Source organism: Zalophus californianus, chromosome 5, assembly GCF_009762305.2.
Source record: "Zalophus californianus isolate mZalCal1 chromosome 5, mZalCal1.pri.v2, whole genome shotgun sequence".
Taxonomy (NCBI): Eukaryota; Metazoa; Chordata; class Mammalia; order Carnivora; family Otariidae; genus Zalophus; species Zalophus californianus.
Window position 1 is genome coordinate 31,099,556 of NC_045599.1, and position 216,441 is coordinate 31,315,996.

The window sequence follows — 216,441 nt, forward strand, 5'->3', positions numbered from 1 at the left end:
ATTAAAAAAAGTAGAAAAATAGATTCATAATATATTATTAAATATAGACTATTAACTTCTGACAATGGGGCCATGAAGGAAGACCTTCCTTTCCTTTCCGAAATCAGCCGTTAATCCCCTTACTGGGACAAGAACCTTTGCCTTGATGTACCACGGAGCTACTACCCTGTAAGCAATGTTACATCTTACAAAGGCATAGGAGAGAAAAGAGATAAAGCTTAAAGGATAAAAAGTAAATGGAACTAAAATTCCTCCTCAACTATGGTATGTTTAGAATCTGCCCGAGGCAAAATTGGGGGACTTCATAGTTTGTCCTGGGCATCTTCCCTACTTTCCTGGTAGGATAACAACTTAAACTTTTAGGTATGAAGAGACCTCAAATCTAGTATCTCCTCTTTCTTGCCCTAATCAAACCCTGTTCTCTGGAAGAACCAAGTATCAGTCACATATACCACATTTAAAGTGCTTAGAATAGAGCCCTACTCATAGTAAATGCTATACTTGTTGGTTATTCTTGCTACTTTTATTGTCACTTGCACTTACATTTTATGTGTCCCTAATTTGGATTAAAAGGCTTTGTCCCTATTAATGGAAACTGAAATATCAGTGAGCAGATGTAGAGAAATACTTTGGGAAATTCCTGAAGTAAGACTTGGTAGGCAAACACCTACTCATCCAGTCTAGTATGCCTTTTCCACTAAGTAATGGCTGTGTGCCCAGGAAACAATTATCAAACTTTCTCTGAACACCAAAGGAAGATACACGTATATGGTCAGCTGTGAAGAATTTTATATGGCTCATATGTGCTCAAACATCTACTGGATGGACCCTCATGTATATGGTAATTAAATCAATACTGGAGCACCCATGAAGGAGGGTAATAGATATGCTTTAAACAGGAGAAACATACTAATACTGAAACCACTAAATGGTGGTAATTCCACTCAACTGACCTGATCGTCAGGCCACCTACCCCTCTTTATTACTTCTGTTGTTGATTTGAAGGTTTCTTCCTCTGTAATTATTTAGTTCCCCGCACAAAAATGGAAACCTAAATACCAAGACAGTCTCCTTAGTGAAGAGAAAGGAAACTGTAAAACTGCTAAGAGTTAAGGGAGATGAAGGAAAGAGTTGACAGTATAAAGGCCTAAATGTACAGAATGCTTATTTGTCTGGTAATTTCTTAAGTGTTCCAAAACTCTTGAAGAATAAAAGAACAAGATCAAAGAGGCGTATGCCATACATATTCAGAAAACTTGCTAAGAAATCAAATCATGTTTTTCCACCTCCCCACCTTCCCAGTGACACGTCACCATCACCCTGCTCTCCTGCCTTTGCAGAGACCACACCCTGTCTCCTGAAACAAAGTGCTTGAACTCTGCTCCACCCCTACTTGTATTTGGCAAGAGGAGGAAAGAAAAAAAAAAAAAGGCTTCAGATGAACAACTATCCAATACAAATCAGTTTGGAACCATCAATCACTGGTCTTATTTCCAGAGAATTTTTACTGGATAGAACATCAGTCTCAGAATACAGTTTCCCTTTTAGTCCTTTCTTAAACAGGAAAGATTCCAAGCCCCCACCACGATAAAGAAATTGAGTTTTCTATATACTTTTTTCTATTTCCCAACTCTTTGCTCTTCCTCCTGCATGAGCTTACAAAAGCTTACAGTCAAAATTCACATCTAAAATAAAGAGGCCTGCAAGAGAAGCTCATGTAATCCCATTCCTTAAATATCACTAAGACATCTGAGATATTGTTTAGATTGTGGACTCTTACTTTGACACGCCAGCATAGGTAGATGGACAGGCAGGCACATCAGATGTCACTGTCTGGCAGCTGATAAAAGTCAGTGGTGCTATAATACTAAGCACAGAGCCACCAGATTAGTCTGTGAGGGAAGGGGATGCCTCTTCCTTCCCTTCAATAGGGGGGTTAAACCCAGCTGGCACCCTCTGGAACAACGGGTAAGTCCCATCTTTATTTCTGCTACAGCTTTGGGTTTTGTTTTTGTTTTTTGTCCAAATCAGAGGAACGTGTATAAAGATGATCTTCACATAAAAACTTTGAAAGTCACAACATCATGTTATTATAACAAAATCAACGAGCAAGTAACTTACTTGTTCCACTGAAACTGGAAGGCATTATAGAAAGGGTACAAGGAAAGAGGGCTGTGTGTCAATATTTTTAAATCATAATTTTTCCTTGAAAAGGCACACTTGGTCTGATTGTAATTGTGGTAATGTCCTAGAGCTTCAAAATATCCTCAACCAGCTTTTTGTGCAAGTCTGTGCTATGTTAGAGATAGAAAGAAAAAAGTTAAGATTTTTTAAATAGGAACCTGCATAGTATTTTACTTATAAAATCTTTGTAAATTATTTAACATTATTTGGAATAAAATATTAGTGTCATATAAAAGAATCTATTATAGAATTAAACTGTTGGACAGTAACTACAAACACAAAGAAAAACTTTTCAGAGTTCTCTGTTTGAACTGTATAAAATTTTGTTGAGACATGAGAACAATGAAACTTTTGAAAGAACATATTTTCAATTGAGCTTTGAAAAATAACAGTAGTTGTTAACCATGTAGGCTGATACCAAAATGTACAAGATAGTAGATATTTTGAAAACATATGTAAAGAAAAACAGAACGTTTTGGAAAATATCTACTGGCTATTTGTTAACAGTTTATTCCTTGCTGTATGAAATGAATCTGAATAATTTGCCTTCCTAAAAGGGAATTTAAGAACCAAATTTGGATTCATTTCTGCAATGGAATGAATAAGCCCATAACTACAAAACTACTTGCCTTGAAATAGAGTCCTTTTTTGAGAAGATCTAATTAAAGCTCCTTCTGGATGTTTTCCTCCAACAATTTAAAGGCCTAATATAGTTAATTACTAAAATGCACTCTAGTTGAACAAGCTTGTGTTCATAAACTTGAAATTAAGGAATACATGGCCTTTTAAGTGTCCTTTTTCAACAGAATCTTTCTCTTGGCTGTTTAATAGTATTTGTTCTTTCCTAAAACTGCTAGAGGTGTGTGTGTGTGTGTGTGTGTGTGTGTGTGTGTGTGTGTGTGTGTGTGTGTGTGTGTGTGTGTGTGTGTGTGTGTTAAGATTTTGTCAGAGGAAGAGAGAGAGCACAAATAGGGGTGAGTGGCAGGCAGAGGGAGAAGCAGGCTCTACGCTGAGCCAAGAGCCCGATGCGGGACTCGATTCCACGACCCTGGGATCACAATCTGGGCCAAAGGCAGACGTTTAACCAACTGAGCCACCCAGGCATCCCTTTTCACTCTAAACTACATGCACAGCCTTCAGATAAAGTTATTTGGTCTAGAATTTTTTCATTAAAAATGATACATTCTTCAATACAGGAAATTAAACAATTTTAAGATTTCATTTTGATGATGACAGTTTGGGTAACTTTATCAATTAATAGTTTGATTTATCATTACCTCAGAGTTGGCTTATACTATGTAAAATTAAATATATTTTGAACTAAATTACCTGACATTTTGAATAAAGACAGAACCAATGCCACAATTCATAGGGCTAGTCTGTGTGTGTAATGTCTGTATATAGTTCTGCTTAGATTTACCATACTAATGGGAGAATCAGAGGCAAATATAACCCTTCAAGGCTGATTTTAGGGGCAAAAAATTCATCTATGGAAAACTGGAATCTATTATAGGAAGTCAGAAGAACCAATGCAGAGCTAATTAAGAGAAATGGCAACCATCTTTTCTGGTAAGGCATAACTAGCTTCATACTGCCTTACTTCCTTCTGTACATCCTTGTCTGCCATTTCAAAAGAAAAAGAGAGAGGCTAAAACAGTTTCAAATTAATCCAAAATGCATATGAAATATGAAAAATAATAAAAAGTAAAACTCTAAGAGACTATCAACACCAATAACTAGATAGTATAATCTAAAAATAACAAAAAACTTATATATCACTCTGGAATACAGTCAGTAACATACATACACACAGAAAGACACATACACTCCTTAATTATCATCTGGTTTGGTACTATGGTGAATTTGGAATCAAGGGGAAAAAAAGAGACAGTGCATTGAAAGGTTAAAAAAAATACACTCAAGGGGCGCCTGGGTGGCTCAGTCATTAAGCGTCTGCCTTTGGCTCAGGTCATGATCCTAGGGTCCTGGGATCGAGCCCCGCATCGGGCTCCCTGCTCGGTGGGAAGCCTGCTTCTCCCTCTCCCTCTGCCCCTGCTTGTGTTCCCTCTCTCGCTGTCTCTGTCAAATAAATAAATGGAATCTTAAAAAAAAAAAAAATACACTCAAAGTTGACAACAATTTATACATGTTCCCTCTACTTTACGAAATTCTGGAAGGTTGAAGGAGTAAATGCAGATGTTCACGTTCTTTATAAAAAAGCATAGTGTACCCCTTGATTTACCAAGACATCATTCATCCCCGATCACCAGGACGTTAATTAACTGGTGTATATTAGCTATTCATTGTTTTTCATTAGCAACGGGAAGAATTCAGATAGAATGGGAGCTGACATGTTAGATATTTAACTGCTAATAATTTAAATCATTAAATCTCTCTGGTTAATGAAACTGTACCCTGTGGGCAAAAGCTAATCTTACAACCATTAAATTTTCACACTGAGCAACATCACAGAATTTCTTTTCATAAGTAACCACTTGGCAAACTCAAACTTCCCACTCCTGTATCTTGAAGCCCCTGGGCATGCCTAAGAATCACCCAGAGGCAAACAAACAATTACGAATCCTTTTTCTTGTTCTCAGGAGAAAAGTCAGTTGTACAAAGACAGAGATAAAGGAAGAAATCTAGAAGCCAGGAAAGTTCCACCTTGAGGTGACCTTGAGAGCATATAAGGCCAAAAAAAAAAGCATATACACTCCTAAAAATGTTAAACAATACTGTTTTTTATGCAAATATTGTAACTGAATCATTTTCTTGTTTGAAGGAACAATATTCTTCAAGAGAAGGCCACTCCATCAAAGACAGAAGCACAGTATTCCCAAGATCTCAACAAGGAGGGGCAGACCAAGGCTGCTTCTGATTCCTTGGGACCTTCTGTGACTCCAGGCTTGCCACCCCAAATTCAGGACCCCACCCTTCCAGGAGCAAATCATTATAGTAATAAGTTGCCTCCATCTTCCATATACCAGCCAAGCATGTTTAACTATGAACGTCCAAAACACTTCCTTCAATCCCAAAATCCATGTGGCTCCAGACTGCAGCCTCCTGGACCCGAAACCTCCAGCTATTCTAGCCAGACCAAACAGTCTTCCATTATCATCCAGCCCCGCCAATGCACAGAGCAAAGATTTTCTGCCTCCTCAACAGTGAGCTCTCACATCACCACGTCCTCCTCTGCTTTCCCTGCTTCTCCCCAGCAGCATGCTGGCTCCAACCCAGGCCAAAGGGTTACAGCCACCTATAACCAGTCCCCAGCCAGCTTCCTCAGCTCCATATTACCATCACAGCCTGATTATAGTAGCAGTAAAATCCCTTCCAATGTGGACTCCAAGTAAGTGAATTTTTTATATGTATGACTATATACCGTATATACACTGAGCTTTATCTGAGGAGTGTTGTGGGGTATGTCCTAGTTCACTATTTACTATCTAAACAGGCAATGTGACCTCAGGGTCTCTTCATAATTCTCCTAAAACACCTTGAACCAGGGTGCTGGCAGTAAGAAGTCATCTGACCCATTCTCTAGTGTACACACTAAGATAGACCCAAATCCCCTTTTATCACATACAATTACTTACCTATTTTTTTCCATCTTCAAAAAAAGATATCTAACATACCAAAGAACAATGAACTATTCTCCCAGTTCTAAGTTAAGGTCCCCATGCTATAAATTTAATTGCTCTGGTTCTGGGCTCAGCTGAGATGAAGAGCAGCTGTCTGCTCTTCCTCAGATAGGATTTCCTCTCACATAAGCAGAGGCTATTAAATGTCTTCTCAGTCTTAGTCTTTTCTTCCTGTCCATTTTCCCCTCTGACCCTGAATATCCATTCGACTAAAAACAAAACAAAACAAAACAAACTTTTTTTTTAGTAAAAACCTGGGATTCAGATGAAGTGTAAGAATTTTCCTTACTATGATCAGAAGAAAGGCTTGAATAAATAAATGACCTTAGGGTTCCCTTTAGTAATTAAAACCCCACACTTTTTCCAAATTGGTTGAGCTGACTGTTCTGTCTAAATAAAGAGAAGAATACCTGGAGCCTTATGCAAGCATGTACTACTTCCAAAGTCCTAAAACTATCCTAGGAGAACCTGATATGAATAAGGACACAGTGGTTGTGCTTTTTTTAAAACATGAACTGAATACTTTGTGCTTACGCAAGCCTAGAGCTATCAATTTTCCTATCCATTGGCTGGCTAAAAACACCAGAGAATTAAATCAGAGGCGTCTGAAAAACTGTGTGATGGAATATGTTTTGTTGCAGGCTTACCAACAGATTTGCTAAGATTGTCGATAATTTCTCTCAGTCTTCTCTGGAGGCTACTTTTTCTAGGGATTCCTATTGTTGGTGACAACTCTGGAAACTTAGTTGAACTGACTACAGCAATTCAACCTGCAAAGAATACTTTTCAACGTTTTAAAAAATCAAAATAAAGCAAGCCAAAAACATATGTTAGAATCCTATATATACTAGGTTGAACCACTTGAAATGGCTGATAGTCAACTATTTTTCACCTACAAAAATGGCATTCATAAGTTTGACCTAATATTTTTTTTAAAGATTTTATTATTTATTTGAGAGAGAGAGAATGAGAGAGAGAGAGCACAAGAGGGAAGAGGGTCAGAGGGAGAAGCAGACTCCCTGCTGAGCAGGGAGCCGGACATGGGACTCGATCCCGGGACTCCAGCATCATGACCTGAGCCGAAGGCAGTCGCTTAACCAACTGAGCCACCCAGGCGCCCCTGACCTAATATTTCTTAAAGATGCCTTTAAGAATTAGGAGCCCTCTCTCTTCCCTCCAAAATTCCCATTATACCCATTATCACACATTATAGATTTTTCTTGTTACATTTTACCCAGATGATCATTTTCCATCTAGCTTTCCCTTATTTTCAGATTTCCTATATGAGCATTTTTAAGTCTAAAATAACCTTTTCTGGGAGCCCCAGACCAAGAAAAAATGTAGTAAGTAAAATAAAATAAAATAACCTTTTCTGACTATACTACTTTTCTTGGTCTTTCAACCTTATTCCAAATATCTGACCAGAAAAGAAAGCCACAAATAAATATTAAAGAAGCTCAACCATGTTCCTGGCTCTGTGCACAGAACTAAGAGAAAAAGGCAAAAATGGAGAGTATAAGAAATAAGCATAGGAGGGTCCCCAAACCAGAGATCAAAGATTCAGCTTTAGCTGTTCCATTTGCAGCAACCATAGATAACTCTTAATCTTCCCACAGCCACTTGATACTCATTCGGTGTCCAGCTGCGCAGGGTGGAAAGCTCTGTCCCTTTGAACATTTGTGCCCAACTCCCTCATTGTTATGGTGGGCTTAAGTTTGCCCTGCCTTCAAAAATAATCCCTTGGATTCTGACCTAGATTGCTTTGAAAGCTTTATTTAGCTTTTCATCAGTAGGAAACCCTTAAGCAAACATTTTACTCAATCAAACCACAAACTGGAAATTGAGAACTCTAATTCTAATTATTCTATTCAAAAAGCCTTCTGTGTGACATTCACCATGTGTGCCTTACCTGCTCAGTGATTCAATTTCATGATCTGTAACAAAATTAAGGATTTGGGTGATTAATAAGGGGGAAAAAAGACCTATAAAGCAGAGTGCAAGAAGAATATTAGTTTATAAATATGAGCACATATCTAGTCTTAACACTTAGGCCTTCTAAACTGAGAAGGGAATTCAGTGAATAAATTGACTAGGTCACATACATATCAGTGATTCTCAGGCTTAGTTTTTATAATCCTTCAGGATTTCTCAGATATATTACATTATGACAGCCTAAAAACAAAATTATTTAATTCTAATTCACTTTAACATGTGACTTTTATAAAGATGGTAGGCTAACATAAAAAAAAAAAAAAAAAAAGGCTATGGGGTGCCTGAGTGGCTTAGTGGGTTAAACATCCAACTCTTGGTTTTGGCTCAGGTCATGATCTCAGGGTCATGGTCTCAGGGTCGTAAGATCGAGCCCCACATCAGTGCAGAGTCTGCTTAAGATTCTCTCCCTCTCCCTTTTCCCTCTGTCCTTCCCCTCGCTCACTCTCACCCTCTAAAATAAATAAAATTAAAAACAAAATTTAAAAAATGGGCTATTATAGTTAGAATAATAGGAGATCTATAAGACCAAAGGAATTTTACCACTTTTACATGAGAATTCAATCTTAAAAAAAAAAAAACAGAAACAAAAACAAAAAACACACATACAACTCACTATTTATTTAAACACTTGGTCTGGCTATTTATTTAACTGAATAAATCAGACTTTAGTTAAGCATTAATATAGACAACCCTGAATACCTGAAATGTAAGGGGGAGAAATGTGTACCACCAAGTTTCAATACAGAGCATCTTGAATACAAATAAAAACAGTCATTCATTCAGCTGATAGAGCAATGCCTATACCAAAACTCCATGTTAGTGAAAATAAATATTACAATGGTGAGTAGTAAGCCATCTTTTTTACTTTCAAGTCCCCAAAGTCTACAAGAATTGAAACTCTGGCTCCTATCAGAGGAGATACATTTCTACTCAGCTTATAAATTCTTTTAGTGACCCTTGAGAATATCTGAACAGGAACAGGTCAGAAAAGAGATCCAGGCTGCCTCATCTTGATAACTGGAGAATGTTTATTATGATAATACTAAAATATTCACTGAGGGCAGTGACCAGTTATCCTGCATTAAACAGATGTAAGCGCGTACCTGCAGGGCCCTAAATGAATAAATTAGGTGAAATCTGAACAAACAGCTGTGAAAGTGCGAGCTACCTAACAAATGTAATACAGGAATCCCTAAATACTACACCTGCACTCTGTCACAATCAACAGGGGAACACGGAGAGGGGTAAGAACATCTTTCCAGATAATTTAGGATTAGAACTTGAAGTACAGATTTAAACCAAACTCTTCAACTGCTATTCAAATTTGCTTTCTTTTTTTCCCCAGACCCCCCTTTGCATTCTGGTTACATTCTCTTTCCTCCTCTAATCATTCCTTTCTTTCTCTAAAAATCACTTCAGCAATGTTAAAGAAATGACTGTTACTGTAAAAGCTATTTATTACATAGTACCACACTTGAATTGTGTAAAACAGGAAATTAAAAGGAAAGCCAGACTATGTCAACTGTAGACTCCATTCAAAGCAATAGGATATTCACTAAATACTAGTGGTTATAGTAGTAAATGTTTAACAATCAGCTCTAGAGAAAGGAGTCAGGATTTGTGGTATTTACCAACTTCCCTGGTGTACATACTCCTATCACCACCAATTTCAAACTATCAACATGAGATCACAGGGCGCTGAGAACGGTACCCACCCATAAAACAAACTTACCAAATTCAATTATAAGACTGGAAGAACTCTCAAGCTGCCAGTAACTAGACTTACTCTCTTTCATTTCTTTAGGAAGATCTTCGAGGAAGGACATCCTCCTTATGCCTAATCTAATTTGTTCCTCCACCCACTAAACTTTAATTTGCCAAGACTTAAAAAAGAAAAAAAAAAGCTGGTAACCATTCTTATTAAATTCCTCTTGACTGTTACTAGGAAATTGGTGTTTTTAATAACACTAATAGTACTAAGTGGTAGATTCAACCTATCTAAAGGTGACTGACAGAATGACGTCAATTCTATTTTAGTACCACATCTTTCTCTGAAGATCTTTTTTAAAAATCTTTTTTCTAGGGTGCCTGGCTGGCTCAGTCAGAAGATCATGTGACTCTTGATTTCAGGGTCCTGAGTTCGAGCCCCACATGGGTGTAGAGATTACTTAAATACTTTTTTAAAAAATCTTTTTTCTTTTTAAAGCTATCAACAACCTTCATTTAGCCAACCTGTAAATGCTAAACCATCCCAAAGTGCAAATGCTAAGCCCACCGCAAGGACTCCTGACCATGAAATACAAGGATCAAAAGAAGCTCTGATTCAAGATTTGGAGAGAAAGCTAAAATGCAAGGACAGCCTTCTTCATAATGGAAATCAAGTAAGCAAAAAGTCTATTTTGCACAAAAAGCCAATTAAACTATAATATCTAATCTCAGTAAGAAAGTTCTGTCTCACAGATCTATGTTCATAAAATCCGCAAGGGATAGGATTATCTAAAAAGAGGGACTATTTGGATCCAATACCAAATACTCTGCATGAAAACACCTCATGGTTTTCAGTAGTAAAAGAATGACACAAAAGAAGTAAAGAATGTAAAAGAATGAAGAAAAGAAAATCTGAATAATTTAATGAAAATTTTGTTTTAAGCATTACTCCTCATAAAATATGTCTGATGATCAAATAACCAATAAGAAATACTCTCAACTTTTTCACATACTTTGGTATATACTACTGATGGACACATAGCTATGAGATTTATAAGATAACTCTTCTGTACCCACTGTATTAGTCACTTATCTCTTAAACAGCATTATATGCCTTAAATCCAAATACATTTACCATACCAGTTGCACGGCTTTCAACCAGAAATTAAATACGATATTCAATGTTCATTTAATAAAAGTTATTTCTCCATGGGAGAATATGCAGTACTATATTCAAAGACGGAGCAAATGAGAACACGCAGAACAAATAGGAAGGTGAAGAATTTCCCCCTACTTGGGATAGCCTTACTTAAGGGTGATTATGCCTTCCTTTCCCAGGAGCAAGAGGAAAACAGATGAGGGAAGTGGCACTAGAATGGAAGGGAAATGCTTTGAATGAAAACAAAGTTTTAAAACATAGTATATGGGGCGCCTAGGTGGCTCAGTCGGTTAAACGTCTGCCTTCAGCTCAGGTCATGATCCCAGGATCCTGGGATCAAGCCCCACATGGGGCTCCCTGCTCAGCATGGGAGCCTGCCTCTCCTTCTCACACTCCCCCTGCTTGTGCGCTCACACACACTCTCTCTCCTGTCAAATAAATAATAAAATCTTTTTAAAAAAAATAAAACACAAAACATAGCATATATGTGTAATTCAATAGGCAGAACCATACTTCTTTGGTATAATTCTTGGTGGTTTTAAGGTAAAGGTATACAAACAACTTTTACTAAATCTCATTACTATCTCCTTAATGAATGACTTCTTTAAAGCGGCTAACATATGAGGAGAAGATGGCCCGCAGGCTGCTAGGACCACAGAACGCAGCTGCTGTGTTTCAAGCTCAAAATGACAGTGAGGCACAAGACTCACCACAGGTAAATTATAGTAATCTTTACCTAACTGGAATATTTTTCTCTCATGTGATTTATAAATGTGTTTTTCCAAATGCTTATAAATACAGCTTGAGGCAAAAGTCAATCACTTCCAAGCTCCATTAGGTATAAAAAGGAGAGGCCACGATGAGCTAAAATATATAGAAACTTAAAATTTTACCCCTTTTTCTGGTGTTCTAATATCAGCATATGAAATGTCACAAAGACAAAACACCAGAAGACTAACAGTGTCACTTTTCATCTGGACATTTAGGGTCCGTTACACCTAGAACTCTTTTTCCAATGTCAGCAGGGATAGAGAATTTATGAATTGTAAATCTTTAATAGGACAGAAGTTAAAACCTTAAGCCAAAGTAATTATAACCTTTTCTCATAAGCTGTTAATCATTTCAATGTTTTAAAATATAATTGTGGAACTAATGAAACATCCAATTCCCTGTTTCTGTATTCAAAAATGCTTATTAAAAACAAAACAATAAAAAAGCCTTGAGTAATGGCTCTAACATTAACAAAAGGACCCTTTCCAAGAACGGATAAACTTTATGGAGGGCATAAATTGAATATCCCACAGGTTTATTTCTGGTCAACTTCATTCTAACAAGTAAACTTAACCCTGAAGAGAAATACAGAGTTGGAGAAACACACTGAACCGTTAGAACTGTCTTCCTTCTGTAGTTACCTCTCGTATCTTTTCAAATTCCAAAAGAAACTGGAAGCCAATGGGATGAAACTGGACACCCAAGAACTCCAAGCTCCTAAGCACAGGAAGCTGAAAATAGGATTTTTGTTTCTGGTAATGCAACTACTAAAAAGATGGAGCAGGGTCCAACTGTGCAACTAATCAGAAAATTAAAACAATTTGAATCTCTTTGACTACTCAACAGTTCATACATTCATTCAATGAATTATTTTATATGGAGCACCTACTCTGTGTTGGGCTCTGGACTAGTACAGATTACAGCAAGAAGATGCGAAACTACCTCTATTAGTAGAAGTAACTCAAAACAGTGTTATAGTGATGGTTTATGTTATAAATTCAGTGTATGATTTTGAGGGCAAGGATCTATCATTTTTTTCATTCTTTAAAAACATTAAAATGAAGGGTGCCTGGGTGGCTCAGTTGGTTGAGCGACTGCCCTCAGCTCAGGTCATGATCCTGGAGTCCCAGGATCGAGTCCTGCATCGGGCTCCCTGCTGAGCAGGGAGTCTGCTTCTCCCTCTGACCCTCCCCCCTCTCATGCTCTATCTCATTCTCTCTCTCAAATAAATAAAAAGAAGAAAAAAAATAAAAAATAAAAACATTAAAATGAAGGTCATGGTACCAAGACAAAAGAGAGCAGCAAAACATACCATTATATTAACAAATAAATAAAATCTTTAAAAAAAAATACCATTATGAAATCAGAAAAGATAAATCCTAGGTTTTTTTTTGTATGCTTCAAATACTCTAATAATCCAAATGTCATCAGATTACATAAAACTGAAATATTACACCTCTGAATATGAATATATACATACTCAAACCACTATTATAGGAAAAGTTAAAAACTTAATTTGGATATTTGGGGTTTAATCAGATTATTTTTATTTTTTACCAAAAAGTTAGTTGATTTAATAAATGAATTTTTTTGACATGTGATTTATAAATGTGTTTTTCCAAATGCTTATAAATACAGCTTGAGGCAAAAGTCAATCACTTCCATGCTCCAATAGGTATAAAAAGGAGAGGCCACGATGAGCTAAAATATATAGAGAGAAACTTAAAATTTTACCCCTTTTTCTGGTGTTCTAATATCAGCATATGAAATGTCACAAAGACAAAACACCAGAAGACTAACAGTGTCACTTTTCATCTGGACATTTAGGGGTCCGTTACACCTTAAGACTAGCCAAAAACTGTTACAGTTGTAAGAATTTTAAAATGACCAAACACATTAAACATATTCATCCCAAAATAAATTATTTGTACTCAGATTTGCTGCAATGCTATATAGATGCTTTCCAAATATTTGGATACAGATATATTTTTCACTAGTCTCCCCTACTGTGCCAAACACAGTAAAATACACAAAATAAGCACTAAGTATTTGATCAATTAATTAAGACTTCCATCAATTTCTGGTTTTATTCTCAAATGGAAGTAATTTTCTGGTGCTCAAATATAAATCCTAAAAGATGTTTGCTTAAATATATCTTTATTAAGCAGGAAGTAATTAATGTTGCTTTTCAAACTTTCTCATAGCTCTACACATATCTTCCATGATGTCCATCATGATTTTGTGCCATGAGCTAAAAAGAGAAGAATTTTCCAGTCTAGTATGTGTTAATTGCTGTTGGTGCACTTTTGAGCAGTGGGCATAATACACTTTATCAACTGCCAACACAAGTGACTTCATGTCTATTCCTGATTTACTAAAGGACAATCTGTACTATGCGTTCCCATTTCAAATACACCAGGCGGACACATCACCCTTTGTTGTAATATAGTCATATGAATAATGAACCACCAGGAATTCTAAGGCTAGCTAGTTTTCATATATTATACCTGTTGAATAGTCCTATTAATTCTGGAGATTTTTTGCTAAAGTATTAGAAGGTCAGTGCACTATATTTTAGCTGCTTAAAACAGTTAACCCTTGAAGAATGCAGGAGTTAGAGGTGCTGAGCCCCCCTAGAGTTCAAATCTACATATAACTTCTGACTCCCCAACAACTTTACTATTAGCCTACTGTTGACCAGAAGCCTTACCAGTAAGTAGATTAACACATATTTTGTACACTGTATGTATTACATACTATATTCTTAAAATAATCTAGAGGAAAAAGATGCTGAGAAAATACATTTAAAGTACTGTACTATATTTATCTTTAAAAAAAAACCTCATTAAGTGAACCTGTGCAGTTCAAACCAGTGTTGTTCAAGGATCAACTGTATATGAAATTAACCATGATTGCACAAATACGGTCAACAAAGAAATGTTCAACTACAACTACTTAATTCTGCTTCATTTCAAGCTAACAACCACATTAACATTCTCACTTTGTTTTAATTTCAAGCAGCACAGCTCAGAACATGCACGACTGCAAGTTCCCACATCACAAGTAAGGTAAAAAAAAAAATTCTCAATCTTAAAGAAATATTTTGCTACCAAAAATATTTTCAGCTTAAAAATGTAATATTTATAAAGCCTTCAAGCCTCCTATACCTTTTATAAAAAACAATGTGAATTTTCTAATGTCTGAGAGGATGGTAAAAATTTTTATCTATTAACTATCAGAACTATCTCAGAGGAAGTTTTTTCTATGCTTTCATCAAATAAGCCAGGACCACATGTCCATGTTAAGCAACTTTCTCATAACTGAAACCCAATTCCAATTACTAAATCATTGCACATGATAAGAACTGTCCATGGGATACTCTGCATTTTAATCAGTTTCTTCATCAATTTACAGCATTGTACAAAAGACACAAAGATGTATAATTTGTACCAGATGTTTTTAAATTGCTACCATTTCTAACAGTCATTAAATATGCCATGTCCTAAGGTCTCTATTGTTATTACACTAACACATAAAACAGTAGACTCTGGGGATTCCAATACAATGGCTTAACTGTATTTGTGTAAAAGGAAGAACAATGACAACCTTCCTGCAGAGTGATCATTAAAATATTTTTGTAGAAGTAGATCATCCTCAAGGGGAGATGTGAATGATCAGGATGCAATCCAGGAGAAATTTTACCCACCTCGTTTCATTCAAGTGCCAGAGAACATGTCAATTGAAGAAGGAAGATTCTGCAGAATGGATTTCAAAGTAAGAGTTCAAAAATATTGGAGGAAAATTAACAAGATACTATGTTTTGAAAAATGTCCTCTTCCTCTTCATAACTTGCTACACACCTGGGGCACCTGGGTGGTTCAGTCGGCTGAGTGTCCAACTTTTGATTTTGGCTCAGGTTGTGATCTCAGGGTTGTGAGACTAAGCCCCATGTCATGCTCTGCATTGGGCATGAAGCCTGTTTAAGTGTCTCTCTCCCATCTGCCCTTCCCTGCCCCTCTAACAAAATAAATAAAGAAGTAACTTGCTGTACACCTTAACAAGCAACATGGATAGTGGATAAGAACAAAAATTCTGGAGCTAAGCTTACCTGGGTTTGAATCCTGCCTCTGCCACTATCCAGCTGTGTAACCTTAGATAAGGCAGTTAACCTCTGTACTGTCTCATTTCGTAAAATGGAGTAACAAATGTACCTACCTCATAAAGTTATGGGGATTAACTGAGTAAACAGGCATAAGGTACTCACAATAGTGCCTACCCCATAACAAAGACGTAAGTGAAGCTACCAAAACAATAGGATTTCTAAAGCAAAATACCACTTTTAATTCTTCTCCATTAAGAAATTCAAGCCAACCTGCTCACTTGGCCTAGAAGAGTTCTTCAAGCTCGAAGAGATCTTTAGAAAGACCTACATTTTTATTATCCTCATTTTGGAATCTTTTTTTTTTAATGTTTTTCTGGATTCCTTATGAATGAAAGTATATGGATTTAATTGTTGAGGGTTATAGAAAAACACTTAACAAACTGGCATTTAAACAGCCGAATTACAGCTCAAGGGCACTCTGTTTTGGTAAAGCCATTCATTAGATCTGCAATCATGACATGTATGTCCCTCTGGGACTTCATCTGCAGTCACCATTATGGAAAAAACCCACAGGCCTTCATATTTCTTGTGGAAATATAACATAATATTCTAAATATAGTAACTGAGAGATCTTAAGGAGCCTCAGGTTACATACGAAATGGCTAGATGTGGTTTGAGGTAGTCTGAAAATATTAATTTCAAGAGTTTTAATTTCCACTGTTTTTGTTAAAAAACTGTTGAAACCAAATACCTTTTTAAGCTCTTCCTTTGCATTTTGAATCACAAACCCACTCAGATACTGGAATTGTTCAAAATTTGCAAACGGACAAATAGGTTCCAGTGATGATATAATTGAAAATTCTGTTATCTCCTTCTTGTGTTTTCCTTCCCAGGTAAGCGGACTGCCAGCTCCTGATGTGTCATGGTATCTGAATGGAAGACCAGTTCAATCAGATGATTTTCACAAAATGATAGTGTCTGAAAAGGGTTTTCATTCACTCATCTTTGAAGTGGTCAGAACTTCAGATGCAGGTGCTTATGTGTGTGTTGCCAAGAATAGAGCAGGAGAAGCCACCTTTACTGTGCAGTTGGATGTCCTGGGTAAGCCTTCAAAGAGATCTTCAAGAGTTCCTTAATATCCAGCAGTATTTTTAAAAGCAAGTGTTAAAAAAGAAAAGCCCAGATGACTTCATATTCAAGGGTAATGTCTACACAACCCAGCAGAACGCCAATTTTTATCTAGAAGTCACAGGATGGTGGGGAGAAGGGGAGGGAGCATTTTTGAGGGAAACTCAGTGAAACTTCAAGGACAGACCTATAACCAAAGCTTTTCAGGAAAGGAAATAAAGAAATGATGCAATTTTGGGCAAAACAAATAAGGCAGTACAGGTGACCCTTGAACAACATGGGTTTGAACACCACATGTCCACTTACATGCAGATTTTTTACAACACAGTACTGCATGTTATTTTCACTTCCTTATGATGTTTTAAATAATGTTTTTTCTCTTGAAGAATACAGTATATAATACATGTAACATACAAAATGTGTTGATTGTCTGTTTATATTATCAGTAAAGTTTCCAGTCAAGAGTATGCTATTAGTAGTTAAGTTCTGGAGAGTCAAAAGTTACATACAGATTTCTGACTGCATGTGGTGTGGTAGGGTGCTCCAATGCCCCACATTGTTCAAGGGTAAACTATATAACCATTTCTAGATGTAACTGAAGGATCTTAAAGTGGAAAACGTTAGTCTAATCATACCTCTGATCTATAATCCAAAATAATCTGATTCTCATTTTTACAGAATTGTCATGATCACACATAATTTAAAACAGAGGAATAAATATTAACTTTTAGCCTTAGATTATGTTCTCTTTACTAGATTTACTAATTTTAACAAAACCCACCTACTTGCTTTAGAAAACAGGTATGGCTAAACTCATCTCAAATTTGTCTTCAGTAAGGCAGTTTCTTATAAAACTTATGTACTGTTTTAAAATAATACAATTTAAGTGCTTTAAATATATATTACATTTGTAATGGTTTAAGCTGTGGCATAATGCAAAAGATACTTTGCTACAATTCACTGTTGATTATATAAAATCTTGATCAAGTTAAAGAATGGATAATTTCCTTGAGTTTGCATTCTACTTAGATTGGTGAAAAATCTTTAAGATTATTCTATAACAATGGGAAAAAGTCTAAGGGGACAAGTAATGATCTGGGAATCAAGAAAAATCTAATTCAGATGATTAAGCTCTGGGCAAATCTTTTTGTGCCAATAGTTCCAGAAATACTATACTGTTAGAGCTAAGAGAGGCCTTGGCAGGCATCTGTCCAATTTCATTTCTCCTTCAGAAAAGCTAGGGGTAGAGTAGTATATCATTTCCTCTTTTCCTTCAGGTAATTAAAGAAACGACATAACATGCTGTCTGGTAGAGCAGTGGGAGTTGGTGGCTGCGGCCTTTGGGCTGGGATGAATCGCGCTCTGGCAGAGGCCGGGGACCCGAGCCAGAGCCATGGCCAGTACAGTGGTAGCAGTTGGACTGACCATTGCTGCTCCAGGATTTGCAGGCCATTATGTTTTGCAAGCCATGAAACATATGGAGCCGCAAGTAAAACAAGTTTTTCAGAGTCTACCAAAATCTCCCTATGCCAATAAAGGAAAAATAAGAGATGCTCATCAACGAATTATGCTTTTAAACCACCCAGACAAGGGAGGATTTCCTTATATAGCCTTATATAGCAGCCAAAAATCAATGAAGCTAAAGCTTTACTAGAAGGTCAAGCTAAACAATGAAGTAAATGTGTGATGAATTTTAAGTTCTTGTTAGTTTATGTATACAAGTGCTAGCTTTTTAAAATAAAATGCCTCAAAGCTACAAATTTTAAAAATGATTTAGCACAAACTAAAAAAAAAGACATAACAATTACAGATATTTGTATATTATTTTACAGTTTAGAAAGTGCTTCTTCATTCACTGTCTTCAACTACTGATCCTCACAGTAGTTTTGAGTAGTAGTGGCAGGCAGAGCAGTCACTATTACCTGTATTTATTTTATAATGGATTTTCTATTTATCTATTTCACGATAGATAAAACTGAGCCTCAGAGAAACTAAACAAATTTTTCCCAATTTGGCATGGCTGGTGGGGCAAATAGACAATTTGAACCTAAGTTGTCTAGTCTTGCCACCACTCATGATGCCTCCTTATTGAAGAGACATAAATGAGAATATAACTTAAATTCTTTGAATGAAACATGATATAAATTCAATGCCACATAACATTACTGTTTTAGAACTCTACTTGATATAATACAAAATAGTACTACTGTATGTTGTTTTAACTAATGGTAAAACATAAAGCTTCCAATCATCTTGTTTTTTGAAACTTTTTTATCAACATACAAATTTCATACCTTGGTTTGACTTATTTTTTTATAAAATCTCAAATACTTGATTTTTTTATTAATATTTAGCAAAAGAACATAGAAGAGCACCAATGTTTATCTACAAACCACAGAGCAAAAAAGTTTTTGAGGGAGACTCAGTGAAGCTAGAATGCCAAATCTCAGCTGTACCTCCACCAAAGCTTTTCTGGAAAAGAAATAATGAAATGGTACAATTCAACACTGATCGAATAAGGTAGGATAAGTATTTTTAGACATAACTGTAGTTTATTTGGGTGAATCCAGTTGTACTTGAAATGCATTATAAATGGCATGTGTTTGTAATCTTTCTCTAGTTTTTAAAACATGTATAGAAACACAATAAACCTCATTAACCCCAATTCCACTAATCGAAAATTTAAGGCATTAAGCTAGGATTTACCTTTTTACTAACAATAAAGAAAGATGGCTCAAGGAAATGATGACACAAAATTAAAGGGGAGGAATTAAACTCAATAAAACCAATAGCTATTTGGCATTAACTAGGTACAGTCTCGGAATTTCCAAATGCTTCGTTTTCTTACAGTCTGACCCTCTGAGTCAGAGGCATCATAAAAGTTTCACAGGAAAATTAATACCTGCCCTTCATTTTTTTATTATTGTTTCTTTTCAGTTTGTATCATGATAACTCTGGAAGAGTTACTTTACTGATAAAAGATGTAAACAAGAAAGATGCTGGGTGGTATACTGTGTCTGCAGTTAATGAAGCTGGAGTGACGACATGTAACACAAGATTAGATGTTGCAGGTATGTCACGCTATCAACCCAAGGACTTAATCAGAAAGATTTAGTAAGAAACACAAATCCCAGTGTAATATAAAAATAATCAGTTCTGACTTTTTTTTCTTTTCCTGTCTGATACTAAATACCTAGAGCAACCCATTTGTTTAGAACAGGTTTTCTGAATTAATCTCTTTTTGATCTATTTCAGTCCGTCAAAACCAAACTCTTCCAGCTCCTAAGCTGTTACGTGTTCGACCAACTTTCAGCAAATACTTAGCACTTAATGGTAAAGGTCTGGATGTGAAACAAGCTTTTAACCCTGAAGGAGAATTTCAGCGTCTGGCAGCTCAATCTGGACTTTATGAAAGTGAAGAACTTTAATGAGGTTACCGACATTGAAAAACACAACTACATTATTAGTAATATATTCAATTAAATTTTTAAAATAAATCCATAGCTGTATTAACAGATTATGGCTTTAATTAGGTAATATAACTAATATATATTTTTAATATTTATCCTTTGACTCCTGCACATTCTGTCTTCTCTGGTTTGCGAAGCCCATGGAAAATCTGGGCATATGGGTTTGTAATTGTAGAAGACTATCTTAAAATGTGAGATTTTAACATTTAAGTCATACACATTTAACAATTACAGGTTATGAATATCAACTTCTTAAGCACATCTAATGCTTGTAATAAAGTTTCCTGGTACTGCTTTCTAAACTGTTTTACCCATTTTCTCTTAGAGGAATACTAACATGGTATAGATTATCTGAGTGTTCCATAGTTCAATGTCAAAAGAGAATAAAGGTTCAAATATTTAAAACAGACTGTCTTCTCTTCACAAAAATCTAGATCTTTAAAATAAAACTTCTGGTTTTTATATACAACACTTAGCAAAACCTAAGAATAACAAGTTCCAAAAAAACAACATTATGTTCTAGAACTGTCTCAATGAAGCTCACTTACAGCTCAGTCAATTCCTCCAGAAATTAAGCTACTTTCCATGGTTTGCACTTCAAAAGCAAGCAACAATAACTAAATCCTGACAGAATCTCTCCTGAAATTGTGATTTTGTTTTAACCAAAAAAGTCCCTAAGTCTTCAAGACCTTTGAGTCTATTGAGCTCAATGGAATATGGAGTCTGTAGAGTCATCTGCTTAATTCTTACATTTCATATAAATTTGAATGCCTGTGGGGGCGGTCCTTCATTTCAAGTTCAGATAACCTATTAGCCAATTTTGTGAGCATCTGAGAGTCTAAGTACAGGAAAGGGAAAATCCTTTAATTACACTATTCCTTAAGCTAGGACACTAGCCCTTTCTTCTCAGGCCTCCTGTCCACGGGCCATGGCCTTTTCCTAGGCCTCTCCTGTATCTTTTATCCTTGGTAGTCTTTGACCCTCGCTGCTGTGTGGCCTCGGCTTGTTTTTTATCTACACATAAAATAGCATTTATCAACATCACTCGACATCTCTTTCAGGGAAATAACAAAAGCGACTTTATTTTTTACTTCCCCAACAGCTTGATGGTTTTCTTTGCTGGCTGCCCTGGGGCCTTTCTACTGAATTCCGTTTCATTTTCCTTTTTTCCAACATGAGACTCTCTCCTGTCTCATATCCTGGCAGAGTTTTGGATGCCTGAATTTACAGCCAAATGTCTTTGGTTTACAAACCTTCCCATCTTTGCAAAGCTTCTGGGCCATATGAGAACCTGGGTTCGCAAGGTCTCCTGTTTGGCCCACTCTTCCAAATAATCACTTCAGAGCTGGATTTTTTTAATTCTACTTTATCGTTTTCTTTAGCCACATTGGGTGGCAAGAGGGGTGGAAGCTATTTCTAGCAGCAGCTCTCGGTTAACGAGAACCGATGTCTGCAAGCAGCAGCGGCAGAGTGGGCGCTTGGTTAGGCACTCGGGCTCTGGCGTCCAGCAGACCTGCCCCGACCACCTGTGCACTTCGGTGAGTCATTGACCCTCTCAGCGCCTCGGCGTCTCCAGACCTAAAATTGAGGATAAAACACCTACCTTTCGAGAAGGGGGGATGTGAAGACTAAACAAGCCAATAAATGTACAAGGTGTTCAAGACACATTAGCCCGTTAGAATTAATTACTACGATTTTTACGACCAACCCCAGGCCCCAAGCCAGGTTCGCCCGAGAGGCCGGCCCTCCGCCAGAGACAAACGCAGCAAATCCCAGCCCCGCCTCAGCCGCCGGCTTTCCAGAGCGTTCGCGGTGCGCACGCGCGCTGTCCACCTATAGCGCGGCTTGCGCCGGTGCAGGACCGTGAGGACTTGCGCAGGCGCAGGAGCTAGGTGGCGCGCGTCGTAAAGTTACGCGCAGGCGCGGTAGACCGGGGAGGTCGAACGGGCGTCGTTGTCCAGGTCGGCCATGGCTGAGGCGTCACGGTGGCACCGAGGCGGTGAGGGGTCATCCAAAGGAGTTGTGGGCAGGGCCTATTTGGAAATTATAAGTACCGTGGAAGGAACTATGTAGCCCCATATCTATGCATGAAAGACAGGACGTTTAGCCCTCACAGTCTCCCCTTGAGAAGGGGTGGATAGGGGTCCCCTTTCACAGATGGGAAAACTGAAGCCCTGAGGCGATATGGCACCCGCCCCTTGCCCGAGGCTCGAGCCAGGGTTGTTACTTGATGCACAGATACCGTCACTAAGCCATTCTGCGAAGCTTTTAGTTGACACGGAGTCTTACCTCGATAGAACCCCAGGCCGAGTCATTTAACCCCTCCAGCAGAAGCCAGTCTTCCCAAGAAGCAATATAGAAGGTAGAGAAAACGGTTAGGGACAGATGAGTGACTTTTTTTTTCTTTTTTCTTCTCTCTCTTTTTTTTTTTTTGTATTTTGCTTTTTCACTTTTCAGACGGGATTTCTGAGGAAACGTCCGTGTCATATATAAAATTCACTAGTGTTCAGTCAAAATGACTGTCCGCTCACCCCCCCCCCATGGGAAGTGTTAGTAATTAGTCCTCCTTCGCAAAAGTGAGAATTAAAAAAATAACCAGAAGCCATTGGAGCTTTCTTTCACACAGTGTATCAGCTAAAAGTGGCTGTGTTTTCCCATCATCGTTATTTATATACATTATAAATGGCATAATAATGTAAGGAAACAATTTGTTTTGTGTCTCACAGGGACTCCGAAACATAACCTGCATTACAGTAAGGAAGTAGAAATTAGAACCACACTTCAGGAGTTGGCACTCTACTTTATTTTTTTAATAAACCTATGTATATGTAAGTACACAGATGTAGACAAAGACACTGTATGAACTAAGAAGTTATGTGGAGGTGAAAAAAAACGTACTTTATAAACCATAGATTCTCAGACTACTAAGACCTCTAAAAAAATAGTGACACATTTTAGATTTATCTTAAATTCATTTAGATTGACGCTATTTCCATTTCTTAAAGGGCAAAGCTTTAGGTCACAGGTGTAATGAAAAGCTTTCACAGTCAACATTGATTGAATTAGTATATCCAGTGAAGTACATCATTGGTGTATACAGTGAAATAATATGAAACATTAAAGCATGGCATAGGCTCATGTGCCATAGAATCATGTTGAAGGTAGATAATTGGTAAACACTAAAAGTCTGCTAGCAAAAAAAAAAAGAGAAACATGTTTAGTCATGTTAAAGAAAGACCCTGCTCTAAAATCTATCCACCCACCCTAGAAAGAGAACAAATACCAGTTAATATTTTTAAAAATTCTTATCGTGTGCCAAAACATGGATTTAAGTGTTCCACATGCATTATCTCACTTCTCATTACAAAACTGAGGTAGGAGATGATACCCTATGATGGGACTCAAATTGTTATTTGAACTCAAAATCCATAGCTTTATTCACTATATTGTATTGCCTACTCTCAAAATAGAGAAAAAACTTGAATAGTATGCATAATGTGTTCTCATTTTTGTAAAAATAAACTTATTTTCTTTATAAATGTGTAGGCCTATAGAAAAATCTGAAGAATATGTGCTAAACCTAATTCTAGCAGTGGAATTACAGGAAACTTCTTCCTGTTTTGTATATTTCTATTTTCTTTTTTTTTTAATTTTATAATTAGTCAAGAAAAAATTTGAATTTTCAAAACAAAATTGGGAATAAAATTTCACTAACTTTTAATCCTGATAAACAGTTTTTAAAAATAAATTTTTAAACAAAAATTCTTCTCCTTAGTGACTTTTGGGATGGTAAACCCACATATGTATTACTTAAACAAAGTTATGTCATCTCTATTTTTGGACACTTCTGTGCCTGGTGATGAAAGAACCAACTTTAAGTCTATTCGCAGCATAACTGATTTTTGGAAGGTAAGGTATCATGTGATTGAGAATGAAGTAGCTTTTGGTATTGCATAAACAAACTCATGGCACACATAATAGGCACTGGAGACATATTTGTTGAAGGAACAAGTAAAAATGAATATTTCTTTAAACTTTTAGAATCAACCCATCAGTGTGTATTGAGAACCTATGCTCTCAGTGTAATAGAGTTCTTAGAACTTTAAAAAAAATACTTTTTTAAAAGATTTTATTTATTAGAGAGAGAGAGTAAGCAGAGGGAGAAGCAGACTCCCCGCTGAGCAAGGAGCCTGTTGTGGGGCTCAATCCCAGGACCCTGAGATCATGACCTGAGCCGAAGGCAGCCACTTAACCAACTGAGCCACCCAGGCACCCCAAAATTATACTTTTTTTAAAAAACATTATCATTGCATTTGGAAAATAGTAGACTTGCTTATGTGGGGTTAGGATCCATGTCAAACTGTAATTGTGTATAGTGAAAATTATTCTTAAAAAATCCTTAAATGGGGGCGCCTCACTGGCTCAGTTGGAAGAGCATGCAACTCTTGAATTTGATTTTGGGGTTATGGGTGTAGAGATTACTAAAAAATTTTTTAAAAATCCTCAAATTTGTGAAATGTATATAATTTTGGTATACAGCCTTATACTGTGTATTACAGTAATGTACAGTATATAATCAAGTAAATAATAAAAAGTACATATGCAAAATATAACTATAGTGTTTTTAATTATGTGAGAGTGCCATTCCTTCAGCTTTGGAACAGATTTGTTTTTTCCATTACATTTAACTTAGCAAGATGCTCACTATTATTATTTATTATTAGGAAAAGAACAATTATTAGGAAAGAACAATTAAGAGAACAGAAGTTTCAAGTATCCCAAGTCACAAACATTGGGGCATATAAGGAAAGTTTTCCAGAGGTGATGACAATTCACTTGCATTTTAAAGGATGAGTAACAGGAGGGCATTCTAGGAAGGATAAACAATATGTGCTATAAGTAATTCTACATATGGAGCTATGTTTGGCATTACAGGAATACAGAAGATGAGCTGGAAAAGGCCAAACTCTGAATTGAACAGAGGTCAGTCATGAATGCCATGCTAGGAAACTGAAACTTATGGGAAGGAGACAGGGTCATTTCCCGAGAGCAGAAGTTTGAGATGAGAGCAGATGATTTGAGGTCATTGGTATAGGCCAGGTGAAATATAAAAGAAAACGATTTTCCCTGAGACTAAGAAGTGGAGTTCACCCTACTTTTTTATTGTGCTATCTTGAAGTATACGTGGCCAATGGCAAAGAAGACAAAGGCAGGAAAGGAAAAACCGAACCCAGGGTTGGGGATCTCTTAGAATGGCAGAGCCAGGAAGTAGTAGCAGTCACCACTGCCGGAACTGGTGGGGAAGGAGAACACAGACAACTTCAAGGGCAAGTGAGGACTTGTGGCTATAACAACCATAAGTGTGTGGCTATGGGTTTATAGACTCATGTATTAGGGGACAGTTTTCAATATACCCCTCATATAAGGGAAAAGAAAAGTTGTGGAATTAAATGAATTCATATTTGTAAAGTGCTAGAGCAGTGCATAGTACATAGTAAGGGCTCAGTAAATATTAACCATCTTCATTATCATCATCGACATCATCATCATATCTTTAATATTAATGGTGGCTTGGTCAGTAATTTTCATACTCCTCAAAATCACTGATTTTTATGTTCTTAAGGTAACATTATGAACGTAGATTCTGTTACACAATTGACATGAAAATATTTTTCCCGTAACATTTATCTTTCTATATGAAGTTTATGGAAGGACCCCTTTTGGAAGGTCTGTACTGGGATGAATGGTACACTAACAAGACGCTGTATGATTTAAAGAATACCAGTCGCATCTACTATGAGAACATACTTTTAGGAGTCCCCAGAGTCCGTCAACTAAAAGTCCGCAACAACACATGCAAGGTCTATTCATCCCTTCAGTCTTTGATGAATGAATGTTATGACAGATACACTTCTAAAAATGAAGACCTGGCTGATTTTGGCCTTAAGGTGGAAACTGAGTAAGTAATATAAAATTACATGTAACTTTTCCTAGCATCTTACCATTGTATCTTTTAAAAATTAGGAAAATATGTATATTTTCCAAATAATACCAACAGTGGTCTGGCAGGTAAGGAGACTATTGCAATAATAGTAACAAAGGAAGGAGCAGTGTTTAGAAAAGTAAGAGTGAACCTGTTATTTTGTTTACCAAAGGATATAAAGAGTATTCTTTTTTTTCTAACTGGGGTATATGAAGTGCTAAGTCATTTTGAACATAAGGTAAAACATCCATTTCTGCTTTTACAGTACTCAAATCAGCTTTTCTGTCTCTGACCAGATTCCCTCAAACACATCCCAAAAGCTTCTTGGGACCCTTAGGGAGTGTGTTAGGTGTGCTCTGCCACTTTCCTCCTTTCTCACTCTTACTTCAGTGATATCTTCTGTTATTGCCAATATGGAAAAGGAGCAGTTATGCTCTGGAGGCACTGCATCTGACGATGCCTACCAAAAATATTATAGCCGTATTCTCCAAATCAGCTGAGGCTAATGCTGGTGTACACTCATGTCTATACTGAAGACAGGACACCCAAAGCCAGAAGCTGCTGGTATCATTGCTTTTACAGTCCTATGAAAATCATAGGGGGCAGAGAACACATTTTTTAATTTAATATTTATCAAAATGATACAATTCTATTATGCAGCCATAAAAAGGAATGAGATCTTGCCATTTGCAATGACATGGATAGAACTGGAGGGTGTTATGCTGAGTGAAATAAGTCCATCAGAGAAAGACATGTATCGTATGACCTCGCTGATATGAGGAATTTTTAACCTCAGGAAACAAACTGAGGGTTGCTGGAGTGGTGGGGGGTGGGAGGGATGGGGTGGCTGGGTGATAGACATTGGGGAGGGTATGTGCTATGGTGAGCGCTGTGAATTGTGCAAGACTGTTGAATCACAGATCTGTACTTCTGAAACAAATAATGCAATATATGTTAAGAAAAAAAAAAAGACGATAGCAGGAGGGGAAGAATGAAGGGGAGTAAGTTGGAGGGGGAGATGAACCATGAGAGATGATGGGCTCTGAAAAACAAACTGAGGTTTCTAGAGGGGAGGGGGTGGGGGATGGGTTAGCCTGGTGATGGGTATTAAAGAGGGCACATTCTGCGTGGAGCACTGGGTGTTATGCACAAACAATGAATCATGGAACACTACATCAAAAACTAACGATGTAATGTATGTTGATTAACATAACAATAAAAATTTTAAAAAACAACAAAAAAATTTTTTTTAAAATGATACAATTCTCCAGAAGCAGCCTCTTTGAGCTCTTTTAGTTGTTTCTTCTGGTGTACTTTCTATTTCTAAATAATGTGCTTGTACTGCTATTACTTGATTTTACAGTTTTATGTATCTGTTGTCTGTCATGGGTCCCTCCCTCGACACACACACTTCCCATTTCCCTTAGCCTGTTGTTAGATCATAATTTTTGTTAATCATTAGTCAGTATTTATATTATAAATATGAGCAATGATTACATTTCTTCAACAACCTCTCCTGTAGCATCAAGATTAATCACTGCTTTACAGTTTTTGTTGACTTGTTTTTTCTTTGTGTAAGTTTTTGGTTATACTTTAGGATAGCAAAGTGCTCGTATAATTCTTAGAAATCTGATGAACTCATTAAGTATGGTGACACAGTCTCTTAGATATTACTGTACTGTATACTACTCTTTAAATGAAAAATTACAGAATAAATCAGATAATTGCACATTTTAAATTGGAATCTAAAAACTAATCTGTTAGGTATTCTATTATACCAAATTCTCATAAAAACTAAAAGTAAGTTAAATACCAAAATTAACACTACAGACTTGGAATTATAATACTTGTTATTCCCTAACAAAATAAGAATCAATCTGTGCTTGCTTGTCTATCTAAAATGTAACATTCACTAATTAAAAACATCATAAAAAATTGGAAGTAGGAGAGGATTGGTATAACAAATGTTCTTGTTTCAGTTTAACAACCATGTGGAAAACACTCAAAAATACAACAATGGAATTTTCATTAAATCTGAGTATTTTTTCTTAGTGTTATCACTTTCCCCCCCTCCTGAGAACAAACAGTATTATTAATAGAAAAACAGCTCTAAGCAGTATACCTTTGGATAATGATTCAAATCTGTCTGGGGAGGCTGAATAGGGAATGAAATGAGGAGTCAAAGTTTTAATTTTTGATATTCCATAATTAAAAGTTAAAAGGATGGGGGTGCTTGAGTGGCTCGGTTGCACGTAGGACTCTTGATACTGGCTCAGGTCATGATTTCAGATTCGTGGGATCGGTCCCCGCGTCCCGCTCCATGCTGAGCATGGAGCCTGCTTGGGATTCTCTCTCTCCTTCTGCCTTTCCCCCCATCTTACATGTGTTTACTCACTCTCTCTGTCTCTCAAAAAAAGTAGAAAGGATGGAAACAAAATTCAGTTAAGCACATTTTACTTTGATTTATAAACTTTTGTAAAATAAGATACCTACTGGGGCACCTGGGTGTGGCTCAGTCAGTTAAGCATCTGCCTTCAGCTCAGGTCATGATCCAGGGGTCCTCGGATTGAGTCCCACATCAGGCTCCTTGCTCAGCGGGGAGTCTGCTTCTCCCTCTGCCCCCCCCTCCCCTTTGCTTGTGCTTTCTTTATCTGACAAATAAATAAAATAAAATCTTTAAAAAAAAAAACCTTTTCTCATTGCATCTAGTCCGGTGTGTTACCCACACTAAACACTAAACAATGAAAACATACGAAATCTTAATCCTTTTAATCCTTAACTCATTGTCTTGCTTCAAAGTTACCATAAAACTTATGAACTTAAAACTGCCTTTTTTTTTTAATGTTAGCTTAAATTCTTAGAATACATCTCAGTCAGGCTTTCTCATCTCTTCATTATTCTTTTTATACCTAACAGATGGAAGTACGCTACTCCTGATAGTACCTCCCCTTGGCACTGGGGATTTGTTGGTGTTTACCGAAATGGGGGATTTATTTTCACTTTATCAAAATCAAAATCTGAAACAAAAAACAAGTTTATTAACCTTCAGCTGAACAGCTGGATCACAAGAGGGACTAGAGTTATTTTTATTGATTTTTCATTATACAATGCTAATGTAAACCTGTTTTGCATAATCAGGTAAGTGACTCAAAACCTCTTTATTAGTGTCTTGAATTTAAAAAGCCTTCAGAGGGGCACTTGGCTGACTCACTCAGTGGAACATGGCACTCTTGGTCTCAGGGTCGTGAGTTTGGGCCCTACATTGGGCATGGAGCCTGCTTAAAATGTATACACATACATACATACATGGCATCCAGAGCCCTCATTAGGGTTTCCAGTTTGTGTGTGTTTATACTGAGATTAAAATCATAAGCCTCAGGGCACCTGGGTGGCTCGGTCAGTTAAGCATCTGACTCTTGATCTCATCTCAGGCCTTGATCTCACAGTTGTGAGTTCAAGCTCCACGTTGGGCTCCACGCTGGGCCCGGAGCCTACTTAAAAAAAAAAATCATAGGGTTACCTGGGTGGCTCAGTTGGTTAAGCGTCTGCCTCCAGCTCAGGTCATGATCCCAGCATCCTGGGATCAAGCCCCACATCGGACTCCCTGCTACTTAGGAGCTTCTCCCTCTGTCTGCCGCTCCCCCAGCTTGTGCTCTCTCGCTCTTGCTCTCTGTCAAGTAAATAAATCTTTAAAAAAAAAAAAACATAGGCCTCAAAATAAAGTAGTTATGCCAATAATGAATAAGATGGTAAAGCAGCATCATATTCATTGTTTCATTGTTTTTGGAATATATTCAAGAACATGGAGAATTACTTAACATACAATATGTTTTATATTAAGGATATATAGTCTTATTCTGCAGCTGCACAGAATCTCACGTTTAGTCTTGATTTCTATCTCTAAATCACATCATTTAAACCTGTTGATTTCTTTGCAGAATGAGCTTCTTTATTAAGTTATTTTGTCTCAAGAATGAAAAATTTATATTTCAAACAATATATACCCATAGCCAGCATCCTAGAAATGATTAGAGCCTGCGGTGATTTGCAAAAATGGCCCCAATTCTTCACATCTTTGCCATGTAACCTTGCAGTGCTCTGCCACCCAGGGTTGGGTGCATTTACCCAGCTCCTGATGCTAGGCTCAGCCTTGAGTTTTTTTGTTGTTTTGTGGTGGTTGTTTTAATTTTTTTAATTTAAATTCAATTAATTAACAATGCATTATTAGTTTCAGAGGTAGAGTTCAGTGATTCATCAGTTTCATACAATACCCAGTGCTCATTACATCACATGCCCTCCTTAATGTCCATCACCCAGTTACCCCACCCTCCCAACCCCCTGCATCCAGCAATCCTCAGTTTCTTATGATTAAGAGTCTCTTATGGTTTGTCTCCCTCTCTGATTTCATCTTGTTTTGTTTTTTCCTCTCTTCCCCTATGATGCTATATTTTATTTCTTAAATTCCACATATGAGTGAGATCATATGATAATTGTCTCTCTCTGATTGATTTATTTCACTTAGCATAATACCCTCTGGTTTCATCCACGTCATTGCAAATGGCAAGATTTCATTCTTTTTGATGGCTGAATAGTATTCCATTGTAGATATACCCACCACATCTTCTTCATCCATTCATCTGTCGATGGACTTCTGGGCTCTTTCCATACTTGGCTATTGTGAACATTGCTGCTATAAACATTGGGGTGCAGGTGCCCCTTTTGAGGACTACATTTGTATCTTTGGGGTTAATCCCTAGTAGTGCAGTTGCTGGGTCCTAGGGTAGCTCTATTTTTAACTTCTTGAGGAACCTCCATACTGTTTTCCAGAGTGGCTGCACCAGTTTGCATTTCCCACCAAGAGTGTAAGAGCGTTCCCCTTCTCTGCATCCTCACCAACATTTGTTGTTTCCCGACTTATTCATTTTAGCCATTCTGACTGGTGTGAGGTGGTATCTCAAAGTGGTTTTGATTTGTATTTCCCTGATGCCAAGTGATGTTGAGCATTTTTTATGTCGGCCATTTGTATGTCTTCTTTGTAGAAATGTCTGTTCATGTCTTCTGCCCATTTCTTGATTGGATTATTTGTTCTTTGGGTGTTGAGTTTGATAAATTCTTTATAGATTTTTGATACTAGCCCTTTATCTGATAAGACATCTGCAAATATCTTCTCCCATTCTGTAGGGTGTCTTTTGGCCTTGTCTACTGTTTCCTTTGCTGTGCAAAAGGTTTTTATCTTGTTGAAGTCCCAGTAGTTCATTTTTGCCTTTGTCTCCCTTGCCTTTGGAGACGTGTCTAGTGAGAAGCTGCTGCGGCCAAGGTCACAGAGGTTGCTGCCTTTGTTCTCCTCTAGGATTTTAGTGGATTCCTGTCTCACATTTAGGTCTTTCATCCATTTTGAGTCTATTTTTGTCTATGGTGCAGGAAAATGGTCCAGTTTCATTCTTCTGCACGTGGCTGTCCAATTTTCCCAACACCATTTGTTGAAGAGACTGTCCTTTTTCCATGGGATATTCTTTCCTGCTTTGTCAAAGATTAGTTGACCACAGAGTTGAGGGTCCATTTCTGGATTCTCTATTCTGTTCCGTTGATCTACGTGTCTGTTTTTGTGCCAATACCATACTGTCTTGATGATGACAGCTTTGTAATAGAGCTTGAAGTCCGGAATTGTGATGCCACCAGCTTTGCTTTTCTTTTTCAACATTCTTCTGGGTATTTGGGGTCTTTTCTGGTTCCATACAAATTTTAGGATTATTTGTTCCAGCTCTGTGAAAAAGTTGATGGCATTTTGATAGGGATTGCATTGAATGTATAGATTGCTCTCAGTAGCAGACATTTTAACATTATTTGTTCTTCCAGTTCATGAGCATGGAACGTTTTTTCCATTTCTTTGTGTCTTCCTCAATTTCTTTAATGAGTGTTCTATAGTTTTCTGAGTACAGATCCTTTGCCTTTTGGTTAGGTTTATTCCTAGGAATCTTATGGTTTTTGGTGCAATTGTAGATGGGATCAACTCCTTAGTTTCTCTTTGGGCTTAGCCTTGTGACTTGCTTTGGTCAATGGAATGGGAGCAGATAAGATACAAGCAGAAGTTTGAAATGAGTTTGCCTGTTAAAACTTGTTCTCTAGGGGCGCCTGGGTGGCTCAGTCATTAAGCGTCTGCCTTCGGCTCAGGTCATGATCCCAGGGTCCTGGGATTGAGCCCTGCGTCGGGCTCCCTGCTCTGCGGGAAGCCTGCTTCTCCCTCTCCCGCTCCCCCTGCTTGTGTTCCTGCTCCCACTGTGTCTCTCTCTGTCAAATAAATAAATAAAATCTTAAAAAAAAAAAAAAAAACTTGTTCTCTGGCATTTCTGCCATTACATGAGGACATGTCTGGGTTGATGTGGACCCAGGAGGATGGTAAGAGAGATTCCCTTATAAGGAAGAAGAGGAGGCAAAGGAGGAGGAGGAGAAGGGGAAAGAATCAGCAGGCAGGGGAGAGAACCCTCTAAAGAGAAAAAATTGTTTCCATTTGTCTGATGACCTTAGTGCCTAACCTGGACCATGCTAATTGGCTTTAGCCCTGGGTTCTAGAACCACACACTGACAAAGAAACAGGATTACCATGATTGAATCTGTCTGGGGATTGAATCAGCTTCCTCTGAGTGATCTGGGAATGAGTGGATGCCTGGTACAATCAAGGTTCTATTAGAAAGGAGGAATGGAATAATGACCACAGACAAGCAAAGAGTAGTATCCACTAAAATCTCAGTGAATCTTAAATCTCTCTCATGAGTCTTACATTTCTACACTAAATGGAATACAGAATTGGTGTCTACTCTGATTAGGGGACTTTGCCCTTGTGCAACAGTGACAGTGAAACCAACCATGGCCTTTAAAATCTGGAAAAATGAATAAAACAAATCTATTGTCTTAAGTAGCATGGACATTACACCATTTCTTTTATAGTTTTTTTTTTCTCTTCTTTCAGGGAATCAGAGCTTTTTACCAACATTAATCACTCTTTCCAACAGTTCTGATCAGGATAAAGAATACAAATCAACATTATTTAACATTATTCTTCCAGTTCATGAGCATGGAACGTTTTTTCGATTTCTTTTCGTCTTCCCCAATTTCTTTGGCCTTAAACACGAGGAGAAACATTGGGATAACTGGCTTAAAATCATACAGAGAACTCCTTGTTACACTAGACTAAGTCCAGATTTCCTGTCCCTGGGGTTTATGCTTATTCTGTTACCTTTTTTTTTTTTTTGGTGAAAAAAATTTATATTTAGATTTAGCCAGCTGGACTCAGTTTAGATGATTCCAATTTTGTTGGCAACATCCAAAGCATCATAGTCAGGAGCCAGTCGAACATATGCCTTCTTCTCTCCATCAGGCCTGATCAAGGTGTTGACCTTGGCCACGTCAATGTCGTAGAGCTTCTTCACAGCCTGTTTGATCTGGTGCTTATTGGCCTTGACATCCACAATGAACACAAGTGTGTTGTTGTCTTCTATTTTCTTCATGGCTGACTCAGTAGTCAGGGGGAACTTGATGATGGCATAGTGAGATGGCGCCGAAGGCTAAGAAGGAAGCCTCTGCCCCTCTGTTACCTTTTAAAATGTTACTTTTTAGAAACTAACAAATATTATTTTTTAAAAAAAGATTTTATTTTTTGACAGAGAGACACAGCGAGAGAGGGAACACAAGCAGGGGAAGTAGGAGAGGGAGAAGCAGGCTTCCCGCAGAGCAGGGAGCCCGATGCGGGGCTTGATCCCAGGACCCCGGGATCATGACCTGCGCCAAAGGCAGTTGCTTAACGACTGAGCTACCCAGGCGCCCCAGAAACTAGATTTTAAAACTTTAAACTGGTGGTATATCTAATCAGTAGTTGTATTACTTATGCACATTACTTAAGACCTTACCCATGTACTTCCCTTTTGTAAACATATCTGGCAAACTAAACTGAATACTGTTCTTTTTTCCCTTTTTACTAGTGTACACTTCAGATCAAAATATTGAGTTTCTTTCACTTCACTCACTTATCCAACATTGCACACCTACTACATACAAGGCAAAACAAAGAGTTCTATTTTGTTTAACTGGTTTTGGGTTTTATTTTGGCAGCACCTTATTCCAGTAGCAATAATATTTGCTAATATATCTAAGTAGGAATAATTACATTATGATAGAGATACTGGGTTCCTTAAATTACTGCCAATTCTTAATTATCTGAAGTTGTAGAGAGCAGTAGAAATACAGTGAACAACCTCAAAATCTTTTTATTTAGTATTGGAATTAATTTTTATACTTCTCTTTGCATATAAATCCTTGTATCCAACATCCTGTGCCTAAAGTAAACAGGAAACATTTGTTTTAGTAGACCATGTAATCTTGACATTTAGAAGCAAGAAGTATCTCTGATAATCTAAAGGGGGAGAGTGTATTTTCCTTCTCTGAAACATTCAAGAATTATGTATTCTGGGGGGAGTACTGATTAATAACAGTAACTAACAGTATAGCATTTCTTGAACATCATCTCATTCTCTTGTGGAGATAAAGTGATATTCCCAGTGATGATCAAGAAATCTAAACACAAAATAGAAAGAATGTATGGCTAACATCACATCTTACTTTCTCAATGACATTGGTCTTTGACCACTGTGAATATTCAGAGTACAAAAAAAAGTGAAGCCATTAAAAAATAAGTAAATCCACTAGAATTTCTTTTAAATTGAACACATGACCCCCAAAAAACATATTTTGTATAAAATAACTGATTATTAAAGTACACATCATCACAAATTAGAAACTTCACATTGAGTTAGCTACTGAAATATAAATGCTTGAAATAAATGCACAGTTACTTTCACTAACCTAATTTTACAGATTGGTGGCAGAATTCCCTGCAACTGGAGGAATAATTACTTCATGGCAGTTTTACTCTGTGAAGCTCCTCAGATATGTTAGCTACTATGATTATATCATTGCTTCCTGTGAAATCACATTTTGTATTTTTCTTATTGTCTTCACAACACAAGAAGCCCAAAAAGTTAGAGAATTTAAGTCAGCCTATTTCAAAAGTGTTTGGAACTGGCTAGAATTACTACTTTTGGTGGTAAGTATACATTCATATGTATTGTTGGAGGGAATCAAATCTGAACGCACCAATGAGGGAGGTGTAAAAAGCACACTTTTCTGTTCATCTGGCAACTAGCTAAGGGGCAGCTCCGTCTCTCTCTCCCCCCTCCCCAAGTCCCAGACCCCTACCCCAACCCCTCAGCTCTTCAGGAGCCCAGCTGGTACAATTTCAAAGCTGCAAGTATCAATTATAAAAGGAACTGCCATAGAGCATACTAATGGTGGGCCTCCAAAAGTAAGAAGTCTATTTTTGGGGGTGCCTGGGTGGTTCAGTTGGTTAAGCATCTGCCTTCAGCTGGGGCCATGATTTTTGGGGTCCTGGGATCGAGCCCCAGTGTCGGGCTCCCTGCTCAGCGGGGAGTCTGCTTCTCCCACTCTAGCTCTGTGCTCTCTCTCTCTCGCTCACTCTCTCTAAAAAAAAAAAAAAATGTATTTTTTTTCCCTCTGATTTGGTCCTTGAGAAAACCAGCATAAACTTAGAATAGGTGATTCTATAGGTATTATTTAATGCACACAGTAGGTCTCCCCTCACTCAAAAAAATGTGTTTCTTATAGGGCGTCATGTTGAAAATCCTGGTTATTTTTGGACACGTACTCTTCTATGTTGCCTCTTTGTTTTCCTCCTCACACTGAATTTTGACAGAATATGCAAAATCAAGCCTAGGAAAAATACTGAAAGGGGGGGCTGGAGGGAGTGAGCAGCCAGAGGGTAGCTTGTGGGCACAGAGAACACCAGGACTGGGAATATAGTCTCTGAAAGAAATTCCAAAAACTGCCAGTTCTCGTCAATGGAATGGACTAAAACAGAGGTAGGCAGGGTGGGACAAATGGTAAGAACGTGGTCTTAGAAAAAATGAACAAACATTTCTGGCTTATTCACCCTTACTGACCCTTAGTTATAGCCAATCCAGGATATAATCCTTGTTTCCCAAAACCAGATTAAAAGTTTCTCAGAGTCAGGAAATGTGCCACCTACCTCTCTGGTATCCCCGATAATACTTAACATACAGCATAACATTGAATGTTTAACTATCTGAGCATTTCAGGCAAAAGAAGTCAAAGGAAGATTTTCATGACAGTTCGAAAGCTGTGATACCTGATACAACCTGGTTCTGAAATCCTCCTCTAGAAGAGCTGTCAGAGGGCTCTCAAGGCTTATTTTTGTGTCACTGAAAAATTTTTTCTTTTAGTGTTACGTGGTAGAAAATATTAAACTTTTAAGGATCATGTGTATGGACATGTTGAACTACTATACTGTACACATGAAACTAATATAACACTATGTTAACTACACTGGAATTATAAATAAATACATAAACAAATAAACTTCTAGGTATCACGTAGTTACATGGAGCAGAAACGCAGCCTTGTCAGAATAACGTAGTCATTTTAGACATTTGTGCTTTATGACTCAAAGAAACAGGCAGACAGATTAGGATGGTCAGGTGACCAGTATTTCTGCACTTTTGTGATCATCTTGCTATCTTAAACTTCTGTAAGTTGCGGTTCACTTCCATTCACGTAAAAGCCTACGTCTTAGTCCCCCCCCCCTTTTTGTTAAACTTCTGATGAACTTTTTCCTGTGTCTGTTCATAGGCTGCAGGAAATTCAGAAGTAGAAATTGTCTCTAATTTAATATTTCTTATTTTCCCATTTAGTTGTGTTTTGTGACTGTTTCCTTCAACATATACTGTAATATACAAATTTTTCTCTTACTTGGAGACTTGTTAAAAAATACTGAAAAATATTCAGACTTCTATTTTCTTGCATACTGGCACACTTACTACAACAATATAATCGCTGTCACCATCTTTTTTGCATGGATAAAGGTATTTATACTTTATTATATTAAATACAACAGATTAAATAAGTGGTTTTTTTTAGATAGCAAAATGGGAACTAAAGCTGCAAAGTTATGGGGAAAAAAGGATTTTCTTAACTATAAATTAATTTTAAAAAGTAGGTTGGCCTTGCAATGATTGCAGGCAAATCCTCAAACACTCCTGACTATCACTATTAAGCATTTCCTCTAATTTGAAGCAAATTTTTTCTGAAATTAATTTAACTTACTATAAGTAAGTATGATATTAGATATTCTTGTTTCAATTAACTTTGTTCTTTTTCAGATATTCAAATTCATAAGTTTTAATAAGACAATGTCTCAGCTGTCATCAACCTTGTCCTGCTGTATCAAAGACATAGTAGGATTTGCCATCATGTTTTTTATAATATTCTTTGCTTATGCTCAGTTAGGATTTCTTGTTTTTGGATCACAAGTTGACGACTTTTCCACTTTTCAAAATGCCATGTAAGCTGTTAGAATAATGTAATTATATTTACTAACTTTTAAGAAAACAAATCATGGAAAGGCCTATAATAAGTAGTAATATATGTTTTAATACATTTAAACTTGGTTTTATATTTTCACTGATAGAAAAGTACCTGGTCACACTCAAAGTAGTATTTAGCATTAAAAGATCCCAATGGATAGTGCAGTCCATTTTTTAAATGTTAAGAGGTCAAGTTAGAAAAATAATTTTTCATTTTTCATTGGTAAAAAGCTTACCAAATATAACAGAAATTGGCCTCTATGTCTCTGTAATATTTATTGTCTGGAGAAAAGAAAGTTTAAATGTTTCTCTTTAAGGCCTCTACCTTTAGAATCCTTTTATTGATATTCACCTGATTGTCCTTTGCTGACCTGGCAAAGCTGTGTTTTAATGCATAAAGCAATCAGTAGGCAACAAACTCATACAACTGATCGGGTGGAATCCTTAGAAAAGTATTCAGATTTTTTTTAAGTGAATAAATAAATTCACTCTCCTTTTTGAGTAGGTAAAATAAGTTGTGTGTGTGTAAGAAAATTATGATAGTCTGAAATATAAATTCTCAAAATATGTAACTTAGACCAATATTGGTGGGAAATGGCTTCATATTTAAATAAGTTTTTGAAATTTTGCATCACTCTTTTGAAAATTTGGAGTGCATGTTAACATATGACCCTGAGAAAAACTGCAATAACTTTCTTAACTTTAGTCAAGAATTCCCCAAACTTACTTGTCCATGCCCTTTTACTTGATTTTGGGGGAGTTCTGGTCCAAGGAAATGTCTTAAGTTGCTCTCTTTTCACCATCCACAGGGATATATTTGAAGTGCCAATTCTAAGAAATTTCATATTTGCTGAAATAACCCTTTATTAATTACTCATAGAAAGAAGAGTGGACTAGGAACCAAGAGGATATAGTTCTACTTTCCACTTCTGCACTAGCTATTCACCTTTTCTAGACCTTTATTTCTTTATCTGCAAATGAAGGGACTGGACTGTTATTCCCAAAGATTCCTTCCAATGTCAACAGCCTACAATTTGAGAAGTCTAATTAGCTTTCTCTTGAGTGAATTATGTTTGCAGTTCCAACAACTTCTTGGTCCTTTCCTAGGATCTTAACTCAAGTGTCACTAATAAAACTTAGTAGTATTGGACATTGAATATAATTGTAGTAATTTACAGAACTTGGAAATTGGTCTTACCCTAGATAGTGGAGAAGAAAGGAAGTATAAGACACAGAACAAACAGGTAGACAACTTTGGAATACATTAATGAGGGGACCTCTGCTTTTGGTAATGATGTGCTAGGTTATTCAAATCAACCTCCTCTTCAAGACAATTTAAAAAGCTAGATGAAATACAGGTAACATTGAAGAACTGACCATAAAGTAGATAATAAGTGGACCAAAACCAAAAGGCAAGAACCCAGAGAAGTAAGCTCAGCATCCAAGGCTTCTTTTGCCCTGAAGCCTTCTTTTTACGTTTATAAGGGTTTTTTTTTATTGTGTTAAGATATACATAAAATTTACCATCTTAACCATTTCCAAGTGTACAATTCAGTGAGATTAAGTACATTCATACTGTGCAACATCACCACCATCCATCTCCAGAACTCTTTTCATCTTGTAAAACTGAAACTATGCCCATTAATCAAGAATTCTCCACTTTCCCCCTTTCTCAGCCTCTGGCAACCACCATTCTACTTTTTGTCTCTCTCTCTCTCTTTTGATTTTCATTAACTCTAGGTGCTTAGTGGGATCATACAGTATTTGCCTATTTGTGACTGATTTATTTCACTTAGCATGCCTTCAGGATTCATCGGTGTCATGCAATATGTTGGAATTTCCTCCCTTTTCTTGACTTTCCCCATGTCTTTTAGTTCTTTGAGCATCTCTTTAAAGTCTTTGTCTAGTAGGTTTGCTATCTGGTCTTTCTCAGGGATATTTCTGTTGGTTTATTTTTTTCCTTTGATTGGGTCATACTTTCCTGCTTCTTTGTATGTCCTGTCTTTTCTTGTTGTTGTTGAAACCTGGACATTTGAATGTAGAATGTGATAACCCTGGAAATGACATTCTTGCCCTTCACCAGGGTTTCCTGTTTTTTGTTTTGTTTTGTTTATTATTGTATACTGTCTTCAGGCTAAGGAGCAGCTTGAAGTGTAAAGGTCTTCTTAGGTCTTTTCTGAGCCTGCACCTTTCCTTGGGGATGCATGGTGACTTTCTAATTTCCTCCATATATGCAGTTACTTTTGATGTCTTTAATGTCTGGCTCCCAAAAGGGGAAAAAGAGAAAAATGAAGGAGGAGGGGAGGGCACCAGCTCTTTAATCCCAAGGACATTAATTCAGCAAGAGGGAGAGGGACTTGAAAAAGACAGGGGAACATGCCCACATCTTTCTGCATCCTTGTGATCAGAAGGAGCAATCAGCAATCAAAACACAGACCCCTAATGTTTGGAGAACAGTGTCCTGATTGCCCACCCTTGTTCACACAGGTTGCATGCAAGCTGCTCCAGGAATATATGCATGGCTCCCTGCCATGGGCTGGGGGGTGGCAGATGGGTAGCTTTTACCAAACTAAAACCTGAAATTGACCAAAATTGTCTAAGCCTTCCCCTGGAAGTTGCAAGCCTTAAATAGACTCCAGAGTTCCAAAACAGTTACATCAGACAAATTCTCCCTATGTCATTATTGTCTAGGTGGGGAGACATATTCCTAATGTTTCCTATTCCACCACCCTCCCCAAACCCTCCACCATGAAGGCATTTTTGATGATCCAGAGAAATAGTCAAGAAAATGTGTTTCTGGCCACCTCTCCAGGAGAAGGAGACAGAAGGCAAAGTCCAGGGCTTGCATGGGGGCAGAGGCGGGGAGGGCTTGTCTGATAACCTCTCCACACAACAGGCAAGGAAACTGAAGGGCTAAAGTCTCAAGTTAAAGGTGAATCAATCCCATAATTACCTAGGTATCCAGGGAATTTCATGTCTTAAACTTGGATTAAGATGGTCCTGGGTTAGAATGCCTGTGTGCATCTGCAGACACAAAAAACCTCTCTGGAGAAAGTTTATTCATCCTCAGTCTCAAATTACTTCTACAAGCAATTTTCCAAATATAACTTACTGCTCATAGTCAAAGGCAACCTGGTACAGAAGGGGTAAGGAATCATAAGCAAGAACTAGCAGATAACAAACAACAGACTCAAAGACTTCCAATATTAGAATAATCACAAAATACTATATTTAGAGAAATATAAGTCAGAAAACATCTTTAGAGAACAGGACAGTATAAAAAGTGACATCTTTGAAAAAGTATCAAAAATAGAATTCCAGAACTGAAAATTGTAGTAACTGAGAATAAAAACCTAGTTGACATGGGGCACCTTGGTGGCTCAGTTGGTTGAGCGTCAGACTCTTGATCTCGGCTCAGGTCTTAATCTCAGGGTTGTGGATTTGAGCTCCACATTGGGCTCCACAAAAAACAAACAAAACACCTAGTTGACAGGTTTGACAGCAAATAAGAGATGAAGAGAGAATGAGTAAAGTGAAAAATAGGCCAGCAAAAATTACTGGAAATGTGGCATAGAGATACAGAAAGTGGGAGAAGGTATGAAGTATGAAGACTGGAACAAGAAGGCCTAACATGTTTAACCTGAGTTACAGAAGACAGACAGTGGACTAGGCAATATTTGGAGAATGCTGAAGAATAGCTAAATACCCAGTCATGTGAAGTCATATTAACCACAGTGGTATATTATTATGGAACAATCTGTTACCAATTTTAATTTATAAGAGAGAACTCTAGAAAGTTACCAGGGGTATGAGGAGACTACAAAACAGTTTTTCATTCAGTATAACCCTGTATTCTAAGCAGTCATGGTGTTCCTTTTAGGTTGGGGGGGAGGGTAGATAAGCTAAACTGCGATAAACTAAACTCCAATTAGGAGAAAAATGACAATTACATTGCGTTTGAAGTCTCCATTTCCTATGTGATTATAACCATTCAGCAAATTGGTTAGGTTTTGTTATTCACATTACTTACACAACAGAGGTATCTGGACCTCATTCAGAAGGGCTGAATGGAAGCTTTAGTTAACAAGCTAATTTCTGGAAAGGAGAAATGGTGCCTTTAACTTATCTTTTCTCCTGTCAATACAACTCAAGGATTACAGATCAAGTTTAATCAAAACTGAAACAGAACCTCTCATTCTCCTATACCAGAGAGGAAAAAATATTTGTTGAGAGACTTTGGTCTCCTTCCAATTCAGCTTTTCTTTTTGTATCTTGTGTAGAAGAACATTATAAACCAGTAGTAAAAGCTGAATAAATGGGGTGGCTGGGTGGCTCAGTTGGTTAAGCAACCGACTCTTGGTTCCAGCTCAGGTCGTGATCTGAGTCATGAGATCCAGCCCAGTGTTGGGCTCCATACTCAGCACGGAGTTTGTTAAAGACTCTCCCCTGCCCTCCTTTTATTTTTTATAAGTAAAAAATATTTTATTTATTTGAGAGAGAGAGAGGCAGAGGGAGAAGCAGGGTCCCTGCTGAGCAGGGAGCCCAATGTGGGGCTCGATCACAGGACCCTGGATCATGACCGGAGCCAAAGGCAGACGCTTAACTGGCTGAGCCACCCAGGCACCCCTAAATAAGTAAGTCTTAAAAAAAAAAAAAAGGCTAAATAAATACTTTTAAGTATGAATGATTTAACCATATCTTAAGTACCCAAGATGAAATTCCAGCTAACTCTTGAGTCCTAGGACTCCAAGTAGCCCATTTCTTTGAATATTTCTTCCTTCATTGTTTACAGCTGTATGCTCCCTTTACATGCTGGGCAAAAGCAACCAGGAACAATAAGCCTTCCTTTTGACTGACTAACCAATCATGCAAAGTATCTACATACTATTAAAAATTCCATCCCAGACTTTCCCTTAAAATAACTCATTTTAAGCATCTAACAGCGGTAACCATGGCATCAAAATATATCAAACATAAATCCAAATAAGCCCAAAGTATCAACTGTGGTTGTTCCTAATTAGCTTACGAATTTTTTAAAACTTTTTTAGTACTTCCTAAAATTTCTCCCATGAATGTGCGTTATTATTATAATCAGAAAAACTGGAGTGCTGCCTTTTTCTTTTAATTGTCCAATATTAGAGCTCTGGCTATCCATAAGGAACATAAAATAGATGTTATCCATTCCAGAAAACAAATTATGAGTAATAAAGTAGGATGCTACTGTTGCAAAACAAGAATAACAGATTATTTTCCTATATACTGTTCACATAATTTAAAGAAAAAAGATTAATTTCATCTAATTATTATCTTTAAATTATTATTTTAAAATTATCAATTCAGGAACCTGGGTTTTAAAAATGGAAACTATAATAAATCTTTTTCTAACCCAATAACCAATTGACCCATTGACCTCCTTTGGAATTTAGGTTAAATCTGATATCACAGGTATTTCTGGGACTGTTGGATATTAACATTAATTAAAAGTAATGCTTGAAATTTAATTAATGGGTATAATACAGAACTCAAGCAACAATCCTTAATAATGTTTATCACCATTTATGAAAATTTCTAACTTGCTTCTACAGACTGCTCAGTGTTTATATTATAGCTAAAAAGATAATTTTCCTAAGAAAACAATTTTAACTTGTAAAGAAAGATCCAAATACTTTTTAAATTAATTGTTTAATCTATGAGTAAAGATGAAATTAAACAGTTCTCAAGTTAAAAAAAATAAAGAAATCATCTACGTAATTTATAACATATCCCTGGTGTGTCTGGCAATGCCATTGCCAATTTAATGATGAGAAAATATGTAAAGTACTCCTAATTCCACCTCTGCTACTACTATGCTCATTCAAAGCCTTAATTTCCACCTTTAATATTAATAAAATGAAGATCTGTAATATTTTAAATGTTATTTTACATCAAATCCAAGATTTATAGTTATTGAAGAGAATAAAGTAAACCTCAGTAGCTCAGTCAGTTGAGCGCCCAACCCTTGATTTCGGCTTAGGTCATGATGTCAGGGTCCTGAGACTGAGCCCTGAGTTGGGCTCTGCACTCAGCGGGGAGTCTGCTTCTCTCCCTCTTCCCCTGCTTCCTCCCCACCCTGCTCTCTCACATGTGTGCTCTCTCTCTCTCTAAAAATTAAAAACAAAAAAAACACCCCACCTCTGGATCATGTTTGAGGATCATTACCAGCACTTGTTTTGAGACTCGGCAAGTGACAAATTGTTGGCATCTTATTTTAGCAGAGGAGGTGTACACATTACACATATTATTGGTATTAGAAATTTTAGGGGTTTTGGGTCTAGGTATGAGTTGAAAATCCTTATTGGACAAGGTCAGGTATTCTAAATTTTAGAAGGGCCCAAGAAAGGCTAAGAAGGTCATTGCCAAGACTAGTTGGTAAGCAGGTATCTCAAGGGTCAAATCTTGTAGGATTCAGTAAGTGGAAGCCCATCATTTCCTGAATCACTGTTGAGCAATTGAAGTCCTTGTCTGGCCTTTAGGGGGATGTTCCACACCTAGTTTTATGGAACTCGGAGCTAACATGACTAAAGCCAGAGAACCTATGCCACATGCAGCTGGATGGATACGTTCCTAGACATAGTGGTAACCCCCATCAGTAGTCATGTATGTGTGAGGGGATATAATGTTTTCTTTCTTCCCATCAAAGATTTACACAATTTCGAATTGTTCTTGGAGATTTTAATTTTGCTGGCATTCAGCAAGCCAATCGTATCCTGGGACCCATTTACTTCATCACTTTCATCTTTTTTGTGTTCTTTGTCCTGCTGGTAAGTATGACCATCTATGTTCCCTTTTTTGCCTGTATTTTTTTAGAATAAAAATGAAATTACTAATTTAGAAGAAATTATAGTATCACTGCTTAGCTGTCAGAGCTTTTTACATTTATTAGGAATTGTGTGGATTCCTAGAAATCCAGGCTAAGTCCAGTGTCTAAATGTTTTCAGTTTGTCCAAAGGAGAATGTGATCACAGTAGTTACCATATTTGTGTCTGATGTGTGCCAGGAATGTGCGCACTCCGAGTATAACTTGAATATCCCAGGTCTCTCCAGCTGGGACATTCCATACTGGCAGGGATGAAAATATTCTGCCCATTATTGCAATGGTTTCTAGCCCTTATGGCTAAAAACTCATACCTTTGTGATTTTTTAGGGGTCCCCAGGATGTGCTTTCTCTATTACTGAGCATATGGGCTACTTTTAAAATTTAAATCTAATTTACAAATCCCAGCACTCAGGGCGCCTGGGTGGCTCAGTCGGTTAAACGTCTGCCTTCAGCTCAGGTCGTGATGCCAGGGGCCTGGGATTGAGCCCCGCATCAGGCTCCCTGCTCAGCAGGGAGTCTGCTTCTCCCTCTCCCTCTGCCCCTCCCCTCTGCTGGGCTCTCCCTCCCTCTCTCAATCTCTCTCTCAAAATAAATAAATAAAACCTTAAAAAAAAAAATCCCAGCACTCATCAGAGTCACTAACATTTAAACTAAATTTTTACTAATTATTATTTCTCCCCAGAACATGTTCTTGGCAATTATTAATGATACTTATTCTGAAGTGAAAGCTGATTATTCAATAGGCAGAAGGCCAGATTTTGAACTTGGTAAAATGATTAAAAAGGTATGTCCAATTCTTTTCTTAATTTGAATTCTAAGACAAATCTTGTTCAGTTTATACTCTTGTCCTTTGAATAGAACTTAAACCCCAAGTAGTGGTGGGGGGTTTTTTGTTTTGGTCCAATCTTGCTCTTATTTGTATTATTTCACTGCCAGGGAAGTGAGATTTCTTTCTGGCTTTAAAAAAAGGTGACCAAAATGATCTCAGATTTCAATATATCAAATAGCAATTGAGCTGTTTACTAAATGCAAAGCATGTTGGGTTTTATAATAAAACTATCCCTTCCCTCCAAAAAATTTCAACTTAGATGCTAGTAAATTTCTATGAACAATCTTATTTTGCTCACTTTCGTGTTTCTGTTAATGGCAACGCTCTTCTCAGTCACTCCACGCTTAAAAACCTTGAATTTTTTATTCCCTGTCCCTCATATGGTCTGTTGCCAAGGCTTGTGTGTCAAGTTCATCTCTGTAGTTTTTGTTCACATTTGTGAGATTCAAAGACATGTTGAATTCTAACCACCACCACTGGGTTAGGGCCCTCCGTACTTTGCACCTGGCCTTCTGTTTGGTAACTTCTTCTGGCCTCTTTCCTGTGCCAGTCCAGCTCTGATACCACTTCTCTGCTCACAATTCTTCAGAGATTCTCTGAGCCTGTCAAAGTAAGTCCAAGTTCTTTATCTAAACACCCAAGGACCTTCTCAAGTCTCACCGTCCCAACCGGTCTTTATTCATGATCACTGAACTATGTAGCATGTCTACCTTCCATGCCTTGTGGGCAGCACGGTATGTTCCAGCCAGTGTTTGAGCACAGAGCTGTGCACCATCACTTGCCGTCCCTCTCCTCTCTGGGCCCTGTTCATGTCACTCACTGACCCCAGCAATGTCCCCTCCATTCCCTCGATGACCTGCTAATCTCCCAGATAGAATGGTATCTTCCCTGTCCTCTTAACACCTACCTCACTTGAGTTGTTAGCAGAGTCATGTCTGTACCATCTTGCTCATCTCTGCACAACCATGGCTCTAACCACATCACTTCACACAGGAGAAGTCCTAAGAGCCATGAGGTTAGTGGAGTTTAAAAACTCTGTCCAAGAACTCACCTGTAAAAGGAAACTATTAATATATCCCCCAGTGAGCTGAAGTGTAGGTTTTTTCATCTTTTATCTCTTGATTATGATGCTGGTTACATGCATTAAAGTGTTAACATCCTTAAATGCAATAAATGTTAATAAAACTTTTCAAAGATTTTTTTTTTCCAAGTTCAAGTGTGATGCCCACAAGAGAACCCTTTTCTTTTTCACTAGCAGGCAGAAAACGTAAGCAGTGACAAAGTGAAAGATAATCATAGCATTGCCTCCATATTTCTTTAGGGTAGTAGTCTCTGGAGACAGGCATCCCATATTTCTTATTCCTTGATCAAAATTAATACAGGATATGTATTTTTTTTCAAATTTTAAACTATTTTTAATTATGCCCAGAGTTACAACAATGCTCTCGAAAAACTCAGACTAAAGAAACCTGAAGAGGGAGAAGACGAAAAAAGGTAAGATGACTTAAATTTTTAACTTGCCATTTCAAACTGTTTATTATATTAGAAACTCCCAATGAGAGTAAGGTTTTGATTGCAAAACAATCACCATCCAATGTGCTGATTCTAAATATGGGTCAATACATCACCCAGTAGTACCTCCTAATTCTTTGAGTGCCATGAGACTCTAAGCTAAGCTAATTAAAAATTAATATAACACATGCTATGCCACTCAGAAAAAGCTTTAACAGAAAGCTGGACAGAACACAGACCCCCTAAAAAGGTAGGAAAAAATTTTAGTCTACATTAAGTGCATTCACTTAGCTATCAAAATAAAAACATTTTTACACAAAATATTTAAGGATATCTTTATATCTACTGAATCATTTTGGTGTCAAAATGCTTCTGAAACCCAGGCCTCTGGCAGTGGGACATAATAGAAACATTTTTTTTTTTTTTAGCTAGAGATGTGACACTCTGGAGAATTTATTAATGACCACATTTTCCAAACATTATCAGGAAGACCAAAAATGCAATTCAGATCCTTACTATAGAGCTGATCTTATTTAATGCTGGCATTTTTCTTTCTGCTCCATATGCTTCTGATTTTTATTTTATATTCTTAGTGCGAAAAGCGGAGATTTAGTTGAGCGAGCCAGAAGAGAAGGCTTTGATGAAAATGTAAGATTTTAACTTTCTCATAAAGATAGCTTTATTAGAAATATGCCTATGAAAGGGTTCAGATTAAGAACTGAAATGATTTGCTTTCTTTAGAGCACTGGTTTCCACCTCCAAAAATTTCTCCCAGAATCCAGCTATTTTGTTGTTTAAACAAGTCATTTCAATCCTACATGCTACCTCTCTTATTGTTGCACTCAGCCAGATGCCCTGATGCTCCAGCTGTAGTCTCTGTGGGATTGTCACACAGGGGTTAGTGATATGCTCTATTGACATGATCATGTAATTTTTCTCTTGTAATCAATGTGATGATCACTTCAATGGTTTATATATACAGTTGACCCTTGAACAATGAAAAGGTTATGTTTACAGTACCGTAAACAAAATCCGTATGTACGTGGACCCACATAGTTCAAACCTGTGTTGTTCAAGAACCATGTTGTTAAACAACAGTTGGAACTTCGCAGGTCCAGTTATATGTGGGTCTTTTTTTTTTTAATAAATACAGTGCAGTATTTACTGTAAATGTATTTTTTCTCTGCCTTATGATTTTATCAGTAACATTTTTTCTCTAGCTTACTTTATTGTAACAATACAGTATATAATACATATAATATACAGAATATGTTTTAATCGACTGCTTATGGTATTGGTAAGTCTTCAATCAACAGTAGGCTATTAGCTGTTAAGTTTTTAGGGAGTCAAAAGTTACACACACATTTTTGACTGCACAAGGGTCGGCACCCCCTAGCCCCTGTGTTGTTCAGGGTCAGCTATACATGGAGTGGAGCTAAGTTTCTCACTGTGAGGTAAGGGAGTTACAAAAAGGAAAGGTTGAAGGTTAAAATGAACTTTGTGGTGTTGGATTAGAATTATGGATGTGTATATGTGTGTTTGTGTGTGTGTACGTATTCTATAGCTCTGTCTATCCACTGAGAAGTCTAGAAGTAATAACACAGTTAGTTGCCCACACCTTGGTTTCCAAATACCATTCTCTTCTAAAAGGAACCAGGGCCCCTTGGAAATATGGCTAAATTCCGGGGCTGGAAAATACAACGAGTCTGGAATATCTTGTTGAGCCAGAAAGTAAAAGTGCTCAAAGAATGATGATCTGTTAAAAGGACACAAGAGTCAAGGTCAAGGGCTCCCGCTAGCCAAATCTGGGAATACTGAAGTACTTTAATGAATAATAATGTATAACCCATTGAATAACATAGGGTTCTATGAGTTCATACTGACCTGAACATATACATGGATAAAAGTTGGAGGAAGAGTAGAACTTTTCCATACCTCTCCACAAAATGCATATTAATTACAAAAAGAAAAGGAGTTATGTCAGGGTGGAGGAATCTGGCAGACGTTGCCTAATCAGTATGGGAAAAAACTGAAATCATATGCCAGCTGATAAGATGCTGAGAGAACACAGCATCACTTCAGTAACACTCCTGCCAAAGACGTGTAACGGAACAAAGTATCACACAAAACTAAACTACTGAGGGACGTTCTACAAAATAACTGGCCTGTATTCTTCAAAAGGATTAAGAAAGCCAAGATAAAGCTGAGGAACTATACCAGACTGAATGAGATTAAAAGACGAGTAAATGAAATGCCTAATCCTGGACTCTAGATCCTTTTTCTATAAAGGGCATCATTGGGACAACTGGCAAATTCTAATGGGGGACTCAGCATCAGAGGATAATGATCTATCAAAATCAGTTTTCTGATTCTGATGGTTATGCTGTGATGATAATAACGGAGAATGTCCTTGTATGCAGCAGATATACACTGACATGCTCAGGGACAACGGGACAATTGTGCTGGTAACTCCAAATACTTCAAAGGAAAAAAAAAAGTATTTGTACTGTTCTTCTAAGTTTTCTACAAGTTTAAGATTCTTTTAAAAACAAAATTAAAATTCAGTAAACCATTTCTGAAATAAAGGATGATGTAATTGAAAAACATACTGTGTACCTAGGGGAAATCACCTAGAATGAACATGATACTCATCCAAGTAAAATATGGACTTACAAGAAAAAGAAAACCAGGTTAGCATGACAACATTCAACACCATAAATCAACAGAAAAATACTTACAAATTATGCAAGGAAAGAAGATGTAAGCCAAGCATATTTATATCCAGCAGACTTGTGCTGCAAGTTTGTAAAGGCTCAAATAGTTTTGAACGTGCAAGAACCCAGAGATTATTGTTGTATCCCTAAGGATTCTACGAGAATGATTAGAGAAATTTTGAAAAAAGGAAGAGGGCAGAGGGAAGGTATAAAGTAGAAAAAGTTGACTGGTTTGAAAATATAGCTAAAAGTTAAAGAATTATCATTTAGAGTTAATAATCAGTAAGAGTAAATTTTAGCATATTTAATAATACAATAATAAATAATAAATTGTTTCAATGATTTTAAAACACATTTTAACATTGTTAAAATCAAGATGTGCCTATGGTTGACAGGGTGTCATACGGTAATTGGCAGCCTTTCTTTCTTAAGTGGTCCATAAACAATGGTGTGTCTTACACTAGACTCTATCTCTCAGATACAATGAAACATAGTAATAAGACTAAATACATTGGGACGCCTGGGTGGCTCAGTCGGTTAAGCGTCTGCCTTCAGCTCAGGTCGTGATCCCAGGGTCCTGGGATCGAGTCCCACATCGGGCTCCCTGATCGGCGGGCAGTCTGCTTCTCCCTCTCCCTCTGCTGATCCCCCTGCCTGTGCCTTCTCTCTGACAAATAAGTAAAATCTTTAAAAAAAGACTATAGTTGGGTAATGGAGAGGAAGATGAGGAGGAGGAAAAAACTACAAGCTCATTTTCTTGTTGAACAAGGGTCATTGTTTCTTTGTTGAGGGAACCAAAGCAAGAAGAGAGGACCCAAGTTGCATAAAAGGATCCATGAACAAAAGCAAACCACTAAAACAAAAATATATACCATCCTAAGGGCAGAAGAACCAAAACAAAAACAAAAAACAAAATATGCCATGTGGTAAAAAAATTTAAAACATACCATAAAACAGTATAACTGTGACCAGTTATGTCTGACATATCAGTAGAAGCAACTACACTTAATTTACTTAAAAAGAAAAAATTTCAGATTGAATCACAAAGCAACACCCAGTTCTATGCTATATCCTAAAGTATATACCTAAAACAAAGTGATTCAGAAAAGTTCACTATAAAAGCATGAGCAAAGGTGTAAACAGGTAAGCAAAAGACTTAGAGGACACAACTGAGTAAGGTAGAATTCTAGACCTACAGCTCTGAATGAGATGAAGGGCACTTTATAGTGCTAACATCAACTTTAATAGTTATGATTATCTATGCACCAAATAATACAGCATCAAATTCCATCAAGTATGGCCTACTAAACTTATAAAATGAGAAATAGGAACACTAAAAAGAGAGATCAGGAAAAATAAAAGGATAAGAACTACAAAACAATATAATGAATACGGTGATCTTATAGTTACGTATTTAACTTTTTTTTTTTAATGTTTTATTTATTTATTCATGAGAGTCAGAGAGAGAGAGAGAGGCAGAGGGAGAAGCAGGCTCACCACAGAGCAGGGAGCCTGATGCGGGACTCGATCCCAGGACCCTGGGATCATGACCTGAGCCGAAGGCAGACGCTTAACCATCTGAGCCACCCAGGCGCCCCGTATTTAACTTTGTACTCTCAGAAGATAGATCTGCTTTTCAAAAACCCATTCATAACAAATGTTCATATAGGGGCACCTGGGTGGCTCAGTTAAGCATCTGCCTTCAGCTCAGATCATGATCCCAGGGTCCTGGGATTGAGCCCCACATCAGGCTCCCTCTGCCCCACCCCCCACACCCTCGCTTGTCCTCACTCTCTATCTCAAATAAATAAATAAAATCTTTAAAAAACAATGATCATCTATTGAGCCACAAAGAAACTCAATAAACTCCAAAAACTGGTTAATATAGGAAAAATTATTTAAAAGCAACGTAGTAAAAATGTTTTAACAAAATCAGAAAAAAAAGATTATTTAACCAAGACTTTAAACTATTAAACAATTCTTGGGGTGCCTGGGTGGTTCAGATGGTTAAGCACTGGACTCTTGATTTCCACTGGGGTCATGATCTCAGGGAGGTGAGACTGAGTCCCTTCTGAGAGTCCACACTCAATGGGGAGTCTGCTTCTCTCCCTCTTCCTCTGCAACCCGCCCCCAGCACTGCCCCACTCACACTTGCATGCACTCTCTCTCTCTAAAAATAAATAAAATCCTTGGGGCACCTGGGTGGCTCAGTCAGTTAAGTATCCCACTCTTGATTTCAGCTCAGGTCATGATCTCAGTGTTGTGAGATCGAGCCCTGCATGAGGCTCCACGGTCCGTACAGAGTCTGCTTGAGATTCTCTCCCTCTGCCCCTCCCCCCAACTTGCATTCTCTCTTTCCTTCTAAGTAAATAAATACTTAAAAATAAATAAAATATTTAAAAAAACTATTAAACAATTCTTGAATCAAATAGGAAATACAAAATGAAATTGCAGAATTCTTAAAAAAACAATAAAAACACTATAGAGCAGAATCTATGAGGTAAGGTCAAATGCCAGAGGGAAATCAACAGACTTAAATTTATCAATAAAAATCAAGACTGAAAAACTGTACGTAACTCAAAAAGTTAGAAAAGAACAATAAATAGAAAAAACAGAAATAAGAAATAAAAACAAAAACAGAATTAACGAGTGGCAAATACAAAGTTGTATAAATAAATAAAATGGCTGGTTCTTTGAAAAGATGAGTGGGAAGAAACTACTAGCCAACAAACATGGAATAAGAGGGAGAAAGCATAAACCTGCATAGTAAGAAATTGGAATGGGAGAAATAATGAAAAAACAAGTAATTAAAAAAATACCACTAAAACTGAAGAAACAGAAACAAAGGGAAGGATATTCCACGCTCATGGATTAGAGGCCTTAGTACTGTTAAAATGTTCATACTACCTGGAGCAATATACAGATTGAATGCAATCCCTATCAAAATTCCAATGGCATTTTGCACAGAAAAAGAACGAACAATCCTAAAATATGCATGGAACTACAAAGACCTCAAATAGTCAAAGCAATCTTGAGAAGAGTAACTGGAGAAAGAAGAAAGCTGGAGGCGTAATACACCCTGATTTCAAATTATATTACAAAGCTTTTGGGGCACCTGGGTGGCTCAGTCAGTTAAGCATCTGACTTTTGATTTCCACTCAGGTCATGATCTCAGGGTTGTGAGATCAAGCCCTGCATGGGGCTCTGCGCTGGGTGTGGAGCCTCCTTAATATTCTCTCTCTCCTTCTCCCTCTGCCACTCTCTCACCCTTGCTTGCACACTCTCTCTAAAAAACAAGACAAAAACAAAACAAAAAAAAAACCCAGAGCTTTGGCAGTATAAATATTCTGGTATTTGCATAAGAAGAGACACAAAAACCAATGGAATAAAATAGTCCAGAAATAAACCCTCGCATATATGACCAATTAATTTATGACAAAAGTGCCAAGACTATACAATGGGGGAGGGACAATCTCTTTAATAAATGGTGCTGGGGAAACTAGACAGGCACATGCAAAAGAGCAAAACTGGACCAATATCTTACATAAAATTTAAATAAAATTAACACAAAATGGATTAAAGACTTGAACATTAAGACACGAAACCATAAAACTCTTAGAAGACAACGTAGGCAGGGGCGCCTGGGTGACTCAGTCATTAAGCGTCTGCCTTTGGCTCAGATCATGATCCCAGGGTCCTGGGATCAAGCCCTGCATTGGGCTCCCCGCTCCAGCTCGGCTGGAAGCCTGCTTCTCCCTCTCCCACTCCCCCTGCTTGTGTTCCCTCTCTCGCTGTGTCTCTCTCTGTCAAATAAATAAATTTAAATAAATAAATAAAAATAAAAATAAAAAGACAACATAGGCAGTAAGTTCCTTGTCATCAGTCTCAGTGATGATTTTTTTGGATCTGACACCAAAAACAAAGGCAGCAAAAGCAAAAACAAAACAAGCTAAAAAGCTTCTGTGCAGCAAAGGAAACAATTAACAAAATGAAAAGCCAACCTACTGCATAGAAGAAAATATTTGCAAATTATATATCTGATAAGGAGTTAATATCCAAAATATAAAAAGAACTCATACAACTCAGTAACAACTCAAAACAATCCAACTGGAAAATGAGCAGAGGATCTGAATAGACATTTGTCCAAAGAAGACATAGAGATGGTCAACAGGTACATGAAAATGTGCTCAACATTCCTAATCATCAGGGAAATGCCAACCAAACCGCAATGAGCTATCACCTCACACTAGTCAAAATGTCTGTCATCAAAAAGACAAGAGATATCAAGTATTGGCAAGGATGCGGAGAAAAGGGAACTCTTGTGCACTGTGGGTGGGAATGAAAACTGGTGCAGCCACTGTGGAAAACAGTATGGAGGTTCCTCAAAAAATTAAAACTAGAACATATGATTACCAGTAATCCCACTTCTGGGTATTTATCTGAAGGGAATAAAAACAATTCTAAAAGATATCCATACCATGTTCATTGCAGCATTATTTAGAATAGCCAAGACGTGGAAATAACCTAAGCGTCCATCAATGAATGAATGGATAAAGAAATGGATATATGTATAAAGGAATACTAATCAGCCATTTAAAAAAAAAAAAAGGAGGGTGCGTGGGTGACTCAGTGGGTTAAGCAACTGCCTTCGGCTCAGGTCATGATCTGGGAGTACCGGGATCGAGTCCCGCATCAGGCCTCCCTGCTCAGCGGGGAGTCTGCTTCTCCCTCTGACCCTACCCCCTCTTCTGCTCTCTAATAAATTAAAAAAAAAAAAACCTCATTTAAAACAAAAAGGGAAATGCTGCCACTTGTAACAATATCGATATACCTTGAGAGAATTATTTTAAGTGAAATAAGTCAGAGAAAAACAAATACTGTATGATCTCATATGTGGAATCTAAAAACAACAAAAAAACAAAAAACTGAACTCATAAATAACAGAGAACAGATTGGTGGTTCAAGAGGGGGAAGGGTGGGAGTTGGTGAAATGGGAGAAGGTGGTCAAAAGATACAAACTTCCAATTATAAAATAATTTCTGGAGATGCATGTACAGCATGATGACTACAATTAATAATACCATATTGTATATTTGAAAGTTACTAAGGGAGTAGGTCTTAAAAGTCCCAATCACAAGAAAAAAAATCTATAACTGTGTAGTGATGGATGTTAACTATTAACTACACTGACTATAGTGATCATTTCACAATATATACATATATGAAATCATTATGTTGTATACCTGAAAAAAATCACTAAGAGACTTTTTTGTATAACTCTTTGCAAATAACATCTGAAAAACTGAATGCAGTGGGTAATTTTTCTCTGAAAATAAATTTACCAAAACTGAGCCCAGAATAGAGCTTACAAAGGCTAAACAAATCCACTCTGTAGAATATTATAAAGTCATCACAGCTACCTGAAAAATAAATCAGGCCCAGATGGCTTCACAAAGGAATTTTATCAGATTTGTAAAGAACAAATAGTTTCAATCTATTTAAGCTGTTCCAGAAAAAAAGAGAAAATGGAAAGCTTCCAAATTATTTTTATAAAATGGCTATATAGTCATTATGTAAAATGACTATATATATATACACACTATATATACACATACACACACATATAAAATAACAATATATATACACACATACACATATCACTTATAAATTTTGATCAAAAATCCTAAATATTAGCAACAGAACCTAACAGAACACTGTAATATATCATGATTCAATAGGGTTTATTCTAAGAATGGAAAGACAGTTTAAAATTGGTAATCAACTAATTAACATAATTCATTCTATTAATAGATCCAAAAGGAAAGTTGCATGATCATTTTCCACAGATGCTGGGTATTTGATAAGATTCAGCATCCAATCTTAGGGGGACAACAAAACAAAACAAAACAGAAATCAATGGACACTTCCTTGATACGGTAAAAACATACTTAATCTCACCCCTAAGCTAGCACCTTACTTAAAAGGGAAACAATGGACATGTCAGGAAACACTGGACATGTCAGCCAAAAACAATTAAGTAAGAAAAATAAACTAGAAGTGTAAGAATTGGGAGGGAAGAGATATAAACTACCTTTACTTGACATATGATTCTCTTAAGTTTCCTTATGCAAATAGGTATGCATGTTTCCTAGGTATGCAAGTACCAGAATTCAATATAGCAATAGTAAAAAATAATTTACATAGTTATGTCATATATGCAAACACCAACCAGTTCATTAAAAATTATAACATAATACTCTCTAATAGCAACAAAATAGAAAATGCCCAAGAATAAAAAGTGTTTAAAACCAAGATGAGGAAAATTAAAGCATGCCTTAAAGATACAAAATACACTTGATCAAATATGAATATATACTTTCAGTCAGGACCTAATCAGGAAAATGGAGTACACATTATATATTTTTTTATTTATTATTATTTCTTTTTTAAGATTTTATTTGAGAGAGAGAGCACAAAGGGGGTGTGAGAGGGAGAAGCAGGCTTCCCGCTGAGCAGAGAGCCTGATGTGGGACTCGATCCCCAGACCCTGGAATCATGACCTGAGCTGAAGGCAGCTTAACCGACTGAGCCACCCAGGTGTCCCCACATTATATATTTTAAACAGAAAAAATTTACTACAGGGAACTGGTTACATAGGTACTGGAAGGCAGAAAAAGTAAAAACACTGACACAACTCATACTCTAGGAAGATGCTACCACTCCCAAGGCTAAGGTTACAAAAGGTGAAGTTATCTGAACCTCCTCTTAGAGAAAGAGCCTACAGAGCTATTGTTCAGACCTCTGAGGTAATCCCTATCCCATTCCTGCTGTTACTATTTCTGAGGGAGTATGGTGAGCCTGGTTCTGGGTGTGCCGAAAGGCTCTGGCATGCCGCAGCCATGCAGCAGCCCCAGCTGCTGGAGGGGACTACCATTAGCAGAAGCAATGCAGACAGATAAAAACCCAGATCCTTCACCCCACCATCCACCACGAAGGCAAAACCTAACAAGCCAGAGGCAAGAGTCTGGGGAATGAGGTTTGTAAAACCTGAGACCTACCACCATAGAGCATAAAAGGGTAAACTTTGAGTTGAGAGAAATCAGCTAAATAGTAGGTCCAGGTGACCCTTTTGGCTATTTAGTATACACATTTGAACTTGCATAAAATGACATTAACTATTTTTCATGGTTCCCTCCAATAAGGTGGAACTATCCTTTATACAAATGAAGGCACTTTTATCCTCTCCCCCAAAAGGGAGAAGCAAACTCCCAAGAATATCTATCTCTGGGTGATGTTAAGACCATTCCTAATGATATCACAATTCCTTAAGAACTTAATGTTTAAACTACAAAGTTTGGGTTTTTTTTAGTAAACTCTACCCACCACATGGGGCCTGAACTCACAACCCCAAGATCAAGAGTTGCATGCTCATAGTGACTACACCAACCAGGCATCCCTAAACTACAAAGTTTATTTTTGGACATAAAACAGGCATACCCCAGAGAATTCCCTGGGTTCCAAATATAGCCCTCTCTGCACCTGTTTTGTAGCAGCAACAAATTTCCCCTTGGTACTCAGTCCATTGGGTACCCACTCCTTTGCTTGCTTGCTCAGTAGCCTGAGGAATCCCAAATGGCCAGGTGATAGTCTCATATACTTATAGTCAGTTATCATGTCCCTTGGTGGAAGCACATCATCTATGAAGGTCTGATTCTTTGAGGAGCTCCCCTGCTACCAAATACTCGTTAGTCCAGTCAGAAAAACAAAAACACACAAGGCAGTCAAAAAAGAGGGCCTTTACTACAGAGAATTCCTTCCTGAGGTATTAGAGGACTAGAAGAGCCAGTGTTGGAACACTAAATGAATGCAGGGACAACAGTAAGTGACAGCTACCATCTACAGGGAAGAGGTGAGGCGATTAGAACCTTGAAACTTGGGAGAAAATGCCCCCAGAATTGCCACTCTGTTTGTGAGGAAAGGCGCCACTTTCCTGTGAATGTCAAGGCAGGCTTCACAGAAGCAGTGATGGTTGAGATGGGTTTTTTTGAAGGATGAGTCAAGTTTACTAGGCAGTCTATTTAACCCATAGTACTACCACATCTGTTATTACAGGCCTGGTCATTCAGAAATAGTGCATGGCCTACCACTTTAACACCATATTAAAAGTGTAAGTGAATATGTCAAAACGTGAATGCTATAATGTGGCCAAAATAAAACTAGCAAGATGGAAAGCCACCCTTTCCTACTTATGCTATGTTGGTTTAAAAGCAGACAATGTCTGATAGTTTCTCTGACCAGAACAGCACACATTTATTAAGTCAACAGTGTACAACTTCGGCATCACCATCCTCTCTGGGCAAAGTAATCAGAATCCTTATAAAGGGATCAACTTTGGTACTTCAAATCACTGCTGGAGCAGGGCAGTATCGTACTGATTTACTGAGAAGACTTTGGATCTGGGGCGCCTGGGTGGCTCAGTCTTTAGGCATCTGCTTTCAGCTCAGGTCATGGTTCCAGGGTCCTGGGATCGAGCCCCACGTCGGGCTCCCTGCTCTGCAGAAGCCTGCTTCTCCCTCTCCCACTCCCCCTGCTTGTGTTCCCTCTCTCCCTGTGTGTCTCTGTCAAATAAATGAAATCTTAAAAAAAAAAAGACTTTGGATCATATCAGGATGCAAGGTCTCCTTTTTTTAAAGATACATTTATTTATTTACTTATTCAGGAGAGAGAACACTAGCAGGGGGAGCGGCAGGCAGAGGGAGAAGCAGAAGCAGACTCCCCGCTGAGCAGGGAGCCCAATGCGGGGCTCGATCCCAGAACCCTGGAATCATGACCTGAGCTGAAGGCAGATGCTTAACCGACTCAGTCACCCAGGCGCCCCTCCTCTTTCCTTTTTTTTTTTTTTTTTAGTGCTGTCCCTATTTTCTACATTACATAAGAGTGCATTTTTTCTAAAGTTGGGAAAAAGTTATTTGGACACTAAAAAGGAAGCGAGTGGTAGTGAGGACAAAACACAGGAAGGACTCTTTAGGAGCAGAGACAAACGTAGCAACGATTTTCTGTTATGAGGAACTTATTTTGGGGTCTGTGGGCAGACTGGAGTGCACAGATTGATGCAGTAATGTTGAAAAGGGGACCAAGGACTGTTAGGTAAGACTGCAGGGGTCTGGCTTTGAAGCAGCTGGGAGGGCAAATACCCACAGATGTGTTTGAAGTACATCTGCTTCATTACACAACAGAAGCACAGAAAAGAACAGTTCAGCTTTAGCCTAGTGAAGAACAGAGAACGTGAGAAATTCAGCTGGAGAGGCAGGGGGGAAGAGGCAGTGAAACGAGAATAAGCTGATGATTTTTAATTTAAAAAACCCATAACTCTGGTGAACAGTTCTAACACCAAGTCCTCTCAAATGAATCTGATGATGCATAGATCTTAAAGCCAGGAAGGGCAAAACTCCAGTAGGGCTCAAAACCACAGCCCTGGAGAGACTAGTTTTAAGATTTTCAACCCCATGATGCTCAAGTGCCAACGATGCTTGTCCTCTGACTTGACAGGAGATTCAAAGTGCAAAGCAGATGAAAAAGTGGAAAGAGAGGCTTGAGAAAAAGTATTATTCTGCAGAAATTCAAGATGACTACCAGCCTGTCACTCAACGGGAATTTCAAGAGTAAGTATATGTTCTAATCAGGGCACTGTGGGATATCATGATATGGGGACTGGGGCCATGAGTTACATTATTTTCCTGAAACCAGACCTTATTCTGTTGAATATGGTCATCTTTTTAACCCAACTTTGAAATTAAACAGAAAGCACAAGACTCTATTTGTATAAATGTAAGGTGAGAGTGGAACCAATTGCTTTTATCCTTACATCTCCAAATAGGAACTGCCATTTAGATTTGATATGCATAGCAAACACTGTTCTCCAGTTTTAGAATATAAGATCCAAACTTGGCCACACTAGGCATGTTTTAGAAGCTTAAAATACTATCTTCCCACTCCCAAGTACTTAACAATAGGTACTAATAACGTGCTGACTCTTTATGCACAAAGGTATGTTACTCATTCTCTGCTTCCTTCTAAATTGTCCTCTAGACTCTTTTTATATGCCGTGGAGCTGGAGAAAGAATTACACTATGTCAGTCTAAAACTAAACCGAGTGATGAGAAAGATTTCAACTCTACAACCTTGAGAGAAGTGCAGGTGAGAACCTGTGATATAATCATTGAGTATTTCTAACAAAGATTTATCCTTGTACTGAATTATTTCCTAAACATGTCCCCATTACAGGTACACTTTAAAAACACTACACCACCTATCAGCAAACTATTGTCAGTCAATGATGATCTCAAAAGATTTCCAGAAATTAAGTGCCCCTGAACAGGACCTACTGTACAATCCACATGTATTACAGCACGCATCCAGGGTACACACGCAGTTACACATAAAGGATTTTATGAGATTTATTAAATTCTCGCAATGTGAAGATAAAGTACAAAATAATGCTGCTTATGGTTCATGGGGAAGGTCTCTAATAGGTCACTAAGCAGTAAGGTCAGTTTTCTCAGTGTTACCTAGAGTATAAAAACTGTTGGTGCTTTCATCATATACCATGTTCTAACTTCTTCTGGCCATAGATAAATTAATAAATACTTAGGATTTTGGAAAACCATTATATAAGACCCCAAATAAAATAATCTCACCTCCATTCTTTCCAGTTTGAGGTCACCTAGAAAAAGCTAAAATGTAGAAGAACAAACTTCCCAATCACCTACAGAAATTTCACTAATATTTTCAAACTGGAAATTCATCTAGAAAATTCCTAAAGTAACACATTTAAAGTTTCCTAAAAGTATTTCCTCACCAATCTAAAAGCAAAATATACTTTAAAAAACAAAGAGCAAGGTAGGAGTATCAGGGTTATGAGAAGTCAACTTAATGTATGAGCGGTAGGAATGACAGCACTGCAAAAGCCCTGTCTGGGTGGTTGGAAAGTTGTGTTAAGTAGTAACTCTTTTAATTTCTTTAGTGGGTTACATATGCCCTCCTACAAGAGCCATATGTTCTCTCGGCACAAACACCATCATCTGACCATAGTACTCGACTTCCACATTGATGCTCAATAGATTTTAAATCTACCCGCCTCCCTGAGGCCAACCTCTTCTCTTAGAAAACTGTACCTCAAGTTTGCTTAGTAGGATAATTCACTGCAACAAGAAATGCTGACGGTTCTCCCTGCACCTTCTCCCTGCACTTCCGGATAATTCACTGCAACAAGAAATGCTGACGGTTCTCCCTGCACCTTCTCCCTGCACTTCCACAAGGCCGTCAACAACATGGCCTTTCCTTGTCTTACCAATCCTCAGGGCTATAGCCAGCCAAGTGGTTTAGCAACCTGTTGTCCCCCCACGTGGTCCCGCACTGAGGTAACTCAAACAAAGCCTAAGAACATTAAGGCAAGGGAACACTTAAGGTCTTTTTCTTTTTGAACATCTAGTGAAAACAAAACAAAAAACATTTATATTGACTTGGAACATTCGAGTTCTTTTATTACAAAAGTCTATACAATGAAGTGCCAGACACAGCAATGCAATTATACTGGTGGTCATATATATCTATATATTATTTGTATATAGATATACAGTTTTTACTTGTACCAAAGTAAAACTATCACAAACTGCCTAATTCTACCACCTACTGCTCAACTCTGACACACAATACTGTCACATAGCGTGTTCAGTGCTGCCATGCCACTTGTATCTACTCTACCTGCAGCCAAACATGAACAGTGAGTAACCAACACCATGAAGCAGCTGTTAATTCTAAAATGAAACCAGTCAGGCCACTGACTTATAAAAATATGGTACTCATATAGATTTAGCATTATAAAGAAGGAATATATTATTTAAAACATTTAAATAGTGCATATGGACATTTTTGCATGTGGTATATAAAACATTCATATAAAACAATATACAGTGCACATTAAATTAGATGTTTGGATATACTCCCTCCCATCTGCAGACTGAAAGAAATTAAATGCACACTGCATGCTGCATTCAAATCAAAGTGATACTTCTTTTGGCATTTTCAATTTCATTTTTCTAGGTATACATTATGAATAACCTAGCTGTATCAAAAGGAAACCACACGAAAAGGGCTGGATTTAGTGCTTTATTCCCCAACTACATGTTCACCATCAGTGAACATTCCCTCCCCCCCCAAAAAAGGCATTGCACACACAGGTGAAATGTGAAATCCTAGCAACACTACTTATTATCAAGCTACTTCATGTGCTTACCATGTAATAGTGCCAGAAGTCTGAGGTTCATGCTTCCCTCACATGATTAAAGAATGTTGCAGAAGTCCCGTTTTTATATGGAACTGTTAATATCAGCTAGTTAAGAAAACCATGCATGAATCAATGCATGCAAAACAAGGGCACAAAGTGAGACACTCATCAATCCAAAAAAGCACCAGGAAAAAAATTAACACTTACATTAAGTCTGACCAGAATATGCTGTTATTGACTATATTCTTAGCTCAAATAAAGTCACCAATCTGTGAAAATGATTAGCAGAATGATACCAGAAGAGTACTTGAAGAAAAGCCATGCAAAGCCAAAGAATAAAAGATAAGCTTAGATTATATGACAAGGGGCATACCACTACACAACTGCTTTAAACAGCATGTGACTAGGAAAAGGGCTCCTGTTAGAGGATGTTTTCTTTATGGATTTTGATTTAAAAAAAAAAAAAAAAAAGGATGCAACCCCCAGAAGGTACACGTAAAAGTGCAGTGGTATAGCCCTTGTGAAGAAAAGATTTAATGCAAGCGTAATGATTCTTTTGCCAACTTAGGCCCATCTGACTAAACACACAAATCTGAGCACCATCAGTGTTCCTACATAGACATGGCTATTTTCTCACATTATCTGGAGGTGGGTAGGGGGAAAAAAATACAGGATTTGATCCAGACAAATCACATCATCACCAGCTAATAAACAGTAACTGAGGAAACAAACAGTAACTTATGTCCCGTAGGCAGCATGTGATATGATTCAGTTCTGTGTATGATGTGTGGTGTGTGTTTTCACTATACTAATAAACAAGGTCACTTTTAGGTCTACCCTCTGTTATCTTCATCCAGGAGCTGTGTGACCACTGAATTGCAAAATTTTTCTAACATACTACCTGTGAGAAAGTGTCACTTTGGAAATTAAACAGAAATGTGTTCCACAGTAGGACTTGAAATTTCAGTTGATTTTGGTTTTCTAAGAAAACATAGGACATAGTTGCATATGTGCACATTTATAGGCTTTTCTTTCAAATTTTCAGTCATTCTGTAAGAAAAAGGCAACCGAAGAATTCAATGTGAAGATGTTCCTCTCAATTTTCTTCAGTAATTAAAAAAAAATAATAAAAATAAAGTTGGTGATAACAAAAAGCTTGTATCTCCAAAGTTCTTGAAGTTGAAAGAATAAAGTACTAGTCTTTTGCTAACAGGATGTATCTGTAGTACAAAACAATGAAGAAAACTGAATGTTTGCTAAAGGTGGAGAGGACAGTCTGTGGTTAATATGGAACACCACACTCCCTAGAGAGGGTCTACTTACCCTCCCATCTTTCTCTAGTGGCACCACAACCAAGTACAAAATGATACTCTCGGAGTGCCTGACAAAATGAACTCAAGTACCAGCCAAGTACACACGATGACAGCTTCAGGGAATACAACTGATTTTTATGTTTTCAAGGAGCATATTTTTATATGGATTTTGAAGAATCTTGTTTGCTGATAAGAACTTCAAGAAGCCTGAGTTTGGCTTTGATTTTCTTGTACTCCTTGTACTCCTCAAGCACTGGAACACGATCCTCTTTCTGGGCATTCCTAGGGTAGAAAATAAAATCTGTAATATTCTAGAGATCATCTGAAAAATAAAATCCCAGAAGATGTCCTAATGTGAGACACAATGTTACCAAATATAAATTCAAATAAAAAATTCCTCTGCAAGAAAAAAGATTACTGGACTAGTTCCCCCCATCCCCAAGGAACATTCCTAAAATACTTCTATTTTTGATGAATTTCTCTATTGACAGATTAAATAATGCTATACTTAACAATGATCATTGCAGAAAACTAGGAAGTAACCAAACATTTTAGTAAGATATGCACTGCTAGACTCTGTCAAGTCTGTAAGTGTATATTAAGTGCCAGAGGGTTACAACCAGTCATTTCATACATTTAGAAGGTATTTGAAAAATGCATTCTTACACTTCAATTTTTTTTAAACTTTTTTTTTTTAATTTTATTTATTTATTTGAGAGAGAGAGAATGAGAGATAGAGAGCACGAGAGGGAAGAGGGTCAGAGGGAGAAGCAGACTCCCCGCTGAGCAGGGAGCCCGATGTGGGACTCGATCCCGGGACTCCAGGATCATGACCTGAGCCAAAGGCAGTCGCTTAACCAACTGAGCCACCCAGGCACCCTTTTTTTTTAACCGTTTTGCCAACTATATAGAAGACTCTTAAAGTAAACACATTTTGGAATTTGTAATATAGCTACTGGCTTGTAACGGTGCCAATCAACAGTGGGCTTCTAGAATACAGTATGGCATGTGCTTTTATCTGAGACACAGCTGACCCAGTAGAACTCTTTTAAAAGTAACACTTTTTTTTTTGTTAAAGGAAAATACATTCTAATTCAGATGGTGGCCAGAAATGAGCGTTATCTCAGGCCTCAGAAAAGTTTTTCCATATATGTAACTGGGTAGTCTTACCATGTTAAAAATGGGAATGGCCCAACATGTAGCCTAAGCACCAACAGTCTCAGTCTTAAGAATCCACACTAGCTGAGAATACCAGTCATGTTATAGGACCCTTTCTAAGAGGAAAAACAGGGGCGCCTGGGTGGCTCAGTCAGTTAAGCATCCAACTCTTGATTTCAGCTCAGGTCGTGATCTCAGGGTCGTGAGATAGAGCCCCACATTGGGCTCCATGCTCAGCGGGGAGTCTGCTTGAGATTCTCTCTCCCTCCTTCTGCCCCTCTCCCTTCTCTCTCTCTAAAATAAATACATCTTTAAAAAGAATAAAAAATAAAAATAAAAGGAAAACATCTTATTTCACAAAACACTTCCAAAAAGATGAGAATGTAGAATTCAAAAACACAATGTAACTGCCACTCAACCAAGCCTCCTAGGACAACTCTGAAATATTCTATCAGATGTTGCTTATTCTACCTCTGACTTTTTCTTGCCGTTAACAGATTACAGGCCTTCAAACTAAAAGGTATGTTTTCTACTTTTATTTTCAATGGTAATATCCTTACGTGCACAATTTATTTCTACTCCTATACATTCCTTTAATTTAGCATATGGGCACCTGTAAGTTCAAGGAGAAAGAAGACTTAATTTTGTGATGTTCAACAAACCTTCCATTCTGTTGATAAAATGCTTCTTCAAATTCCCGTAACGTTTTGCGTAGTTTCTTTTTTTCAGCTCTGGCTTTCCAAAGTTGTTCCAGTAATTCAGGCCTAAAATTTAAATGGGAAGAAAACATTACTGAAAGAGCACTGTGGTTCTTAGCAGGGGCTCAAACCCTGGCTGCAAACTAAAGTCAGCTGGGGAGCATTTAGAATCTACCAATGCCTAATCTGCAGCCCAGACCAACTAAATGTACCAACAGCTACAGGTAGGGCTCTACATCAGTATTTGGGGGGGAGGGGATTTTTTTCCCCAGGTGACCTTAAAGTGAAGCCAAGGCTACTGTGGAAAACAATATGGAGGTGGCTCAAAAAATTAAAAACCATATGATCCAGTATTTCCACTACTGGATATCTACCCAAAGAAAACAAAAACATTAATTCGAAAAGATGTATGTACCCCTATGTTTACTGCATCATTATTTACAAAAGCCAAGATATGGAAGCAGCCCAAGTGTCCATCAACAGATGATTGGATAAAGAAGATGTGGTGTCACATACACATACACACACACACACACACACATACACACACACACACACATAATTATGGAATATTACTTGGCCATAAAAAAAAAAAAATGAAATCTTGCCATTTCCAACAACATGGATGAACCTAGAGGGTATAGTGCTAAATGATTTAAGCCAGAGAGGAAAAAAACAAAATCTGTATGATTTCACTTACATGTGGAATTCAGAAAACAAAACAAACAGTCTCATTACAACAGGGAACACACTGGGTAGCTGTGAGGGAGGAGGCTGGGTGGGGGGCTGGGTAAAATAAGTGAAAGGGATAAGGAGGCACAAACTTCCAGTTGTAACGTAAAGAAGTCACAGAGATGAAAAGAACAGCACAGGGAATATAGTCAATAATACTGTAGTAACAGTGTATGTGACTCCATGTATTGTGGTGAGCAATGAGTAATATATAGAATTGTTGAATCAACAATGCTGTATACCTGAAACTAATATAACACTATATGTTAATTATACTTTAATTAAAAAAAAAAAAAGTGAAGCCAGGGCTGAAGACCACCATCATACACCGTTATCAGGGAAAGAAGCTGATAAACATAACTCTCAGCTGGTTCCAGCATTGTTATGAAACAAATGTTGGATTTTAGTTTCTTTAATTTTTAAAACACACTAATGTTTAATAAAGAAAATGTGAATGACAACATTTGTAAATCACACCCTTTAAGAAAGGCTTATCTCTTGAGCACATATTAATTCCCTCCAAGTGCTTGATTATTTAACACTGAATTTCTCAGCATGTAAATTTCATTATAAAAATAGATTTAAAAAAAAAAATCACAAACCAGCATACATACATAGAAGCTGCTCGAGTACTTGACAATCGAAGATCCAGAGCCAGTTTTTCTTGATTTTCTTCAACATCAGATTCAGGGTTTTCCAATGAAGACTGTGCCTGTACAGCAGTTTTCAAGATATCAGTTAGCTCAGAGGACAGGGTAACACCATCTTCTTCTTCTTCCTAAAAAGATATCGAACAGATAATCAAATAGGCCATGACTCTCAACTTTTTCTTTCAGAGAATGATATCTCTTAAGGATTACCTTGATTTCTTCAAAAAAATGGGCAGTTTCTCCCTCTATGATTGGTTGTAACATCTGACCCCTTCGCTTGGAAGATGGAGATCCCTGTAACAATCAACATGGTTTCCACTTTAAATATTTAAAGCATTCAAAGAAAGCTTCATTCACTATGGAACAGATACTAAACTTCATTTTCAAAATCTTAACCATACCATTTAAAATTTTTTAGGAATTCCTTAGTAAATTCATTTTTGCTTATGTTTTTCTTGTTATGTATGCACACGAATGCTAAATGATCATTTATGTCTGGATAGTCTAAAAGAGCTCATTCAATGAATAAAAAATAAAGTATTACATGTAATTTTATTCAGAACATTTTTAACAAGAGCTGTCAACTTTTTTAGTCTCAGGACACCTTTAAACTCCTTTTTAAAAAGTAACAGCTTCACTGAGATATAATCCACATACCATAAAGTTCACTCCTTTAAAGTGTACAATTTAGTGGTTTTCAGTATATTCACAAAGTTGTGCAACCATCACCTCTAATTCCAAAATAGCTCATCACCCCAAAAGAAACTGTACTTATTAGCTATTAACTCATTTGCCCTCTTCCCCTACCCCTTGGCCAACTAATCTACTCTACCTTAATGGGCTGGCCTATTCTAGGTATTTCATAAATGGAATCATACAATATGTGGCCTTTTGTATTCTGCTTCTCTCGCTTAGCATGTTTTTAAGGTTTACCCATGTTGTAGCATATATCGGTACTTTCATTCCCTTTTTAAGGCTAATATTCCATTATATGAATATACCACATTTTGTTTATCCATCAGTTGCTGCACATTTGGGTTTTCTTTACTTTTTAGCCATTATGAATGATGCTGCTATGAATATTTGTGCATAAGTTTTCATGTAAACATGTTTTCAGTTCTCTCAGGCATATACCTAGGAGGAGAAGTGCTAGGTCAGATGAGAACCCTGTTTAATCCTTTGAGGAGGTGTCAAACTATTTATCAAAGTGGCTGCACCATTTTACATTCATCAGCAGTGTGTAATGTAAGCATTCCAACTTCTCCACATCCTGTCAACACTGTTATCTTTTCTCATTAAAGCTATCCTACTGGATATAAAGTGGTATCTGAATGTGGTTTTTACCTGCATTTCCTAATAACTCATGATGTTGATCATCTTTTCATATATTTAATGGCCATTTATGTATCTTCTCTGGAGAAATGTGTATCAAATCCTTTGCCCAATTTTTTTAAATATATATACACATATATATATATATATATTTTTAAAGATTTCATTTACTGGGGTGCCTGGGTGGCTCAGTTGGTTAAGCAACTGCCTTCGGCTCAGGTCATGATCCTGGAGTTCCAGGATCAAGTCCTACAATCGGGCTCCCTGCTTAAGCAGGGAGTCTGCTTCTCCTTCTGACCCTCCCCCCTCTTGTGCTCTTTCTCTTTCTCTCATTCTCTCTCTCAAATATTTTTTTTTTTAAGATTTCATTTATTTATTTGACAGAGAGAGACACAGCGAGAGAGGGAACACAAGCAGGGGAAGTGGGAGAGGGAGAAGCAGACTCCCCGCTGAGCAGGGAGCCCGATGTGGGGCTCGATCTCAGGACCCCAGGATCATGACCTGAGCCGAAGGCAGACGCCCAACTACTGAGCCACCCAGGTGCCCCTGCCCAATTTTTTTTTTTAAAGATTTATTTATTTTAGAGAGAGAGCACAAGCGAGCAAGTGGGGGGTGGGGGAGGCAGAGGAAAAGAGAATCCTGAAGCTAAGTGCAGAGCCTGAAGTGGGGCTTGATTCCAGGACCCTGAGATCATGACTTGAGCTGAAATCGAGTCAGCTGCTTAACCAACTGAGCCACCCAATCATCCCAGTGGCTGTCAATTTAAAAATGACCTTGCATGCCTAAGCGAACCATAGTTCCAGTGAATTAATACCTACAAAATGACTCAGAATGGGCTACATGCTGTTTTCGATTTGAATCTGAGAGAAATCTAGAGTCCTACCATCTACCGGTTAATTTGGAGACAGCACTTAATTCGCACCTAAGAATTAGTTTTCATTTTTCTCTAAAAATGTACACAAATGTAAATAAGCATTATTTTGATACTTCTTCATTAAAAAAGATGAACTTAAAAAAAATCAGTTTATTCCATTGTGCAATTAAATTATCATGACAGCCATCACAAAACTGTTATGTTTTCAAACACAAGAATTTAAATCGAAAGAAACTATGCCAGGGTCTGAAATATGTTTTTTTTGTTTTTGTTTTTAAATTCCAAAAGGTAGATGAGCCTGGGCATATCACTCCTTAGCCCCAGTGTCATCATCTGTGAAATGAGGCTACCATCTGCTACCTGTTGTGACTTGTCAAGATTTAATGACATCTTCTTCATTTAATGACATACATAAAATGCTTTTACAAGTGCCTGGGAGATGGTAGGCAGGCACTGATTATTAACTGCCTATTCTTTTAAAAGCAGTAACCTCACCTTACAAATACAATTCTTGCTACCTTAGCTGTGTATTTCTCCAATATACCACAACAATACTATTTTTTAAAGGGTAGGTCTTGGTAAAATGAACTAGAGAAATCTTTCTGTGTTTTACTCACAAGGACAGGAGTGATGCTAGCTCTTGTCAGCATCTGTTTTACAAGTCTGTATCTCTCATAAAGAGGTTTCACAATGTGCCTCTCTTCTCTGGTCACCTAAAGTAAGACAAATGGAAATTACCTAGTCATCAGAAATTTTAAATGTCCAAAACATTAAGCAATATGACTTTCTCCCAATTTTTAAGAAGTTATTTTAAATAAGTAGACAATCTCCTAAATGCAGGAAACAATGCTCTATAAACCAGCTCTGAAGATGTGGGCCACAAAAGAAATTTGTGCTCTTTTTTAAGGTAGAAAATTAAATCTCTTTAGCAAGAGAGACATTTACCGGCCTTCCATGTTGACTTTCATAGTAAAGAAGACTTTTTTGGAGAGAAGTTTTCTCTTCTATCAAATGATCTTTTGTCATTTTCTAGAATTTAAAAAAAACAAAACAAAACAAAACACTCTCATTGGCACCATCATTATCTTCCTCAATCCCACAATGTAGATAATTAGGACAAAAGGGCAGCCCATCACCACTCCAGCCTAGGCTAACAAGAATACAGCCTTTTCTTACAAATTTGCAGACAACAGTTTTCAGTCTCCTATAAAATCTGGTCTCCCAGTAAACAGATATCCATTCTCTTTGGTGGCTTACTTATATTTTATCTGAACAAATTATGAATACCAGCTTAGTAACCTTGGATAAGTTAAATTCTTTTTGTCCTATAAACCAGTATTTCTACTAAACAACTAAGAAAATCTGGCAGTATTATAGTGGAAAGATCCTGAAAAAGTACAACACTGCCAATGTGTGACCTAGACTTCTAATCTATGAGCTCAGTTTCCCTTCCTATGACACTTTCTTTACACTGCAATACTCACCTCCTACCTTTTAGTACTCTAAATTACAGAGAAGAAAGGACATCCGAAATTACTTCCCACTTTGTTCCACTGGACCACCTTTTAACATCCCAATGAACCAATGTTCCACAGAATACCCTTTTGAATCTAGACCAAATAAACTCTCTACTTATTCCCAAGATTAGATAATACTGCCTTGTTTCTCACCATAGTGGAATAGAGGTTAAAAAAAAAAAAATCACTGGATGATATCTTCCTGTAACAAATATAACTTTAGATTATGTACATCCAGTAAAGGATAGATAGGGGTAAATTGTAAAACACTGTGATTTCAACCTCAAGCCTGTACCTTAAACCTAGGACAATGAATCTGAATAAAGCTAATCCAAATCAAAATCATTTCTAGAAAAAGGTATGGAGAGAGAGAGGGGAAAGGAGGTTGGTTGATCCAACACAAAACTGAAAAACAAGAAAAGCTGAGGGAAGGGAGTGATTAAAATTTCGAATCCAGCCCTGTTCAAGGGAGACAAACACTCCCAATATTTAAATCATTCCTGTTGTCAAGACAGGAATGAGCATCAGGGTTCATCAATGCCTACACAAAAGTTCACATGAGACCATCTCTGTATCCTCCCAGCAAACCTCATCTGATAAATATTTTGGGTTGCCAAGTGCTTTGACCAGGACTGCACTAGGCACGGGCTTTGAGTAATGGTTCTTCAAAAACATTCATTTATTCAATCCTCACAACAACCACATTGTCTCAGTATTTTAATGGACATAATCATATCCATATAAGTCAGAGGACGGTTGAAGGGACTCAGGGGCAGAATGCAAATAATATGAGTCAGGGCCTGGCAAAAGCTAAGAGCTCAATACATGTAACTATTAAGATACAAGGCCCAGTCAAGTTCAGTTATGTTTAGGCTCTTTACACATTCATCTTGCCAACTGTCTCCAATATAAATGAACAGATCAGGATTCTAGTTTTTCTTTTTTTTTTTTAAGATTTTTTTTTTTTTTTAAAGATTTTGTTTATTTATTTGACAGAGAGAGACACAGCGAGAGAGGGAACACAAGCAGGGGGAGAGGGAGAGGGAGAAGCAGGCTTCCCGCGGAGCAGGGAGCCCGATGCGGGGCTCGATCCCAGGACCCTGGGACCGTGACCTGAGCCGAAGGCAGACGCCTAACAACTGAGCCACCCAGGCGCCCCTAAGATTTTATTTCTAAGTAATCTCCACAGCCAACGTGGGCTCAGAACTCACAACCCTGAGATCAAGAGTCGCAAGCTCTCCAGCTGAGCTAGCCAGGTGCTCCTTAGTTTTACTATTATGACTCACTCCCAGAAAGACTGGCCATTTCTGGGGTGCAGATAAAAACATGTTGTTTACCTACAAACTTGGGAGAGCAGACTCAGGCCAGTAAGACTACCCACACATCTCTATGCCACTGGGATAATTACTGTGTTTCAGGGACTCTAAAGGCTAGTCTGGCAAAAAGCATAGCTCAAAGTTACTTTGATATCTTCTGGAAGACATCGTTCAACACGTTTTTCTTTCAGTCTTTTCAGAATAAGTTCAAGGGTTGCTTCCTTAGATGGCTTCTTCTCCTTCTGAATGACCCTGGATTCATCTTCATTCTCTTCATCTTCATGGTCTAGAGAAGAGCCAAAGCTTTTTGGAAGAGTGTTACTACGAGGGCGTGTCTGAGGTACAAATTCTCCATCAGAGCTTTTGTGTTTTGCATCTACATTTCAGAACCAAGAGGACAGACAGATCAGTAATAATGATTTTGCTAAAGATGCAAAAGAGTAATAAGCAAGATATATAACAGAAAAGTAAACATTAACAGCACCCAGGCTCAGATATTTCAAAGTTATATGAAATACTGAAATTCTGTATAAGGCAAGCTGTACCATTCATTCTTTCAATGATAATTCATAGAAAGCCTTACCATAAAGATTCTCTGGTAAGCACTGGTGATACAGTAGGAAGCAAAGAGACATGGTCCCCGTTCTCATGGAGCATATATTCAAGGAAGTAAAAACAAAAACCAAGTAACCAGATTCATAAAATAATTTCAAAAAATGCTAATGCTATAAAGAAGAGAACACAGGATGGTGTCACAGTGCTAAAAAGAATGTACTTTAGGGAAGAGCAACAATATTTAATGGACTGAAAAAGGACTTTTTGAGAAGGGGACATCCTAGGTAAACATGGAAGAAACAGCAGCTAACAGAGCTTAGAAGATTTAGGGGACGAGCACTGCTCCCCAGTTGAAGCAATAGCCACTGTACAGGCCCTGAAGCATGGCATGTTTAAGGAACAGAGAATGAGAGTGGAATGTGATAAAATGGGCTAAGGGCACAGTAGGCAAGGAAATGAGGCAGCTAAGGATCTATATAATCTCAGATCTACACGATCACTACTTCTCTCCATTGTAAGGCATTTATTCTAAGTTAAAAGGGAAGCTCACTGAGGGCTTTAAAGATAGTTAAGAGTTTTTTAAAAGATAATTCTGGCTGCTATGCAGAGAAAGAACTTTGAGACAATAACAGTGCAAGAAAATTGGAAAATCAGTTAAGAGACTAATGCTTGTTAATTTAATACACCCATCAGTAACACATTCAACGTAATGATTTTCACAGATGGTTGGAAACTGGCATTAAACAAGGAAATGCTTAATAGAATTGTAGGGGAAAATTCTGAAGAGTAAGGAAACTTATTTTAACCACAGGGATGTAAACTCCATGAAAACAGGGACAGTCTTATCTACCGATATAGGCTCAGATGTCTACAAGTACTCAGTACTTAATGATAGTAAAAATTTTGTTGAATAAATTCAAATGAATATACCAAAATGTGATTCTCCAGATTATAAGCCCATAGTTGGTACAGATAATTTTTTAAGTATTAACAATTACTAAAAAGCATGCTGGTTAAACACCCATAAAGTAATATAACTTAGTAGCTGCTATACACTGGGCCAATACCCAGTAACACGGACCTAGTTTTTATTTAAAGAAGACTTATAATTTTTAGTCTCTGTAGTATAAGCAGTTTATTATGATAGTCTTAGATTAAATAACCATCAAAAATTCTTAATGAAATACCTACCAAAAACCAAAACTGCTTAATATTTGAACTGTTTTTCAGATAAACTTTTTAATATCACCTATGAATATATAATCTAGGGCACTTTTGAAAAGAATATTACTAATAGAAACACCAGAGAGACACATGGAAGAATATAGTGCTACAACTTTGACCATAACTAATAAAAGAAAAGGAAATCTTTATTTTTGCCAAACAGCGTCTCAGATTTAAAATTATCAAAAATTATAACCATAATTCTCATAGAATATAATTCTCACTATTAATTGTCATAGAATTATTAATTCATACAATTCTCATGAGAATACTATGAGAATTAAAAGTACTGTTTAAAGCAAACATATTATAAAAATGATATATTTTCTACCTTTAATTTGCTTCCGCAGTTTGGTAAGCTCTGTCATCCATTTTAATACCTTTGGATTGGCTGCAATATCACTGTAGGAGGGCTGAAAAATTAAGGAACACTGACACCTCTGTGGTAAGCGATAATTGTTAACTGATGCTCAAATAATATTTTACAGTTCCCACAGCAGAAATTTCACTCAATCCTTCTTTCATCTTATCTTATTTGAAGTAGATAGAAGGGGATGTCAAGTAAAGCTCTCTCAGAGCAAAATCTAGCAAATGATGAAAGCCAGCTTTGAATACAGGTCTTCTGACTGAAAGTATAGGATTCTTTCCACTTCACATGTTCTAATCATTAAATATCTTTCACCCTCCCTACCACCTCCTCCCTCCTGTCCCCACTCGCTATTTGTGGTTTTTGAGGAAGCAGAAATAGCACTAATGTGATTTGTCAATGTAAAGTATTTCCTTTAAAAATTATAGAAGCTTTTTTGCCAATTGAAATATAAAGATGCACTGGTAAGAATACTGGCCTGGAAATGAGGCAGCTATGGATCTATATAATCTCAGATCTACATGATCACGATTTCTCTGTACACCTCAACTTCATTATCTAAGAAAAGAGATGGACAGATGCTCTCCAAAGAACCTCCTCCCAATTCCAATAGATCTGTCAAACCCTCGACAATGCTCCCTCGACAATGCTACAAACTTACCTTGCTATTTCTTTCCCTTTCAAACTGTTCCTCAAATTGTCTGATTTTTTTCTGAAGTTTCTTGACCAACTGATATGGTGTTCTGTCTTCTCTTTTCTCATCTTTTGAACTGAAGGATGATCTTCGAATCCTGAATTAAAACAAGAGTGTTAGTTAAAATTTCAAGTTATTACAGATGGTAGCTAGACCTATCATGGGGTTCATTCCAATGTACAAAACTATCAAATTACTATGATGTACACCTGAAACCAAAAGAGTTTTTATAAATTTTATTTTTAAGTTATCTCTATACCCATAGTGGGGCTTGAACACTAAAGGTCAGGTAGTGTCAAACAAACAAACAACACCCAAAACCCTTACACTCAAGTTTAGAGACCACACCAGTAGCTAACACAAGTACTGTTGAAAACAATGTATAACCACTCAAAAGTTGTTTGGACAAAGGCAGAAAAGAAACAAAGATGCCTAGCAGCTCAGAGTTCATTTTGTGTTCAAACGGCAAAGGAAAGGTTTTGACATTCAGAATCAATTTAAAGTCCTGACAATAAGAACATTAGGGATTGGTGAGTTCCACTTGCTGCTTCCCTTCCAGAGTTCCGTATTTCAGTCATAGGTGAAAAAATGAGTATGTACACTATGAGGAAATGTCTATTAGATAGCAAACCTCTACACCTCAATGAACTCAGAAGTTACAAGCCCCCTCCAAAAAATTACAAAAAACGTTTTTCATGATACAGGGGGAAACCTTTGAACTGTAAGTCTGGAGAATTAAATCTTTCAAAGGATCTGGTGACATAATAACAATCGCCTCTCATAAGGATATAAAAATAATGTACCTAGTAAAAGAAAGTGCCTTAGATGAGGAATCCAGTGTTTCTGGATCATGTAGGAAACGCTGGCTTTGCCCAAAATCTAAACTACGATGTGATAATACCGGAGGACAGTCCTCTTCCAGGGGGTGATGATTCATTCTTCCAGCTTGTGGAGAGAGCTGAGCTTCTCCAGACTCAGAGTCTTCCTGCCAAGACTTAAAAGCAGGAAACGGCTCTGTAAAACAAACACAAAGAATAGTACCATGGGTCTCTTGGTTCCACATGGAAAAAAAAGTCACACAATTATCAGCTGTATTTTCTTTAAATCATATCATTATGTATGATTATGGGTTCATATAATATTTGTTATATACTTTAAAAAAAAACAAGGGATATATAGGATCTTCATAAAGCCTACTACAGTTTCTAATTTTCTATGCTTTTTTTTTTTTAGCTCAGTTTTATTTTCCCATAAAGAGTTATACCTTAAATTTCTGAACCCAGTCACAAAGCAAGGAAGGACACTGTCAAGCTCTTTAAAGTTATATTAGATATTATGTTTCAAGTGTTGTTTTATAAACAGTAAACAGACACAGTCCTCAATAGCTGCCAGGTGAATAAGCTATCACTCACTGTCAAGTGACTATCTTAAAAGTGGAAGGAAGCTATTCCCCATGCTATTCACAACACTCACCAACTGGAGCTCTCTGACTCCAAAAGAATTCTTAACATTTCCAAATGAGCAGCTAATTCACCTGACAGCACCTGGCCTCTAACATTAAGTTGTGGTTGTTATTTTCTATTACAAGATTTCTATGTTCAATACATATCTTAGTAATTAAACACTCAACAGTATTATCAAGACAAAATTTAACAGCACTAGACCTTAAGCACATTTATCTTACTGGAGTTATCCTGTATGTTCTCAAATGAACCCACGTCGATATATTTGATGTCTGTGCCCATGTAAGGTTTGATTACATACAGAACACATACAGATAAACATACAATCCACAAATATACTCCAAATACAAAAATACAAGTATCACTGGAATCCAGAAGAGGGGAAAAACTTATACACTAACTTAAATATATAAAACTACAATTTAAAACTTTGATGTATGACTATTAACAATAGCAAAAGTGAGTTTTTAAGTATTTTTGGATGCAAAGATGGCTTGACAGTGTCAAAAATTAGACTGATGTTTTCTTTTTCTTCACACATTAGCTAAGGATTACTACTTTAGTAATTTAGTTTAACTTTACATATTAGCAATTTAAAGCATTACATAATTTTTCCAGGGTAATCAGAACATAATTCAGTTAGTTTTTAAAGCCCAGATCAATCTGATAACTAAAAATTGAGTACAAAGCGTGCAATCCCACAATAAACCCAGCAATAAAGTGATTTTCAAAGCAACCCTTGTACCTGCTTCCCAGCAAATAACTGGTAATAAACATTTTGTGAGAAATCACCTGTTTTAAGAGGGAAGTAACAAAAAACAATTATTTCTGGGTATCATTTTTAACCCAGAACAGTTTTCCTAATATATGGGGACAGCAGGAGAAGGGCTTATAAAAAGGCAAACAAAGTGAACCATCAAAAGGCAAAAAAACTAAACTATGGTGAACCATACTTACCCTCCCCATCTCTCTGCAGATGCATTGTTTTGAAATCAATGAGGGGAAAAGTGATAGGGCATGACGCTAATAAAATGGAAAAAATGGCAAAAAATACTAAAGTGAACACACAGCACAGTCAGAACAAACCATACACATAACTAACACAAAGCCAAAGATACCAAAAACATTTCCCTAAAACCAGTTAGGCATTCTGCTCAAAAACTTTATTCAAAGAAATTACTGCTAACCAATCTTTAAAAACAAACACAACATACATTTCCATTTCAGCAAGCAAGGCAAAAAAATCAAAGTAGTGCTGTTTTATTAAAACTCAAACATAAAACTGAAGAAATGGAAACTCTTAACCAAGTACTGTTTGAAGCTTTTCAATTTAATTGATTTGACAGAAAAATATCTCCCTTAGTTTGCTCTTTGGAAAGACCCTACTTGTATTTCATTCAAGAGTTTTAGCAGGAGAAAGTCTGAAGGAAAGATACTGCCCACTTGTATTAAAAGCCAAAACCTTTTGACCGGCTGCTACAAATTCATCCTGGTGGTGGCCATGTGCTACCTGCTTGCCAACTGCATTCTGCTGACTATCCTTTGAGCAATACAAAACACAAAACCCACATACTATGCAAGAGGGATGTGGGCTTCTATTTGGAGTGACCCCACTTCTCTTTTAAGAGGCACATCAAACAAGGTAGGTCTCTGATTCCAAGGTATCTAGGGTCTAAAGTAATTTGGCCTCTTAAGGAAGACTTTCATTAGAACATCCTAATTCCTAGATAAAGAAAATCAATCTTTGTATTGGTGGCAAAGTTGGAAGGAACAACATAGTCTGCTAACAGCCACTCTTCCAAGCACATGCAGGGTTCATGGCTGAGAAGTTCACTCAAATGTCTACTACCACTGGCTCTCTGAAAGTCACTAACCCCTATTCCTGTAAAAGCCAGCAGGTAGGTGGTCTATGTGGATTTGTCACAGCTGCTGAGCCAGGTTTATAACAGGTGAGCTGAGGCACTGAAAATCAGAGGTCTACAATTACTTTCTTTCTGTACCACAGCCATAAGGGGAGGATTCTGACAGGGAAACAGTGAGCTCGGCATTAAATTCGCTTTAGGGAGGCATCCAGAAAGCGAAGCTGAACACAGAAAGTTCTATCTCCTCAGACAATGGAAAACAAGTGCTCTTCTATGCTTAAAACTTAAGATCAGAGTGCCCAGGCCAAAGATTATGAAGAGCTATTTATCTGCGTCCTCCAAAACAGAGACGCATCCGCCCTCTGTCAGAATCCCAGCCTCTCCTACTTCAGCTGGCTCCATGGTTGCTCTGTTGACGACCACTTCTTTTCAGTGACTATGTCAAGATAAATAAATGAAAGGGACAGTTGATCTTTACTGCCACCAGGATGCTAACATATCCCCTAATTCTGGGGAGCAGCTTCATAAATTCCAAACATCCCAAATAACCCAGAACAAAGCAAAAGAAAGACAACTTCCTGATTTAGTCTAAGTTAAGACACATAATATGCCACTAGGCATGCCAAACATCTAGAACAAAAAAAAAAAAAAAAGGAAGGGGGGTGGAGAGACAGCAATAAAGATTGGCACAGACAATGACTTGGTTGGGGCTTAAAAAAAAAATTGGCTAACCTTAAAAAATAAATAAAAACTCCAACTGTGATCAAATGAGTAGACCTGAGGTAGCAAAAGGAGCCGTGGTATTAGCACTGCAGTTCTTGGTATTACCACTGTATGTTGTCAGCTAACTAGCCAAAGGTGAGATAACCAAGGGAACTTCATCCAAATGAATAAATAAGTAACTTGGAAAAATCCTGAGTTGTCTCAATGTCTCTTTACCTAGGAAGGTGTGTGATACAGGACCCCTAAATTCAAATTTGTTGCTGGCTTCCACTCCCCCACCCCCAACATTTGGAAGTTTATAAATATACAATAAACTTGAAAAAATTTTACAGTAAACATCGCTACACCAATCATCTAGATTCAACCATTAATATTTTACTATTCTTGCTTTTTAATATTTATCCATTCCATTAACCATCTTATTTTTTTCATGGATTTCAAAGTAAACTGCAGGTAATCATATACTTCCCTATAAACACTTCAGCATGCAAGTCATTCACTGGAGTTCAGTATTTATTTAGGTTTTGCATCTTTTGATTAAAAAAAAACTTATACAATGAAATACAAGTCTTAAGTACACATTCGCTGAGTTCTGACATACACACACACACACACACACACACACAGAGGTGGCTTGCTTTTTAAATTTCAACTTTTCTCCTTTGTAAAAACTGTTAGGACTCTGTTCCCATGCTTATATAATCTAATACACAGATGTGGGGATATGGTACAGTATTTGCTTAGAAATGCCTTCAAAGATCATTTTGGGGGGAAAAAAAAAAGGCTTCCTGATGATCATTAAGGAAACATAGTTACATATAAGCCCTCTGTTTAAAGTGGTGAGATCTCCAAGCCCTAATGTGAGATTTTCAAAGACTGCGAAATTGTTAAGCACCTAGCTTAACAATTAACAAAAGTCTATCCTGGGGGATTTTATTTTTTTAATCAGTTCTAACTTCATCTTCAAAGCTAATGGATCAAATAAGAACTTCAAGTTCACATGCGATAGTTGCCCTACAATCTCATCAGTGCATCTGAGTAACAACACTCACTCACTCCTCTTACATGAAAGAGAGAAGAGAAACTCAAAATGAGTAAGATTGTCCAGAAAAGAGCAGTAGTCTCATTATTGCTTTAGGTAATTTCAGTTACAAATAACAGTATCAGGAAAATAACGTGTGGCTAAAATTACCTTCCCATTTATCACCATCAGAAACGTTCCTCAGATCTAAATGTGGAATTTGGGTTCCACATGCTGCTTCCCCTTGAACACCAACACTTTGACCTCCTGGCACTTCTGATTCAGTGTTGGCATTCAAATCACATATCTTGCTACTAGAATCCTGTATTTTAAAATAAAGAATACATTTCACAACCACAAAGCTTTTCTCACTCAGCTTAAAGACAAGCAGCGTATATCCCTGTCTGGTCTCCATTAGTGTCCTATCGGGCCTCTATACTCAGCTGTCCCACTCCCACCACCCAAACTATTTTCAAACACACATCTGCATTTTTATAGTATGGACTATTAGAAGACAAAGTTTGGATCCCAAATTCAGGAAAATGTTTCTATAACCAAGTTACTTGTAACCAAAAGTGACAAATTAAGTCGCTGCTTAACTGTAAAATATCTGGTAAGAGAATCTGTATTTACATCTCCTTTAAACCTATTCAACCCAAGCGTTAAAGGCCAGGTACAATAATTGGTAGGTTAAACCTAGTCAAATTTGTAAGAACCGTAAGAAAAAAGTCTTACCAGAATCAAGTGTGACAATGTAGCACTATCAAATGGCACATACTCTTTCCTAAAAATACAAGTACAGTTATTAGTCTTTTAGGAATAAGTAGGTTACTATCATTGTACAATTCTTACCTAGATTTCTCTCTTCCCCAAATAGTTAGCATTTATAATATGAGAGAAGAAAATGACAACTGGACATATGCCCATTCTTTGGAGCCCTATATCTGAAAATCACACACTACTGAAAAGATCCACAGAATTACTTCAGATTTAGAAAAATTAAGTAACATTCTCCACCCTCCCACACAACCACCCCCCAAAAGAAAAACATTTTAAAAGTAAAATTAAAATCCACAATAAAAAGAAACCAAAAGGGTTGAATGTATAATGGAAAAGATTTTGTAAAGTAAATATTAGTTTTAACCAAATAGCTTTATTATCCCCCACTCTGGGACTTTTTTTTTCTTTTAAAGAAGATTTTTTTAAAGGTACAGTGATGGTCCTATATATATGTATTTTTTTATGGTCCTGTATTTTAAATCTGATTGTGTTCTATCACAATCAGAACAAGATTACTACTTCTAAACCTCTCCTTGCTCAAAACATAATGGTAACATGTAAAAAAAGAAATTTTTAAAAATTTCAAGTCACCTCTTATACCCCCCATAAAAATGAACCCCTATTTAGAACAGATATTAGAGCAAGCTGTCACAAATGATCTCTCCCTATTTGACCAGTCAACAGAGCATCTGGTATTACAGTAGGTTAGCAATATACCTACTGTGGGAAATTTCTTCTCCCCAAAGATATGGTGGCAATTTACAACGGTACATACAGATGCTGCTTGTATCCTGCCTTAACAGTGTGTACCCAGACGACAGGTCTTGATCTAACTATGGCAAGTCATCTCCTCATATGCATAATTACCTTATTCTTGCTGAGCATAAGAAATTAACTAAATTCCCTGGCAAGCTCAAAGGCCTTCCCTTGCTTAGAGTGGGAGCAAATGGTGGAATGAGCTACATTCTACCTTGAGACTACAAAAGACCCAATCATCTAAATTTGAGAAACATGAGTGTTAAGCATGCAAAATGTAATCCATCTAACCAAGAAACTCTTTGGATCTAAAAACAAATTTGCTAACCTATACACAAGTTGAAGAGGAAAGAGCTTTTCCAAAAAGATTGAGTCCTCACTAAATGGATCCTTATTGTTCTACCAAATCCAGATGTCATCATTCTGGGGATGCCTGTTTATCTTATATCTTCAGCCCATAGCTCCAATACTCCCTGGGCTGGAAGAGGATCATTCCTGCCTCCTGAAAGGAAGCACAAGGAACTGCTGTAAGCAGGAAATCTGTGGACCTTCAGAGTATGGAGACACTCCAGAGACATGGCTCCAAAGAATTTACTTACCCTTACAGAACAGGTTTCCTACTCACAATTAAGAGACAATGGCATTAACACAAGTTTACCCTTGCCAACAAGCTATCACCAAATCAGTAATGTTTGAGAATCCTCAGTATTTACAATCTAGTCTGTGTTCATTACAAATCTGTTTTCTGAATATCAAATCATCTTTCCTAGGAAAGTTATAATATACACTGCTTGGCAATGTCTCAAAGAATCAGAAAAAGGGTAACAGGACCCAAAACCTATTCAGTGACTTAAAACATTCTAGAAAGCTTCTGCTCAAAGGGACTGTATCTATCGAGTATCTATGGTGACTATATATGGCTGAAATACTCATTGCCTCAGTATCTCCCTCCCATTTTTGCTGGCCAAGGAGGTAAACAAGCACAACCTATGTTAAGACTATACTGGGATACACCAAGGAGAAGCTGGAAAGGAACAATAATATCCTGTACAAATGTGGTAAAGCAAATATGCTATAATCTTTCAGTTGGTTATCCACAGTTCTAAGACTATGAATTAACTCAATGAAAGGTGTATTCAGAATATCAATAAATTCCCAATTGTTCTACAAATCAACTGAAAGTTTAGAGTGTCTCCAAGAAGGCTCTGTTCTTTCTTCAGAATGTTTTCCAAGTTATAACTAATGTGTCTGAACCTGTAGCCCCTATGAATATTTATAAGTATGTTTTATGCTTACCATTAAAACAAGAAGTTGGTTTTTTAGATTATCAAAAATGTATAATAGATAAATTCATCTAAAAATTCTCACCCCCAAATCTGTAAAGGGCTCCAATTCTCAAAACGATTAATGAGTAATGAGAGAAAATGCTTACCCCTCAAGACAGCCATCTTCACCATCACCGTGGTCACTGCACGGCTCTAACAGTATACCTACAGACTGACAAAAAAGAACACCACTGCTGTATTAACGGAACTCCCAACATTCATGTATCAGAGGAAGTTTCCAACCTAAACTACGATATTAGATTACAAGTTAGTCAAATGCCCCCTTTTAATTCTTCATAACAGTCTATAGGTGTTGGAATCTCTTTTTAAAGACAGTAATTTATCTTCCTCAAAACCTGAGGCATGTGCGTGTGTATAAAATGGAGACCCTGCGTTCTCACTATGCTATTAGGTAAGAGGTACTGCTCTTACTATCACATTCCTTTTCCGTCCTTAGAATTCTTTCCTCCAAACGGGACAGCCATATGGTCCCACCTGACAAATGCTCCTTCTCTTTCTTCTCAGCCACAAACAGGTTAACTTGGTAGCTTCCTAGCAGGTAACAGAGGAATCATTTGGTTCACCAGATCCCTTTATTACATACATTCAAAATAACAACTGTAAACCTCAGAAACACGTATGAACACTCCCTCTACTGTCTGAGTTTAGTGACACCATCCTATCCCTATTCCTTCCCCAAACAGATACTCACTGAGTCTAATACAAACATCCTGTCCATTACTACAAATTAGGTAAACTTCTCAATGTTTCCAATGATCACCTCTGAAATCAACAGATAGTTGGATTCTTAAGAAACTACCACTTGTCCAGTTTTAATATGAAAGACAGTTCATAATTATCTGGAAAAAGCTATTCAATTACTTCTTCCTTTTCCAACTATATATCTCTGTGATGCTGAATTGTCTTCATGCACTTCAAACAAAAGAACCTACAGCAATAGGGTGTCTGGGTGGCTCAGTCGTTAAGCATCTGCATTGGCTCAGGTCATGATCGCAGGGTCCTGGGATTGAGCCCCGCATCAGGCTCCCTGCTTCTCCCTCTCCCACTCCCCCTGCTTGTGTTCCTGCTCGTGCTATCTCTCTGTCAAATAAATAAATAAAATCTTAAAAAAAAAAAAGAACCGATAGTAATAGATTGAATGCAGAAGCAGGTAGGAGAATCCAACTTGACTTTTATTAAGACAAACATTAACGGTATTTGTAAATATATAAAACAATACCATTCCTCGAGTACAAAATGTTTTATATAGTTTTTATTAACTTTAAAAAAAACGTATTTACAGTTCCTTGAGTGAATTTAATAAACATTTTCTAATTTTTCAATTTTAATTTCTAATGTGGTAAATACTGATAGATATACCCATGTAAACAAAACCCTTCTGGGATACCCAGTATCTTTTAAGAGTATCAAGAGGTCCTGAGACTCAAACTTGAGAACTATTGACATCAGACTTCAGCAACCTTTCTGTCTAGAATATAAGTTTGCATTCTTAAATATGGGCCCATGAAATAATCATTACTGGACCCAATATTTAAAATAAGCCTTGGTGTCTTATTCAAAGAACCAGGTTCAAGTCCCAGCTCTACCTTTGCTATCACAAATATGAGAGTAACAATCATTTACTTGCCTATCTTACAGTCACTATGAGAGAATCAAAAGAAATAGCTTAGAAGAAAAACTTATAAAGTTCTATTATAAAAGCATACTATTACATCACCAACTCCAACATACTTTTTTTAAATTTTATTTATTTATTGGAGAGAGAGAGAGAGAGAGAGAGAGAGAGCATGCGAGCCCGAGTGGGGGAGGGAAGGCCAGGTGGAGAGGGAGAAGCAGACACCCCACTGAGCAGGTAGCCCAACGCAGGGCTCCATCCCAAGACCCTGAGATCACGACCTGAGCTGAAGGCAGACGCTTAACCAGCTGACCCACCCAGGCGCCCCTAGGCAACATAATTCTTAAAATGAATACTGAAAAATAGTTAAAAAAAAAAAAAGCAATTGGAGGCAACATAAAAGATGCAGTAACAGAAAACAAAAGCTGATACACTGATACACCAGCAGTGAAGAAGGAGATGAAATTCAGAGTAAGGTGCAGAATTATCTTCTACATTAGGCCCCAAGACAAAAAAAAAACAGGTATTAGGGTCAGGTTAAAGTATATCTAGACTTCAATTTAACAGACACAGAAATATACAATACTTTTTTGAGAAACTAAAATATTTTACTTCCTCAGAATTCACTCTATACAAAACATTTATTCCTTTGTACATGAGGAGAAAGAGCTTGTTTTTTCTAAATTATCAGGTGGCAAAACAGCCCATACTCTTCCCCCCGCTCTTCCCCAAAACCATCAGGGTCCTCAAAACAAAGTCTAAGGTGCTCTGGCCTCCATTAAGGTAAGCTAGAGAGCTTTGCTGGTGGTGGTGGTGGTGGTGGTGGTGGTGGTGGTGGTGGTGGTGGTGGTGGCGGCGGCGGCGGTGGTGGTGGTGGCGGCGGCGGCGGCGGCGGCGGCAGTGGTGGCAACACTCGTGGGAGCAGCGGCTGCAGCATAATCATACTGCCAATGTTTAGGGGCTGTCAGGGCTAAATACCAGGAGCTAATTAAAGCCTAATGGGCATCTCCAGTAATTTCTGTGGCCTCCCCCCATTCCTTATTCATTCATTATTGATGCTTCCACACTGTTTAGTTCTGTATCTCCCCATCTCCACCCACCTAGTATTCCTCAAGCATGCTAGTTACTTCTTTTAAATAAGCTAAATATCCCCACTCCATTCCACACATTTCATTTGCTTAGTAAACTCTTACTAAACAGTTTATTAAGTATACTTCAATGTAAGACAATTTCTTCCATTGATGAATGTGTAACTAAGTCTCTACAGCAAAGGAAACCATCAACAAAATGAAAAGGCATCCTACCAAATGGGAAAATATTGGCAAACAATGTATCTGACAAGGGTGCTTGAGTGGCTCAGTCGGTTAAGCATCCAACTCTTGAATTCAGCTCAGGTCACGATCTCAGGATCATGAGATTGAGCCCCATGTCAGGTTCTGCATGGGCATGGAGCCTGCTTGCAATTCTCTCTCCCCATCTCCCTCTGCCCCGCCCCCAGATCGAGTACATGCACTCATGCTCTCTCAAAAAACAAAATAAAAAACCCACAATATATCTGACAATGAGTTAATATCCAAAATGTATAAAAGAAAAAGACCTCATACAACTCAATAGGAAAAAACAAACAGATTTAAAAATGGGCAGAGAGGGGAAAAAATGGGCAGAAGACCTGAGTAGACATTTGCCCGACATATACAGATCATCAAAGGTACATGAAAAGGTGGTCAACATCACTAATCATCACAAAAATGCAAATCAAAACCACAATGAGATAGCACCTCACACCTGTCAGAAAGGCTATTATCAAAAAGACTAGAAATAACAAGTGCTGGCGAACATGTAGAGAAAGGGAACCAAAGTACACTGTTGGTAGAAATGTAAACTGATCCGGCCACTATGGAAAGCAGTATGGAGGTTCCTCAAAAAATTAAAACTAGAACATATGATTATGAGCAATTCCGCTTCTGGATATTTATACAAAGGAAACAGAAACACTACTTCAAAAAGATAACTGCACAGCCAGGTTCACTGCAGCATTATTTTCAATAACCAAAACATGATAACAACCTAAGTGTCCACCAATGGATGAATGGATAAAGAAAATGTAGTGCATATATTTATACAATGGAGTATTATTTTGCCATAAAAAAGGAAATTCTGCCATTGGTCACAAAATGGATGGACCACGAGTGCATTATGCTAAGTGAATTAAGTCAGACAGAAAGACAAATGTCACATGATCTCATCACATGTGACATCTAAATAAACAAAAACAACCTCATAGATACAGAGAACAGATTGGTTGTTGCCAGAGGTAGGGACCTGGGAGTGGGAAAAGGGGTCAAAGTAGTCAAAAGGTACAAACTTCCAATTACAAAACAAATAAGACATAGGAATATAACGTCTAGCTTAGTGACTACGTTTAACACTGCATTGTTGGGGCGCCTGGGTGGCTCAGTCGTTAAGCATCTGCCTTCAGCTCAGGTCATGATCCCAGGGTCCCTGGGATCAAGCCCCGCATCAGGCTCCCTGCTCCATGGGAAGCCTGCCTCTCCCTCTCCCACTCCTGCTGCTTGTGTTCCTACTCTCGCTATCTCTCTCTGTCAAATAAATAATAAAATAAAATAAAATAATAATAATAATACTGTTGTATTGCATATATGAACGTTACTGAGAGTAGATCTTACAAATCTCAACACAAGAAGAGGAGCTCTTTAACTGTGTGGTGATGGATGTTAACTACCTATTGTGATCATTTCACAATATATACACACATAAAATCATTATGTTGTACACTTGAAACTAATATAATGTTGGGGTGTGTGGGTGGCTCAATTGATTGAGCATCTGTCTTCAGCTTGGGTCGTGATCCCAGGGTCCTGGGATCAAGCCCTGCATCTGGCTCCCTGCTCCACTGAGAGCCTGCTTCTCCCTCTCCCTCTGCCTGCCACTCCCCCTGCTTGTGCATGTGCGCTCTCTTGCTCTCTCTGTCAAATAAATAACTAGAAACTAATACAATGTTATATGACAATTATTTCTCAATTTTTAAAAATAAAAAAAGAAAGAAAGAAGAGAGAGATTGGGATTTAAAAACAACAAAACAAACATGTTATTGAGTGGTTGTTTCCTGGGAGAGGTTTTATATATTTTTTTAACTGTTAAGAAAAAATAAACCTGGGGCACGTGGGTGACTCAGTCAGTTAAGTGTCAGACTTGGTTCTGGCTCAGATCTTCATCTCAGGTTGTGATATAGAGCCCCACACCAGGCTTCGAGGCCAGCATAGTGTGCTTAAGACTCACTCTCCCTCTCCCTCAGCCCGCCCACACCAGGAACGCTAATGCACGCCCACCCACTCTCTTTCACAAATAAATAAATAAATCTTTAAAAAACAACAACAAAAAACCTAATGAGATCTCATAATAGCACAAGTCAAATTGACAATCATCTATCGCTTCTTCTTGGCTGTCTGCTAGAGCTCCCAAATACTTCTGGCTTCCACTTCTGAAAAAAAGATTACATTCCACTAATTGCTCAGCGTTTGGAAGATATAAATAACTGTAAGTCTGTTAGGTACCAACAATAAAAGCTTGTGAATCTTGAAATGAATTGATTTTATGATAAGTTTACTGATAATAAGTATTTTGATGTGAGCTCTGATCAGGCTACTGATTTTCAGTTTTAACCCCTCAAAGATAGTCCAAATTACCCTACCAACTATTGTACCTATTTAAAAATTTATAGATCTAGGGCGCCTGGATGGCGCAGTCAGTTAAGCAAGTCGGTTAAGCAACCAAGATGTCCTTCATTAGATGAATGGATAAATAAATTGTGGTACACTGAAACAATGGAATATGGTTCAGTACTAAAAACAATGGAATATGGTTCAGTACTAAAAAGAAATGAGCTATCAAACCATGAAGAAAACATGAAGGAACCTTAAATGCATTATTAAAGTAAAAGAAGCCAATATGAAAAGACTATATACTACACAATTCAAACTATACGATATTCTTTTTTTTTTTTTTTAAAGATTTTCATTTATTTATTTGACAGAGAGAGACAGCAAGAGAGGGAACACAAGCAGGGGGAGTGGGAGAGGGAGAAGCAGGCTCCCTGCTGAGCAGGGAGCCCGATGCGGGGCTCGATCCCAGGACCCCTGGGATCATGACCTGAGCCGAAGGCAGACGCTTAACAACTGAGCGACCCAGGCGCCCCCAACTATATGATATTCTGGAAAAGGCAAAACTATGCAGACAATAAAAAGATCAGTGGTTGCAAGGGTGGTGGAAGAAATGAACAGAGCACAGAGGATTTTTAGGACAGTTTAAAAACCAGAGTATGATATTATAATGAATACATGTCATTATACATTTGTTTAAACCCATGAAATATACAACATGAAGAATAAACTTTAAGATAAACTAGACTTGGAGTGATTATGATGTGTCAGTGCAGGTTCATTCCTGGTAAAATATGTACCGTTCAGGTGAGTGATGGTGCTAACGGGGGAGGGTGTGCATGTGTTAGGGCAGGGAACATATGGGAAATCACTGTACCACCCTGTCAATTTTGTTGTAAACCTAAAGCTGCTCTAAAAAATAAAGTTTTTGGAAAAAAAATAACTCTTGCATTCTTTTTTTTTTTTTTAAAGATTTTATTTATTTATTTGAGAGAGAGAATGAGATAGAGAGAGCACGAGAGGGAAGAGGGGTAGAGGGAGAAGCAGACTCCCCGCTGAGCAGGGAGCCCGATGCGGGACTCGATCCCGGGACTCCAGGATCATGACCCGAGCCGAAGGCAGTTGCTTAACCAACTGAGCCACCCAGGCGCCCCAATAACTCTTGCATTCTTAACAAAGTAATTCATACCTCAATTTCATTCAACACATTTACTTATGGGGCACCTAGCTGGCTCAGTCAGTACAGCACAACTCTCACATTGGATATGGAGCCTACTGATAGGGGAGGGGAGGGGAGGAGAGGAGAAGAGAGAGGAAGAGAAGAGAGAGGAAGAGACAAGACGAGACAGGAAGAACAGGAACAAATTTACTTAGATGCCCACACTGAGTGTCAGATGTTATTCATTTGTTTGGTCACGTAATCCACAAATACTTAACGAGTACCTATGTGTTCGAGATAACGGGGATGCAATAATGAACAAAACATAAAAATTTCAACCCTCATGAAAGTTGAGGATTTACAGTCTAAAGGTGGGAGAAAGACGATAACTATAACAATAAACTAATAATTTAAAAGATATGTGCAACAGTGATAATACTATCAAGGACAAGGGGGAGGAGGGCAGGAACTTCAGGGACTGGATAGGAGTGGGTCAATGGGAAGACCTGCTAATACTAAAATGGAGTGATGAGGAGATTTGGCCATACTGAAAAGGTCAAAGTGAGGAAACATCTGCAGGATCAGAGGAAGAAGCAAACCATAGGACACCTGGGAAAACAGCAATCCCGACAGAACCTTAACACTGAGATGTCTGTTAGTGTTTTTGTAATGCCTACTCCTACATTTTTATACCCAGATGGCACTGGAAGGTTCTAAGAAGAGAACTGACATTATATAACTTTCCTTTTAAAAGAATCACTCTGGCTGCTGTGCTGAGAATAGACCCACAGGGAGGCAAAGATGGTACCAGGTAGGAGCCTATATTAATCTATTAATCTAGGTGAAATAATGTTGGGTTTGGACCTACATGGTGGTAAAAGAAAAGGTAAAAAGTGGTCAGATTCCAGATAAACTTTGAAGGTATAGCAAACAGGACTCTGTAAAAGACTGGATGTGCAGTGAAAGAAACCAAGGATGACCCAAGGCTTTTGGCTTATGCATATGGAAGGAGAAATTGTCCTTTATTGAGATTTTAAAGACAAAAAGATCAGATATGTGGGCAAGATTCTAAGTTGAGTTTGGTGCCTATAAAATTCAAAATGCTTATAAGATTTTCAAGTGTAAATGTTAAGTAAAACAACTCAATATAGTAAGTTCAAGAAAAGATCTCACCTAGAGAGACAACTGTGGAATCTTTAGCATGTAGATGGTATTTTAAAATCATTAGTCTAAATGAGATTACCAAGGGAGTGAATGAAAATAAGCAATCTGAGAACTGGTTACTGAGCCATTCCAAATTTCAAAGGTTTAGAACATGAAAAGCAATCAACAAAGAAACGGAGCAGCCAGTCAAGTAGAAAAAAACACAGAGGAGTGAGAGATCCTGACAGCCAAGAAAAAAACCATATCAAGGTAGCGGGAGTAATTAATTGAATCAAATTGTACTCATAGATCAAGTAAAATGTGCAACAGACATCACTGGTAACTTGCAAAAGCAATTTCAGAGGAATGATGGGGCAAAAGGTTACCTGAAGAAGGTTCAAGATAGAGTGGGAAGAGAAGAATTAAAGAAAAGAGACAACACATTCAAGTTATTTTATTATGGGGGAAGCAAAAAATAGGGGTTTAACTACAGTGGGGTGAAGAGTCAAGAGAGAGTTATTTCCTAAACGTGGGAAAATAACATTTTACACTGATGGAAATGATCCAGTAGACAGGCAGAAAAGGGCAAGGAGACAACTATAGAAGCAATTAACGATGAATAGATGAAAAGGGATTAATCTAATATACCAGAATTAAAAGCATTAATATACAAGTAATAAACAAATGCAGTGAAAATAGCGGAGCAGCTTAACTTCTGTGAAATGTTTCCTAGCTTATAAAAATAACTGTATACTTCCACTTCTTTGGATATTATAATAATCCTCTAAAATAAGTATTACTCCCCACCTAAGGAAAAGCAAAGAGCAGATAAGAAAAGTTAGGTAAGGTGGCCAAAGTCACAGTTCTATTAAGAGGCAAAGCCAGAATACAAATCTCAGTCAAAAGATCCTGAATTCTTTATATCTTTATCTTAGAGTTTATGGTTTAGTATGAAAACATGTTGAAGAAAACTTCCTTATCCATTAAGAATCTTATTTTAAAAAGTGTTATCAAAACTGTACTTTGAAACATGTCTTAGAAGTACTGCTTTGTATATTTATTAACATTGTTTTAAAAACAATGTTACCATTGATAATTAAGACATTGAAAACAATTTAGTGACTTCTAAAGTGATGTTCATGGGGGTGCCTGCGTGGCTCAGTCGTTAAGCATCTGCCTTCGGCTCAGATCACGATCCCAGTGTCCCAGGATCCAGCCCCGCATCAGGCTCCCCACTCGGCAGAGGCTGCTTCTCCCTCTCCCACTCCCCCTGCTTGTGTTCCCTCTCTCACTGTCTCTCTTTCTGTCAAATAAATAAATAAAATCTTTAAAAATAATAATAATAAAGTGATGTTCATGGATTTTTTCTGTGAAAAGATCCCACGTTCTTCAGAAAAAAAATGGGAAATAGGAAAAAAGCTTTTAAAAAGAACAAAATTCAACCATAATACCACCAACCACCTCAGCTAACATCGTCATTTGTTTCCTTCCAGGCAAATATTCTTAAATATTTTATATCTAATTCCCTACCCAATGACGGTTCTTGATCTTTACTGATAGGGTGTATGTTCTTGTAATTTATAATCAAGACAAGTATGTGTCAGCTTCTGGTATCAAAGGAACACATAAAGCAATCAGCGCTGTACGTCTAGCATACCTAACACAAAGTTTTTTTAGTCTTTGCATTTCTTACCTGGTTATTTTCTTCATCCTCAAATACAAAATCTTGCTGCATAACTTCATTGTCTAAATCAGTGCTAGCCACAGGTTCTGAACAGTCTCTGTTACTTTCACTGGCATTAATAATATCATCAGCAATATCAACCCTAGTAATGAAGATTAAAAAATCAGATCAGGCCAAATGTTGAGTATGTAATGCCTTTAAAATAAATAAATATCAATAATGATGGGAAACTTTCACTTGTTAAGCAAAATGTGTCCTATTCATAAAACTTCACACATTCTTTATTTTGCCAAATTAGATTATTAAACACACTAAGTTTATTTTTGTCTCTCCAGGGAATGTTATAAGAAAACCACCTTGTTTGTTACTCCCTTTGAAAATTTTCAAAAGCAAATGAATGGCTGAAAAAATAATTTATGTGTCAAAATAACTTCCCTTACAAATGCATACTCTCAATTATAATGATCTGTTCCAATTAAAATACAAGTCTAGCACTAGATATGATAATGTCCAACACCTTATCAAGCATGATAGGAATAGCTTCCTACTGCAGATTTTTCATGTTACATAATTTAGAATATGCAAAATACTGCAGCAGGCTTTTGTTTACAAATACAATACCACCATCAATGACAGAACATGAGTTACTTCCCCAGAGATAAAAATAAGATTGTCTGAGCATGGGCATGGGTTTCAGGATCTCTAGCTAAGCTAAAGACAAACACCAAGGAATCTACTTATATTAATTATAGCCTTTGAAACAGTTCTCCACGATTACCAACTTCTAGTTACTGTTTTGTTTCAGATATTGCTTTTTTCCTTCATATTCAGCCCAAATAGTCCCTAGGTCAAACCAGTTTTATCAGTTCTAATCATGCCTTCAAAGCACCACAAATCAGGGCCACAGAGCTGCACTGGTTGGTCATGCCATCTATTCAGACACATAGCACACCTGCAGTTGTACAATATGGTATTCCAAAAATAAACATATCGCAACTACTGGTTTTCAGATCCATTAATTTTTTCAGTTTCAGTTCATACTCAATAGCTATTCTAGTGTACTACACATACTTGGCCTTTTAAAAATAATTCTTCAAAAAAAAAAAGAAAAGAAAAAACACTTTACCCAATTATCTCCTTTTTTTTTTAACCTCCTATGAATCCTCCAAATTTGGGTACATCTTTCTCATCTGCCCTCCAAATAAAATCTGATAAATGAAAACTATGAAATCAATGTATTATGGTCTCAAAGAAAGGCACCTATATATCCCTCAAGTGCAGGGCTGAGGAAATAGGAAAGGAGATGAGGCATTTCATCCATTTAAAGGTAATCAGATGAAGAGTGGAATAAAATCACAAATCACATAGCACACAGAGGTACTTTTAACTGATACAAAATTCAACTAGTAACAGCTAAACTATTTTTTTAGAAGTATGTAGGGAGGGCAGCAGGGTAGTAGCTGATGACAGGGGATAAAATTTAAATAGCAAAGGATGATTCTGCTCACCGTTGCACTCAATGACTATATACAACATGAGTGATGCCAATCTGCTACCCCTGCATCTAGCGGTCTAGATCATTTCATGTCTCTCATAGTGTGACCATTTGTTGCACATAGTATGGGTCTAATTTTTTTTAACATTATTTTTTCATACAACATAGTGAGGTAAGCTCACTACTTCATCTGATGTTCAGGGAAGAAAATCTGGCAGTACTGGACTTAATGTCTACTACCATAATGGAAGATATCAATTTTCAATCTTAAGTGAGTATATGCAACTTACATACAAAGTCACTTTCCACACATACTTTCAGAAATCCCCAAGATCCCATTATTTAAGTAAAGTACGATTTTTAAAAGATATATTAAAACAATTTTATAATTGTAAGAAATAATAGTGAAATGTTATAAAAGTTTCTTACTGGTTATTAGATCCTTCCCCATCACAATTAAAACTTTCTGCTTCATTATTACACACCAGACTTTGCTGTTGTAAATTCTTAAGATCATGATCTATGCTGCTCTGCAGATCAAAAAGGTGCTGTTCCACAGCTGCTCTAATTGTTCTTTCTAAAATGCTACAAAACAGAACACATTTTAGTGAGAAGCAGTCACCCTAACTGGGCATTTGGCCACATAAATACAAACATTAAAACGTGACTAGTAAGACAAATTATCAGGGTATTTAAATGGGTAAACTAGAGTATAAGAAGAAACACATAAAAGGAATACATGATAATGGGTTAAATTTTTAAAAGAAATTATTATACAAATCAATCATAATATCACTATTACTACTGAGGTGGGAAAGATAAGTTCTCCCAGTAATTCATTCCCTGCTCATATATGGAAAAAATATTTACATAGATTCTTTAAAGCTATATTTATAAGGCGAAATAATTTATCAACACTCAGCTAAATCAAAGAAACTGTAAGGGTCCTGTCCACATTTTTTACATGAAGTCTACTTCTTAAAGAAAACTTAATAAAAAGAGATCTACTGACATTTCTCAATCATTTCAGAAGATCAAAAAAATCATCTGATGAAAGTTCAATCTTTATTTTATGTATTAGGCAATGCATTCTTTATTTGTTCCTATTACAGTATATAAAATATTTAGTTTCACTGCCTTATGTACAATCCTTCCTCTAAAGTAAGCACAATAAATACATGATTTTCTTTTTATAAACGTTTTTTATTTAATAAATACATGATTTTCATTTCTACAGTTAAGTAATATTTTTAAATTGTCTTCTACAAATATATTACTTACTCCGCAGAGGCTGGTAAGATGCTGATGGGAGATATATGGGCACTGTAATCAAAGAAAGACATTAGCTATAAAACTTTTCAATACTAAGTAACTACAAAAAGAGTTGCACTACCTTGACACAATCAGGAAAGCAAGCACCAAGTTTTAGGTTCATTTCTGGAAGAGTAGGATTCTAATTTTTAAAGAATTTATTTTTCAGGGGCACCTGGGTGGCTCAGTCAGTTAAGCATCTGCCTTCTACTCAGGTCATGGTCCCTGGGTCCTGGGATCGAGCTCTGCGTCGGGCTCCCTGCTCAGCGGGAAAGCCTGCTTCTCCCTCTGCCTCTGCCTCTCCCTCTGTGCTCGTGCTCGCTCTCTCTCAAATAAGTAAATAAAATCTTTAAAAAAAATGATTAAAAAAAATTTATTTTTCACACAAAAAACTAAATATACATACGTGTGTGTGTGTGTGTGTGTGTGTGTGTAGCCGACTATTTCATCTGGTGCTCACTTGGAGAAACACTGACCTATATTCCAAGGCTGAAGCGAAAAAAAAGTGGACTACTATCCCAACAAAACCACCTCATCTAGGATAGTACAAGGCCTCAATGCTTACTCTGTACTCCTTGCCAGAATTAACAGCATACGCTACTACTCAGAGGATATTCTCAAGTTACGAAAAAGGCAAAATCGATACTAAAATCATACTACCTCATTCACTGTACTATTAACAGGCATTCCTTAGCAAATTCTGCACCACAGTATCTACTGATACTTATAAAAATATAGATAACATCTTCATTTTTACCATAGTTAAAAGTTCTACAGAAACCCACAAGGAGATGTGGATACCACTAAAATGTTTAAAATTAAAACAAAGTGCTGGTAAGGATGTGAAGCAACTAGAACCTTCCTATATTGCTGCTGGAAATTTAAAACATCCCAACCACTTTGGAAACCAGTTTGGCACTTCCTTATACAACTTACCAAATGAGCCAGTAATTGTACTCCTGGGTATTTACTCAAGAGAAGTGAAAGCATAATTCCTTTAGAAGACTAGCACAAGGGGCGCCTGGGTGGCTCAATTGGTTAAGTGACTGCCTTCGGCTCAGGTCATGATCCTGGAGTCCCTGGATCGAGTCCCGCATCGGGCTCCCTGCTCGGCGGGGAGTCTGCTTCTCCCTCTGACCCTCCCCCATCTCATGCTCTCTCTCATTCTCTCTCTCTCAAATAAATAAATAAAATCTTTAAAAAAAAAAAAAGAAGACAACAACTAGCTCAAGCATAGAGGCTTTATTCACAACAGCCAAACAAAGGTATCAAACCAAACAGGTGAAAGCAGATACAAGGTGTGGGACAACCCTACAATGGAATATGCTCAGTGTTTTTTTTAAATAAAAAGTACAAACAGGGGCGCCTGGGTGGCTCAGTCGGTTAAGCGCTGCCTTCGGCTCAGGTCTTGGTCCTGGGATCATGCCCCACATCGGGCTCCCTGCTAGACTGAGAGCCTGCTTCTCCCTCTCCCTCTGCTGCTCTCCCTGCTTATGCTCTCTCTCCCTCTGTCAAATAAAATCTTAAAAAAAAATTAATTTTTTAAAATGAATAAATGAATGGTACAAACATCTGAAATACGCAACATGAATCTCAACATTATGTCAAGCAATGATGCCAGACACAAAAGAGTACCTACTGTAGGAGATTCCATTTACATGAAATTCTAAAACAGGCTGAACTTATCTATACAATGACAGAAAGCAGATGAATGGCAGTCTGGGGCCAGACTGTTGGGTGATGGAAAGTCTGTCTTGACTGTCGTGGTTCTTAACAGGTATATTATGTGTATGTGTGCATTTATAAAATAAGTGCATGTTATTGCATAAAAGTTGTAACCTCAAAGTTGGATTTTTAAAGGAAAAAAATCACTAACAGGAAAAAAAATCTACAAAAGCCATATAGCAGCTACTTTTGGCAAACAGGGACATGGAGCATTTGAGAAGGAGCAAGTAACTCAAGTGGTGCTTATACAAGTTTAGTGTTTGATAATTCAATGACTTTATGATTTCTGAACTTTTCTGTATGTATGTGACTCTTCAATAAAAAGTTACTTTAAAAAGTAAATGTAGGGGCACCTGGGTGGCTCAGTTGTTAAGCGTCTGCCTTCGGCTCAGGTCATGATCCCAGAGTCCTAGGATCGAGCCCCACATTGGGCTCCCTGCTCCGCGGGAAGCCTGTTTCTCCCTCTCCCACTCCCCCTGCTTGTATTCCCTCTCTTGCTGTGTCTCTCTCTGTCAAATAAATAAATAAAATCTTTAAAATAAAAAAAAGGAAATGTAATTAGTTTCATGAAGATCCCCTATAAATGTGCCAACACAAACACTAACCAACATTAGGAACAGAGTCTATCAGATTAATATTCTCAGGATTCACTCTGGAAAACAGTATGGAGGTTCCTCAAAAAGTTGAAAATAGAACTATCCTACAACCCAGCAAATGTACTACTAGGGATTTACTCCAAAGATACAAATGTAGTGATCCAAAGGGGCACGTGTACCCCAATGTTTATAACAGCAATGTCCACAATAGCCAAACTATGAAAAGAGCCCAGACGTCCATCGACGGGATGAATGGATAAAGAAGATGTGATAAATTACCAGAACTCATACAGCAATTCAATAATGCGTCAGGATACAAAATCAATGCACAGAAATCAGTTTTTTCTTATACACTAACAATGCAACTGTAGAAAAAGAAATTAGAGAAACTATTCCATTTTACAATAGCACCAAAAACCGTTAAGATACCTCGGAAGAAACCTAGCCAAAGAGGTAAAGGATCTATACTCTAGGAACTACAGAACACTCATGAAAGAAATTGAAGACACAAAAAGATGGAAAAGCATCCCATGCTCATGGACCGGAAGACTAAACATTGTTAAAACGTCTATGCTAGGGGGGCGGAGCAAGATGGCGGAGGAGTAGGAGACCTAGATTTCGTCTGGTCTCAGGAATTCAGCTGAATAGGGATCAAACCATTCTGAACACCTACGAACTCAACAGGAGATCGAAGAGGAGAGTAGCAACAACTCTCTGAACAGAGAAGCGACCACTTACTGGAAGGTACAACGTGCGGAGAAGTGAATCTGAGGCGATATTCGGGAGGATAGACGGCGGGGGAGGGGCCTCCACCGGCCGCTTCTGGCAAGTGCTAGAGCCCCGGGGCACAAAATCGGAACTGTTAGAAGTTGGCTCCGCTGAGGGACGTAGCTGCAGTGGCTAGGCGGGGGGTGGAATCCTCCCGGGGCAGTGTGGTCTCGGGACCCTTGGGGTCTCAGAAGGACCAGGGGTGCCTGAGTGCGCCAGAGCTCCCAGGTATCGGAGCGGGGAAGCCGGCTGCAGAGACGGAGCTGAGGCGCGGGCTCTCAGCTCGGGGTGGCCATAAACTGTGATCCGCGGCCCAGTCGGGCCACTGCTCCTCCAGCAGGGACCCAACAAGCGGCAGAGCCAGGGAGACTCCCGTTCCTTCCCGAGGAGGAGCGGCGCAGGAGCGCACCACAGGGATCTGCTGGGTTTGGAGACTCCACACGGGGTCGGGTGCCAGAAATATAAACGCTCGGTCACAGGCCGGGTGAGCGCGGAGTGCGGCCGGAGACCGGGGACACGGGAGTGACTGCTTTTCTCCGGGGGCGCACTGAGGAGCGGGGCCCGGAGTTCTCAGCTCCTCCGGGCGGAGACTGGGAGGCCACCATTTTTGCCCTGGTCCTCCAAGGCTGTACCGAGAGCTTGCAGGGAACAAAAGCTCCTGAGATCAAACCCAAGCAGCTTGCTTAGCCCGGACCGACAAGGGCGGGGCAATTCAGCCTCAGGCAAAGACATTTGGAAACCACAGCAACAGGCAGGGCCCTCCCCCAGAAGATCAGCACGAACAGCCAGCAAGCCAAGACCAAGTTTACCGATCAAGGAGAACGGGATAACTCCAGCGCTAGGGGAATACTGCACATAGAATTCATGGCTTTTTTTTACCATGATTCATTAGTTCATCAAAGTTAATTTTTGTTAACTGTTTTTTTTTTATTTTTATTTTTCCCTTTTTCAACCAACATCTTATCAATCTTTTTAAAAAAAAAACATTTTTTATTTTTCATCTTTAGAGTCATATTTTATCCCTTCATAGTAGTTACCCTTATTTTTGGCATATATATTTAAGTTGTTCTCTCTTTAAAATTTTGAGATAGTTTCTTCTAACAGATCAAAATATACCCTAAATCACTAGTGTATGGCTCTGTTCTAGTCTCCTGCCTGATCACATTCTCTCCTTTTCTTTTTTTTTTTTCTTAAATCTTCTTTCTTTTTTCAAACAACTTCTTATCAAGTCCTTTTATAAAATCTTTTATAATTTTCATCTTTACAGTCATCTTCCATCCCTTCATTGTATCAACCCTTATTTTGTACATATGTGTCTTTCTTCCTTTAAAATTTTAGGAGGCACTTTTTTCTAACAGACCAAAATACACCCAAAATCTAGTGTGTGGCACTGATCTATGCACTAGCCTGATCATATTTGATCATATTCTGCTTTTTTTGTATTGTTCTCTTTTTGTTATCTTTTTTTTCTTTTTTTTTTCTCTTTCTTTTTTCTTTCTTTCCCTTTCTTTTCCCCTGGTTTCAGGTCTTTTCTGATTTGTATACAGTATATTTGCTGGGGACATTGTAAACCTGTTAGCATTTTGTTCTCTCATTCATCTATTCTCCTCTGGACAAAATGACAAGACGAAAAAAATCACCTCAGCAAAAAGAACAAGAGGTAGTACCGTCAGCCAGGGACCTATTCAATACGGACATTAGTACGATGTCGGACCTAGAGTTCAGAATCATGACTTTAAAGATACTAGCTGGGCTTGAAAAAAGCGTGGAAGTTATTAGAGAAACCCTTTCTGGAGAAATAAAAGAACTAAAATCTAACCAAGTCGAAATCAAAAAGGCTATTGATGAGGTGCAATCAAAAATGGGGGCACTAACTGCTAGGATAAATGAGGCAGAAGAGAGAATCAGCGATATAGAAGATCAAATGATGGAAAATAAAGAGGCTGAGAAAAAGAGAGAGAAACAACTACAGGATCACGAGGGCAGAATTCGAGAGATAAGTGATACGATAAGACGAAACAACATTAGAATAATTGGGATCCCAGAAGAAGAAGAAAGAGAGAGAGGGGCAGAAGGTATATTGGAGCAAATAACAGCACAGAACTTCCGTAATGTGAGGAAGGAAACAGGCATCAAAATCCAGGAGGCACAGAGAACCCCTCTCAAAATCAATAATAAGAGGTCAACACCCCAACATCTAATAGTAAAACTTACGAGTCTCAGAGACAAAGAGAAAATCCTGAAAGCAGCTCGGGAGAAGAGATATGTAACCTACAATGCTAAAAATATTAGATTGGCAACAGACCTATCCACAGAGACCTGGCAGGCCAAAAAGGACTGGCAAGATATCTTCAGAGCACTAAACGAGAAAAATATGCAGCCAAGAATACTATATCCAGCTAGGTTGTCATTGAAAATTGAAGGAGAGATAAAAAGCTTCCAGAACAAACAAAAACTAAAAGACTTTGCAAACACGAAACCAGCCCTCCAAGAAATATTGAAAGGGGTCCTCTAAGCAAAGAGAGAGCCTAAAAGCAGCAAAGATCAGAAAGGAACACAGACAACATACAGTAACAGTCACCCTACAGGCAATACAATGGCACTAAATTCATACCTTTCAATAGTTCCCCTGAATGTAAATGGGCTCAATGCCCCAATCAAAAGACACAGGCTATCAGATTGGATTAAAAAACAAGACCCATCAATATGCTGTCTGCAAGAGACTCATTTTAGACCCAAAGACACCCCCAGATTGAAAGTGAGGGGATGGAAAACCATTTACCATGCTAATGGACACCAAAAGAAAGCTGGGGTGGCAATCCTTATATCAGACAAACTAGATTTTAAAACAAAGACTGTAATAAGAGATGAGGAAGGACACTCTATCCTACTTAAAGGGCCTATCCAACAAGAAGATCTAACAATTGTAAATATCTATGCCCCGAACATGGGAGCAGCCAATTATATAAGGCAATTAATAACAAAAGCAAAGAAACACATTGACTACAATACAATAATAGTGGGGGACTTTAACACCCCCCTGACTGAAATGGACAGATCATCTAAGCAAAAGATCAACAAGGAAATAAAGACTTTAAATGACACACTGGACCAAATGGACTTCACAGACATATTCAGAACATTCCATCCCAAAGCAACGGAATACACATTCTTCTCTAGTGCCCATGGAACATTCTCCAGAATTGATCACATCCTAGGTCACAAATCAGGTCTCAACCGGTACCAAAAGATTGGGATCATTCCCTGCATATTTTCAGACCACAATGCTTTGAAACTAGAACTCAATCACAAGAGGAAAATCGGAAAGAACTCAAATACATGGAGGCTAAAGAGCATCCTACTAAAGAATGAATGGGACAACCAGGAAATTAAAGAAGAATTAAAAAAATTCATGGAAACCAATGAAAATGAAAACACAACTGTCCAAAATCTTTGGGATTCAGCAAAGGCACTCCTGAGAGGAAAGTATATAGCAATACAAGCCTTTCTCAAGAAACAAGAAAGGTCTCAAATACACAACCTAACCCTACACCTAAAGGAGCTGGAGAAAGAACAGCAAATAAAGCCTAAACCCAGCAGGAGAAGAGAAATAATAAAGATCAGAGCAGAAATCAATGAACTAGAAACCAAAAGAACAGTAGAACAGATCAACGAAACTAGGAGCTGGTTCTTTGAAAGAATTAACAAGATTGATAAACCCCTGGCCAGACATATCAAAAAGAAAAGAGAAAGGACCCAAATCAACAAAATCATGAATGAAAGAGGAGAGATCACAACCAACACCAAAGAAATACAAACAATTATAAGAACATATTATGAGCAACTCTATGCCAGCAAATTAGATAACCTGGAAGAAATGGGTGCATTCCTAGAGATGTATCAACTACCAAAATTGAACCAGGAAGAAATAGAAAACCTGAACAGACCTCTAACCACTAAGGAAATTGAAGCAGTCATCAAAAATCTCCCAAGAAAAAAAGCCCAGGGCCAGATGGCTTCCCAGGGGAATTCTATCAGACATTTCAAGAAGAATTAATACCTATTCTCCTGAAACTGTTCCAAAAAATAGAAATGGAAGGAAAACTTCCAAATTCATTTTATGAGGCCACCATTACCTTGATCCCAAAACCAGACAAAGACCCCATCAAAAAGGAGAATTACAGACCAACATCCTTGATGAACATGGGTGCAAAAATTCTCACCAAAATACTAGCCAACAGGATCCAACAGTACATTAAAAGGATTATTCACCATGACCAAGTGGGATTTATCCCTGGGCTGCAAGGCTGGTTCAACATCCACAAATCAATCAACGTGATACAATACATTAACAAAAGAAAGAACAAGAATCATATGATCCTCTCAATAGATGCAGAAAAAGCATTTGACAAAGTACAGCATCCTTTCTTGATCAAAACTCTTCAGAGTATAGGGATAGAGGGTACATACCTCAATATCATAAAAGCCATCTATGAAAAACCTACAGCGAATATCATTCTCAATGGGGAAAAGCTGAGAGCTTTTCCGCTAAGGTCAGGAACGCGGCAGGGATGTCCACTCTCACCACTGCTATTCAACATAGCATTAGAAGTCCTAGCCACAGCAATCAGACAACAAAAAGAAATCAAAGGCATCCAAATCGGCAAAGAGGAAGTCAAACTCTCACTCTTTGCAGATGATATGATACTGTATGTGGAAAACCCAAAAGACTCCACCCCAAAACTGCTAGAACTCATACAGGAATTCAGTCAAGTAGCAGGCTATAAAATCAATGCACAGAAATCAGTGGCATTCCTATACACCAACAACAAGATAGAAGAGAGACAAATCAAGGAGTCGATCCCATTCACAATTGCACCCAAAACCATAAGATACCTAGGAATAAATTTAACCAAAGAGGCAAAGGATCTGTACTCAGAAAACTATAAAATACTCAGAAAAGAAATTGAAGAAGACACAAAGAAATGGAAAAACGTTCCATGCTCATGGATTGGGAGAACCAACATTGTGAAGATGTCAATGCTACCTAGAGCAATCTACACATTCAATGCAATCCCCATCAAAATACCATCCACTTTTTTCGAAGAAATGGAACAAATAATCCTAAAATTTGTATGGAACCAGAAGAGACCCCGAATAGCCAGAGGAATATTGAAAAAGAAAAGCAAAGCTGGCGGCATCACAATTCCGGACTTCCAGCTCTATTACAAAGCTGTCATCGTCAAGACAGTATGGTACTGGCACAAAAACAGACACATAGATCAATGGAACAGAATCGAGAGCCCAGAGATGGACCCTCAACTCTATGGTCAACTTATCTTTGACAAAGCAGGAAAGAATGTCCAATGGAAAAAAGACAGTCTCTTCAACAAATGGTGTTGGGAAAATTGGACAGCCACATGCAGAAGAGTGAAACTGGACCATTTCCTTACACCACACACAAAAATAGACTCCAAATGGCTGAAAGACCTAAACGTGAGACAGAAGTCCATCAAAATCCTAAAGGAGAACACAGGTAGCAACCTCTTCGACCTCAGCCGCAGCAACTTCTTCCTAGAAACATCGCCAAAGGCAAGGGAAGCAAGGGCAAAAATGAACTATTGGGATTTCATCAAGATAAAAAGCTTCTGCACAGCAAAAGAAACAGTCCACAAAACCAAAAGTCAACCGACAGAATGGGAGAAAATAGTTGCAAATGACATATCAGATAAAGGGCTAGTATCCAAAATCTATAAAGAACTTATCAAACTCAACACCCAAAGAACAAATAATCCAATCAAGAAATGGGCAGAAGACATGAACAGACATTTTTCCAAAGAAGACATCCAAATGGCCAACAGACACATGAAAAAGTGCTCAACATCGCTCGGCATCAGGGAAATCCAAATCAAAACCTCAATGAGATACCACCTCACACCAGTCAGAATGGCTAAAATTAACAAGTCAGGGAACGACAGATGTTGGCGGGGATGTGGAGAAAGGGGAACCCTCCTACACTGTTGGTGGGAATGCAAGCTGGTGCAACCACTCTGGAAAACAGTATGGAGGTTCCTCAAACAGTTGAAATTAGAGCTACCATTCGATCCAGCAATTGCACTACTGGGTATTTACCCCAAAGATACAAATGTAGGGAGCCGAAGGGGTACGTGCACCCCAATGTTTATAGCAGCAATGTCCACAATAGCCAAACTGTGGAAAGAGCCAAGATGTCCATCGACAGATGAATGGATAAAGAAGATGTGGTATATATACACAATGGAATATTATGCAGCCATCAAAAGGAATGAGATCTTGCCATTTGCAACGACGTGGATGGAACTGGAGGGTGTTATGCTGAGTGAAATAAGTCAATCAGAGAAAGACATGTATCATATGACCTCACTGATAATGAGGAATTCTTAATCTCAGGAAACAAACTGAGTGTTACTGGAGTGGTTGGGGGTGGGAGGGATGGAGTGGCTGGGTGACAGACATTGGGGAGGGTATGTGTTATGGTGAGCGCTGTGAATTGTGCAAGACTATTGAATCACAGATCTGTACTTCTGAAACAAATAACGCAACATATTTTAAGAAAAAAGAAAAAGAAGAAGATAGCAGGAGAGGAAGAATGAAGGGGAGTAAGTCAGAGGGGGAGACGAACCATGAGAGATGATGGACTCTGAAAAAGAAACTGAGGGTTCTAGAGGGGAGGAGGGTAGGGGGATGGGTTAGCCTGGTGATGGGTATTAAAGAGGGCACATTCTGCATGGAGCACTGGGTGTTATGAACACACAATGAATCATGGAACACTACATCAAAAACAAATGATGTAATATATGGTGATTAACATAAGAATAAAAATTTTTTAAAAAATGTCTATGCTACCCAGAGCAATCTAAAACTTCAATGCCATCCCGATCAAAATTCCAATTACACTTTTCAAAGTACTGGAACAAACAATCCTAAAATTTGTATGGAATCAGAAAAGACCCCAAACCGCCAAGGAAATTCTGAAAAAGAAAAACAACACTGGGGGTATCACGTTGCCCGATTTCAAGTTATATTACAAAGCAGTGATCACCAAGACAGCATGGTACCGGCATAAAAATAGAAATAGAACAGAATAGAGAGCCCAGATATGGACCCTCAACTCTATGGTCAAAAAATCCTGACAAAGCAGGAAAAAATATGCAATGGAAAAAAAGACAGTCTCTTCAATAAATGGTTCTGGGAAAATTGGACAGGCACATGCAGAAAAATGAAACTTGACCATTCTCTAACACCATTCACAAAGATAAACTCAAAATGGATGAAAGACCTCAATGTGAGACAGGAATCCATCAAAATCCAGAACATAGGCAATAACCTCTTTGACATCGGTCACAGCAACTTCCTTCAAGATACATCTCCAAAAGCTAATGAAACAAAAACAAAAATGAACTTTTGGGACTTCATCAAGATAAAAAGCTTCTGCACAGCAAAGGAAATAGTCAACAAAACAAAGAGGCAACCCACAGAACGGGAGAAGATATTTGCAAATGACACTACAGATAAAGGACTGGTATCTAAGATCTATAAAGAACTTCTCAAATTCAACACCCAAAAAACAAATAATCAAGTCAAAAAATGGGCAGAAGACATGAAAAGACACTTCTCTGAAGAAGACATACAAATGGCTAACAGACACATGAAAAAATGTTCATCATCATTAGCCATCAGAGAAATTCAAATTAAAACCACACTGAGATACCACCTTACACCAGTCAGGATGGCAAAAATAGGGCAAGAAACAAATGTTGGAGAGGTTGTGGAGAGAGGGGAACCCTCCTACACTGTTGGTGGGAATGCAAGTTGGTACAGCCACTTTGGAAAACAGCATGGAGGTGCCTCAAAAAATTAAAAACAGAGCTACCCTATGAACCAGCAACTGCACTCCTGGGCATCTACCCCAAAGACACAGATGTAGTGAAAAGAAGGGCCATATGCTCCCCAATGTTCATAGCAGCGATGTCCACAATAGCCAAACTGTAGAAAGAGCAGAGATGACCTTCAGCAGATGAACGGATAAAGAAGATGTGGTCCATATATACAATGGAATATTACTCAGCCATCAGAAAGGATGAATACCCAACTTTTACATCAGCATGGATGGGACTGGAGGAGATTATGCTAAGTGAAATAAGTCAAGCAGAGAAAATCAATTATGATATGGTTTCACTTATTTGTGGAGGACATTAGGAGAAGGAAGGGAAAAATGAAGGGGGGGAAATCGGAGGGAGAGATGAACCATGAGAGACTATGGACTCTGGGAAACAAACTGAGGTTTTAGAGGGGAAGGGGGTGAGGGGATGGGTTAGCCCTGTGATGGGTATTAAGGAGGGCACGTACTGCATGGAGCACTGGCTGTTATACGAAAACAATGAATCGTGGATCACCACATGAAAACCTAATGATGTATTGTATGGTGACTAACATAACATAATAAAATTAAATTAAAAAAAAGAAGAAGATGTTGGGGGGCGGAGCAAGATGGCGGAGGAGTAGGAGACCTGGATTTCGTATGGTCTCAGGAATTCAGCTGAATAGGGATCAAACCATTCTGAACACCTACAAACTGAAGAGGAGATCGAAGATAAGAATAGTAACAACACTCTGAACAGAAAAGTGACCACTTTCTGGAAGATGGAGAAACTGAGTGCTGGAGTAGATTTACACTGTCCAAGATTCATAAAGCTGGTGTCATACACCATGATTTCTGCAAAATCCTACTGGTTACAAAGTCAATCTTATTTGATGGAGGAGGAGACTACACAAGTGCAAGAATATCAAGGGGAAAGGATCACTGGAGGTCAGAAAGCTTAGAAAAGTACCCAGCATATGGGTTGTCATTAGAGGGAAGGGCATGGAAGACACGTCAAAGAAGAAATGGAAGAGAAACATAGCTACATTTTTCCATAAGAAGAGAAAATACAAGAGCAGCAAACAAACATAGTCAAATGTTTTAGGACTTCATTTGAGAAAAAGACGACTTGGCTGGAAGATGCTTAAATCTGTGTTATGTGTTGGGTAATGTGTTATAGTCTTTCATTGAATTATCACTTTCCATCCTCAAAATATCTGTTGACAAAGATGTTATTTTTCCCTGTTTTGTAGATGAAGATAGAAAATTCAGAGATAGAAGTAAACAACTAGTGTGTGAAACTGTGGGTCAGTTTTTCCCTTTATATGCCAGAAGACAACTAAGGTCCTTTACAATAATAAACAGATTTTTATCTTTCTTTAAAAAAAAAAAAAGAAGAAGAAGATGTGGTATATATACACACATGGAATATTACTCAGCCATCAAAAAAATGAAATCTTGCCATTTGAAACGACATGGCTGGAACTAGAGGGTATTATGCTAACCAAACTAAGTCAATCAGAGAAAGACAATTATACAATCTCACTCATATGTGGAATTTAAGAAACAGACCTGAGCCGAAGGCAGACGCCTAACGACTGAGCCACCAGGCATCCCACCATAAGAGATTCTTAATCAGAGGAAACAAACTGAGGGTTGCTGGAGGGGAGCTGGGTGGGGAGATGAGGCAACTGGGTGATGGGCATTAAGGAGAACATGTGATGTAATGAGCGCTGGGTGTCATATAATACTAATGAATCACTGAACTCTACACCTCCGAAACTAATAATACACTATATGTTAACTGAATTTAAATTAGAAAAAGAAAAAAAGAAAAATATTCTCAAGGTTCTCTATAGGAAACCAAATAAACATCATTTACCAGTCATGCAGTAACCTTCAGGTCTCCCTCACAGCAAACACATGAACGGCAAATTGCACAAGTGCTTTATCAGACAACAGTAAGTCATCCTGGTTTGGCACACTTAACATTAACATCTCTCAGCTTTATTAAAAAAAATTAACTGCCAATATTATGCTAGTTTTCATGAATGGATTACTCTTAGTTCAAAATGCTTTCATGCTGATACCCTCAAGGTAAGTACTTAAAAACATTTTCAAACTTAAGTAACATTTTTGAACTTCATTTCTGAAGGAAACAGTGGGGAGAAAAATCACATATATGTGCACAAAGAAGAGTTTAGCCAGGGCCCATTTCTAGTAGTTTCAGGTGAAAGTTAGTATTTAGTGACTTCTGCAGAAAAAAACAAAAAAAGATAAACGAAGCTCTTTCTACAGAGTGCTTAAATGTCAATTTTAAGGTTAGATCTTTTTCTGTTATTTTGCTACAATGATTTGTTGTTTACATATAGGGCTGCCTATTTAATTGTAAAAGTTAAATCTTTACATGGTCTGATCAGTTATATTTTACTCAGTAATATTTGCAATTTCTAAGCTTAGATATAATGCATATTTATATGATTAAAAATATTTTTAATAACTGTAATCCACTGCCAGTGTAGTATGTTGAATGGTGTGAAGAAAATTTATAAATCCAACATCCTTCCCTTCAACATTTAATTTGTGATTTCTGGTGCGCTTTGACTTTACCTTACACCAAAATCTCAAGAAGTTCTAAAAAATAAAAAAATAAAAAAATTCATGGAAACAAATGAAAATGAAAACACACCTGTTCAAAACCTCTGGGATGCAGCAAAGGAGGACTTAAGAGGGAAGTATATAGCAATACAAACCTTTCTGAAGAAATAGGGAAGTTCTGAAATATACAACCTAACCTTAGACCTAAAGGAGCTGGAGAAAGAACAGCAAATAAAGCCTAAACCTAGCAGAAGGTAATTAATAAAAATTAGAGCAGAAATCAATGAAACAGAAACCAAAAGAACAGTAGAACAGATCAATGAAATGAGGAGCTGGTTCTTTGAAAGAATTAATAAGATTGATAAGCCCCAGGCCAGACCTATCAAAAAGAAAAGAGGAAGGACCCAAATTAATAAAACCATGAATGAAAGAGGAGAGATCATAACCAACACCAAGGAAATATAAACAATATTAAGAACATATCTTGAGCAACTATATGCCAAAAAATTAGGCAATCTGGAAGAAATGAATGCATTTCTGGAAACTTATAAAATACCAAAACTGAAACAGGAAGAAATAAAAACCCTGAAGAGACCCAAAGCCAGCAAAGAAACCGAAGCAGTAATCAAAAATCTCTCAACAAACAAAAGTCCAGGGCTGGATGGCTTCCCAGGGGAATTCTACCACACGTTTATTTTATTTTTTTTTTTAAGATTTTATTTATTTGACAGAGACAGAGAGAGGGAGCAAGGGAGCACAAGCAGGAGGAGCAGAAGAGAGAGAGTGAGAAGTAGGCTCCCTGCTGAGCAGGGAGCCCGATGCAGGGCTCAATTCCAGGACCCTGAGATCACGATGACCTGAGCCGAAGGCAGACGCTTAACCAACTGAGCCACCCAGATGCCCCTCTACCACACATTTAAAGAAGAATTAATACCTATTCTTCTTAAGCTGTGTCAAAAAAAAGACATGGAAGGAAAACTTCCAAACTCTTTCTATGAGGCCAGCATTACCTTGATCCTAAAATGAGACAAAGACCCCATGAAAAAGGAGAATTACAGACCAATATCCCTGATGAGCATGGATGCAAAAATTCAAGATACTAGCCAATAGGTCCAACAGTACATTAAATGGATTATTCACCACCACCAAGTGGGGTTTATTCCTGGGCTGCAAGGTTGGTTCAACAACTGTAAATCAATCAATGTGATACACTACATTAATAAAAGAAAGGATAAAAACCATAGAATTCTCCCAATAGATGCAGAAAAAGCATTTGACAAAGTATAGCATCCTTTCTTGATTAAAACTCTCCAGAGTATAGGGATAGAAGGAACATACCTCAGTATCATAAAAACCATATACAAAAAGCCCACAACGAATATCATTCTCAACAGGGAAAAACTGAGAGTTTTTCCCCTAAGGTCAGGAACATGGTAGGGATGTCCACTATCACCACTGTTGTTCAACACAGTACTAGGAGTCCAAGCCTCAGCAATCAGACAACAAAAAGAAAAAGCATCCAAACTGGCAAAGAAGAAGTCAAACTCTCACTATTTGCAGATGACATGATACTCTATGTGGAAAACCCAAAAGACTCCACCCCAAAATTGCTAGAACTCATATAGGAATTCAGCAAAGTGGCAGGATACAAAATCGATGCACAGAAATCAGTTGCATTTCTATACACCAACAACGAGACAGAAGAAAGAGAAACTAAGGAGTTGATCCTATTTACAACTGAACCAAAAACCGTAAGACACCTAGGAACAGGGGCGCCTGAGTGACTCAGTCGTTAAGCACCTGCCTTCGGCTCAGATCATGATCCCAGAGTCCTGAGATCGAGCCCCACATTGGGCTCCCTGCTCCACCAGGAGTCTGCTTCTCCCTCTCCCACTCCCCCTGCTTGTGTTCCCTCTCTCACTGTGTCTCTCTCTGTCAAATAAATCAATAAGATCTTTTTTTAAAACAAAAAAAGATACCTAAGAATAAACCTAACCAAAGAGGCAAAGGATCTCAGAAAACTATAGAACACTCATTAAAAAAATTGGGGAAGACACAAAGAAATGAAAAAACGTTCCATGCTCATGGACTGGAAGAACAAATATTGTTAAATGTCTATGCTACCTAGAGCAATCTATACATTCAATGCAATCCCTATCAAAATGCCATCAACTTTTTCACAGAGCTGGAACAAATAATCCTAAAATTTGTATGGAACCAGAAAAGACCCCAAATACCCAGAAGAATGTTGAAAAAGAAAAGCAAAGCTGGTGGCATCACAATTCCAGACTTCAAGCTCTATTACAAAGCTGTCATCTTCAAGACAGTATGGTACTGGCACAAAAACAGACACGTAGATCAACGGAACAGAATAGAGAATCCAGAAATGGACCCTCAACTCTGTGGTCAACTAATCTTCGACAAAGCAGGAAAGAATATCCCATGGAAAAAGGACAGTCTCTTCAACAAATGGTGTTGGGAAAATTGGACAGCCACGTGCAGAAGAATGAAACTGGACCATTTTCCTGCACCATAGACAAAAATAGACTCAAAATGGATGAAAGACCTAAATGTGAGACAGGAACCCACTAAAATCCTAGAGGACAACATAGGCAGCGACTTCTGTGACCTTGGCCGCAGGAACTTCTCACTAGACATGTCTCCAAAGGCAAGGGAGACAAAGGCAAAAATGAACTACTGGGACTTCAACAAGATAAAAACTTTTTGCACAGAAAAGGAAACAGTCAACAAAACCAAAAGACACCCTATAGAATGGGAGAAGGTATTTACAAATGTCTTACCAGATAAAGGGCTAGTATCCAAGATCTATAAAGAACTTATCAAACTCAACACCCAAAGAACAAATAATCCAATCAAGAAATGGGCAGAAGACATGAACAGACATTTCTACAAAGAAGACATCCAAATGGCCAACATACATAAAAAAATGCTCACCATCATTCAGCATCAGGGAAATACAAATCAAAACCACATTGAGATACCATCTCACACCAGTCAGAATGGCTAAAATTAACGAGTCAGGAAACAAATATTGGCAAGGATGCGGAGAAGGGGAACCCTCTTACACTCTTGATGGGAATGCAAGCTGGTACAGCCTTACTCTGGAAAACAGTATGGCAGTTCCTCAAGAAGTTAAAAATAGAGCTACCCTAGGACCCAACAATTGCAATACTAGGAATTTACCCCAAAGATCAAAATGTAGTGATCGAAAGGGGCACCTGCACCCCAATGTTTATAGCAGCAATGTCCACAATAGCCAAGTATGGAAAGAGCCCAGAAGTCCATCGACAGATGAATGGATGAAGAAGATGTGGTGTGTATATGTATACATACACATACACAATGGAATAGTACTCAGCCATCAAAAAAGGAAATCTTGGGGCACCTGGGTGGCTCAGTGGGTTAAGCGTCTGCCTTCAACTTGGGTCATGATCCCAGTATCCTGGGATCGAGCCCCGCATCAGGCTCCCTGCTCAGTGGAGAGCCTGCTTCTCCCTCTCCCACTGCCCCTCCCCCCAGCTCATGCTCTCTCGCTCTACCTCAAATAAATAAAAATCTTAAAAAAAAATAAAATTTTATTTAATTTAAAAAAAGGAAATCTTACTACTTGCAATGACGCAAATGGAACTATAGGGTATTATGCTAAGCAAAAGAAGCCAATCAGAGAAAGAAAATTATATGATTTCACTCATATGTGGAATTTAAGAAACAAAACAGAGGAGCATAGGGGAAGAGGGGGAAAAAATAAAACAAGATGAAATCAGAGGGAGACAAACCATAAGAGACTCTTAATCACTGGAAACAAACTGGGGGTTGCTCAAGGGGAGGGGGGTTGGGGGATGGGATAACTGAGTGATGGACATTAAGTGCTCATTACACATGATGTAATGAGCAATGGGTGTTATATACAACTGATGAATCACTGAACTCTACCTCTGAAACTAATAATATACTATATGTCAACTGAATTTAAATAATAAGAAAAAAAATTTTTTAAGGCTATGTACTGACCAAAAGAAAGTCAACATAGTGGTTTCCTTTAGTGGGTGAGAGGTGGGTGGAGATCAGGATTGTGAGAACTACTGGGGTGCTATCAGTGTTTATTTCTACATCTGGCTGGTGGTTACACAGGTAGACAGATGCTTTGACTAACTTGGTTTTGTTATACATTTGTTTTATGCCTATTTCTGTATATATGATTTATTTTCCAATTTTTTTTAAAAAGCTTTTAAAAAATAGATTTCTGGGGCCCTCCCCAAATCTCTGAGGTAGGGCCCGAAAGTCTACATTTTTTATAAGCACCAGTGATGACTCTTATCCATACTAATAAGTTAAAGAAGTTAAAGTTGCTAGATCAATTTCCACCCTTTATTTTTTTTTAAAGATTTTATTTATTTATTTGAGAGAGAGAATGAGATAGATAGAGAGAGTACGAGAGGGGGGAGTCAGAGGGAGGGGCAGACTCCCCGCTGAGCAAGGAGCCCGATGCGGAACTCGATCCCGGGACTCCAGGATCATGACCTAAGCCGAAGGCAGTCGCTTAACCAACTGAGCCACCCAGGTTCCCAATTTCCACCCTTTAAAATGACTAAACTTTAATAAAATGTTCCAGTTATCCAAAAGAGCCAAAAAGAGGAAAAGTTCTAATGGTCATATATTGGATGGATAGGCAGAGGAATTAATCATTTTGTTTTCTATCCCCTTTTCAAGATTTTATTTATTTGTCAGAGAGAGAGAGAGAGAGGGAAAGAGTGAGAGCACAAAAGCAGGGGGAGCAGCAAGCAGAGGGAGAAGCAAGCTTCCTGCTGAGCAGGGAGCCGGATGTGGGACTTGATCCCAGGACTGGGATCACGACCTGAGCCAAAGGCAGACGCTTAACCAACTGAGCCACCCAGGCGTCCCTGTTTTCTACCCTTTTAATGATACTGTAACAATAAAGGTTCTTTAGTCCCAAAGAATATGCAGGGACAATCAAATAAACAGCTTTCAATAAACCCTCTTCCCACCCCGAAAAACCGTAGTAAATAAATCCAATAAATAGATTTTGCACTTTTAAGTCAGATTGTCACTTAAAGGCTACAAACTTGACTGTACAACTTCACTCTCCGAGCTTGTAAAGGACAAAGGAATGATTTGGTTGTCAGATTTCAAAGAATTTAATTATTCTATATTTTCAGACTGTAGCCAATTTCTTTGGGTAGAAAGCATTTATGCACAAACCATGGCTAACACTTATCTATGGCTGTAAAAACTATCAGTACAGTTATGCCATCTGTATCAGCAACAAAATAGCAGTGGTATCATAAGGATGTGAGTTCTGATTAATAAAGACACAAGAAAAATAATCGCAGACAAATTTAAGGTCAAATTACTTACGTACTATATAGACAAATACCATAAAGACCACCTTTATGCTAATTGTTTTCACTAAACCCCCCAAAAAAGACCAGACTAAAAGAACCAACAATAAATTACAAGGGTCATGCATATTTTAGAGTCCTCAGTCAAGTATAATGCTAAAAGATTATAGTCATTCTCTGACCTTTTTCTCCCTTCTGTTAACTTTATATTTAAATCTACCTACAATCACATAATCTTCTTGAGAACATTACATAAAATCAATCTTGCAGCCATTTATTCCAATTACGAGATTCTGTAATTCAAATACAGTGACCACAGGGAAATATTATTATTTCAATTTCCCAATTACAAATATTTAATGTTACAAATAACACTTCAATAGAAGTACTGTAACTCTGCTTCAATTAAATCTGATACAGATCATTTTACCTGTGCAACAGAGCTCTGCAAGCCATTCTGAATCCATGGCATCTCCCAACAAAAACATCAGATAAAGAGACTTCAAACACCATGAAGGATGGTGATGGGCTTATAAAAACTGCCGAGCAATTATCAGAGCTGCAGTCTAAATGGAAGCAGGCTGCAACATGAGGTCACTACTGACAAGGCGAGACCTAATCAAGAGTCCACAAATTTCTTCCCAAGTCTGTGCAATTTTGCAGGACATAGGAAAAAGGGGACAAAATTTTGAATATGGGTAGAAGTTCTATAGGAATATTTAAGCCTAATCCAATGTAAAGCAGAAAAACCAATCTGTTTGTTTTCATAAGCCATACTACACTATTCAAGGATATGTTATGACAAATATGAAATTGATAAAACAGATGTACAACAGGTACAGTACTACTACTGTTCACTTATTATCCATATTTGGAAAAGCATTAGTGGTTAATTTTTCTAATCTAAAATTAGGATGATTTCCATATAATTTATGCTAAAACCACACCAAAATTATCATTTTAAAAAATGGTGATTTCAAAAAGTAAATATGTTTAAAAAAACAAAAATCATATATCCCTTTCAAGCCAAAAGCAAAAACCCTTTCTTCACTTTCCCCATCAACTTGGGAATATCCTATACCTATGACAAGAATAAAATGAAAGAAAGATTCCTTACTATTATAAAGTCAGTTAAGTTATAATAACCGCAAGTCTTTAAAATATTAAATGCAGGCAACCCTCTCGGGTCCCCTCCCTCTTTGGAAGCTTTATATTTATCACTCAATAAACTTTACTATTGCTCAATAAACTTTGTTTTACTGACCACCAAAAAATAATAATAATAAAATAAAAATAAAATAAAATATTAAATGCATCATTTATAGGGCAAGGGCACAGAGAAGAGAAACTATCAATATCTATTATGCTCTGGTACTTTAAAGGAACTTTCACTTTAATAAACCTTTCTTATGGGGGCAACCTGGGTGGCTCAGTCGTTAAGCCTCTGCCTTCCGCTCAGATCATGATCCCAGGGTCCTGGGATCGAGCCCCGAATCGGGCTCCCTACTCAGCTGGAAGCCTGCCTCTCCCTCTCCCACTACCCTTGCTTGTGTTCCCTCTCTTGTTGTCTCTAATAAATAAATAAAATCTTTAAAAAAAATAAAACTTTCTTATGAACTAGAGCATAAATTCTACTTTTTTCCACCCAATATTTCTGATACTTCCACCAAAGTACATTCTCCTCCTAAGTGGAACCCAGCTAGTGAAAACATGGTGAATTGGGGTGCCTGGGGGACTCAGTTGTTAAGCGTTTGCCTTCGGCCAGGTCATGATCCCAGGGTCCTAGGATCGAGCCCCCGCATCAGGCTCCCTGCTCTGTGGGAAGCCTGCTTCTTCCTCTCCCACTCCCCCTGCTTGTGTTCCCTCTCTCACTGTGTCTGTCAAATAAGTAAATAAATCTTTAAAAAAGAAAACACGGTGAATTGATAAAAATCTGCTAAATGAATATTTTGCAAACTATCTGATTCAATGGATGAAAGAAAAGGGAAAAAGTTATGACTACTTTTTTCACCCATCTGTAGTCAGGTGAAGGTCCATTTCCTCAGCAATAAGGCATCCACAGAATGAAGTTGGAGAGACTAATCTCAAAACCCTAAACTCAAAGCTCTTCCTCAATCACTACACCTTCTTTTCTGCATTGTATCAAAAAGAACAAACCATCAGAAACCAATGAACTCACAAAAATGAAGCCTTAGTGGGGCACTTCGGTGGTTCAGTTGGTTAAGCATTTGCCTTCAGCTCAGGTTATGATCTCTGGGTCCTGGGATCGAGTTCCGCATCAGGATTCCTGCTCATCGGGGCGTCTGCTTCTCTCTCCCTCCCCCCTCTCTGCCCCACCCAACCGCTCATTCTCTCTCTCTCTCTCTCAAATAAAGTCTTAAAAAAGAAAAAAAGAAGAAGCCCCAGCACCAATAGCCCATAAAAACAATACTGAAATTTCCATTTCTAAATTCCAAGTTTTAGCAAAGCATTAAAAGCACAACTGTGGGGATGCCTGGATGATTCAGTCAGTTAAGCATCCCACTTTTGATTTCAGCTCAGGTCATGATCTCGGGGTCATGGGATCCAGCCCCGTGTCAGGTTCCTCTGGGTGTGAAGCCTGCTTGGGATTCTCTCTCCCCCTCTGCTCCCCAACCCACACGCACTCTTTCTCTCTCAAAGAAAAAAAAGGGGGGCAGCACAACTATAAACGAATGCCAATTAACTTTTTGATGTGTAGTTCTGTAAACATGAGTATAAATTAAAATTGCCTAAACCTCAAGCCTACCTAAAAGATTATGAGGCACAAATTAAAAAACGTTGAGAACTTTTTCAAAACTCTCCCACCTCTTTTTAAATTTTTTAAAGGTCGGGGCGCCTGGGTGGCTCAGTCAGTGAAGTGTCTGCCTTCAGCTCAGGTCATGATCCCAGGGTCCTGGGATCGAGTCCCCACACTGGGCTCCCTGCTCAGCAGGGAGTCTGCTTGTCCCTCTCCCTCTTCCCCTCCCCGCACCTCATGCTTTCTAATAAATAAAATCTTTTTTTTAATATTTTATTTATTTATTTGACAGAGAGAGAGAAAGCACAAGCAGGGGGAGCAGCAGGCAGAGGGAGAGGGAGAAGCAGGCTCCCCACTGATCAAGGAGCCGGACGCAGGGCCTGATCCCAGGACCCTGAGATCATGACCCGAGCCGAAGGCAGACACCCAACCAACTGAGCCACCCAGGTACCCCAAATAAATAAAATCTTTAAAAAAAATTTTTAAAAGGTAAAAATTCTCCTAAAATCTGTACATTTAAATAGCAAAGCTAAGTAACAGATAAATAGGTAGATAAAAAACAATTCTTTATCTATGGATAAAAGGTACTTTGAAACTGATCTTGAGATTTCCATGGAACTCATGGACAAGACCGATGCTTTTTGTGTACTCTAAGCTACTTAAACCTAAACCCCACCATTTTTTTCTCTCTGCAGTCAGGTCAAACTGTCACAAAATACGACTAATAGCAAACAATATAAAGAAATAACAGATGTTGGGGTGTGGCTCAGTTAAGTATCTATCTGCCTTTGGCTCAGGTCATGATCCCAGGATCCTGGGATCTGAGCCCTGTTTGCTCAGCAGGGAGCCTGCTTCTCCCTCTTCCTCTGCCCCTTCCCCCCCCCCTTGGGCACATGTACGCATGCTCAAATAAATAAAATCTTAAAAAAGAAAAAGAAAGAGGGGCGACTGGGTGGCTCAGTCGTTAAGCATCTGCTGGGCTCGGGTCATGATCCCAGGGTCCTGGGATCAAGCCCCGCATCAGGCTCCCTGCTCAGCGGGAAGCTTACTTCTCCCTCCCCCTTTCCCCCTGCTTGTGTTCCCTCTCTCGCTGTCTCTCTCTGTCAAATAAATAAAAAATCTTTAAAAATAAAAAAAATTTTTTTTGAAAAAGAGAGAAAAGAGAGAAGGAACGAACAGATGCATAAACAGACCAATCAATACCACCGCTACATAAATATTTAAACCACTGGCTGTCAAAGGATGGTCTGTGAACCAAAAGACCAAAACTATTTTCATAATATTTGCCTTTTTCACTGTGCTGACATTTGCATGATGATACAAAATCAATGGTAGAAAAAAATGCTTGAGGTCTTATAAATCCAGGCAAGGGGTACCAGAATGTACCATCGCCACTGCATTCTTTACCAGAAAACCACCTGTAATTTTTTTTTAAGATTTTATTTATTTATTTGACAGAGAGACAGTGAGAACAGGAACACAAGGAGGGGGAGTGGGAGAGGGAGAAGCAGGCTTCAAGCCATGCACAGAGCCCAATATGGGGCTCGGTCCCAGGATGCTGGGATCATGACCTGAGCTGAAGGCAGGCACCTAACAACTAAGCCACCCAGGTGCCCCGCCACCTGTAATTTTTTTAAAAGGGGACAAGTCTTTGGGGCGCCTGGGTGGCTCAGTTGGTTAAGCGACTGCCTTTGGCTCAGGTCATGATCCTGGAGTCCCTGGATCGAGTCCCGCATCGGGCTCCCTGCTCAGCAGGGAGTCTGCTTCTCCCTCTAACCTTCCCCCCTCTCATGTACTCTCTCATTCTCGCTCTCTCAAATAAATAAATCTTTTTAAAAAATAAATAAATAAAAATAAAAGGGGACAAGTCCTTGATGAAGAAGCAGTGAAAATTATTAATTTTACTCAGCCCTGAATACACTTAATTTTAGTATTTGGTATGACAAAATGGGAAGCACACATAAAACACTTCTGCTGCATAGCATAGTACAATGCTTGTCTTGTTTGAACTGCGAGCTGAAGTTTTATCATGGAACACCATTTTCAACTGAAAGATAGGCTGACAAAAACTATGGTTATTCCAACCTAAATATCTGGCAGAATGAGCAAGACTGAGACTTCAAGAAAAGCAAGAGACAGTATTGATAAAATTTGAGTTTTCAAGCAAAAGTTTGAATTCTGGAAAATCTTATTTTTACCATAAACTCATTAATGTCCCAATACTTAAAAGATGTTTTTGATATAATCAGTGGTAATATTAAAGAATGTGAACTGTTGATATTATGTAACAAAATGTATCATCATTTGGAAGAGCTGAATAACTCCCTGAAGCCGCATTTTCTAAATGCCCAATATACTATGTGACAAAATCAAGCATGAATAAAATAATCAGCACCAGACAGACCAAAAGATCAGAGCTGAAAAATTCACAGAAAATGGTTTCAGGTTCGTAATACAAATAACTTTGAAGAAGCTGCTACTTACTGTGTGTTGGCCTATTATCAAAGAAGAATGGACACAATTATCTGGAGAGGCTATAAATGTTCTATTTCCCACTACCTACTGGTGTGATGGCAAATTTTCTTCACATACTTTAACCAAAATAACATACAGCAAGGAACACAATACAGAGGAAAATACAAGAATTCAGCTGTCTTCTACTAAGCCAGACATTAAAGACATATCTACCGTAAAAATATAAAACAAGCCACTAAAAAATTTTTCACTAAAAAGTTTTTTGGAGATTTTGGAAAACATAGTTACATTTAAAAATTTTACATTAACAGGGCCCCTGGGTGCCTCAGATGGTTAAGCGTCTGCCTTCGGCTCAGGTCATGATCTCGAGGTCCTAGGATAGAGCCCCATGTCCCGCTCCCAGCTCAGTGGGGCATTGGCTACTCCCTCTCCCTCTGCTTCTACCCCTACTTGTGCTCTCTCTCTCAAATGAATAAATAAAATCTTTAAAAAAAATTAAAAAATAAAAATTTTACATTAACATGTAATGGGTTTATTGCTACTTTAAAAATATAAATTTCTCAGTTTTAATTCCTTATAGAGTAAATGCCAACAGATATAATCCACAGAAACAAAAGTTCTTTGGGTCCTAAATAATTTTTAAGTGTAAGGGGGTTATAAGATCAGAAAGTTTGAGAACTGCTGACCTAAAACTAATGAAGGAGGAGGAATTTTTCAATCAAAAAACTGTTAGGTTAAAAAAAAAATATATGCTAAGGGCTTGTGCATTCTAGGGGTATTTCTCCCCTATTTTTCTTTCATCCATGGTGGACAATCAAAGAATGTATTTTTTTTACCTTCATGAAATCAATCAGCCAAAACCTCTCTGCCTGCTGCTCCCCCTGCTTATGCGCTCGCTCACTCTTGGACAAATAAATAAATCTTAAAAAATAAATAAATAAATAATAAAGCTTCCTAAACAGTGTATCCAATGACTCCACCTATGCCCTAAGATAGTGCCTCTACCCTACCACATTTACGAAGTTTACACAGTATGCCATGTAAATAGTATCCCTTCATACATGAAAAGATTGGAAAGAATTATCTTAATGCATCACACAGTTCTCTCCTTATAGCCTAACAACCTAGTAGTAGCCTAGAAGTTGGAAATACAAGTCAATTCAATCACTGTATCTTTCCATTTCCAAAGGTTCTTACATTTTACCCAACTCAACTAAAACATACTAAAAATACAAACTTTAAGAAGAAATGTAAAAGGTTATATCTTGAAAAAAAACGTATGTATGTATGTGTGTATACATATATATGTATACACACACACACACATATATATAAATGCTAGGGGCTCCTGGGTGGCTCAGTTGGTTGAGCGTCTGCCTTCAGCTCAGGTCATGATCCCAGGGTCCTGGGATCGAGCCCCACCTCAGGCTCCCTGCTCAGTGGGAAATCTGCTTCTCCCTCTCCCTCTGCTGCTCCCCCTGCTTGTGCTCTCTCACCCTCTCTCTCTCTCTCTCAAATAAATAAAATCTTTAAAAAAAAAGAGAGAGAGAAGTATAAAGGCTAATATCTGAAATTTTCTTAGCAAGTTTGCTTAAAATTTTGTTGTTCTTTTTCATTCACAAATCAATCTTTTTTTTTTTTTTTAAAGAGAGTGAGCAAAAGAGAGACCTGAGCCGAAGGCAGACACTTAACTGACTGAGCTACCCAGGAGCCCCCATACACAAATCAATCTTTCACACATTGTTACAATTTGCATGATTTAGTGCTTCAGCGTATCTACATCTAGAATAAAACGTTCAAAGGCTAAGGTTCTTGGGCGCCTGGGTGGCTCAGTTGGTTAAGCAACTGCCTTCGGCTCGGGTCATGATCCTGGAGTCCCAGGATCGAGTCCCACATCGGGCTCCCTGCTCAGCAGGGAGTCTGCTTCTCCCTCTGACCCTCTTCCCTCTCATGCTCTCTATCTTTCATTCTCTCTCTCTCTCTCTCTCAAATAAATAAATAAATAAATCTTTAAAAAAAAAAAAAAGCTAAGGTTCTTTCTGAAATACTACCTTGTTGATGCTGTAACACTATTTGGTTCCATGATGTTTTCAGTCATCCTTAATTGTACCACCTCTGCCATGTCACTTGATTTTTCTGCACCCTCTTCTGGAAGTTCTTCTATATGTTCCAGCTTTTCATCTTCCTCTTCTTCCTCAGAAAGTTCATTAACCTATATAAATAAGAGGAAATTGAAAATCAAAATTTAATACAACTGTTAATTGACATTATCTAAGATATACTATTCTAAGCAAATTTTAACACAAACAACTCATTTTTTACTTCATTTCCTAGGACTAATTTTCCTAACGGAATAATTGCCAACTCTCCCATATTAGAAGAAAACCACAAACCAAACTTAACATTTTAAAGCACAAAGCGATGATTACCTTAGTATATCACTAAGAATATGAGTAAGAAAGTACACAATGAAAAGCCTGCACACTGCAGTTAGTTAACATTAAAAAATCTTCATTTCCAATCAGTTTTATAGACTGATAGTTATAAAGACTTATAAGTGACCTCTCCAATTTCCAGGTGCATTTAACAAGTGATTTTAATATAGGACAAGCGCTGGAAAAGGGCAGAGAAATTTTGCCTTAAGGTGTTAACTATGTTTTAGAAAATGTCAGCTAACTTCTAAATGATTCAGATGGAGTTTTTCATGAAGAGACTGGACCTTACAAGAGGGAACTCATTGCTTTGGTCAGTAGCACAACTCAAGGCTGTAATTCTCTTTCTGGCAGGGGCTATAAAATGTCTTCCATTATCAAGCTGGCTACATAAGTAAACGATCACTCTAATAAAAAGACAATGAATAATATCAGAGAAGGAAAACCAACAAAGTATTTCCAAATGAGAAAAACTTTTCAAGCTATCCCAAAGAAGAAACTAGCCATAAATTGTCTTAACATCTTTTATAATTTAATAGTAAGTCATTAAAAACACTGAGCAGTAAAAGTATACCTTTATCCATTCTAGCCAAATGCACTGGAACTACCTAAAATAAATTTACCACTATGTGTAAGAGTGGTGCTCTTTCCAGACAGTCAAACATAGTTGCTACAATACCCTCAGAAAGTAAACTTTAACCAGAAGATAGGTAATTTCTCTGTGGCATTCTACCACACTCGTAATCAGCAAGTACAGACTGCCTGCTTTCAAGTGTAATACAGTAAGTACTTAAAAGCCAGACTATGAAGGCAGAAAGATATATGTTCACATTCCTACTGTGCCCTTAACTGCCCCTCAACTTACTTAACTTCTCCAGGCCTATGAATAAAATGGAAATGCTGTACATACTACCTACCTCATAAGGCTAGTTGAAAGGATTAAATAATATATGCAAACTCTTCTATAGTGTCTCTCCATACTAAGCAATAAATAGCTATCATTATAACTGGAATTGTTATTTCTATATAGCACAGAGCCTAGTTTCTACATGTAACATCACTTTTTTTTTTTTAGAAAACCAGACAGTATTTGCCACCCAAACTAAAGCAGGAGCCCTCAACCACTGGTATATCAAGGTCACTAGTTATCTGGGTTACTAAACATTCATTATTAGCAATAATACTTAAAGACCTCAATTTGTGAACCACTTACTTTATATATATAAAGCATATGCAGCAGATTCAGCTGAATTTGTTGTGCTTCTAACTGCTAACCCTTATCTATCCCCTATCATGTTGAACAATGATGAAAATACTAAAAATCATTAAATGATTATTAACTGAAAGGTAAGATTTATACACAAAGGTAAAAATTTCATATGGTAAATCAGTTTTTTAAACTGAATCAAATGGAAAATAACCCTCATTCTCCTTGTATGTATTTAATAAATTAATGAAATTCAAGAATATACTTAACATCCACCTGGTAACTCAAGCAAGAAAAAATAATGGCAAGAAAATATTGTTTTCAGAGGTATTAAATGGGAATTACTGTGGCTGATCAATAAAGGTTTGGGCACCACAGTAGAATATTTAAAAAAAAAAATTTTTTAAGATGGTTATTTAAACTGAGAATAAATATTTATTCACTCCACAAATTTTTAGTACAGAGTACTGCTATTTTTAACATGCTACAGCATGTTTTAAAAACTAGTTTGTGCCTACAGTCAATAGCTCTTAGGAACTATAAATACCTTATACTCAGTTACACTGAGTATATTATAGTCAATTCAATAAGCTTTATGTAAACTAATTGACATTGTCCAGTATTTTCACCAATAATCATCCAGTAAGATATGACATGAAAAGTAGCCTAATGGGATTTTCTTTTCCCCCATCCTATCTCCCAGGCCTCCCAATATAACTCCCTGCAGTAAGAAATGACTAAATTAGTTTGGGTAAGAATAAGTATTAAAAACTTAAAAATGCCATCTCTCACCCCACACTTCAAAAGTCCTTAATCCTCTCCTTGTCAACCTGACCTTCTGCTTATCAATGCTGTATCTGTTCCTAAGTTATTCTGAATCTGCCCTATATATGCAACTGCCTCAACTCCATTCATGGAAAACCACTCACTCCACTTACGGAAAACCCTCATCCATACTTACATCTCTTCTTTCTTTGACTGCTGTAATTCCCTTCTCTAGGGCCTCGTGAAATGCCTGCTCTCCAGACTCCAGCTTGTGGAGAACGCTGCTACCTGCCTTCTCAAATGTATAAAGAAACATAATTATCACCTACATCTTCAAACCACTCTACTGAATTTGCATTCATGTAGGGATCCCATACAAAGAACCTGTCCACCAACTCTGGGTCATTTCTCAAACACTCCCTATTCATCATCGCCAGTCATCTCTCTCATACTATTAATAGAAATATCTACCACCTTGAAAAGGTCTAGCAGCCAAATACTTGCATTAATGGGAGGAAACTCCAAGAGAAGAGAGCATGAGATTAACTTTGCTTCCTTCAAATATCACAATCAGAAGAAAAATAATCAAAGCATTGCAAGGATGGGCCAGGTCTACCCATATCTTTAAGTATGGGGATAAGAAATTAGCAGTATTTAAATTAGGTCAATTTGAAAATACAACCAAAATGTGCGAAGTTTGAGGAAATTTTACTTTCACTCAATACATTATCACTTCAGCCTCACAAGTCAAATTGAAGTTATTACATCTGCTTTAAAGAAAGCTTTCAGATATCTGTTCTACTATTGTAACCTATAGTTCAGAAATGCGATTAAAAGAGATAAGAAACCAGATTCAGGTAATTAGCAATAGGCCAAAATAATGAAATATACATCCCGGTCTCCTACAACTCACAGCACTACTCCATTTATTGAGTATATTCTACTCAATATGCTAACATCCTCTTTTCTTTTTTAAAGATTTTATTTATTTATTTGGGGGGGTGAGAGCAGGGGGAGGAGGAGAGAGAAAGGGACAGGAAGACTCTGCAATGAGCATGGAGCCCAACATGGGGTTCAATCTCATGACCCTGAGATCAAGACCTGAGCCGAAATCAAGAATTGGACACTCAACTGACTGAGCCACCCAGGAACCCCTAACATCCTCTTTTCTATCCACAGGCAAATCTGCAGAATTCAACATTATGTCCTGATGTTTATTAACCACTATTCTATTTAATGTAAAGCACAACATATGTTAAGTTTTCTTAACGTTTTCTAGTGCTTAAAGAAATATAAAAATACAAATGCATTACATGTGAGTTATTCCACTGTATGTAAGGAAGCTGAAGGTAGCAGAAATAGCAGAGAATTACACACAACATAAAACATAGTCAAGGCATACCCTGAAGACTTCAGTCATCAAGATATAAATATTAGGGCAAACTGGCATCATCATTTTCTTACAAGTCAAATCTTCTTAGAAACGTACAAAATGAGTAACACACACGTATGCATATTATTTCATTTTGAGCAGCCATTAATTTTAACTAAATAAATCACTAAACTAAAACATAATTTAAGATTTTATTTTCTTTAAATAACCTCTACACCCAACTTAGGGCTTGAGCTTACAACCCTAAGATCAAGAGTCACACCTCTACCAAATAAGCCAGCCAGGCACCCCTCAACTAAAACTTAAAGAAAAGAAGTGGCACACAAGTCCCCAAAGATGGGATTTCTTACGGGCATCAAAAGACATTAATGATTTAAGGAATATCTACCTCCTTGCCCTCTTCTTATTTTATTTTTTTTAAGTTTGTTTTTTTTTAAGATTTTATTTATTTATTTGAGAGAGAGAATGAGATAGAGAGCATGAGAGGGGGGAGGGTCAGAGAGAGAAGCAGACTCCCTGCTGAGCAGGGAGCCCGATGCGAGACTCGATCCTGGGACTCCAGGATCATGACCTGAGCCAAAGGCAGTCGCTTAACCAACTGAGCCACCCAGGCGCCCTTGTCATTTTCTTTAAAGCAAGAATAATTTTGAAGAGATGTGTCAATTCTTTATTCTAACCAAGTTTTTAAGTCAGGAACTGTATATGATAGTTAGAAGTTCAAAAAATATGCCAAAAGTTCCATGGATCACTGATTCTGGCTACACATTCTACCCACCCACTTGGTTTACTTCACAAATGTATACATATGCACACTGTTTTCATCCTCAGTTTACACATTACAAACTGCAATTTGTCTTGTTACAGTTTCCTTAAAGTTCCTGATACTTGAAAAGAAGGGGAGGGATGGAAGGAAAAAGGGAAGAAGGGAAAGAGGGAGGGAAAATCAGACAACAATATGAATGCTTACATAAAGAAAACATGGAAAACTAAGGAAGGTCTCAACTCCAAATATTAAAAAGACTTACCCATAAAAGTTCACAACAGTACAGAAACTCTTTTTAAAAAAAAAGATGGGCTACCCAGAAAATAAAACTCCTAAATTCACATTATCAGAACCAAGACCTGTAAGAACTAATGAAAATCTGTATGATAAACTACCTTTCAAGAGTTGCTGCTTCCTAATTTAAAAACAAATGAAGAGAAGCCACCCAATATGAATCAATAAATAATTACCATATAATTAATCATCAAAACCTGGATACATACGAGAGTGAAAAGAAGAGCTACTAATAATTACATGAGAAAGAGACATAAACCAGGACTCTTCTGAGAAAATGGGGTATACTAACACCTTTCCAAGTGGAGATCAGTACAATAAATCAAATCATAATGTTGCATCCATACGATAGAGATCTTTGCAGTGAAAACAAAAGAATATGCTCTCTATATTCCAGTAAGAAAAGACTTCCCAATACACTATTAACAGACTTAAAAAAAAAAACACATGGTGCAAAACAGTGTGTGCAGTATGCTACTTTCCTGTTAAAAAACTAAGCAAATATTTACTTACATTTGCATAATGAAACTCTGGAACAAACACAGAGAAAACCAACATGGGGGCAAAGGAGTGGATATGGGTAAAAGCAAGAAACTTTAGTGAATATTTTTTTTTTAACCAGGTGAATGATTTACTCATTAAAAAAGTAGCAACCACACCCCATGCCCAAAATATAAGTAACTTCATAGGTTTTAAACTAAAAAAGTTTGTTGGACAAATTATTTCACTTCAGTGCAAAAGAAAAACCTCCACATAGACCTAAATTATAAATTCTAAACATGAAAAGTCTGAATTAATGTGGCTTTACAATAAATTACTGTGCATCAATATTTTCATTTCATGAAGGAGAAAGTAACCAGGTTCTTGTACTATCTCAACCATCAAGGCACAGAACAACAAAATATAATGTAGCCAGAAATTGGATGTTAATTTTCCAAAGTCACAAAAGTTAAAAAACTACCGTGATGCTTCCCAATACAATGACTGCACCGGTCTACTGACTTGTGACTTTCATCAAGAAAAACTTCCTATTTTTTAAAGTTTGTGTGAACTTTGTATTGAATCTATCCCTCCACCTTCTATTTCTCACCCTTTGCCTACATTCCTATATGCTAAGTTTCTTTGCAAAAAAAAAAAAACAAAAACAAAAAACACCACTCTATTCTTACAAAATAAACAATGCTTAAGTTAGAAGGAAAACATGCAAACCCCACAAAATATCTAACATATACTCTGCCTTCAATACCCTTTCCTTATTACTCAAATTGAGAACAACTTATTCAGAAAAAAATACCACATTCATACATTACATGGATGTGTCACCCATGATTACATGTAATAACCAAAAGAACTGCTTTGTTTAGTACTTAAAAGGTCCACCTGAGTTTGTGCCAAGCCCTAAAAAGCATATTCTTTAAAAATTCTCCCTCCAAGTAGGGTATTTAAAATATTCTTACCTGTTCAGTAATTGAACTCAAATCATTAGATGAGAAATCTTCCTCTTCATTCTCAAAAAACTCATAGTAATTTTCCAGAAGTCCAGCCATTATCCTGCTCACTATTTCTTGCTCTTTCAGATCTTCCACATCTGTGTAAATGCTAAGAATAAAAGTCTAAATTGAATTGAGAGTCCTTAAATCAAATACAGGTAAAATTAGAAGACAACCAATGAGTCACTTAATAAACCTGAGCAATTTATGTCATCATTCTGTGCCTCAGTTTTCCCATCTGTAAAGCCTACCTAATTTGTACCCTCTTCACAGAAATGCTGGATTAATCAGATCTACTATAAAAAATAATGGTTCACCAACCAACCTATGATCATTGGCAGATAGTATAATGACTCTATTTCACAAATTCAATTTTTTTTTGATTACATAAAAATTTGTGGAAAAACTTACTGGAAGACATCTGGACCAAAGACAGCAGCCAAAGAGTTTGCAGACCAAATTTCTTCATGATGTGATGCTACATTGGCTAAAAATCTACACAGAAACTTTAACAAACTGTAATTAACAGGTGGAAGCTGCTGTAAAAGGAACCTCAACTTTCTTCCAAATTCATCTTCATTATTATAATCTATAAAAACATAATGACAGGTTTTTTTAATGAAGTAAAAGCAAAGCTCAGATATTTTGCCAGGTTCACATTACTCCACCCACATCACCTTTTTACTATTAACAATTCAAAACCTCTTCACTTCCTCTACCAGAGGCCAAATGCCTTAGAGCTTCACATTTCACTTATTAAGTGGAAGAGAGGAGTTGGAGAAGAAGGAGCTCAACCCCCCAATTGCTGAAGGATGTTTTCCTCATCTATTACTCATCGGCCCAAATTCTCTAATTTATTTTTTTTTAATTCTCATCATACTGTCTCTTGCATGACTGTACCTGTATTTCCAAAGCACTGCCAACTATAAGAAGTCAGAATGCACTGACCAATGCTAGTCAACAACTATGAGTGAACAAAGAAGATTTAACCCACACCACTGAAAATCTCACCAACAAATACAAATCAGCCTTTCTTTTCTTTATTTGGCTTAAAGTCTGATGTCCAGATTGGTATTTTATTTCCTTCAGGCAGGAGTCCAAGAACAAGGTCCAAGTATATTCTGAACCTGGAATCAGAGATGTACTTCTGGTTTTTCCTAGGACGTTCTATCAAACCAGAGATAAATAATATCTTACAGCAACATTACCACTAAGGAACAGCACTATCTTTGGGTATTATGCCACACATACCACTTTATATGTATTTCTCTTCTTTCCCAACCCTCCTATTCCTTGTTCTTGTCTCCTGCCTTGCCTTCTTCTCCTCCTCCTCCGCACCCTGTAGCTTAGGTTTCCTAAGACCAATCATAAAGGTAAATAGGACTACAGGGATCGAAGAAGTTGCCAGTACCTTGACTAGACCATACAGACCCAAAAAGCATATGTCCCCAAATGCGAACATGAGAAATGAATCTCAGAACTACAATAATTACTGTATACATGTCAAAATTTCTACAAGATAAAAAGACTTTGAAATCAATGGTAAATGACCGATTGGTAAGAACCAAAGTATACTACCTTGAGAAAGCTGCATCAAGTGAATATGCAAACTGCCAGGGATGACAGGTTCAGGAAGTTCTTGGAGGAAAAACCTAAGGAGACTAATAGCCGAGGGAACATCTGCTTCCTTGACCAGGTCCACCTCCTCCCCGCTGTCATATCTCTGCCGAAGCCACTCCACTGTCTCAGCATTTCCATTGACTTGAAAAAGTCCTTGTTGCTCCAGACCTCCTACATTAGTTCAAAGTAAAAATTAAAGAAGCTTCAACTTCAACTACTTGGCCGTATATATTCATTTTCCAATCAACTTAAAATACTCACTTTTGAAAAGCCCTTCTTGGCTCTCCTTACTGGGCTAAACACCTTCAGATCACACATTTAGACACATACTATCTCTGTCCCGAGGGATAATCTATTTTATCCACCCCACCTCCATTAAAAATATTCCTCTTACCACCCCACTAAAAAATGCTATATGCTGGGCATTTCTAAGTATATGACTTTACATAAGAAATTTCTATCACTTTTCCTTACTATATTTTGGACTTTCCACACTGGGGGAAAAAAAAAAAAAAGAAAAAAATCCAAGGTCAAAAGGGATAAGTTGTGTTTATTAAAACAAAGGCTAGCCCTCAAGGTAAGGAAATGTATACCATGTTCCTCAATATAGTCCACAACGTGGCGGACTATGAACGGAACCTCATTGTCTGGATGTCCTCCCTGCTGCAGCTCATCAAGTGGAATTCCAAATATTTTGTTAGCAAGAACGGAGTTGCAGTTACTCAAGGAAGGGGAGGAGCTCTTCCTCATATCTTTTTTGCAGCCAGAAATCAAAGCTGTCTTTTCTGCCAAATGAAAGACAAAAACAAAAACAAAAACAAAAACAAAAAAAAGACTAATAATCAACAGGTGACAATATGATTAAATACATTACAAAAAATGCTTTACACCTGAATGTGTTTTTTTATCATTACATATGTTCCAGTTTTCAGGCCCACAATGTATTCTACAAATAAAGCTCAATACAATCATCCATTTTCTCTACTAGTTTGTGCATTTATCAAACAATGGCAAATTCATCATTAAACTTAACAAAGGACATTAATGTCCCAAAGACAAATTAAGGGGCAAATGTGGCTCCAAGAGGACCTTTACTGACCAAGCTTAATGACACAGGTAAAAAGCCAAACCCAATCATTTCTGGACTGTGCTATATGAAGCACATCTAACTTCTTAATTTATAAGCACCCAAAACAGGAAAGAATCACTTTTTATAAAGTACTGGGCTGAAAATCACTTTTTATCAATGATGGGCTAGTAAGAACAAGATCAACCAGCTCTTATTTCTACATGACAGAGCAGCCAAAATATGTTTTTATAAATGAAGGAATTTTTCAGTTCTAGACATCAACTTTCAAATGGGAATGTTCATCAATCCTGCTGTTTCATTAATTACTGCAAAGAAAAATTTCCACAGCCAGTCTCGCTCAGGAGAAATGTTATTTGTCTTAACTTTGTAGGAATGGTGATCAGTAAAGCAGTGAAAGAAAACAATGTTTCAAATATCTGAAGCATCAGAGAACAAGTAATCCCAAGAAAAATTTGTTTCCTAAAATACTTATTACTTCATGTGGGAAATTAGTATTTTCAAAAGAAAAACTTTTTTTTGAAAAAAAGTTGTTAATGAACAAAATGACACCAACTGGGCTTTTTTTTCATCACACCAGAGAAACAATTCCTTTCTCACTACAAGAGAGAACAGAGTAAAACAATAAATCTACTCAATATTCTAAAGTTTACAAAAATAACTTCTATGTAAGTTACATAATAGCTGTACCCCAGTCAATCAAGAGTGTCGCAGTGTGACTGGGAAACAATCCATTCAACTTACAGAAACAACAGAAATTAACTCAGGGGAAGTAAAATGCCATAAATTTATATAATTTAGACAAGCAAAATCCATTCTTCAACATATCTGGTGCCAGCTAATAACTACAAAACCTCAAGTTAATAATCAAATAGCAGCAACAGGAGATAAACTCCAAAATTCCTGTGGATTTATACAGCATGGGAGTCACCATTTTGAAAACTTACCTTTGAGTACTTAAACACCTAAGTTTAAAAAATGGCTTCTGCACCAGCTACCCTCACTGAGCAAGCATTCTTTTGTCATTTATGGCTGTTTGAGATTATGGCAGAAGATCAGCCTGTAGTTCCTCATTGAAGAAACACAGAACTCGATCAGTACTTCAGCAGTTAATCTAGAAGAAAAAAAACAATTTTCATTTCCTAAACCATCTCATATTATGAGAAGCAACTAGAATAAGCAGTGAAATCCATTTAGGAGGGTAACTATACTGAAAACCATTCTTCTGCCTGAAAATTTGCCCGTGACTTAGTTAGAGGCAAAATCTTGCACAAGGTTTCAAATTATGATGGCCAACCTGGATAAGAATCTTTCTGGTAAAAACAAATAAAAGCATTACAAAGGAGAATCTTTAACAGTACAGATCTTCAGAGATTACACCACTCAATCCATTTTCTTCAATGGATCCTTCATTTGAACACACACACACCCCGCCCACCTCCACTGGGTCCTCATATACTCAGAACAAACACAGAAACATTTTCAGATCAAAGAAATGAAGACATGATTTTAAGCTTGGAAAAGCACTTACGTACTTTCTTCTTTTCTTTGTATACAGCAAATATTTTTTTAGCAAGAATGCAGTTGTCTGAACTTTCTGGTTTGGAGAGACAATACCACATGTTGGAAAAAAGCACTTAACAGAACCAGAAAAGCTAACATTCAAATATTAACTCCACCATCCTATACGTGTGACTCCCATGTCTTCATGTCTCTAATCTCAGGTTTCCTTTATATAAGAGTAATAACTATACAGCTGTTTAACTGAGGTAATACATGAAGGTAGTAGACAGAGAACCAGTTTTCTTTCTTCTTTGTATTAAACGTTAAAAGACCAGCAAACAGGCTGGGGAGAGAGGAGACCTATTTGACAATGCGTTTAATATTTGGTCTCATTTGTGAACTATTATTTCATCACCCCCTGTGAATTCCAGTAATCTACTTTAAAAACCTTTTAATAAGCTCAGGACACTATGCTACAGCACTCTGCTCAAGAGAGTCCAGGTAAGCAGAAGAGTAGTATCATTCAGTGTGATTTTCAAAAATGGCACCTGGGTGGCTCAGTCGTTAAGCATCTGCCTTCAGCTCAGGTCATGATCCCAGGGTCCTGGGATCGAGCCCCGCATCGGGCTCCCTGCTCAGCAGGAGGCCTGCTTCTCCCTCTCCCACTCCCCCTGCTTGTGTTCCCTCTCTCTCAGTGTCTCTCTCTGTCAAATAAATAAATAAAATCTTTAAAAAAAAAAGAAATAATTTAACTTAAAAAAAAATGTCTTATTAGTAACATATACGTCCAGGAGGAACATGAAAAATGGAGGGGAAGGAAAACCACATTCCCACAACAAATCTTCGGTAGATGATTACTTCCCAAATATCCTGAAATGCCTGCTAAAACATGTAGCCTATTCACCTGAAACACAGCTTCAAAGTTAAGTTACAGATCTTTTAGAGAGGTTAACTTCAGGGATAAAATGTTTAATGAACTTATAGTAAAAGTCAGGTTGATATCTTCATGACATAAAGAAAAAGGGGATTTGCTTGATGTACAGTAAATGAACACTCATTAGAAGAGTTTTGTCAGAGGCAAGTTCTATGTTCACTAAAATGGGTACTCAAGTGTTTCTGTGCCTTGTCAATGAAACCAGGAATCAGCACAGTGCAAAAGCATTTAGACTGGAGAGTGGCCCAAAATAACATTCCTGCAAAATGCAAAGTAGTTTTGACATTATTTAATCCTGTTCCCCACTCCCTGTCAGAGCTTAAATCATGTAAATATTCCCTTTCTATCTGTAGTGGGTTCAACAGTGTTCCCCAAAAAACTCATGTTCACCCAGGAGTTCAAAATGTGAACTTACTTGGAAATAGGATCTTTGCATATGCAATTAGTTAAGGATCTCAAGAGGAAATCATCCTGAGGGTGCCTGGGTGGCTTGGTCAGTTAAGCCTCTGCCCAGGGTCCTGGGATAGAGTCCCATGTTGCACTCCCTACTCAGCGGGGAGCCTGCTTCTCCCTCTCCCTCTGATGCTCCCCCCTGCTTGTGCTCTCTCTCTGGCTCTCTCTCTCAAATAAAATCTTAAAAAAAAAAAAAAATCATCCTGGTTTTAGGGTGAGTCCTAAATCCAATGACTGGTGTTCTTATAAGAAGACAGAACACATAGAGACACAAAGAGGGGAAGAAGGCCATGTGAAGATGGAGGGAGAAACTGCGAGTCATGCTGTCACAAGACAAGAAACACCAGGAGACACCAAAAGCTGGAAGAGGCAAAGGAAGATTCCTCCCCAGAACCTCTGGAGGGAATATGGCCCTGCCCACACCTTGATTTGAGCTTGCTGGCCTCTCTATATCTGTGAGGAAAAAATTTCTATTGTTTTATTAGTTATTCTGTTTTAGTAATTTCATTACTACAGAAAATTCATGTGACATCTAAACTACAAAATCCAATCATCAAAGAAAATAGTAGCAGGTACCACAGAAAAATGTCCCAAAGAGATGTGATGTAATGTCTTAGAATCAATAAAAGCAAAGAAAGCAGTTAATCAATAAAAGGCTTGACAAGAGAATACAATGTTCAGACTTTCAAAGTAACCAATGATTTCCAAAAGCATAATTTTATTATAAATCAGAACAGCAAAATCATTTTAAGATTTTTTTTAATTTTAAGTACAATATACCCCCCCAACATGGGACTCAAACTCCCAACCCCAAGATCAAGAGTTGCATGCTCTACTGACTGAGCCAGCCAGGCGCCCCTAAAACAGCAAAATCATGTTATATACAAATGACTGTTGCCTCCTATAGTGGTACTGACAACAAATAAGAAATCATTTTGAATTTTATATCATGAGACAAGAGCGATTAAAAAAAAAGGCAATTAAATACCAATCTTCAATAACAGTGGGTGATAAGTACATTCAGGAAAGTGTACCTTCATCTACCAGGCTATCAACTTGAGTTCTGCTGAAGATCAAGGTATTTCTGCATTCCATTCAGTTCCACTTATATATACGTATATATGATAGCAACATACACATTTCTTAATAGCACAGAATCTTTTCTTTTAATTAACATATTATGTATTACTTGTTTCAGGGGTACAGGTCTGTGATTGATCAGTCTTATGTAACATCCAGTGCTCATGACAATACATACCCTCCCTAATGTCCATTACCCAGTTACCCCATCCCCCCACCCAGCTCCCCTCCAACAACCCTCAGTTTGTTTCCTAAGATTAAGAGTCTCTTATGGTTTGTCTCCCTCTCTGATTTCATCGTTTCATTTTTTCCTCTCTTCCCTATGATCCTCTGCTTTGTTTCTTAAATTCCACACATCTCACATCAGTGAGATCATACGATACTTGTCTTTCTCTGATTGACTTATTTCACTTAGGATAATACCCTCTAGTTCCATCCATATCATTGCAAATGGCAAGATTTCAGGGTTTTCTTGATGGCTTAGTACAGAATCTTCTAAATTTTAAATACCTAATAAAATTCGTAGAGAGGAGCTTTTCAAAAAAGTTAGAGAACAACATCTATACAATGGACAAATAACTGAGCTCTTACAATATGCCAGGAACTGGGCACCTGGGTGGCTCAGTCGGTTAAGGGACTGCCTTTGGCTCAGGTCATGATCCTGGATTGAGTCCCACATCGGGCTCCCTGCTCAGTGGGGAGTGTGTTTCTCCCTCTGACCCTCCCCCCTCTTGTGCTTTCTCCCAAATAAATAAAATATTAAAAAAAAAATATGCCAGTAACTATTTTAAGGGCTTTATTATTTTTCTTAAAAGTTTTAATTTATGGTGGGGGGGGCGCCTGGGTGGCTCAGTCGTTAAGCGTCTGCCTTTGGCTCAGGTCGTGATCCCAGGGTCCTGGGATCGAGCCCCGCATTGGGCTCCCCGCTCGGCGGGAGGCCTGCTTCTCCCTCCCCCACTCCCCCTGCTTGTGTTCCTGCTGTCACTATCTTTCTCTGTCAAATGAATAAATAAAATCTTTAAAAAATAAATAAATAAAATAAAATGTATGTTTAAAAAAAAAAAGTTTTATTTATGGGCACCTGGGTGGCTCAGTTGGTTGAGCGACTGCCTTCGGCTCAGGTCATGATCCTGGAGTCCCGGGATCGGGTCCCGCGTCGGGCTCCCTGCTCAGCGGGGAGTCTGCTTCTCCCTCTGACCCTCTTCCCTCTCATGCTCTCTATCTCTCATTCTCTCTCTCTCAAATAAACAATCTTTAAAAAAAATTTTATTTATATATTTGAGACAAAGTGAGAGAGAGCGCAGAGTGAGAGGGAGAAGCAAACTTCCCACAGAGCAAAGAGCCAGACGTGGGGCTCGATCTCAGGACCCTGATGTCATGACCTGAGCTGAAGACAGATGCTTAACCAACTGAGCCACCCAGGTACCCCTTAAGGGCTTTAAATGTATGAATTCATTTATCCTTACAATTCTATGGATGCAGATATTTCACTATATCCATTTCACTGACAAGAAAACCAAAGAACATTGAGAACTTTCTGGGGTGATAGAAATGTTGTCATGACTATGGTAGTGGTGGTTACATGCTTAACACACATGTCAAACTTATTGAACTGGACATTTAATTGGTGAATGTTATTGTATATAAATTATTACTGCATGTAAATTATACTTCAAAAAAAACTGAAAAAATTAAAAAGAAACCACACAAATAAAGACATAACATCACTTTAATAGATTATCTAATACCAAACTATTTTCATTATAGAGTATGTCATTTTTAAAATGCACTTCTCAGCCGCCTGGGTGGCTCAGATGGTTAAGCATCTGCCTTCGGCTCAGGTCATGATCCCGGAGTCCTGGGATCGAGTCCCGCATCGGGCTCCCTGCTCCTTGGGAGCCTGCTTCTCCCTCTGCCTCTCTCTCTCTCTCTCTCTGTGTGTCTCTCATGAATAAATAAATAAAATCTTTAAAAAAAAAAATAAAATAAAATAAAATATACTTCTCTATCCAAAAAAGAAAAATAAAAGATCTCTTTCAACCACATTTCAAGAACCTATCCTATTCGGCCCTAGTATGTTATCCAGCACATTTAGAAACTACTACATTTTCTATATAGCAATAAAAAAGAAATTAAAGTTGGACTGAAGATTAAGTCTTTTCAAGGCCAACAATTTAACAAAACAATGTAACAGTACTAAGATTCGATCTGAGACATACTAATAAAGTTTTATCGTTTTGCAAATAAACCATCTGTGGGAAGAGCAACATCTGCCAAGATAAAATGTCATTTTCATGTGAAAAAGTTCTACTTTTGGGGCACCTGGGTGGCTCAGGCGTTGAGCATCTTCCTTCGTCTGCCTTTGGCTCAGGTCATGATCCCAGGGTCCTAGGATCGAGCCCCACATCGGGCTCCCTGCTCGGCGGGAAGCCTGCTTCTCCCTCTCCCACTGCCCCTGCTGTGTTCCCTCTCTCGCTGTGTCTCTGTCAAATCAATAAAAAAAATCTAAAAAAAAAAAAGTTCTACTTTCAAAATGAATAGAATGAGAAAATTCACTTTTGCCCTAAATGCTTTTTGATAAAATAGGATACAATTCACACAGAAAAATTTAAGAGCTACCTCGATAACTGCTAAAGCCAAAAAGAAAAACAAATCCCTATCACTAATTTACTATGAGGAAAAAGTCAGCAGGGAGCTGGGCCTCAATAAAGATGGTAAACTTTGGGAAAAGAGATTTAAGTTTGTAGACAATTACACTGTCTGACTCTAAGTCAATGAACCAAAGTTTAAGGCAAATAAATTTACCCCTGCTCCTTATATTTAGGTTTTCATTAGCAAGCTCTAAACATTTCATCAAAGCAAAGGAAAAGACACCTCTTCATTCAGAAGGCACTACCTTCATTCAAACTGAACAAAGATAGCTCTATGAAGGTTCCCAAAATGCTAAATCAGTGATTCCTTCCTGATCTGAAAAACTGACAAGGCATTCATTTGTCTGAAACCCTTAACAGTACACCAAACAAACAGGCTGAACAAATGTCTCAAGAGCACATAAAGTGGGGCGCCTGGGTGGCTCAGTCGTTAAGCGTCTGCCTTCGGCTCAGGTCATGATCCCAGGGTCCTGGGATCGAGTCCCGCATCGGGCTCCCGGCTCAGCGGGGAGCCTGCTTCTCCCTCTCCCACTCCCCCTGCTTGTGTTCCTGCTCTTGCTGTCTCTGTCAAATAAATAAATAAAATCTTTAAAAAAAATAAAAGAGCGCATAAAGTTACCTGTCATATGTTCATAGATGCTATTTTGATCAAGGAAAACACCAAGTCAATTAAATCTATCATTAAATTCATACTGACTATGCCATTAAGTATTATAGGATAAAACAGAATTCAGGATCAGAAGTATTTTAAATTAAAGAGCTATAACACTCAAAAGTTTAGGAACTTCCTTACCTTAAAAGAAACAGAAAAAAAAGAGTATGAAGTACACCTTGTGACAATTTTTACCCCTATGCCTGAGGACTTGTTCATCTGAGTGCACTTTAACATACTACTTGAGAGTACAATCTTCCTCCATGGTCATTCCACAAAACTACAATGAACAATGGAATTAAGCCTATTTTGTAGGACTACAGTTGCCATAATAAGATACTAGATATAGCACATATATTTCAAAGATTAAAACACACTAAATGTAAACCATTTTACCTTGAGACAACTTTTATTCCTCTCTTATTTAATGTATTCAGGCAAAAATTGGTTGTCCCTGTAGATAAGCTACTGGTAAACAGCCTGGTTCATTTTGAAAAACTCTCAAAAGGGTTTCATGACCACAGTCAATTATTTTATAACCTCCAACCATGATTTCAAGCTATCCCAATCAAAACAAAGTAATAAAGCCAGAGGGAGATGAAACCCCTGTAACTAAGTCCCCTCATCTATTCTCCTCACTAATCTCCTCAAAACTAAAATCTAACCCAAATCCCCCCCTGGACAAAATTCCTCAATTGTTTTCCACTGCCTAGAGTCCCGGACTCCAAATTTTTGATCAGGAAAAAAATTATGAATCTACCCTTCATTTTTGTATTGTATGCATATTTCTAAAATAGTAAATAATATACTAATATATATAATAAAACATACACAAAAATAATTTTAATACATAAAAACAAATTGCGGGGCACCTTGGGTGGCTCAGTCGATTAAGCATTAGACTCTTGGTCTCAGCTCAGGTCATGATCTCAGGGTTGTGAGATCCAGCCCCGTCAGTGCAGAGTCAGCCTGGGATTCTTTCCCCCTTCCTCTCTCCCCATTTCTCCCCTCCCTCCCCCTCGGGCTCTCTCTCTCAAATAAATAAAATCCTTAAAATGTCAAAAAAAAAATTTTACTATTACTGCTACACACACACACACACACACTTTCAAAGGCATACTGATGGCCAACAGACATGAAAAGATGTGTAACATTGGTCTAACCAGGAAAATGTAAATCAAAACCACAATGAGATATCACCTCACACCTGTCAGAACAGCTAGTATCAAAAAGAAATAACAAGTGATGGGGCACCTGGGTGGCTCAGATGGTTAAGCGTCTGCCTTCGGCTCAGGTCACGATCCCGGGTTCCTGGGATCGAGCCCCGCATCGGGCTCCCTGCTAGGCAGGGAGCCTGCTTCTCCCTCTGCCTCTCTCTCTCTCTCTCTCTCTCTCTGACTCTTATGAATAAATAAATAAAAAACATTTAAAAAAAAAAAAAAGAAATAACAAGTGTTGGCAAGTATATAGAGAAAAGGGAAGCCTCTTGCACTGTTGGTGGGAAAGTAAACTTGTGCAGCCGCTACAGGAAACAGTATAGAAGTACCTCAAAAGGGGCGCCTGGGTGGCTCAGTTGGTTAAGCGACTGCCTTCGGCTCAGGTCATGATCCTGGAGTCCCGGGATCGAGTTCCACATCGGGCTCCCTGCTCAGCAGGAAGTCTGCTTCTCCCTCTGACCCTTTCCCCTCTCATGCTCTCTCTCTATCTCATTCTCTCTCTCAAATAAATAAATAAAATCTTTAAAAAAAAAAAAAAAAAAAAAAAAGAAGTACCTCAAAAGGGGCGCCTGGGTGGCTCAGTCGTTGAGCATCTGCCTTACGCTCAGGTCATGATCCCGGGGTCCTGGGATCGAGCCCCACATCGGGCTCCCTGCTCGGCGGGAAGCCTGCTTCTCCCTCTCCCACTCCCCCTGCTTCTGTTCCCTCTCACGCTGTGTCTCTCTCTGTCAAATAAATAAATAAAATCTTAAAAAAAAAAAAACAGTACCTCAAAAAATTAAATACAGAAATAGTGGGGAGCCTGGGTGGCTCAGTCATTAAGCGTCTGCCTTCGGCTCAGGTCATGATCCCAGGGTCCTGGGATCTAGCCCCGCATCGGGCTCCCTGCTCAGCAGGAAGCCTGCTTCTCCCTCTCCCACTCCCCCTGCTTGTGTTCCCTCTCTCGCTGTGTCTCTCTCTGTCCAATAAATAAAATCTTTTAAAAATAAATAAATAAATACAGAAATACCATACAATCCAGTAATCCCACTTATGAGGATTTACCCAAAGAAAATGAAAACACTATTCTGAAAAGATACCTGCACTCCAATGCTTACTGCAGCATTATATACAGTAGCCAAGATATGGAAGCAAACTCAGTATCCATCAATGAATGAAGGGATAAAGAAGATGTGGTATATACAGACAATGAGATATTACTCAGCCATAAAAAAGAATGAGATCTTGCCATTTGCAACGACATGTATGGACCTAGAGGATATTACACTAAGTGAAATAAATCAGAGAGAAAGACAAATACCACACAATTTCACTTGTATGTGGAATCTAAGAAACGAAACAAAAACCAGAAATAGACTCAAACACAGAGAATAAAATGGTAGTTGCCAGAGGGGAGGGGAGTGGGGAGAAGGGCAAATAGATGAAAGGTATTAAGAGGTACAAAATTCCAGTAATAAGATAAGTAAGTCACAGAGATGAAAAGTACACCACAGGGAATACAGTCAATAATAATGTGATAACTCTGTATGGTGACAGATGGTAACTGTACTTATTGCAGTGAGCATTTCCTAATGTATATAAATGTCAAATCACTATGTTGTACACCTGGAACTAATACAGTATTTTCTGTCAACAATACTTATATTTAAAAATTAAAAAAAAAAACCAAGTACCTCACTTCTGAGACCAGTGGCCTAACGTACTGTTTCTCTAACTTCGTCTGAGGATGGGGAGGAGTTTGTTCAATATACAGAGTACAAAGCCACAACCCCAATCCAGCATCCATGAGAACATGGCCTGGACCTCATGTTTAATAAGCTCTTCAGGTGATTACAATGCATAGAAAGATTTAAGAACCTCCAGCATACAAACTAAACCCTAAACCCCATTGCATGGCCTACAAGTACTTTACCTACCAGTAAAATCTCCCTTCCTGCCACTCTTTCACCTCACTCTACTCTCCAGCAATACTTAAGTTACTTGAAGTCCATAATCCACAGCTCTCAGGCTCTACACATACAATTTTCTATGCCTGAAGTGGTAACTCAACACCATAACCTACCACTACCCTAACCAATCCCATCCAGTTCACCAAACTTCTATTGATATTTTAGTCCAATTCTAATTTCCTATCAAACCTTGCCTAATTTTCCGAAGCATACAGTTCTCCTTCTTCTTTGCTCCTAATATACCATGACTTTTATAGCAATTATCTCACAGAATTAAAGTATGTCTGTCTCTCAATAGAGAGGATCCGTGAAGGTAGGAACCCTGTCGTTTCATCTTTGTAACACTAAAGGCCTCACCCAATGCATGACACATAATTTAATTTTTTAAATATATGTTGAATAAAGACATAAACAAGAAACAATACTGTCTATTCGAAGTTAAGATTAACAAGAAGGGGCATCTCCTTAAGTGATTAAAAACTAAATAAAACATCAAAAATGGCTGCCACATCTACTTTCCACAATAACTGAAGATAATCAAGTCATGAAGGAAAAATAACTATTACTTACAAAAATATCTGAAGCACTTTACAAGTTATTTCTCACACCTAGAATAATGCTATGAATCAGACACTATTATATATATATATATATAAACTGAAAGTGGGGCACCTGGGTGGCACAGTCAGTTGGACTCTTGGTTTCAGCTCAGGTGGTGATCTCAGGATCTGAGGATCGTGAGACCCAGTCCTGAGTGGGGCTCCACTGCGGGCACAAAGTCTGCTTAAGACTCTCTTTCTCCCAGGGCGCCTGGGTGGCTCAGTTGGTTAAGCGACTGCCTTCGGCTCAGGTCATGATCCTGGAGTCCCGGGATCGAGTCCCACATCGGGATCGAGTCCCACATCGGGCTCCCCGCTCAGCGGGGAGTCTGCTTCTCCCTCTGACCCTCCTCCCTCTCACGCTCTCTATCTCTCATTCTCTCTTTCTCAAATAAATAAATAAAATCTTAAAAAAAGACTCTCTCTCTCTCCCTCTCCCTCTGCCCCGTGCTCACTCACTCACTCTTTCTCTCAAATAAATAAATAAAAAGTATTATGAGCCTCAAGTTACTCAGCTTGACTTTAAAATTTGTAAATGATGATGCTAAAATATACTGGTGGATCTAACTGCAAATCTTTCTAATCTAAGTGTTTTAAGTCTTAAGAAACCAGAACATTAAGATGAGCACTACTGGGGGCACCTGGCCGGCTCAATCAGTAGAGAATGTGACTCTTGATCTCGGGGTTATAAGTTTGAGCCCCACACTGGGAGTAGAGATTACGAAAGAACGGAAAGAACGGAAAGAAGAAAGAAAAGAAAGAAAAGAAAGAAAAGAAAGAAAAGAAAGAAAAGAAAGAAAGAAAGAAAGAAAGAAAGAAAGAAAGAAAGAAAGAAAGAAAGAAAGAAAGAAAGAAAGAAAGAAGGGAGAGAAAGGGAAAGAGAAAGAGAGAAAGAGAGAAAGGTAGGTAGGTAGGTAGATTAAAAAATAAAACGAGCATGGTACCTGGCTCAGTTGGCTAAGTGTCCGACACTTGGAAAGCAGCCTCAATTCTGATTCAAAAAGCCAAGGAGACCACGAGGTACCTCCCCCTATGCACATTCACTCTCTATCTCTCAAATAAATAAATCTTAAAAAAATATCTACATGAGGAAAGGTAACTCTTTTTTTTTAAAAGATTTTATTTATTTGACAGAGACACAATGAGAGGGGGAACACCAGCAGGGGGAGTGGGAGAGGGAGAAGCAGGCTCCCCGCTGAGCAGGGAGCCCAATGCGGGGCTCGATCCCAGGACCCTGGGACCATGACCTGAGCCGAAGGCAGACGTTTAACGACTGAGCCACCCAGGCGCCCCGGAAAGGTAACACTTTAAATGCCTGTCTCCTGATTAAAAGGTAAGCCTGAATGTTCTAGAAGATGCCTCCTGATAGATTCCCTTTTCCCACAAGCACTCCAGCGTCACTGGTCCACTAATGGAGCATGATTTTCCATTAAGTCAAAGTGACTTATCAGCTAAATTAGCTCTTCACACTAAGTACTAGCACAATGAGTGAGTGATCCTTTTTTAAAAATAGCACTACAATTTAGAAGGTGACCAAAAATATCTGAGAAAGCATATATGCATTATAGAGAACACACACTGTAGACAGTTAAATGTGTGCATGTAATCTCAATATGGACAAATTTTGACTCTTCCAGACTCTATTCTAGTAACCTTTCACCTCTTTTCCATTGAAAACATGCACACCCAGCGCCTACTACAAACTAATGAGCAAGGTTTTAAGAAGACTAGTTTATCACTTCTTATTGCACATTAATACAAAACTATAACACTTCATTTTTTTCATGTAAGGGATATTATGGGTAATCCTACAACCTGTTCTTGGGTCCCTTGAAATCAGGACATTTCTCTTTTGCACAAACTTGAATAGAAACTGCTCTGGGGGAAGAAAGAAAGAAAAGAAAGAAAAAGAAAAGAAAAGAAAAGAAAAGAAAGAAAGAAAAGAAAAGAAAAGAAAGAAAGGAAAGCTAGCACATGAACAAAAAAAGCACTTAATATACTTATTTTTGTATGTGTCCTCCCCACTAGATTGTGAACTTTGAAAGCAAAAGATATGACTTCTCCTTTGTTTCCTCACTGGTGAACACTAAACAAAAGTAGAACTCCAGGGGTGCCTGGGCTCAGATGATTGGGCATCTGCCTTCAGCTCAGGTCGTGATCTCCTGGTGCTAGGATAGAGCCCCATCCCCGTGTCAGGCTCCCAGATCAGCGGGGAGCCTGTTTCTCCCTCTCCCTCTGCCCCTACCCCGACTCCTGCTGTCTCTGTCTCAAACAAATAAAATCTTTATTAAAAAAAAAAAAAGTAGAACTCCAATATCTGAACTGATGCTATCATTTAGTGTACTTTCCAGTTCACTAACCAAATGAATCCTCACAACAGATCACCATTCCCTCTCTCAGAATAGGAACAAAAAAAAATCTCAGAAAGCAGAAGAAACTGGTTCAAAGTCACTGAACTAGTGACTAGAACTCTTAAGACTGTTATCTTTTAAGTGGATATTCTTTCAGGCAACAATGACTACAATCATCACTGAAAACTTTGTTTAAATTTTCAGTGAAGGGGCGCCTGGGTGGCTTAGTCGTTGGGCGTCTGCCTTTGGCTCAGGTCGTGATCCCGGGGTCCTGGGATCAAGCCCGCATCGGGCTCCCTGGTCGGCGGGGAGCCTGCTTCTCCCTCTCCTGCTCCCCCTGCTTGTGTTCCCTCTCTTGCTGTGTCTCTCTCTGTCAAATAAATAAGATCTTTAAGAAAAAAAAATAAAATAAAATTTCAGTGAAATATATGATATATTCCTAATTTATAAAACAAACATTCTATACATGCCACTCAAAAATCAATATTCAAACACTACAATATTCCTTAGTAGAAAAAAGTTTATCTTTGGAAATTATTTTTCAAAAGTTATTCTACAATCAACCATAATATGGTCTGCTTTTCCTATAAAAATTCTCTCATCTGATTCTAAATTTGAGTTCCTTTGCCTTTCCAAATTTTTTTTTAAGTAGGCTCCATGCCTAATGTGGAAACCAACATGGGGCTTGAACTCACAACCCTGAGATCAAGACCTGAGCTGAGATCAAGAGTTGGACGCTTAACCAACTGAGCCAGCCAGGCGTGCCCCCCAATGTTTTTTAAGGATTTTATTTTTTTTAAGCAATCTGTACACCCAACATGGGGCTCAAACTCACAACCCCAAGATCAAGAGTCTCATGCTCCACTAACAGAGCTAGCTAGGCGCCCCTGCCTTTCTCAATTTTTAATTCACTGTGACTAGTGTTTTTTCCCCAAATTAGGACCACAAAGCACCTACCCTCCCACCACCCACTTCCTTGCCAATCAACTAAGCACCCACTATATCAATCAATAAGTGGTTTTCAAACTACTGGGTACTAATCCAAAGAAAATGAAAACACTAATTCAAAAAGACAGATGCACCCCTATGTTTACTGAAGCATTATTCACAACAGCCAAGATATAAGAACAACCCAAATGTCCCATGAATGGATAAAGAAGATGTGGTGTACACACACACACACACACACACACACACACACACACACACACACACACACACACAATGGAGTAATACTCAGACATAAAAAAGAATGAGATCTTGCCATTTGCCACAACATGAATGGATGAAGATACTATGCCCAAGAGAAGTAAATCAGAGAAAGAAAAATACCATATGATTTAACTTATATTCATATAGTGATAAAATAAACAACAGATTCATAAATACAGAGAAATGGGTAAGATAGATGAAGGGGATTAAGAGGTATAAACTTCCAGTTTTAAGTCATGGAGTTGAAAAGTACAGCAAAGGGAATATATTAACAATACTGTAATAATGCTGATATATGGTAACCACAATTACTGTGGTGAGCACTGAATAATGTATAGAACTGTTGAGTCACTGTGATACACACCTGAAACTAATTTAACATTGCAATGTCAAATATACTTCAACAATAAAAAAAAATTCTTGTTTCTTTTTACTTTTCCTCTCCAAATGTATGGAACAGCAGCTTGATAAAAGCAAAAATATTTTAAGAATAAGTAAACAGCTCAGGCGGTTAAGCACCCGCCTTCAGCTCAAGTCATGATCCCGGGGTCCTGGGATCGAGCCCCACGTCAGGCTCCCTGCTCACTGGGAAGTCTGCTTCTCCCTCTGACCCTCCCCTCTCTCATGCTCTGTCTCTCTCTCAAATAAAATCTTTAAAAAAAAAAGAATATAATAAAAAAAATAAGTAAACAGCTCAACATGTTGTTTTTCTATCCCTAAAAAGGACAATAATAAACTTAAGAGACATTCCTCTGAAAATTGCTTAAAATCAACGAGATATGAATTATCATGCATCATATACAAAAGGAAAAGAAAATATACACTAGAGCGTGCCTGGGTGGTTTAGTCAGTTGAGCTTCTGCCTTTGGTTCAGGTCATGATCCCTGGATCCCAGGATCCTCTGCCATCAGGCTCCCCGCTCCACAAGGAGCCTGCTTTTCCCTCTGCCTGCCACTCCCTTTGCTTGTGTGCTCTCCCTTCCCACCCACTCTCTCTCTAGCAAAAAAAAATACAATCTTTAAAAAAAGAAAATACACACTATAGCTAAGTAATAATTTGGCAGAAAAGATTGGAGTATTTCCCTCTAACAGAAATCCGGTAAATTTCATTAAGTTATCCTCTAAAATCCACTTCATTTTCCTCAACCTAAGACTTTTACACATCCTGGTTCATCTACCTAAAACACTCTCCCCACTTCATCCTACTCATCTTCAGCTCTTACTCAAGTACCATTCTTGGAGGGACTTTCTCCAACCTATTCTATCTAATGATCTCTCCCCGTTAAATTCTCTCCAGGCATATCATTCCTTGGCTCCAAAATATTCATCGTAAGTTTTATTATATACTTCTTTCTGTGTTTAATGTCTTATTCTCCCAAGACAGCATAAGCTCCATGAAGTCTGCTGGTGGGTTGTTTAAAAAAACAAAAAACAGCTTTATTAAGGTATATTTTACGTACCACAAAATTCACTCTTTTCAAGTGTATAATTCAATGATGCCTAGTAAATTTACGAAGTTATACAACTGTCACCAAGTGACTGCTTGTTAAGTTTGGAATTTAGAAGGAGATAAATATTTGGTGAATGAATAAATGAATTTGATAATGAGTTACTCTTGTAATCCCATTACTACTACTATGTATTCGGTACACCACATGATTTTAAGGCAAAATTGCTTTTATTCCATTCCATTCCAAATATCCTTCCTTATTTCCATTTCCAATCAAAGTCAGCTCTTCTACAAGGCCCCAAATTGAACCTATTCACATGTTAGCTTACTGCCTCACTTGGGCAACAGTGACTCAGGTCAAGTTCATGTGTGTATACTACAACTCCTTTTTCTCTACCAAGTAATCTCCTCCTCTGCCCCTACCCATGTTAATAAAACACTCAATAAAAACAAAGGGAAGTTTAGAAGGGGTAATGTTACTCACTGGTGAAGACAGGGCCTTTATTTAATGGATGTACCTTTGTAAAATTGAAGTGATAGAAGTTCTTGGTACTGACATACATCTAGTTGGGTTCTAAATATATATAGAGTGACCTACCATATAACTGGAAACCTTTTTCAGATATCATCAGTCTCTCTGTTGTTTATCCATGTATAAAACGGAAATTTTCTAGTTCTATTTTTTAAATTTCAGTATTGTATTCACTTTTGGAACAGCTTTTCAGATAAAAGATTTAATTCATGTATAAAATAACTTTAAAAAGCTATTGTGGCACAGTCGTTAAGCGTCTGCTTTCGGCTCAGGTCATGATCCCAGATCCTGGGATCGAGCCAGCATCAGGCTCCCTGCCCAGCAGGAAGCCTGCTTCTCCCTCTCCCGCTCCTCCTGCTTGTGTTCCCTCTCTCGCTGCGTCTCTCTCTGTCAAATAAATAAAATCTTAAAGAAAAATAAAAATAAAAACATTTTTAAAATATTTTAAAAATTAAATTAAAAATTTAATATTAAAAATAGTTTTAAAAATGTTTTAAGTAACAACAAAGAGGGGTGCCTGGGTGGCTCAGTCGTTAAGGGTCTGCCTTCGGCTGAGGTCATGATCCCAGGGTCCTTGGACAGAGCCCCGCACTGGGCTCCCTGCTCAGCGGGAAGCCTGCTTCTTCCTCTCCCACTCCCCCTGCTGGTGTTCCCTCTCTGGCTATGTCTCTCTCTGTCAAATGTCTTTAAAAAAATAAATAAAACAGGGCGCCTGGGTGGCTCAGTTGGTTAAGCGACTGCCTTCGGCTCAGGTCATGATCCTGGAGTCCCGGGATCGAGTCCCACATCTGGCTCCCTGCTCGGCAGGGAGTCTGCTTCTCCCTCTGACCCTCTTCCCTCTCGTGCTTTCTATCTCTCATTCTCTCTCTCTCTGAAATAAATAAATAAATAAATTTTTATAAATAAATAAATAAAACAAAGAAACAAAAAAAATCTAAAAATGAGCAAAGAATGTGAACAGACATTTCTCCAAAGGTACACAAATGAAAAGACATTCAACATCTTCATCTTTTTTTTTTTTGAGATTTTTATTTAGTTTTTGACAGAGAGACACAGAGAGGGAACACAAGCAGAGGGAGTGGGAGAGGGAGAAGCAGGCTTCCAGCCGAGCAGGGAGCCTGATGCAGGACTCGATTCCAGGACCCTGGGATCATGACCTGAGCCGAAGGCAGACGCTTCATGACTGAGCCACCCAGGCCTCCCTAACATCTTTATCTCTTAAGGAAATGAAAAGCAAAACCACAATGTAACACCAGCTCACCCCCATTAAGATGGCTACTATCAAACAAATCAACCAACCAACCAACCACAAAAAAAAAAGAAAGAAAGAAAGAAACAACTGTTAGGAGAGGATGTGGAGAAAATGGAACCCTTGTGCTTTGCTAACAGGAATGCAAAATGGTGCAGCAGCCCTGGAAAACAGTTTGGATGTTCCCCAAAAAGTTAAACATAGAATTACCATATGATGCAGCAATTCCACTGCTAGATACATACTCAAAAGAATGAAAAGCAGGGACTCAAACAGACATTTGTACACAAACATTCACAGCGGCATTATTAACAACAGGCAAAACGTATGTTAAAAAAGAAACCACAGGGGGCACCTGGCTGGCTCAGTCAGTAGAACATGTAACGCTTGACCTTGGGGGTGAGTTCAAGCCCCACATTGAGCATGGAGCCTACTTAAAAAAAAAGAGAGACAGACAATGGGTCCAAAATGGAGTCACCCAGGCTAAACCTAAATCACCAAACTAAAACTTAATATCTACCTAACTGCCTCCCCCAAGAATGTAATCTTAACCAGTCAGTCTGGAATTTCCTGGTCAGCACTAGTGAGGTAATCTGTCTGATAGACTCAGGCTGTCCACTCAAGTATGGTGACCTGCCTGAAACAACCCACTCTTTGCTAGTAACTTCCTTGTCCCGCCTCCTTCTGCCTATAAAAGCCTTCCATTTTGTACAGCTCCTGAGAGCTCCTTTCGATCTGCTGGATGGGATGCCGCCTGATTCATGAATAGTTGAATAAAGCCAGTTAAGACTGTTAAATTCAATTGAATTTCGTTTTTTTTAACAGGGAGAAACAATCCAAATGTCCATCAACAGATGAATAAACAAAATGTTGCATACACATACAATGGAATTCAGCCTTAAAAAGGAAGTAAATTCTAATAACAGAGATGAACCATGAAAACATGCTAAATGAAATAAGCCAAACACAAAAGGACAAACACATTCCACCTACTTGAGGTACCAAGAATAGGCAAATTTATAGAGACAGAAGATAGAATAAAGGTTACCAGGGGTTAGGGGTAAAAGGGAATGAGGAACTACTGTCTACAGAGTCTCTGTTTGGGATGATAAAAAAAGTTCCTTAAATATTAGATAGTGGTAATGATTGCACAACATTGTAACTGTACTTAATGCCGTAACTTGTTCATTTAAAAATTGTTAAAATTGTAAATTTTGTTATGTATTATTTAACCACAATTTTTTTCAAACATAGCCACAGTAATTTCTACTATTATATTCTCCAATACTAGTGTACAATGAAGAAGCCATGCACAGACGAGAGATTATTCATAAACGATAATAAAAATAGCCGTCATTTTACTGGTGAGGGAAAAGTGACAAGTCACAATGCATTCATTTCAGCCATTTTCTGTCCTAAAACAATGGCATTCTAATAAAAAACATACTGTAACATTTACTTCATTCAGTGAAGAATTTTATGACACTGTGATATGCCTTTCTACATCTTTCTAAAGACTTAAGTTGTATCAAAAATCCCTAATTGGTGACACAACTAAACTGGAGAAAATACTGCCCTAATTTTAAAAGCAGCATAGATTAATAAAGGAGGAGCTCCCAATGGAGACACAAATAGAGCCCGTCCAATTTCATCAAGTAATTAGTAAATGCACAGTCCGCATGAGAAACCCAGGCCAAGAAGTATGGCTACTGTACTTGGAAAAAGGAAAGTTGGAAGACACAGCCTCACATTAACTCAGAAAGTCATTACTTCAAACTATCATTTAATGTCTGCCTTTAAAAGTGCATCCCAGTTATTTAATGTCCACAGTATGCACTACCGTGGTTCCGGCTGTCATTTTTAGATTACCAGCTCCTTGAAAAGAAGGTAAATGTCGAACCTGAGGTACTTTTCTCGGTGATTAAATTGCATAATGCGGAAACGAATGAAATTCTACAACTGCCTTTCTAAAACTCAGTTTGATTTTTAATTAATTACAAACAAAAGTCTACCAATTTCTCACTTGTCAAGTGTGCCAACCGATTCAATTTCCTATAACCTTATCTCGGAAAGCAGTCGCCCCATCTGAAACTTAACGCTGTACCCCCTCCGGCCTGCGTATTCAAAGTGCATTCTAGACAAGTCCCGAATGTACCAATTTTGGCTATATTCTCCGAGCGATTTAAGGAAGTCAGCAACCACTCATCTCACGTGATCTTAAAAAGGGGCGCAGTTGAGCCCAGATTAAACCACACTTTTTTTTTTTTTTTTTTTTTTTTTTTGCACCAACTTCACCGACCAGCATCAAGGAAGTCGGCAGGGAGGTGGCGCAATCTGGTGTTCAGGGGAGACTAGCAAACGCGTGGGTTGCTGCGCCTTGGACTTTGGGGGAGCTAAGAAGGCACACCCGCTCACGCGCATTGCAGCGGCTGAAAAATCGAAGACTGCCACACCCCCAGCAGCCCGGGCACGGCTTCATCTCCTCAAGCTCGAGCAGAAAGAGGGCCCGCTCTACGTACTAGCCCATCTTCAGGGCACTGCCCCCAACCCGGGCACCCCGACGTGCAACGCCCTTGAGAACCGCGCGGGTGGGATTAGGCGCTGGGGGGCGCAGAGGGGGAGAGCCGCGGCGCTGGGCGACCGGCGCATGCGCAAATAAGGGTACCCGCCCGTTCACCTACCGTTGGAACCGCGACGCCCCGTTCCCCGGCCGCGGCCGCTTCTCCAGGACCTGCGGCGACGGCAATAGAGCGAGAACTGAGGCCCCAGGTGGCTCTGCGGCCGGCGAGCCTCCTCCTGTGGCGGCCGCTGGCAGGACGCTAACGCGACGGCTGTGGCGCGGGGCCAGCCCGGTAAGCAACCCCCGGATGCCCCCGGCGGTGGCCGCGGCGAAGACGCGGAAGAGAGGGCAGGAGCGGCGACTGAAGCAGTGGCTGAAGCGCAGACCCTCCCTAACGGCGAGCGGGAGGAGAGCGGAGGGCGGAGGGCGGAGGGCGGGCGGAGGCCGGGCCGGACGTGACGTAAGTGGGAGGGGCGGGGCGGGTCCGCGGGCGGAGGCGGGGCGTACGCGCCCTGTTGGGGTGGGGGGGTTCCTCAAAGCCCCTCGCCGCAGCCTAGCAGCGTGTGGGCTTTAGAACCCACCCTGCTTTTCCCGCCCCAAACGTAGGCCCCTGAGTTAGAGTGCGAGAAGCCGGGCGCGGGCCAAAAGGTGTGGGGGGGGTCCTCAGCCAGAGGAGCTTGGAAAGAAGATAGAGAAAACTCGGGAGGGGACGTAGGAGGGATAAAGAGTAAATCTGGAAGACCGCGGTCTCCTGGTCTCGGCAGAGTGGCCCGTGCCCTCCTGCAGAAGGCCCGGAAAACCCGGGTGCCCTTATCCAGGTGAGGAGCATGGAGACCGAAAGCCACCAGACAGGCCGAAGCGATGACTCACGTTCCCATTCCCAGCGTTGGGGGTCAGATCGGGGACCCTGCCCGCCCTCCACCCTTCCTCTTCACCTAAGGACAAGACCTACACTCCAGAGAGAACATATATGCCTCTAGTGCGGAAACCGTTTGGGAATATGAAAGTTGATAGGCTACATGTTCACAGGGAGTTTCCTATACTAAACCAGAGGTTCAAAGGCAGAGCTGAAAGGAGGCATAAAGAATAAGGTGCCCTCTGAGCCTAGGGAGTCGGTACTTGCATGGCCACCCAGACCGACCCTGCAGCTCCCACGCGCTCACAGACGTGTGAATATTCAGCCAATCTCTTCTTTCCTTTAGCGTGTTAACGGCTTTGAGATCTTCCATTGACTAAAACGCAGTGTTCTGTTTTTGACTCCGTGATGGCTGGTAGATCCACACCTGCACAAAGAACTCTGGATGTCTGTCAAAATATAAATGGCCACAATTCGGTGTCTCCTGCCTGCCTGAGGTGCAAGTCAGAATATGCCAAACAAGAACCCTCATAGAACTTGGGACGAGATTTTTTTTTTAAAAGAAAAGAAAAAGTCACCCTGTGAGATGATGTGTTACAGAGGCCAGGGTAGCTCCCAATTTTCATCAGAGAGTAAAATAAATCATTTGTAACTTCAGTGTCACATGCCCAGTTGATGCTGTCATAAAAGAAGGGTGGGGTCCATCAAGAGCCTAGAACCAGCAGAATCTGAATAAGAATGTATTCAGTGGGCTCCCACTCTGTCCAGGAGAGAGGCTACTGATTGCAATGACCAGGATCAATAGCTATTATCAGGACAGGTAAAAACTTAATTCAAATTCAATCCCTCACTCAGCAAATAGTCACTGAATGCTTACTGTGTTCTATTCTCTCTGTACTCATCAGCCAATGAGATCTTTGCCTTTACTGAATTTATATACTAGCAAACTTAAATTCTGGATATCCTTTAAGAACATGCAAAGACCCATGCTCTGATTCCATACCCATAAAGTGGTCTTCCCATCACTTAAGGGGTCTCAAGTAAATAAACCCACTAAGAAGCAAGTGTCCAAGGCACATGACTAATACTGGTTAAACTAGCTATACACTCTTTCTCAATTAATAGATTCACATCAGGATTATAAATCAGCTTCTGTTCACTGGGTTGAATTATCAAGGCGTTATAACAAAAAAAATTGTTTTATCCATATTAATTTCACAGAGCCTGATTAAGCTTAAGTGAGGTAATCTTGCCAAACCAAGGACCAGACAGGGCCTCAGTTTCATAGCAGCCCAATCAAGATGCAGCGTACACGTTCAGCCTTGTATCTTTCTTTAAACATCTTAAATGGAAGCCTTACCTGTGGTTCCATACTTGAAGAACAGGGGGGACATGATTGCTTCTAAAGCTTAATCATAAGCTAGTAAAACTTAGAGTACCTGCCCCACCTATGCAACACAGGCTCTTGTTGACATAACTGACTGTAATAGATAACATTACTCTGAGTATGAAACCCAAGACTGTAAGCTCCCAGAGGACAGAGATTGCCTAGCATTTATGGCCCCACTGCCAAAATATGGGCTCCCAAAAACAAATGAATCAATTTAATGACCACTTTCCCTTGTAAAACTCAAGAACATGCCCTTGGAAGATATCTTTTCCAGATCCTACTTCATAGTATATAACCAGTGTGATACGTGACCAATACAAATCCATGCAAGATTCAGGAGTATCATTTTAAAAAACAAAAACAAACCAAAAACTCTTTATTTTTTTTATCTTTCACCATCCCTTTAAACCTGGTATGGGAGTACATCTGTTATATACTTGATTCAGGCAGGTTTCATGAGTTCCATGGTCGCCCTTAGGAATAGAAAATTCCTAGGGTGTTTGAGAGGTGCCTGGCTGGCTCAGTCAATAGAGCTTATGACTCTTGATCTCGGGGTCGTGAGTTTAAGCCCCCATATGTTGATCTGAGCAAAAGCACTCTGTTTTGGCAGTTCTTTTACTATTTCAGCCCTGTGGAATCTGGAGGCCTACCTCTAACTTCTTGTGTGCTGAAACTTGTTTTTCTCTGTAAGGACCCTGTCAGATAAGATCTATGACCACTCTCACACTGGCCCATTTGCAAGTGACCCTGGGGCCACCCGGTCTAGTTGTGCGTGGTGATGCACTCCACACCCTAGGGAGTGCCCTTCACATCATCCTTGTTGTAGATTTGTATCTTTATTTTGACAGTTTTCCAGCAGGTGGCAGTAAAGTGTTTTGTCCAAAGTAAGTGTGACTGTTTACAAATAGATGTCAAGTGTCTGGATGTGAGAACTTTCTCATCGTGCTATTTAGGCTAGTGGTAGCGCTCTGTGGTCCACACCTGGTCTACGTGAATCTCTCATGCACTTCTTGCCCAAACAAACTGGGGAGTACAGGCCAACTCAGTGCGGTTTCAGCATTCCTCAGCTCTTTTGCCAGAACAGTTGCCAGCCCTTCTCTTGTCCTCTATATTTTCCAGGCAGGAATCAGACACAGGTCCACTGTGCCTCTCTAACTACAAGAGGCACATCTAAAATACTCTGAGTAGTTCCACTGAAGGTTCCTCTCCCTCAGCTTGTGGTAAAACTAAGGCAGGCATCTGGTAAGAATTCACGGCATTGCAGCAAAGTCTCCAAAGAAATAATATTCTCACTTGACCTTTTATAACTTGTTCTAAGCATTTAGAGTTATCTACCTGATTCTGTCTAAATTTCCAGGGGGAGTCCATTTCAGAACTCATTTTAGTGAGCTTTTTGGAGGTGGGGGCATTTGTTAGTTTGTTTTGTTTTGTTTGTAATATCCTGGTGCTTCAGTTAAAAACAGTAGTTCTCAACCAAGGCTAATTTTCATGGCCATGTCTAAAGACACTTCTATGAGCTATTGGCACCCAGCAGGGGAAGTGCTATTGGCATCTAGCAGGTAGAGGTTAAGGACACTGCTAAACATCCTATGATGTATGGGACAGCCTTCCCGACAAGAAAGAATTATCTAGCCGAAAATGTAACATCTCGTGACAAAAAGAATTTCTACACTTTGCAGTCACTGTAAGAAAACTCCTCAAAATTACATCACTTTTTTTCTTCCTTTTGCCTCCAAATTTTTCACCTCTAGATGTAGAAGTTACATTTTAATATATAATTGGTGTCAAAAACAGCATTTCAGATAGCTGTTTGGCCAGGATGAGAAGTGACTAGTGTGCTGCTAAGACTTCCTCTGAAGGTGAGGCCTGCCAGAAAAATTGTTTCAGGTGAAATTTTTTAAGTATTTCTTTGCAAGGTGACTTTTATAGCCTAGGAAAACAAACACCTTACCCAGCTTCTCTGAGCAGAGGCTTTTGGCCCCTCAGAAATAAAGTCGGGGTGCCTGGGTGGCTCAATTGTTAAGCATCTGCCTTCAGCTCAGGTCATGATCCCAGGGTCCTGGGATCAAGTCCCACATCTGGCTCCCTGCTCAGCGGGGAGTCTCCTTCTCCCTCTCCCACTCCCCCTGCTTGTGTTCCCTCTCTCACTGTGTCTCTCTCTGTCAAATAAATAAACAAAATCTTTAAAAAAAAAAAGTGAAGTCATGAGTCAAATCACTAGAGAAGAAATATCTATTTGCTGCAACCCCCAAACACGTTCTAGAGGCCAGGGAGGACTCCAGCATGTCTGCCTCCCCAGGGTTACCCGCGTCACTGGGATGAGACTGAAGTTAGGGAGCAGCTGTCTTGTCTTCTTGGTGCTTTACAGCGGACGACCTCATTATTCACATTATTCAAGGAGGATGCAAATGGACCTCCCCCTCAGCCCTACCCGTCAGACACTTTGAATTCAGCTCTTCTAGATGCAGCAGGATGTTGAGCCCTTCTCTTGTGCCTTCGGTAGGAAACTTTATTTAAGTGTCCTCCTCACTCTTATTGATCTCATATCTGGCCAAGGCTATTAGAGGACCAGCACAGAGATTAACTTTTGTTCACTCAAGGCTGCTATTATCTTTTTTAATACAGTGTTCATAAGAAACTGGAGCCATAGTAGCCAGCAAAAGCCAAAAAGACATATCCCATCCCCACCAATCCTATCACTTAAAAAGTAAAATAGGCACAATAAACATTCAATACTTATGAAAGTTGAACCTGGAATAAGAACATGGAACTTATAATAAGAAAACCTGGGGGCGCCTGGGTGGCTCAGTCGGTTAAGCATCCGCCTTCGGCTCAGGTCATGATCCTGGGGTCCTGGGATCGAGCCCAGAGATCAGGCTCCCTGCTCAGCGGGGAGCCTGCTTCTCTCTCTCCCTCTGCTGCTCCCCCTGCTTGTATTCTCTCTCTCTCTGTGTCAAATAAATAAATAAAATCTTAAAAAAAAAAAAAGAAAACCTGTATTTGTGTTCTAGCCCTTTCACTTAGTAGCCATGTGACTCTGATCAAGGTACTTAACCTAAATGTACCTTAGAGTCCCCATTGGTAAAATAGGAAAAATGATACTGAAATGAATTGGTATGGTTAAAAGTGTTTTATAAGCTGTATACATTTTTTTTTTCACTCTTCTCTCCTATGCTGCTTTCAGAGACCTAAAGAAGTTTCTGGAGATGTTTTGCCACCGTCTGGGTTTTTATTACTAGCAATGAGCCCCATGTGGAAGTCTTTCTTGGCAAAAGTTGCTAAATACTTGTAAATTTATTTTTAAGTGAAAACCAACAACCACTAAGAACCCCAAACTCTCGGTGCTATTTTTAAGATATTCTGAACCTTGTGAATTGTAATACATAGGAGCGTACCTCCTCCCTAATTAGGAAGCATATTTACACTGCCCACTTATAGAAGCAGATATATATATAGATAAGTATGGGAAACATGCAGTTTTGTGTGCAAGAAAAACTGCACAGGACACAATGTTGTAACTACCTGGACTCCCACAAAGCAGTAAAATGCTGTCGAAGTCAGTCAAACTCAACTAATTTTTTCTTCCTGAAGTATTCGTGTATACTGGGAAAAAAGAAAGGACTAAAAACTCCACAAAATTAAAATTTTCTCATAAAGAAGGAACTCACCATAAGAGAGTGGTATTGCTGGCTCTTCTGAGGAATGCAATGGAATCTGCCTGGGCCACTTTCCCCAGGACCATTGTGCCAGCATGCGAGAATGCATGTTCTTCATAAACAAAAAAAAAATATTTCTCGCTGCAAAGAGAAGAAACTGTTCCAGGGTGTACAAATCCCACGCCAACATCCAAAATAATGGCAAATACTGTTCTGATCTTAGCAACCCCAAGTAACCTTTGAGCCATTTATTTATTCAAAACATATTTCTTGAGCAACTATTATGGGTCCGGGCTGTGTTAGGGCATATAATAGTGATCTCTGCCCTGAAAATCTTCATCTTACATATCTCTGGAATAGAATGTTTCTGGAATAGAACCAAAGCTCACATAATGTTTATTTCTTCTTCTATATTCACTCACACAGCTACTGGTACCATCCAGTTTAAAGAGCTGCAACAATTGACAGTAATGCTCATCTTTGCCAAGTCCACATTTTTGGCCTGATCGCTCAGAATTCACTGTATGACAATAATATAAGCCAATGAAATCATTAGCTATAAGAGTAAGTTGTTTGGGGGGCGCCTGGGTGGCTCAGTCAGTTAAGCGTCTGCCTTCGGCTCAGGTCGTGGTCCTAGGGTCCTGGGATCGAGCCCCACATCGGGCTCCCTGCTCAGTGGGAAGCCTGCTTCTCCCTCTCCCACTCCCCCTGCTTGTGTTCCCTCTCTCGCTGTCTCTCTCTGTCAAATAAATAAATAAAATCTTTAAAAGAATAAAAATAAATAAATAAAATTTTTTAAAAAAGACTAAGTTGTTTTGGCTTCTTGATTAAATTCCCATAGTCAACTAAGTATTTTTTCCACAGTCAGAACTTTTATTGTTTAAAAAAGAGGGGATGGTGCCTGGCCGGCTCATTTGATAGAGCATGTGACTCTCGATCTCAGGGTCATGGGTTTGAGCCCCACATGGGAGGTGGAGTTTACAGAAAAAAAAAGAAAAAGATATCCTTTTCTCTTCTCTCCTCTCCCCACATCCATGGAAATTTAAAAAGTGTTCAAAGATTCAATGAGATTATGACCCTCACAAAATCATGGGCATTCTGCTACCCAGGTAGGAAAAAAAAAATCCAGAAATCCAGGCAGGAGTATCTTGGCATTCTGCGTACTCTTCCTCTTCCTCAGAAGGTTTAGGCTTTTGGATCTTCCTACCATTTGACCAGCCAGACTCCTTAAACCCCTTCATTAGGGCCACACCTTCTCTGGCAAACTAACAGCCCAGATATTTGCATACTGCAATCTAAATGCAACCATATTTATGCCAAATATTTTCACCTGACTGCTCTTTTCCACTAAAGACAGGGTATATAATGATTTACAGAAGCATCTAGTGTTTTTCCAGTCCCCAAGCTCATCAGCAGAGAAACTCTGAAGTATGAAGGCTTACATTCTTTTTTTTTTTTAAGATTTTATTTATTTATTTGACAGAGAGAGACACAGCGAGAGAGGGAACACAAGCAGGGGGAGTGGGAGAGGGAGAAGCAGGCTTCCCGCCGAGCAGGGAGCCCAATGCGGGGCTCGATCCCAGGACCCTGGGATCATGACCTGAGCCGAAGGCAGACGCTTAATGACTGAGCCACCCAGGGGCCCCTGAAGGCTTACATTCTTATTTCACTCTTTCATAGTGATGGAAACCAAACTGTACACAGGGGAGAAGTATTACAGTTATTATGCATGTCTTATCACCCTTTCAGAGCATGGCACTGCCTGTATACTAAATGAGTGTCTTACCAAAAATAAGTACCATGAAAACACTTGTTGAAAAAAGAAATGGCCCTTAGCATAACCAAATTTTTCATCTTTTTTTTTAAGATTTATTTCTTTATTTGAGAGAGAAAAAGGGAGGAGCAGAGGGGGAGGGAGAGTCTTTTTTTTTTAAGATTTTATTAATTTATATGACAGAGAAAGAGAGCACAAGTAGGCAGAGCGGCAGGCAGAGGGAGAAGCAGGCTCCCCGCCGAGCAGGGAGCCCGATGCGGGACTCGATCCCAGGACCCTGGGATCATGACCTGAGCCGAAGGCAGACACTTAACCGACTGAGCCACCCAGGCGCCCCAAATTTGTTGCCTTTTAACAAGGTTTTGCTAGTGGTTTCTTCTTGTTTGCTTTATGTATATTGTTTTCCTCCACCTGGAATACTTGGATACTTCTTACTCATTGATGCACTCAAAAATATTTATTGAGCACCTAGAATGTACCAGGTACTCTGCCAAGTGCTGGTGACACAGCAGTGAACACAGTAGATTAGTTCCTGCCTTGTGGAGAACACAGTGTAATTATGTCAATAAGCCTAAGTCCAGTTTAAGTGTCCTAAGTATCACTTTCTCTGGGCAGCCGCTGTGACCTCATATAGGTTGGATAAGGAATCTGTTTTCTCTGGGCCTCAGACATCTTGCCCATATTTCACATTGGAGACTTCCCCCAAACGCACATCCCTAAAGGAGAACACACACAAAAAAGCCTGACCTACCAAAGGAAAGAGTAAGGAAACCTGAATGTCTCCACCTTAATTAAGAATGGAGTAGAGAAAAGAAACTCGCCTCTGAGATTTCCTAAGCAAGTTTTACAAGCATATTGAGGCAAGCAGAATTTCACACTACCTGTGGGAACCAGAAAACCCTGAGCTGAAAATTATAAAGGTTATCACTTTAGTGCCCCCAGTCACCTTGCATAACCAAAAGTAAAAATCCTCTCTGGAGGGGCAACGGGGTGGCTCAGTAGGTTAAGTGTCTGCCTTGGGCTCAGGTCATGATCCCAGGGGTATGCTTCTCCCTCTCCCTCTGCCCCCCGCCCCCCCGCTCGGTGCTGGCTCGCTCTCTATCTCACTCTCTCTCTCAAATAAATCTAAAAAAAAAAAAAAAGGAAATAATGAGCTTCAGAATAATACCAGCAATGACTGGTATTATTAGTATTCTATTATAATATTATAAGTATTCTAGTTATCAAATAAAGTATATGTGTGACACTGTGATATAATAAGAAATACATATTTGGTCTTTTTCTCTAGTTCTTGGCACAGAGCTTCTTAAACCCTTGTCATTTCCTGAGTAATAGGGGTAAAAGAAGTGTATTTCGTTATTCATAATACGTCCCTTTTTCCATCACACCTGAGCTTATGCTAATAAGTTGACTTACAGTGGGGCCCCTAGATAGCCTCAGCTGGGGCTGATGCCAGAAAAACCAAATGATGAGGGTTAGAACTTGGCAAACCGCCCCCCACCCCCACCCCGGCCTCCTGGGAAGGAAAGAGGAAGCTGGAGATGATAAGCTCTATAAAAACTTGAACAACAGGGATGCCCGGGTGGTTCAGTCGTTGAGCATCTGCCTTCGGCTCAGGTCATGGTCCCAAGGTCCTGGGACTGAGCCCCGCATCGGGCTCCCTGCTCTGCGGGAAGCCTGCTTCTCCCTCTCCCACTCCCCCTGCTTGTGTTCCCTCTCTCGCTGTGTCTCTCTCTGTCAAATAAATAAGATCTTCAAGAAAAAAATAAAATAAAATTTCAGTGAAATATATGATATATTCCTAATTTATAAAACACTTAAACATTCTGTATCTGCCACTCAAAAATCAATATTCAAACACTACAATATTCCTTAGTAGAAAAAGTTTATCTTTGGAAATTATAAGTTTCAAAAGTTATGTTAACATTTTAAAACCTGTGATCAATACCAATAGAAGAGGGCACCTGGGTGGCTCAGTCGTTAAGCGTCTGCCTTCGGCTCGGGTCATGATCCCAGGGTCCTGGGATTGAGTCCCGCATCGGGCTCCCCGCTCGGCGGGAAGCCTGCTTCTCCCTCTCCCACTCCCCCTGCTTGTGTTCCTGCTCTCGCTGTCTCTCTCTGTCAAATAAATAAAATAATAAAAATAATAATAAAATAAAATAAAATGTTAAAATATTCAGTGACGTGATGAAATGTGTACCATTCCATCCCGTGCAGAGCTTTGCCAGTACATGGGCACCATTCTTGCTCTGTGTACAATCTAAAAATCAGGGCGATTTGAAGGATATCAGAGTGATGCTTTTTTTTTAATAAATTTTTTTTAATTTTCAGGTATATTTTATTTTTATTATTATTTTTTAAGTAATCTCTACACCCAACATGGGGTTTGAACTCACCACTCAGAGATCGAGTTGTATGCTCTGCTGACTGAGCCAGCCAGGCGCCCCTAGAATGATACTTTTCTTAACTCCATGTAAGCTCTTTCCAGAGTTGGGGCAAATTATCCACAAGCAGGAAAACAGGATTCCCCTTCCTTCAGCCCTTACCCCTGTACAGGGATAAGGGCTGAAGGAAGGGGAATCCTGTTTTTTGTCTGTGTTCTCACCTGGATATTTTACACAGTGGTAGGAGCTGAATGTACAAACCACAGAGAAGTTAGTGGGCACCTACAATCCAAGAACGCTCCCTGAGACCTAAAGAGAAATTTCATTATTAGAGATCTAGTATGTCTGATAAAATCTGACCTGCTGATCTGAGAGGAAGCAAACAGACAGATGAACTTAGAAGGTTCTATCCCAGCCTAGGAGTCTTGGATTCTGAGATACTGCAACTCTAGGATTGCCTTGACTCTTCCAAAGCAGCCCAAGACCTTTTCTTTTCTCTTCTTTTTTTTCTTTTCTTTTTTCTCTTCTTTTCTTTTCCTTTTTCCTTTCCCTTTTTAACAGAGCACCTTGGAAAAGACAGGAGGCCCCTGAAACACCTCTCCTTCATTCCCATGCAGTCCTGCTATTTTCAGAAGGGGTCATTTGTGTTCACTGGTCCATTAGTCCAAGCCTCAAACCAGGGAGAGGAAGTTTTGCTACTTAAATACAAGCTTTTCCCATCCTTCCAGACCGAAGAAATATATGGCTTTATTCAACTGTGATGTTGGATGTAGACAACTACTCAACTACTCAGATGAAAGATAGTCTACTTCACACTGCCATCCTTTTTTTAAAATTGTTTTTTCGGGGTGCCTGGGTGGCTCAGTCAGTTAAGCATCTGCCTTTGGTTCAAGTCATGATCCCAGGGTTCTGGGATCCAGCCCCACATTGGGCTCCCTGCTCAGCGGGGAGTCTGCTTCTCCCTCTCCCTCTGCCCACCCCCACTCATGCTCTCTCTCTCTCAAATAAATAAATAAAATCTTTTAAAATAAAAAATAAAAATAAATAAAATTGTTTTTTCAAATATAAAAATAATACATAATCACTGGGAAAATTCCAAAAATTTAGAAGAATAAAGAATAAAATGCAAAATTCTCTCTTTACCCTCTAATCTTACTCCTCTCCCCACAAGTAAATTTTATGAAGCGTATCCTCCCAGACCTCTTTCCATACATTCACATAATGCACACACTCACACAATTGCTTTTCTTGACATAAATGGGATCATACTATAATATTCTATAGTATGCTTTTTACACACAATATTCCGTAGAAATTTACCCATTTTAGTAAAATTTAGGTTGTTTCCAGTTTTCTCCATTAACAGTAGTGAAAAAATTCTTTTACAAAAAAAAAAGTAGACTGCAAAGACCTTCATAAACCACACAGTAAAATTCTTTTACAAAGGCAAAAAAAAGCAATGCAATAAATGTTTGTATACTCATGTATATATTTGTGCGTAACAGATTCCTAGAAACAAAACTGCTGATTAGAAGAGTAACACATTTAAATTTGGTAGATACTACCAAACCTCCCTCAGAAGAAAATTTCTAGGAGATGCCTATTTGCTTAAACTTTCTCCAACAATGGATATTATGTGTATTTCTATTTTTTGCCAATTTGATGAACAAAAACAATGGTACACATTATTTAACTTGCATTTCCCTAATTACAAGTAGAGTTATATATATGCTTCATTGCCTGTCATATTTCTTATTTAGTGAATTATCTATCCAACTCCATGGCCTATTTTTCTGTTTACAACTTCCTCATTTTGATCATAAGCATAGCTAATATATTTCAAGTACTTGGCTGTGTGCCAGACACTGCACTAGTCGCTTGAAAATAAAGTTTGTCTTAAAACAACCCCCATTGCAGATGGGAAATATGAGAAACATACAGAGATGCAATTCATAGCCTGGTCTTTTTTACTCTTGAGGCTGCCCTTTCTCTACTATGTGGCTTTATCAAAAAGCCTCATTTTAGAGGCACCTGGCTGGTTCATTTGGTACAGCATGCAACTCAGCATGCAACTCTTGATCTCGGGGTTCTCACAAGAGTTCAAGCCCCACAATGGGTGGGGAGCCTACTTTAAAAAAAAAAAAAAAAGCCTCATTTTACCCAAATGTGGAAACCCAAAGGGAAGTGACTCACCCAAACACAGCCTTGTAGCTAGATGCCCATCTCAATGTAGACCACCAGAGGGCTTTTCACCACCCTGGTCTTCCCAGAAAACAATGTTGAAAAATGCCAAAGGCGCTTTAGGCAAACATTTCAGATTTGCCTGCTCATTAGCTGTGTTCTTAGAAATAAAGAACCAACACGAAGTACAAGGGTCAAAGATAAAGAGAAACACAAAGAAACACGGAGACTTTGGCCCCATTCCATCCATATTAAAGTCAAAGAAGAGGACTGATGGCCCTTCAAGTCAGCTTTAGGGAGTAAAATGGTTTCTAGTTACTTCCCAACACCCACCTGCCAAACTACAAATTTTTTTTATTCGATTTTTTTTTAAGATTTTATTTATTTATTTATTTAAAAGAGAGAGAGGCAGGAGGGCCAAAGGGAGAGAGAGAGAATCCCAAGTAGACACCATGCTGAGCATGGAGCCTGGTGCGGGGCTTGATCCCTCAACCCTGAGATCATGACCTGAGCCAAAACCAAGAGTCCAGTGCTCAACCAACTGTGCCACCCAGGCACCCCTTCAGCTTCAGAGTTTTGTTTGTTTGTTTGTTTGTTTGTTTGTTTTTAAGATTTTATTTATTTGTCAGAGAGAGAGCATAAGCTGGGGGAGCAGCAGGCAGAGGGAGAAGCAGGCTCCCCGCTGAGCAAGGAGCCCAACACGGGACTCAATCCCAGGACCCTGAGCCATGACCTTAACTGACTGAGCCACTCGGGCGTCCCTTAGCTTCAGAGTTTAAAAAAAAACTTGGGGGCGCCTGGGTGGTGCAGTGGTTTAAGTGTCCAACTCTTAACTCAGTTTGGCTCAGGTCCTGATCTCAGGGTCCTGATCTCAGGGTTGTGAGATAGAGCCCTGCATTGGGCTCCAGGCTCAGTGCGGAGTCTGCTAAAGTTTCTCTCTCCCTCTGCCCCTCCCCCCCGCATGCTCACATTCTCTCTCTCTCTCCCTCTCTCTAAAATAAATAAATCTTTAAAAAAAAAACCTCCGAAACTGAATGAATTATTAATCACAGACATGAGTAGCAAACAGTTTGAGGTTCTGCTCTTTATAAAATCAAGATGTTTATTTTATGGTTCCTTATTTAATAACCCAGAATTCCAAGAATTCCACCTCTTTTTTTTTTTTTCTCAAATGTGATTAACCCGGGGCGCCTGGGTGGCTCAGTCGTTAAGCGTCTGCCTTCAACTCAGGTCATGAACCTAGGGTCCTGGGATAAGCCCCACTTCACAGGCTCCCTGCTCAGCCGGAGTCTGCTTCTCCCTCTCCCACTCCCCCTGCTTGTGTTCCCTCTCTCACTGTGTCTCTGTCGAATAAGTAAAATCTTTATTTAAAAAAATGTGATTAACCCAATGAGAAATATAGGAGGGGCGCCTGGGTGGCTCAGTTAAGCATCTGCTTTTGATCTTGGCTCAGGTCTTTATCTTAGGGTCCTTCATATATATATCTATGAAATGTGATTTTCTGATATTATTGTTCATATTGATCATAATCTTCTAAAGAAGGAGGATGGGGTAAATTATTTCTAAGAAACTGCTACACTCCCTTTTAAAAGTATTAATTAAATGCCTATAGAATGAGTTGATAACAGTTCGAAGCTGGGTTCATGGAGGTGCATTAAAGTATTTTTTCTACCTTCATATAATTAAAATTTTCCAATGATAAAATTTTCCAATGATAAAAAGTTAAAAAAGCGGGCGCCTGGGTGGCTCAGTCGTTAAGCGTCTGCCTTCGGCTCAGGTCATGATCCCAGGGTCCTGGGATCGAGTCCCACATCAGGCTCCCTGCTCAGCGGGAAGCCTGCTTCTCCCTCTCCCACTCCCCCTGCTTGTGTTCCTGCTCTCGCTGTCTCTCTCTGTCCAATAAATAAATAAAATCTTAAAAAAAAAAAAAGTTAAAAAAGAGGGTGCCTGGGTGGCTCAGTTGGTTAAGCAACTGCCTTCGGCTCAGGTCATGGTCCTGGAGTCCCAGGATCGAGTCCCACATCGGGCTCCCTGCTCGGCAGGGAGTCTGCTTCTCCCTCTGACCCTCCTCCCTCTCATGCTCTCTGTCTCTCATTCTCTCTCTCGCAAATAAATTTTAAAAAAAATCTTAAAAAAATCATTTCAGTAACTTTAAAAAAAAAAAGTTAAAAAAGAAATGTCCTATGTGCCAGACCCTTGATTGGACACTGGAGGTCCAGTGACAAATAGAACAGAGTTCCTGATCTTTTGAGGAGCAAAAATCGCTCTTGTTATCACGTTAACATGTTACATGTTACAAAGCACTTTCAAATGTATCTTGAACACACATCATGACTGCAAATTTAACTGAGAAGCCACCTACTTTTTATTTTTCCCAGTCTTTCTTTGTTTTCTGTGATAAATCCAGATCTCTAACAACCTGGATCATGGTTTCAGGTTGGAGGGGTGGGTTAGACCGGGATGGGGAGATCTTCCTTTCCTCTACAAGCAGGACCCTGGTAGAAGTGAGTTTCAGGATGCTTCAGACGGTATTATCAGAATCTTAAATGGCATTGCCACCCCCCCTTTTTTTTAAGACATCTCCACCCTTTTAAATACTTAGAGTGAGCCTTTCACTCACAAAATCTTCTTTGAATTCAAGGTAATTCTCCTGTTTCGAGACAGTTAAACTGGGTCACAAAAAAAAAGAGCCACTTTCCCAGGATTAGATAGCAAAATGGAGTAAAATTTCATTACCTTCAACTCCCAGCATCTCATTCTGTGAAGCCCAACCATGCAGGGCAGAGGACTGATGCTTACAACTAAATTATGTTTCAAATCAGATCACCTGCTCCACAGAACTGCCAGATTAACCCATTAACCTTTGGAATGCTGTCACTCTCAGGTCTCAGAGTCCACAAGAATATGTTCTGCTATAATTTCTACCTACTGGGGCACCTGGCTGGCTCAGTCGGTAAAGCATGAGACTCTTTGATCTCGTGGTTTTAAGTTCAAGCCCCATGTTGGGTGTAGAGATTACTTAAAAATAAAATCTTAAAAATGAAATCTTTTAGAGGCACCTGGGTGACTCAGTAGGTTAAGTGTCTGACTCTTGATTTCGGCTCAGGTCATGATCTCAGGGTTGTGAGATGGAGCCCCAGGTCAGGCTCTGTGCTCAGTGCAGAGCCTGCTTGAGATACCCCTCTCCCTCTCCCTCTGTCTCTCGCCCCACCTCTTTCTCTCTAAAACAAAATAAGTAAAATACAAAATCTTTTTAAAAAATAAAATATTTGTTAAAAAAATTTTTTAAATAAGTTTCTACCTACCAATTTTCTCTCATGAAGTTAGAGGATCCTTTACTGTTTACAAATGTCCACTTCTTAACCAGTTAGCCATGAAGAACTTCTTCAGAGACCAGCCAGATTGGGTGTGCCATCTTGCTTCTTTGTTGTTTAATTTTTTTTTTTTTTAAGATTTTTAAGTAATCTCTACTCCCAACATGGGGCTCGAACTCATAACTCTGAGATCAAGAGTCACACACTCCACCAACTGAGCCAGCAGGATTTTTTTTTTCCTTAATTTGAGAGAGAGAAGAGAGTGAGAGAGAGCAGGGGAAGGGAGAGGGAGAAAACCTCCAGCAGACTCCTCGCTGTGCATGGAGCCCAACACAAGGCTCAATCCCATGATCCCGAGATCATGACCTGAGCCAAAAATCAAGAATCAGACGCCTAACCAACTGAGCCACCCAGGCACCCCTGTTGTCTAATTCTTACGTGTGTGAAAAGCATGAGTTTATGCACATAGACTAGCCAGATTGTCAGAGATAAGCACTCACCTATTATTCCCACCTCATCCACAATTACTTCATTCTTCTTGCTTCAGTTTCCCTATTTGCAACCTAGAATCAGATGCTTCCTCCCTCCTTCCCAGGAAAAGCGGGGCCAAGAGCTCTCCAAGTTCTTTCAGAGACACAGCTAAACGACTGTTTCCTTGTCAAAAGATCTACACCAGCCACTGTGGTGTAGATTTCCCAGAACAGAGGTAGACAAAGTAAAAGACAATGGACAGAGTGAGATGAGTGATAAGAAGCCCCAGTTCCCCTAATCATCCCCTCCAGTTTTTTTTTTAAGATTTCATTTATTTATTTGAGAGAGAGAGAGAGAGAATGAGAGATAGAGAGCACGAGAGGGAAGAGGGGCAGAGGGAGAAGCAGACTCCCCGCCGAGCAGGGAGCCCGATGCGGAACTCGATCCCGGGACTTCAGGATCATGACCTGAGCCGAAGGCAGTCGCCCAAACCAACTGAGCCACCCAGGCACCCCCCCTCGTTTTGTTGGGGGACTATCAGGACAACCAGCCTGACTCACAGCCATCGCTACCGCTCCCAGGTCACAGAGGGTTAAGAAGTGAAACACTGCTGGGCCCCTAGGTCCACTGGATGACAAGCATTACGGGCAATATTCATCCCAGGACTGGCTGGTTCCTTTCTCGCCTCAGAGTTTAGCATCAGCCTCATCTCATTTGTGTTCTCATTGCTGAGAATCCTAGTCACTGACACAAAGACGGAGATAAAGGTCCAGACTAGAAGACACCCCTAGAGGCCCACATAGAAGAGCTGGCTCAAGTTGAGGACATCTAAGTGCTCCTCCAGGGGCTGTAAGCACCACCTGTTTTCAGCAACTCCCTGCACCTGCCATGCTACCGAAGATTAAAGACTGAATAGTCCCTTGAGAGTGGCCGGGGGGGTGGGGGGAAGCTATTGTCCCTAAAACAAGCCCACTTCACTTTCCAGCCTCTGGGAGGACACCAGGTAAGGAAGGGCAACCAATGAAGCATGGGCTGAAAGCATTAATCTCATCAGGGTGAGCCCCCATTGGCAGAAATTACTCTGGGCAAGGTTTTTCGGAATAAATTAACCTTTGTTAGGAACACAGATCCCAGGGGGGACCCCTCTGCTCCTCTATTGCTCCTTATTTTCAAATTAAGAAAAGAGGTGGATGGAGATCAAGAGACCTTTCCCTAACACTTTTCTTTTCTTTTCTTTTCTTTTTTTTATTTATTTGACAGAGAGAGACACAGCAAGAGCAGGAACACAAGCAGGGGGAGTGGGAGAGGGAAAAGCAGGCTTCCCGCTGAGCAGGGAACCCGATGCAGGGCTCGATCCCAGGACCCTGGGATCATGACCCGAGCCGAAGGCAGACGCTTAACGACTGAGCCACCCAGGCGCCCTCCCTAACACTTTTCTTAAGCATACAGAGTTATACAGTGGTTATGAGGAGGTTTAGATCTCCTCTCCCCAAAATTTATTTTTCAGTAACTTTTGGAAAGAAAAGGAGTCACCGGCCACAGACTGATAATGGAAAGTTGGAGAGGAGGGGCAGAGAAACTGAATCATCAGTCTTGATCTAAACCTGCAGTGGAATGGTCAGAGGTGCAAAGACCAAAAAGAATAATAAAATTCAAAATGCCTTGGGGCAAATTAATAAGAAACTGACCTTGTTTTCGCAATTTTTTTTTTTTTTTAGTAAAATCTACCAATGTGGGGCTGGAACTCACAACCCCAACATCAGGACTTTCATGCTCTTCCAACTGAGCCAGCCAGATGCCCTGCAAGTTACTTTAAGTTACTTTTTAAAGTTACCTCCAGAAAAAAAAATAAAATAAAATATAAATAAATAATTAATTAAATAATTAAATAAAAATAAAAAAAATAAAGTTATCTCCAGGGCGCCTGGGTGGCTCAGTCGTTATGCATCTGCCTTCGGCTTAGGTCACAATCCCAGGACACTGGGATCAAGCCCCACATCGGACTCTGCTCAGCGGATTCTGGGTCTCCCTCTCTCTCTGCCCCTGCTGTGTTCCCTCTCTCGCCGTGTCTCTCTCAGTTGAATAAATAAATAAAATCTTTAAAAAAATAAAAATAAAGTTATCTCCATAGGGGAAGCCTGGATGGCTCAGTCGGTTAAGCTCAAGTGCCTGCCTTCCGCTCTGGTCATGATCCCAGAGTCCTGGGATCCAGCCCACATTGGCATGGGAGGGGGGTCCCCTGCTCAGCTGGGCGTCTGCTTCTCCCTCTCCCTCTGCCCCTCCTCCCCCTCGTGCTCTCTCTCTCTCTCTCAAATAAATAAAATCTTTTAAAAAATAATAAAGTTATCTCCATAGCTACAGCCTCCATTTGTTGAAAACTGTCAGAATATGTCCTGTTTTTCAAAAAAGCAAATATCAGCATTCTATTAGACTTAAATCCTACAAGGAATAAAGCTCTCAGTAAACCTGTCTTTCTGCTATCAACACCCTATTGACAGAACCAAGAACAAAAGATTGTTTTACGTATGCTTCAAAAACTGTTTGCATTTAGTGATTAAAGTCAAGGGAAAGAAAGGCACAATTCCTAAGACAGACTTGTTTCCATCAGGTAGAAGTTCATTCTCACCTAAGAGCTGATTTGCAAACAAGGCATGAAAACCACTCTAATTTCAAATATTGAGAGCTGAGTATTTGAGAAGGGAGCCCTGTTTCCACATTCCAGGCAGAGGCTATTTGGGAACATAATTATACATTTTATTCTAAATGGATTTAAACTTAAAACTGACAGACTGTAGAGGGCTGGACTGTTGCATGTTGTTGTTTCCCTAAGGGCTTAAAAACAGCTGTTTTCTGGGCGCCTGGGTGGCTCAGTTGGTTAAGCGACTGCCTTTGGCTCAGGTCATGATCCTGGAGTTCCGGGATCGAGTCCCGCATCGGGCTCTCTTCTCGGCAGGGAGTCTGCTTTTCCCTCTGACCCTCCCCCCTCTCATGCTCTCTCTCTATCTCATTCTCTCTCTCAAATAAATAAATAAAATCTTTAAAAAAAAAAAAAGCTGTTTTCTAGGGGAGGAAGCTAAACCAAGGACCGGCTCACTTTGGCACAGTGTAACTCCCACACAAGACTCCTTCCGCTCTGTGGCCAGCCCTATTTTGAACCCAGCCCAGAATGCACCTAACAAGTTCCAAACATCTCGTCAAACTGGAATTCTACAAAAGACCAATTTTACCACATCGAAACAGGACTAAAGACCAAAATCCTCTGGAGAGAATGGATTCGTATTTAGGGATGTTCTTAGGAAATACACTGTGCAAATTATAAGACGTGAGGAAGAAATGAAGGGACTCAAAAAAAATTATTATTCGCCTTGCTGGTCATGTCCCAGGTGCCTTATAAAACCTTTTATCTGGGGCGCCTGAGTGGCTCAGTTGGTTGGGCGCCTGCCTTCAGCTCAGGTAGAAGTTTCCACAGTCCCAGGATGGAGCCCCAAGTTGGGCTCCCTGCTCAGTGGGGAGCCTGCTTCTCCCTCTGACCCTCCCTCCTCTCATGCTGTCTCTCGGTCACTCTCTCTCTCTCAAATAAATAAAATCTTTAAAATAAAATAAAATAAATAATAAAACCTTTTATCTGTGACACCTTCACTCACTCAGGTGGCCTTCATGCAGCACCTCTATGTGCCCGGTACTATTATTATAAAGATGTGCCAAACTCCTCGTGATTCATGCTCAGCTCCCACCACTACAAGAAATAAGCTGTAAGAGATAGCTCTCTGCTCCCTTTTGCAAGCTTCCTTAATAATTTTTATATTTGGAGCACATGGGTGTCTCAGTCGGCCAAATGTCTGCCTTCAGCTCAGGTCATCATCTGAGGGTCCTGGGATCAAGGGGGCTTCCTGCTCAGCCGGGAGCCTGCTTCTCCCTCTCCCTCTGCCCCTCCCCCCACACTTGTGTGTGCGCTCTCTCAAATAAATAAATAAAATCTTTAAAAAAATTAATTTTGGGATGCCTGAGTGGCTCAGTTGGTTAAGCGACTAATATTTAAAGCAACTAATATTTAAAAAAAATAAAAATAAAAAAATAAAAAAATAATTTTTGCCATTCTTGGAGCACCTACTGTGTGCCAAGTACTTTCCATATATCAGAGGTTCCCAAACTTTCTCTGTTCACAGGGCCCACAGGAAAAATCAGTAAGTTTGCCACCATTCCCTTGGGCCATTTATTAAATTATTAGATCCAAACACATTAAGATGCATTAATATACTAACACCTTAGTAGTTGTTTGTGAAAAAAAATGATGCATAAAAATTGAAAGACAAATATTTTTATTCTCTTCTTAAATAACCACAAGTACTTGCTAATGGGATGTGTGTCACTATTGCACACTGCTCAACTTCTTAATTAGATTAGAGACTGCCACCCTCCTTTTGTGTTCCACGTTGATTTTCATGTGGTCCTTGCCTTTTATCACACTGAAAACCCCGTTTTGTGAAGATACAACAACACAAGGCATCATGGAATGTAGCCCAATCTAATGTTGAAACTACGAACTACCTCTGCATCATTGTGTTTCCCTCAGAAATTTGAGAATCCCATGGTGGTCCCGTGTGAGTTCACTGCAGAGACTTAGGGTGCTTCAAAGTGCAGTTTGAGAACCATGGATATACACAGTTTCACTTCCAACTTCAAAACAGACCTGCCTTGTAGGTATAACCTATAAATTTACAGATCTGGGAACCGAGGCTGAGGACAGTTAATAATTTACAAAGTTCACATAGCTTGTAAGTGGTGGTACTGGGATCTAAACCTTGGTCTGCTGGACTCAGCACCCACATGCTCTTCCTGTTAACCGTGCTACCTCTCTCACCAGCTTTGCAGGATATTAGAATCACAGACTCTCAGATCTGGAAGGGATGTCAGGGATGATGTAGTCCCAGCACTCGGAAAACTGATGCCTGAAAACTGAAATGATCTGAACAAGGCGCACAAGCTGGGGCCCAGGCTTCCAGAATTCTAGTCTAGAGTTCTCGCCATTCCAACAGCCTACTTCCCCTTAGGTGAGTTTAAGAGGAGGGGAAAAGTGTCCCCAAGAAGAATCTGCCCCGTAAGAACCCATATGGGGGCTCATGTGGTCCTCAGAGGCAAAGAAGAGCTGCCCTCCAAAGATCAGAGGCTCCTGTTGGGGCACAGATGGTAACTCTGCTTCCCTCCCTCTAGTATCTTCCATTTGGAACTAACCCTCAAGCTAACCACTGCTCTCATTGCTCTTCTCGGGCATCTATCTGGTCACAACCAGGGAAAGCCCTACCTCCTGAGTCCCCTCTGCTCTTGATCTTGGTCCAATAGTTCAAAGCAGGGCCTCAGAAATGCCTAGGAGATTGATGGTTCTTCTTCTCCTTGGTGGTCTTTGCAATTCTGTTGCAACAAAGAACCATTTGTGCAAGAAATGTATCCACAGTTTTAGAATGACTAAAACAAGCAAACGGCAAACAGGTTAGGTCATGCAAAGGTATATCTGAAATTTCCGAAGGAATTTTAGAGTTAAATTTTTTCACGAGAACAATAACTCCCAGAAGACATCTTCCGGGATTCCAGGCTCCCACTGAGCTATTCATAAATATCAACTGCAGGTAAAAAAGGGGACATAGGATAGCAGATCTTCCCATCCCACTGTCCGCATGACAGCTATAGAAGAGAAAAAGGAAAAATAGAAAATCCCTTAATTTTCTCTCTGCAGTGACATGATCTGGATTCAATTATTTTTTTTTAAGATTTTATTTATTTGTCAGGGAGAGAGAGAGAGCACAGCAGGGGGAGTGGCAGGCAGAGGGAGAGAAGTAGATTCCCGCTGATCAAGGAGCCCCATGTGGGGCTCGATCCCAGGACCCCGGGATCATGACCTGAGCCGAAGGCAGACGCTTAACCATCTGAGCCACCCAGACATCCCTGGATTCAATATTTTGTCTGTGCAAACATAACACTATTTCCTGGCTGAGTATTAATCCTTCCCTGTTTTTGCACGCTCCTCTGGAAGACACCCCACACCCTTCTTCTATAGAAGCCAAAAGCTGAAAGCACTTGGTCAGGAATGGATGGCAGAGTCAGGATGATGATGATGATGATGATGATGATGATGATGATATTCAACTAACTCTGGACATGTACTGGGTGCTGGGCACCCCGACCCCTGGGATCTTTATGCAGGATGTGGAGTTGGGGAGGGTTGGACGCTGTGCTGCACCACCCAGATCCCCCTTCAAGAATGCAGGACTTATCTCCCCCAGCTTCTGGGAATGCTGCCATGACCCTCGGCTGCCAGTCCTCTTTGGAGAATGCTTTGGCTAAAGAAAACCTCCGGGACAGCCTGTACTGCGTAAGTGACGACATGGGAGTGTGAAAGACCCAGCTCCCTCACCTCAGTTGGCAACAGTTCTGAAGGCTCATCTCAGCTCTACAGCTCCCTGTGGGAGACCAGCTGAGGTCTTCCCTGGGCCTACACCACAACCCACTTCTTCCTCTGCCCAGTCTTGTTTCCTTCTCTTTCTTTCTACAAGTGCTGACCCCAAGAACACTCTCTCATAAACGCCCTGCCTGCTACTCTCCATCTCAGAGTTTGCTTCCTGGACAACCCAACTTGACACTACAACATGCCTTGCTTTGGGTCTTTTTGCATTCATCATGTTGAACAATCAGTTGGCCCCATATTATTAGCTAATGTTTACCTTTACTGGGACTATGATGGCATTGTACCCACCTTATAGATGCACAAACTCAAGCCATGGAAGCACAAAAACTCGTACAAGGTCACACAGGTAGTAAGTAGCATAAGTGGGATTTGAAACCAGGTCTGGGGGCGCCTGGGTGGCTCAGTTGGTTAAGCAGCTGTCTTTGGCTCAGGTCATGATCCCAGGGTCCTGGGATGGAGCCCCGCATCAGGCTCCCTGCTCAGCCAGGAGCCTGCTTCTCCCTCTCCCTCTGCCTGCCACTCTGCCTACTTGTGCTTTCTCTCTCTGTCTCCCTGTCAAATAAATAAATAAATAAAATCTTTAAAAAAAAAAATGAAACCAGGTCTGCTTCAGTGCAGAATCAGTACAGTGGTCATTTCTGGAGTGGCCGTGGGAGTTTTGGCAGCACACACAAGACAGGGTCCCAGGCTTTCTGAGGAATGAAAGAGGAGTAGGCCTCAGAATGAGGGGAAACACTGGAGTCAAGGACACAGCATGAACACAGTTATCCGTCTTCTTTCAGGGCAAGGCATTTTGTTCCCGTGGGCAAACACTGACTCTGCCCGCTACAGTGGGCGCTGGCCTTCAGCGAGGATGCAATCCACTCAGATGAAAGCTGAGTGTTTCTACGTGAGAAGTTCTGATAAACATTGCACTGGTGAAAAAGAAGCATAAAGTAGGGAAACAGAGGGTCCCCATCTAGTGCTTTTCTCCTGGGACAAAGGTTTGATATTTAATTTTATTGCCAGTCAGGTTCATGCAGCATTGGAAAGATGCTTTCCAGACCTCAATTTTCCTATTGTAAAAATTAAAAAGATAAAGGGGCGCCGGGGTGGCTCAGTCGGTTAGGCGTCTGCCTTCAGCTCAGGTCATGATCCCAGGGTCCTAGGATTGAGTCCTGCGTCGGGTTCCCTGCTCAGCCAGGAGCCTGCTTCTCCCTCTGCCTGCCACTCCCCCCTCCTCCCCCCACTCTCTGTCAAATATATAGAATCTTTTTAAAAAATTTACAATTAAAAAAAAATTAAAAGGTGAAAATAGATAAATCCCATGGGCTTTAAAAACTTCAAGAATAACCACATGTTACATTGAACATCTATTCCCAAATCTTAGACGTTCATTCAATAAATATTTACTGAATGCCTGCTATGAGCTGGCAAAGTTCTAGGCACTGGGGATATGTAAGTGAACAAAATAAATGAAAATCCCCGTACTGAAGGGCAAGCAGAGGTCTGAACACTTCAGACATGACAACTTTGGGAGCCTGGCTGGCTCAGTTGGTGGAGGATGTGACTCTTAATCTCAGGGTCATGAGTTCAAGCCCCATGCTGGGTGTGGAGCCTACTTAAAAAAAATAATAATAATCCTCATGATGTCTCTGAGGTAGGTACTATTAACATCATCCCCGTTTTACAGATAAAAACAGAAGTACAGAAACACCAAGCGATACTATTTGGTTACAGAGCTAAGATGTGAACCCAGGCAGGAGGGCTTCAGGGTCTAAATTTAATTTTTAAACAACTTTAAAAATTCATTGGTTTTCAGGGCGCCTGGGTGGCTCAGTCGTTAAGCATCTGCCTTTGGCTCAGGTCATGATCCCAGGGTCCTGGGATCGAGCCCCGCATCGGGCTCCCTGCTCCGCGGGAAGCCTGCTTCTCCCTCTCCCACTCCCCCTGCTTGTGTTCCCTCTCTCGCTGTGTCTCTCTCTATCAAATAAATAAAATTTTAAAAAAATTCATTGGTTTTCAAATTCTTGCCACAAAATAATGACCTGGTAAAGCTGACATAAAAGGCCACTTTGGGAACCGTAAGTACTTAAAAGATTTTTAAGAGAAAGAAAAATTTTCTACTTGATGTTAATAGAAACTGAGAGACAGAAATCATTCTTTTACTATCCAAGTAAAATTCTAAATAGAAATGATAACCACACATCATTCCAATACAACTGTATAATTTAAATGAGTAATTTAAATTTAAATGAATTTAGTGCCAGCCAGGAGTTCTGAGAAATTTATTTTTCTTGCTGTATTTCTTCTTTCTGGTTTATATATTCCTTGAAACAATCTGACAACTGGGAATAATTATCTTCACTTCATTTTGTAGGTGACAACTAATGATTATAATACACTGTTGGCTGGTATTGACTCATGTCACTTGCTGAAGGCTCTATCTGTAGGAAAGGAGGGTCTTTTTAAGAACTTGCTGGTCCTCTAGCCCTTGGGTGCACCCTCTGGTGGTGACATTGGTTCTGCCCAAGCTCCGGGCAAGCTCCAAGAGAAAGTGGGTATCAGGGCAGCCTGGGCAAATTTCCAGATTGTTCCATTAGTGCTGGAAGGGCTCTTCGATATCACCTTGTCCAGGTACCATACTTTACCAAATGAGGGAGAAACTCAGGCTCAAGGGAAGGGAGGTAATGGCAGGTGCAGAGATAGAGCTCAGGCCTCATAATAGGATGATCAACTGTCTCAGTTTTCCCAGAATGTGGAACTTTAGGTGTCGAACTTGGGCAAGTTCAGGGAAAAACAGGATGAGCTGGTCACTCTGCCTCCTGGTTCTGCTTGTCCAGTAATTTTTTTTTTTTTTAAGATTTCACTTATTGGGGCGCCTGGGTGGCTCAGTTGGTTGAGCGATTGCCTTCGGCTCAGGTCATGATCCTGGAGTCCCAGGATCAAGTCCCGCATCAGGCTCCCTCCTCGGCGGGGAGTCTGCTTCTCCCTCTGACCCTCTTCCCTCTCGTGCTATCTCTCATTCTCTCTCTCTCAAATAAATAAATAAAATCTTAAAAAAAAAAAAAAGATTTCACTTATTGGACGCCTGGGTGGCTCAGTTGGTTGAGCGACTGCCTTCGGCTCAGGTCATGATCCTGGAGTCCCGGGATAGAGTCCCGCATCGGGCTCCCTGCTCGGCGAGGAGCCTGCTTCTCCCTCTGACCCTCCCCCCTCTCATGTGCTCTCTCTCTCTCATTCTCACTCTCTCAAATAAATAAATCTTAAAAAAAAAAGATTTCACTTATTTATTTGACAGAGAGAGAGATAGCGACAGCAGAGGAACACAAGCAGGGGGAGTGGGAGAGGGAGAAGCAGGCTTCCCGCGGAGCAGGGAGCCCGATGCGGGGCTCGATCCCAGGACCCTGGGATCATGACCTGAGCCAAAGGCAGACGCTTAACGACTGAGCCACCCAGGCACTGTCCAGTGCTTTTTATAAATATCTTCAGGAAGTGGCATCATTCCCTGCTGACCCTAAGCTCAAGAAGAAATTTTGTCTGTTTCCTTTGACTTCCTTTTCAAGTTTTACACATAATTTTTGAGACTGTACGCTTGTGCCTATTGCCTATTTCTCTTCATTTCCTTTCTTTTGTTTTCTCCAGGAAAGTTGAGTCTGCAGGGCAAGCCAGGTGACAGTCATTTAGGAATTAGGAGGGAATGATTTCATCTCTAGAAAACCAAGAAGTCCTACCTCTGCTTCTCACTGGTCAAAATGATGTCCAGTGGGGGAACATGATGTCCAGAGAGTGAAGCAGCACCTGTCATATCACATGCAAGGTAAGAGCTGACCTCTGAGTAGGTAGACAGCGCCGGAAAAGGTGTTGTTTCAGAGCCCGGGATGGTTCTGACTGCCCTCTCTCCAACAAATACCTCTTCTTCCTACTGACTCAAGCCAGTAATTCCATCATCAGAGTTTAATTGCTGCCAAACAAAGGTTTTACTCTTATTAAATGCAAACTTCCCTTACAAAGGTATATGAATCAGCCGTCAATCTCTCCAAAGAAAAGACTTTCTCAGAAATTCCAGCCACTTACCTGCCTTTCCAGTGCACCCGTCCTAGTCTATGTGTGCACAGGTCAGGCTCACACGCTCATGCAGACCCTTCACCAGTCTGCATTTCCTCTGCCTACACTCCCTTCCATGTCCCCCACAGGCTGGGGACAGTCCTCCACCCACCTCCCATTATAGGGTCACAAGAAAGCAGCGTCTCATAGAATAAAGTCTAAACTCCTCTGCTTGCTTGTGAAGACCTGTCTGATTTGCTAACAGGTATGCTCTGAAGTACAGGGCCTCGGTCTCTTGGTTCACAGATAAGTTCCCAGAACCTGACCTGGTGCACAGGATGCAGGGGTGCTCAAAATATGTACATATTGATCAACTAACTGATTCAGCTCTTCCGGCACACATTCATCACCCAAGATTTCCTGACCAAAGCCTCGTCTCACAAACTCCCAACAATTCCCTGACCTTGCACACACACTCAATGGTCAGAGCTTTCTGGTATACCTTGGTTCTTGGGCTTTTTGGTCTGGAAATCCCTGCTTTCATCCCCATCAACCTAGTCTACCTGTCCCTCAAGGTCCATTCAAGTCCTGTTTCTGCCACAAGCCTTCCTGGGTACTCCAACCTGCCATAACTGCTCCTTTTACAACTTAAACTGTCCTGGATTTCTGCACTGCCCTGGGGATGCAAGCTTACACTCTTAATCCCCCTGCTTCCTTTGCTGGGGTTGCTTCGCTGAGGATCTGTCTTTGGCCCTCTGCTCTTTCCTCTGAATTCCCTCTCTCAGATGCCTCATACAATCACACAGCTTCAACTATTTCTTCTCCATAGTAGATCTGAAATCTAGGCATTCAAAATTCTGTCCTTTCTCCCCAGCTCCTGAGCCAAATTTCCAACTACCAACCAAACATTTCCATTGGAGGGCGCCTGGGTGGCTCAGTTGGTTAAGCGACTGCCTTCGGCTCAGGTCATGATCCTGGAGTCCCGGGATCGAGTCCCACATCGGGCTCCCTGCTCAGCGGGGAGTCTGCTTCTCCCTCTGACCCTCTTCCCTCTTGTGCTCTCTCTCTCTCTCATTCTCTCTCTCAAATAAATAAATAAAATCTTAAAAAAAAAAACATTTCCATTGGACTTTGCTGCCATCACCTTTCTCACCCAATGAAGCTCTGATTTCTCACCCTTCCTCCCAGTCACACAGGCTGGAAAAATGCTAGGACTGAGGAGGGATCAGGGATGAGAGAGAAAGATAAATTAAGTACCAAAACCTGGTCAGTTCTTCTTGAGAGAGATCTGTCAATGTCTTCAGTGCTCTCCCCCCACACCAATTCATTGTCCACACAGCAGCCAGAGTGATCTTTTAAAAATGTGAGTCAGGGTGGGGCACCTGTGTGGCTCAGTCAACTTAAGCATCCAACTCTTGATTTCCGCTCCAATAGTGATCTCACTTACCAACGGAGCCACCCAGGCACTCCAGAATACTACTTTTTTTAAAGGATTATTCAGAGAATAAGAGAAAACTCTTAGGTATTATAGATTTGATGCATAAATAAAAAGAATTTAATCTAAAGGTTGGAAGATAGGGGTGCCAGGTGGCTCAGTTAACAGCCAACACTTTTTTTTTAAGATTTTATTTATTTATTTGAGAGAGAGAGAGAGAGCACGAGAGAGGGAGGGTCAGAGGGACCCTGCTGAGCAGGGAGCCCCATGCAGGACTCGATCCCAGGACTCCAGGATCATGACCTGAGCCGAAAGCAGTCGCTTAACCAACTGAGCCACCCAGGTCCCCAACATCTGACTCTTGATTTTGGCTCAGGTCATGATCTCAGGGGAATGAGATCGAGCCCCATGTCAGGCTCTACACTGGGCATGGAGCCTGCTTAAGATTCTCTCTCCCTCTCCCTCTGCTCCTCCCCCCACCTTCACCCCCAGCACACACACTCTCTCTCTCAAAAAAAAAACAAATAATAAAAACAAAAATAAAAATAAATAAAGGTTGGAAGATAGAGTTGAGGAGTTCCCCTAGATAATAAAACAATAAAACAAAACAAAAAAAGATGGAAAGCAGAAAAGAAGAGGTAAAATGAGAAAATGAGAGGATCAGTCAAGGAGGTCTGATATCCTCACACAAACACACAAAAATAATTGTAAATAATTGTAAGAAAAGAGAACACAGAAAATGAAGGGAAAGAAACTATCAACAAAATAATACAAGAAAGTTAACCAAAACAAAAAGACATATGTTTACAGACTGAAAGAATCCATGAGTACTAAACACAAGAAATGAAAAAACTGTAAACCAAAGCCACATCATTGTGGAATTTCAGTATGCTGAGGATAAAGAAAAGCTTCTACAAGCTTCCAACGGGAGTAGCAGAAAGAAGCACAAGTAACCTACAAAAGACTAGCATTCAAAATGCATAAGTTTCTCAACAGCAATACTGGAAACCAGAAGATATTGGAACAATGACCTCAACATTCTGCAGGAACTACAATTCTATACCCTACCAAAACATTACTCTAAGAAAAAATTTAAATATCAACCAAGTGAGAATAGAATAAAGATTTTCAGACACATGAGGTCTTAAAAAGTGTGCTTCCTATGCACCCATTCTCAGGAAGCTACTGAAATATGTTACCCATCAAAATGAGGGGAGTAAACAGAGATAAAAAGACATAATATTTAAGAAATACGATGTACAACAAAGTGGAGAAGCAAAGTGAAACCCTATCCTGATGGTGAAAGAGATACTAAAATGATAACTGTGCAGTATGCAAAGAAGTAGCTCAACCAGATGAGAGTAAGACTGAGAGCTAAATGTCTTGAGAGATGTTTTAGATGAGTGGCACAGTGAGGGCTTGATGTGGTGATAACTACATAGAAAAGAAGCAAATAACAAAAAAAAAAAAAAAGAAAGAAAATTATTCATCCCAGAGAAAACAGAAAGGCTTATAGGGAAAAAAAAGTAAGGTGGCTTACCACATGACTCTCCTCTAAATAGTATTTATATAATCATACTGTAAACACTGAATACTGTCTTATGTAAAATTATAATTTAACTATCTTGGGAGATGGGAGGATGAGAAAGAAGGATTTGTTTTTTTAAAGATTTTATTTATTTATTTGAGAGAAAGAGAAACAGCATGAAAGGGGAGAGGGCCAGAGGGAGAAGCAGGCTCCCCACTGAGCCGGGAGCCTGATGTGGGACTCGATCCCAGGATTCTGGGATCATGACCTGAGCCGAAGGCAGTTGCTTAACCAACTGAGCTACCCAGGCACCCTGAGAAAGATGGATTTGTATTTGGTAGGTGGGGAGAGAAAGAGAGGCAAATTCTCATCCTCCATGATGGGAAGTAACCAGATAATAACTAAAATTGAAAAATACATAGGATTCAAATAGGTTGGTTTTTGTTGTTATTGTTTTAGAAATACAGAAGTAGGGGCACCTGGCTGGCTCAGTCGGTGGAGGATATAACTCTTGATATTGAAGTTATGAGTTCAAGCCCCACAATGGGTATAGCGATTACTTAAAAACAAAATCTTAAAAAATAAATAAAACAAAATAAAATCTTTAAAAAAAGAAATAAGGAAGTAATACTAATAGCATCAAATAAAAAAAGTGAAAGTTGTTGTTTCTTGAGAGGAATAAGGGGGTATAGTTGCAAAAGGCTGCGGCTTTTCTTAACAAATCCTATACAACTTTTAACTTTTAGGAGCATTTTTTTTAATGTTTTATTTATTTATTCATGAGAGTCAGAGAGAGAGAGAGGGAGAGGCAGAGGCAGAGGGAGAAGCAGGCTCCCTGCCTAGCAGGGAGCCCGATGCGGGACTCGATTCCAGGACCCTGGGATCATGACCTGAGCTGAAGGCAGATGCTTAACCATCTTAGTCACCCAGGCGCCTCAAGGGGCATGTTTTTGATTAATATAAAAATTAAGAAAAAAACAAGGTAGATTGTTTTGTAGTGTCACAGAAAGGGATCTCTGAGGTAAAAATTTAAAAACAACTTGAGGAAAAAACAAAAAAACAAACAAAATAAAACAAGTTGAGGAATAATAACACAGTTCTATTTTTTAAATTACATATGTATAAGGGCACCTGGCTGGCTCAGTTGGTAGAGCATGTGACTCTTGGTCTCAGGGTTGTGAGTTCAAGCCCCACATTGGGTGTGGAACCCACTTAAAAAAATTACATTACGTTACATTACATTACATTAAAATGACATGTATAGGGGCGCCTGGGTGGCTCAGTCAGTTAAGCGTCTGCCTTGGGCTCAGGTCATGATCCCAGGGTCCTCGGATCGAGTCCCACGTCAGGCTCCCCGCTCAGCAGGAAGCCTGCTTCTCCCTCTCCCACGTTCCCTGCTTGTGTTCCCTCTCTCACTGTCTCTCTCTGTTAAAAAATAAATAAATAAATCTTTAAAAAATAAAAAAGTAACATGTATATATGAACATTTGTGTATACAAAGAAAAAAATCCATACTAAATTGTTCAAACTGGTTACCTAAAGGGAGTGAATAGGGGAGATTCAAATTTTACATTATGTATTTCCATTTTATTTATGTTTTTTGGTAATGGGCATGAATCACATATACAAAATTTTTTAAAGCTCATTTGTTCATGCATGCACATCAAATATTTGGTTGATAACTTCTTTAATTATGCTTTATGTTCACAAGCACACTACAAGTTTTTCAAGCATAGAGATCATTTTAGAAGCTTTATATGCACAATGGGTACCTGGGTGGCTCAGTCCATTAAGCTTCTGCCTTTGGCTCCAGTCATGAACCGGGGTCCTGAGATTGAGCCCGACATTGAGCTTCCTGCTTAGCGGGGAGTCTGCTTCTCCTTCTGTCCCGCACCCTGCTCGCTCCTTCTCTCTCTCAAATAAATAAATAAAATCTTTAAAATATATATATAATAAGAGAAATGAAGTCTACTGACTGGAGGAGGAACAGGAAGAGGAGGAGGAGGAGGAGGAGGAGGAGGAGGAGGAGAAGGAGAAGAAGTGGCTTTATATGCACCAGGGTGCCAACCACTGGGCTGGCTACCCTTTAGGCAGGTGCTCGTACAGGCTGAAATTGTAGTGAGGCTTCCATCAGAACAAGGAGCCTGTTGTACCATTTTCTGCCACTAGATGGCAGCTCTCTATCAGAAGTCCTATTTCTATGGATGTTCCCCCCCACACACACCCCGTTAATCTCATTGCCGGCTCCAACAGAGTACTTTATCTCACTGTATTATTATAAATTGTTTACACTTCTCTCTCAGACCAGACTGAGAGCTTGTCCAGGATAAAAATATCAACTAAGGGTAATTCATATTAAACTCGTAGTGTTGAGTACTGTCCTGAACTCAGTAGATAAATATTTCTTGTTTTTTTTTTTTTTAAAGATTTTATTTATTTATTTCAGAGAGAGAGAGAATGAGAGATAGAAAGCACGAGAGGGAAGAGGGTCAGAGGGAGAAGCAGACTCCCTGCTGAACAGGGAGCCCGATGCGGGACTCGATCCTGGGACTCCAGGATCATGACCCGAGCCGAAGGCAGTCGCTTAACCAACTGAGCCACCCAGGCGCCCTCAGTAGATAAATATTTCTTAGAATGAATAAATGGATAGATGGATGAGTATTTCCCTGAAATTAATAAATCCCACAATCATCTCCATACTTTCTTCCCCAACAATCAATTGAGAAACATTAATTGGGAATTCCTGTGTCCTATCCAGGGCCTAGAGATGGGAGTTCATAACGGTGAGAGAATAAAAAGCAGAATAAAAGGGTTTTAACCATTTGAAATGTCTCCTTGGAGAAGCCCCTCCAACTTTAACCTTCCTAGGCCAATAGTGAAGATGTAGCTTCTGCCATCTGACCACCTCCATCCAATAGGAGAAAGATGCTGCTATCCTATGAGAGATCCCCCTGTGGTTAGGATTGAGAAGGCCTAGCCCTAAGGAGTTTCCAGAATGATGAAGAAGCATCTTCAAACATGAAACAGCTCTAGTCATGGCTTGCAGATTTATCCCCTCTAATGTACCCCAAGCCCTCACAGGCCCATGTGTTCAACAGACAACCAACTGCTCCCATTTTCCACACAGGAGGGCCTCTTTTTTTTCTTTCCCTCACCTGGAACTCTGGGTCTGAAAGGGAGAACTTAAAAGTATTCTCCTCTTCCTTCCTTGGACACACTGTTGAGGAGTTTTGCAAGTCACTGAAGCTAAATTAGGGGGCCAAAGGGAGGGCCAGGAGCTCAAGCAGCTGTGGCATTTGGACTGGGAGTCAAGGATCCCCCAGGGGGTGGGAAGAGACCAGTTTCCAAGGAGAAGGGGTGGAGACCAGAGATTGAAAATCCCTGAGCTCTGCTCAGTGTCACAGCTTAGAAGAATATGCATGGAGGCTCATTCTCTCCTCCCCTCGCCTCCCCCCCCTTATCTAATTAGCAGAAGAGTGTAAAAAGTCAGAAATCCTATCTCTTTCTCTTCTGGCATTTTCAGCTACCTCCACCCTCTCTCGACCCTCACTCCACTGCCCCCACCCCAACTTGCGCCACAGTCTAAGAAGTGCTAGCAGTGTCAGAACCCTGGAAGAGGCCTGGGAAAAGAAATGTGGGGGAACCAGGGATTTGGGAGTTTAGCGAGAGTGCACATTTGGAAAGAAACATTGGCCTAGGATGCACACCATCATCATTGTAGGCTGATCAACCACCTGGTTTGCCCAACACTGCCCCAGTTTAAGCACTGAGAGTCCCACTCCAAGGGGAATCCTCCAATCCAGAGCAAACCAAGATGGTAGGATCCAAGCAAGTTTTCTTGGCTTCAACTCTATGTATGACCCTGAGTAAGTCCCCTGTCTCTGGGCCTCGTGTATCTCATAAAATGGGACCCTCTAGCTCAGACACTTTTGGTTCCGTGAATGGCCTCTAGAGTTTCTGAAGCTGGGCACAACAAGGGTTGACTCTGGCTTATTCCTCATTGATTATAATCCCCAGAGCTTCCCCTAGGACTCTTGAAACCTCAACATCCCTGAACAGTAAAGGTAGAAGGGGCCTTCTGATCCTACCTCCTTATTAGCTCTATGAATACCTTTCCAGAGGTACATGCATTTATTCATTGTATTCCTCTTTCTGCCCTACATTATAGTTAAATACACACCTTAGCCTCTATTTACTAGATACTAAGCCTGAGGGCAGGTAGCAAGACTATGGCTCAACAAGAGTTAAAGCCTTGCACATAACTGGAATTGACAAACGGTGTTCAATTCCACATAGAAATCTTTTGTACTATATCTCCCAGGGGCCTACAGGGAGGACATAGGGCTCCAATGGTATGCTGGAGGGGAGGGGGGGGGTGGCTGTCTGTCCCAGCTCAGAAAGCTGATTGGTAAATTTTCAGGAATTTTGTAAACTGGTGGTTAAACACAGCCATTATTAAAAATTAAATTACATAGGGGCACCTGGCTAGCTCAGTTGGTAGCCTGTCTCTTGATCTCAGGGTCATGAGTTTGAGCCCCATGTCAGGGGTAGAGATAACTTAAAAATAAAATCTTAGGGGCACCTGGGTGGCTCAGTCAGTTAAGCATCTGCTTTCAGCCCAGGTCATGATCCTAGGGTCCTGGGATCCAGCCTCACATTGGGCTCCCTGCTCAGCGGGGAGCCTGCTTCTCCCTCTCCCTCTGCTGCTCCCCCTGCTTGTGCTCTCTCTGTCAAATAAATAAATAAAATCTTTTTTAAAAATTAAAAATAAATAATAATAAAATAAAATCTTAAAAAATTAAATTACATAACCAATTAAATTATATTAAAAACAAAGGTAACAAGTACTCAAAATTCATCTTGTCCCAATTATTTTCTGACATTTTACTATTATCTATATTCTTAATGTTATTTACATCTATTATATCTATACGATAGAATATTATATAATGATGTGGTACTGTTCATTTCTTCCCAAGTCCAAGTTGGTAGTTTAGAAAAAGGCCACGGTGGGAATATTTACACCATGGAAATCAGCAAACACTACCAATCATGGCTCCTGTCACACCAGGGCTGGCTGTTAAACACCTGTCTACCAGCACACCCCTGGTTCAGAGACACTATTGATTTGTGATGGGCCCACTCGACCTCCCTGTCATCGTCTGCTCTGGTTTTCAGATCCAGATTTCCCTTCTTGGAAAAGAAAAACCAAGAGTTGGATCACACACTTAATAACCAAAGAGACAGGGGCACGTGGCTGGCTTAGTCCACAGAGCACACAGCTCTTAATCTCAGGGTTGTGAGTTCAAGCTCCATGTTGGGTGTCGAGCCTTTTTTTTTTTTTTTTTAAGATTTTATTGATTTGTTTGACAGAGAGAGGGAACACAAGCAGGGGGAGTGGGAGAGGGAGAAGCAGGCTTCCTATGGAGCAGGGAGCCCGACTCAGGGCTCGATCCCAGGACCCTGGGATCATGACCTGAGCCGAAGGCAGATGCTTAACAACTGAGCCCCTGTGGAGCCTATTTTTAAAAAAAGGAAGGGAGCATATGAGTGGCTCAGTTGTAAGGGTTCGACTCTTGACTTCTGCTCAAGCCATGACCTCAGGGTTGAGATCAAGCCCCACATCAGGCTCTTCACTGGGTGTGGAGCCTGCTTAAGATTCTTCCTCTATGTTTGCCCCTCCCCCTTTCTCTAAAAAAAAATTTATGAGATAATGGAGCTGGGGTTAAGGAAATGGATACACAATGACTGCAAATAATTTGCAGACTCCAACATGGAGTACCTGTCTCTGATTTGCCTCTCCTTCCAGGGGACCCTCTGTCCACATGAAGGACTTTGGTCAGTCCAGTACAGGGGTCTTATGTAGACATAGCCCCAAAGCACTCTGAAGAAAACACCTGTGGTCCTCCAGGTATCTGTCTTGCAGATCTATCCAGACAGGATTCAAAGATAAAAAAGATGATTCCATTTGAACAGCTGGGGAAAACAAGGCTTCCCCATTTCTGGTCTATAATTACCTCAGGGATTAGTAAATTCTGTAAACCTTAAAAATAGGATTACAGGATGTAGAAAACTGGGAAAGTCTTTAGAGGTCATTCAATGTTCAACGTTTCCCCCATTCCTTCATTTTATAGATGAAAAACCCGAGTCCATGTGGTAGTAAATAGCTTACCCAAGGTCACACAACAAATTAGTGGCCAAAGCCCAGGCCTCCTAATACCTGGGAGTAAAGTCCTTTCCTCAATATCCTAAATTCTTATCTGACAGAGAGAGAGAGAGGGAACACAAGCAGGGGGAGTGGGAGAGGGAGAAGCAGGCTTGGAGCCCGATGCGGGGCTTGATCCCAGGACGCTGGGATCATGACCTGAGCCAAAGGCAGACGCTTAACTGACTGAGCCACCCAGGCGCCCCATCCTAAATTCTTTTTAGAGAAATTATGAGAACTTTATAGAATCTGAGCAGAAGCATACACAAAATTTGTACCCAAAAATCCTACTACCTTTCCCTCTGCTTCCTAGGAAAAAAAAAGAATATTTTTATAGAGTACCAACTTCAATGCCGGGTGCTATGGGGGACACAGACTAGTAAGAACCAGTTGCTCATACACAGGAAGCGAATGTGGGATCATTCCTAAAACTTTCAAGGGGCACAGGGGGACTACCTTAGAGCTAATGCCAACCCTGTTCTGACCAGATAGCAAGCGGCATGGAAATCAACCCTGCTGTCTTAAGAAGGAAAAGTTAAACATTAGATTCTTGACTGGGGGAAATAGGAAGCAAACTCAGTGGGCTTTTCCTAACTGACTCAAGTCTCAGACACTTTTTTTTTGGACAGAGAAAGACACAGAGAGAGAGGGAACACAAGCAGGGGGAGTGGGAGAGGGAGAAGCAGGCTTCCTGCTGAGCAGGGAGCCTGATGTGGGACTCGATCCCAGGACCCTGGGATCATGACCTGAGCAGAAGGCAGACGCTTAACGACTGAGCCACCCAGGCGCCCCATTTCTCAGATACTTCTTTTCCCCAAGGAGAGAAGGCCACAAGCAAGCAGAGGAAGACAGCTTCTCAGGGGGGCTGAGAGGCAGACCTTTAGTCCATTAAAGACATTTCACATTTGTGACATTTGCACCAATCCTCTTAGAAAAATGAAACAGAAAAAATATATACAAAATAGGACCCCCCTGGGGCTCCTCAGTCAGTTAAGCACAGGAAGTGAATGTGGGATGGGCTCAGGTCATGATCTCAGGCTGCTGGGATCGAGTCTTGCATCGGGCTCCCTGCTCAGTGGGGAGACTGCTTCTCCCTCTCCCACTCCCCCTGCTTGTGTTCTCTCTCTTGCTGTGTCTATCTCTGTCAAATAAATAAATAGAATCTTTAAAAAATAAAAGAATAAAATTACTACATCAGGGCGCCTGAGTGGCTCAGTTGGTTAAACGTCCAACTCTTGATTTCGGCTCAGGTCTTGATCTCAGGGTTGTGAGTTCAAGCCCAGCGCAGTTCAAGCCCATCCATGCTGGGTGTGGAGCTGACTTCAATCAATCAATCAATCAATCAATCAGAACAAAACTGCACTTTAAAAATTAATAAAATAAATAAATAAAATAAAATTACTATATCAAATTAGTATAAAAATTTCTAAACACTCATTTCTGTACTTAGGTAACAGGTAATCGACACAAATCCTAGCCAATACTTTGAGTGCTCTGCTCTAAAAAGTAAAAAAGCCTGAGGACTCCTTGGCCCCTGGAACTCCTTCAGTGGGGGGATGTCTCAGCTCCCTTTCTCACCCAAGTCAGGCCCTGGGGGGCTGGGATATGATCTGGATATCCACGGCCACAGGGTAATGAGTCAGGATGGTGATCTACTGTTTGTACTTTCCTCTGAGTCTCTCTGGGCTACCTCCCCCTCCCCGGCCCCCGCCCAAGGAAAGAGCTCCACCAACCAAGGAAGATCTCCACCCCTTCACTGCAGTCCCGAAACCTACCTAAATGGTATCTCGGGTCCCTAATAGGGGTCACAATTTCTTTTATTCATTTGTTCGTTTATGCAGGCATCTTCTCAAGCACTCAAGTGAACCTAAAGGAGAGATTCCTGGGGTTCCTGTCTGGCTCAGTTGGTAGAACACCAGACTCTTGATCTCGGGGTCATGAGTTCGAGCCCCAAGTTGGGTGTAGAGATTACTTAAAAATAATAACAAAAAAATAAAGGAAAGGAAAGATTCCTGCCTAAGGAGCTGATGTCCTGGCAACAAAGCAGTGTCAGAAAGGCATTAATTTTTTCATATACAGCCCCGGGTGGCCCAAAGGTTGATTCTCACATATAAAATGATAGACCTACAAGGCATGAAGGAAACTTACCAGAACTAACTTTAGTAGAATGTGGTAGAGGGGTCTGTTACAGAGATGGCCTCTGAAGTGTTTCTGTCCCATGGTGCCATGATTCCATGACTTTACAGTCACAAGGAAGGAGGTAGGAAAGGTGTATTCACTTGCTTTGGTAAAATGAGTAGGAGGGGTGCCCCAAATAGGCTTCCTCTGTAATTACTAACGCCTTGGGGAAGAAGGCAGGACAAAGAGTGAGGTCTCAGTGACAGATGAGGACACCGTAGCTCCGAGGAATTGGTGACCTACCTTCAGGGTTGGGAACTTCATCTGCTCCAGGCTATAAGATTCTGAGAAATGATGGGGCGCCTGCGTGGCTCAGTCGTTAGAGGTGTCTGCCTTCGGCTCAGGTCATGATCCCAGGGTCCTGGGATCGAGCCCCGCATCAGGCTCCCTGCTCGGTGGGAAGCCTGCTTCTCCCTCTCCCACTCCCCCTGCTTGTGTTCCCTCTCTCGCTGTGTCCCTCTCTGTCAAATAAATAAAATCTTAAAAAAAAAAAAGATTCTGAGAAATAAGCCACCAAACAGGAAGAGACAAGTCTGATTTATAGAGGAAAGAAACCTCAAGGGTAGGGAAAGGCTTCAGCCCCTCTGTCAGCCTGGGAGGGAAGAAGGGCTGGTGGGGTGGGGTGGGGTGGGGTGGGGCGGGGTGGGGCGGGGCTTTCCTTGGAGGCTTTGGGCTGAGTCCTTCCTTCCTGGTCCCCCATTGGGTCAGGGGCTCCTGCAGCCCTGCCAGTGAGGGACAAATGAGAAGAGCTGTTGATTTTTCCCCCTTGGCTATTCAGAATTTCCCCCACATAAATACTGAGAAAGACCCTGCCCTCTCCTCACTTCTCTGGAGTTGGCCCTGGGCTGGACTGGTCCCCTGGGGGTGAGGAAGGCCATGGGGGACCTGTTTATGCTCAGGGTAGCTGTGGGCATATGCTATGCCACCTTCACTGCCTCCGCCTGGTAAGTCCTTCCCCTGCCCGCACCTTCCCCACTCCCCACCGAGGCGACCCCCATTATCTCAGCCCCATTCACCACTGCCTCACTTTTTCTCTTTTTGATAGGTCAGTGAACAATTTCCTGGTAACAGGTCCCAAGGTAGGATGGTCTCTGGCTCCTGTTTTTACCCATCCGGGTTCCTAAGGGAACTCTTCTGGCGAAAGAAAGGAGGGGAGGGGAGACAGCGCCAGAAGTCCCCCACCCAGAGGAACCCACAATTGTTTCTCCCTGGAGAGCTAACCCATTTGAGTCCTGCCTGCTCCTCCCCCAACCCCAGACAACCTGAGCGGAGCCAGGGCTGACCTTCATGGCCCTTTTCCCTTTGCCAGGCCTATCTGACCTACACAACCAGCGTGGCCCTGGGAGCCCAGAGTGGCATTGAGGAGTGTAAGTTCCAATTTGCTTGGGAACGCTGGAACTGCCCAGAAAATGCTCTCCAGCTCTCCACTCACAACAGGCTAAGAAGTGGTAAGTTTGTGCACCTACACAAAGGGGTACCTGTGCATGGAGGTGGGCTTTCAGTATGTGTATGTCTGGCATGTATGACATCTCTATGCACAGTGAAATGGAAAGGGTATCAGTGATCTGCCGATCTGCCACTTCCTTGCTGTGAAACTCTTGAGTGAGTTACATCCTCTCTCCAACCCCAGTTTTGTCATTGGGTCAATAAGGCCAGCTCTACTTAGCTCACCAGGAGTACTGTAAGGGTTGAAGGAGGTGAGTACAAAGGTATTTCCATACAAATGTAATAATTTCTCTGTTTTTTAAAATGCATGCCTATATTTGTGTGTTTGTATACACTTATCTTGCCCTGAGTTGCATGAAATAAAAACAGGGAAGGGGCTCTGTGTTTGCAGCCCCTGAGGAGTTTCCCATCTGCCCAGCTGTCGTAAAATCCCAACAACAGAGAAGCTGAAAGATCACATTGAGCTGTGTCGTGTGTGTGTCATCGTGCACACACCTGTTCAGCTCTTTATAACTGTGTGTAGTAGTTTACATAAAGGTCATTTATATACAAACAATAGAGTTGCCTGAGAAGAGGTGGGGGAAGGGAGTAAAGAAGATGTGGATGAAGAGAAGTATCTTCCCGTGGGGTATACAGGCAGAATGGGGAGTGTGTGGAAATGAAACGGGACAATGTTTTTTAAAGAGTTTAGTAAGATACGAGCTCAGTAAATGGTAGCCACGGTCATTATAAGTAACACATAATTCCTGCTTCATATCAGAAGGAAGAAAAGGCCCTTCTCTCTTTCCTAAGCCAGCTACATGGCCCTGAGTCTTCATAGCCCAAGGACCAGAAGCAGTGGCTAATGAACAGAAGGCCAGACTGGATTTCAGGAGAGCAGGGTCTTGGTCCCAATACAAATGGTGAGGAGAGTGGCCTTGGTCCCATCACTCTCTGTCTGGGTTTTACTATCCCCACCCCCATGGGGATAGTCATGTCTGCCTGAAAGACGTAAGGGTGCTGGAAAGACATGCCCTGTTCTCTCAAGGAGAAGAGCCTCCTCTTAAACCCAAAAGGGGCACCATTGCTTTTCCAAAGCCTCTGCTTTGGGTCGTCAGGGTCCAAGTTTCCAGTCCCCTCTTTCTCTCCAAAGCCACCAGGGAGACTTCCTTCATTCATGCCATCAGCTCTGCGGGAGTCATGTACACCATCACCAAGAACTGTAGCATGGGCGACTTTGAAAACTGTGGCTGTGATGAGTCAAAAAATGGAAAAACAGGTAAGTTGTGCTCTCTGATGTGGGTGGGAAGAAGTGAGGGATGCAGAGCTACATGCAGGCTAAGGTCTTCCAGGAAAAGGCTAAAGGACACAGGTCCCTCAAACCCCTAGATGCTACCAGCAACTTTTTGGTGCTGAGGGAGTTCCTGGACCTATACCCTATACCCTTCCAAGAGTTGAGCCTGGGTCCATGATTTTAGGATCACCAAGTAGCACCGAGCTCTAAAAGCAACAAGACATCTAGGAATGAGAAGGCCAAAGAGAGCTTAAAGCTAACCCTCATATTTCAGGCCGAGAATGGCTTGGCCACAATCCAGAGCTACTCAGTTATTTGTAGACCATCTAAGAGACTCAGATTTGTCATTAAAGAGGGAGGAGATGGCTCTAACAAGACTACTGTAGGGTAATGGTGCAGAATTCCAGAATGTTTGAGCTGCAACGAACCTCTAAGATCATCTAGGCCAGGCTTAGTATGGCTACATTTACTGAGGGTATAGAGACTAATTGCCTAGAGATGGAATGTACCTGAATGGTGGGCAGTTGGTTTTGTGAAAAGGACCTCACCCACCCACCCTGAGCACCTCTACTTCCTGGTCTCACCTGCAGCTTTATACGCTTCTAGAGCTCTCGGGGGATGGTTTGGCTATGTTCGCCAAAGTGACCTTGACTTTTCTCCTGAAACTTAGCAGGGAAGTGGTGTGCAGAACTTCCTCTTTCCTTATGTGCAGGAGGTCATGGCTGGATCTGGGGAGGCTGCAGCGACAATGTGGAATTTGGGGAAAGGATCTCCACACTCTTTGTGGACAGCCTGGAAAAGGGAAAGGATGCTAGAGCCCTGATGAATCTTCACAACAACAGGGCAGGCAGGCTGGTAGGTATAGGAGTCCACGAGCGAACCATCAGGATCAGTACTGGCAAGAGCCTCACATCTATACAGCCCTTGCAACTTAACAAGAGCTATCTCATACCCATGTGTCATCCCTTCACCACCTATCAAGACTGAGATGGCTACCCCCATTCTCTGGATGGCACAGCCAGTTCAGGCTGAGCCCAGTGTCTTGGCCAAGGCAATACAACTTATGAGCATCAGAATCAGGCAATAAACTCAGATCTTCTACTTTAGTCTTATTACTAATCATTATGGTCTAGCCCCTTCCACAGGCAGGTTTCTGAGAACACAGAACAATACAGTACCAAAGCCTTGCTCTCATGATTTAAAATTTTAACCACTTCAACTGTGTTCTAGGAAATTAATGGGGGGGTTATCAGCTAACCTGTATCCTAAGATCTGTCTGGACTTCGAGGGATTGGGACTGATCTAGGCTTCTCTGGAGGGTCTATTTTCCCCCCAAGACTTCTGGAGTGTTCTGAACTCAAATCTGGAAGCAAGTTGGATTTAAAGCTAAGAGCATAAAAATTTCCCTTTGAACCTATACCCAGACGACCTGGTTGCCCAGAGCAATGGGAAGAGGTTTTCAAGGCAATTACACACATGAGTAATTGCTTCGGCGGTAGGGGTTCAGACTGCATGAGCTCCCTTCCCTCTGGGAGAGAACAAATCTAAACCCTCACCAATACTCTAGCCCCTACCTTGAAAACAATAATAGTGCCAATGATCATATCTTCTTCTTTAATTGACACAGTACCCTCTTAACCATTCTTATTCTAATGAGAGAGGGAAACAAGCTCAACAAGTGATGGAGTTGGGCCTAGAGCCTAGGTTTCCTGATTCCTCAACACTTGCCTGATTTCCCCAAAGAATACCCAAGGGTGCTTTAAAAGTACCCTTACCAAGGCCTTTCCACCCCTGAACACTCCAACTGAGAAGATCTGAGGTGGGGTCCAGGAATAGCGTTTTTCACAGGCCTCCCCCATAATTCTGATGTTCCTCCAAAGTTAAGCAGCACAACTTTAAAATATCCCATTTGGGGCACCTGGGTGGCTCAGTCGTTGGGCATCTGCCTTCGGCTCAGGTCATGATCCCAGGGTCCTGGGATCGAGTCCCACATCGGGCTCCCTGCTCAGCAGGAGGCCTGCTTCTCCCTCTCCCACTCCCCCTACTTGTGTTCCCTCTCTCGCTGTCAAATAAATAAAATCTTAAAAAAAATATATCCCATTTGGTTGCTAGCCTTCGGTCTTCTCTACCCAGAATCCTCTCTTTCTCTCTCTGAAGGCAGTGAGAGCCATCATGAGAAGGACCTGCAAATGCCATGGCATCTCCGGGAGTTGCAGCATCCAGACATGCTGGCTGCAGCTGGCTGACTTCCGGGAGATGGGGGACTACTTGAAGGCCAAGTATGACCGGGCCCTGAAAATTGAGATGGATAAGCGGCAGCTGAGGGCGGGCAACAGCGCTGAGGGCCGCTGGGCACCCACGGAGGCCTTCCTTCCCAGCGCAGAGGCTGAGCTGATCTTTTTAGAGGAATCGCCAGACTACTGTACCCGCAACTCCAGCCTGGGCGTCTCTGGCACAGAAGGTCGGGAGTGTCTGCAGAACAACCACAACGCATCTCGGTGGGAGCAACGCAGCTGCGGGCGCTTGTGCACCGAGTGTGGCCTGCAGGTGGAGGAGAGAAGAGCCGAGGCTCTCAGCAGCTGCAACTGCAAATTCCAGTGGTGCTGTACGGTCCGGTGTGAGCAGTGCAGGCACGTGGTGAACAAGTACTACTGCTCACGCCCCCCAGGCAGCGCGTGGTCCGGGGGCGGAGCCAGGGCCTGACAGCACCCCAAGCAGAATCACTTGCTCGGCTGCATGACAAAGGAGGCGGGCACGGTTTCTCTCTCAGAGACAGTGAATTCGAAAACAACTGGAAAATCACTGGGTTGGGCTGTAGCCCTCTTCATATCAATTCGTGGGGGAAACGGAGGCCCAAGCTTATACAGCGTATTCTCGACAGAGTTGAAATTGGAGCCCGGCCTTCCAACGTGGGCAGACCCCGTCTCCTCTCTCCTGCACGTTATTTCCTGGTCTTTGCGCCTGGCCTTTTGCAGCTTGCTAGAGGGGAGTTTGGTTTGGGGGTCTTATCCAGAGGGACCCTCAAAGTACTTGTCACTGTAAGTTTCAGAGGGAATGGAAGCAAAAAACTAAGAGTTCAGTCCGGACTTCTGAAGGAGCAACCTTCCCCGATGCTGGCTAGCTCAAGCAAGACCAACTATATGTTCATGCATATAAGTGGGGCAGAGACCACAGACCTACCTAGTGGGAGGTTTTTTAGGGTGTTGGGCTTTTTGTCTGAGTATGCACTTTTAAAAAGTTCTTGGGGCGGGCGCCTGGGTGGCTCAGATGGTTAAGCGTCTGCCTTCGGCTCAGGTCATGATCCCAGGGTCCGGGGATCGAGTCCCGCATCGGGCTCCCTGCTCCTTGGGAGCCTGCTTCTCCCTCTGCCTCTCTCCCTCTCTCTCTCTCTCTCTCTGTCTCTCATGAATAAATAAATAAAATCTTAAAAAAAAATAAAAAGTTCTTGGGGCACCTGACTGGCTCAGCTGGTAGAGCATGTGATTCTTGATCTTGAGGTTGTGAGTTTAAGCCCCTCACTGGGTGCAGAGCTTACTTAAAAGAAAAAAAAAAGTTCTCCCCCACAAAACCCTGGGGAAACTAGGACCCAACATAAGCTGAGGACTTTCCCAACTCAGAAACCACCTCTGTAACCATGGAAAAAGAATGGTCATAGTAAGTGGGCAGGTGACCCCAACTTATCAAGAAAGGCTCCCCTCCACCACCCCGCCCATAGAGGAATTTTTTTTCCCCCAAAGAGCTGTAAAATGACTCTGTCTTGTTATTTTCCCAGACTGGGAACTCAACTGTGTTTTGCAATAAATGCTAGACTATATATCCACCTGAGACCTTTTATTTCTCTCTTTAAAGGGAAACCTTAGTTTAAGAAAGGGAATGGGAAACTCTGTTTGTATATTCCAATTATGCACAAGGCTAAGGGAAAAACTGGAAATATCCAACCCCCTTGATATAAGTGTTTGAGAGATAATATAATTGAGAATCAGGAACTGGCCAATAGGAAAACAATCCAGACTCCCAGATTTAGAAGGTGTTATTTTAATGCAACCAAAGAAACTTGAGGGACAAGGAAGCCCTTTGAACTTGAACCATATTCAAAGTGTGTTTGCTCTCTTAACTTGGGCTTCCCGGGGTGTCTGTATGCCTCGGGGAGAACCTGGGCAAGAGACTAGGAAAGTTGTGGATTCTACCTTCCTCATTTGCACTTCTACATCTTCCACTGGCAATCTTGGGGTGGGGAGCCCCTGGGAGCTCAACAACTGGTCTCCTAAATCTGAGCATCCCAGCTTTGGGAGTCTCCCATCTGTGCAAAGGCCAAGCACCCTGCAGGGAGGAGGTATTTCAGATATGTTGAATAAACAAGTAAAATGATCACCAAGAGTGGGGAAACACTTTCAGCCTAACGTTTTAAATTATAAAACAATTTAAATATTCAACAGTAGGGCAAACTAGTTGAATCATGGCCCCACAATGGAATATCAACCATTAAAATAATATTCTGGAGAAACACTTAGCAACGTGAAAAACAGACATGATATATTAAGTGAATAAAGTTAATTACAAAAACAGCATGTTCAGGAAAACCCAATTTTGTTTTTTAAAACAGGAAAATACTGGGGCATCTACTGGCTCAGTTAAGTCATGCCACGCTTGATCTCAGGGTCGTGAGTTCAAGCCCCACATTGGGCATATAACTTACTTAAGAAAATATGAGGGGTGCCTGGGTGGCTCAGTTGTTAGGTGTCTGCCTTCGGCTCAGGTCATGATCCCGGGGTCCTGGGATCGAGCCCCGCGTCGGGCTCCCTGCTCGGCGGGAAGCCTGCTTCTCCCTCTCCCACTCCCCTGGCTCCTGTTCCCTCTCTTGCTGTCTCTCTCTGTCAAATGAATAAATAAAATCTTTAAAAAAAAAAAAAGAAAATATGAAAACATTTGCTGTCATGTAATAAAATACAGTAATTTGTTTTCCTTTTTGTGTTTTTCTGTATTTTTACATTTCTCTACAATAAACAAATTTTTTCTTACCAAAAAGAATGAGTTACTGGGGGTACCTGGCTGGCTCAGTCAGTAGAGCATGTGACTCTTGATCTCAGGGTTGTGAGTTCGAGCCCCCTTAAAAATAAATAAATAAATAGATAGATAGATAGGGGCGCCTGGGTGGCGTCTGCCTTCAGCTCAGGTCATGATCCTAGGGTCCTGGGATGGAGCCCTGCATTGTGATCCCTGCTCAGTGGGGAGCCTGCTTCTCTCTCTCCCTCTGCCTGCCCCCCCCACTCTCTCTCTCTCAAATGGATAAATAAAATCTTTTTAAAAAATAAATGAATAAAAATTAAAAAAAAATACTTGTCATAAAATACTTTTAGAAAAAAGAATGAGTTATTTTTTTAAAATGCCAACAGGAAATAACCCCTCTTTTTTTTTTAGTGAAAAGGAAGGTGAAATATTCATTAAGGAAGATGACATCTCAAGAGAAACCATAAGCAGGTACCTTGAAAGCTCACTGTGGTCTCTATTCCTTCTGGTGCATTGATAACTCTCACAAGATGCCAGAGACAAGGAGAAATCCATTAAAGTGCAGCCTATGTCAAAGAAATGGAAGATTTCCTCCACCTCTCTCCTAAGAAAGTTTACAGAAAGGGCGCCTGGGTGGCTCAGTTGGTTAAGCGACTGCCTTCGGCTCAGGTCATGATCCTGGAGTCCCGGGATCGAGTCCCGCATCGGGCTCCCTGCTCAGCGGGGAGTCTGCTTCTCCCTCTGACCCTCCTCCCTCTCGTGCTCTCTGTCTCTCATTCTCTCTCTCTCTCATAAATAAATAAAATCTTTAAAAAAATAAAAAATAAAGAAAGTTTACAGAAAGACACCACAGTTAGTGACAGAGAAAGTGTCTGTGTGTGGTGGTAGTGGAAATGGGAACGAGACACTACCTTAGCACAAGAATTATGGTGAAGAAATAGGCAACCAATGGGGCGCCTGGATGGCTTAGTGGGTTAAGCCTCTGCCTTCGGCTCAGGTCATGATCCTGGAGTCCCAGGATCGAGTCTGGGGCTCCCTGCTCAGCAGGGAGCCTGCTTCTCCCTCTGCCCCTCACCCCACTCATGCTCTCTCTTTCTCTCAAATAAATAAATAAAATCTTGAAGAAGAAGAAGAAATAGGCAACCAAAAGAAAAGACTATTAACCTGGGGCTCAGAGAGAAACAAAAATCATAAAATGATGTGCCCTTGAAGTCAATCCTCCAGTAGACAAAGATGCCAAAGTACCCATCATGAAACCTGAGTTGTGACACTGTGCTAAGGAAATGAACAAACTAGATTTTTCTCCCTTCATTCCTAACTGAATCCCCAACCAAAGGACCCAGGTACTTGACTCTTTGACACCCCCCCCCAACCCCCAGACCTTGCCCACATTCCCAAGTAATCCTAGGGGGGGTTTTCAGAAACAAAACTATCCCTGCTGCCCTGTACAAACATGATCATTCAAGAAGAGCATGCCTTATGTCTTCTGTGGGTTTATATCTGAGGTTTTCAACTAATGAAACCCAGAGCAATTGGGAATTCCATGAAAAGAATTCCTACTACCCCAAAAAGCCCCTAGTCCCACTCCTCCCAAGTCTCTCTCATCCTCATTGATCTTACCTTCATGGGAATCAATCACATCAACAAACCTTCCTACATAGACCCTGAGCCAGAAACTAAAGGAATTTAGATCTCTCTGCATCCATCACCGTCCTGTCAAGGATTCATTCCAAGGCATTGCAGTGTTATTCAGATTCATTAGTTACAACCCCACCCTCCTTCCCTTTTGGCTCATCCTTAACAAACTGGCTATCATTAAGGTGACAGAACAGTAAAACTCCTATATTCAATAGGTTCAGGGCCCAAGACAGGCAGACTGGCCACAATCTCTGGTGGATCCTGAAAACCTGTTGAAAAAAGAATCAACTCAATGAGGTAAACCTGTCCATGAGGCAATCCACATATTTCAGATGCAGGCACTACTTCACGTGGCCTGGAGAATAGAAGCTGTACTTTCTCAGTCTAGGTTAAGAGAAAAATATGCTTCTGCTTGCCAGGCCCCTCCAAAGCTTTTTCTCCTCCCCCTCCTCCTCCTTCCAGCTGACCTTTGCCATGAGTAGAATTAGGGACTCCCAAGAAAACTCCCAAGCTGACCTTTGCCATGAGTAGAATTAGGGACTCCCTAGGTCTGTTCCTAGAGCTCCTGTGGGCCCCTGCCGTTCTCCTCAGGGCTTGCCAATGGGCAGTTTTAACAGCAAGGGGGAAAAGGAAGTAATGGAGCACCTACTAAGTGCCAAGTGCTTAATATATATTATACGCTTCAATCCTGGGAACGATCCAATTAAAATTACGCAATTATTCCCCTCTTATTACTGAGGAAACCGTGGCTTAGGTAAGTTAAGCACCCAACCCGAAATTAAACACAAGAAGGTGGATTTGAATTCAGGCTGCTATCACCCACATCTGTACTCTTTCTCGACACCACTGAGGCTCTGGGAGCCCAGGGAATCTCTGGTGACATTCTTAACTGTCCTGACAGCTTTGCAGAATGACTACCATTCATATGCAGTGAAAGGTGCCCTCTTCCTCTCTCCTGGGCAAGCCGAAGAGTTAAATTTCTCAGCCCTTCTCCAGAATGGAGAAACCTAACTTTTGACTTGCAAAGGTCTTCCTTAGAATGATAAAGCAAGATAGCCTGACTCCTGCTGACTTGGGAGGGCAGAATCCTGCTTCGTTAGGGGGTACTCAAAGAAAAAGGCTAACAATTATGGTCTATAGTACAGGTCAAAGTTTCAAAGGAATGTCAAAGGAGGAGTGTTTATTTTAGAGGGCAGAGGAAGGAAAAACAGGATCCAGAGAAAGAAATTTCTAGCCCCAGACCACAAACTACTTATAATAATTGATCACAAAAGCCAGAGAGAGACTCAGGGCCCAGATACAGATGTTCGGGTTGGGGGAAATGAAATGAAAGCAAGAACCAGAGCAAGGCTTCAGGAGAAGTTAAAGACCTTTGAGTATGACTACAGCTCTAAACCAGCTAATCCCGCCGCATTCCCTAACAAGAGGGGGAAAAGCTGGTTTTAGAGGAGCAAAGTGTCCTGCCCGGTGTCACTAAAGGAGATGACTGAAGAGGTAACACTAGACTCCAAGGCCCTGAACATCGCCATGGCTAGTGCCCTGCCCACCCTGCCAGACTGCCCTTTTCATCAGGAAAGCGATGTTGGATGACCAATGCAAGTATTTTTTTTAAAGATTTTATTTATTTATTTGAGAGAATGGGAGATAGAGAGCACGAGAGGGAAGAGGGTCAGAGGGAGAGGCAGACTCCCTGCTGAGCAGGGAGCCCAATGTGGGACTCGATCCCAGGACTCCAGGATCATGACCTGAGCCGAAGGCAGTCGCTTAACCAACTGAGCCACCCAGGCGCCCTGACCAATTCAAGTATTGAGGAAATTAGGCCAAGGCTTCAGGAAGCCTCAGATTGTACTTGGTCAGCGAGGGAGTAGGGAGACTAGGGGTAAGGGAACTAGGCATGTGGGTAAGGGAAAAAGCCTGCTAGGGCACCAGGAGCCCAGATTCATTCCCACATTCCTCCCAGATTCTAGGTACCTGCGCAGACCTATGTTGAGGTACTGAGGTCCCTTATCATTTCTTCACCAGGACCTTCTTGCAGTCCATAAGAGATCACTTGATTCAGCCACGTGCTTCTTAACATAAGAGCTCCTAATCAAAAGCCTAAGGAAGAGGAGAACACTGTATACTCTTGTTTTGAAAGACCATCAAGAGAGGAGCTTGGGGGCGCCTGGGTGGCTCAGATGGTTAAGCGTCTGCCTTCGGCTCAGGTCATGATCCCAGGGTCCTGGAATCGAGTCCCACATCGGGCTCCCTGCTCCTTGGGAGCCTGCTTCTCCCTCTGCTTCTCTCTCTCTCTCTCTCTCTCTCCTCCTCTGTCTCTCATGAATAAATAAATAAAATCTTTAAAAAAAAAAAAAAGAGAGGAGCTTGGGTTGCTCAGTCAGTTAAGCGTCTGCCTTGCCTTCATGATCCTGGGATGGAGCCCCGCGTCATTGGGCTCCCTGCTCGGCGGGGAGCCTGCTTCTCCTCCTCCCTCTGCCCCTCCACCACCGATCCTGTGCGCTCTCTCTCTCACAAATAAATGAAGTCCTAAAAAAAAAAAAAAAAAAAAAAAAAACAAAAAAAACAAGGAAAGAAAGACCGTCAAGGGAGGGGCGCCTAGGGCGCCTGGGTGGCTCAGTTGGTTAAGCGACTGCCTTCGGCTCAGGTCATGATCCTGGAGTCCCGGGATCGAGTCCCACATCGAGCTCCCTGCTCAGCAGGGAGTCTGCTTCTCCCTCTGACCCTCCCCCCTCTCATGTGCTCTCTCTCTCTCATTCTCGCTCTCTCAAATAAATAAAATCTTTAAAAAAAAAAAAAAAAAAAGGGAGGGGCGCCTGCGTGGTTCATTCAGTTAAGCGTCTGCCTTCCGCTCAGGTTATGATCCCAGAGTTCTGGGATAGAGTCCCGCATCGGGCTCCTGGCTCAGTGCAGAGTCTGCTTCTCCCTGTCCCTCTGCACTTCCCCCTGCTCGAGCTCTCTCTCTAACAAATAAAGAGAGAAAGAAAATCTTAAAAAGAAAAGAAGAGAAGAGAAGAGAAAAATGCCATTAAGGGAGAGGGGGGAGCCAGCCCTTCCTTCCTTGTGATAAAGTGTTCATCAGGACATTTGCTGCATGTCTAACCTGAACCAGCACTGCTATATTTTAAGCTTACCAAATCCTCCAGGACCTCTCATTACGGATTCAGGCCTTCAAACTCTCCTTTTCTCCAAGCGACAGAACCCTAATTACTCCAGGGTCTCACTAGTTCTCCCTCACACTCTTTTTTACTGCTCTCTGCTGTCACAGAGCTTTGATGCCCTCATCAAGCCCTACATGCATTTCCCCATGGCCTGCGTCCATTTCTAACCCCCATCATTTCAGCGAGGTAGCCTTGATTCCTACTCCATCAGCTGGGACCACAACCGTCAAAGCGGCAGTGGTGCAAGGGCAAGAACATGAAACTGACAACCGGGACACACTTGCTTCTCTGCTCTCACCCTTGGAGATCTTATCTACTCCAAAATTCCAGTTCAATTTCCCTGCTGATGATGGCTAAATCCCCATCTCTGTGCAAATTCTAGGCACCACAGCTCTAATGCTTCACCAGCCATTTCTACTGGGATGACAACATTAATTTTCTCTTAGGACTTCTGTGGTCTAATGAAACTTTGAGTGACTGAGGCTTACTCCTGAATCTTCCCTGACTCCTCCCTCTGCTCTATTTTCTTTTTTTTTTTTTTTAAGATTTTATTTATTTGACAGAGAGAGACACAGTGAGAGAAGGAACACAAGAAGGGGGAGTGGGAGAGGGAGAAGCAGGCTTCCCGCTGAGCAGGGAGCACGATGCGGGACTCGATCCCAGGACTCTGGGATCATGACCTGAGCCACCCAGGCGCCCCCCTCTGCTCTACTTTTTATATTTAGTCATCTTCCTTTAGGTTTGGACTCCAAATCTGTACCCTCCTCTTCGTTACCTTTGCCTCCAGTCTTGACTAACACTGTTGTACCTTGTACCTGAATTTTGCACTAAATTTTGCACTCAATAAATGATATTTTGCCTCTCAACTCTCCACTTAACACATTGTTACCATTTTTATCTTACTAATATATCACATTCAATTCATCATCATTTGATTTAAAAACAAACAAGGGCACCTGGCTGGCTCAATTGGTAGAACATGTGACTCTTGATATCTGGGTCAGGAGTTTGAGTCCCACGTTGAGGGGCAGATTGTACTTAAAATTTTTAAAATCCTTAAAAAAAAAAACAAAAACAAAACTTGCAATGTCCTAGAGAATAAAATCTCAATTCTTTGGTCTTGACATTTCAGGTCTCCTAAACTGCACAATATCCTGCAGTAAACATTAAAGTATTTTTTCTATAAATATATTCTCATAAAAATTCAAACAATTTAGGGCGCCTGGGTGGCTCAGTTGGTTAAGCGACTGCTGTCGGCCCAGGTCATGATCCTGGAGTCCCGGGATCGAGTCCCACATCGGGCTCCCTGCTCAGCGGGGAGTCTGCTTCTCCCTCTGACCCTCCCCCCTCTCATGTGCTCTCTCTCTCTCATTCTCGCTCTCTCAAATAAATAAATAAAATCTTAAAAAAAAAAATTCAAACAATTTAGAAGTCAATAGACCAAAAAGTGAATAATCAGCCTTACTCCCTTCTTCCTCCAGCCCACTGCCCTTCCCACAGGTAACTGCTCCTAACTCACTTTTCCAACGCCATCCTTTGTTTCCTCAGCCCTAGCTAGACCAAATTATGCTAGTCCCTCACATATAGTATTCCCATCTAACTTCTGCGTCCCAGTGGAGACCGTCTTCTTCCCTGAAACACTTTTGCCCTAACTCCTGACTATCTAACTCAAACACTCTGTCCTTAAGGTTTATTGCCTGCTCCTTGAAATTGCCTTTTATTTGATAGAATCTAAATATCACTGCCTACGATATCTAGTCATTATGTATTTTTCTCTGTTTCAACAATAGAGCTGACAAGCCTCCCCCTTGGAGGCAGGACCATGTTACCTCTCCATGCCTCCGTAACTCTGCAAGTGGTGGGTGATTACTGCTCTTCTAACATTAAACAGCTCATGGAATCTCAGAGATGGAGAAGGCCTTCACCATCTCCTACAATCCTCTCAGCTTACAGACGAGGAAAGCTATTTGCCCAAGGTTATTTGGCTATAGGTAAAGGTCAAGCTGAAGATAGATCTCAGGTCTCCTAATTCCAAGTTCAAGCAACCGCTTGGTCCTTTGTTCTGGAAAAAATCCATACAATTCTCAGGCGCAACCAGCTGGGTAATAACTCAGATAGGTAACTGATTGGGGAGGGCTTGGATATGCTGTGTGAAATTTTAAAAAATTATTTATATAGGGCACCTGGGTGGCTCAGATGGTTAAGCGTCTGCCTTTGGCTCAGGTCATGATCCCAGGGTCCTGGGATCGAGTCCCGCATCGGGCTCCCTGCTCCTTGGGAGCCTGCTTCTCCCTCTACTTCTCTCTCTCTCTCTCTCTCTCCCTCTGTCTCTCATGAATAAATAAATAAAATCTTTAAAGAAATTATATATATGTATATATATATATATATATATATATAATTTGTTTTTGTTTTAAAGTAGGCTCCATGCCCAGCATGGAGCCCAGTGTGGGCCTTGAACTCACAACCCTAAGATCAAGACCTGAGCTGAGATCAGAGTTAGTTGCTTTTTTTTTTTTAAGATTTTATTTATTTATTTGACACATAGAAAGATAGAGAACACTAGCAGGGGGGAGCGGCAGACAGAGTTAGTTGCTTAACCAACTGAGCCACCCAGGTGCTGCCCCCTCACCCAAATTCTTCAGATAAAAAGAAAGGAGGGGCACTTGGGTGGCTCAGCTGGTTAAGGGTCTGCCTTTGGCTCGGGATGACCTGAGGATCATGAGATCCCAGGGATCGAGCCCCGCATTGGGCTCCCTTCCCTGCTTCGTGGGGAGTCTGCTTCTCCCTCTCCCTGACCCCCGACTCATGCTCTCTCTCACTCACTCTCTCAAGTAAATAAATAAAACCTTAAAAAAAAAAAAAAAGGAGGGGCGCCTGGGTGACTCAGTCAGTTAGGCGGTTGCCTTCGGCTCAGGTCATGATCCCAGGGTCCTGGGATCAAGCCCCACATCGGGCTCCCTGCTCAGCGGAGAGCCTGCTTCTTCCTCTCTCTCTGCCTGCTGCTCTGCCTATTATGCTATCTCTCTGTCAAATTAAAAAAAAAAAAAAAAATCTAAAAAAAAAAGAAGGATGGAGAAGAACATATGAAGTTTCCCAAACATACCATTGCCACTTACACCCAAGTGTAAGGGAAAGGTCATCCTGTTCCCCTTCTACACTACTTTTCATTGCATGTCCCTTTCTCTAGTAGTCCCCTTAACTTAGCTTCACCTGAATAAACATGCTGTAGGGCACAGGGGCGCCTGCCTGGCTCGGTCAGAAGAGCACGTGACTTTTTTTTTTTTTTTAAGATTTTATTTATCTATTTCACAGAGAGAGATACAGCAGGAGAGAGAGAGGGAACACAAGCAGGGGGAGTGGGAGAGGGAGACGCAGACTTCCCACTGAGCAGGGAGCCCGATGCGGGGATTGATCCCAGGACCCCGGGATCATGACCTGAGCCGAAGACAGACGCCCAACGACTGAGCCACCCAGGCGCCCAAGGACATGACCCTTGATCTCGGGGGTCATGAGTTTGAGCTCCACGTTGGGTGTAGAGATTATTTAAAAATAAATAAATAAATAAACTTTAAAAAATTGTTGTAGGGCACAAAGTGAGAGTCACCTGGGATTTCTGATATCTCTGGAAACCCAGTGCTCTTTCTATCATTTCATGGTTTATGTCTGTTGTCCCAAGTATAATTGTAAGTGTGTCTCCTTTCACATTAAAAAGTACCCTGGCTTGATGATAGTTATATGTTGCTCCTATTTATAACATATTTCATTTATTCATTCACTTAATAAATATTCACTGAACACCGACTCTGTTATAAGCATAGCACAAATGCAGGGGATACAGAAGTTCATGACATTGACAGTTCTCTGCCCTCATGGAACTGGCATACTAGTGGAGGACACAAACAATGAGCAAATAAAAAAAATATTATTACACATTGAGATAACTGTCATGATAGAAATGTGTACAGTTGTCATAATAAGGCAGCAACATCTTTAGAAAAAGGCACCTGGGTGGCTCAGTCGGTTAAGCAAGTGATCTCACTCAGGTCATGATCTTGTGGGATTGAGCCCCATGTTGGGCTTTGTGCTCAGCCCCATGTCTGCTTCAGATTCTCTCTCCCTGTCTCTCTGTCTCTCAAACAAATAAATAAAATCTTAAAAAGAAAAAGTGGTCAGAGAAGGCTTTCTGTGAAGTTGAAATATAAGCTGATACCCAAAGGATGTACAGAATCTAATTACAAGAGCTTCAGGAAAGCATAATCCAGAAAGAAGCATCATAAGCAATCAAGCCCAAAGCAGAAAAGAGTTTGAAAAATTCCAGGAGCTGATCAAAGTTTAATGATACAGGAGCATGGTTTGCATGTGGTGGCCTGAGGTTAAATTAGAGAAGTAGGAAGAGGTCAGATCATCTAAGATCTAGGGGGTCCCAGTAAAAAGTCTGAATTTTGCTCCAGAGGAATGGGAAGCCACTAAAAGATTTTAAGTGAAGTGGTGATAGGATCCTAATTACTTCGTAAGAAAACTCATACAGGCTGCCAAATGGAAAATGGACTGGAGAGAGGCAAGCATGGAAGCCTGGAGACAAAAGGGCAATTATATTAGGCCAGGCAAGAGCTGATGGTGGCTTGGACGAAGGTAGTGACAGAATGAATAGAGAGAGAACAGGGAAGATGAGAAGTATGTATAAATGAAGTAGGACCAATAAAATTTGTTGATGGACTGAATGTGGTGTGTAGGAGAAGAGGCAGGATCTAGGATAACTCTGGTTTTCTAGCTTTAGTTAGTGAGTGGCAGATGATGCCACTTAACAGACATAGGCAAAACGAGAAAGAGCCAGGTTAGGGCTGATGGGAAGATGGGAATCAAGAGTTCTTTTAATTTCATTTCATTTCATTTCATTTCATTTATTTAAAGTTGGCCCCACGGGGGGTGCCTGGGTGGCTCAGTCGTTAAGCGTCTGCCTTCCGCTCAGGTCATGATCCCAGGGTCCTGGGGTCGAGCCCCACGTCGGACTCCCTGCTCCGCGGGAAGCCTGCTTCTCCCTCTCCCACTCCCCCTGTTGTGTTCCCTCTCTTGCTGTGTCTCTCTCTGTTAAATAAATAAATAAAATCTTTTTAAAAATAAATAAATAAAGTTGGCTCCACGGGGCACCTGGGTGGCTCAGTCAGTTAACTGTCTGCTTTTGGCTCAGGTCATGATCCCAGGGTTCTGGGAAAGAGCCCAGCATTGGGCTCCCTGCTTAGCGGGGAGTCTGCTTCTCCCTCACCCTCTGTTGCTCCCCCTGCCTGTATTCTTTCTCTCTTTGTCAAATAAATAAATAAATCTTTAAAAAAAAAATAAAGTAGGCTCCACACCCAATGTGGGGCTTGAACTCACAACCTCAAGATCAAGAGTCGCATGCTGTACCAACTGAGCCAGCCAGGCACTCCAAGAGTTCCATTTTAATTCAGTCAATACAGCGTGGGACTCTTGATCTCGGAGTTGTGAGTTTAAGCCCCACTATGGGCATAGAGCTTATGTAAAGAAATAAAAATAAAAATAAATTGCAAAGAGTTCCATTTTAAGCATGTCAATTTGAAATTTTTCTGAGACATTCAAGTGGAGACATGAAGCAGGCAACTGACTATTAAATCTGGGAAAGCAGGGGCGCCTGGGTGGCTCAGTTGGTTGAGCGACTGCCTTCGGCTCAGGTCATGATCCTGGAGTCCCTGGATCGAGTCCCGCATCGGGCCCCCTGCTCGGCAGGGAGTCTGCTTCTCCCTCTGACCCTCCCCCTTCTCATGTGTTCTCTCTCTCATTCTCTCTCTCTCAAATAAATAAATAAAATCTTTAAAAAAAAAAATCTGGGAAAGCTGACTAAATAAATTAGAGAAGAAATTTAAGACGGAGGGGCGCCTGGGTGGCTCAGTCCTTAAGTGTCTGCCTTCAGCTCAAGTCATGATCCCAGGTCCTGGGATGGAGCCCCGCATGGGGCTCCCTGCTCAACGGGAAGCCTGCTTCTCCCTCTCCCACTCGCCCTGCTTGTGTTCCCTCTCTGGCTGTCTCTCTCTCTGTCAAATAAATAAATAAAATCTGTTTAAAAAATTAAAAGAAAAGAAATTTAAGATGGAGATGCAAATTTGGAGACACAAATATAGAGATAGCTTTTGAAGCCATGGGAGTAAAAGAGACTTCCTAAGAAGAGGAGGTGAAAGGAAGAGGGCACAGGTTTAAGTCTAAAGAAACACCACGGGGGCGCCTGGGTGGCTCAGTCGTTAAGCATCTGCCTTTGGCTCAGGTCATGATCCCAGGGTCCTGGGATCAAGCCCCGCATCGGGCTCCCTGCTCCGCGGGAAGCCTGCTTCTCCCTCTCCCACTCCCCCTGCTTGTGTTCCTGCTCTCGCTATCTCTCTCTCTGTCAAATAAATAAATAAAATCTTAAAAAAAAAATAAACACCACGTCTCTCCCACTGATGTCCACAAGGAAGCTGAGCAACTGAACCTCTTGGAATCTGGGAAAAGATAGGTACAGACTTGCTGGCAGGTAGGGAAATAGATGAGCTGAACTTTGTGGGTGGCCTCTTTCCATCTCTTCATTCAATGAATGCCTTCTGTGGGTCAAGGACATAAAAATGAAGGGACATAGTCCTTCCCAATTGAGAAGGAAAGCACACTTGTGCCCATAAAAATGTGTTATGGTAAGCATTCTAGAGGAGGTGTGTCCGGGGGCAGTGTGAATACAGGGAAGACAGCAAATCATGTCTGCCTGGTCCAGAGCAGGAGCAAAGCTCATCCAAAGAGTGAGAGGAGCTGAACATCACAAGGGAGCTCTGAAGCCAGAATGGCTTTTTCCCCACCTCTGCTTGGTTGTTTGTGTCTGTTTTAAAGCAAATCTTGTACTTCCTAGAATAAAGGTAAAATCCTGACAGGTTAGTGGGGGTAAAAAAACAAGGCTTTGGTCCTCTGACCATTGACAATAGAGAACAGTCCTTTCTGAGGAGCCTTAATCAGGTGTGGGGTGGGGGTGGGAGTTGGAGGAAAAAGTGGAAGATGAGAGTGGTTTATGGCTGTTCACAAAAAAAAGCAATAAAATAATTTGCCCTGAGCTGCATAAGGGTCATAATCGGTATGATAAGCTATCATTTAACATGAGGAGGAAATTGAAGTTTCATTTCCTTGCTTTTGTGGCACCTCTTGAATTGAGTTGATGGGACACCATTCAGTCAGTCAGCATGAGGCCTGCCTTACCAATTTTGTTTTGCAAAACAAAGCCAGTCACGGTCAAACTCAGTTGGTCAATTCCATAGATTACCATGAGAGGCCCCAGGAAAGCAAGACAGCTGGGATAGCTCTGGCTGGGAGATGATGGGTTAATCCTAGGCCAGCTTGGCAGGAAACTTCATAAGATCTTTCAGGTCCCTGGCACCCTCCCACTCCTCACCCCTCCAAGAGCTTCCCACACTCACCAGTGTCCTGGGGTTGACTCTGAATAATCTTCAGAGTTTGAAGGACAGGGGATGGCTGAGCGTATGGATGCAGTTTCCCACTGTGTCCTAGAATCCTCCTTCTCAGGTCTGATTTCTTTAGACGCAGTCAGGGTATAGTGCGTTACAACAGAAAAAGCCTGACCTGAATCTATAGGAGTGCAAACTGGGAAGAATGAAATTTTCTTGAAAATGGACAGTACAAAATTTCTCCCAAATCCTGGGCTCTAATAGGTGTACCAACGCAACCCACAACCTAAAGAAAACAGTGAAGATAAAAATATTGTTCACGCTATACTGAACAGCGAGATATTTTTGTTGCCTCTATGGCTAAAACGTTAGAAAAGAATTGTTGGTTTTCCTAGAGGATAACCCAAGCCCATCCCGATTCCTCTCCATGCCCAGAAGTTGTTAAAAACGGAGGCCACTTTAGAATAGATCACAATCTGGAGCTTTACAAAGTTCCCATTTAGCTGCGATAATTCCATATTTCTCTCGTTCTGAATTCTGATGTTTCTGGTGAACAAACGGTTCTGCCAGTAACACATAAGGACTATCAAAAAGCCAGGAAAACCGGTACATGCAGTGAAGTTGCCTGAATAATATGGAGGTTCATGTTCCAAGGGAGATTAAGGTAATGTTTGGTTTTACTTCCCTGGTTATCTTTTATTTTTCCAAAAGGACTTATTCCTGCTGTCTCTTTGACTATCAACACAACTTAATTTTAATTTTCAAGTAATCAAGGGAGGCAATTTGATACTATGGGAAGAGCACTGCTGATTTTGCCACAGATTTTATCCTAATGCCATGCAAATCACTTTCTGAGCTTCAAAATCGTTACTATAAAAAGAAGGGGACTGGATTCAAGTGCATTAGATATGCACAAAACTTTTCTGAAATTCTAAAATTCTATTCTGAGCCCCTAAGTTTCTCTATCTTGACAGTTCTGCCTTCAGATGATGTCCCATGCCAACTGCCATACAGAATAAATTAGAGCTAGTTTTGGTTTCTAGAAACTTACAGCCTGTCAAACAGCAGTGGTGAGATGTTCTTCAGATACATACAGTCTTATGATTAGATTTCAGTAATTTGAATTTTGTGCTGAAGAAAGCTTATTTGGATATTATATTTTAAAAGGGGCTATTAAATTAACACCACAAAAAAGGCTGCAGGTGGAAGTTGTTAACAGCTTCTGATAACAATCTTTTCAAGGGCTTCTTCTCAAGGGGCTCCTTGCATAATAAATAGCACCCTGGGTGTGAGCCAGGAACCTGGATCATCAGCCCTTAGCTAGATTTGTGACCTTGGGCATGTCTCCGAGCCTCATCTGCTTCAATGATAAATGGAGGGGTTGTATTAGGTAGTTTAATATTCATTAGCAAAGCTGAGCAGTGGTTAAATGTAAATAAAGGCATTAATACCTTTGGTAATACGGAAAATAAAAAGGGATTTGGAGACACTTTTTAAGTAATAAAGGAAAAAAACCTCTGTGATTGTAGGCCCCCCAAAGCAACAGCATAAACGGTAGTACAGCTCCAAGTTCCACTCACTGATTTATTCACAATAAATCCATCAAATGGGTGAACTTGGTCTGCACACAATACTTAGCTGGCCCTATGAGAAAAAACAAGGTTTTCCATGTCTGTGAAAAAGCACCAGGAAGTAATGGAAAGGCTTTAGGGCCAAACATAATTGAGTTCAAAACCCTAGCTCTAAAAATTCCAAGATATGGCCTCCAGATCAAATCATTTAACCTCAAGATTGTCGTGAGAATTAAATAAGATAACAGATGAAAGTGCTTAGCCTAGCGCTTGGCACATAATTTGTCACAATAGATAGTTCTTTCACTAATCATGGGAACATAAGGGCTCCTGGCTGACTCAGTAGGAAGAGCATGTGACCCTTGATCTCGGGTCGTGAGCTCGAGCTTGACCTTGGGGGTAGAGATTACTTTAAAAGAAATTTTTTAATTAAAAAAAAAAATACCTGAGGTAAGTGATGATCGCCAGCACTGACTGAGTGCTTACTCTGTGCCTCCAAGGTACTGTTGGGTGCTTTTCCATATCACATTTAATCCTACAACAACCCTGTCAGGTCAGTACTATCATTTTCCCAGTTTACAGATGAGGAAACAGACTCAGAGGTTAAGCAACTTCTCCCATGGTCACAGAACTAGGAAGTCAAGGAGTTATGATACAAAATTGCTTCGCTGTTTCCAAAAGCCAAATGCTAAACTATTTCACCATATTGTCTACTATATGATGTCAAAGGAGTATATTATTAAGTGCCAGAAAAGTCAGAAACTAAGCATGAGTATTTCACAGGCACAAGAAATAAGCACGTTGTAGAGCAAGATTATAGGAAACTGCCTCCTAGGCTAGGAATTGTGTAACCATAAAAGAACAGGAGAGTCATCCAGTATTTGTGAGGTGGGGGAGCAGGAGTAAAGGAAGAGACTGGCTTCAGCAAATGTAAAGAATTAGGAATGAACTAGGTGAGCCAACAGACCACTCTAAAGAGAGCAACATCCATAAAGGCAGTTTCTGGAATAAGATGGGGAAGGTAAGCACTGGTCAGACCGTGGGGGCCCTGAATACCAGACTAAAAAATAAATATTTTTTTTACCATATTAGGTATACACGAGACACTCAATAAATATTTGTTGATTGCCCCAAATTTAGAGAACGAATTTCAAACCTAGTTCCCCAATGGAAGTAGGAAATCCGTTTTCAGGGCGCCTGGGTTGCTTAGTTGTTGGGCATCTTCCTTCAGCTCTGGTCATGATGATCGAGCCCCGCATCTTGCTCCCTGCTCAGCGGGAGGCCCGCTTCTCCCTCTCCCTCTCCCCCTGCTTGTGTTCCCTCTCTCGCTGTGTCTCTCTCTGTCAAATAAATAAATAAAATCTTCAAAAAAAAAGGAAACCCATTTTCAGTATGGGCAGTGTCTATTCAACCTGAGTCCCCTGGCCAGCCAGAACAGTAAGAAAGCATGCGGGCAAACTGTTTTTAACTCCTTCAGTCTGTGATGTGCTTCAAAATTTCAAACTCTGAGTTTTATTGAGATATAATTGACATACCCAAATCTTTATAGCAGCTTTTGTCGAGGTCAGGAATACTAAGCTCACTGATAAAAATAGAGGGAAATGATGAAGATGATGGCAAGAAAAAAGATAAACAGACCTTGAAAATAATGGAGCTGTGAGAGGAAGAGAAGTCTAAGATGCAAGGGCCCAGAGCCCAGTGAAAAGGCCAGCCAGATGGCTTCAGAGAGCCCAGGACCAAGCCCTCAGAGTCAGGTAACTCCTGGAGAGTGGAGAGGAGAGGGCAGATAGGCAGCGCAGACCTATGGGAAGCTACACAAAACGTCTGGCTTTCCACATACACCAGTGGATTCAGGTTGGGACTTACCATTTTAGCAATAGATAGGGGGATGTAACAATGTGATTTTACCAATGACAATATTTTATTTTTACTTAATTAGAGTATATTGTATTCTCAGCACAAAGCTAACAGTGGTTTCAAATATTACATTTTCTTGCATCCCTGAGAGGCATGAAGGACATTCATAATGGTTTGCCATTTGTGTGTTGAACCTGCATCTCTGAAAGGTGTGAACAAGTTAAAACTAGAACTTGGGGTCCTGTTAGATATAGGATTTTATTTTAATTGAACTTTGAATGGAAAGACTGAAACTTTAAGGCCTAAAAATTTTCAACTGGTATCTACAGCCAGTCATCGGATGGTTGGAAGTTGGGCATGACTAATTCTTCACAGTCCATTTGCTAAATGACCCATTATAAAAGCAAGCACCACTGAAAAGGATGTGCTTGTTTCCAAAGCTTCAGCTTCATTGTAGACTGACTGTTTTATATTGGTCCTTGTCTAAGCATTTTATGGTGCAAGAGGCTCTAACCACATATATACGTTAAACACTCCTTGAAATGTTCTCACATTGGCAAGGACCAGAAACACTAGATAAAGAAAGTCCAGAGAAGCTGTCATTCAGGCCTCAACATAAAGGCCACCTAGAAGGATCAGGATTTTATAATCCTAATATAAGGTATTTACCCCTGAGATATTTATTCTTGTAAAATAGCTTAACCCTCTCTATCCCACAATTATAAAACTTGTGCTGAAAAGTAACCAGATCCTCATAGAACAGTTGAGAATGCTAATTAAGTAAGCTCCACATAGCTGCTTCATAATAAAAACCTGAACACGGAGAGAGTAATAACAGAAAGTTTAAAGAAGGATCTAGAAATTGTAGTTCAGGTTGACACATTTTTGGTAATCTGTGTCTTTCAAGGGCCTTGTCTATTTCATCTAGTTTGTCGAATTTATTGGCATAAAATTATTCATAATATTCCCTCAGTGCCCTTTTATTTTTTTTAAAAGATTTTATTTATTTGAGAGAGAGAGAGCACAAGCATGGTGAGGAGCACAGAGAGAAGCAGACTCCCTGTTGAGCAGGGAGCCTGGCATGGGACTTGATCCCAGGACCCTGGGATCATGACCTGAGCCTAAATCAGACACTTAACCGACGGAGCCACCCAGGGGCCCCTGCCCTTTTAATATCTATAAGGTCTGTAGTGATCCGACAATATTGGACTGAATAAGCAGAACTGGTTTAAGAAACAGGTAAAAAAAAAAAAAATTTGAGGCTGATCTGATAGACCATATTGAAGCCATAATTCTTCCAAGAAGCCTTCCACCCACCTCAGCTAAGAAATGTAGATGAGGCAAGTGGAGTGGGGGAGGAAGTTTTTTATGGTTCTAGTGATGGGGCTGTTGGTCAGATTAGCTGCCCATTTGTCTGCAAACTGCTTTCTCCTCCCATTCCCTGCTCCTGGCCACCACCGTGCAGCTGTTGGTCAGGAAGCCCGAGGAAGGGGCTCCCTCTGGAGGGGATGGCAGTGACAATTTGGAAAGTGCTGGTAGGGGGTGGGCTATAAAAAACAATTTGGTTTGGGAACAAAAGGCATCAGTCAAAACAGTGTCATCAACTCTTGATTTGGATGGGAGAGAACTTTTTGGGTCACCTTGGAAGCAGGAAAGGAACAGACGATATCATTTTATTTAGTCATCTTAGTCCAATGGACTCAAGGGTCTAATTTAATAGGAAAGCTATGCATGAATGCTCCACAGAGATCTTTTCCTTTAGTCATGTCCTTTGGTGAGGTGGGAGACAGCTATCTCACTTGCACTGTCTATCTGAAATTGCCAGAAATCACTGGATTCTACCTTTAGAAGTAAACTCTGTTAAAGGCTCTCAAGTCCAAGAGTTTATTTTTTATTTTATTTTATTTATTTATTTGAGACAGAGCAGGAGTGGGAGGGGGGAGGGGCAGAGGGAGAGGGAGAAGCAGGCTCCCCACTGAGCAGGGAGCCCAATGCGGGGCTCAATCCCAGGACCCCGATATCATGACCTGAGCGCAAGACAACCACTTAACTGACCAAACCAGCCAGGTGCCCCAGTTTCTGAGATTTAATTACCTTTTGGAAAGCAATCAGGGGTCTAAAATGAAAGGCATTAAGTTAGGATAGGGACTGTTGTTAGTGAGGGGACTAACAAAAATAATCCAGGAAAAGCATCTGCAGTCAGAGAAAGAACAAAGAATTGAGCCATCTCTGAATCAAAAGTGAAAGTTTAATGTAAATAGTTCTTATAAACAGTTAACCGCATAAAAGAAGTAGCAGTATTTCTGAGCTACTTAAGTACTTGTCCAAAGTATCCATGACACTTTCAAATCAAGCTAATCTGTGGCACCCTTCTGCCCTGGACTCTCTTCTCCAAGCAATAGTCTACTCTTCAGAATCCCCCAAACAGAGGCTGAGGTAGGTGTGCCCAGGTGAGACATTACCTACCACGTTTCCTGGGTAACAGGCACGGGGAGCTTCTAGATGCCATCCCAGATCTAAACTTGTACCGAGGTAAAGAAACGTCTGAACTCTTTAGTTCCAAGTCTTAACAGAGCTGGGTGCTTGCTTGCTTTCTTCTTCGGTCTCTTTGAGTCCTGGAGAAAGGAAATAAATGAAGTGTTATATCTTGGTTAATAAGGATACTGCACTATCATTCAGTGTGAGAGAAATGCATGAAATCACCAGCACTTAACGAAGACAAATGTGTGCATAGTAGTACTTTGGTACTACCTAAGAGGTTACAACAGAAGGTGGTCTTCTCCCCTCTCCCATTACCTAGGAAGTAAACAAGAAGGCAGTCTTCCCGTTGCTACATTTCCCGTTGTGACACTTTGCAGTAGTGGCTCATGAAATAATTACCTCAAATGTGTCTGAAATTAAAGACTCCTATAGCTAACTATAAATCTTTCCTTTGCATGTATTTTTGTCTATTCCATCTCCAAAATAATCTCAAATTACTCTGTTTTTTCTCCCCCCCCTTTTTTAAAAAGATTTATTTGAGAGAGCGCGCGCGTGCATGTGCGTGCGTGTGCGTGCACGAGCATGAGTGGAGGGAGGGGCAGAGGGAGAGGGAGGAGAGAAACAAATTCCACTCTGAGTATGGAGCCCGATGTGGGGCTCTGTCTCACCACCCATGAGATCATGACCTGAACCAAAATCAAGAGTCGGATTCTAACTGCTAACCAACAGAGCCACCCAGGCGCCACCCACTCCCAAGTCCATTTTTAAAAAAACAAATGGCAGGTTTGGAGCCTGGAGCTGACATCCAGTGTGAAATTTTTCTGCCCTGTACAATGCTGCCTCTTTTTTAGGCAAGAGTAGCCTCTTGTGGTGAAAATGACCTCCTGAAGCTGTCACACTGAAATCTCATTGTAAAAACGATTTGCTTTTTCCTATGAGCTCTTGGCTATTGCTCAAAATACAACAATCTATCACTTATTAAGCTTTTGGTTTGTCTTCTCAACACCGATGCCAAAGGTGTTTTGAAATTCAGCAGGCATATCAGTCTCAGAAGGAATACGTCCAAAAATTCATATATATGCCAGTGCTAAGAACTTGTAAAATATCTTGGCGATAGATAGCCTATTTTTTTTTTTTTTTGGTAGATAGCCTATTAATGAAGAAATGTTGCCAACCCTTTTAAGTTGACATCCATTAAGATGTTTATCTTTTTAGGGGTGCCTAGGTGGCTCAGTTGGTTAAGCACCTGACTCTTTTTTTTTTATTTTAGATTTATTTATTTATTTCAGAGAAAGAGAGTGAACAGGGGTAGGGGCAGAGGGAGAGGGAGAGAAATCCTCAAGCAGACTTCCCAATGAGTGGGGAGCCCAACATGGGGCTTGATCCCAAGAACCTTAGATCATGACCTGAGCCGAAATCAACAGTTGGATGCTTGGGTGGATCTTTTTAAACCTTAGAAAGAATTACAACACAGTAACATGAACGCTGTAGAAAAATTTAACAGACAGCTAAGTAAAAAATTATTTTTTAAAAAATTTTATTTGGGGGGCGCCTGAGTGGCTCAGTTGGTTAAGTGACTGCCTTCGGCTCAGGTCATGATCCTGGAGTCCTGGAATCGAGTCCCGCATCGGACTCCCTACTCAGTAGGGAGTCCGCTTCTCCCTCGGTCCCTCCCCCCTCTCATGCTCTCTCTCTATCTCATTCTCTCTCTCAAATAAATAAAATCTTAAAAAAAAATTTAAAAAAAGATTTTATTTGGGGCTCCTAGGTGGCTCAGTCATTAGGCATCTGCCTTCAGCTCAGGTCATGATCCGGGGTCCTAGGCTCGAGTCCCGCATCGGGCTCCTAGGATCGAGTCCCGCATCGGGCTCCTAGGATCGAGTCCCGCATCGGGCTCCCTGCTCAGTGGGAAGCCTGCTTCTCCCTCTCCCCCTACTTGTGTTCCCTCTCTCGTTGTCTCTCTCTCTCTCTCGCTCTCAAATAAATAAATAAAATCTTGAGCGAGAGAGCTCTAGCAAGAGAGCACAAGCAGGGGGAGCAGCAGAGGGAGAGGGAGAGGCAGACTGCCCACTGAGCAGTGAGCCTGACAATGTGGGGCTTGATCCCAGGATCCTGGGATCATGACCTGAGCCGAAGGCAGGCACTTATTAACCGACTGAGCCTGGTGTAGACAGAGAAGCTGCAAGGACCTTTTTAAGACACCTGGGAAGATTTGAATCCAGGTTGAGTATTAGATGAGACGAAAATGTATTATCTTAGAAGGTAAAGATTGTTTTTGGTTTTTTTTTAAGGTTTTCTTTAGGGGCGCCTGGGTGGCTCAGTCGTTATGCGTCTGCCTTCGGCTCAGGTCATGATCCCAGGGTCCTGGGATGGAGCCCCGCATCGGGCTTCCTGCTCGACGGGGAGCCTGCTTTTCCCTCTCCCACTCCCCCTGCTTGTGCTCTCTCTCTCGCTGTGTCCCTCTCTGTCAAATAAATAAATAAAATCTTTAAAAATAAAAAAATAAAGTTTTTCTTTATTTATTTGACAGAGAGGGACACAGCGAGAGAGGGAACAGAAGCAGGGGGAGTGGGAGAGGGAGAAGCAGGCTCCCCGTCGAGCAGGAAGCCCGATGTGGGGCTCTATCCCAGGACCCTGGGATCACGACCTGAGCTGAAGGCCTGCTTCTCCCTCTCCCACTCCCCCTGATTGTGTTCCCTCCCTCGCTGTATCTCTCTGTCAAGTACATAAATAAAATCTTTTAAAAAAATAATAAATAAAAATAAAACTAGTACCTTATCCCCAAAACATAATTGGGAAATGCTAACCTAAGGACTGTTTGTTA

General features: G+C 40.0%; 5 protein-coding genes across 15 annotated transcripts; 4 read left to right on the forward strand and 1 right to left on the reverse strand.

Moving 5' to 3' along the window:
* The first annotated feature begins 1,858 nt into the window (after positions 1 to 1,858).
* MYOT (myotilin) lies at positions 1,859 to 20,559 on the forward strand. 2 transcript variants are annotated; one of them, XM_027606913.2, is made up of 10 exons: positions 1,859 to 1,968; positions 4,967 to 5,533; positions 10,024 to 10,198; positions 11,294 to 11,398; positions 14,473 to 14,522; positions 15,096 to 15,228; positions 16,450 to 16,657; positions 19,039 to 19,204; positions 19,622 to 19,755; positions 19,940 to 20,559. In XM_027606913.2, exons 2-10 carry the CDS (start codon positions 5,178 to 5,180, stop codon positions 20,110 to 20,112), a joined length of 1,500 nt encoding a protein of 499 aa, XP_027462714.2. In that variant the 5' UTR covers positions 1,859 to 1,968; positions 4,967 to 5,177; the 3' UTR covers positions 20,113 to 20,559. The 2 variants fall into 2 exon arrangements, with proteins under 2 accessions (XP_027462714.2, XP_027462716.2); XM_027606915.2 differs by having other exon boundaries at positions 14,476 to 14,522.
* On the forward strand, positions 16,703 to 18,358 carry LOC113929776 (mitochondrial import inner membrane translocase subunit TIM14-like). The gene is given in 2 exon segments (XM_035727798.1): positions 16,703 to 18,296; positions 18,299 to 18,358. Coding segments are annotated over 2 exon segments (279 nt in total). The 5' UTR covers positions 16,703 to 18,077.
* A 1,533-nt stretch (positions 20,560 to 22,092) lies between the features above and the next one.
* On the forward strand, positions 22,093 to 62,928 carry PKD2L2 (polycystin 2 like 2, transient receptor potential cation channel). 4 transcript variants are annotated; one of them, XM_027604883.2, is made up of 15 exons: positions 22,094 to 22,153; positions 22,881 to 22,982; positions 23,930 to 24,063; positions 25,857 to 26,113; positions 29,054 to 29,275; positions 35,006 to 35,234; positions 36,916 to 37,086; positions 37,384 to 37,565; positions 44,267 to 44,387; positions 45,126 to 45,227; positions 46,702 to 46,766; positions 47,378 to 47,432; positions 59,048 to 59,160; positions 59,588 to 59,695; positions 62,830 to 62,928. In XM_027604883.2, the coding sequence occupies exons 1-14, from the start codon at positions 22,123 to 22,125 to the stop codon at positions 59,682 to 59,684; spliced, it is 1,881 nt and encodes a 626-aa protein (XP_027460684.2). In that variant the 5' UTR covers positions 22,094 to 22,122; the 3' UTR covers positions 59,685 to 59,695; positions 62,830 to 62,928. The 4 variants fall into 4 exon arrangements, with proteins under 4 accessions (XP_027460685.2, XP_027460684.2, XP_027460686.2 ...); XM_027604884.2 differs by lacking the exon at positions 22,881 to 22,982 and having other exon boundaries at positions 22,093 to 22,153; XM_027604885.2 differs by lacking the exons at positions 22,094 to 22,153; positions 22,881 to 22,982 and adding an exon at positions 22,461 to 22,516.
* On the reverse strand, positions 61,025 to 150,305 carry FAM13B (family with sequence similarity 13 member B). Of its 7 annotated transcripts, none has more exons than XM_027604875.2 (25): positions 150,017 to 150,305; positions 130,452 to 130,618; positions 129,011 to 129,202; positions 128,376 to 128,588; positions 127,209 to 127,386; positions 126,765 to 126,906; positions 123,054 to 123,152; positions 120,505 to 120,665; positions 94,223 to 94,264; positions 93,371 to 93,526; positions 91,456 to 91,588; positions 82,252 to 82,316; positions 80,019 to 80,067; positions 79,455 to 79,605; positions 76,635 to 76,700; positions 75,018 to 75,228; positions 74,182 to 74,311; positions 73,485 to 73,566; positions 71,521 to 71,750; positions 69,487 to 69,570; positions 69,159 to 69,254; positions 66,546 to 66,629; positions 66,300 to 66,463; positions 64,918 to 65,019; positions 61,025 to 63,379 (listed from the first exon to the last, which is right to left on the reverse strand). In XM_027604875.2, the coding sequence occupies exons 3-25, from the start codon at positions 129,165 to 129,167 to the stop codon at positions 63,256 to 63,258; spliced, it is 2,919 nt and encodes a 972-aa protein (XP_027460676.1). In that variant the 5' UTR covers positions 129,168 to 129,202; positions 130,452 to 130,618; positions 150,017 to 150,305; the 3' UTR covers positions 61,025 to 63,255. The 7 variants fall into 7 exon arrangements, with proteins under 7 accessions (XP_027460676.1, XP_027460679.1, XP_027460677.1 ...); XM_027604878.2 differs by having other exon boundaries at positions 123,054 to 123,149; positions 150,017 to 150,304; XM_027604876.2 differs by lacking the exon at positions 150,017 to 150,305 and adding an exon at positions 131,036 to 131,054.
* Positions 150,306 to 188,629: 38,324 nt separating this feature from the next.
* WNT8A (Wnt family member 8A) lies at positions 188,630 to 193,175 on the forward strand. Its single transcript, XM_027604467.1, has 6 exons — positions 188,630 to 188,697; positions 188,799 to 188,832; positions 189,063 to 189,201; positions 190,332 to 190,457; positions 191,185 to 191,327; positions 192,630 to 193,175. Exons 1-6 carry the CDS (start codon positions 188,630 to 188,632, stop codon positions 193,173 to 193,175), a joined length of 1,056 nt encoding a protein of 351 aa, XP_027460268.1.
* The last annotated feature ends 23,266 nt before the right edge of the window (positions 193,176 to 216,441 follow it).

Coding starts and splice junctions, on each gene's coding strand:
- MYOT (XM_027606913.2), top strand. CDS start 5,178: ATGTTTAACTATGAACGTCCAAAACACTTCCTTCAATCCCAAAATCCA. Junction 16,658..19,038: donor TGTGCAGTTGGATGTCCTGG/GTAAGCCTTCAA, acceptor ATTAATATTTAG/CAAAAGAACATAGAAGAGCA. Junction 19,205..19,621: donor TTCAACACTGATCGAATAAG/GTAGGATAAGTA, acceptor GTTTCTTTTCAG/TTTGTATCATGATAACTCTG.
- WNT8A (XM_027604467.1), top strand. CDS start 188,630: ATGGGGGACCTGTTTATGCTCAGGGTAGCTGTGGGCATATGCTATGCC. Junction 188,833..189,062: donor TCCTGGTAACAGGTCCCAAG/GTAGGATGGTCT, acceptor TCCCTTTGCCAG/GCCTATCTGACCTACACAAC. Junction 190,458..191,184: donor GTCAAAAAATGGAAAAACAG/GTAAGTTGTGCT, acceptor CCTTATGTGCAG/GAGGTCATGGCTGGATCTGG.
- FAM13B (XM_027604875.2), bottom strand. CDS start 129,167: ATGAGGAAGAGCTCCTCCCCTTCCTTGAGTAACTGCAACTCCGTTCTT. Junction 80,068..82,251: donor GAAGATGGCTGTCTTGAGGG/GTAAGCATTTTC, acceptor TTGTATTTTTAG/GAAAGAGTATGTGCCATTTG. Junction 74,312..75,017: donor AAGGCACTTTCTTTTACTAG/GTACATTATTTT, acceptor GTTTTAATTCAG/GATTCGAAGATCATCCTTCA.
- PKD2L2 (XM_027604883.2), top strand. CDS start 22,123: ATGGCTGAGGCGTCACGGTGGCACCGAGGCG. Junction 29,276..35,005: donor AACCTGTTTTGCATAATCAG/GTAAGTGACTCA, acceptor CTAATTTTACAG/ATTGGTGGCAGAATTCCCTG. Junction 35,235..36,915: donor TAGAATTACTACTTTTGGTG/GTAAGTATACAT, acceptor TTTCCCATTTAG/TTGTGTTTTGTGACTGTTTC.